The 275,421-nt window shown below is 54.5% G+C and overlaps 14 protein-coding genes and 1 long non-coding RNA gene across 30 annotated transcripts in view; 8 read left to right on the forward strand and 7 right to left on the reverse strand.

Annotated features, from left to right (window-relative positions):
- Window positions 1-10,923: 10,923 nt before the first annotated feature.
- LOC129514272 (CMRF35-like molecule 1) lies at window positions 10,924-24,235 on the reverse strand. The gene is made up of 7 exons (XM_055332920.1): window positions 24,171-24,235; window positions 17,078-17,407; window positions 15,080-15,194; window positions 13,063-13,175; window positions 12,081-12,103; window positions 11,626-11,775; window positions 10,924-11,129 (listed from the first exon to the last, which is right to left on the reverse strand). Exons 1-7 carry the CDS (start codon window positions 24,211-24,213, stop codon window positions 10,974-10,976), a joined length of 930 nt encoding a protein of 309 aa, XP_055188895.1. The 5' UTR covers window positions 24,214-24,235; the 3' UTR covers window positions 10,924-10,973.
- A 12,870-nt stretch (window positions 24,236-37,105) lies between these two features.
- On the forward strand, window positions 37,106-44,587 carry RAB37 (RAB37, member RAS oncogene family). Of its 2 annotated transcripts, XM_055328901.1 has the most exons (9): window positions 37,106-37,198; window positions 39,474-39,584; window positions 40,651-40,692; window positions 41,161-41,227; window positions 41,319-41,371; window positions 41,962-42,027; window positions 42,605-42,661; window positions 42,738-42,814; window positions 43,007-44,587. In XM_055328901.1, the coding sequence occupies exons 1-9, from the start codon at window positions 37,106-37,108 to the stop codon at window positions 43,110-43,112; spliced, it is 672 nt and encodes a 223-aa protein (XP_055184876.1). In that variant the 3' UTR covers window positions 43,113-44,587. The 2 variants fall into 2 exon arrangements, with proteins under 2 accessions (XP_055184876.1, XP_055184883.1); XM_055328908.1 differs by lacking the exon at window positions 39,474-39,584.
- Window positions 44,588-45,753: 1,166 nt separating this feature from the next.
- On the forward strand, window positions 45,754-63,855 carry NHERF1 (NHERF family PDZ scaffold protein 1). Its single transcript, XM_055320902.1, has 6 exons — window positions 45,754-46,441; window positions 58,077-58,238; window positions 59,067-59,220; window positions 61,360-61,400; window positions 62,620-62,709; window positions 62,956-63,855. The coding sequence occupies exons 1-6, from the start codon at window positions 45,980-45,982 to the stop codon at window positions 63,145-63,147; spliced, it is 1,101 nt and encodes a 366-aa protein (XP_055176877.1). The 5' UTR covers window positions 45,754-45,979; the 3' UTR covers window positions 63,148-63,855.
- Window positions 63,856-65,585: 1,730 nt separating this feature from the next.
- NAT9 (N-acetyltransferase 9 (putative)) lies at window positions 65,586-70,619 on the reverse strand. 5 transcript variants are annotated; one of them, XM_055320913.1, is made up of 7 exons: window positions 70,536-70,619; window positions 69,959-70,044; window positions 68,119-68,228; window positions 67,427-67,570; window positions 66,550-66,609; window positions 66,251-66,345; window positions 65,586-66,140 (listed from the first exon to the last, which is right to left on the reverse strand). In XM_055320913.1, exons 2-7 carry the CDS (start codon window positions 70,033-70,035, stop codon window positions 66,006-66,008), a joined length of 621 nt encoding a protein of 206 aa, XP_055176888.1. In that variant the 5' UTR covers window positions 70,036-70,044; window positions 70,536-70,619; the 3' UTR covers window positions 65,586-66,005. The 5 variants fall into 5 exon arrangements, with proteins under 5 accessions (XP_055176888.1, XP_055176906.1, XP_055176895.1 ...); XM_055320931.1 differs by having other exon boundaries at window positions 70,595-70,613; XM_055320920.1 differs by lacking the exon at window positions 70,536-70,619 and adding an exon at window positions 70,392-70,463.
- A 174-nt stretch (window positions 70,620-70,793) lies between these two features.
- TMEM104 (transmembrane protein 104) lies at window positions 70,794-129,178 on the forward strand. Of its 4 annotated transcripts, none has more exons than XM_055325688.1 (10): window positions 70,794-70,895; window positions 71,483-71,605; window positions 79,067-79,188; window positions 81,655-81,736; window positions 82,439-82,535; window positions 83,061-83,141; window positions 86,844-86,952; window positions 90,634-90,748; window positions 109,379-109,472; window positions 123,576-129,177. In XM_055325688.1, exons 2-10 carry the CDS (start codon window positions 71,561-71,563, stop codon window positions 124,334-124,336), a joined length of 1,506 nt encoding a protein of 501 aa, XP_055181663.1. In that variant the 5' UTR covers window positions 70,794-70,895; window positions 71,483-71,560; the 3' UTR covers window positions 124,337-129,177. The 4 variants fall into 4 exon arrangements, with proteins under 4 accessions (XP_055181663.1, XP_055181679.1, XP_055181671.1 ...); XM_055325704.1 differs by lacking the exon at window positions 90,634-90,748 and adding an exon at window positions 86,298-86,397 and having other exon boundaries at window positions 70,796-70,895; window positions 86,847-86,952; window positions 123,576-129,176; XM_055325696.1 differs by lacking the exon at window positions 90,634-90,748 and adding an exon at window positions 86,298-86,397 and having other exon boundaries at window positions 70,798-70,895; window positions 123,576-129,175.
- Window positions 129,179-130,203: 1,025 nt separating this feature from the next.
- On the reverse strand, window positions 130,204-147,807 carry GRIN2C (glutamate ionotropic receptor NMDA type subunit 2C). Its single transcript, XM_055327917.1, has 13 exons — window positions 147,750-147,807; window positions 142,357-142,770; window positions 139,289-139,887; window positions 138,846-138,960; window positions 137,695-137,906; window positions 137,392-137,557; window positions 136,906-137,059; window positions 135,450-135,575; window positions 134,949-135,178; window positions 134,478-134,638; window positions 133,759-133,946; window positions 132,617-132,849; window positions 130,204-131,686 (listed from the first exon to the last, which is right to left on the reverse strand). The coding sequence occupies exons 2-13, from the start codon at window positions 142,753-142,755 to the stop codon at window positions 130,583-130,585; spliced, it is 3,687 nt and encodes a 1,228-aa protein (XP_055183892.1). The 5' UTR covers window positions 142,756-142,770; window positions 147,750-147,807; the 3' UTR covers window positions 130,204-130,582.
- Window positions 147,808-148,881: 1,074 nt separating this feature from the next.
- On the reverse strand, window positions 148,882-158,857 carry FDXR (ferredoxin reductase). 2 transcript variants are annotated; one of them, XM_055304276.1, is made up of 12 exons: window positions 158,697-158,857; window positions 157,853-157,950; window positions 153,172-153,267; window positions 152,837-152,959; window positions 152,519-152,632; window positions 152,064-152,165; window positions 151,189-151,296; window positions 150,859-150,943; window positions 150,545-150,744; window positions 150,291-150,462; window positions 149,452-149,622; window positions 148,882-149,310 (listed from the first exon to the last, which is right to left on the reverse strand). In XM_055304276.1, the coding sequence occupies exons 1-12, from the start codon at window positions 158,773-158,775 to the stop codon at window positions 149,180-149,182; spliced, it is 1,479 nt and encodes a 492-aa protein (XP_055160251.1). In that variant the 5' UTR covers window positions 158,776-158,857; the 3' UTR covers window positions 148,882-149,179. The 2 variants fall into 2 exon arrangements, with proteins under 2 accessions (XP_055160251.1, XP_055160173.1); XM_055304198.1 differs by having other exon boundaries at window positions 150,291-150,474.
- A 469-nt stretch (window positions 158,858-159,326) lies between these two features.
- On the forward strand, window positions 159,327-159,784 carry LOC129503769 (uncharacterized). Its single transcript, XR_008663244.1, has 2 exons — window positions 159,327-159,487; window positions 159,618-159,784. It is a non-coding gene; the product is annotated as an uncharacterized LOC129503769 (long non-coding RNA).
- Window positions 159,785-161,571: 1,787 nt separating this feature from the next.
- On the reverse strand, window positions 161,572-175,639 carry FADS6 (fatty acid desaturase 6). Its single transcript, XM_055345812.1, is given in 7 exon segments — window positions 161,572-163,138; window positions 163,730-163,909; window positions 164,882-165,069; window positions 165,644-165,824; window positions 174,835-175,001; window positions 175,478-175,610; window positions 175,613-175,639. Coding segments are annotated over 7 exon segments (1,026 nt in total). The 3' UTR covers window positions 161,572-162,988.
- Window positions 175,640-183,051: 7,412 nt separating this feature from the next.
- On the forward strand, window positions 183,052-207,967 carry OTOP2 (otopetrin 2). 4 transcript variants are annotated; one of them, XM_055336747.1, is made up of 9 exons: window positions 183,052-183,524; window positions 189,748-189,955; window positions 198,290-198,466; window positions 198,705-199,050; window positions 199,783-199,919; window positions 201,082-201,140; window positions 201,806-201,939; window positions 203,990-204,960; window positions 206,762-207,967. In XM_055336747.1, the coding sequence occupies exons 4-9, from the start codon at window positions 198,738-198,740 to the stop codon at window positions 206,930-206,932; spliced, it is 1,785 nt and encodes a 594-aa protein (XP_055192722.1). In that variant the 5' UTR covers window positions 183,052-183,524; window positions 189,748-189,955; window positions 198,290-198,466; window positions 198,705-198,737; the 3' UTR covers window positions 206,933-207,967. The 4 variants fall into 4 exon arrangements, with proteins under 4 accessions (XP_055192722.1, XP_055192706.1, XP_055192710.1 ...); XM_055336731.1 differs by having other exon boundaries at window positions 183,052-183,483; XM_055336735.1 differs by lacking the exon at window positions 189,748-189,955.
- Window positions 193,537-197,411, reverse strand: USH1G (USH1 protein network component sans). The gene is given in 3 exon segments (XM_055336762.1): window positions 193,537-194,415; window positions 194,417-194,747; window positions 197,119-197,411. Coding segments are annotated over 3 exon segments (1,374 nt in total). The 5' UTR covers window positions 197,283-197,411.
- A 4,714-nt stretch (window positions 207,968-212,681) lies between the features above and the next one.
- On the forward strand, window positions 212,682-221,497 carry OTOP3 (otopetrin 3). The gene is given in 7 exon segments (XM_055329995.1): window positions 212,682-213,419; window positions 213,422-213,841; window positions 213,931-214,067; window positions 214,679-214,737; window positions 215,014-215,132; window positions 218,416-219,230; window positions 220,943-221,497. Coding segments are annotated over 7 exon segments (1,827 nt in total). The 5' UTR covers window positions 212,682-213,313; the 3' UTR covers window positions 221,114-221,497.
- An 870-nt stretch (window positions 221,498-222,367) lies between these two features.
- On the reverse strand, window positions 222,368-241,412 carry HID1 (HID1 domain containing). 2 transcript variants are annotated; one of them, XM_055336354.1, is made up of 19 exons: window positions 241,275-241,412; window positions 235,388-235,537; window positions 234,678-234,848; window positions 234,045-234,158; window positions 233,355-233,461; window positions 232,972-233,088; window positions 230,901-231,123; window positions 230,642-230,698; window positions 229,713-229,853; window positions 229,441-229,531; window positions 229,107-229,258; window positions 228,924-229,002; window positions 226,995-227,159; window positions 225,613-225,840; window positions 225,163-225,269; window positions 224,569-224,649; window positions 223,883-223,974; window positions 223,559-223,717; window positions 222,368-223,289 (listed from the first exon to the last, which is right to left on the reverse strand). In XM_055336354.1, exons 1-19 carry the CDS (start codon window positions 241,338-241,340, stop codon window positions 223,226-223,228), a joined length of 2,364 nt encoding a protein of 787 aa, XP_055192329.1. In that variant the 5' UTR covers window positions 241,341-241,412; the 3' UTR covers window positions 222,368-223,225. The 2 variants fall into 2 exon arrangements, with proteins under 2 accessions (XP_055192329.1, XP_055192339.1); XM_055336364.1 differs by lacking the exon at window positions 224,569-224,649.
- Window positions 241,413-255,009: 13,597 nt separating this feature from the next.
- On the forward strand, window positions 255,010-268,012 carry CDR2L (cerebellar degeneration related protein 2 like). 3 transcript variants are annotated; one of them, XM_055335879.1, is made up of 5 exons: window positions 255,010-255,509; window positions 262,846-262,958; window positions 263,263-263,411; window positions 263,993-264,157; window positions 265,382-268,012. In XM_055335879.1, the coding sequence occupies exons 1-5, from the start codon at window positions 255,431-255,433 to the stop codon at window positions 266,271-266,273; spliced, it is 1,398 nt and encodes a 465-aa protein (XP_055191854.1). In that variant the 5' UTR covers window positions 255,010-255,430; the 3' UTR covers window positions 266,274-268,012. The 3 variants fall into 3 exon arrangements, with proteins under 3 accessions (XP_055191854.1, XP_055191864.1, XP_055191858.1); XM_055335889.1 differs by lacking the exon at window positions 255,010-255,509 and adding an exon at window positions 255,942-256,601; XM_055335883.1 differs by lacking the exon at window positions 255,010-255,509 and adding an exon at window positions 258,160-258,332.
- A 3,217-nt stretch (window positions 268,013-271,229) lies between these two features.
- Window positions 271,230-275,421, forward strand: part of MRPL58 (mitochondrial ribosomal protein L58) — a 7,294-nt gene continuing 3,102 nt past the window's right edge. The window contains exons 1-2 of the mRNA XM_055319413.1: window positions 271,230-271,434; window positions 274,165-274,201. Coding sequence (XP_055175388.1) covers window positions 271,249-271,434; window positions 274,165-274,201 — 223 coding nt within the window. The 5' untranslated portion in view covers window positions 271,230-271,248. The remainder of the gene's footprint in view (window positions 271,435-274,164; window positions 274,202-275,421) is intronic.

Here is a 275,421-nt window from a genome sequence, read left to right on the forward strand (position 1 = left end):
CTCCAGACATCATAGTGCAGCACCACAAACACATGAGAAGGCCACATAGAGTAGTCTCTGACCACCACTTGTCTGGCCCATCCCCTGACCTATCCACCCCCTGCCTTGTCTATCCCCTGCCCTGTTCACCACCTGCCTATTCAGTGATTTGCTTAGAGGCAAATCATTAGTCAAAGAAGAGAAGGGACCTGGGATGTCAAAAAAAAAAAGGCTTATATTATAGCTACGCCTTTTGCCAACTGTATTTCCTTGGTCATTCCATTCAAACAGCCCTTTACAGTTTGCAGAGCACTTGCATATAAGCTGTCTCGTCTGATTTCCACAGCGCAGCATAAGTGGCCCAGGTATCATTGTTGCCTGTCAAGGGGGAACTTTCTTGGTCAGGGCCCTTTTGGTTGCCAGTGACAAAACCTAAGTCAAACCATCTTAAACAAAGAAAATCCACTGGCTCATGTAACTGAGAAACCTGGAGATGCTGCTCAGTTGGATCCAGGGATTCAAACAATGGCATCTGTCTCTGTCTCTCAACATTCTTCCCTCTAACTCCACTTTATTCACAGGTAGGGTTCTCCTCATGGGGTCACCTGATGGCCAGCAGCTCCAAGTCACAGCATCAGGGCTGATATTTTCCACTAAAGTCCTAGATCCAATACTTATTGGACTGAAATGAGTCATGCGCCCACCCCTGGAGGAGGAGTTAGTCCCACCCAAGCCTTATCAGCCATGAGTGGAAGAAAGTGGTTTCCAAAGAAAATGAGGGTGTGTTAGCTGTAGGCTAGTCATGCAAAAACAAGAGGACCCCATGGTAATTCTGGGGAAATCTGGGTCCCAATTTTTTTAAGGAGGCTCCCCACCCAGTGTGGATCGAGACCTGGGCTGAGATCAAGAGTCGATCACTCAACCAACTGAGCCACCCAGGCACCCCCTTTGTTTCTTTTTCCAGTATTTTTAAATCTTTAATGAGAAGAAACTGAAAGAGCTGAACTGAACTTGTCACTCTCCCGCTGAAACTGGGCTACTTGTGTCCCATACATGGTGTCATTTAAGACTGGACACACAGACTTAGATTATTAATTGCCATACTTAGGTAATGAACTGATGTCACCCTATAAAGCTTATTAGGGCTGTGGAGCCAAACCTCACCCTATGGGTGGGAATAGACTTTCTTGTAGGGGAAACAGATGACCCAACTTTCAACCACCCCTGGAGGTCAGAGTGGGGGCAGCAGATGAGGACACAGGATGCAAGGCTAAGGTTGGAATGAAGGGAAGCTTTTCCCCCTGGTTTTGGGACCAGGGTCAGTTGGTGTGAAGACACCTGAATTTTTCCAGTGGGAGTAAGGCATGAGCAGTCTATGGCCACACAAGAGCAGATGAGAATTGAGACAAGAGCCTCCCAAGTCCAGCTTCATGAGTGTGCCACCTGGGCAGTCACATGGGTCTCCGCATTGGGAAGGGCCCTATGATTGGTTTAATGCCTTATTGTCACTATCTTGAGATCTCAATATTTTGTACAAGGAGACCCATATTTTCATTTTGTGCTGGACCCCAAATTATGTAACTGTTGCTGCTGTCAAATAAGAACCCCTGGAGCATCCTGGTGCCTGAGTGGCTCAGTCAGTTGAGTGTCCAACTCTTGATTTCAGCTCAGGTCTCCATCTCAGGCTCGTGAGTTTGAGCCCCAAGTTGGGCTCCATGCTGTCCATGGAACCTACTTAAAAAGGAAGAAGAAGAAAGAAGGAAGAAGAAGAAGAAGAAGAAGAAGAAGAAAGAAGAAGAAGAAGAAGAAGAAGAAGAGGAGAAGAGAGGAGGAGGAGGAGAGGAGAGGAAGAGAGGAAGAAGAAGAAGAAGAAGAAGAAGAAGAAGAAGAAGAAGAAGAAGAAGAAGAAGAAGAAAGGAAGAAAGAAAAAGAAGAAGAAGAAGAAGAAGAAGAAGAAGAAGAAGAAGAAGAAGAAGAAGAAGAAGAAGAAGAACCACCACCACCCCTGGAGAGTCTGAACCCAGGTCTGGGCAACAGTTCTGAGCTATTCTTTTGGGCACATCCCCTTCTTTTGATCTCACCTCATGCCTGATTTCAGATGAGCCATGAGGAGATGGAGAAAAGTTATCTCATGCTCTAGGCAGAATGGCAAAGAGGTGATCAGTATCCCCACCCCTGCCACAGAGCTGTCACTGTGTCACCAATGGCATACACTGGCAAGAACAATCTGCAAGGGTCATAGGCAGCAGGAAGCATGTCATGGAAGGCAAATCAGAACACCCAAAGGTGGACAGGGGAGGCCCCAGCCTCAGGGGCAGGTGCCTGCTACATAGGACTGGGGAAGAAGTAAATGAGACTTGCATTTGTGACTTAAGCACTGTGTTGAACAGTCAGCTTTTGTTGGTTATCAGTTAATCATAGGAGTCATTATTATTAATATCTAATTATAAAATATGGGAAATGCAGAACAAAAATTACTTGTGATGCTACTGTTTCATAACCCATATCTTAAATAAAAATGGAATTACTCTCTGAAAAAATATATATATACAGTTGACCTTTGAACAATATGGCTTTCAACTGCACATATCCATTTATATGTAGATTTTTTTTTTCAGTAAATACCATATAGTACGGTATGGCATTTCCCTATGATTTTTCCTAATAACATTTTCTTTTCTCTAGCTTACTTTATTGGAAGAATACAGTGTGTAATACATACAGGATGCAAAATATGTGTTAATCAACAGTGCTATCAATAAGGCTTCCAGTCAACAATACACTAGGATGTTAAGTTTTGAGGGAAGTCGAAAGTTATATGTGGATTTTCAATTGTGCCGGGGTCAGCACTCCTAACCACCACCACCCCCCGCCATTGTTCAAGGTAGGCTGTAAATATTCATAGCTACCTCACAGGCATTTTGTCATTCACATTTCACCCTCATTTTAAAAAAATATTTTATTTATTTATTCATGAGAGGGATCCCTGGGTGGCACAGCGGTTTGGCGCCTGCCTTTGGCCCAGGGCGCAATCCTGGAGACCCGGGATCGAATCCCACGTCGGGCTCCCGGTGCATGGAGCCTGCTTCTCCCTCTGCCTCTGTCTCTGCCTCTCTCTCTCTCTCTCTCTCTGTGTGACTATCATAAATAAATTTTAAAAAATTTATTTATTCATGAAAGACACACAGAGAGGGAGGCAGAGACATACACAGAGGGAGATGCAGGCTCCTCACAGGGAGCCCAATACAGGACTCCATCCTGGGACCCTGGGATCATGCCCTGAGCCAAAGGCAGACACTCAATCACTGAACCACCCAGGTGTCCCTCACCCTCATTATTTTTAATGACTATATAGTATCCCATTGTATGAACATGAAAATTCATTATAATTCTGAAATGTTGAAGCTTATTAAAAGGCACAGAGAATACCATAACAAAAAATACGTGTGTATGTATCCATCATCCATATTTACTAAATGCTAGCATTTTGCTTTTAAAAAAAAGTCTTGAAGGAGCCTTCTCTGGGGCATGTGAGTGGTAATTCCAAGGGACCTCTCAGAGATAGATGGTATCTGCTGGAGAGATATGGGTGCAGACCCATGCTATTACACATTGGGAATCTGAAGGTTATCGTGGTTGTTTTGAAATCACAGGCCAGACAGTGTGGCACTTTGGTGAAACTCCATTATGTAGAAGAGTCAGTGGACCCTGAGAGACATTTTGTAACAGTCCAAGGCCACTCATCAAGCAAATAAAAGACAGAACTCCACCCCAGGGCATCTGACCCAAGGCCCTGAATGCTTCTGCATTATGGGGGCATGGCCCTCCCTTGACCCTGGGGTTCTCAGAAAAAGCAAGGCTTTAACTGGAGGCTGTCCCTTCTGATGGTGACTTCCCACAATTCTAGTGCAGCCTTGGTGACAATTTCAGCCTGGCCCGGGACAAACAGTAAAGCAGAATCCATGCCAGTGGGGGACATTCATTCGCAATGCAGATTCAAGACTCTGCCTTCTGAGCTGTCCAGATGCCATTGGAAAGTTAGCTTACTGCAGTGAGTCACCGCTAATTGGGTCTCAAGGGCAGAGGAGCCAAGCAACATTACCTCCTAGGGATTTGCTTCCATGAAACCCAACTGCAGGATAGCAACCCCAGGAAAGAAAGCCTAAACTTAACTGCCACCAACACCACTCTGGGGAAGACTCCCCCTTACTTTACCTCTACTTTCTCTCTCTTTTGTCCTCATGTCTCACTGCGTTTTAAGAGAAAATACTTTACTTCTCCATGGCTCCTACTTTCACTTGCCAGGGGTTTCAGCGGAAGATCACGAGGTCTCTCAGGTTTAGTCCTTCTGCTTTTCTGGCTTTATTATTAATCTTGCAAAGGCAGTGTGAAATTTTGAAATGAGGTCATCGTCTGAACTTTGCAATATTTCCAATAACCAGAGGGCTGGCACCGGGCTGTATGTCTGAGACCAGGAGCTATGACCTTTTGCTTCCTTGTCACAGAAACCCTCACTATCCTTGGCAGAGGACAGCACTCTGCATGGGAATACCAGAAGGAAGCTCTTTGTGGCTACTTTTTCAATGGCAACCAATGGCCATATCCTTAAATAACACAAAGGCACCATTGTGCATTGGTTTTATTGGGGAAGAAAAATAATATTAAAATAAAAAGAGATGCATAGATTTGTCAGTTTAGTATAGAATGCTACATAATGCATACCAGTTCGCCTGATGACCTGGCTTATTAACATGAAGGCAAGGAAAGTATGTCAAGGGGTGTTAGGAACCCCTAAGCCATGTTATGCAAGTATATTCCTCCTTAGGAGAAAAAAGGCAAATAATGAGCTGTGTAGCCTTGGTGGCATTAGTAATACTCCATTGCTTCAGTAAGGTGGCAGGTACATGGGTGTTTGTTTCATTATCTTTTATAACATATGTATATATGTTATATAGACGTATCAAATACTTTGTAACTTAAAATGAAACAGTAAGCTAAAAAAAGACAGGATGGAGGACATCTGGGCTTGCAACACAGAAGATAGGAAGCTGATGGGAAGGGATGTGGGAGGCTTCAGAAACTCCCCAGGATGGAATTTTTATTCTGGAACCCATAGTAAATACCTCCTCTCTACTGAAGTAGATTCTCTACAACACAAAGGTTTAGAATGTCTCTTCTCCATTTGTCTCTTTGTTCTTAGGAACAAAGTCTTACCCCTTCTTTGTTACATGTGCTGCCAAAACCAGCACTCTTACTGTTTTAGTTCTGAACTTGTCCTCAGAGATTCCGTCAGCAGAACTGAGTCTATCACCCTTTCTGGATGCAAGAACTACACACCCTCAAAACAGGGTCATGTGAGTTTGTGATCACAGTGGGCTAGTTTAAGGAAAGGCTGCTGGGCAGGGGGAATTTTATTGAAGGGTCACTTTTCCCAGTTGATGTAGGGCTGTGAGTCCCCCATGAACACAACCTTAGCGTCTCAACGAATACGATTACTGGAGGCCTTTGGGGACCACATCAACTGGGATGTAGCAGAGAGTATCCATGTCCAGAGAACAGTGTGAACAAGATCAGTACAGTAGCAGCCAGTCCTTAGTCCACATGTGACTACCAGACCTGAACAAAGCATCAATCAATTTGTAGGAGATTATACACACACACACACGCGCACACACACACACACACACACACACACAGCCCAAACCATATCAGCAGAAAGCTATCAATTGTCCTCTTAGGAAACCTGTCTACTATTATGGCTTAAGGGTGCTCAAATGTCCTTTCTTTTTCTTTTTTTTTTTATACCCTCCCCCCGCGCCCGCCCGCTCAAATGTCCTTTCTTTTATGAAATTAGGGTCATAACAGATAGCTTAGTAGAAACTTTCTTAACCAAACCCTCTCTTAATCCACGTACTAGATTAGCCAACACTCTTTAATCCCTGGACAACTACACGCACTGATTATAATTATGTCAGTTAATCCATTTATAAACTAATCAATTAAAAATGCAAACAAAAAATGCAAACAAAAAGGATATTGACCAATGACATAATGTGTAAACAAAAAAGAGAACAGACATTTCTGCAAAAACTAGATTGAATACTTTGGAAAGACACAATAAAAGCATATGATTTAAAAAATTCTGTCAAAAAAGAAAAGGCTAACTAAATTAGGAATTAGTGAGAGAACTCACTCATGAAATATTGGGAGGAAAAACATATCAACAAAGAAAGGTTTTGCAATCTGATTGCTTCGTAAGTGTCTAGAATGTCTTGCTCCATGTCAGGGAAACTGGAACAAGCATTCTGGGACAATACAATGTGGGCGGTTTGTGCAGAAACAGCAATGAGCTCTTTCTTCAGTAGACCCATAAGCAAAGATAGGACTTAGGTCTACATCAAAACACTAGCAAATTACCACACATTTAGATATTTTGAGTAGAAAGAAGTCACTTAGGGACACCTGAGTGGCTCAGTGCTTGAGCGTCTGTCTTTGACTCAGGGTGATCCCAGAGTCCCCGGATCGGGTCCTACATCAGGCTCCCTGCATGGAGCCTGCTCCTCCCTCTGCCTGTCTCTGCCTCTCTGTGTGTCTCTCATGAACGGATGAATAAAAATCTTTTTTTAAAAAAAGTCACTTAAAGAAAGAATATGCTTCTTTTACAATTCCCTGAGTTAACCAACTTTTTCAATGATCTGACCGATTTTCAATTCCATTTACATTGGAAAAGAATGCACCTACCTGGTAGAAGAGAAGGCTGGCCACAACACCAATCCCTCCCAATCTAAAAATAAATTTTTTACATGATATCAACTGATTCCGGCAGTCTGGCCTTTCCAAGGCTTAGTGACTATAAACTCTATCTCCAAGATGTCAGGCAAAGGTATAGGCTTTCAGCCTCACTTCAATCCAACATTTATCTTAATCATGTATTTTGAAGATTACCAGCCCAGTATATTTTTCTCCCTCAACTGACCCTAAGAAGGCTCCATCTTCTGGAAGCCAGTAACATGCATACAGTTGTCAAAAGGATACTGTCCCAACACTACATTTCCAAAAGTAGGATCTTTAAATATTAATAACTTAAAAACCAAAGGAGGGAAACCCCAGCAACTTTAGACAGGCTATAAATAATTAGGCATTCAGTCGGAGCTGAGTGGTTAAATATCTGGGATTTGTCTTAACCGAATGTGCTTTCCTAGAACCATACAGCAAAATGGCACATGTCACTTTCAATTCAGACTACAGAAACCACATTTGAACTTCCTCACTCTTACAGTAAAGGTGCTAGTCCAGCACCCAAAATCTGCCTTAGCAAAATCTTCTTTTTTTAAGATTCTATTTATTTGACAGAATGAGAGAGAGAGAGAGAGCTCAAGCAATAGAGCAGCAGGCAGAGGGAGAGGGAGAAGCAGGCTCCCTGCTTGACATGGGGCTTGACCCCACGACCCCCAGATCATGACCTGAGCCAAAGGCAGATACTTCACAGACTGAGCCACCCAGGCACCCCTGCCTTAGCAAAATCTTTATGGAGCAGCCGGATATGGCTGAGACAACCGCATGATACCAATCTATAAACATTATGAAAGAGTTTCCTTTCAAGCTAAGCTGCTTGCATATGTTTCCCTCCCTTCCCCTGGCCCTGACTACTTCCCCCCAGCACTCTCTAGACTTCAGTTGAAGCTTGAATAAATTGGACTGGATGCAGGGCAGATCCCTGCGGTCATGACCCAAACCTGAAGAACCCGAATGCTTCCCGGGAGGACCACCAATCAGAAATCTGCTCCGTCCAGCTGCAGAATGTAGAATGGACTGGACAGCTTTCACAAGTGTCATGAGCTAGTCAACCCCACCGCTCAGGACATGAAAAAGTCCCTTTTCAGATAGCCACCAATCCAGACAGCTGGAAGTTTGGATAAAAACATTATTGCCACTGATATAACCGGCAGACATCTTTTTAGAAGCTTGAATAAGGCAATTAAAAGTGATCAGAATGGATCTGTCTTTCTAAGTGGATTTACCTTTCCTCAGCTCAGCTAGGCTGCCAGAACCTTCCATCTCCAGCCCATATCGACTGTGTAGACAAATGGATAAAAGCAGAAGCGACCGGACTCCTCCAGTCAAACCAAACTGAGCTAAGTTCTAGTCTTCCCTGTGTTTCTAGATTTACATCAGAACTGTCAAGGCACTAAACTTCAGTAGTTTCTGTGATAGATGAATTCCTTACTATCCAGAATAACCATGTACTTACAGGTTCGATTTGGTGGCTGGCTGCTTAAAAACTCAGCAATAAAGCCACTTTATGCACAATAGCTAAAATGTCACAGCAATGCACTGGCCCAATGTTTTCTGTTACTCTAAACACTTTGACTCACCCTAGGTTTGCTCTGCTTTGAGCTTTTTCACTTAAAGATCCTTCTGTAGCTACTTCTTGCTCTGGGTTGAAAGCAGTCTCACAGACCCAACCAGCTTAAATGAGCAGCCCAATAATATTTAAGTTCACCTAGGTTCTGTAATTTCTGCAGGGTGGTACAGCTCATGCGATTCTAGGTAATCGGGACACTTGGGTGGCTCAGCGGTTGAGTGTCTGCCTTTGGCTCGGCATGATCTCGGGTCCGGGTATGAGTCCCACATCGGGCTCCCTGAGTGGAGCCTGCTTCTTTCTGCCTATGTCTCTGCCTCTCTCATGAATAAATAGATAAATCTTAAAAAAAAAAAAAAGACAGAGAGAGAGAGAGAGAGATTCTAGGGAATCATCTTTCAGGGAGTGGAGAGCAGAAGCAAAGAGCAGTGGACATCCACCAAGGCTGCCACACCCAGGCCACCTGGGATGTCTGTAGCTGTGACAAGTCAGGCAACCCTGGGGAGGACACACTAACAGCAGCCCATAACCATACCTATGGCTCCTGTACCACTGAGGCACCTGCCTGTAGCCCAAGGCTAGCTCGTCATGTCTTCCCAAACCATGACTCCTTTCCCTGCTGCTTCGCCCCAACCCCCAGCGAAAGAGACCTAAGTGAAGTATAATAGACCTTTGTCCTCTAGGCAGGAGGAAGCATGACTCCTTCTCTTTCCCCTGGCTTCAGGAAGGCAGAAAGAAATTTCTCCACTTCACGTTTTTGGGAGTTTGAGGCTGAAATTCCTTAGATGCTCCAGGTGGCCTAGGATCCCCTTCCTAGAACAACAGACATAGGTGTCCTTGCTCCTGAAAGCCTGCCCTGTGTCCTCACATCTGGACCATTGTGTTATTTATTCATTCAAAGCAACATATTAACATTCAAAAGCCCACAGTGTACGAGACCTTAAAACAAGACCGGGAGATCCAGAAGTGAATGAGACTGAGCACTCACCTTCAGGCAGCCTACAGCCTAGCAGAGAGGGGAAAACAATAAACCCACATGCCAATAAATAAGTTCATAAAGCAGTGCCTGCTATGAAGGAAGTGGAACAGGGTAACAGGGCAGAGAGAAACAGGGCAGAGAGAAATCGGAAGTGGTGGCAGGGGCTACAGCCATCAGGGTGTTCAGGGAAGTCTGCTCAAGGAGGGGACATTTGAGCTAAGATGTGATGATAAAAAGGAGCGAACTAGTCACACGTCTGTGCGGAGAACATTCTAGAAAGAAGACACAGCAAATGTCAATGCCCTGAGAAAAGAGTAAGCTTCATCCTGTCAGAAAGAGAGTGGTTAGAGCCGGAGTCATAGAGGCAGGCAGGGCCCCATGCATCCCCAGGACTTCCTGGGCTGCTGAGGAAGCCCCAGACAGTGATAAGCAGCAAGTGACCAGGTCTCTGCTTTAGGAAGTTCACTGGCTGCTGGAAGGAGAATGGACTCTGGGACCGAAAAGGTAAGAGGGTTGGCTGTGTAGACTCAGCTGGTAACCACAAAGACAATGAGCCATGCCAAGATTCAGGACATACTCTGGAGGGAGGGCTACTAGGGCTCTAGAACAGAGGTGGGAAGTCTGGCACCTGTGAATACTCACTAACTGTCCCTAAGCGTACACGCACACCCTCGTCCTGACACATGCTGTGCAGGACAGCGGCCCGGACTCCAGGCTCTGGAGCCCAAACACCCACGTTCAAATCTCAACTCATCCACTTGGTAAGTTATTGAACCTCCCTGGACCTCATTCCTCATCTGTAAAATGGGGGCAATGATAAAGATGCCCTCATAGGGTTGTTGTGAGGATTCAGCTAGCTACTAAGGGTAGAGCACTTAGGGAAGGCTCCTGCCACCTAGTGAGTCTGCTTCCTGTTGCTGCCGGAGCAAATTACCACATGTTTATTGGCTTCATTAATACATCAATTTATTCTCCTGCAGTTCTGGAGGTCAGAAGGACAAAATCCATTTCACTAGACTAAAGTCGGGGTATCGGCCAGGGTGGTTCCTTCTAGAGGCTCCAGGAGACAGCCCATTGCTTGCCTTTCCTGGCCACATCACCCCAGCCTCTGTCCCTGTCATCGGCCGCCTTCACCTCTTGTGAACTTCTTGCCTGTCTCTTGCACATGGACCCTTATGATTAAATTTAGGGCCCACCTGGAAAATTCAGAATACTCTCCCCATATCAAAATCCTCAGCTTCATACATCCACAGAGCTCCTTTTGCAGTGTTCACAGATTCTGGGGATTGAGACACAGATAACTTTGGGGGCCATTATTCAGCCCACCACACATGATAAGCAATAAATAAAGGTCAATTATTGTTATTATCATTCTTACTCTCTTGGCGGCTCCAGAGCACATCCCCAACCCCCTTCCCAGCTGTATGGGAGAAAAAGGGATGGAGAGAGACCCCCATCTACCTCCTGAAGGCTGAAAGCCCCCTGAGACCAGGCCCCAAGCCCAGGTGGGGCTGGGGGTGATGCTAGCTGAACCAGGCCAAGGCTCCAGTCACCAGTTGACTCCCATGAAGTGACTGGGGGCAGAAAACAGACAAAAGCAGGAATATGCTCACAGGCCTCGTGTGGGTTAGAGAAGGGGGCCTGGAGCTCAGACTAAGGTCTCTTAATGGCGCTGTACTCCATAGGCTCTTGCTGGCTCCTGCTGGGAACGTGGGTATCGGGGCGACCCATGTTGCAGTAGGTTGCCTCCTGATTCAAAAGCTCCCAAGACAGAGCTGCGTAGGAAATGTCCTCCTTCGAAAGAGGGGCCTGTAATAAAGATGCACAAGGGGTCAGAGAGGCAGGCAAGAGGCTTTGGCCATGGACGGAGGAGGCCCTGGGTGAGGTGGGGGCACAGAGCTCTCAGGGCTTCTGAATGCTGCTCCTATACCCTCCAGTCCTTCTCCCTTCACCCTGCCAGCTCCCTGAGCTCCAGGCACAGCTGAAGACCCTCCCTCAACTCCATACCAGGGGATCACAGTTCACATGGAATTCCAGATCATTCAGCCTGTCCAGATCTCTGCTGCCAAGCATGAGGGCCATGTTTAATGGGACTCTGAGTCCCCAGGGCTCAGGCCTGCTATGGAGACACTTCCAAAAGCTGAAAGTCTGGGGGAGCTGGACAGGCAAGTCTTTCCATGGCTGTGGCTTGGCCCAGCACCTGCCCCTCCTCCTCCACATCCCCAGGAGCAGGAGAAAGCCCATCCTCAAAGCGGGGGCAATGGCAGATCTGGCTCCAAGCCCCATAGCTCCACCAAGTACACACCATGGTGACATATTCCACTTCCAGCTGATCTTCCAGGACAGAGAGGGAGGGCTTTGCACAGGCCTTCTTCTTGGAAGAGTTGCGGGAGGTTTGGGTTGGCTGCAGGGTCAGGTTTGCATAGCAGAGGTCCCCCTCCTGGGGCTGGAGCACCTTAGAAAGAAAGCCCAGGTCCTCTTCCCTGGAGGGACACAGACTCTGTGCTTCCCTGGGTTTCCCTCTCTCAGCTTGCTCTGCAACCTCCACACCCGCTCCCTTCCAGCCCTCCCCACTTCAGGCTGTTTCCAGCATCCACTCCTCATCCTCCCAGGCCCTACAGGTGGGCTATGAGCACACAGACACTTGGGCACATAGTTTGTTTGATACATCTGGACCTCAGTGCTCTTCGGAGAAGGAAATGAGGATGAAGAGAAAGGAGCTGTCTGGGGTCACTGGTCCGACCTTGGGGACTCTCTTACCTGCTCTGGGGACATCTCAGCAGCTAAAAGACAAAAACAATCAGAATGAGAAAGCCTGTCCCTAGACTTGCAGGGCCCCCAGGTCTGGGGAAGAAAAATCTGGACGAAAAGAGGTGACTTAAGCTCCAGGTGACTTAGACCTGGTTCTAAATCTGACTCCTCAAATGACATGCTCTGTCACACTGGTCACTTCACCTCCCTGAGCTTCCACTTCTCCACCTGAGAAATAAGAAGACCTCGCCCATCTCCCCCACATCATAGAACAGCAATCAGGGCCCTGTCACCAATCAGTGCCCCCCAAGGATAATGTCCCTGCTGTGCAATTGCTGGCTCAGACTAACTTCTGCCAGAAGTCCTGCCTGGAATGCCCCCATTTCTCTACTGGATTGGTCATTCGGGAGTCAACTCAAAGTCACACTTGCCTTCCCAGCTTCCCAGGGTGCTGAATCCCTCCCTCCCCAGCTCCATGGCACTTGATTTATGTCTGTCTGGTCGTCTTTTTCCCATTGAATTTCGCTTCAGGTGGACTATGGTCTGCTGGGCGGCTGAGCCAGTCCCCTCCTTGCATAGCTGGTGCTTGGTCATGTCCAGCACACGAGTGCCCCATCCAGATTGCTCTCTGAGTGGGGTACGCCAGCTGGGTCAGCGCCTCATGGACCAGCTTTCAAGGGCTTCTGGTTCCTGTTTCTCCCTGCACACCCAACCTTCCACTTTAGAGACAACAAAGAAACAAGAAGTTCTTTTCTCCTGATTTTTAGTTTCAAAAGCCTAGCTACTGAGAACTGCAGAGCTAAGTTCTAAGAACTTAGCTTGCAGATAGACACTAGGGAGGAGATGTGATGAGCAAGAGTGGGCTGCCCCTCCTCTTTTACCATGCTGTGGCATGGGTGCACTTACCATGAGAATGTGGAAACAGAACCAGCCAACAGCCCCATACTCCCACCCAACCCAGCCTCAGGGCAAGTCAGCCATATTTGATCACCTTTCTTCTGCTGCTTCATGATTCTCAAAGTCAAGAGTGAGGCTGCCACCAGGAGAAGCAGCAACACAGCCAAGATGGTGGGAATCAGGATGCTGAGCGTCATGGCATTATCCCTGGAAACAATAAAAGAACACCATGCACCCTGGCCCACCTCTTGCTTCTGGGCCACACCCCAGGCACCTGGTAGCAGAGAGGGCCACATACCTTTTGACCTGCAAGCCTGTGGTTTCTAGCCTGGGAACCCCACTCCTGGGTACCCTCAGAGATGGTAAAAAAAAAAAATTAAAGGAGAGGAAGGTTCCACAGGTTTCTGCGGGTATAGACACCTGACAGAAATTGTATGGTGACAGGCTCTGGGAAGGTCTCTCTGCTTGTACATTTGCCCCTGCTGTACTGGATTAAAAAGTGTCCCCCATCCCCATAATTCATGCTCATTCAGAACCTGTGAAGGTGACCTATTTGGAAATAAGATATTTGCAAATGTAATCAAGTTAAGATGAGGCCCTACTGGATTGAGAGGGGTCCTAACCCAATGGCTGGTGTCCTTACAAAAGGGAAATTTAGCTACACACAGATACGTGCAGGATGAAGGCCATGTGACAACAGAGGCAGAAATAGGGGTCATAGTGCTACAAGGCAAGGAGTGCCAAGGAAGCCCGGCAGCCACCACATTCTCCCTTTGAGCCCCAAGAAGGAACCAACCGTGCTGACATCTTGATCTCAGACTTCTGGCCTCTAGACTATATGTAAATAAACAACTGTTGTTGAAGTGGCCTGAGATGTGGTGCTTTGTCAAGGCAACCTGAGCAGACTAATGCAAAGACTATCTCTTATTCATCACTAGTCACAGAATTTATAGAATAAACTCATCAATCAGTGAATTAATTAACTCCATCTGACCCATTAATTATCTCTCCACTATAAGTTCCTGGAGGACAAACAGCTTGATTTATTCTGTTCATCCTGGTATTCTCTTGAAACCCCCAAAACAGTGATAGGCTTGAGTGGGGGCTCAATAATTATTTGCTGAATGAATGAATGAATCCATCTCATGCTGATCAAAGACCTTAATTGGTACTTATATATGGCTTTGATTCATAAAATGAGGAAATTCCTTAACTATTACTTATTAAAAGCAGATTGGTAGAAAGAAACTTTTGAAACAGAGGACAAAGGGAAGAGGGTTAGAGAGGGGGTCCTGGATGAGGGCCCCAGTCTCAATGGGGGAGCTCCCATTAGGATTCTGCAGGAAGGCCCAGCAGAAGGAGATGACAGCAGTCAAGAGTACCAAGAAGGAGATGGAAAGGGGACTCCCAGGTTCAAAATGCCACTTCGGCTGCATTGGCTGGGCAGGAGCCTAAGAGAGGCTCAGTTTCTTCCTCTATAAAATAGGCATTTGTACCTGCTTACTCGTCCTCATGAAGCAAGGTCCAAGGATTAACAGCCAATGGACAGAGAAGCCCTGTGTGAGCTGTCAGGTGTTCTCAAGATGGGACAAACCATCAGTACTGTTCCTGTCATAACAATAATTAAGGGAAATAGGATGTCCCCAAGCTCTCCCTGTTCTTCTGGTATTTGAACCAAGAGCCATCCCTGAGGCCCTACAACACCCGTGCCCCTACACAACCTGTCCATGCCATCCACACTGATTGTCTGCTCACCAGTCTCCTACCCTGCACTCTGAGTTCCAGGGGGAAACTCCATGTCTATACCTCCTGAGCTCAACAAGGAGCTGGCAATGCAGATGCTAACTCAGTAGAAATGAGATAGAAGAGTGAATGTGCCAATACATGTACACACTGTACTGGGTTCCAGGAGGAATGATCTGGGTAGGCTCCAAAGGACACTGTGGGGCTTGATAGCAAGTGGGAAGAGCCCCTGGCATTCTTGCCTTCTCTGTGGAGGCTAAGGGTCTGGGGACAAGCTCTGGCTGGCACTTGGGAGTGCAAAGCATTCTACCACTGGAGGAGTTTGGGCTAAGTAGGCCACAGGAAACAGCATACCGGAGCTGGCTTACCTGTCACTGGAGTGGGAGCTGGTCACAGTCGGGGGGTCTTTGGTCTCCGCTGGCGCTGTGGACATGTTGGCTTTTGAGGTGGTGGTGGTGGTGGTGGTTGATACTGTAGTTGGTGCTAGGCATACAGACCAGATTATACACTATTCAGCCTGCTAACCTGCCCACAGCCCTGCATGTGGCTGAGCTTGCAGGGAGCCTGGAGGTAACCTGGAGCTGGGCCGTGGGAAGGGCCTATCACCTGGACTGCTTATATCTCCCTGGCCACTAGGAGACTCAGCCTCAGAGGCAAGAAGGACTGGGTACAGGTCCAGGGAGGATGTTGAGCAGGCCCTGAAAGGATTAGAGGGTGCCTAGTGTTACCTCAGGGCAAAGGCAGCTGGAGTTCAGCTGGACTTGAAACACTCACTGCTTATGACAAGGCCTCTGCCAATGCCTCTGCCAATCTTACGCATCCAGAAAGGACAGGCAGGCCCCATGGCTAGCACTCCCAAAATCTGTGACTTCTAAGGTCAGGGCTACCCCTGAACAAACTCATAATGTTCTGTAAGAGCCTTTGCTTTGGGCAAGTTATTAATCTTCACAATAGCCAAACTGTGGAAGGAGCCTCAGTGCCCATCGAAAGATGAATGGATAAAGAAGATGTGGTCTATGTATACAATGGAATATTACTCAGCCATTAGAAATGACAAATACCCACCATTTGCTTTAACGTGGATGGAACTGGAGGGTATTATGCTTAGTGAAGTAAGTCAATCGGAGAAGGACAAACATTATATGTTCTCATTCATTTGGGGAATATAAATAATAGTGAAAGGGAATATAAGGGAAGGGAGAAGAAATGTGTGGGAAATATCAGAAAGGGAGACAGAGCATAAAGACTCCTAACTCTGGGAAACGAACTAGGGGTGGTGGAAGGGGAGGAGGGCGGGGGGTGGGGGTGAATGGGTGACGGGCACTGAGGGGGACACTTGACAGGATGAGCACTGGGTGTTATTCTGTATGTTGGTAAATTGAACACCAATAAAAAATAAATTTATTTTAAAAAAGTTATTAATCTTCTACAGCAAGGAGAATCACTTCTCAGCACCATTTTCTGGATTCGATGAGACAGTGAATGTGCTGTGCTTTGCAATGGTAACATGCCTCACAGGTTCAGGTAGGATCAGGGCTCTGTGGACTCCATGCTGTCCCCTTACCACAAGTGCCCTGTGAGCTGGTGCTGCTTGTCCAAAGTTCAGAGAAGCAGAGCCCAACAGACCCAACTCATTCAAACCAAGGCACCAAGATTTTTGAGCTGCCCCTCCCAGGAGCATGTGCATTCTAGAAGTATTTAGGAAGAGCACATCATCAAGCCCAAATGCGTATATGGCTTGTGATGAGATTTCAGGCACCAGAAATGCAGCCCTTTGACTGAGAAGGCCTTCCTGGACTTCAGGAATCAACCACAGCTCCCCCACTGTGCTGGGCCTCTTCCCTCTCAGACTGTGTATGGAACAGGGGCTAGGAAAAGCCACTATGAAGTCCCGGCCCAAACTCCAGAAAGAGCAGGGACACGTTGGCACCAGAGATCCAGGAAGTCATTGGCAGGAGTTGGAGTCTCTGAGACCCACACAAGAAAGTCCCTTTGGCCCATGGGCTGAAACTGGGACCTCCACCTTGATCTCTGTGGGCAACAGACTCAGGCACTACACTGTGCAGAGACCACCTGCCCAGAAAGGCTTGATCCTGTCCTGAAGGACATGACAGCAGCCATGAGAGCATCTAAGAGAAGCCCTGGCCTTCCCAACAAGGGGTCAGTTAGGTTTCTAAGAGAACTCAGGACTCAACCACCCTGTGTGACAGTCCCCTCCGAATGACACTTAAGTCACTGGAGAGGAACCTCAGGGACCAGGACAGAGGAGGCTCTGAAGACACTCTCTCTCTCTCTCTCTCTCTCTCTCTCTCTCTCTCTCTCTCTGTGTGTGTGTGTGTGTGTGTGTGTGTGTGTGTGTGTCTTACCTGGGTCAATGGTCACTTTAAGTTCAACCCCGAGGTCAGTTCCAGATCTCTCAATCCCACACCAGTAGGTGTCTGTATCAGTTTGCGTGAGCTCCTCCATGGTCACAGAAAAGGTGAAGTTTTTCTGATTGTCTCTAATTGACACCTTGTTTTTCTTTACCTTCTGCTCTGATCCTGTCGTTTGAACAAGGATATTGCACTTTCGCCAAATAGGTCCTCGACACCACCACTTACTGTAGGTCTTCCAAGTTGATACATAGCGACACTCCACAGTCAATGAGCCCCCAGCCAAGCCTCTGACAGCCTTTGGACCTGTGATTTCATATGAACCTGGAAGACACAAACCCAGGTGCCTGTTACCACCCCACCCCCTAAGGGCAGAGCCACAGCCTCATGCATCAGAAATAGCTCCAATAAACCCAAGTGCTTGATACGTTGAGTAACAGTCTAAGTGGGAATATACCTTCCACAAGACAGAACTTTGTCCTTCAAAACTCCACTGGGTGAAAGCCATCACAAAAATCCCCTAAGAGCACAACTATACATCTCAAAGAAACAAAAATGTCCACATTGAGGAATGACAGTTTCCTATAATATACTCCTCCAGCCACCCATGGCCAATGTCACCTGGAGAACAAATGACCCAGGCAAAGGCATGGCCCCAGTCCACTTCAGCCCATTGTCCTCATGCAAGGTGTGGGCTCTGTGGTATAAGATCTTTTCATTTTTCTAGAATAGCCATGAATCTGGATTTTGTCTATAGATTTCTCTATTCTGAAATCTATGTTTCATGCAGACATAGTCATACAATGTATGGCCTTTTGTATCTGGCTTCATTCACTTAGTGTAATGTTTTTAAGATTCATCCACATTGTAGCATGTGTGGGCACTGCAGTCCATGGTAGGGACAGGCCACATTTTGTTTATCCATTCATCAGTGGATGATATATGGGTTGTTTTCACTTTTTGGCTATTGTGAATAATGCTGCTGTGAACATTTATGTACTACTGGTATTTGCATGGAGATGTTTGTCAATTCTCTGGAGTACAGCATACCATAAGACACTAAAAAGATAAGTGGGGAGGGGAAGGGCTTCCAAAAGCATTGCTGGATCCTGTCACCTCTCCACCAGCTCCACTCAGGTAAATGCAGGGAGATGAAGAAAACAACATAAAATAACAGATCACTTCTTAAGCTACAAGAAAGTAGAAGAGTCTTTATAAAATCTCTGAATGATGGGATCCCTGGGTGGCGCAGCGGTTTGGCGCCTGCCTTTGGCCCAGGGCGCGATCCTGGAGACCCGGGATCGAATCCCACGTCGGGCTTCCGGTGCATGGAGCCTGCTTCTCCCTCTGCCTGTGTCTCTGCCTCTCTCTCTCTCTCTCTGTGACTGTCATAAATAAATAAAAATTAAAAAAAATATTAAAAAAAAAATCTCTGAATGAAAGGGAGCACTTTCGAGGTTTAAAAATTCATGGAAGACATCACACAAGAGTCAGTAAATTCGACCATATGTAATAAAAAATGTAACACTCAGACATACTGCAAAAAAAAAAGACTGAATGGAGGCAAAGAACAGACTGCAAGAAATATTTAGAACAAATAATGTAGAAAAGGATTAATAGTCATTTTTATGAAAGAGTGTAAAGATAAACACTAAGACTCCATTTAGAAAATTGGGAAGAGGCAAGAAAAGGCAAGTCACAATGAGGAAATTCAGGTAGATAATAAAATTGGAAGTGTTCCATTTAAATAATCTAGTAAACGAAAATATTTTAAAGTGGTGTCATTTTCACATATGAAGCCAACCAAGTTTTGTGACTACTATATTGCTGACATGGGTGACATGGCACAGACACTCATAGGAGCTACTAGTAGAGACATAACAGTTCCAACCACTACCAAAAGCAATGTAGCAATTATATTTCAAAATAATAATTCCCCTTGCTCCAGTGATTATATGTCTTGGATTTGGTCCTCAGGAAATGATCAGAGAAGCTAACAAAAACATATGCACCAAGGCTCATTACATAATTATTTAAAGAGGAAAATAAAGGAAACAAAGTCAACAGCCATCAATTAGGGAAATAAACAGACAATGAGATATAATGCAGACACTGATAATTATGCTTAGAAATACTCTTAATTATGCAGAAAATCCTCATATGAAGTGAAAAAAATTTAAATATCATATACCACATAATCTCAACTAACTTTTAAAATAGGCATAGAGGGGTTCCTGGATGGCTCAGTGGTTGAGTGTCTGCCTTCGGCTCAGGGCATGATCCTGGGGTTCCAGGATCGAGTCCCACATCGGGCTCCCCTCAAGGCGCCTGCTTCTCCCTCTCCCTGCATCTCTGCCTCTCTCTCTGTTTCTTTCATTAATAAATAAATAAAATATTTTTAAAAAATTAAATAAAATAGGCATAGAAAAAAAGATTAAAAGGAAATAAGTAAAAATATTAAATTAACATTAGGTTCTCTTGGGCATTAAAATCAGGGACATAAAAAAATAAAAAATAAAAAAATAAAAAAAATCAGGGACATAAGCATATTTTATTATTCCTAATTCTTCATTTATTTTCTGTACCCCCCTAAGTATCAACAATGAGCATTTATTACTTTCAAAATGATAGGGAAAAAAATACAAACTGGACAGACTGTTCCATAGCATAGAGGGTCACAGTCAGAGAAGGAGAAGGGACATTGAGGATGAGGTGAGGCCACACACAAAGAATGCAGCAGCCTCTGGACCATGGAAAAGTCAAAGAATCTGTTTGTCCCCCAAAGCCACCAGAAGAAATGCAGCCCTGGTGATCCTTTTGGACTCCGACTTCCAGACTGCAACATTATAAATTTGTGTTGTTTTAAAGCACTAAGTGTGCAATAACTTGTCCCAGCAGCCTTAGGAAACTCATAAGGTAGCATTAACCCATCTCACCTGAGCACTGGCCCTGGGTCCGACTCTGGAACTATCTGCTCCACTGGTTTCTTAGAACCATCTGTCCAGAGGCCCCCTCCCACCAACCTTGGCAGAGTACCGGTCCTGTTGTCTGCACCCTCCTGACACAGAAGGCAGCCCTGAGCCCCAAAGAGCAGCATCCTCTGCAGGCAGGCATGGTTACTCACAGACTAGTTGATGGAGAGTAATCCTAGATGAAAAAGAAGCTGAGCCCCAGGGGGAGGTGACAGACTCTCCATCAGGAGTGACAGGACTGCACCCCAACTCCAGCACAGCACAGGACATTTGCCAGCCTCTGCTCTGGGCCAGCACACTTGGGTCTTGTCCATGTCCGCCACCATTTATGGTGAGGTTGAAGTTGGACAAAGCAGCTAGATTTTCTCTGAAAATATAGGATGATTAAAAATCTCTGCCTTGGGCAGCACAGGTGGCTCAGCGGTTTAGCGCCACCTTCAGCCCAGGACATGATCCTGGGGACCCGGGATCAAGTCCCACATTGGGCTCCCTACATGGAGCCTGCTTCTCCCTCTGCTTGTGTCTCTGCCTCTCTCTCTCTCTCTGTGTGTCTCTCATGAATAAATAAATAAAATCTTTTTTTAAAAAATATCTTCCTTTCTTACAGAAAGTGAAGGCTATAAAGCCCAGTGGGAGCTCTGGTTGGTATTTGCTTCTTATATACCTTTAAAACAACAAACTCTTTAGGAGCAGGAAGCAGTGCAGGGTAAATGGGGTGCTTGTTATGGGAAGTTCAGTGGGAGAGGCTAGGGAGGGGGTATGAAGGTTCACAGCCCAGACCAGGTTCCTGATAGACACACAGCTGTGCCTCTGGCTTCCCACTGGTGTTCCCACTCTGCCTTGGTCATGCACACGCACACACCAGAGCTGCTCTCACATCTGCTCACCAAGTTCCCCTGTTTCCAGATGTCAAGGGAAAAAAAGAAGTAGTCCTTGATGTGCACTCACCACCCTACTGATTTGCCTCCTAATGGCTCACCCAGAGTCTGCCCTCTCCATTCCCATGACCCATTCCCAGCTTTGCCTTTCCCAGCCTTGTGGTCCTGGACATGTCACTTTCTTCCCCTGAGATTTATCCACCCAATCTGCCCCCACCAGGCTGTTCTGAAGCATGCCACAAAGCGCCATAGCCCGTCCATTCTTTGGGCCTGTCCAGGCCAGACTCGTGGCCCTATCACAGCCTTCCTGCTCACTGTTTCCTTCCTGTGCCCAAAAAGTTGCCCCCAATCCTAAGGCCTGCTCCTTCTCGTCCTACAGGCCTCTGCTCAGATGCCTCCTCTCAGAGGCTCCTTGCGGCCCACCCCATCTACAAGCACCAGCCCCTGCCCCCTGAGGCTCACTGTGTCCGGTCACCTAGCTCGGCTCTCCTCGCAGCATGCACCACTTATTGGAGGTATCATTTTCATTTCTCCGACCAAGGGGGTGGATGACCAAATTGAACCAAGCAAAAGACTCACAAATCATAAAGGGCTGCCGCCTTGCCGTGAACACCTTCTTCCAGAGCCTCAGAGTCTCACAATGCCAAATGCTACTGGGAGATTTTTCTCAGGAGAATTCTACTGCTCCTGAGGCTTCCCTCTGATCCTTGGTTATGTTCTTATTGACATATGATTCCCATACCATACAATTCCCTCTTTCAAAGTGTACAGCTCAATGATTCTTAGGGCTTTCACGAAGCTGCTCAACGTTCACTACACCTAATTCCAGAACATTTTTATCACCCCCAAAAGAAATGCCTCACTCAATTAGCAGTCACTCTCCCTTACTCCTTCCCCCAAGCCACTGGCAACCACTAATCTACCTTTTGTTTCTATGAATTTAGGTATTTCAGATATTTCATAGGCATAGGATCATAGGATATATGGCCTTTTGTGTCTAGATCCTTTCACTTAGCATAATGTTTCCAAGGTTGGTCTGCGTGGTAGCATGTGTCAATATTCATTTGTTTTTATGGCTGACTAATATTCCATTGTATGAGTATGCCACATTTTATTTATTTATCCACCAGTTGATGTATATTTAGGTTGTTTCCAGTTTTTAACGATTATGAATAATGTTGCCATGATCATTTGCATACAGGTTTTTACATAGACATATGTTTTCAATTCTCTTGTGTATACATCTGGGAGTGGAATTGCTGGATCATGTGGTGACCACATGTTTAACATTTTGAGGAATGTCAAATTGTTTTCTGAAGTAGCTGCACCATTTTACATTCTCTCTCTCTCTCTCTCTCTCTTCTTTTAATATTTATTTATTCATGAGAGACACAGAGAGAGAGAGGCAGAGACACAGGAAGAGGGAGAAGCAGGCTCCATGCAGGGAGCCCAATGCAGGACTTGATCCCAGATTCCAGGGTTGCGCCCTGAGCCAAAGGCAGGCGCCCAACCACTGAGCCACCCAGGCATCCCCACCATTTTACATTCTCATGAGCAATGGATGTCCTCTCCAAATACTGTCAAGAGTCTCAGTGTTCAGTTCTATGACAAAGAAAGATGGGGAGTATACCAATCATATTTTTTCCTCTCCATGAGATACATTCACTCATTCAGCTAATACTATTTGTTTAATCTATAGACAAATAGTATATTTTGCAGGTGCAAAAATCCCTGCCTACCTAAAGCTTACATTCTCTCAAGGGGGGGGGGGAGGGAGGAATCAGACAGTAGAGAAAAATAATACAAGAGAAATGCAATTTTAATGAGGTTTCTTACCTATAAAGGCCTCATTGAGAATCAAAGACGTGCAGAATGTGAAGGACTGCAACCTGTGGCTATATGAAAAATGGCATTCTGGGCAGAGAGAACAGCAAGTACAAAGGCCCTGAGGCAGGAATGTACTTAACATGGTCAAAGAACATCTAAGAGACCGTTTTCACTGCAGTGGGTTGAGCCGAGAGAGTAGAGTAGAAGAGGCAATCGGGAGGTGATGAGGTGAGAGAATCAGGTGATGCACCTTTTAGCTTCTGTAAGGACTCTGTGTTTTTACTCTAAGCATAATCAGAGGTCATTGGAGGGTTTTGACCAGAGGAAAGACAAGATCTGGCTTGCACTTCATTATGGAATATGAGAGAAGAGATGAATGACCCTAGGTTTTGCCTGAGCACCTAGAAAAGATGGAGCAGCCCAACACAAAGATGTGAAAGAAAGGAATTTGAAGTAGAAGATATGCTCAGGTCACATTTGAATTGTTAGCATCTTAGCGAAGAGTTGAATGGGCAGTTGACTCAAAGATTCTGGGGTCCAGGGTGATATCCAGGCTAGTGATACATCAGGCATCGTCTGGATAGAGGTGATATTTAAGCCAAGAGAGGAGAAAAGATCAAGAAGAGAATGGCTCTAGAAAGAGAAGCCCAAATCAAGTCCCGTGGCCCTCCAGCATTTCCAGGTCAAGAAAAAACCCTTAATTTTTAATCAAAATGGTATCCATCAACTTACAATTTCCTTTCACCACCCTGCACCCTCATCTCAGCCCCTCAGCAACTTCTATTATTCCTTCTACCCCAAAGACGTAGAACCACATCTCCCTCACTGTCTGGCAAACTCCTTGGTTTCCTTCCTCCAAAGCCACCTCTATCTTCCCTCCTTCCATTCCTCATACGGCATTCTCAAAGGGTGACAGTGCAGGAGCAAGGGTTCACCAGCTCTCCTGAGCAACCAGGGCTCCTCTAGACAAGGGGGTCCCATCAGTCTGTACATTTGGAATTATCAGCCCCTGATAATACTACCCAGTCTTATGCAGGATAAGGAATGGGGTGGATGACACACACAGACCCACTACTTAGAGAAACTGCTTAGAAACGGACCCTGCCAGAAAGGGAGACAAAACATGAGAGACTCCTAACTCTGGGAAACGAACAAGGGGTGATGGAGAGGGAAGTGGGCAGGGGGTGGGGGTGACTGGGTGACAGGCACTGAGGGGGTCACTTGATGGGATGAGCACTGGGTGTTATGCTGTATGTTGGCAAATTGAACTCCAATTTAAAAAAAAAAAGAAAGAAACGGAGAACCCTGCTTCTCAGCAGGACCCTTTGCTGGGCCCTTACTCCTCCCTCCACCAGCCACTTCATCCTGCCCCCAAAGCTCTTCTCTAGCACAGACCCAGGACTCACTCACCTGCAACTCGGAAGAAAGGGAGGAAGAGCAGTAGCAGGTACATTCTCTCTTCTCACAAGTCCCGCTTGGTGAAGCTAGTCAACTCCGACTCAGCTCCTGTATCATCCAACCCTTCTGCTTTCCCCACTTTTGCACTTCCTCCTTCAGCCACTTCTCACTGATGAGTAAGCAAAAAGAGGAAGGAGATAGAAAGGGTGAAATCTCAAGGCAACAAGCAATGCAACAAGTCTCAGTGATCGTAAATAAGCTTTTGAGAAATACCTTCCTGTCTTCAGCCACAAAGGATTCTCTAAAAAAGAGGACTTTGCCACTCCTTCCAGGCCTTGAGGAAATTTGCATAGACCCAATGGATGGGGCTGGCTCTTACCCAATCCTTCCTCTGTTGGGAAGACTAGGCAGAGAGAACCCAGTTATATCACAGAGGTCCTGGAGAGCCGAGGCTGAGGGACAATGACAAAAACATGGAATTTCAGGCATAGCTTTGGGAGCCTAGAACATCAGGAGTTCACCTGTTGGGGAACTTGGGCCAAAGCCCAGAAGCCAGAGGAGAGATTCTAGACCAGAAAGTGGAATGAGGAGGTAGACAGTATCAAATCCCAGATGGCAAAGAAAGGAGTTCAAAGAGTAGGGGTATGTGAGTAGGGACCTACTGGTCCAATGGGCAAGAGGGGCCTCTGTCCTCAGAACATACTAGAAACTCTCGTTGTGGTGCCCCAGACCACCAAGTAAGAACCTGTGGCTATTGATACCAGCCTCCAGAAACTTTTCAGTTATATAAGGGGCTCCTTCCTAAAGAAAACTGCTCATTGCTCATAGCTATTACCCCCTCTCTCCCCACTCCCCACCTTATAATAACTACCTATGGAAGTAGGAAGAAGGTCAGTGCCAGCTTTGTCTGTCTTACTCCTTCTTTCTGACAACTTTGTGTCCATCCCCTACCTGCCCCATCAGGATCCCAGTAAGCCCCAAGGTGGAGCACAGAAACTAGGGAAAGATAGGACCCTTTCTCAGATTTTGCCCCTGGAGCCACTTTTGCTAAGTGTCACACACACTTAAGTGTCACATGCCATCTTGAGAAGTGAGTGAGTCCCAAAGAGGGGCATAAGCTCCTCACATCCTAATCAGAAATGAGTAGGTGTGTAGGAGGCTTATTTGCACACACACACAAAAACACAACAGTTGATAAGCCAAGTGTTTCCAGGATGTGGCCAAAGACGGCCTTCCACTTTACATATCTCCAGACCATAAAGTAAGATCAACAATTTTGGGTAAGGCCTCGATCAGCCCTTGGTCCTCAGTGCTCCATAAGCTTATCCTCTGCACTGTATAGTTAGGCTGAGAGACATCAGCCTTTTTTTTTAATGGCATTTTTTAATAATAAATTTATTTTTTATTGGTGTTCAATTTGCCAACATACAGAATAACACCCAGTGCTCATCCCATCAAGTGCCCCCCTCAGTGCCCATCACCCATTCACCCACACCCCCCGCCCTCCTCTCCTTCTACCACCCCTAGTTCATTTCCCAGAGTTAGGAGTCTTCATGTTCTGTCTCCCTTTCTGATATTTCCTACCCATTTCTTCTCCCTTCCCTTCATTCATTTGGGGAATATAAATAATAGTGAAAGAGAAGAGAAGGGAGACATCAGCCTTTGCAACAGGAACACTATTTGGCTTCCAGCAGAAATGACTGAGGAACAAGTTGGGACATCCCTGCAAAACGAAGGGACAAATGTTTTGAGTTGTGGGTAAACATTGCTTTCTTGGTCATACAGGATAAAGAATTACCAGCATCTGAGCTGCTCAAAGCCCTGCCTGTGGCCTGGCCCTCTGTTCCTGGGCCAGCTTACCCAAGTGTTAGGAGTTAGGCGGTCAGTTAGGTAGTCAGGGCCAGGGTCCCCAACAAGAAAATAGGGAGCCAGGATACCTAAGACAAGATCACACCAGCATCCTGTTTTACAGCTTAGACAGGACCACAACAGCATCCTGTTTAGCAGCCTCTACAGGAGTGACCTTTATAAAACATTCTGAGGCAAAAAGATTCACCATAAAATATGGGTCACTATCACAAGTTGAGGCAGTTTAGTCTCCAGATGTCAGCCCAAAAGACCATCAACACATGAACAATAACCCAATAGGTAGGTGGGTGCATGATCAGAGCCCTGATGGGCACACCTCAGTGGCCAATCCACAGGAGGCCCACACTCAGGATGCTCAAGATAGTTCCTCGAAAGTGCATATAAAAAAACCCTAGATTTGAACACACCAAAACGGCAACCCTCTCGGGTCCCTTCCCTCTCTTAGGAGGGAGCCCAATGCAGGACTCAATCCCAAGACCCCAGGATCATGACCCGAGTTAAAGGCAGACATTCAACCACTGAGCCATCCAGGCGTCCCAAGGATTCCCTTTGAGTCAAGAACATCATTATCTGAGTGTCTCTGAATGGTGGTAAGGTTGCTCCTCTAAACAAGCACCTCTGGGGACTACAGGGAAGTCAGGCTGTTCTGGAGCTTTGCATCCTCAAAAACCTACTGGAGGCCCTAGTCCTGGCTTGGTCATTAACTCCTGCATAAGTCAGCTCCCTCCCTAGGCTCCCATGTCCCCATCTGTGGAAGAAAGGATTGGGCGGCTCTTCTGAGGTTCCCTCCCCTAAAGCACCTGTGGATGTGTACGTGCACACACACACGCACAAGCATGAATATGAGTGCTTGTGGATGTGTGTGCATGTGTGGATGAACACGTGTGTGGTGTTTTCTTGTTTGTGCATAGGCATGTGTGGGAGCTGTGTACACATATGTACATTGCATGGCTAGCACTGTGTGTCCTCACATGTATGTTGTGTGTGTGTACACATGCTACGTATGCCATGGCAATTTGTGTGCACACATGTAGCGTATGTGCACGTATATTACATGTGTGTGTCGATGCATTGATTGGGTCTGGCTTGTAAAGCCTACCATCCTGTCTCCTACTTGAGAGGCTGAGACAGAAGCCAGCTGCCCTCTGGTCCTGTTCAGTGCTCACAATGAAGGTTGAACCTGATAGCCAAGAGTTAGTAAGACAGCACATCCTTGAGCTGGCTGGCAGCAGAGTATCTACTCCACGGCTATTTCTAAAACAGGCTCCTCCAAAACGCAAGAAGGTATTATCATAAACTGGAAGTCGATTTAACAAAGCAAGTCACTGATAGCACTAACCTTAACATTTTCCAGATCTAATGCCATTTTTCTGCAGTCTATGGAACGGGAAACTGAGTCTCAACCAAGTTCTTATCCAGGCACTCAGGCAGAGGCAAAGCTTATTTTTTAGAAAAACAAAGGTCTCCAAAGAGTGGGTTAACCCTCCGGAAAGATGAGGTGAAAGAGCTCTGCAATATTCAGGCCAGAGTGTGGGCTGCTTTGTCATTGCCCCCTCAGAAATCTAAGGTAACACTCACTGAAATCCACAAAGTGAAACTGCTGCCATTCAGGCTCCCTCTGCCCAGAGAATCTGACTTTTTTAAAGCACTGTTTAGTGGGCCATCTTTATTTGGAAGAAGTAAAATCAAGCATTTGTTCAGCAACAGTGAGGCTAGATTCTGTGTGTGCCTCTTTGCTTTTACCTGAGTCACCCAGCACAGGGTGCCTCCCTAACACATATACAGACGTACTTCTGTGCGTCCAATTACAAAGGAATGTGTGGGGATCCCTGGGTGGCGCAGCGGTTTGGCGCCTGCCTTTGGCCCAGGGCGCCATCCTAGAGACCCAGGATCGAATCCCACATCGGGCTCCCGGTGCATGGAGCCTGCTTCTCCCTCTGCCTATGTCTCTGCGCCTCTCTCTCTCTCTCTCTCTGTGACTATCATAAATAAATAAAAAATTAAAAAAAAAAAGAACCACAGCTTCTGTGGCTTCCTTCTAAAACAAAAAACAACAACAAAGGAATGTGTGTTCATAACAGAAAGAGAATGGAATATAAATGAACATAAAGAATGCATTTTAAATCACTCTTGACCCCCCCCCCACCCATGCAGAGACAACTGTTCTTTAATATATGAAGCTGTCTCCAAAACCAATGTTTTGTTCTTTTCTGTAGAAAAGCACTTTATTTCAGGTTAAGTAAAGGATCAACTCAAGTATGAATTTACTTCATCAATCAGTTTATTACACTTATTTTTAATACGGAAAAGTACAAAAAGAAAGCCTGGCCGACGATGTCCACTCTGCAATACTTCCAGTTAACACTTTTTTAAAAAAGTAATGCAAGCAATGTTTTTATAAAGAAGGAGAGCAGGAGGAGAAGGAGGAGGAGGAAGAAGAGAAGGAAGGAAGGATAAAAAGAGATAAAGAGAAAAGTAAAAGTATTCTCTTCATTCCCGAACCCCAAAGGTAGCCACAGTCAGCCTCTGCTGCCTCTCTAAAAAAAAAAAAAAGAAAAGAAAAAAAAAGTGTATGCATCATCAGCATATACACCCAAGTGAAGTCAACATAAGTCAGCACACAAACATACCTCTCTGCCCCTTCTTTTACTCCATAATATCATTTTTCCCAAACAGCACATAGAGATCTGTCTCATTCTTTAAAAAAAAAAAAAAATTTGGGATCTCTGGGTGGCGCAGCAGTTTGGTGCCTGCCTTTGGCCCAGGGCGTGATCCTGGAGACCCGGGCTCCCGGTGCATGGAGCCTGCTTCTCCCTCTGCCTGTGTCTCTGCCTCTCTCTCTCTCTCTCTCTCTCTCTCTCTCTCTCTCTCTCTCTCCGACTATCATAAATAAATAAAAATTTAAAAAATTTTTTTTAAAAATAAATAAAAATAAAAAAAGAAATTTATCTCTACACTCAATATGGGGCTTAAACTCACAACCCTGAGATCAAGAGTTGCATGCTCCACGGACTGAGCCAGCCAGGCAAGCCTACCTCATTCTTTTATGGGTTCCATAGTCTTGCATTGCATGGATATTCTACAGCTTATTTAAGCAGTCCCAATGGCTGAATTATTTGTTCTTATACATATCACCTTGAACATCCTTGTACACATATCTTGGTAAAATTTTGTAAGTAAAACCATAGAACTGCTAAGTCAGAGGAATTTGCATTTGTAACTTTGATAGATGTTGTCAGTTGTTCTTCAAAATTCCCCCAAAGGATGCTCCCACCAATGGTGTATATGTGAGTGCCTGTTTCCCCAAATCTCAACCAATATTGACCATTATCATACTTTTATCAAAGTATTATATGTAATATCGTATCAGAGAAACAGAGCCAGTACAAAATATATTGAGAAAGATTTAGTTCAAGGAATTGGCTTACATGACTATGGGGGGCTGACAAATCTAAATTCTGTAGAACAGAGTGGCAGGCTGGAAATTCTCAGGCAGAAGTTGATGCTGCAATTTTGAACAGAATTTCTTCTTCCTCAGGTAAGCCTCAGTTTTGCTCTAAGGTCTTTCAATTAATTGGATGAGGCTCACAGAGATTTCTGAAGACTTACAAGTCAACTGATTGCAAATCTATTAATGATATCTGTAATATAAAATCTATGCATCCCCAAAAAAATAAAAATAAAAATTTTTAAAAATCTATACATCCATATTATACCCTCACAGCAACATAATAGACTAATGTTTAATTAAGTAACTGGATGCTGGGCAGCCCCGGTGGTGCAGCAGTTTAGCACCGCCTGCAGCCCAGGGTGTGATCCTAGAGACCTGGGATCGAGTCCCACTTCAGGCTCCCTGCATGGAGCCTGCTTCTCTCTCTGCCTGTGTCTCTGCCTCTCTCTCTCTCTCTCTCTCTCTCTCTCTCTCTCTCTCTGTCTCTCATAAATAAATAAAATCCTAAATAAAAATTAAAAATCTTGGAAAAAAATGTAACTGGATACTATCACCCGGCCAAGTTGACACACAGAACTAACCACATTTACACACTCACAAAATATACCTGTTCTTATTCTTTGTTCACTTTCCTATTGAGATTTTCTTTTGACAGCTCTTTATATTACTACATATACTAACCTTTTGTCTGTCTTGAAAATATTTCCTCTCTACCATTTCTCATTTGATTTCAGTATTTCCTGCCAACCAGAACATTTTTATTTCTGTGCATTCAGATCTATCCATCTTTTTCTTTATGGTATCTGAATTTCTGTCTTATTAAGAAGGTTGCTCAGGGCCACTTTAGGAGCCATGGTAACTACCCCATTCACCTAAGCTTTCTAAATGTTCCCCCTGAATCACAAAGTCACAGGAAAGTAGGGTGCTGAGGCAACCTTAGCCCAGCTCCCATTGACAGGTGTTTGCTGAAGAACAATTTAATATCAGGCCCTGGCTTTTAGCAAGGACCAATAGAAAAGCCAGCGAATATAAAGAACTTATTAAACTCAACACCCAAAAACCAAATAATCCAGTTAGGAGATGGGCAGAAGACATGAATATACATTTTTTCCAAAGAAGACATCCAGGTGGCTGATACATGAAAACATGCTCAACATCACTCATTATCAGGGAAATACAAATCAAAAACTACAATGAAATACCACCTCACATCAATCAGAATGGCTAAAATTAACTCCGGAAACAACAGATGTTGGTGAGGATGTGGAGAAAGGGGAACCCTCTTACACTATTGGTGGGAAGGCAAACTGGTACAGCCACACTGGAGAATAGTATGGAGCTTTCTCAAAACAAACAGGGTTGTTGGAGGGAAGAGGGGTGGAGAGATGGGGTAATTGGGTGATGGGCATTAAGAAGGACACTTGATTTAATGACGCTGGGTATTATAAGCAACTGATGAATCACTAAATTCTACCCCAGTAACTAATAATATGTTAACTAAATTGAAATTTATAAAATAATTTAAAATGTTTTTTAAAAAGACAAAACAAAAATACTTGTCTGAATGGTGGCAAAGTTGGCACAAAATTTCCTATTAGAATCATGATTAATTAACATTTTCACGAATGCTCCAGAGGAGGGAAGGTACAGTGGATAATCTGGATTTGAGGTTGACATTCGGCTTCTCCAAGCAGTGAAATTTGGAGCCAACCTGGAAAAACTTCAGGAAAATCCTGGCAGCTATTGCGGAGAGAATAACTCTATTGTATATCTAAGCTAATGGACTGAGGCAAGCTCATCCTTAACATTTGGGGGACCAGGGCTAGAATACAAATGGAGACCCATATACCATATGTCTCAATATTCTAATGTTCTAAATCAAGCTTTAAAAGCCTCAAATCGGGGTGCCTGAATGGCTCAGGCAGTTAAGCGTCTGCCTTCGGCTCAGGTCATGATCTCAGGGTCCTGAGATCAAGCCCCACATTGGGTTTTCTGCTCAGCAGAGAGTCTGCTTCTCCCTCTCCCTCTGTGTGCTTGCTTTCATTGTCTCTCTCTCGTGCACAAGCTCTCTCTAGTAAAAAAACAAACAAATCTTTAAAAAAAAAAAACTATCAAGTCAAGTGTGTCCTATCTTCCTACCTTGACAAATATATCTTCTTACCAACCGGGAAGACACATCTGAATACAGGGTTTTCAGAAGCTCTGCACCAAAACGTGGCAGCCACATCCTGCTCCTGCCCCCAGGCAGGATTCAGCAGGATCTGAAATGCTGAACTCTGTCACCTGGACTGTGTCCCCACTAAACCAGAAACGGTCCCAAGAAGATGGAACTGTTTTAATACAATGAAAGAAGAATGTGAATCCTTCACTCTGAAAAGGAAAAGAATAAAAGGGAAAAGAATGTCAATGTGTTATATCCTTTAGTAAATGAAGAAGGTGTACATGGAGACTCTGACCCTTCACCTTCTGGAATAGTTTCTCTGGGAAGCCTAAGGAAGTTGGATTTGTGATGTAAATTATTAAAGCCACTGGCACGCGACAAACAAATGGAGCCCTTTAACCCAGGAGGAAATAAAACCTGAATAGAATTTGGTTTGGGAAGTGGGAGTGGGGGGTCACAGTCAGGAGACATCCAAAGTCAACATCACAATCTCGTGTTTACCCTGCTGCCAATTCAGTGCCACTGTCAGAGCCACCATTGGGGCCATGGGTCCAATCCCAAGAGACCCTATCAATCATTATGTTTTTATATTTTTGGTTTTTTACATCTTTATGGTTTTGCAAGTCCAGCTAAAGTTGGCACCTCTTGAGCCTTTCTAATGACCTTGAATGCTTGTCTTTGGAAAGTAGCTATTGTCTCTTTTGAAACTAAGGCATTTACAATTCATTTATTTATCCATCCACTCATTCATTCATTCATTCATTCTTTGAGAGGCTGCTGAGTACCAGCCTCCAGGTGCTTATGATTTTCTTAGAAATATAGCACCTGACCTTCTAGGCTAACCCTCCCCCCTACTTCGTCCAGGTACAGAAGTAACCATTCCCTTCTTTCCCAAGCTCTGCTTCTCTTGAAATGCTATCCTCTCCAATGCTCCAGGACCAAGTGCAAATGCTTCCCAAGGCAAATATCCAGACATTTTGATTTTTTTTATTCTATAGACAATGATTTTTTTAGTCTTTCCTATAAGGGAGACCCATTGTGTTATTCTCCCTAGAAGCTGGTGCCAAAGGGAATTAAAAGTGCAGGGAATTTATTAAGGGAAATATCCATGAAAAAAGTAGTGTAGGGACACCTGGGTGGCTCAGTCAGTTAAGCATCTGCCTTCGGCTCAGGTCATGATCCCAGGGTCCTAGGATAAAGTTTGGCATTGGGCTCCCTGCTCAGCAGGAGCCTGCTTCTCCCTCTCCTCCCCATTCGTGCTCTCTGTTGCTATCTCTGTCTCTCTCTCTCTCTTTCTCTCTCTCTCTCAAATAAATAAATAAAATATTAAAAAAAGAAAAAAAATCAAGTAGAAGTGGGGAGAGTCAGGGAAAGCCCACAGACCATGATGCAGGTCTGTCCCCAAGTGAAGGAGACAGCTGTACAATCTCTGGAAGGATCTGTAAAATTATGAGGGAGTCCTTGAGCCCGAAACAGGCCTTCCTCAGTGTCCCTGCCACACTCTGCCTTTGGTTGGAAACTGCCCATGAGAAGGATGGCCTGGGTGCAAACATACCTATTGGAGGACTCAGAGCACACAGAGGGGCCTCAGTCAGTTATGACCCTGTGATTGGAAGTCTAAGAGGCAAGTTCTCATGGTCACCTCAGATGTCCATTAACATGGGGTGAAACGGGATGCCTGGGTGGCTCAGTGGTTTAGCGTCTGCCTTCAGCTTGGGTCGTGATTCCAGGATCCGGGGATCGAGTCCCACATCAGGCCCCTGCAGGGAACCTGCATCTCGCTCTGCTTGTGTCTCTGCCTCTCTGTGTGTCTCTTGTGAATTAATAAATAAAATCTTAAAAACAAAACAAAAAACATAAGGCAAAACAAGTTTCCTTCTATGCTTTCATGCCTCTTTAGTGACTTTAGTGTGCACGTATGTGTGCACTTCTGTGTGTGTGCGCACGTGTGTGTTTAGAAGGAGCCCACTCCCACAGCCACAACCACATCTCAGAAGCCCAGTTCACACCACAGACCCTTTCTTGCTCCATTGCAGACCATTCTGGTGGGTGACAGTGGCGTGGGGAAGACATCTCTGCTGGTTCAGTTCGACCAGGGCAAGTTCATCCCAGGCTCCTTCTCGGCCACCGTGGGCATAGGATTCACAGTAAGTACCTCCAGATTCTGGAGCCCTGGTGTGTCTCTGTCAGGGTCCCAGCAGGAAACAGGTGAAACAGATGGATGTCCACATTGGATCATTCATGAAAGTTTAATAAGAAGACTACTTACCACGGTGGAGGCAGGGTGTTGGAGAACCAGGGGATATGAGGCAGTGCCCATGCATAGCACAGACCCTCCATTCCAGCCTTAGCCCTAAAAAAAAAAAAAAAAAAAAAAAAATGAGAGGAAGGAACCACTGCCAGAGCCCAGGGACAAAAGGCTGCATGGAGAGGGCTGGCTGGCAGGAGCTGTGACCCTCAGAGGAGAAACACAGCAACTCATAGTAATCCTCCTGGGAGCTAGCTGACCCAGCAAGTCAGCTCCCTCCTTCCTTACTCTCCTCCTGCTCCCATATCTCCTCCCAGGACTCCCCATTGGCTGAACACAACTGAAACTAGAAAGAATATTTTGATACGTATTGCTCAGGTCCACCTTCCAACGCAAGAAGAATGTGGAAAGGCAAAAAAATAGCTTCAAATGCTAAGCACAGTTCAAATTTAACACCGTTGTGTGGTTCTTAGGGAGCTGCAGGTCAAGGGTTAAAGCACTCTGGATCTCCTGAGAGCGCAGGGTCTGTGGGACCAGACCCAGGGCTGGGACGCAGCAGCACCATACTGGTGGGAAGAGACAGGGGAACCCCAGAAACTGGGCTTCCCTGTTGGGTCACAGCAAGGAAGGCAATGACTCGTGATGGACAGAGATTCAGATAAAGCAGAAATGAAAGCGTGTATCCCAGGGCCTAGAATCCAAGCTGAGACACTGGTACCCAGGGTTCTCCCATGACCGGCCAACAGAATGCTGGGAAAGGCAGGACTGAGTCCCAGGAGAACACAGTTGCCCAAACAATTCCTGAGGCCTTGAACGAGGCTGCCATGCCAGGCATCCCCCACCATGAGCCCATACCCAGTCTGCCCCTCAGCATATGAGGTCGTAAGGGGCCCTTACGGCTACCAGCCTTCTCCCTCCAGCCATTCCATGCCCATCCTTCCACCAGTCAAACTCAGAGGGAAGACAGTGGGGTGGATGTGAATGGGAAAGCTCTGATCCATACTCCCCAGATGCATAGAGGTGGGACCTCCAAATTTTGCCACTAGCCTGGTAAGAAAAGTGAGGCATCTTGCCTCTAAGAAGGAAGAAAGTTATGTAGTCAAACTGAGCCTGAAGCAGGCTGACACAGGACAGGCCTGGTTCTCCCAAATCTACCACAGGACAAAGGAGGGTCTTGGTTGAGCTGACAACACAAATTCCAGCTGAAAATTAGAAGCCCACACTTCCCTCTGCAGGCTCTAGGAGGGGCTCCTTCCTTGCCTCTCCCAGCTTTTGGTGGCTCCCAGTAATCCTTGGTTTGTAGATGCACCACCCCAATCTCTCTGTCTTCACAGGGCCATCTTCTCCCTGTGTGTCCGCTCCTCCTCCTCCTCTGAGGACACCAGTCATATTGGATTAAGGGCTTACCCTATTCCTGTATGACTTCACCTTAACTAGTCCCATGAGCAACAACGCCACTTCCAAATAAAGTCACATTCTGAGGAACTAGGAGCTAGGATTTCAACAGATGTTTTGAGGAACATAATGTAACCCATAACAGTGTGCTTTGCAGTGGAAAGGGGTCAAGGGCCATGTCACCTCCTCTCTCTCATAGCTCCTCGGCCTCTCGTTCTAAAAACTGTTGCCCCTGCAGGGTTCCAATGTAAGCACTCAGGAGCTCAGTGCCTGGGACACTGAATGGGCTGGGGCGTTATTTGCAGCAAGAGACCCTGGCCTCTAAATAGCAGGCAACAGTGCACATCTGCAGAGTACTGTACAGCTTCTCCGCTCCCATAGATGGCTCTCTGAGGCCCACCCTACGTACAGACAAGGCTACGGCAGGCCCAGTGCCAGAAAATAGCTCCAGCTGATGCCAAAATCACAGGGCTAGAGGCAGGTGTACACACAGTCCCCACCAGGCCTATACCTCCTATAAGCCACACCTGTCCCTTGCCCATTACCCCCCAACACCTAAGTAAAGAGGTGCAGATCCCCTCTTGGCCTACATGCCCTTTATCCATTCCTTTGTAATGCCACTGTCTGTTGTGTGTGCTTGTATAGAACGCTGGGACGACAGTAAGTGAATGGTTGTCCCTCGCAACAGAGCCCCTGTCGCCTAATAGGGGCAACCCAGGACACACGCCCACTCAGTCACCTGCGATGTCACCTGGGATGTCCTGGAGAGTCTGCTCAAAATGATGCGCCACTTCATGAATTCATTTAATAGCAAATATTTAAGGCCCGCTCAGTGCCAGGAGCCCAGGGCCACGTGTGAATAGGGTCAGCCTTGCCTTCAGGAGCGCCTAGATTGGGAAGTGGGGAGATGGGGGGACTAGGCTTTCCCAGGATGGGTCATTCTGGGCGCGGCCCAACAGGTCGGGGAGAAATGAGAGCTGATCTCCACTAGAAAGGGTCAAAGTCCTAGCACCCGCCAGGGGCCGTGAAAACCCGCAGTGTCTATGTATGGCGAGGCGAATTCCGGTGGGTAAATAAAATGATATTCAGATGAGGTCGTGCTGGGGTGATTAGCATAAGCAAAAGTGCCTGAGCGCCTTCCTCACGCTGCAAACCTGGTCTCAAAAACAGCGCCTGGGGATCCCTGGGTGGCGCAGCGGTTTGGCGCCTGCCTTCGGCCCAGGGCGCGATCCTGGAGACCCGGGATCGAATCCCACGTCGGGCTCCCTGCATGGAGCCTGCTTCTCCCTCTGCCTGTGTCTCTGCCTCTCTCTCTCTCTCTCTCTCTCTCTCTCTCTCTCTGTCTCTCTGTGTGTGTGTGACTATCATAAATAAATAAAAATCTAAAAAAAAAAAAAAAACAGCGCCGGGCTGCCCAGGGGCGTCCCCAGCCCACAGCCGCGCGTGGGGCGGAGGGGGGCGGCGGGGACACCTGTCGGGCGCCGCCGGCCGGGGCTGGGGCGCCGCCTGCGGACCGCGCTGCGCAGCGGCAGCGAGAACCGGGCGCCCGAGCGCGGGTCCCCGGGACGCGGCCCTTGCAGGCGGACTGCATTTCCAGGACCTGCTCCTCCGGGGGACCCAGCCCGTCTCTGCAGCCGCGCGCGCCCCCGCGAGGCAGCCTGTCCCGGCAGGTGCCGTCGGGGCGGCGGGACGGAGGGAGGAGCCTGTCGGGGTCCCGGACCGGGCAGTGGAGGGTGGGAGGATTGGGTGGAGCCTAGAGCGGGGCGGTCCCTGCGCTGTCCCTCGCCCGCCACCAGCCCTAGTTCACCTCTGGTCCAGGGGACATGACGGGCATGTCGGGCGCCGCTGCCACCCGGGATGGAGAGGCCCCCGAGCACTCCCCGCCCTGCAGTCCGAGCTACGATGTCACGGGCAAGGTGGGTGGGCACTGCGCCCAGCGCTGGGGACTCCCCAGCCGGCTCTGAGGGCCACCCCTTCCGCGCACCCTTTGCCCCGAGACCCCGCCCGGAGCCCCTTTCTGGCTGCGTCTGCAGGGAGCCGGGTCTCCCAGAGCAGGGAGGAAGGGTGGAGACTGCGCCTGGCTCCATGCCCACGTCCGAGAGCTGGGCTGGCTCAGCAAGGGTGGGGAGAGGAAGGTCGGAAGGACGAGTGACTCCCCACAAGGCGGACCCAACCCACCCTGCTGCTACGATCTCCCGGGAAGCCCGCGTTTCTCCATATGGGTTGAGCATCCAACCCCATTGGGCACAGGCACCTCCAAATGCTAGGCTATAAGGACGCCCGGCGACCTCCTCTCCTTAAGGAGAGGACACCCCCTGGTGGCAGCGCAGTTGCGGGGCTCATGCCTCCCCCCCCCCCCGCTAAGTTCTCGGTGGCTCCTGGAGCTCTGTAGGTCCCCAGCTGCCCCCAAGCCCTACCCCCTCTCCTTTCCGCCCCCTCAGCCATCGCCTCCCACCTTCTTCCAGGAGGATGTTGCTAACCAAAGTGCAGGCCCACCTGAGAATTTTTTGAACCTAAGATTCTTGTGACTTAGTCACAAGTCCCCCGTGGGTGAGCTCAAGTCAGTTCTCTGGGGCCTATTTCCTCTGCAGGGCCGCCCTGTACAGAAGCAGGTGAGGGAAAGTGATGGACACTGGTCTGTCTGCCCCCCCTCTGGGCCCACGGAGGAGGCTGGGACCAGGAACTCTGAAAGAGGCCTTGAGGGAGCTTCCACTCTTCCTCTGTAACGCTGGGGATGAGTGAGGGGCTGCCCTGTCTTGTGCTGCGTGGCCTTGGAGGAGACCTGCCTCTTCCTGTGCCTTGGTGTCCTCCCCCACCCCCACCCCAGGTTCACTCTCACTAGGATCTGGGGCCTCCACCCTCATTGTTTCAGGGGAAGCTACTCTGCAAGTCACCCACCCAGAGCCGTTGAGATAGGCGTCCTGTGTGGGCTGGTGGCAGGAAATGGGCCCCTATGCTTTCAGGGGAGGGGGAGCTGCTAAGGGCCAGCCCCCAGGCTGGTGGAGACCGCCTGACCTCCTGGCCTGACAAGCCAGCTGGGCTGTTTGCCTAGGAGGTGGCAAGGATGGGCGGGTGTTTGTGTTTGGTGGAATTGCCTGGCTGGATGGGTGGTGAGCATCTTGTTCCAGGCAGCTGTGATCTGTAAAGTATGCAGGAGCTCACCCTCCCTCCTTTCCCCCCCTCCTTCTCTCCCCCCTTCCCCTCCAGGGCTAGGACCCAGGAGCCAGGGAGCAGTGCAGGCTCCAGAGGGCTCCCCAGCGTCCAGCCCTCCATCTCCCCTGGGTCAAGCAGCATCTGTGGAGGGGGCCCCCTGGCTTAGCTGCAGGAGACTGAGTCCAGGCCAGTCTGGGAGGAGCCTGGCAAGAGCTCCTTGGGCCAGATTCCTCTACAGTGGCCCAAGGATGCTAATTTGCAGCCATCCATCCCACTTGGGAGTTTTCTACAGAAGGAACATCAGACTTGTGGTCTCCTAATTTCAGTATAAATTTCAACCCTCCCTAGTTCATTCAACCCTTTTTTTAAAAAATGTTATTTATTTATTCATGAGAGACACAGTGAGAGAGGCAGAGACATAGGCAGAAGGAGAAGCAGGCTCCCCGTGGGGAGCCTGATGTGGGACTTGATCCCAGGACCCCAGATGATGACCTGAGCTGAAAGCAGATACTCAACCACTGAGCCACCCAGGTGCCCCTCATGCAACCCTTTTATAAACATAAAATGTCATTAGAAACTTCCAGATAAATGTTGTGACCAAAAAAAGAAAGGAAAACAAGAGCAGAGGTAATTTTAGAATATGCCTTTGCACACAACAGTGCCCGCCCCTATCAGATCCTGTAGCCTCCCTTGGGTGGTGATCCCTGTCCATGATATTAACACTTCCCTTCTGGAAGGGGTGGTTCTTTGAGGCCACTGAGTCCATTTGCTGACCTGTGAGTGCTGAGGTCTGAACACAGGCTTCCAGGAAATTGGGTAAGGACAGAAGAGTCAGAGGGAGGGCCTGAGAAATGAGCTGAGCCAAGGAGTGGAGAGGAGAGGCAGGTGAAGGGAACGGTGAACTTTCCAGAAGCAGGTAGCCCTCGGTGCTGACAGCATCCTTCCCTGGCCCTCTGCTCCTCTTTTCAGGGTCTCTCTCCTGGAAACCCAGAAATTTGCCCCAACTCCCCATTAACTGCCTCTGCCCCCATCTCCTAGGTGATGCTTCTGGGAGACTCAGGCGTTGGCAAAACCTGTTTCCTGATCCAATTCAAAGACGGGGCCTTCCTGTCCGGAAACTTCATAGCCACCGTCGGCATAGACTTCAGGGTGAGGTGGCCGCAGGCTCCTGCTCCCAGCTGCAAGCCAGGGGGGCCAGAGCTTGGGCACAGTGTGCTGTCCTCTCCTTGCCCGCCCTGGCTCCTCAGAGTTGCTGTGGCTCACTGCCCAGAGGGCACCAGGGGTGCTCCCCTTGGGACCACAGAGGTGGCCAGGTTCAAGGAGTCTGGGCATGGTGGGGGGCTCTCTGCCCACCTAAATGATGAGCAATGAGACATTGAGTCTTAAAAGTCTGCCCCACAGCAGGGCAGACACATCCCACAGTGTGAGCTGAGTTTCCTGGCCTAGGGCACCCTTGCTCTTTGCCTTCTGAGCTGGACCCGTCTGGCAAGGCCTCAGAGGCCCGCAGGTCTTTCTGGAGTTCCTGGAAGCACAGCACTGCGCTAGGTTGAAGAGCCAGGTTCACCAGGCTCCCTGTCATCTTGAGGAACCCATCTTTACCAATCTGCGTCAGGGATGTAGCACTCTGCCACTCTCTACTCAACAGGTCCAGGAGAATAAGGTCTCACCCAGGTTGGGGGGGTGGGGGGACAGAGGCTATGCAGAGGCTGGGTGCCTCTCTCCCAACAGAAAGGGAACTGAAGCTTCACTTAGGAGAACTAGTGAGCATCCAGAGGAAAGACCACCCTGCAGATCCAGCCTCTGCCGTGCCCAGGATGCTGGGGGGCATCTTACCTCTAAGGGCTGGGTTCTGCAGGGTGGGGCTGAGCTCCAGGGAAGATGGATGGAAGTGGGGAAAGAGGCAAGGGGCCCCCAGGAACCAGCCCTGTGCTGAGGTCTGGGGAGAGCCAGGTGGGTTCTCAGGCTCCTCTGGCCCCGGCATGTTGTAAGAAAAGCACAGAAGTCCCTCTAAGAACTCTGCAATCAGGGGTCTCTGGAGACAGGGTCCTGCTGCCCTGCAGGGATGATCCAGCTGGAGATGTCTCTGGGGCTCATTGCACCCCCTTTAACCCAGGGCAGCCACCAGGACAGAATGTCTGCTTCTCGGTAGGATGTCAAGAATCCAAGCCTCCCCTGCCTTCCAAATCCACCCTCCCTCTGCCCTTGTCTCTTTCAGAACAAGGTGGTGACCGTGGATGGTGTGAGGGTGAAGCTGCAGGTGAGACCAGAACCACAGGGGAGGGGGGAAGATGGAGGTGGCTGCCCTAGTTCTACACCCAAACCGCAGGAGGCCTGCAGCCCTGCCCTCAGCCTGGGGCAATTTCCTGTGGGGCCCAGAGGAAATGGCTTTTGAAGTCTGTAGAAAAAGCAATTCCCCAGCCACCCTCTCTTCTAGCAAAGGCAGCTCAACGGGCCTTCAGACAAGCTTAGGCTTGCTCCAGCTCCTCTGCAGTTTCCCAGGCCTCATCTGCTCTGGGAGACTGGATGCCCCCAACCCCTGGGCTAGGGAGGACGCTGCAGCCTGGATGAGCTGGTGAACTCAATAGCACCACTGTCTAGGACATCAGATGTTCAGAAGCCCCTGGGTACCTTCCCACACATCTCTCCTATTCCAACGTGGGTTCCCTCCGCCCAGCATGGCTCGGGCCCACAGCCGCCTTCTGACCATCTGTCTGTCCCTTCCCAGATCTGGGACACAGCCGGGCAGGAGCGATTCCGCAGTGTCACACATGCTTATTACCGAGATGCCCAGGGTAAGTCCCCCCGCCCCCAGCCCACCTGTGATACCCACCCTTCCCAGCCCCAGCTCCATGTTCCCTGTGTGATCTCTCTCTCTCCCTACAGCCTTGCTCCTGCTCTATGACATCACCAACAAGTCTTCCTTTGACAACATCCGGGTAGGTCCCCTTCACATGCCACCCATAAGCAGCCAAGGCGGGGCGGGGCCTCCGCAGGCTAGGACTGCTTCCTGCTTTGTGGGAGGGGGTGGAGCGTGGACCACTGCCGCCTATTTGAAAACACCTGAGCTATGACTCAGATGTAATAAGCTGTTGCTGGGCATTTAGTCGGCACGTGGACATGAAGGCCAGGCAGGCTGCTGGGCGCCTGTGCCACCTGCTTAGCCCTGTGATCCCTGAGTGCAATTTGTGACAATTACCCACCCACAGAGGCCAAGGGGAGAACCCAAGCAGGGGAGTCTAGCCATACATCCCGCCCCAGGTGGCAAAGAAAGTGATTCTAGCAGACAGTGAACTTTCTGTTCTTGCCATCTCCATCTTCCAGAGAATGAGGAGTTACAGTGCTTGGGGTTTGGTAAGGAAGACTGATCAAGACCCGATAGGCCAGAGCGCAGAGGCAGATAAAAGAATGCAGGGGGACAGGCAGTAGCCCAGGAAAACCAGACAGGGCAAAAGAAGGACAAGGGAGAAGGAGGGAGGGTAGGACTGGTTCTCAGGTGCCACCTGGCCCGGCTCACCCTCTCCCACAGGCCTGGCTCACTGAGATTCATGAGTACGCCCAGAGGGATGTAGTGATCATGCTGCTCGGCAACAAGGTGAGTGAGCCCATCCCTGCGCCTCCTCTCTCACTAGCTCTAAGCAAGCCCCCACAGCTGCCCCAGAGGGTTAGCTGCATGTCCTTCCAGCAAAGGATTCTTTCCAGACTCCAGTTCAAGGGTCAGGCCTATTTGGCTGCTTCGACCCATCTCATCTGCCCTCTTAAAGTTTTGGAAAAGGCTCCCTCCAGGGAGAGCCCAAGCTGCCATCTGGGAGATCCAGGGATGCCCAGCTGCACAGCCCCTATCAGATCATAGTAAGTAGGGTCACAAAGGAGGAGCTAAAACTAGCAAGGGTTAGTCCCAGCTCCTGTCACCTCTCTGAGGCTGGTCACCACGTTTCCCATCTCCCCAAGTGGCCAGTGAGATCCCCTCTGGCTGGGAGCTGGGGAACTCAGCCACAACAAGGCACAAACCAGGCTCCAAGCCAATGATACCACCCGCAGTCCCACAGGCCACCAGCAGAGGGCAGGCAGGGGCTGCTCTTGAGGCCAGATTGGGGCGCCCGTCCAGGCAGGAGAGGGACCAGCTGGGGTGGAGGTCTCCTTCCCCAGAGTGACCCACCTGGGCTTGACAGGCCGACGTGAGCAATGAAAGGGTGATCCGTTCCGAGGATGGAGAGACACTAGCCAGGGTAAGTGACCGCCCCGGAGCAGGACGAGGGGTGGGGACAGCCAGAGGCTGGCCCTGAGGACATTGTCTCCTGGCAGGAGTACGGCGTTCCCTTCATGGAGACCAGCGCCAAGACGGGCATGAATGTGGAGTTAGCCTTTCTGGCCATTGCCAAGTAAGAGCTGAGCAAGGAAGGGAACCGTGCAGGGCAGGGTGGCACCAACTGGGAATCCAGTAGGGCCTGGCCCCTAGCCCAGCCCCTGCCCCCATGCATGGTGCATTCTAGGTCCAGTAGCCCCAGGCTGTGGGAGTGGGCAGGGGGTGGTTCCTCACTCCTTGCCCAGCCCACTGCTTCTTCCTCTTCAAGGGAGCTGAAGTACAGAGCCTTGTGGCACCCTGATGGGCCCCGCTTCCAGATCCGAGACTTTGTGGAATCCCAGAAGAAACAGCCCAGCTGCTGCTCCTTCTCATGAATCCCAAGGGGCTGAAAGGATGCTCCAGAGGCCCCCACGGATGCACCCTCCTCCTCCAGATCTGGTGTATTTTGAAGCAGCCGGGAGTTGGGGGATCCAGGGCACAGCCCCTTCCCAAGAGGGAGCTGTATTCCCACTCTTACCCTAGTTCCTGTAGCTTCCCTGCATCCTGGGGGAGGGTAAATATTTCATTTTAATGATACATAATGTAATGCAAAAAGGGAAGACAGGGACCTGGTGGCCCTTTTGCCTTCGGCACTAGGACTTGGGGGCGGAGGCTCCCTCCTAGCCATGACAAGGGTGGCATTCTCCAGCTCAGCGCCAGAGGGCAGTGATGCACTTCTACAGTGGGAGGGCAGGAAGTGACCCCTTGCCACCCTCACCTCAGCTGGACAGGAGAGGCAGACTCCAGCTTTATTTCCTCCTGCACCCAGGGAACAGTCTTCCCCGGTAAGATGGGCCCTTGTGCTGGGAGCCAGACCAACGCCCAGGGAAGATAAGCGATGTGGAGATTGGACAGTGACCCCGCTCTGTGGGTAGAGGAGAGAGGAGTAGCACAGGCTAGGTCTTTCGGTTTGGCTGCCTCTAGCCTGGCTAGCCCCACTCTGAAAGGTGTACCCACAAACTGAAAGCATTTGGTTCCTGTTCTTTGGACCTCAGGTCCCAGGGGAACCCCTCCATCCCCCCCCCCCCAAATCCCTAGTCTTCTCTACCTTTTGGCTTGTGCCCCTGGGCACCTAAGGTCACAGCTAGGGAAAGATTTTTTTCTTCTGCCCCAACACTTTGGCAGATATGCAGCCCCACAGGCTACTTCAAATAGCTGTAGTGCTTCTACTGAGTTAAGAATCAGATAAGGAGAAACCCCTGACTCCTGGAACAGGTGGGAGGCAGAACCCAGCAAACCTCATCCCGCACATACCCCCTCCCCCCCAAACCCAAGCGCTGCCTACTTCCTGACCACTCCTGCCGTTTCCCTTCGGACAGACACAGAGACCAAAACTGTTTTATGTCCCCTCCCACTGAGCCAGGTTAGGGAATGAGAGGTCACCCATTTCTGGATAAACCAATACAACGTGTCCAAAACAAGGTCATGTAGGTAAGACCAGGTGAAGAGAGAGACACCAAGAAGTTTCTGTGGGGCCAAGGTCACCTGTCTCACAGAACTCTGACCCCGGCAAATGAAGGTGAACAGGAGACATGTGGGTCATGACCTGAAGGAGAGAAAGAAGTACACACTGCACATTTCTAAGGCCACTGCATATGCTTTCAAGGCAGAAATCTTGCCCTCTGAGCACAGTCAGCAGCTCCAACTTGAGCCTGATAAGGAAGCTCTCTGAGGCTTCTCCCAGGAGGAGCAGGGAGGAGCCTGACCTTGCTGGGCTCTTTGGGGGCCCAAGGCAAGTCGCAGGCAATCCAATCACGTGGGCAGCTCTGGGCCTCTATCCGGTGGTGTTTTCAGAATGAAATTGCGGAATTTGCAAAGTAAATTGCGGAATATGGAAAAGTAAAATCGACTGCTTCTCTGAGGTGCGCCCCCCCCCCCCCGGGGAGGGGACAGGGGAGATCACATTGAAAGGATTGTTATTGCATGTTGGGAGAACCATCAATGACTGCCCACATCATTGATCTTTATCTTTCAATGCCCCCAACTGCTCCCCAACTTCTGGTGACCAGCCTTTCTCATCTCCAAGGAGCTGAAAGGTTTGTCTTAAGGTCTCATTTCGGGTTTGTTGGTTTCTACTGAAAATATCCAGGGCTAAAAAAGAAAAGAAAAGAAAAAAAGAAAAGAAAAGAAAGAAAAGAAAAGAAAAGAAAGAAAAGAAAAGAAAAGAAAAAAGATCCAGGGCTCTGCCCTGTACCCAGAGGTTGGTGACCTGATTCAGCTCCGCCTCCCCCCGCCCTCCAATGCCCCAGCTGAACGCTGACGCCCCTGCTCACACCCTTGTCCTAGGTGGCCTGTCTGCAGTGGGCAGCCCCGGGAAGCTGGGGCTCCCTGGGGAGCCCTCACACTGTCCCAGGGAGGATGAGAGTCCGCACCCCCGGTAGCGTGTCCTTGAACAATGCAAAGTCCACGAACGGGAAAGTATCGTTATTCAAACAACTGTGTTAGGTTCCGGAGGAGGGGGACCTAGTTCTTATGGGTAAGGGTTCTGGGACCCTGCAGCCCCGGAGCTGGAGTGGTTTCCCTGGCAACGGACGCTCCCACTCCCCCCCACCCCCACCCCACCCCCGCACAGAAGTGCACACAAGAATTTAGCTAAAGGTTGTTAAAGCGTCAGAGTCCCTCATCCGTGGGTTGGCTCTCCCCGATCCCCGCCAAGGGTAGGGAGAACCAGGAGCCTACGGGCCTCTCCGCCCAGTACCGGGAACTCGCCCCGCCCCCCGCCCCAACTCCGGCCGCTCGCTAACAAACACTTCCACTTCCTGAGCCCTCTTTCTTCTCGCGCCGCGGGGCGCCGCGCCGAGCACGGGCCACGCCCCCCAACGCGGGGCCACGCCCCCGCGCGCTCCCATTGGTCGGCGTCGTTCACCCGGCCCGAGCGCCCCGGCCCGAGGCCTCTGATTGGGCCGCGGTGTCCACACCCTCGGGCCGGCCCCGCCCCCGGAATAAGGGGCTGGAGCAGCTTCGCGGGCGCTCAGACGCCGCGCGGGGTGCGGACTGGCCCACGCGCTCCTGCTTCGGCCCCTCGCAGTCCGCAGCCGCCGCTCGTCTCCCACCTGTTGGCTCAGCGCGTCCCGCGGCGCGGCGCGGCGGTTCTCTGCAGCGCGCCCCCCCCTTCCGCCTGCGGGTCCGCCGGGCGGGGAGAAGGGCGGCACCGGCCCCCAACGGGACCCCACGTCGCACCGCTGAGCCGTCGCGGGGCGAGATGAGCGCGGACGCGGCGGCCGGGGCGCCCCTGCCCCGGCTCTGCTGTCTGGAGAAGGGCCCGAACGGCTACGGCTTCCACCTGCACGGGGAGAAGGGCAAGGTGGGCCAGTTCATCCGGCTGGTGGAGCCCGGTTCTCCGGCCGAGAAGGCGGGGCTGCTGGCCGGAGACCGGCTGGTGGAGGTGAACGGCGAGAACGTAGAGAAGGAGACCCATCAGCAGGTGGTGAGCCGCATCCGCGCCGCGCTCAACGCCGTGCGCCTGCTGGTGGTCGACCCCGACGCGGACGAGCGGCTGCAGAAGCTGGGCGTCCCGGTGCGGGAGGAGCTGCTGCGCGCCCAGGACGGGCCCGGGCAGGCCGAGCCGCCGGCCGCCACCGAGGCGCGGGGGGCTGGCGCCGAAAGCGAGCCGCAGGCCGCCGCGCCCGAGCCGCGCGAAACCGAGAGGAGCGGTCCCGAGCGGGTGAGTGTGGGGCCCCGACCCCGCGGCGACCGGGACGGGGTGCGACGGGGAATCGGGAAGAGACCCGGGCGCCCTCGGACGGCCGACCCCGCGCCCGCCGCCTCTTTCTGAAACCAGATCCCCGAGGGGGAGGTTGCTTCCGCCGGCCGACAGGTCGCGCTGGAAGCTGCTGGCTTGGGGCTGCGTCCCGTTACCCCCACCCGCCTCCCCAGACTGGGCCGCCGGGCCGCCGAGCGCCTGGCCACCTGCACTCCGCGTCCCTTGGCCTTTGGGAGTAGCAGGGAGGGAGGGCGGGCAGCTCGAGGGAGCCCAGGCGTCTTTCCCCGGCCCTGTTGGCGGCGTCTGCTCCCGTCCTTCGGAACCCCCCAATCCAGGCCCTCCTCGGCCACCCCACTCCCAGCCGCCGCGGTAGATGAAGCTGGGGTGAGCGACCCCCACCCCGACTTCCGACAGCTAGAGGAATGACAGCCCCCCTTTCGGTGCGGAGCCCCAGCACGAGGGGAGGGAGGGGTCGCCGACGGGGTCCTCCCCGCACCCCCGCACCCCCGCACCCGGCACCCCCGCCGGCCGGTGCGTGTATCATTAACCTCATCCCGGCTGGACTTCATCCTCCCGAGGTACAGTGTGGCTTTTAACAAGAGAGGAAGCCCCACCACCTCTGGGCGAAGTGTGGGGGTGGGGGGTGGGGAGGAGGTGCAGAGGCGTGTGGGGACGGGGTGGCGGCCCTGCCACCCAGGAGGATTTATGAGTCTCAGGAATGTGAGGAGTAAGCGCTCGCTGGTATCTGGGAACGGGAGGGGAGGACCTTGGAGGAAGAGCAGCGGCTGGGAGGAAGGAGGGGACAGAGTGGTGCCTGTTGCTGGGCGATGCACAAACCAGCGGGGCTCAGCCCCCGGCAGGTGGTCTTGCCCTATCATTGTCTGTCTCACTCCAGTCCCCGGACAGCAACAGGCTGGTTGCCTTTTACCCATGTTTGGGGTTTCTCCCCAAAGGATCTCAGTTTGGATCAGCTACAGGTGGGGCAGTAGCAAAACAGGAGTTGGGATGAGAGCTTCTTGTCCCCAGAGAGTGAAGGGGGAAGCCTTAGGGTACAGACTGGGGGCGGAGGGGGGAGTGGAGCAGAGCCTGGGCCTCTCAGGGCCCATTTGGCTTGCACCAGCTCTCCACCTGGTGGCAGCGTGTGGCAGGAGTGTCCATGGTGCCAACAGAAGCCTCCTGGACATAGAAAGGGCACCCTTCAGCCTTAAGGTAGAAGGTGGAGCCCGAGAGGACCAGCTGGTTTGGTGGAAGTGAGGTCACCAGGAGCCCCATCCAGCCGGAGCTGGGTGCTGGGAATACTAGGGCCGCCAGGCTCCCACTTCCTGCCGCTGCCAAGCTGGCATTGGCAACGGTGGGGGAGGGGTCGGAGCATCCCTGGCAAGGGTTTTACACTAGGGAGTTGGAACCCATGACCTCTGATCCCAGGCAGAAATCCAGTTTGAACTTCGTGCTGAGCTGAGTGTATCAATTTGCCATTCCCTTTTTCCTTGCTTGCTTTTTTTTTTGGACTTTGGCACTGGCACCAATAACCACCACCCCACTCCCCATCCCCCGCCAAGATGCTGTTATGTTCAGCTCCTCCCCTTGCCCTTTCGGGTTTTTTTTTTCTTTTTTTTTTTTTTTCTGCTGCGTGCGGGAGGATCTGGGGAGAGGTGGAGGATGCCAGGGGCGTGGAGGCTTGACCTAGCATATGCACTCCCACCATGCCTTCTGGAAAAGCAGCGGAGCTTGCCTTCCTGCTTTCTGGGTGACAACAGAATCGGATTCCTCCAGATAGTGACATGACATCTGCATTTGTGCATACTTTGTTACGTTAGGCCAGGAGAGGAAAGTCTAGTACCCTCCAGCCAGTCCTGCGGACACCATCACCAGACCTCTTGGGCAAGTCGCGGAACTTCCCTGAGCCTTGGTTCTCCCATCTGTAAAATGGAGAGTGTTGTAATACAGTGACATCTGCCTCCTCCAGGATTTTACAAATAGTGGGAAGTACGTGAGTCCCAAGTGGATGCTGAATTGAGCACTTCTCTGTCCAGGCATTTGAGCAAGGATTCCTTCATTCTCATGCAAAGCCAGTCCCTTTGGTAGGAAATTCCCATGAAATCTGGTATGGTGGCCAGGCAAGGGACCACCACTCTGTCATTGGGAAAAGAGGAAAAAAGCTAATAAACACAGTAAGACTTACTTTTTCCCTAAAAAGTATCTCCTATAAAGAATTTGAGTTTTACTAATTTGCTGTAGCCTGAATTTGTTTGCAAGGTGGGGACTCTTATCGTATCTTTATTGGTTCTCACAAGTGAGAAAGGTGTTAAGTGGAAAATTTCCACGCAGAGAGTGGGCGGCAGATGATATCTCATTGGGAGGACCAGCCTGGGTCGAGAATCATACAGGGCAGAGGGTGTGGGGTCCCTGTAGAACCTCTGAGTGGGGGGAAGGGGACTTCCAATTGTGTCCACCTGCTCTGTTGGTGGTTTCCCCACCCCCACTGAGAGAGGAGTAACAAAACAACACCCCAGCTTACCTCCCCCCAGTCCCCACCCCCACCCCTGCAGTCACAGTGGTGGATGGGCAGCAGGCCTGAGCCACCTCAGCTGTACTAGCTGGGCCGCCTCAAGCCAAGTGTTGTAACCTCCCTGTGCCTTCTGGTGTATGTTGGGATCACAGCAGCTGCCAGATGGGTGGGATAATAGGGGGTGGTCAGTAGCTCTGTGCCTGGCACTAAGTAAGTGCTCAGCAAACGTGACTCTTGGTATTGGAACTGATAAGTATTTCACGGTGATCATTACATGCCCACCCCTGGGGCAGCCAGCCCTGGATCTACCCCTCATTGGGCACGTGCAGCCATGTCCAAGCCTGGCGTTCAATGAGTGCTCAATTAGAGGCTGCTGTTCTTGAATAATCGAAAGGTGTTCTGCAGCCCTTCCCAATCCAGCAGCCGGAGGATAACTACCCTTCAGCCTGGGAACCTGTCAGCCCCTTTCTCCACAAGGCACACTCTGCAAAACTACTCACGGCCCTCGGAGCCTTTCCTAGAGCCCACTAGCAGAATGAGATTTTCCTTTGCTCTCCTCCTCCTCCCTGTCCTATACATCTTTTCTTGCTCTGAACACACAGTATTTGAGTCAGTTGTTCATGATCTTGACCCACTGCGAAGGTGAGGAGGTCAAAGGCTGAGGCTTCTTTGTACTTACATCCCCATAGCTGTGCCTGGCCCTGAGTAGGGAGGGGCCCACATAATTTTTGAATGAATGAATGTCTAACAGCCATCGGGCACCCTTATCCTAATTCATCTCAGTCCAGCACACCTGGACCTATTTGTGCCCAGAGATCAGAATTCCAGGCACACCCAGAGATCAGAATTCCAGACAGAACCTACCCACTCCTTTTTCTTGCCTGCTAGCAGCTTCCATCTGTGGACTAGAAAGCTAAAATTCTGGACGTCATGGTCAGCTGGCTCTGGCACCCTAATTGTCCATTGTTGGCTGCAAACCTCAGCTTCTTCCTCTGGGAAGTGGGAACACCAGAACCCACCATGCAGGATTTTGGGGAGATTTTTTTTGGGGGGGTGGGGGAGATTTGATGAGATGATAGGGGTGTGTGTATGTGTTGGTGCCCAGCTTGGGATGTGTTCTTGCCAGACCTGACTCTGATCCCAGAGGCAGAAACAGCACAGGGGTACCTGGCTCTCTCAGTCGGTGGAGAGTGTGACTCTTGGTCTCAGGGTCTTGAGTTTGATTTCCCATATTGGATGTGGAACCTACTTAAAAATTTCAAATGAAAAAGAAAGAAAGAAACAGTGCAGGGCACCCCAGGCAGCAAGGTGGGTGGGTGGACACAATTAACTGGCGGACTACCAACTTCCTTCCCGGGACAGGCCATTCCACACTGTCCCAGTTGGTGTTTGGAAGGGCACAACAGAATCTGAGCTGCAGGATGTTTGGATTTTAAATCAATGGGGTATGTGATAGTTTGAGTGTTGTTGGTTCCTTCTCATAAGCTGCATATTTGGGATCTCTTTCTCTTCTGGTTCTTACCTTCAGGCTCCTATAAAGTTAAGTCAGTAAATCTGGGGGTGATTCTCTTGGAGACAGAATGGGGCATCCTTCTCCATGTGTCTAGATGCAGGCCTTTCTCTCCCTGTCCAGCCTCCCATCCCACGGGGCGCCGGGGAGGTGGGGGAGCATTTAGGAATTAGTGCTGCAGGCCTTTTACAGAGAGAAGCCAGAGTTCTCGACCCTAATACTACTACTAGATGCTCCTCTGCGTGTTGCTGCTCTGAGATGGAGCAGCCATAGAGGGGAAGGAAACTCAAAAGTTCTAGTGCAGCCTTGTGCCACAGAGATACTGATGTTCATTTCATGGATTCCCCTAGGACAGGACAGCCCTGCAAATTAGGTAGCAGTTTTTCCATTTTGTGAGCCGAGAGTAATCATTTCAGTAAATGATAGCTATTATTTGTGTCCGGCAAATGTGCTGTGTACTAAACATGCCCTCTATCGGGGCGCCTGAGTGGCCCAGTCCATTAAAGCATCCAAGTCTTTTTTTTTATAAGATTTTATTTATTTATTCATGAGAGACACACAGAGAGGCAGAGACATAGGCAGATGGAGAAGGAGGCTCCCCACGGAGAGCCTGATGCGGGACTAGATCCCAGGACCCCAGGGACACACCCTAAGCCAAAGGCAGGCCCTCAACCACTGAGCCCCCCAGGTGCCCCAGCATCCAACTCTTGATTTCAGCTCAGGTCCTGATCTCAGGGTCATGAGATGTGCTCAGGGAGGGAGGCTGCTCTTTCGTTCTATGTGCGTGCTCACTCTCTCAAATAAATCTTCTTTAAAAAATAATAATATGCCTGATGTCATTCAATCTATAAAACAGCCCCATGAGGCAGATATTAGCCCCCATGGTCTACATGGAAACTGAGCCTTGGTCGGTCCAGGTGGGCTGCCCCAGGCTGTCAGCTAGTGAGCCCTTACCACGTGGAGGGGGGTGTATCCTGGAACCCAGCTCTCGCTGACTCCAGTACCTACACATCTATTTATTCAACCACACATTTGAGTTGTACCTGAGGGCCCGACTGTCCAGCTGGGGTCTCTGCCCATCACATCCTGGGCCACATAAGAGCCATCACGTTGGAATAAATTCAGGCTCCTTGCAAGGAGGGGTCCAGGTAGCTTCCTTCCCTAGGGGGCGTCCTTTGGCACCATCAGGAGAATATATCAGCCCTGATGGAAGGCCTCAGCCCAGAAGTGGCCTGGCTCCTGGCCCCGCCTTCTGCCTTGATGGGCTGGGACCAGGAGTCTGGCCACCAAGTCTCTCTTTAACCTGACCCCCTGGATCCTTGCACATAGGGCACCTCCTGAAGGCCAACCTCTACTGTTGGCCTTGGCTTTACTTCACCCCTGGAGTAGGACAACTCACCACGTCCCCAGCCTTCTGGGTAGTGTTTAGTTTCCTGTGTCCTGGAAAATGATGAGTGGCACAGATTCCCTAAAACTGGGGTTGAAGTGCTGCTCACTCATTGCTGTGTTGTCTGAGTAGAGCTCTGACTTTTAGAGTTCAAGGCTCTCACCTCTTCCTGGGTGTGTTATAAGGTCATGGTGCCCAATTCAAGTGTGTGTGTTGAGGGGGGATGATTTATAAAACTGTTTGGGGGGCATCTGGGTGGCTCAGTCGGTTGTGTCCCATGTGTGACTTCAGATCAGATCATGATCTCAGAATCGTGGGATCGAGCACCTGTGGTAGGACTCTGCTCTGGGCGGGGGCCTTGAGATTCCATCTCTCTGCCCCCCCCCCCCCACCGCCCTTTGGGCAGGCAGTGACGCACACTCTCCCTCTCTCAAATAAATAAGTCTTTTTTTTTTTTTTTTTTAAGAAAAGAAAACTATTTGGAGCTGACAGCCTAATGGTTGAGAGTGAGGTCTCTAGGATATCAGCAGGCCATTGTGGCAGCCACTGGCCACATGTGGCTCTTAGCACTTCAAGTGCGCTCATCCCAATTGAGACGTGCTGGAAGTATGAAATGCACGCCAGATTTTGAAGACTTCATACAAACAAAAAGATGTAAAACATGCCATTAATCATTTTTAAGTGGATTCCATATTGAAATGGTAACAGTTTGGGTTTATTATATGAAACGAGATAATTATGATTAATTTCTCATTTCTTTTTTACTTTGACGTGACTCCTGGGAAATTTTATTTTTTTTTTAATTTTTTTATTTACTTAATGATAGTCACAGAGAGAGAGAGAGAGGCAGAGACACAGGCGGAGGGAGAAGCAGGCTCCATGCACCGGGAGCCCGATGTGGGATTCGATCCCGGGTCTCCAGGATCGCGCCCTGGGCCAAAGGCAGGCACCAAACCGCTGCACCACCCAGGGATCTCCCTGGGAAATTTTAAATTGCCTACCTGACTGGCATTCTGTTCCCATCGGACAGTGCAGCTCCACATCTGAGTTCAGAGCCTACCTCCTCCTCCCGTCACTGCGCACTTGAGCAGTTTATGTGATCTTTTTGAACCTGAGTGATACCTTCCTCACAGGATTATAATTGGGTTTGAATGAGAAAATACCCATAAAATCCTAGTGCAGTCCTTAGCAGGCCTTGGCACACAGTAAGTGCTCAGTAAACGGTAGCTTCTGTTTGTTAATATAGCCCCAATTCCACAAGCTCCCTGAAGGTCTGTAGCCTGCAGGAGTTAAATCCAGTGACTTCTGGAAGGAGGGTGAGGATAAGGCTGGATGAGGATGCAGTAGCTGTGGAGCAGGCGGGCATGGGGCGGCCAGCCTGGATGGTGTCCAGCCAGGCAGCAGCCCACGTACCAGCCTGCTCCGTCCCAGGCTTGCCCAGCCCTAGGCAGACCTGAGCCAAACTCTTTCGGGTGGGTCTCTGTCCGAAACCAGCAGAAAAGAACCAGAGGGAAAAGCTGGCTCAGGGCCCCTTCCTGGGACCTTGGAGAAGTAGCTCCCTCTTTAGCATATGGATCCCACCTGGATCTAACCAGCTGAGTTCCGGAGCAGGGCCTTCCAACTGAGAAACAGGAAGGACAAGATCAAAAGCTAGAGTAACTCCTTTTTTTGCACATTAAGGTGCCCACCTTCCCTGCACAGACCTGGGCAGGGGAGGTCTGTAGGGTGAAGTGAAGCCACACCAGGGTGATGGAGTGAGTATGGGTTAGTGGCCGCCAAGCCTTTTGTACCCAAGTGAAGAGAGGATACCTTTAGCCTACAGCTCTGGACACTCACTGGCCAGTGGTCAGAGCTCCTGGTCGCCTCCCAACCTGCCCTGAGGACAGTGCCCCCTTGCTGCCCCGTCACATGTCACCCTTAGGCCAGGCCAGCTCTCACCGTCCTTTGTGGCTTCCTTGAAGAGCTGGCACCAGACCCAAGCTGTGTCTCTAGTGTTCCGTGAGACAATGAGCTGCGTCGCAGAGCAGCCACCATTCCTCCTGCCCAGGGTACCTCCTATCCTACCTCCACCAGAACAGCCAGGGCTCCTACGCACTGCCCTGTCCCCTTGTCTCCCACCCCATTGTTGGGGCTGATCTCCCTGGGGCAGCAGGCGCTGGTCTTATCTACATAAACAAGAGGCCTTGGCTGGGTTGAGGAAAGGGCAGACTTGGGAGGTGAGGGTCACCTCTATTGTTCCCCCAGCCACCCTGGTGGTCTTTTAGCTCTTCCAGCCCATTCCTTGTGGGGCCCAGAGCTGCCTGGCCTTCTGGAAGCAGCCTGGCTATGTTCTGTAGGGCCCATCACCATGACACCTGCCAGGGAGGGGCTGGGCCCAATGGGGCGTTGGCCCCCAGCAGCCCTCCCCGAAGAGGAACAGGGAGCGGCCCTGGGCCTGCTCCCCAGAGACGGGCACTAGGATTAGGGTATCGACTTTCCTTGGCTTTCCAGGTGGCTGCTGGTGGCGCCTATTGAATTCCGCACCCGCAGTCCGCTTGGACTGCGTGGGTGGAGGTGACTGGGCGGCCACTCAGGCTGGGCTGAGCTCCCTGGGAGAGAAGAGGGAAGGGATGGTCCTGTGGGCCTGTGACAGGGTTTGGGACAGCCTGACAACCTGAGGGTGGGAGAAGGCTCTGGGAGAAGAGTCTGGAGGCGGCTCTGCTGGCAAGATCTTTTGGAAAGCTTGTCTGATGTTGCCTAGAAGTGAGACTCAGGCCCACCCAGCACCCCAGTCACCCCAGCTCGTTTGCTCCATCCTTTGGCCACCATTGCCTCTTGCCCCTTCCTCTTGCTTCCGGGTCTCCACCAGGCTCCTCACTGAGCAGATCCTGACTTCTCCTTCTGAGCCATCATCGTCACTGGGAGCCCCACCTGGCACTCTGGACACTCTGAGGCCGGGTTCCCCTTGAAATCCCCCCCCCTCCACCCCCTCCTGAGCTCCTGGGGGCCGCACACCAGAACCAAGATGGCCTGGACTTTCCATCTACCCGTTTCCTCGGAGCCAGAACCCAGTCCTGCTTCAGCGTTGGGGGTTGGGGGTTGGGGCCCAGGAGCAACAGTGGCCAGGCTCTGCCCAGGTACCTGACCCCTCCCCATCAGATCCCCAGGGAGGCTGCCCCCAGGGACTCCTCCTGCAAGCACCAACCTCCACCCTGGCTGGGATGGGCTCCTTTGATGGGCTGACTCAGCAGCTGGCAGTGACACCTCCTGGAGACAGCTGGGGGAGGGGTGGAGTAAAACTGGCTGATCTCCCTGGAAGAATGAGAAGCCCCCACCCCTCCCATGAGAGGGGAAGGGAAGGAGGGAGCCTCCGGGCCTTGGGAAGGAGGGCGCTAAGATGGAGCCTGTGTCGGTGTCTGAACACTTCAGAAAACCACTGCTTGTCCCCAAGCTCAGCCACCCCCAGAGGGCAGTGGAGCAGGTCCCAGTAAAGGGGGAAGGGAGCAGTGGGGGAGCTGAGCCCCATTGCCTCCAATCCTCATGGCTTGGGACTGGCAGAGGGGAGCAAGGTTCAAAGCAGGCCCTCTGGCTTTGATGATAGGGCACCAGAAGGTGCAGGGAAGCATGGAGGATCGGGAAGCATGCCCCCAGCACTGAGACCCAGGCCCGATGGCCCTGCTGGCCAGGAGCAGCACTCCCCGAACCACTGGGCTGCCCCAGCCCGGGCCTGCCCACCGCAGCCCTGCTTATCCCAAGTCAGGCTAGAGCTCTGGCCGCAAGAGGCCTTGAACACCCGGAAGGAAGGCTGTGGTTTCATCAGCCACCAGCTGCCTCCCAGCAGAGACTGCAGCCACTGCGGGGGAGCAACCCATGTTTACGACTCCTGCTGGGTTCTCCTCCCAGTCTGGACTCGGGTCCTTTGGGGCCAGCCCGTGGATGGTGGAAAGAACACGGGGTCCAACTCAGAGACCTTGCTGGAGCTCTGGCTCCTCCACTGTGAAGCCGTGGGACATTAGGCCGTGGGCTTAATATCTGGACTCTGTTTCCCCGTTTTGAAAATGGGGTGACCAGCCCCAGCAAGGTGGCTATGGGAAGGCTCTTTGGAACGAAGGGAGGTGGAGGGGAGCGGGGGACGTCAGAGCTGCTCGCACCACTGCCCCCCCCACCCCCCACCCAGCCCCTGGTGCGATCCTCCCCACTTTCTCAGGGTGATTGCGGGCTCTGCTGGCTGGGGCAGAAAGCTGAGCCTGCAAGGTGGTGACAACTGGTCAGACCTGTTCCTGCTCACCTCGGCCTGGGGGAGGGCTGGGCTGGCAGCTTTGTGGAGGGATTAGCTGGAGGGGAGAAGAGCCTCACTTACTCCTGAACAATATCCCGTGGGGGCTGCCAGGGGATAAGCAGCGCAGGTGGGGGGTGGGGAGCCAGGGGAGGGGCTCCTGGGATTGCACCCTGGCCCCACTGTGCCCCGCCAACAGGGAGTTTGAGAGAAGGGGATGTTTCACAGCCACTGGGGTCCCCCTCTGCCCCTCCCCCACTTTTTTATTGCTTGCCTCTCTGTCTTTGCTATTGTATGGGGTGAGGGAAGCCTACTGAAGGAGAAACTAGGGAAGGGCCCAGGGCCTGTGGCCCAGATCAGGGTGACTGCAGGTCCAACCATCACACCTCCTTCCTATCGTCCTCTCCACACCCCCCCACCAACATCCTGAAACACAGAGACTTGCCCGGGCAGTTAAAGGAAGGCAAAGTCATCCTTTGGCCACCACCCCCCCAACCCCCCCTGAGACTGGAGGGGTGGGGAGCCCCAGATGGGACTGGCAAGTTGGGGCAGGAGGCCTTTAATAAGCCCTCCTCTCCTTCCCTGCCTCCTGGCTGGCTCTACTCCCAGCTGGGGACTGGTGTTTCAGAGCAAGCTGGCCCCCACCCTACTCCCCAGAATCTCCCTTCTCAGCTTTATGGACTATTCGGTAGTGTTCTCAGCACTGGGAAAAGTCTATATGTGCAGGGGGATTTTGAAGTTGTGAAGTGTCCCCACTTGTATGAATTATCTCACTTGGCCTCACAGCACCCTTGGGACCCGAGGAGGCAAGTGGCACGAAGAATGGTCTATAAATGAGGAACCTGAGGCACTAGAAGGAAATGACTTGCCTCAGGTCACATAGCTAATAAGTAGGGAAGCTGGTGTGGGGGCCAGGGCCTTGATTCTGGCCTTTGCTCATTGCCTGGTGGCCTGGGAGATCACCCGGAGCTAGCAGGCTGGCTGCTACAGCCCTGCCCAGGCCTGGGAGGAAGGGGAGAGGAACCCCTGAGTTAGGCCTTGGGCTCAGGCTTCTGGCCAAGGTTTCAGGTTGCTTGGCCCATGCATACCCAGATTCCCTCCATCGTGTACATGTGTCCTAGGGCTGCAGCATCTAAGCTAAGCTGCTTAAGTTGAACAAAGGATGGTGAAAACCATTTTCAGCTGAGTGTCCGAGTGCTGGAGAGAAACCTGCTTGAAGCCCTTTCACTAGGTCCCCACCCTGAGCCATGGCCACAGCCACGTTGGGCTCCCTGCAGCCCTGCCCTGCTTCTCATGGTCCTTTCCCCAGTCAGGCTTTCCCAACGGAGTCTTTGAGGTTCTACTGTGGGGGTCCCTATCCTGTCCAGGACTCTGCTATGCTTCCCCCCAGCTCTGTGGTCATCTGGCCTCCTGCTTCCTTTTGGCTGGGCCATTTGGCTTGGATGGGGAAAGGCTTTACTATAAACACTCTGACCAGCTTTCAGTAAACACCTCCCCTGTCTCCCCTGCTGCAAGGAACGGGGTACCAAGGGGCCCAGGATCCCTGGTCATCCAGTCAGGCTGGCAGTGGCGTGACACTCACCCCCAGGAGGGCCAGACTGAAGTTTTTAGAGGGGAGGGATAAGGTAGCAACCAAAATAACACAATTATATCTTAGGATGGCACAAGAGGAGGGGGCTTGAGCTAATCTGACCCCACCTCCCATTTGCCAGAAGAGGTAACTGGCCTGGATGGGGCACCTGGGCAGTTGGCTACAATGCCAGGTCTTCTGGGTCCCAGCCCAGCATTCTCTCAACCTGCTGTGTGGGATCTCAGCAAACTTGCCTTATTCCCAAGTGCTGAGGAGGGTGGAGCAAGGAGGGGTCAGGTGCAGGGCAGGGAGGGCAGGACCTAGGATGATGGAGAATGGCCACAGCCCCTCCTTTACCCCCACAGCGTGAGCTCCGGCCTCGGTTCTGCGCCATGAAGAAAGGCGCCAACGGCTACGGTTTCAACTTGCACAGCGACAAGTCCAAGCCAGGCCAGTTCATCCGGGCAGTGGACCCAGACTCACCTGCTGAGGCCTCGGGGCTCCGGGCTCAGGACCGCATTGTGGAGGTAATGCTTCTCACGCTCTCTCCAGGCCCTGCCTTCCTGACTAACCTCCCCACCTATGAGCAGCCCCTGGGGCAGCAGCCATCACACCATCTGCTCCTAGCTGAGCCCAGGGGTTCTGGGCAGCCCATAGGTGCCAGGTCAATACAGGGAGGAGGGAGCCAGAGAGAGGGGAAGAACGGTGGGCAGGAGGGAGGGTGGTGGATGGTGGACTCCCTTCCTGCCCTCACCTTCTCTGGGTTCTTATTCACCCAGAGACACACTCAGTGGCCCAGGAGTTGCCCATCCATCCCAGGAGATGTGTGGGGCCACCCAAGGAGTTTCCTACTGCCTGAGGGCTCCGTGCTGGCAGGTGCACTCAGACACTCTTGGGAGGTGCTCAGGAGGAAAGGAAACATGAACCCCGTGCCTTGGGCAGGCCCCAGAATCTCAGTCTTAGAGCCTCAGAGCTAGATCAGCTCTCCCAAGACTTCTCACTTTACATGTGAGCAAACCACAGCCCTGAGCGGGAAGTCGGACACAGACACATAGAAACGCGAGGGCCCATCCCAGGCCTCCCTGATCTTTCCTGCCCTGTCTGTCCCAGCTGTGTTTGTTTAGTCTTTTCTCTGTATTTTCTTTGGCTTTTCTCATGTGTCCTAACTCCTCATTTGATTGTCAAGTGGGAGGACCACTTGGCTTAATTTAAGACTCCACAGGCAAGGAGGACTTAGTGTCCCCAGACTACCAACTGGCCAAGGACGAAGAGGACCATTTGTATCCCCTCTGCCTCCCCTCTCCAAAAAAAAAAAAAAAAAAAACTGTGCCAGTAACCCCTGCCCCCACCCACAGGTGAATGGGGTCTGCGTGGAGGGCAAGCAGCATGGGGATGTGGTATCTGCCATCAAGGCTGGTGGGGACGAGACCAAGCTGCTGGTGGTAGACAAGGAGACTGATGAGTTCTTCAAGAAATGCAAAGTGATCCCGTCTCAGGAGCACCTGACTGGTGAGCAGGGTGGGGCAGCTGGAAGCCCCCAAGTCAGGAATGGGGGTCAGTGCTCTAGATTTGACTGTGTCCCAGGCAAGGGGTGGGCAGCTTCCCACTTAAGAACTTCTTCCATCCGCTTTAGCGGAGGTCAGAAGCGTAGGTTGGCAAAGAGGTGCCTAATGTCAGGAGAGGAAGCGGGGATGGCAGTGGATTTCTGCCATCAGTGGATTTCTGAGGATTTCTGAGGCTTTATGTGATAGGGTTAGGCTGGCACGAGGGATGGGGAGGCGGGACGGATGGGGAGGCAGGACGGAGCTACTTATATTCCAGACCAAAGCTGTAGCACCAAAGGGAGGTCTCAGCCCCCAACCCCTGCACCCCCAGCAGGTTCTCCAGACAGCACTCATCCAAGGAAAGGGTTAACTCCAGCTTTGCTTGGTCAGATCAGAGTCCAGCGACAGGGGCCCAGTGCCTCCCCTCCCTTCTCTCAGGTTGTCTTGGAAACCCAGGCTCACTGGCTCTAGAGAGCAGTGGGTCCCTCCTTGGTCCCTGGGCCCCTGTCCTCCCCATCCCCCATATGACGCTGCCAAGCCTGGCACCTCCTCCTGCCCAAGCGCAAGCCAAACAGGGCAAGGCTGCTGCCCCAGGGCAGGGAGGTGTTAAAGCAAAGCTCAGCTCTCTGGTCTGGACTTTCTCCCTGGAAAGATGGCTCCTGGAGGAGTAGGGGTGGGGGGACCTCTTTGGACTTTGCAGTGGGTGGGGCCTCCCTAAGGATGTCAGAGTTTTATTTATAGTGGGATGATCCACCCAAAGGTCCTGCCATAGATTTAAATCCCTAGGTGGTGGGGCCAGGTGGGTCCTGGGGGTTCCTGGAAGCAGGGATGGGTCCGTGGAAGTCCCCAGCAGACTCCGAGCATGGGCAGTGGGGCACTACCCTACCCTTGTTTCCCAAGTTCACAGAAACCAGATAACTTAGTGGCCTTCTTCAGTGAGGGAGAAACTGAGGCCCCGAGAAGCCCCTTGGCAATATGGTGTGGGAAAGACAGCAAAGATCTAGATTCCACACAGCTTCTCAAATATCTTCTCCTGAGGCCTCCAGCACCCCCCCCCACCCCCACCCCCAGAAATCAGCCCTCAGACATTCCTTCCTCTTATCTCTCTGGCTAGGTGGGAAGGGCCCTGAGAACTCCAGTAATTGTAGCCTCTGGCCAGAGGAGCTGAATAGGGAGGGGCCTGAGGGCAAGTCTCTTCCCCAGGTATCCCTGGGCGAAAGGGGGGGCGGCTGAGTGTTACTGCCCCCACAGAGAGGAATGCCCTCCCCCCATCAGCTGCCTCCAGACCACATGAGACCGCCTGGGGGGGAGGGCATGGGTGAGAGTCCCTGCATCCCAGTGATCCCCTGCCCAGCTGGGACGAAATGGTGAGGGTTAGGTATGCCCGATGTCCAGGCCAAAGGAAACACGCACTTAAACTAAGAGTTCAGAAAAAACCCACCCAGGCTGACCAGTCCCCCTTACAGTCAGGTGGAGCCCCCACCTGAGCGAGCACAGCGAGGGGGACCCCAGGCTGGTGTTCTCATCTTCTGAGCACCCCAACCCCATCCCCTCACCCTCACATTGGCAAGCAGGAGCGGGATTTTTTTCTCTTTGAGCTGAGGCAGGTACTAACCAGAATCTGGGGTGTGGTTCCAACTCTGGTGACAGCGTCTTCTCCTAGGAAACAGCAGGCTCTGGTGCCCGGGCCTGGGGATCTGCATTTCTAACAAGCGTCCCAGGAGATTCTCAGGCAGCCAGCCTGGAATTTCCTCCCTCTCTAGGACAACAGTTTCTCCAAATTGCTCATGATCCATCCCTGGTTCCCAAGATCAACTTAGTAGCCAGAGACAAGCGTACTTTAAGTTGCTTTGAAAATATTGGAGAGCGTTACGATGTAGCAAGGGTAAATGTTATTTTACGCATCAGTGTGTGTGCTGGATCATCAGGATGTCAGACGGACGTCCAGAGGGTTGCAGGCCAGAGACTAGACACGGATGGAGGGCGCAAGGTCTAACTATGGCCCAAACCCCGCAGCTCTCCCTCCTCTTCGGGCGCCACTCCATCCACATTCCGCAGAGCTCCTGGACTCACCTCTGTTTTGTTTCGTTTTTCCCTTTTCTAGGTCCCTTGCCTGAGCCCTTTACCAATGGGGAGATCCGGAAGGTAAAGGCAGACCCTCTAATGCTTCTCTGGCTCTCACGCCAAGGGCTGCAGGAGGAGGGTGGAAGGTGGCGCGGTTGGGCCAAGGACGGCTGTCTGGCTCCGCTTGAAACTCCTGTTGCCAAACTGCTCCCTCCTGAGCTCCAAGCTATATAACTGCCCGTGCACCCCTCAACCCCTGTGTAGAGCCAAGGCAGTCAGGAGGCAGAGGCCCGGTCGGGGCCCCTCTGCAGCCCGCCATCCTGGTGACAGGCCCCGCCTTCAACTCCCCACCATACAGAAGAGGCCATTCTTCCCCCCAAGAACAGAGCTTCAGTGTCTGGACGCACGCTGCCTGGGCCCTGCTACTTCCAGTCTGGGTTGGAAGAACAAAGCCCCTCCTCCCCTCCTCCCTGGGCAGAAGGGAAGAGAAGGCAGTGGAGGCTGGGGAAGAGATGGCGGGGCCTGGTGCCAGCTGAGGCCACAGAGGAACCCAGGCAGAGGCTGAGCACCAAGCTGAAGCCTTGGCCAAGACCTTCACTCTAAGACAGGCTGACTCAGAGTCAGACCACAGAGCCGGAGCTCTCTGCAGGGTCTGCTGAAAGGTTCCCCCCCCCCCCCCGCCCCCACCCCGCCCGGGGATCCTGCCAGAGGTTCTTGCAAAGGGAGGTGGCCCTGGACCACCTGAATCTTCTGTCACTCCATCTGTGGGCCCAGAACACTCATCCCCATTATTCCTTCAAAGCCTTTGACTGCTTTGGGGTTAGACGTCAAGATTCCTAGGGTCAGGGCCAAGTAAACCAGTGGGCCGCAAGAAATTCAGGGAATATCATACACGTTCCCTGGGCCAAGGAGAGGCCCCCCCTGTATCTCCCCACGCTCCACATAGCCCCTCCATGGTCACTGGCCCAAAATGCTGGTCAAGACTGAAGGCTACTTTTGGAGGGCTGGGGAGGTGGGGTGTGTGTGTAAGCAATTCCACTAATCCCACGATGGTCCCTCCCACCTACGTGGTGGAACCAGGCTGCCCTCTGATCCTTAGAGGAATGTAAAATGTCAATCCCCAAGGCCCCAACCCCCCACCTTCCACTCTCATCCGGCTCAGGCAGCAGGGCTTGGGGTGGATGGGAAAAACTTGAGTGGAGCTTCTCAGAGGCACCTGTCTTCCCTGGGAACACCCTTCCCTATTCAGGATTTCCCCACCCCATCCCTTGCCAACCCACATCCCTCCTCTCTGTGCCAGGAGAACAGTCGTGAACCTCTGGCCGAGGCAGCCTCTGAGAGCCCCAGATCAGCCCTGGCAAGATCCACCTCCAGTGATACCAGTGAGGAGGTAGGCTGCTGGCTGGGCAGGCAGAGGGTGGCCCTGGGTTACAGGAAGCCCATACCCAAGCCACACTCTCATTCCTGGCACACCAACCAGCCTGCCTTGCAGGTCACATGCTATGCCACGTTCTGTTCTTGTGACCTTGCTCCCCTGGGCACTGCCCCAAGGGAGCCACCTTGCCGAGGCTGAGGACCAGGACACCTCACCAGGCACTGACTCCCGCTCTCTGCCACCGCCTCCCCCTCTTTGCAGCTGAATTCCCAAGACAGCCCCAGGAAACAGGACTCCACGGCACCCTCGTCTACCTCCTCCTCCTCTGACCCCATCTTGGACTTCAACATCTCCCTGGCCGTGGCCAAAGAGCGGGCCCACCAGAAGCGCAGCAGCAAGCGGGCCCCGCAGATGGACTGGAGCAAGAAAAACGAACTCTTCAGCAACCTCTGAGCATCCTCCCACAGGCTCCCAGGAGAGCTGGGAGGGCCGGCCAGCCCCCAGGCCCCACCACCCTCGGACCCATCTCCCTCAGTTCCCTCGTCTTCCTCCCCACTCACTTGTCCCACCCCCTACCCCCCCCCCAATCGACATACAAATCAGCACCAGCATCCCCCTCTATCCGTGAATGATTTTTCTAGAGAACTGTGCTCTTCCCTTACCTCGGGGAAGGTGAATGGGTTTCCATTCTGCCCCAGTCAGGAAGCAGACTCCCCCTGTTCCTACTGAGTGCTTCAGCCCCTCGCCACTCCCCTGGGAGATCACTGGAACCCACACCAAGCAAGGATGGAGGGACCAAGCAAGAGTCCTACACCCTCATGACCCCAAGTGATGACTGAGTCCAGGGTTGACTGAGGACTCCTGATGACAGCAACAACATTGTGGAAGGAACAGGGGTCTGTCATCCTTAGAGCTGTGGCTTGGGCATCTTATTTTTGTTCATTTGATTTTGAGTGCAGTATCAGAGTTTAGAGGGATTTTTTTGTCTCCTTGATTAATATGATTTTCCAGGTTGTTGCATCCAGGATATAGTGGCAACAGCCTTAAACTTTGTGTCTGCTCCTACCCCAGAGCCCCTGGGGCATGGGGAGGGTCTGGCCACCCCTGCCCAGCCCCACTGTCAAGGAAACTCCATCAGAAATTCAACTGGCTTCCAAACTGCCTCAGCCTCTGTGTCTTCCTTTAGAGCCCTAGGTGTTCCCAGGGGAGCCTCTGGCTGACAGATTGGGGTACAGCCTGGAGGGGAGGTCAGTCCAAGGTTCTCGGACTCCAGGCGGGGGAATAGAACATGGGCGGCTGTGATCAGAGGGCCTTGGGTCCCGTAGCTGCCCGGGCTTTGCACAAGTCTTGTGGGAGTGAGACCCGCCCAGCTCCTGAATGCATGCAACCAGCTGCCCCAGAGAAACCTTTATTGTAGGAAGTAGAAGGGAAGATCCACATGCTCAGAGGTCTTTATGTAGTTTCTAATTCTGGAGCACTGAAATGGTGAATCCTGGATCGAGCCTCATTCAATGCAAAGACTGGGCTTTCATCTAACCCCTCACAGCCAGTGGGGTGCAGGCTTCTCAGGAGTGGCCTGCGCTATCACCAGGTTATCTTATCTGGCCCTGGACATGCTCTGGGGCAGGTGGGGCGGAGCGGACTTTCCAAGGGCAAAATACCCTACGCCACCTCAAGAGATCCAGGTCTCTTCCACCTCTGGCACCTGAGGCCACACCCTGGGAGTGGCCAGGGTGGCCCGCAAGGGCTGAGGCTGCCAGGCTCAGAGGTGCTTGGAGAGAAGGATGGGAAGTGGATTCTAACGGAAAGCACTCATCACAGAGGACCCGGGGGCCTCTAGGGTTAAGAGAGGGGTGGGTCACTGTCTGGCCATCTTGGCCTCTAGTTGGAGCTTGGATTCCGACCAACCTTATACTATTCAAAACCCTGCCACAGCACCTTGGGCTCGGCCCGCCTGCTCGCAACCTTGCCTCTACCTTGTGACCTCTCACCTGTAAGCAAGGCCTGGAGAGGACTCCACAAGGCAGTGGGGTGGGGGGAGATCCCTCCCTACCTCACCTTTGGGTGGGGCTTCTGATGAAGCTCAAGGTTGAAACTCCTTGATCGCTGCTGAGGGGCCAGACACACTACAAACCCTTTGGTACACTGCAAGCAAAGGTAGATTCCAGTTTTTTACCTTCATAGTAGTGTTGGAATATGCCAGGACTGGGGAGAGGTGGGGGACTGGGGGGGGGGGCAGCAAGAGTTCTGGCTCTGCTACCTTGAGCCAGGCACAGCAACTCACATCAAGGTTTCCTCCCCTTGAGAATACCGACTGCCTTTGAGGGTCTCTTCCATGACCTGCCCTGAAACCTGTCCAGCCTCTCAACGGCCACCCTAGATTAGGACAGGACTCCTGGGAACAGAGGGGCGTCTCCCCCCTTCCCGCTCCAGCTCTGCCTCTGAAGCACCAGCTGCCAGACCCTGGAGACATCCTGAGGCTGTGCCTCCGACGCCTCCTTGTGGCCGTCAGGTGCCACGGCTCCCAGAGACCCAAGAAATGAGCAGAGCAGGAGGGGACAGGTCCCTTCAGGAAGATACCGCTGAGTGGCTTCTGCTTCCTCCTGCAGCCCTTGCAACTGAGCAGAGGCTCCAGTCACAAGGAGCTGCATCCAAAACTCCTGTGTCCAGAGAGGAGAAAGAAGGAGCAAGCACGAGGATACTTGTCCACTTTCCAAGCCACCTGTCATTCAGGGCCTTGCTCGTTCATTTCCAAACTTCTTGGAGGTCACACTCCGCCTGCTTCTGCAGGCCAAAAGCAGACTGAGCTCCTCCTGCCCTGGACTGGATGCTGTAGGCTGGGCCTTCTGGTGGCTCACCTGCAAATAGGCCTAAGGAATAGCCAAGAAAGGTGCTGTGCAGTATACTTTACTCTTAGGCAGGCCTCTACCCCAGGGTGGCGCCTCTGGCCTTCCATTCACCAGGCCCACTCGCCTCTGCTCCCACCCCCACCCACCCTGTCCCCTGTGGATTCGTGCTATCCGCTCCAGGTTCCAAGAATCCAGATCTGGTCAGGAGGACAGCCTGGACCTGGAGTCACTTATCCACACTGCCAGCCTGAGGAAGGCCAAGGCAAGTCTGGCCCAGAGTCTGAAGGGCCCCTAAAGGAGATTCCCAGGCCAGAGAGGGGCTAGGGGCATTATGCCCCAAATGCCCCAATAGTTCAGTTTCTGTTACAGGGCTCTGGTGTTTTGGATTGCGTGGTTCCAACACCCCACTTCACAGAGGGTGGCCGCCCTGCTGGCTGCCCTGCCCGCAAGGCCAGCTGGCTGTCAATGGGACTCCGACGACCCATCTCTATAGCACTTCTCCTCTACATGGCTGGTCTGCTCCAGAAGCCACTGCCGCTCATGTTCATTCATTATCAGCCTAAATGTCACCTCTTGAAAGACGCTGCTCACCGCCACCTGTATAAGCCAGAGAGAGCAGGGGCAGCTAAGTTACAGTCACAAGCTCTAGCACCACTGGGCCCCATCACCCAGCCCAGGCCTCGCCCTCCCATGAGAGATATCCTTACCTGCTCAAAGTGAAGTTTCTGAAACATCCGGATACTTGGCTCATTTCCTTGCCCAATTTTAGCCTCAAACTTGGTCAGACCTAGTTTGGTCACCCCTCCCAGAGAAGATGAGAGAGAGAGGGATGGGACACAGGATGAAGCACCCCCCTCTTATCCCCTACCCTTCCTCTCCCGTTTGGCAGTGGAAGCACCTGTCACCTGCCCCCCCACCCTCAGGCCTGAAGAAGATACTTCCCAACATGCCCATGTCCTCATCTGGGGCCTGGCCACTTCTCTACCATCTGCTCAGACTTCCTTACCATAAGACATCATCATGAGAACAGACTCGGTACCAAAGCCTTTGCCTCTGCAGCTGGGCTCTAGGAGGAATAATGGCAATCACTGGCACCGTGTGCCAGGCTCCACAGCAGGCACAGCAGTAATGCAGCTGCAACTTCATTTCAGCCTCAACTCAACACAGTTGGTACTATCATTGCCATTATGCAGACAGGAAAACAGACACATAGCAGTTGAAATAATTTGCACAAGGGTTCCCAGCTTAGACACACCCAGCAACCTGACCCCAAAGCTGACCCCTTACCTTCAGCATGCTGCCTCATCGGGAAGTCTTAGGGGAAGGCTGTGGACCATGAAGGACACAAACTAGAGGGGCTCCTTCCACAGCACGGGAAGGATGCTCCAGGAAAGGTCTTTTATTTTGGGAGGGTCCCCAGCGCCCAGCCCCCCAGCAGGAATGGAGCAGAATGAAGCCTGAAGACCCTCAAACTCAAGGTTAAATTCACACCTAAGGGCAGCCCCGGTGGCTCAGCGGTTTAGCGCCGCCTGCAGCCCAGGGTGTGTTCCTGGAGACCCGGGATCGAGTCCCAAGTCAGGCTCCCTGCATGGAGCCTGCTTCTCCCTCTCCTGTGTCTCTGCCTCTCTCTCTTCCTGTGTTTCTCATGAATAAATAAATAAAATCTTTAATTAATTAATTAATTAACACCTAAGCAGAAGACAGGAATAAAGTAAACCACCACGGGTGGAGCAGCAGGCTAATGGAGTGCCAGGGGGCAGTGTGCCCCAGGTAGGTGCTGGGCTCACCACTAGGAACCTCCCATTGAGCCCAGTGCCCTATGCAGCCTCAGCTGGCTTGAAGTTCAGCAGAAGGGAGGGAAGGGAGGGCCGAGTGGAACAAACCTGCAATCATGACCTCAATCTCCCCCAAGGAGGGGTCCCCTACATTTGTGAGAAAGAGGTTTACATCTCCCGCCATGCAGCTCTCTTCCGTGGTGCTTGGCTGGGCCTGCCACTTCTCTGCATCCAGCACAATGAATGTACACTCTAAGGAGGGAGGCAACAGGGTTCTCACTTACACTTCCCAAAGAAGCGAAGTGACAACAGTCTTCTGACCCAAACCAGAGAACTGTAGTATGACACCATTGCCTCTGTCTGCCATGAGGAAATTGGGCTCAGAGCTTCCTTTAGCTGATTACAAAGCCCTAAATTTGCCTCATGCAAGAAAAGATGGGACTCAAAACAGCAGCTCTATTCTCAGAAAGCAGTAACCACAACTGGGTTTGAGCAAGAGATGTGACAGGCAGGGCCTCCATTTACAGCCAGAGCCCTAAATGCTTTACTTTCTCTAAATCCTTCTAAGCCCGATGCAGTGGGTGTGGACAAACACAAAAGCACCAGTCACAGAGACTGGTCTCAGTGGGCATCAGAGTATGACGGTTTCAGGAAACTTCCAGACCTTTCATGAAGGATTTTCACAAAGTTTCTGGGGCCCAGAAGGGCTACAGCGGGAATGAGAAAGGGAGGGATCCTGGAGACTGCCGCTGGAGCCACCCCTCTCACTGCCAGCCCAGCCCAGGGCCTCTGCTTCTCACTGTCTGCATCTTCCCGCCAGCTCTGCTGCATTGAATACTCTTGCTCCAGGGTCAGCGGTTCAGAGGCTGTCAGACGCTGCAGCTCCTCTGATTTCATCCACTCGTGGTACCTGCAGGGACAGGAGGATGGCCTTTGGCATGCAGGACTGATTCGGGAGTACAGGTCTGACATTTTACGAGAGAAGAAGTGGATGGTAGATAGGAGAACCCCACAAGGCTAATACAGAGCTCTAAAAGATCTAAGGAGGGGCGTCTGGGTGGCTCAGTCAGTTTAGCATCTATCTCTTGATTTTGGCTCAGGTCACCATCTCCAGGTTAGGAGCTAGAGCCCTGCAACATGCCTCCTCCCCCCAGCTGGACACACCCCTCCCAGCTGGGTGTAGAGCCTGCTGGGGATTCTCTCCCTCGGCCCCTCCCCCTGCTCTTGTGTGAGCACGCTTTCTCCCCTCTTTGGGAAGAAAAAAAAAATCTAAGGAAAGGGTTATAATAGCTCCTAAGGCAGAGGAGCACAAGCACAAGACCTAGAAGCAGGCTGGTCTTACAAGGGAACTATCCAGCTTCCCATCCTGTCTCCGGGGTCAGTGCTGGGGCATCAGTGCTGGGGCGTAGTCTGAAGTCAAACATTCCTCAAATTCCTGAGCGGAAGTATATGGCAATCTGACCTCCTTAAGGAAGGCTGGACATATCTCCACAAAGGCCAGACACAGGAACACCCAAAAACTACAGGGGTGCCTGGGTGGCTCAGTCAGTTAGGCATCTGCCTTGAGCTCAGGTCATGATTCCAGGATCCTGGGATCAAGTCCAATCAAGCCCCGAGTAAGGCTCCCTGCTCAGTGGAGAACCTGCTTCTCCCTCTCCCCACTCCCCATGTGCGTTCTCGCTCCCTCTCACTCAAAAAAATAAATAAATTTTTTTTTAAAAAAAACCTACACGTAGAGAATACACTCCTACATCACCACCATCCCAGCCTACCAGACCTTAGCCAATTGCCCCAGGAAGAGTTCCACCCTGGCACTCAGTTCTGGCTTTTCAGAACAGTAGACATCAGAACAACCCATCAACTCAGTTTTCTGACAAACTAACGTTAAGTCTTCAAGACTGAGCATATTTGGGGTGCCTGCATAGCTCGCACCCATGCCTGGCAGGCTACAAGTTTCAGCTCAGGTCCTGATCTTAGGGTCCTGGGATGGAGCCCTGTGTCAGGCCTCCACACTCAGAGGGGAGCCTACTTCAGGATGCTCTCTCTCCCTCTACCCTTCCCACCCCCCCTTAAAATAAATAAATCTTTTTTCCCCCAGACTTAACTTACTCATTTGAGAGAGAAACAGCATGCTCAGGGGGAAGAGCAGAGGCAGAGGAAGAAGCAGGCTCCCTGCCAGGCTTGATCCCAGGACCCTGAGATCATGACCTGAGCCAAAGGCAGGCAGACACTCAACTGACTGAGCCACCCAGGCGCCCGTAAATAAATAAATATTTAAAAAAAAAAAAAAAAAACAACTAAGCATATTCGCTGACAACAGAGGAATGTCACTAATTTACAATCAGGCAATCTTTCTTACACCCATCTAGTTTACATAAAATAATTCCCTGCTGAGCGCCCAAAAAGGAAGCAGAGAAGACTGAAACGGAAAGGCGGGGGATGGGGGGGTGGGGGGGTAACTTCTTCCAGGGGAGTCCTCATTGTCTGCTTCAGCGCTCACTTCTTTCTGTAATGACTTCTCACCGCAATGTTTCTCCTTCTTAGGGGAAACAGCCTCTGAGATTCGGACTAAGGCAGGCTGACCCTCCTCGCCGCATCTTGGGAGAGCTGGCCTGCACCTCGCGTTAGGCGGACTGTTACCTAGGCACGTGCTCTGAGGTGTAGGGTACCAGCACCACCTTCTTCCCCAGCAGCAAGACGTTCTCATTTAACCTCATGGCGCCGGCCTGTAAGAGCGGAGGGCAAATACTCCAGGACCCTGCGTCTCCTCCCACTCGGGGTGGGAGCCCGGGGCCTCGAGTTTGCTAAATGCCTCCCGGAGCTCAGTGGTCAGGAGAGCCTTGGTTCCTTGGTTCCTTCTTTCTCTCGAAACCTTTCAGAGGACACGGACTCTGGACCCCTCGCCACAAGGGGAAGTGGGCCGGGTAAAGGGGACTACAAGATGCTCGCATCGCAGCTCCACGGGGCTAAGCGCGAGCTGCCGCTTCTGCGCGCCCCTTCCCTCCCACCTCGCTGACCCGCGAGGCCTCCGACCCAAGCGCCCAGGCTTAACCCCGAAGCTCCCATCACGTGCCCCGGGCCGGAGACTCCGCCCCACGATCAACTTGCAGCCTCGCCGGCAGACGCCTACGTCCAGCCCCTCTTCCCGGCGACCCCCCTCTCCCCGCCCCCAGCCCCCAGCCAGGTCCGAGCAGGCCGCCCTCCCCTGTGTGCGGACCCGTGGACCACCCTCCTCGGTCACCCGGACCGCCGGGGGCCCGGGTCGACTCCGCTCACACCCACTCCCGGCGGACGGACGCGTCCCCAGCCCCGCGGCCCCTCCTCCCCGCACGCGGGCGGAAGTGCCCCTCCCCCGCTTCCGCCCCGCAGACGGCGGCCGCCGGGGCCCAATCCCGGTCCCGCCTCCGCGAGGCGTCCAATCAGCGCGCTGCGCCCCGCCCGGGGCGCGCACGGCCAAAGTGGCCGCCGGGCGCGGGCGCATGCGCGCTGCGGGCGCTGGTGCGGGACAGCTGGCGCCGGCGGCGGCGGAGGGGCCGGAGGCGGCGGCCGCGGCGGCCCGGAGCGAGCCGGGGTGCAGGTGTCCGGCCGGGCGGGGGGGGACGGGCCGGGGCGGCGCCAGGCTCGGGGCTGCTCCAGGACGGAGGAAGAAGTCGGGGGGAGGCCCTCGAGAAGAGGGGGAGGCTTGGGGCTGGGGAGCCCGAAGCAGGGCAGAAAACAGGTTGGGGGGGGCAGGGAATGGAGGCCCCGTTACAGAGGAGAGGTTTGGGGACCAGCGGTTGGGTGGGGGTGGGCAGCGACCTGGGCAAGCCCCCAGTTTGTTGCCTTGATCTCGAGTGCCCTGTGTGGTAGTGAGCTCGCCGTCCCTGGCCGGCATTAAGTGTGGACGGCCACCGCACAGTGTGCAAAGGGGGGCGCTTGTGGTGAGGGAGACTTAGTGGCTTGTGGGGCTCCCTCTGTCACTTGGAGTCTGAACGGCCTTGAATACCTTCGTAGGAAAAAGTTAGAGGAAAGCACGCAGGTGTCACTCTTTCAGTATCTTCCTGACGGATACGGAGGCTGTGTCTGTAATCAAAGTACAGGGCCCCCGAGGGGTGTTCTCCAGAACTGTCCCCCAGATGCCAGCGACCTCTATCAGAAAGGTGAAGTCTGCTCTTTCCCCCTTAGGGAGCCGCAGCAGCCGCCGCCCAAGCAAGGAAGAAACCTAAGGAATCTCGGCCCACTGACCCTTCCTCACTTTTGGAAATGGCGGGTGAAATCACAGAGACCGGAGAGCTCTATTCCCCTTATGTGAGTTTTGCTTTTTTAGAACCTGTTTTACCCACGTCGTTGCTGCGGGCTCCTAGAGAAGCACAATGCTTCCTGGACTGTACGAGCCTAGTGAGCCTACACCTGCTTGTAGACCCTGGAGCAAGCCAGGCTGGGGAACTCCATTCAGCAGCAGGCATGTTGCTGCCGTCCAGGCCCAGAGCATGTGATGAGAGTTTGTGCACGTGTTCGATGCTGGTCAGAGAGTGGGCAAGGAAACAAAGCTGACTTGTTAATTCCTTGCGATCTCAGTGTCCCGGCCACTAGCACTTGCAAACTGAGCTGCTGTCCGGGGATGATGATTGACAGCTGTTGACTCTGGGTTTGCTCATCTCAGCAGTTTGAAAGCGCTTTGGTTGCCCGCTGAATTGTAAGTTGCACAACTTTTATAGTCTTGGATGGTGTAAGAGGCAGAGAAAGCATGCAGAGACTTCCAAGTGCAGTTTGCAGGAGTCTGTAATTAGAACAATTAGAAGGATTGATTTCTTACTGTATTGGGTCTGCATCACACACACCCCCACCTCCCACAGGTGCACTCAGTTTATCTTTGAGTCATGAAAGATTGGTCCTGGTTACATCACAGAGTCCTCTTGCCTGGATACCTAGCTGGAGGATTGGAATAATCAAATGATTGACTCATGGTGCTACTAAGTATCCCAAGGAAAAGCAGCACTGCCTTAAGTAACAAAAGTCCTCTTTCTAGAACTTACCTAACCTTAAGCAGCTGCCCCGCTTTCCACTTATTTCCTAGCCTGAGGATCCCGGCTTTGTCTCTGCTAGCTTCACAGACTCTGGTGTGATAGATATGAAAGTGTCTCAGAAAATAGCTGGCAAAAAAGCCTTTCTCACACCAGGGTCTTCCTACTGGGTCTGTGCCTTTTGTGTGTAGCACTAAAGGAGCCTCCTTTCTCTCCATAATTTATCAGGGGGTAGTCTTTCTTGAACTTTTGGACCGAGTCTAATAGTGTTGTTCTCATCTGAGGAATTGTGTAACAGCTCACAGTCTCTTCTTGGTATCAGCAGTGAAATGTTCCCACTGTCCATAAAAGTTGCCAAGCTTCCTGCTGCTTCTCAGAGCATCTATACATTTAGAGATGAGAAAATGAGTTATTTCTGTAGCTGAGTTTTAGGAAAGAAAAAAAACTTTGATAAGCTCACTTTTCTTGTGTTTCCAGTTATTCACATCATCATTTCACGTGTCAGCGTGTACCCACAGGAATTCGGACAGTGAGGCCGAAAAGCCTCAGTGGGTTCTGCTCCCCACCCCCCAACTTCCCTGTGTGTTTGGTTTTGTTTGAGGCCTGTGTTTAAGGGCATACTCTGGGTATTTGCCATTAACAACTTGTATTCTCTTATCCTACCAGTGGAGAGAGATGTAGAGAAGAGATGGGTGATGTTGAAGGTGAGCTGGCATTAGTCGGAAGTTACCAGTTAGGGTTTGAGAAGACACCGTGCTTTCTTCCTGAGTTTTCCCTAACTCTGCCATCCGGAGAGAGTGGTTCTTGATCCCTGTGAGACCAGGCAAAGGGCATCGGTTCACCATCCGCTGAGCCCAGAAAAGCAGTGGAACTGCTTCACCGTAGACGCTGCTTTGAATCCCCTGCCCGGCCCAATACAGGCAAGACCTGCTCTCTAGGTCTTGGGAAACCTGTTTGGTTCATGAAGGTGCATCAGCCCATAACCTGGGGTATTCCCAACACAGAGCCTCTCCCTGCCTCTGTGTTTGCTCTGTTGCCAGTTCTTTTCCCCTTTCTGGGTGTCAGGGGTGTTTGCCTTAGCTTGCATTATTCTGCATAAAATATGTGTAGTGGACAGACTAGCCTCACAGGGGACTCATGTGACAGGCCCTCTCAAGGATAATGCTGGATTCAGAACCTGGTTCCAGCCAGCACTTTCCCCAGAAGTGATCTCGGAACGGGCGTGTCCGGTTCCCTGTGTACAGGGACCAGAAGTGGCTCAGGGCTACAGGGACTATGTGATCCAAATAGAGGATGAAGCAGACCACCACCCACACAAGGCCCAGCCGCTGAGGGCCCTGCCAGCCAGTTTTGCCAAAGACCACTGCCGTTGCTTTCGAAGGAAAGGTTAATCGTTTCACAGCCTTAAATTCTAGTCATTGCTTCCGCATCTCTACTGGCTTCTGTTTCCTTTAACAGCTGTCCCTGGGGAAGTGGACAAAAACCGCCATGACTACTGCCTCATGCACATCTGTGCGTGAGGCTGCTGGGTGGGAGATAAGGCAGTAGGAACACTGTGCTCAACTCCCCAGGTTGTAGGGGAGCCAGTACTCCATCCCAAGGAATGATGGAGAACAGGAAGAGACTGTTTAGCCTGTAGCAGGGCTTGCTTCTGCTTTCCGCGACACCTTCCAGGAGGCTATCCCACCACAACTGTCAGGCCAGGAGCAGAAGAGAATGTCTCCTTCCTCCTCCTCCCACAACTGCCTTTGATCTGGCCCCTGGCTCAGCTCAGATTTGCTTCCTGCTCCATAGTCCTTGTAATTGGGCCTCACTGGCACCTTTACTGAAGGTTGAGAGGCTTTAACTCTCGCCAGGGAGGTGAAGAAGTTTCATATTATTCTACAGGATGCCCAGAGTTCTTGCTTTGAAGCTAAAAAATAGAGACAGCATAAGACAAATGTGATTACTCATTTCTGCTTCCAACTGCTAACAGTCTGTCCCTAGTTAGCTTCTTGTAAAGTTCTTCAAGGATCTTTTTCACCGAGATTTATTTGAAGTTTCCATTGGGAGTGTGTTTATTTTATTGTGTTTATAGGCAGTGGTTCTCAGCGGTGGCAGTCTTGCCCATCTTACCCACACACATGCCATCCCAGGACACCTGCCAGTGCCTGGGGACATTTGTGATCATCACAACACAGGTGCAAGGTTGGGGGCTACTGGAGCCTAGTCGGTAGAGGCCAGGATGCTGCTAAACATCCTGCAGTCCACAGGACAACCCACAATAAAGAAGAATTGGCCCCAAATGTCAACAGTGCTCAGGCTGAAAGTCCCTGCGCTACAGCAGACGCTTGACCTTTATATCTCATGACCTTTAGGTATCACCAAATTCACAAATGCCTCTTGTACTGTTTCATTTCCTTATAAAACTTTTGGCTAAGAACTAGCACTTTCTCTACTTCCATCGAACCTTCACCGGGGCCATTTTCCATAAAGAAAAAGGGTCCACCCTTCTTAAATGTTACTGCTCAGAAAAGCAGCATATAGAGAACAGAGCTGCAGGGAGCTGTAGGAACACGGTTCAAACTTGTTTTAATCCTTCTGAGATCTGTCTGTAGGATCAAACAGAGACTGTGATGTTTAAAACAGGACAAAGACTGTGAGACCTACGTCAGAGGACCTAGCCAGGTCCAGTCAGCTCAGCTGAGGATTCCTAGCTGGAGACTGTGGGGCAGGCACCCTGAGAAGTGACACACAGGCCACAGTGAGCCTCACATTTAACAATGGGGAAAAGATAACATTGAAAACCCAAACTAGGACCTAAGAAGTATTCTTGCCCTGGGGGTTTCTTGGAGGGCTTTGTGGTGGAAGTAACATTTGAATGCGTTTGAGTGCTGGGTGGCATTTGAGGGGCTGGCCAGGAGGCATGGGGGGGTGGTGCCCTATGCCAAATGTAAATGGACTGTGGGTAGAGCTCTTTTCTGTCCACAGGGTGCCTTCCTGTCCTTCACTCAGACGTACAGTCAACACCTGCCTGGAAGCTTGTCCCTCCCTAACCACTGCCCAGCTCCCTCTCCCCACATTTCAGTTAAAAAAAAAAAAAAAAAAAAAAACTTCTGAGTGACATTAGGAAAATGGGCCCCAATTTGTAGGTTTCTGATAAAAAGAAAATTCAGTACATGAATTAGGAAGACAAGCCATGAGAGACTCCTAACTCTGGGAAACAAACATAGGGTTGCAGAAGGGGAGGAGAGTGGGGGAATGGGGTAACTGGGTGATGGACATAAAGGATGGCACATGATAAGATGAGCATTGGGTGTTATACTGTATGTTGGCAAATTGAATTTATATAAAACAAAAATTTTAATTCAGTACATCGTTATTTTAGGAAAAATTTTAAAATATAGAAGAGAGCATATTTGTAAGAATAGGGAAGTATAAATGAGAGATGGGTAGGTATTCCCAGAGATGAATCATTTGTGTTGTCTGTTATTTATTTATTTATTTATTTATTTATTTATTTATTTATTTATTTATTTATTTATTTATTTTTAAAGATTTCATTTTTTTTATTCATGAAAGACACAGAGAGAGAGGCAGAGACACAGGCAGGGAGAAGCAGGCTCCATGCAGGGAGCCCAGTGTGGAACTCCATCCCGGGACTCCGGGATCATGCCCTGAGCCAAAGGCAGGCGCTCAACCACCGAGCCACCCAGGCTCCCTACGTTGTTGTTTTTAACAGAAACAGGTGGTAAAGCAAACTAAGCCCGTGTCACAGGAAGCCCAGTTAGGAAGTGGCTGTCACAGTCCAGGCTGGAAGCAATTAGGTGGTAAAGGGGAATAGGACCAGAGGTAGCCACAAAAGACTTCAGAAGTAGAATGGCTGAAGCTGGAGTACACAGAAGGGAGGAGGGAGTGGGGGTGACCGGCAGACAGTGGAGTTGAGGTCTGCAGGAAGGCTAATGCAGAGAAAGGTCCATCATCCCCTGTCTGGCTGTGGTAGTTAAAGCTGCAGGACTGAGTGAAGTTGCTGAGGGAAAAGCAAGTAGGAAAAGAGACCACTTACATCAGAGCGTAAGAAGGAATAGAGACTAAGAAAGCCGTTGGGTTAGGCAAATAGGAAGGAGGTAATTGGTGATTTTGAAGAATGTAGTTTCAAAAAAGCTCTAGGGATGGAAACCACAAAGTACAGAAACTTGGAAGCGAAGGCAGAGGAAATAGGTAGCTGCTTCACTGAGTTTGGTTAAGAGAAGTAAGAGAATTGTGTTTCAAAGTTGCTGAGGACCTGTGTAGGCAGAGGGGAAGAGCTGGTGGAAGGAAGATTCCTGAAAGGATTGAGCCCAGAAGGTTGGGTGCAGGGTTTAGCGTCCCCCAGGGGGAAGGACACACATTCCCCACAGGCAGGGAGGGGGTTGGGAGGATGCAGACACTGATTTTTGAGCATGGAGGGAGTGTGGCTTGGGGAGGGCATGTCACATGGCCTTGGGCACCTCCAGAACAGAGGACGCAGCCTTCATCTGAGAAGGGTGGGGGCTGGGGCGCCAAGAGTGAGGTTCGATGGTTTCCTGTGGGAAATGCCAAGAAGTCCATGGTGGAATAAAACCGGTGTGATGCTCTCAGAGCACAGGTGAAGGAACTTCTTTTTGCTGTGGGACCAATAATTATAACTGGAAGGAAGGAAGGGACAAAAAGAAAATACCGTGGAACTTTTAGCAGGCTTGCTGTATAGGGAGCAGAGGAAGCAGGCGCTTAGTCCATCCAAGGCTAGGGTCGGGGGGCAGCACAAGGGAGGCCACGTGAGGCCTGGGTGGACTGTGCTCAGCAAGCTAGCCTGTGGTAAATGATGTTGGGGAGACAGTGGCCTGGATCGGGTGGGTGGAGCGACTGCAGCTGTCAGCAGGAATGGGAAGGGCTGCAGAAGAAAGGACTTTCCTGGTTGAGACCTCAAAAAAGGAAAATGATAGTTAACAGCCAAAGTCAGGTTGGCGAGAATGTGAGTTTGCAACCTTATTCTCAGTGACCCAGCAATTCTACTCAGAGGCTGGTTGTCAGGGGCCAAGCGGTGCTGCTCCTGGGGATACCTGCTGCTTGCTCTCTGGGGTGATGAAGTGGAATCAGATGGTGGTGGTGGTTGCACAGCCCTATGACTGTGCCTGAAGCCACCAAACTGTGTCCTTCAAAGGGGTAAATTTTTTTATTAAGTTTTTAATTCCGGCATAGTTAACGTACAGCGCTGTATTAGTTTCAGTGTACAGTGTAGTGACTTGGCGATTCTGTACGTCACTTGGCGCTCATCATGACCAGCATGCTCTTCATCCCCTTCACCTGTCTCATCCAGCCCCCTACCCACTGCTCCTCTAGTGACCAGCAGGGGGTTCTCTATAGTTAAGAGTCTCTTTCTTGCTTTTTGTCTTTCTCTCTCTTCTTTTTGCCTTTGCTCATTTGTTTCTTAAATTCCACACGAGTGAAATCATAGGGTATTTGTCTTTCCCTGACTTCTGTTGCTTAGCATTATGCTCTCTAGTTCCATCCACATTGTCGCAAATAGCAAGATTTCATTTTTTTGATGGCTGGTTACTATTTCGTTGTACATACATACCACCTCTTCTTTATCCATTCATCACGCAATGGATAATTGGGCTGCTTCCATAATTGATGTTGTAGATAATGCTGCTATAAACATATGGGTGCATGTATGCCTTTGAATTAGTGTTTTTGTATTTGGGGGGGTTAAATACCCAGCAGTGTGATTACTGAATCATAGGGTAGTTCTTTTTTTAACTTTTTGAGGCACCTCTGTACTGTTTTCTGCAGTGGCTGCACCACTTTGCATCTCCACCAACTGTGCACAAGGGCTCCCCTTTCTCCGCATCCTTGCCAACACCTGTCATTTCCTGTGTTTTTGAGTTTAGCCATTATGACAGGTGTGAGCTGACAGCTCATTGTGGTTTTGATTTGCATTTCCCTAATGATGAGTGATGTTGAGCATCTCATGTCTGGTGGTCATCTATATGTCTTTGGAGAAATGTCTATTCATGACTTCTGTCCATTTCTTAGTGGATTGATTTTTTTTTTTTTTTTGGCTCTTGAGTTGTGTAAGTTCTTTATATATCTTGGATACTTTTATCGGATATGTCATTTGTAAATATCTTAAGAGTGAATTTTATGGTACGTAAATTGCATCTCAAGTTTCATAAACATCCTTGAAGTTAGTGTGGGGAGGACAGAGGGGAGAAGGAAGCAGCCTGAATGGCAGCATCCCAAAGACAATGGCAAGAATGGGTGGGGAGCAGGGTTGGGTCACGTGCTCAGAAGTCTTGGAAGAGTCCAGGTCTTTTTTAGGTCAGCCCTAGGTTCATCCTTGTGCCTAGTCCCCAGACATGGTGCTCTGTCCTCGGGAAGCCTACAGCCTGGTTGAGCAGGGAGCTAGCATCTGAAGTGCAGCTCTAAATACAAGGAAATGACAAGGTGGTAGGATGGTGACCACAGAAGCGGAGGAGGAACCCAATCAGTAGAGACATCTTGGAAAGACCCATAGAACGTGGGCCTTGAGCCTTCCAAGTGTTGGCATCTGCTTCCCTGGCAGCTGGTTGCAGAGCGCGCCTCCTTCAAACCTCCACCACATTCTCCCTTCTGACCTGCTTCCCTAGCTCAAGGCTGGCCTCTCTGCCTCCAGTGTGGCTGTTGCCCAGGGTCCTCTTTGGGAGCCACTGGAAGGAGAGGTTAATTAATTTCGGGGCTTGAATGTCACTTCTGTCGCTTCCAGGTGGGCCTGGTGTACATGTTTAACCTCATCGTGGGCACAGGTGCGCTCACCATGCCCAAGGCTTTTGCCACCGCGGGGTGGCTCGTCAGCTTGGTCCTGCTGGTGTTCCTGGGCTTCATGAGGTAAGAGGCTGGCACATGGGGGTGGCCAGGGAGGAGCCTGCCTGGGGAGCCCTGACCTCTTTTCATTAACATGAGGAATGGTGCCAGGGCAGGGGAGTGGTGGAGGATGGAGGTGACAGGAAGATGTCCACGGTGAATCCTAGCCAGGGTGGCCCATCGACAGGAAAGGAGGCACAAAGGTCTCCAGGTCTCATGCTAACAGACCAGTCATACAACCTGATCAGTTAAGAATCAAGACATCTGATCAGGCTTTGGAATGTTTCATGTGGTACTCATATTGCTTCCCCGGCTGCTTGATTTACTCTCTTATATACTTATACATGGTACCGTTTTTGTTCTCTGAGAAAACACCACCTAGCCACAGAAAAAGAATTGGACAAACATCTGCAGTGATAAGTCAGTTTGGAATTTAGAATTTGCTTAAGGTAGTTCACAAAGTGACGAACACACAGGTAAGCACCTAATAAAGTGTTCACCTCACCTCACCTGGTGCCTGGCAGCAAACGGGTGGCCACTGTCTGCCCACACTTTCAGGGGCTCCTGCTCCTTAAGCCGCGGGGGTGGGATTCACTAGCTGGTGCTTCAGAGGGGAGATCATACCTGAGGCTCTTCTCAGGGATTCTGCGGGCAGGTGGGGAGTCATTCAGCCAGTACCCCAGGCTCATAAGGGATTTAGGACTATGCATTTTCAGGTAGGAATCCACAGCTGCCCAAAAAAGGTAAGGGAGCACTTGGAAACACCTCCCAGGGGTCCCTTCCATGGGAGAGGTGACACCAGGCACTGTTTTTGGGTGAACAGAACAAAGATCACTGCCCTCAAGACTTCTCTTTCGGTGGGGAGACATAAAGAGTGAAGGTGATAAGAGAATTGTAGGGTAGGTTGGAAGGTGATGAGTAATGTGGAAAAAACACGACCAAGCCTCGCAGGGTGAGGCACAAGGAAGGTGGGGGCGATGGCAACTTTCGGCAGGTAGTCGGTGGTCACGGAGGGTGGCGGTTTGGCAGATGGGAAGGAGGGAGGAGTGGGTGCCTTTGGAAGGATGACATGGGCTACAGTTGAAGCCAGTGAGGACCTCAGAGAGGCTGAATGGAATAGGAAAACATTTCTCCGTTCCTTCACCCACTTTCTTTTGGGGTTTTGTGGCCATCCTTGGGGTACCGTTTGCTCATTGCATACTGTGAGTCCTGGTAGCCAAGAGCCCTAGAAGTCCTTGTCCTCCCCTGACTCTGCTGTCCCCTTTAAAGGACCTTCAGCATGGGCAGCCGTCTGAATGGGAAGTGATTATTGGGGGCCCCCAGGTAGGGACTGCCATGTCCCCTCCCTGCTCAGCCCATTTATATTTGAACATGATCGATGCGTTGGCCATTGTGCAGCCATGAGAAGCCTCTTCATGCCTTAACTAAGATTGATTCTAGTTTTACTTGCAAAAAGAAGGGAAAATCTAAAGTCCTTAAAATGGTCACTTAAGCAAGATAATGAGAAACCTTTCCAGGAGGTGCTGAGGCACCGGAATGGGAGCCTCAGAGCCAGCTGCCCTCCACCCACCAAGAGGAAGTGGGTGGGGGTTGAACACCTTCCCCCAAGGGCTGAGACAGCAGCCTGTGGTGGGTGAGGGCCCTTGAGGAGGGCTGGGGTGAAGCCTTGGGGAGGAGGGAGGTGACTGTGCTGTCCAGCGCTCAGCAGGGGGGATGTGGCCTTCCCCACAGCTCTGCTGACAGATGCTCCCCCTGCGCTCCTGCTGAAGTCTGGGCCTCTCCAGCTTTGCTAAGAGGAAGAGCCAAGATGGCTTTTCACTCTAGTCTGACTCCTCAGCAGACGTCTGCTGCCACCTCCCAGTGTCCCTTTTGATTTGAGCCCTAAAAACGCAAGCTTATTTTTACATCACCTAGATTATTGGGAAAGTGAAGGTCCTTCCGAAAAAGGAAGGAAGGAAGGAAACATGCAAACACATTCTGGAGCCAAACACCCTTTACAATTATCCACGCTGGCACTCTGTCCATTAGCGTGTGTAATTGGGAGCTGACCACTTACTGTGTCCCGTCAAGGAGAGGTGAGAGCTGCCGCTGCCCTTCCCTGAAGCTTTCAGAAGGTCCCTTGTGAATCCACCTCCTCCGCACCCTGCCCCCAGTGGACCCTTCTCAGTGTTCGCTGTCACATCGCCCCACATCCCCTCTTCCCTGGGGCTTATGCTCTACCCCATGCTACCAGCAGCTTATTGCACACCCCTCTCCTGTGCATCAAATCACATCCTAAACATAGACAGGGCAATCAAGGCAAGCACGCACCTACACACATACATTTTATCAAGTCAGATGCAACTCGAAAGTTCCTAGGGAACAGTTCTCAGAAGAGAGAATGCTTTGGGCTTGCTGGTTTGGTCAGGTCTTAAAGTGAATTTTCCTTTTTCATTGTACCACCTCTAACCTCCTACTGCCTTTGGCAATTACCTTGTGGCCTTCCTGCAGCTTTGTGACAACTACCTTCGTGGTAGAGGCCATGGCAGCAGCCAATGCTCAGCTCCGCTGGAAGAGGATGGAAAACCACCAGGTGTGTGTGTCGCCCTTGTCTCCGGGCAGTGCCTGTGTCCAGTCCTATGCCGTGAGGCAGCCCTCAGGGGCTGGTTCTTTCCTTCCCCATGTATGGTAGGCTTGTGTCCATAGCACTACTCTGTGCCTTTGTCCTAGAGCTCGGGTTTGACGGCCACATAAGCTTAGCGAACAGGTGCAGCCTCTGCTCTTTTTTTTTTTTTTTTTTTTTGCCTCTGCTCTCTTTAAAAAAAAAAAAAAGATTTTTAAAATTTATTTATTTAAGAGAGAGAGCATGCCCTCACGAGTGAGGGGAAGGACAGAGGGAGAGGGAGAAGCAGACTCCCCACTGAGCAAGGAGCCTGATGTGGAACTCGATCCCACATGACCTGAGCTGAAGGCAGACGTTTAACCACCTGAGCCACTCAGGTGCCCCAGGCCTCTGCTGTCTTAACATCATGTCATGATGGGTCCCTTGAGCCCCCTACTTTGAGCTCGCCTGTCATTCTGAGCCTCCATACCCGGGACCTGTGGTACATCTTCAGATCTGACATCTCAGTGTCTGCACCTAATGTGGGAGCACAGTGGTGCTGAGAGATGCCCCTGATCAGACACATTCTGGAAAGAAATAACAGAAGAAATGGGGTTCTTCAATTCTCTGTGGGTTTTCTGTAGCGTTTGTTCTTTCTTGTTTGCTCCCCTTCCCCCACCCCACCCCTCCTAGGAGGAAGAAGATGATGACTCCTCCACAGCCTCCGACAGTGATGTCCTTGTCCAGGACAACTATGAGCGGGCAGAGAAACGGCCCATCCTGTCAGTGCGTAAGTCTTGGGGTTCTGAGCTGGCCGGCATCTCCTTCTGGTCCATAGGGTTCCCTTTCCTTGTAAAGAGGACCAGGAATCTCTGCACAGACCCTCTGGCCAGAGCACAAGCCCCAGGCCCAGGCTTCACCCTGCTGGCTCCCCTGCTTGCTAATGTTTGTAACTTGGGCAGGTTACCCACCTCAGTGCCAAGGGCACACTGGATGCTTGAATAAATGTGGGATGTCCTCCTGTCCCACTATGCACGATGCCTGACAGGTCCCATCCCCAGTCCAGCAGAGCGAGCCAGGGCCAGGTGTCCCAGCTACCCACCCCCCACCCCCTGCCCATCCATAGTGAGCACCCTAGGATCCTTTCCTGTAGTGTTTTAAAATGTATTACAGGTAGGAAACAGTAGAAGTTTTCAGAAGAATTTGAAGTGCTCTAGGATTTCCTTATTCTGGAGAATTCTGTGAGCTCAGCACCCCCTCTGAGAGCTTTTCCAAATGAAAACTGCTTCCTCTTCCTTGTCCATTACCTCCACAGAGAGACGTGGATCTCTGAACCTTTTTGAAATCACAGACCGGGTGGAAATGGGACAGATGGCCTGTATGTTCTTCAATAAAGGTATAAGCTCTTTCCCAAGGTGGGGTGAGGGCAAAGAGAGGTGGTGCTTTCCAACAGACCTTGACCGCTAGGGATGGGGCAGGCTCTGCAGACACAGATGAGCAGACTGTCAGCAGGCCTGCCGGTGCACTTGGGCAGCCACCTTGCCGAGAGGACTGAACCGCTCGTGTTGCCTTCCTTGAATCCCTCCCCGTTCATCATCAGCACTAAGAGGAAAGAAGCAGCTACTTGGTTCCTACTGTTTGTAGAGGTCAGGAATCCTAAGCAGCTTTCCAAGGAAGGAAGCCGCTAGAGCCAGCTGGTAGTTTTGTGCCTCTTGCCTGATTGCTCCTGACGTGTCTCCTTTTCTTCTGGACTGCTCAGTCTAGGACAACGCAGGGCAGAGACCTGTGACGGATACACCGTGCACATACGTGTGTGTGTGTGTGTGTGTGTGTGTGTGTGTGTGTGTGTGTGTGTGTACACGCATCTACCTCATTTTCTGTGTGCCCCCCCCCACCCTGGTGGCCAGCAGAGGGCGCAAGGAGTCCATGCACGGGGTTGCTGTCTGGGAATCTCAGTGTCTATTCATGACCTGCTCCTTGGTGGGATTGCCTGCAGCTCAGAGGATCCCCTGACCCCAGCTCAGAGGCTAGCTTGCCGGGTGTTCAGTGACAACACCATGTATCTCCACAGCAAATGTTGTTCTTTTGAAAGATGATCTGCTTAAGAGCTTAGTTTTTTAGTGCCCAGACCTGCTGGTTTCCCCTCCATGGACAGTCAGACGCATCTCAATAAACCCTTGTCTTTGTGAAAATTTTCTTTTTGGGAGATTTCCTGCCCCTTTGTCACAGCCGCCCGTTTCCAGGGGCGTCCTCTCCACTGGTTCTTTCTAGTCTTAAATGTGACTGCAGTAACTCAGAGCCTGAGGGATCAGAGAAGCCAGAGTCTTCTTGACTGCTTTTCAGGACATTAAGCATTCGGCTTATCACGGGTGCTGCAATTTGACAGTCCAGAGCATGATGATCATCAGCCAAAGGTCGCCGGAGGGTTTGGGTCCCGCCCTCCCTACCAGCCTCACAGAGGGTTCCAGAATTCATGAAAACCAGACTGGTCATGTCCAACCCACTCTGTTCCTCTGTTCCGTTTCTATCTCTCCCCATCTCGTTAGATGAAGATAAGAGTGTGAACATTTCCTCCTGGCAGCCGCATGTTGGAGGGAGGACATATACCTTTGAAACCTCCTTTCTGATCAGCATGTTTTACAGTCCGCCCCAGTTTCTTTAACAATTCTGGGAACCAATGGTTTTATTTTTTTTCTTCCCTTACAGACCAGACTTCTGGTTCCCCCCCACTCTAATAGAAAAGGAGTTCACTCATACAAGAGCAGCCTCCCACTCAGGGGACGCCTTCTCCTCTGCTACGAGTTTGCCACACTCAGCAGTGATGACATTTGAGCTGGGTCATTCTTTGTCGTGGGGCCTGACCTGTGCATTGTGGGATATTAAGCAGCATCCTTGGCCCCCACCCACTAGATGCCAGTAGCACCTCCCAATCGTGACAACCAAACGTCTTCAGATGTTGTCAGAGGTCCCTGGTGGAGGTTGCGAGGCAAAATCACCCCCAGGCGAAACCCACTGCTCTGCCCTGTCCTTCATCCAGGGGTAGTTTTCTTCCCCTGGGAAGGACCTGCCACCCTCCACGACAAGATCCTTCGGGCTCCAGGCTCACTCCTGTGACTGGCAGTGCCAGGCCTCGTCATTGCCGTCTTCTCAGGAAGCTCGTCGGTCCTCCCATTTTGTGTCTAGTAATGAGATTTATTGATCAGGGAGGGCCAATGGCAGTTTATAAACAGAGCTGACACCGCAGTTCACAGGCAAGAGGAGAGGTTGAGTGGGGAGGAGACAGTACCTCTCTGCAGAGAGCATTCGTGTCAGAGCAGAAAGACAATCTGGGGCCTGGGGTGCGAGTAGCTGCCAGACCCCAGGGGCCACTGACTGAGCTTGAACACGGACACTACCTGAGGCCTCCTCGCAAGAACTGTGTTTTCCTGGTCTTTCTCCCCCAGACTCCTAGGAGCAGAGCTAACCTCTAATAGGCCAGGAGGAACATGTCCCTGGTTTTCCCCTTGGGGACCCTAGAGGCTCTTCTGAGCCACCAGGATTAGAAGGGAACTGTCACTTCATTTTTCTTTCTGTTCTTGGAGAAGCTGGCAGCCTGAGACCCATGACATCAAAAACGAGCAGTCGGTCTGAAAGGCAGTTTGAGACTGGCTGTCTGGGGCTGTGACCTCGAGGTTGTAGGGCCCGGATGCTTTTTTCAGAGCTTTTACACCTGGTCTGTAAAGCTGGAATCACGTAGGGAATTTAGCACAGGTGGAATAATTCTCGCTGTGCGGGATGGGAGGTGGTCGGGGACTTGCCTCCGTCATGGGTCAGGAAGTGAGATCCATGGCGCTGGGTCTAGAGCCCACGTTCCCTCCTGGTTCATGCCGCACTGGAGGGGGAAGGGGGCAAGGTTTGCCTCTGTGGAGGGAGCTTCCACGGGCACCTTCAGAAGGCAGCATTCTCCCTGGCAAATGTTCTGACCTCAAGCGCGTCTTGAGCGGCCCCTCCCATGGCCCCCTGTGTCGGCAGCAGCCCAGCCGCCCCCTCCTTCCCATCTGAGCCTTGGTGATCCGTCACCAGAATGAGGCTTTGGACATCAGGGCTTTTCACCTTCTTGCAGCTTCAGAACCTGGGCCATTTTTGGTTCTCTTCGCTTTCCAGTCCTCAGTACCAGCCTTTGTCATAGAGTCCTGTGTTAGGGTGTGAGGGGCCCCAATCCAGGCACGCTCAGGCTCCTGACCCAGCGCCTCTCTACTCCTCCTGCCCAGACAGCCCGTCCCAAGCAAGGAGACCCCTCTGATCCTCCCTGGGCAGCCCCCACCTCACACTGCCCTGCACCTGCCTGGATGTGGAGTGTCTTGGGCCCCCAGCCTCGCCTAGCCTCGCTGAGGTGGAGGTCACGGGCGGCCGTGGCTCCTGCTGCCACACAGTGCAGCCAGCCAAAACAAGCCACGGGACTTAGTTGCTTTCTTTCTGGAGAAAGGAAAGCTGTAGGAGAGTGGAGACCTCATGGTCAGGAAAGAACACAGGCGCCTGCGTGGCTCCCTGACAGTGACTCTGTTCCTTTCAGTGGGGGTCAACTTGTTCTATTTCTGCATCATCATTTACCTGTACGGGGATTTGGCCATCTACGCTGCCGCTGTCCCCTTCTCCCTCATGCAGGTGACCTGGTGAGTGTCTCTCCCCTCTCCGCCCCCCTCGCCACCTGGGCTATAGCCGAACAGGCTTCCTCATCCAGTCAGGGCAGAGTATTTGGTAGAAGCACAACACCCAGCAAATTTGTCAGCATCTAAAGATTGGAGAGGCCGAGGCCCCATTCTGTGGACACCACAGCTGGCTATTCACTCTGTCCCTGGGAAACACACTCTACTGCCCCCTCCCTGGAAGATGACTAGGATTCCCACCAGGGGCTCCTGGGTCACTGGGGAATGGCGCCAAAGGGACAAGTAGCACCTGCCCAAAGAGATTGAGGATTGTGATTCATGTTGAGTGAGGTTGGTCTAGAAGCAGCTGCAGCGGGAGTAGAGGCGCAGTGGTGGCTAATAATTAGTAACGTTACATCCTGTCTGCTCCCAGCCAAGTGGGGGCCACACTGAGCCACTCTTCTCTTTATCAGCAGCGCCACTGGCAACGAGTCCTGCGGTGTGGAGGCTGACACCAAGCACAACGACACCGACCCCTGCTGGGGGCCCCTGCGCCGTGTGGACGCCTACCGCATCTACCTGGTGAGTGGCCTCACCTCTGCCCAGCCTGGGTGGCTGGGGGCATTTGAACTTTACTCTTTGATCAAGCTCTTTCCCCAGAGAGGAGGGTCTACACAGCTCCACAGGCATTAATTACCACCTTCATCTTTCAGATATTGTGCTTATAACTCCCAGGCTAGTTACTGGGGCAATGGTCCTGGGCAGAAAACACCAGGTTACTAAGAACATAGCCTGCGTGTCCAGTCACACGTTCCTCGGAGTTGGCATTCGGGTCATTGCCAGCTCCTGGCTGTGAACTCATAAACTGAGCTCACGGTTTGAGGGGCACCCTCAGCATAGCTCTTTAAGTGTGTCAGGGCTAATTTCCTGGAGACTTGCCACATTTTGACTTAACTCCTGGCCAGCCCAAGAGCATATGGTAGGTGCCGGGCTTCCCAACTGGGCAGGCAGGACTGAACCATCTTAGCGGTTGGCCCTGACCACAAACAAGCTCTCCAAATAGGGAAGGATCAGCCCAGCTCTCTCCCTTTCTCCCCTCCTCCCTGCAGGTGAGGGAGGAAGATGAATCTCCAGGCTGCTCTCGACTCTTCTGTGCCATGGGCAGGGGGGACGTGGGCTGGAACTGGATGCCATGCCAGACATGAAACCAGAGGCCATTATTTATCTCTGCCTACTTTGTGGGCAGGACTCCGAAATGATTCCCTCCCCCTTTTGCAGGATCTATTAATATTCTCTGCCTCCTCTTGGTCCTCCTCAACCCTGACACAGATTTAGGTGTGTGAGGTGACACAGAGTTTGACACGTGGCCACTTCACTGATTCAGGGAAGGAGGTAGGGTTCAGGAAAGAGGCAAGCCTTTCGGGGAGTTGGCCTCTTGACTTACCTGTCCGTGTCCTGGTAGAGGTTCCTGCAGGTGCTTCCAGCGGTTACCTGGTTCTGAGTTACTGGGCCACTGAGTGCCGGTTTTGCCTTCCCAGTCCCATCTGAAGACCTGTGGACCTACTGAAGGCAACCTGTGGGCCACACATAGGGAGAGGTTGGTTTTCCTCTTCTGCATTGCTGGAGCGATTGGATGGTCTGGTTTTTGGCTTGCACGGTCACCTAGGACTAGAAATTTGTCTTTTAATAGAATCATATTTCAAATCCCCCTACATGTGGTGGGAACTTGGAAGCAAGTTAATTCCCTGGCACCGTTCCCTACTTGCCCAGTCTTGTTGAGGGACAGGGGTCACTGTCAGGAGGGCAGCACAGCTCAGACCCGTTAGCCTCTTAGCATTTCAACAAGCCATCATTGATGATATTAGCAAAGGTATCAGTGAGTAAAACGACCTGCCTAGATCTCTAACTAGAGGAAGGAGGAAGCAGGAGAAGGTGGAGGAAGAGGTCCAAGAGGCTCAACACAGACACTGGAGCACATCAGGGCAGAGGGACCTGCAGAGGGACCCGACCTCAGGTGGGTCTTTCTAGGAGAAGCTGATAGAATCTGCTAAATTGGGCTCCTGGGTGGCTCAGTCAGTTAAGCGTCTGCCTTCGGCTCATGTCGTGATCCTACGGTCCTGAGATCGAGTTCCGCATCAGGCTCCCTGCTTAACAGGGAATCTGCTTCTCCCTCTTCTCCTCCCCTCTGCTCGTGCATGTGCTCGCTTGCTCTCTCAAATAAAATATTAAAAAAAAAAAAATCTATGCTGAATCTGCCTGGCACATCCCCTCCCCAGCAAAATAGATACAAGTACTGGGAATATTGGCTGCTGCCATTTGCCTGGTAAATTATTTAGAAGCATTATTATTGCTTTATTAAAATGTTCCCTCACTTATTCCCGTAAACCTTCCACGTGATGGGAGCCTCCCTCCCTGAATCTCAATAACCCCCTGATGAGGAAGAAGGAGCTGTTCAGGAAAGCAGACAGGCATTAATTACCACCTTCATCTTTCAGATATTGTGCTTATAACTCCCAGGGCTGATTGCCACCCAACCCGCAAAAGCAGCAGGGGTGGGAAGGGCCCAAGGGAATAGAGCCTATCCCGCCGGGTTGTTTTTCCATTCCTCCTCCTCCCGGTCCGCTGCTGGGGGCCTTGCTTTGCTCAGGTGTTGTGTCCAAGTGTGCTTCCTCCCTGGTTTGGAGAAATTCAAGGCAGCCAGATCTCCACATCATCTCAGGAGTTAGAACTTTGTGTCCAGCTCCTGGGGTCTGTGGCTTCTGAAGAACAGTGGTTCCTGCCTCGCCACACTGGGTGTGCACCCACAAACCACACCCCTGTCAGTGACCTGGAAGGGATCAGCAAACACAGAGGTTTCCTTCCTTGGTCCTGAGCTCTCTGTTGAGGGTGGCAGGGGCACCTCCCCTTCCCAAACCGGACCCATGGGGCTCCTCCGGGTGTCTTCATTCCATCAGGTGGCCTCTGCAGATGTAAAGGAGGAGGCTCGTACTTCTCCCCATACTGCTTTAGTTATTCACATTCAGGAAATTGTCCCTTCTGGAGACTCCCAGTACCTCTCTCTACCCGTGATTTCTGATTTTTGCCGGCAGCCAGACTTCACCACGATGTGGGGTGAGACGGCAGGCAGCTTTAAAGCACCCCCACCCCGTGCACAATCCTCTCCTTGTCTCAGGTATTAGGTAGGTGATGCACCTGCCCAGCCTGCGTGTTTTGTAAGGGCCTTGTAATAACCATCTCTTCATTGCTATTTTGGGACAGTACATCCTGGGGAATAAAGATACAGGCTTTTATTTTGTAGTTTAATTTTCAGAAGGTCCTTTGGAAACCAGTCTTTTCCGTGTCTTCCCAGGAATGCTACTGAAATGCACACATAGAATGAGAATATTTGGGGTATTAACTCTACCCAGAGGCCAGCCTGTGCGTAGCATCATGATAAGAAAGGAGCTTTCTCCATCAGCAGCTACCAGTCGCCTCCCAAAGCCCTTGACCATAACGAATGGAAAATTTCTCCTCCCCTCCACCCTGCGACCTCCGTCCACATTCTGTGATTGCCAGTGCAGCTGATATGAGTCAGTCTCTCCCTCTCCTTCCTTGGAGTAGCCACAGAACAGGGCACTGGGAGGCGGGGGTCCCGTGAGTCACACGTGCTTGCCAGGGCCGTCCCCACAGGCTGCTGCAGCTGGAGCCAGCAGTGACCTGGGCCCTGGCAAGAGCCCATGAGAATTAACCATCAGGACCTGCTGTCAGCTGCCCTTGGATTCTCAGAACCCCACACATGCCCCTTCTGCTCCTTTGAAGGATCAGTGAGAAAGTGTCAGGTGCCCCACCTCTTTCAAACCAGTAACCTCGCCTCCAGGCTGGGGAATATCTTGGGATTCTTTGTGCAGAGCTTCTCTGGCCTTGCTAGGAAACAGAAGTGAGCGCTTCCCTCTCCCCTGTGCGGTGAGGAGGAGCCAAGGACCAGTGGTGAAGTGGTGTGGTTGTGCATAAATCAGTTCTCTCCAGGAACTCAACCTTCCCGAGTGTCTGGGAAGCAGGATGCGTGCCGCTGTTCCATGGAGTCGAGGGCACTACGAGTTGCTCATTTCACTTTCTTGTCCCTGCAGCGCTTCCCAGCCCATCCCCCAAACCCCAAGCCCAGGGCCTAGCCCTGATGTTGCCCCTGCCTCTAGAGTGTCAGAGGGAAGCCCTGAGGCCACAGTGGGACGTCCTGGGCGCCGAGCACTCCTGCCGGTTCGCAGGAGTGGCCTCTGCCTCTTACAGGTGGACAGATGCTGCTGGGTCACCGGCAGCCCAGCAGGCACCGGCCAAGCAGAGCCGGGAGCGCAGATGGCACAACGGAGCTCATCCTGGCTGGAGGCTCGGCTACAAACCGATGGTATGGAGTGGGGGCCCTCGTGGCTGCCTTGGGACAGGACAAGGTCACCCTGGCTTGCCATCCTGCCTTGATACAGGAGGTGGCCCGGGAGAGAGATGACAGCCTGCAGGTGCCTGGTCACCCCCTTGAAGAAGCGGGGTGTGTATTGGGGGCTGTGGGGGAGTTTAGGGAGTTCTATCTGCTGGGCTCTTCCGAGGGGTGTAGGGCAATCCGATTCGGGCTCAGGTTAACATGGGAAGGGGCTTCCTAGGCTTTCACGAGAGTCCCGGTTTCTCCATCTGCCAGGAAGTCGTGTTTTCTGATTCCATCTTGCCTCAGCGTGATGCAGCAATACTTGTCTGTCATCTGCAACATTTAGAATACCATGTAGTCCCCTTTTTAAAACTCAGGAGTCTTTTCCTAAGACAGTACCACTCAAGGTGTGAACATCCTTTTTGTAAGGAGATGGAGAGGGGCGTGACGTGCCTGCATGGCCATGCCAAGCCTTGACCGGCCCTTCCTACTGCAGCTTTGCGTGGGTGTAGCCTCTTGCCACTCACTTTCTCATTTCGCCCTTCCAGCTGCACACAGTAAGGCTCATGGCATCATTCCACTTTACAGCAGAGAAAACTGAGACTTTGGGACTGTGTCTTCCCCAGGGCCAAGGCAAAGACAGAAGCCCAGCTCCTGGGGTTCCCACCCCCATCCTCTGGCCCTGGTCACAGCCTTGCTGGACTTGCAGGCTGCCCTGCTGGCGAGGCCCGAGAGAAGGGGCAGGTCTCACCCGGTCATCAGCCCTTGGAGCTTAATGTTTGCAGAGGGGTGGGGTGGTGCTGCCCAGGATGGGATCTGTTCAGTGATCCGTGTCTGCTCACCCTGCCTGTCTGCTTGATGGATTTGCTGCCTCTCACTCCTAGATAGTGGAGCAGACTTCTCACATTCGCTCAAGGAGCACCAGCATTGGACACAACTTCCCAAGGACATTTCTTGTCCCTGCCACGGTCCCTTTCTGTGTTCTTTCAGCATCAGCCACGATGCCCTGGGGCTGTGGCATCTGCTAATAAGTGGGTCACCGCTGCCATCACTTGAATATTTATTCTTACCAATTCTGGGGCAAGAGGTGGCCTAGAGGCCTTCAGGACCAGTGAGGGGGGAAAGCACGGCGCAACAAGGTTTAGCAGCCACAGTGACATGACAGGATGTGGGGGCTCTCGGGAACACTGCTGCATACCTCTAGAGGCACCTCCGTGTGCCCCAGTAGGACATGGCATGGACGCTGCCCCTGGATTTGCCACTACTGGGAACTTGGAGTAGAAGGTGACAGTAAGCTGGGAAGGGAGGCCCCAGAGGGCTGGTGGGAACTGACAGGGCAAATGAACTGTCTTTGTGAGGGCTCATGGGGTGGCTCTGTTTGGGTGCAGAGAGCAGTGCCCTAAGCCCACAAGTGGCCTGATGGCAGCTTCCTTTCTCCAGGACACACTGCCCTCCTGTCTGGTGCACATGGGTTGCTTATGGGGTCTAGAATATCAAAGTGCGTCCTTTGTAGGATGGCCACCTACCAGGACTACCAGGGAAGCCCATCTTTCTTTCTTTTTTCCTTTCTCCCCACAATGTGCTACTTGTCAGCTCCCCTTCACTCCATCTGGATGTTCAATAATGTCCATTTTGCTTGGTCTCTCTTTCTCCCCACTCACTCATGGGAAGATAGCAGTCATACCGGCTGGTCACCACAGGTGGGAGGAGCGGGGCAGCCCTAATGCCCTGTGCCTGGCAGACACCGGGGGCTTCGGCTTGATGGTGGCCTGCGGCGTCTTCAGCCAGTTGTGCAGCAATGTGTCCTCGTGAGCCTCTCCCCCATGTGCCAAACCTCCACTTTCAACCCACAATGCCGGGTCTCCATGAATGAAATTTCTGCCCTATGCCCCAAAAATGTGTGGGCCCGCAACCCAAACAAGAGCTGGATCTCTAATGTGGGGGGAATGCTCGTGCTTACATTGAAGTGACTGACTTTAAAGGATTAGCTTGTCTCTCTTTCTCAAGGAAATCAATAATACAGGGACAGGTCTTTGTTTTTTTTTTTTTCTCTCTCTCTCTCTTCTTTTTTCAAGGGAGCTGTCTATATATTTCATCCTGGGAATGGCCTCTTGTTTTTGGTGTGCTTTCCACCCCCACCCCCACCCCCACCCAGCCCTTTCTAAATGAAATTCAGATTGCTCTGTCACTCATTCCAACACTGTGGTTTGGCTCTCGAACTCCTGTGAAGGACCTCATGAGCCTCCAGCACCCCGCCCATCACCCATGGCTACCGCTGCCTGGGCACAGCCTCCCACACATCCCGAGAGTCTGTCCGGCTGCTGCCCTGCATGCTCCAGACCAGCCCTCACGTTTCCATGCAAACCTGGGTAGCACCTCCCTGGGCCATGGGGACCGCTGCCCCCTGCCCCACTCCCCAGCACCTTTGGGTGTTGGGGCTGAGCTTCCTTCTTCAGCTCCGTGAGAGGATTGCTGTTTTTATTTTTAATGTGCCTCTCAGGGACATGGGTTCTGTCGGCTGGCGTTAAGCCCGCCATCCATCACCCTCACATCCTGTCTCTGCCATGGCAGACACCTGACACACTGGCTTAGAAGGTGACACTTAATCCCCAGTGCCGCCGCCTCTCTGCTCCCAGTCAAGATACCAGGTGATGGGAATTTGGATCTCAAGCTGGTGGTCCTCGCTTCTCCTGGACAGTCCCCACTGTCCCTTCCCCAAATCTCAGAAGCTGTTTGTTGCCATTGGTTGGGGTCCTGCATGCTCTACTCTGTCCTGGTGGATGGAGGGAACTTATATCCTAGCTCCTGAGCCAGGTGAACTGCCCAGACTCCCTTGTCACACGCTGGCAGTTTGAGCATTTCTCTGCCCTCTTAGAACGTCCCAGGTCTCTACCCCTATATCCATTGTCTGGCAAGTCATGAGTACTTGCTTACAAACGCCATTTGCCCAGGGCAGACTGTTTGGACTCCTGGGCCCATGGGTAGATGTCAGGTAAACTGACCTGGATTCTCATCCTTCCGCCCTGCCCCCATCCTCAATTCAGCCAGGCAGGTGCCTTGAGATGGGGGGAATTATCTTGTGTGCCATCACCTGGCCACCCTTACCCCAGCATGCTTAGCTCTTAAGAAACCTCACTGTATGGAAGTCCAAATGTATAAAACAAACAGGGGAGGTAATTGATAGTTACAAAGTACTTCATTAGTTCGTAAAAGGACTGGCTGCAGGTTTCTCTTGAGTACTTGGTTTTCCTAATGGGTGTAAAATGTTATTCCGTGAAAACTGAGGATTTATAAATAGAACTTTTAGACGCCTGTTTCTTGTAAAGGAAGTACCACCTATTCACATGCATTGGGGCAGAAAGGAAGTATCCACCTATATACGTGCATTGGGGCAGCAATCCAAAGCCTGGTTCGTATGGAAACAGGGATGAGCAGCGATGAGCAGCCCACCTACAAGAGAGCCAGGGATGCACACACCCTTGTACGCACACACAGGCTGGGAAGCTTCATGGAGCTTGTTAAGTGCATGCCCACGGCCCACACTCCTGCACGGGCCAATCTGGTTGGGAAACTTCCAAATAGGTCTCCATGGGGAGTGCTCATCCCTGCTGGGGACCTTCTGCACTGTGCTTTTTCAGGACCGTTTTATCCACACTCATCCCAGGCAGCCTGAGCTTGAGGCTTAAGCACGCCTTCTCTGTGAGTGGCACGAGTAGGGATAAATGCCTGACGCTCCTCGCTTCACAAGCGTCCTAGGCCGACCCTGCCACTGACCTGTGTGTGTTTTCAGCATTCCCCTCAAGCTGCTCTGGGCTGACCCCAAACGGTTCAACCCAGGCCATCTCCATGCTCCACATCCCCTCTGCTTCCAGCCTTCCTTTTCTGGGTAAGGAGCTAAAAGTGACTTTGTTTCCTTTAAGGAAGTGTCCTGATTGATTTCACATCTCGCTCCCCTCCTCCCCACTTGGTTTCATTTCCCCCAAAAGTGCAGGGGGGGAAAAAAAACATCATCTAGAACCCAGCAGCCTGCTAGTGGTTTTAGAGGAAGGTGGAATGTTCTTAAATATTTTGTGTTAACTAGGATGGAAACCGTGCACGCCAGCCCATTTTTTCCCTCCTGCCCTGTGTCCGTCTGATGCTTTCATTGCACAGAGGACCCATGGTACTTGTGAGGGCCCTGCTGAGTTTGTGGGGCTGTGCTTGCCCCCTGAGCGATGCTCACTCTCTGTTACAGGGTGTCTATTGTGAGCCGAATCCAGTGTCTTTCTAAATAGCGCCCCAGGGCCTCGGCAATAATTGTTTAATTAAATAAAGCGCTCATTCTAAAGTAATAACTGCGCTCCTCTGTGTTGCTGGCATCCTAGCCAGCGGCGCTGGCTGTGCAAACTGTGCTGAGAATAAAAGTGTCTTTGGGCACGTCCTCCGGACTGCAGGCCAGCCCAGAGAAAAAAGCTGGAGCCGAGGAAGTCCAAAGGGTTTGCAGCCAGCAGAGATGCTGACCCGAGCGTGATGGGCATCAGGGGAGCTGAACAATTAGGGTGCATATTAATGATGACATCTGATTAATTAGCATGAGCTGGGGCTGTCTCGTGGATTAGCTGAGAGCAGACCAAGGTACATTTTAATAAGCCTTCAAGTGCAAAGGGAGGTGCCGCAGAGCGCATTGCTGAGCAGATGCTTCGTGGTGAGCGTGAATCTGGAAGGAAGGGTCACAGAGCACAGCAGGGCCCAGTGAGTTTGGCTCCGGGAAGAACTTCTCTAGCCTCAGATTGAGACGTTCCCTGAACACCTTGACAGGAGGGAAGAGACGGCCGGGCCAGGTGCTGGGTGCCAACCGGTCTGTGATGCGTACCCCTCACCGCTGTAGGGAGGCTGTGCTCTACCCACAAGACAGGCATATGGCCCTGGGAACACTGTCCAGCTCTCTTCCTTCCCTCAGGTCCAGAGTATGAGCCTCAACTGTACCTCAGGGTTTGGTTCCAGGAACCAACTTGAGGTACTTGTTAAAAATACACATTCCTGGGTCCCAGCCTCAGCCCCGTGTAGCAGCTCCAAGGCTGTGAGGCCTAGAATCTGCACTTTCAACCAGTTCTGAGGAGAAATCTGTGTACTTTCCCCTTTGAGAAATCCTGCTGACTGAGGACCTGTCACAGTGGTAGACGGCTTTGCTGGCACCCCATCTCTTGGGCAGAGGCCTGCTCTGATCTCCGGGCTGCAGCTGTGGAGGGTACAGTCAGGGACTTCTGTGCCTTGCCTCTTCCAAGGGAGGACGATGGCCACACATCCACAGGTGTCCAGTCTGGTGTCACAAGTAACCTACTGGAGTTAATGCCTCATGCCCTTCAGTGCAGATTGAAGAAGAGCATCGCTCCTCTGATCAGACTATTTTCAGACTCTGTGTGTCCCCGGGAGGAAAGGGGCTCCAGTGACATCCTTCTGCTAGTGCCTTCTTTGTTAAGCCAGGGCCAACAGGTCCCTCCTGGGTCTCCATGGGTGGTGCTCTTGGCTTCCTCTTAGAGCCCACAGTATGCCAGCCCCATGGAGAGGCCTTTTACTCTGACCATCAACTAGGGAGGAAGCATGGGGATGGTAGTGCAATTTCTTATACCCAATTGGACAGAGCTTGTTAATCAGCCAGCTTGATGCCCTGTCTTCCCTCCTTCCCCACCTCCAAGGTTACTCAGTGTCGGCAAAGAATCCTGCTCCCCAATCTGTCTATTTCGAGGTCTGACGTCAGCAGGGAAGGGGTGGAGCCAGCCTGGCCTGTGCTCCTCTCTGCAGGGCTCCCGTGTTCTGGGCACCTGACTTCCTTCCCTCCCTCCCCTCCAGCTCCAGCGCGGAGCACTCCCACCGCCATCCACTCTTCCTGCGCAGAGGCGAGAGTGGGAAGAGTAGAATGAGGAAGGGAAGGCTCCAGAACACCTGCAGCCATCACCTGGCACCTCTCGTCAAGTGCTGCACGAACAAGCAGTTGAGGTGATGGAGAGCGATGGCTCACCCTCCTCACATCCCCGGGACAGGGACACTAAACGCAATCAGATTCCAGCTGGTTTCTGGAGATGCTAACATCTTTGCAGGTTCTAAGGTCCAGGAGGCCCATGCACCAGCCACTGAAAGTATCCCAGCTTACCTCCTAACAGAATTAGGTGGTGGGGGTGAGGGGAGTTGCTTTTCTCCAAGGGAGCAGCTGAGGGGTTGGATGGATGGTCCAGAGGCTCCCCACCCCCATCACTCACAGCAGAGTCCACCCGTTCCCCTCAAGGCCCCTTGTTCTTAGGACCTCTGAGGACAAGTTGACCCATAGCCTGACCCCACAACTCTCCCCAGGCCCTGGGTCACGTGGCCAAGCCAGAAGAGTACCTCCAGCTTTTCCGTGTGTGGGGCAAAGCACAGCCCTGGGGGAAGTAGTGCTATCTACCCTCCGTCCCCCCTTCCTTGACATCCAGCATAAATAGACCAAGATACAGAGCTGGTTTTGGTTCTCCGTGAAGAGATTTCAGGAACCAGTGAAAAAAGTGGGAACCAGTAAACCAAGCGTGCAGTGCAGGAGAAGTTAACATCTCGGCGTGTGCTTACTCACTCTGGCTCCCGTGGGGCTCACTGCAAGCACCAAGGTGGCACTTTTCACCCATTTATTGCTGTGGCCCGCTAGCCAGGACACCCCTGGTGTGCCTTTTCTCTTTTGCCCCCCAGAACTTACAGTTCAAACTAGTACAGTCCCTTTTAAGCCTTGTCCCATTAGCACAGAGGACTCAGGAGAGCCTGAGGCCAGGGCGACTGGTGTGCTCATCCACGCAGGAGACACTGCCCAGCCCCCATCCCTGTAGTCCAGGCATGAGGATTGCCCCAAGGCCACAGAGCTTTTCTCTTACTTTATCCTTTCAACATTGGTTTTAGGCAAATGTGACTGTCATTTCCCTGCCTTAAAACCCCTTTAGAAGTTCTCCATAAAGGAACATTTACATTCCTTCACGTGGTATGGTCTGCTCCTATATCCTTCTGGAACCTTCTCTCTCACCACTGTCCCCCACTCACTGGCCACTGTCCTCCAAAGACTCTGGGTGCTTTCAGGACTCTGTGCCCGTTCAATACCTTTCCATTGCTTCAGAGTCTGACGAGCACTCATCCAGAACTGAATTCAGGTGCCTCCTTTAAAGACACCTGCAGCCATTACCCTCCCCCCACCCCCTACCACGGCAATAATTGCACTTTGGTGTCTAATTACGTGGACTCCCCACGAGCATCTCGAAGTCAAGGCTGTGCCTGACCCACACATCTGGAATTAGCGTGGGCCTCACAGAGGGCAGTTGCTCCATGAACATTTAAATAACCGAGAGCACTCGGGTGTGCTGTCACCGCTGGGTCCGTGGCCAGCACTGGTCCAGTCCGTCTGTAAGGTCTCAGGGCTGTCGATGCCCGTGGCTCATTATGGCTGGCAACTGCTGCTCCCGCCAGGAAAAATCCACATCCAGCTGGCTTTACTTTTCCCAAAGGCACGAGCCATCTTCTGTACTGCCCTGGCCGGAAAAGCAACCCCTCAGCATGGCCTTAGGAGCACCCTGTCTTTGTAGGCTGAGGGCAGAGAGGAGCAGTCAGGCGCTGACCACATGCCAGGAAGTCTAGGGTGGCTCACCCATCTCTCTGCCACCTCCTCTTTGGCGCCTAAAATGCAAGCAGTGAAGTGCTAAGACAGGTGCCAGGTCTAAAGGCAGATCTGTTTTTCCAGGCGGGGCCCCCAGCCTTCCTCACGCACACACCCTCTCTGTCCCGCCAGCCCCCTGTCATCACTGCCCCTTACAGCCCTCCTTGCTCAAGATCAAGCCTGTGTTCTCACCTGGGCAGGTAGATGCAGACCCATCTCCATATCTCTCTCTCTCTCTCTCTCTCTCTCTCTCTCTCTCTCGATTGTGAGGAGCCAGGCTGCCCTTAATAATTAGCCTAGATGGCATATAATCATTAAGTGAGTGACTATGTGGGTTTTCCACAATATTTATCCCCCCCCGCCCCAACCACAAGGGTTGCGGCTCTGGCACCAAATCCTTGGAACTCTGCCCACCACCGGGCACCATCTGGCTTTTCAGCTGAGAAAGAGACAACACAGGCACGCAGGCCTGTCCTCCAGTAGGGGGTGAGGGGGACAGCAGCCATGCCAGGCTAATGCCACCCAGCCGGCCCAGCCCTCCACCCCTGCCCCCAGGGGAGGCAGCTTTGCTGAGGTTAGAGGTGGTGGAGAGACGTTCTCTAGGGCATAATCAAGGGAAGCAGTAAATGCCCTAGGAAGGGGGCCAGCCTTGAATACACACAGCCTAATTTCTGATCTCAGCTGTCTCCGTCATTACAGTCTTGACAAGTTATTTTATCCACTTTACCTCAGCTTTCTAAAGTGGAGCTAGTAACCAATTCCCAGGGTGTCGGGGTCTTCAATGGAAGGTACTGTGTGTGGGTTCCCTTGTCTCCAAGGCCAAGCCTTCTCTGGGTGATGGATCAGAGGCAAGGGGAGGTTCTGGGGCGAGACAGTAGGCATAGTTCTTCCCTCTGCCGACAGCATCCCTCCAAATGTAACCCCAACCATCTCCCGGTTGGGAGCTTGGAGATGATTGGGTAGGGGGATACCTGGACCAGGTGTGTGGGACCTGTTCCTATCCCACAGGCTGGGGCCAGGGATTGTGACTTGATAGTGGAGACAGTTGCCTGGGAGCCACGGCATGCGTTCTGGAAAGACACAAGCTGCATCCGGTGGCGGTCACGACACCTGAGCTGTTTCCTGGCAGTACACAGCCAGGCCTACGGGTACTGAGGGTGCCCTGCCGTGGGTCATAACCTGTCACTCCCTCACAGGTAGCTGCTTGTTCCACACATCTTTAACACCGAGTTTAGCAGCCAGGCCCCCCAGTAAGACATCATGCTCCTTGATGATAGAAATTTGGGATGAATTTCCTGATCTTTCTTTTTTGCCATCTATAGGTTTAGGAAATGTGCTTTTTTTTTTCCCCCTTAGAGGAAAAACCATAAAGATAGGTTATAAACCTCAGGTCCCTACTGAAGATTTCTATTTCATCTAAGTAGAGCAGGGGATGTTTAGAGCAGTAGATTCAGAGGAGGAGGTTATTTGGGTCTTTTCATAGGTCTGCTTTGTTTCCAATTGCCTTGAGAAAAGAGAGGCAGAAAATTTGGAGGAAGGGACCTGGGGATGCTTTCAGCTGTCAGTCACAGGCGGTGTTCCAGTTGGTGTATTTGGGGAATAACTGAGCCCAGGAAGTGCCTTGTGAGAGCCCTGGCTGTCTCCAGACTGACAGGGCTGGGATCAGTGTCACCCAGGCTCCTCCAGTATTGGCCAGTGGTGCTCCAGGAGCCGGGACGGCCCTGTGTCCGGCCCTCCTCCCCCTCAGCTGGCACGGACCGTCTGGGAGTGCTCACCCCACACGGCCTATGTCATGGTTGCCACTCATCTTCCAGCCTCCCGGGAGGCTGGAAGCTCTGTCCAGGAGATTCTTAACTGTACTCTTACATCTAACCCCTTCCCAGCCTCCAGGAGGGGGCATTCTGGGCTTGTGACAGCTGGAGCTATCTGCATGTACAAGGTTGGGAGCAGCCACCCTTGGCCTCTCCCTGAAATCAAGACAAACAATGTTTGCACTCATAGTTCAGCAGAACTTATTTGGGCATGACCTCACTGGCCAGCGTTCAGCTCCTCAGGGAAGACACCCCAGAGCTTCATCCTCTTCCCAGTTAATCAGGTGCTGGGACTAGTCTCTCCTCCTGGCCAGCCTCTTGATCCTGGTCTGACTGGCTGCTGTGTGGGTTTGGTTTCCTGCCTCTCTGTTCTGTAGCTCAGGGGCCACTAAGAGTGTCCTTCGGAGTCTACCTTTGGGGCTCACTGTTGCCTTTGTTGGAGCCTAGCACCCTCTCATCTCTGGCTCAGCCTCTTCCAGCAAGTACACACTTGCTTTTTGCAAATAGGACATGTGTCCACACTCCTGCATTCCAAGTGGGGCTGAATCGTTTGCTGTGAACAGACTTGGTTTTTGGCTATAGGTCATCGTGAGCCCATAGCTCGAGAAGGGCATGTGCTCCAGGAACACATGCTTCTTCAGAATATCTGGGCATAAACTCTCTGTTTTTAGTTTCAGGCATTCCCTGAATCTTCCATCTCTCCATCCATTCAGTAAGCATTTCCCAATCCCTTCTAGGTGAGGGTGGTGGTGGCACAGGGACAATAAGATTCAGTAACTTGCTCTCAGCAGCACATTCTTGGGTAGGGGGACAGGGCTGAGGGGTGATGCTCATCTGTGCTGCAGATGGGTAGGTGTGCTGAAAGAGGCATCCCGGCCTTCTCTGTCTCCATTACTCTACCTCCACCAGGGAAAGGAAACTCAAAGGATGGATGGGTGAAGGGCCAGCCGCAGCTCCATCATGGTTGGGCTGGTGTCTGAGGCCCAGCAGCCTGTCCTCGCAGAGCTCCCTCCCACGGCAGGCTCTGCACCTTCTCCGGGCCAGCCTCACACTGGGCTGGGCCTTCAGAAGGAGGCTGCTCGGCTCTGCCCTGTGGGAAAACCCCATTCTCATGAAGTTTCATATGAAAGCACCAGTCTCTGTGGATCTAGATTCTACAGAATCTCCACCTCCTCTAAATAGCGTGATGCACCCTCTTGTAGGATTTTGGCAAATGAGCTGTGATAATGGTTCACTGGGCTTGGTGTACAGAGGCTGCTGCCCCAGGTTCAGACCTATTCATGCTGTTGGGATCTCACCATCCTCTGCATGACAGCTGATCCTGTCTGTCTAGTTGGGAAGAACTTAAACTCCACCCCCTACCCCTGCCCAAGAACATTTGGGCCATTATTGAGCTTGGATGCAGGTGGTGGAAGTCCATTGAGAATAGGAGCAACCTGATGTTGTTTGGCTGGAAGTCATCACTGGGCCTCCGGTATTTGCATTCCCTGACCTGGTGTGTCTGGAGGACTGATGAGGTGTGAGAATGTGGGTGCGTGCTGATACTGTTGGGGGCTGATGTTTGTTGGCCACCTGTGCACACATGATGTGCTCTGAGAGATTCATTCCAGCCTGAGGGTCTCATGGTTAGCGGCGCCAAGAGACAAACCCCGGCCCTGCACACGTGGCCCTACAGCCTGTGGTCCCTCCACGGTCCCTCACAAACTCCAAGCTCCTCTCCTTTTTTGTGGATGAATCCCAGACATTGTCATTCAAGTTGGGAAAATAAAAACTCCCAAACCGAAATGTGCACAGACACTTGAGAAATAAAAATAGAATCCTTGAACACTTCTTCGCTGCACTTCAAGGACGCCTTGAAAGTTCAGTTCCCGTTTAGGGATGGGTTCATGCTGGGTTGTCATTAACCCCAATTAACTCTTAACCCCTGGCACCCTGGAATGAGGACAGCCCTGTAATCTAGGCGCTCATTGTCTTTGTCACTTGAGATAGCCTCCAGATCTGTCCAGAGCTCAGCTACACCATCCGCACATCCCCACCTTTGCCTGAACCAGCAGCCCTGAGCCCTGCAATGGCCAGGACCTCATATTCCACAGTCGGCCCCTGGGGACCCCTGCGTGTTTAGGATAGATCAGATAGTATGTCACCATTCCACTTCCTGAGACTTGTTACTTTGTCATTCCTGCTAAGTTAATAGGGAAATCAAGCCCCCTACCCTACCCCAAACCCTAGACCAGGAAGGCTCTGAGTGGATCCGCTTGCCTTTTGTGTTGACACTGGCAGCTGATGGGTGGCATGCAGAGGCAGCTGCTAATGGCTGGATCCTGGTCTCTTGGAAGCTCCATCTTGCTGCGCTGTGGGAGCCACAAACAGATGAGCCCAAAGCCCTCATTTTTAGAGGAACTAAATAAATCAGGCATTCTAGGAACTAGCCATCTAGCAGGTCCCCCGGCCCCCCACCTCGTCCATATTCATAGTAGCGCCAGCCAAGCAGAGTGTCACTTCCTTCTTTCTCCAGCCTCAGGAGCCAGAGAACACCACAGAAGCATCACCTTTGTGCTTTCGCTGGCCACTGCTGGCTTCCTGGACTGTTTGGCCTTCGTCCCCCCGGGATGCTGCCCCTTGGCTTCTGTCTAGGTTGGGGGACAGAGCCTCGAGAGAGCCTCCCTGGCTGGGTGGACAGTCACCTGGCTGTCTGCTTCTCTGCTAGTTTTCCTCACTGTCCCTGGTTGCAGGAGGTAATTGGTGTATCAGTCTTTGTCCCGTGGACTGGCTCAGAGGTTCTTAGGACATTTGTTCTGTATGGTGGCTGTCCCTTTCCTCCATGAACAGCAGGCATGTGTTCTCTCTCTCTCTCTCTCTCTCTCTCTATCTCTATCTCTCTCCCCCCCCCTCCCTCCCCCTCCACCCTTCCCCGCTCTTGCTCCTTTTTGAGGAGGGTGAGATGGACTAGGGGTCTTGTTGCATTTTCCCCAAGTTTAAGTTCTAATTAGAAGCTGCAGTCCACTGCACCTCTTCCCAGCAGAAAGGATGACAGCAAACAGGATCTGGGGCTTTAATTTTGTCTTGTGAGAGAAGAACTGGTGGAGTGGCTAGTTTATGACTGGCAACTGTGGATCCACGGTCTCCCAGAGGGAGGCATGGGAAGAGTCACTTCTTTGAAGACCTTTAGGTTTGTTTTTTTTTTCTTTGACCTTTATGTTCTTGACATTAGGTTTCTTCTAAGACATCACCCCTCCTGGGGGCCAGGCAGGTACACGGAGTGGTCACAGCCCCTTCACAGTGGTCCAAGCCCCTTCTTTGCTCGGTTCCCAGGAGACGAGGCTGATAGAAGGCAGCCAAGAGCCCCGGGCTCTTCGCGGAGGGGCCTTTTCCCCTTATTAGAGCTGAATATCATTGTCTCCTGAAACCAGGGGGTCCGCTCAGAGCAAATGCTATTTCAATTTGCTCTTTCTAAACCAAAGCATGTTGATTTCACAACAGTTTGAGGAAGAAAGGCTTTTTCCTGACACAGTGAACCGCTCTCGGGCAGAGCGGGTGACTTGCCTACCTGTGCGCTTTGCCAGCTCAGACGCTGCCCGCAGCAGGAGGGACAGGTAGAGGGTACAAGGCAAGTCAGCAAGACTGGGGTTGCCCCACCCTTCCTCCACCAAATTCACTGTATTCTGCAGGTGCTCATTGAGCATCTCACATGCGCCAAGCCTTCCTGGGTGTTGTGGCGAACAAGAATGCAATCCCTGCCATCATGCAGCTCATACTCCATGGGGTGAGGGGGCATGTACAAAATCAACCCATGAGAAAGGAGCAACTCAGAACCTACCAGGATTAGGTAATATGGTACCAACTGTATTTGGTGATCCAATCAAGAGCCCCAGGAAGGAGCACTGTGCAGAGACTTTACCCAAGCAGAGCTTCGAAGGAGACTGGAGTAAGGGAGGTAGAAAGCGAAACTCTGTGCCAGCAGGTGGAATCACAAGGGTAAAGGCATGAGGCTGAGCAGCAGTGTGATGTGGAGAGAGGAGGTGTTGGGGAGACAGCTAACAGGATGCAGCGTGCAGAGATCGCTGTGGTCAGAAGGATGGGGTCAGGAGACTCCTACTCCCCCTCCGCCACTTTCTTACACACCTCCCTGGTCCCTGAGGCCCCTCATCACTAAAATGAGGCATCGTCACCTGCCTGGTGGCCTCACAGATGGCCAAGAACATGACACAAAACTGCACTTGTGAGCATGGGGTCCTGCAGCATTGGACGGTTATGTTCCCCCAGGACAGCGAGGACGTGAGGCCATGGTTGACAGGACCAGCAGCAGGAAGACAGGGTTGGGGTGGATGTGACGAAACAGAAGACAGCCACGTGCAGGAGGGATCGACAACAAGAAGGGGAGTGACAAGCTCACTGAGCCAAGGAGGGCAGGGGGTGGGACCCAGAGACTCTGTCGACCTGTTGTCCCGCTGGAGTTTAGTTTAGGCTCAGCAGCAGCTTTAGGTTTCCATGTTGTTTCTCTGACCAGCTAACCCTGCAGAGAAATTTGGGAAATGGGAAATGGGCGTTGAGCGTTTTTGTGCTCCCGTGTCGACCCACGGGCTCCTGCTTCCCCATTCTGTATCCTCGACGCAGGGCGTAGCCTGCAGCCAAGGGCTCGTTTTCTGGCTGAAGCAAGGTGGAGTGGCATTGGAGGGAACCTTTGCTCTGTGAGCGTGGTGGGCTGTGGGCTTAAAGCTCGAGAAGATGGAGGCAGGTAGTGAGTGTGCCTCCCCCTCAGCAGCTCAGACTCAAGACTTTCTGGGGGAAAGTTCCATTCTCTTAAGTAGCAGGTGTTTCTCCCATTCTGCAGTTGGTGACTGGCTGCTCACACAGCACCCAAGAGTCAAGTGGCAGCTTGAGTTAGGGGGTAAGCCTTCGGCTTCCCAATGCCAGCCACCGTGTGGACATGCACCTCTGCCCTTGGGGAACTCAGCAAAGCCACCATTCTATCCCGGGAATGCCCACATACAGCCCTCACCCCCCTTTCCCACATCTCTCAGACTGATTTTGAGGAGGGGATTCCCTTCCTGCCTCAGGCAGGCAGAGGGCTGGGACCCTATTCCCTTGTCCTTGGGTCTCATTTCTGGCAGAAATGTGCCTCCTCCTATCCTCCGGGGCTTGTGGGGTTGGGACAGCCCTACAGTGGGGGGGCACTGTGGGAACACGGATGGGCGGGAGCTGCAGCCGCTGCCCATGCGGAGCCAGTGAGGGCTCCTGGAAGAAGCACGAATGATTCCAGGGAGGAGAAGTGGAAGAGAACAATTGGGTACAGGAGATTGGGAGTGGGATTGGTAGCAGAACTTCGGCCAACAGAAATAGAGCTTGCCAAGCAAAGGCCCAGTGGTAAGAAGGCTTTGGGCAATGTCAGGAACTCACAGGCCAGGGCTGCTGGAGAGTAGGTTCTGGGGGGTGCTGTCTTCAAGGGCAGGGTTGAAAAAGGTGGCTGGAACCAGGTCATGGGCCAGTGGACTTTGTCATTTCTGAAGTGACAAGCCTTTGAGAATTAAACAAGAAAGACACAGGTTGGAGGCTGGGGCGGTGTGTGGGAAACAACACTGTGACCAGCTGGCTCTGGGCCCAGGAAAGAGAGGACAGGGGCAAAGGGAGCAGGACAGAGCCCCCATGGCACAGTCCTGAACCTTCCCCAGCTCTTGGCCTACCTGATTGCTCTCACCTGAGGTATCTCTTTCTCTGTCGATGTTCCCCTGAGTGACCCCAGCACAGCCCCAGCCAGGCAAGGTCAGGAGCCCATGCTGTGTGCTCCATTTCCCCTCCAGCATCGTAAGAAATGTATTTCTGTGGTTTTAAGCCACCAGGTTACTGCAGTCACAGATACTAGTACAGAGAGTGAGAAAGGAGTCCGAGGTGGTTGGGAGTTCAGAGCCAGAGCAGCTGGAGGTGAGCAGTGTGCCTAACCTGCCTGGGATACAGGAGAGAAGCAGCTGGATGGCACTGTAGACGCCGCGTTAAGTTCGGAGTGCCACCAGGACACTGTAAAAGCTGTGCCCAGGCCTTGCTGGCGGTGCCTTAGCAATGTGAGCTGCCTTGTGTCCACCAAGACTGGCAAGGTTGCCATGGGGCCTTTGGTGCACATTTAAACTCACTGACCCGAGAAGAGACCTGAGCGGCCCCATTTGCACCCTCCCGGGTCTGTCTCAGACATCATTCATTCCCAGTGACCAATTTGAAGATTGCATTAGAAACCAAAGAATCGTTCCTTACTTCTCTTTTTTTTTCCGGAACCCGTTTGGCTGCACAGTTGCTGTCCCTGCCTCCTGTAATGAGTTGGGCTCCAAGAGTCCTTGAACAGAGGCTGAGTCTGAACTGATCAATGGCATTTGGGGGTTGGACCATTGCTCAGGAGCCAGCTAATTTATAATGTCATATAGGCTAGACGAGAAGACCCAAGAGGATAGGCTGTCTCTTGGCTTTTTATCTCTTCTTTTTGAAAAAGGAAAGGGAAAACAGAAGGTGCCACGCTTGGCTGTTCAGCATTCAAAGATGAACTCCATCCCCGCTAGACCATGGGAACATGGGGGCTGTTTCTCCTCCCATGCCCCCTTTCTTCCCAGAGACCTGGCAGCCGCACCGCGGCGTCCTTTCCGGCTCTGGATGCTGGCCCCTGCGGGCGCCGAGTCTGGCTCTAACTAATTTGCAGAGGACACCTGTTCCTTAATTAGCCCCAGCCTGTGCTGTGTGTCTTGGTCTGGGCTCCCTCCAGTGTGTGAGCTAGCAGCCGTGCAAGGGCTGCTGTTTGGCAGTGTGTGCGCGTTTGCTCTGACCAGGCAGGCCCTGCACTTCCCGCTTCTGGAGTGATGTGGTCAGTCTGCACTCCTGAGCATTAAAACTATATTCCGGCCACCGTCCCACTGTGGGTGTCATAGCTGTTGCCTGAATATTCCAAAAGAGCCCTCCGCTGCCAGTCCCCACTGCCATCCCTAGAACAGGACATGGGAGGGCCAAGCAGGTGTGGAGACTCCTGAGCCCCTCTCCACTCCTGTTCCCCACCACTCAGATGGCATCTCACATACACTTCTTACTCGACCTTTCTCAGATGTGCTTGTGTGGTTAGTGTCTTTAAAAAGAGGGAAGTTCTTGGGGGGTTGGATGCCACCCCTACAGGGTTTTATAAAATGTGTCCTCTTGTGTGAAAGATCTTGGTAAACAGCTGCTGGGGAGGAGGATGAAGATGGATCTGGAATCTGGAAAAGGACCTGGCAGGCTACTAGAGTAGCAGGATTCCCTGCCTCCCTTCAGGGCTGATTCTGCTGTATCACCACCCACCCCCCAACCCCCAGCCTTGGTTTTACATAGTAGAACCTTCTGAAAACTGTCTTTAGGCTTCAAAGATGAGCTCCAACCTCCCACATACGCTGCCCCTAAGAAACCATCCAGCGTGCACAGTGGGCATGCAGATTGGAGGAGAAGCACCCACACTTGCCCACACATCAGGAGTCCAGTTTCGAGCAAGCCACGGTAATTTGGAAACATCTGTGGCAAGTGGCTGTGTATGTATTCTTCCCTAAGACCTCTTCCTCTCTAACCCTTCAAGAAAGAAATCTGTCGAAGTTTCCCTAAAGTGGTTCTTTTCCTAAAGGCAGGCTGATGGTGCTACGTGCTGGCCTGCTGTATGGAGCTGCTGACTCTGCCTCACTGAGTCTGGCCTGCAGGGCATCCGGTCTCCCCTGCCCCTCTTCTCTACACACACACACACACACACACCCCGCCCCCAGCACCCCTAGCTTAATGGCGCTTCCCCTCCTCATTAAAGGATTGCTAGTTCCAGGCCCCCAGCAGAAAGCCAGTTCCAGAAGCCTCCCAGCCCTGGAGCCTGCCTGGAGGCCTTGGCCCCCAGCTAATTAGAGCCTTCTCCTTAAGCGGTGCTTTAGTCTTTGGTGTCATCCTCACAGTGATAATGGACTTGGATAAGAGATCACAGCTTCTCCCACTTCCCACTCTCCTTGTGGATGGGGGCAGGGGAGGAATGGGCACAGCCTGCCTGTCACCCTATCACGGGAGAGCCAGGGAGTGGGGGACTGGCCGCCAAGCTGAGCAGCTGCGATGCCTCCTCCCCAGATCACAGGGCCAGAGCCCGACTCCCCATAGTGGGCCCTGCTCCCCACATTCAGGCCTCCGCCGCCTGCTGCACCTCTGGCGAGTGTCATCAGCATTAACGTGATAAAATGGCGCAGTGTAAATGTTAATAAGGTCTGTTGCCTCTGCTGCTTCCGAGTGGCAGATTGGAAATGGTACCATCATCGTAACGCCAACCAGCAGCTTTTAATTTCTCTGCTCCCTGAGCAGCCAGTTTGGCATGAAAATCCTAACCTTCTCTTAGCCCCCAGCCCAGCTCTGCTGTGCCAGGTTCACCCCCATATTCCTTTGCAGAGAGGGTTCAGATTCCCCACAGACTGGTTTTCTAAGATAGGGTTTGAATCTTTATTTTCCCTAAGTAAACAGTTTTTCCTGTTCTCCAAAGGGAAGAGCCCTGAGCCCCAAACTCAGCTCCCACTTTTCCTGGCTGCAGCCCTTTCTCTTCTTGGTTCAGGATAGTCCTCTGAGAGGTTTGCCCTGGAAGCCTAGAGCTGCTGGCTCTCCAGGCCTACCCTCCTCAAGTCCTAAACATTGCTGATTAACGACATCCCGACCGATCCTCTCTGAACGCTGGAGCACAGCAGTGATCTCTCCACTGGAGCACAGCAGTGATCTCTCCACTGCCCTGTGTTGTCGGGGCGCTGGGCGCGCCTGGGTTCCTCTTAGATCCTCATCTTCTTGCTGATTACCTCCTAATTGGGGCTCGTGACCAGCTCTGTGCCGGGCCTGGGAACCCTCAGCACTTGGTGAAGAGAAGTAGCAGGCGATGTCCCTGGGGTGTTGACTGGGCCTGGCCCAGAAAGTTGTCTCAGGACCAGGGGCATGAGGAGCAGCTACGAAGCACGGCTTTGGATTTCTCCTGCACCCCAGGGAGCTCCCCACATGATGTTGTTTGCCCCTGGGGAGCCTCTGCCAGTCAAGGTTCACAGCACAGTTAGGACCGGCCCCCGCGGGCAGAGGCTGCGTGGATGGCGTGTTCTCCCCACACACGTGGTGTGTGCTGTGTACGCCCAGCCCCGGCACCCCCTCACCCTTGTTTCTGTCACCCAGGCTGTCTTCACTCTTCTCCTTGGACCCTTCACCTTCTTTGACGTCCAGAAGACCAAGTACCTGCAGATCCTGACCTCCCTGATGAGATGGGTTGGTGAGTGAGAGATGTCTCGAGTCTGCCCTTTGTCCCCTGGTCCCTTCCTCACCTTTTCCAAGACGGCTGTGTGCGCTCACGGCGTAGCTAGAATGTGGCGGGGGTTCCGTGGATTCCCGAAAGCCAAGAGGGGCAGGGGCTCTGTCTGCTTTTTTTACTGCAGTGAAGATCACATAGTGTGCATGGAGCCAGAGCTAGGCCCAACTGTCTTCACACGCCCCTACCCCCCTCCCCACCCCCGCTGGGCCAGCTGACCCCTGAAGGCCCGGGTCGGGCTCTGCTTTGCCTTCTTGTGGGTGCCCCGTGTGGCACAGCCATAAAACCCAGCGGGCTGTAGCAACCGCCTCCGCGTTCCTGGCCGGTGGGGCATGAAGAGACACCCTCTCCACAATGCCTTCTGACTGCCTGATGCCCTACTGAGCCAGAGCACCGTCATCCTCAGGGGTGTTTGGGGGGGTCTCTCCGCCTAAAGCAGGTTTGTGGTAGGGAGCCCATTCATTCTGCCGCACTGTCCCAGAAGGTTCCGGCTGCTGAGACCCCTAGGCCCAGGACAGGAGGGTACGGGGTCCCTATTGGCCAGCACATGCTCTGGGATCATTTGTATTCCGTGTTTGGGTCTAAAAGCAAAGAATACCATTGCTGTTCTGGTTGAGAGGCTGGCAGAGGGAGTCTGCCCAGTTTCCAGCCCCTCGCCGGCCCCAGCACAGAGGTTCCTGAGGAGCCCGGGGTTGGGACGCCTCCCTCCTGGCCCTCTTCTCTACCTCCCTTTGCCTTTGCATCTGCCCCATCATTGCCCCTCATCAGGATTCAGCGCGCACCTTGCTCCTCCACACCAGCACTCAGCACTAGATCATGACGAGCACAGCTTCTGATAAAAATGATTTCCGGCTTTTCTGGCACATCCTGCTCAGGATTACAGAAGCCCAGTATAAGGAGCCGCTGCATCACGGGGTTCCTGGCATCTTCAGTCGGGAGGGACCATGGCGGCCATCCAGTGTAGTCCTCACCCCACAAGGGCAGGCTCCACGGGCACGCGCACGGGGTGGCCCCTGCTCCGCTCTGAAGGGATGTTGTTGGCACTGGAAGTCCTGTCTTGTCTTGAGCCCGACTTGGCAGCCTGTGACTTCTTTCCACCTTGGTCCTTCCTTGCAAGGAATTAAGAGCAAGACTGAGTCATCTGCTTAGTTAGCTTTTGGGGCCTCTGTAACATGATAAACCTGTCCTTCCTCACCCAGCCAAGTGGAGGGAGCAGGAGGTCATTTGTCCAATGCCCGGATGGAGCAGGATTCCTGGTCTACCCCACTCAGCTGGTCCAATCCTATATGCACCTACGCGGTGCTGTTTGCAAATTTTATTCACATGTATCAAAGCCCCAGGTTAAAGTAATACGACCACCTGGGAAAAAACGAGAACTCATTACTTAGAACACGAAGATCACACTGACATCAACAGAAAAGGTGCTGCAGTGGAGCCCCTTTGGGTGCCAGGATGACTTACATTCCCAGGTTGGGATCAGCAGGGCTCACAATCCCTGCTGTCCATCCTTCTCCTTATAAGTCTGCTTATAAAAAGTAGGTGAAAGCCCTTGTGACCTTCAGAAGGAAAAGTTTTCTCAGTAAAGCAGCACTCAGAGAAAAATACGCTCCCTCGTCTCCTCCTGGCCCCCCTCTTGTCACTATTCCTCTGCTCCCAACAGCCAGTCCCCACAGTCCTGAGAGCCTTGCCCCTCCCCCACTCGGGACAGCTGTCCTTGACCTGCCACATCAGAAGTCCTCACGGGGAGGGCAGGAGCAGGGTGGGGAGAGGTGGAGGGCTCCTGTGCGTTAGCAGGCATGATGGATCCCCTCGTCAGCCCACGAGAGGGGTGCCCAGATCATGACGGTTAATAGTTTCTGTGAATCCCTGAGCTTGTTGAGGTGGAGCGTGACCGAGTCCTCGCGTTGGGTGAGCAGTACATTCATTAAAAGGGGGAGATTGTTAAGGGGGGGGAGGAGGCTGGTGGTGAATAAAGAGTGATTGTCTCAGGACAGGGTAGGAGATGCCCCCAGACTCAGCTTCCACCTGCAGAGAAGGCACTGAGCTTCCAGTGGGCAGGCCCCCGGGGGCCTCAAGAGCATCTCAGAGCACCCCTTGCCCCCTCTCCTCTCAGAGTAGTACCATCCTGCTCCCTTGTGACCCCATATTGCCTCCCCTTTTCCCAACCAGAGTCCCCTTGTGCAGGCCAGCAAGGCTAGTTAGCCCCGGGGACTGCAGTGTGGACTGTGTCTACCTCCCTGAGGCTCTTAGGAATTGCGAGGTGGCCCCTTGCAGTGCAGCAGAGCGAGGTGGCAGTGGCCTTGGGAGGGGTGACAGCAGCAAGGGCCTGAGGAGAGAACAGCACGTGAAGGTCACCCACGCTCATGTTTTCACATGGTGACACTGTTGTCACTGCAAGTCGTCTGCCTCATTTCTCCCTTCGGTCTGAGAGAGAATCAAATGACACTGGCCTCTCCACACACCAGTTCTCCAGAGTGTTCTGGGTGACCATGCAGCTGTAGTCATTCTTCTCCCAGACAGGTTCAGACCCTGCCCTTGGAAAGCTAACCTCTCTGTGACACAAAGCCCTCTGAAGCAAAAGAAAAAATGCCCAGTTGAATAAACTCTGGACTGTAGGTAAGCCCAGGGTTTAGTCCCAGCCAGGGGCATCAGAGCCACCTGGGCCGTTTCCTCCGTGGGTCTGGTGGGAGGGATTTCCCTCATCCTGGCCCCACGTAGCCTGAGCAGCTACACAGCACTGGGAGCCAAGGACGGTGCCAGGGGACAGGGATGGAGGAGTCCCAGGGAGCTGCCAAGCACCAGCCAACAAGCAGCCCTGCTGCAGGAAGGACCAGGGTCTGCCCACAGTACGTTTGCGAGGGAGGTCTCTCCCCAGAGAGGTTCTTCTAGAACCTTCCAAAGCAGCGAGCACCAAAGCCCGTTTGTCCTCTCAAGTCTGCGCCAAGTTGTCAATTTGCAACAAACTCCTTTTCATCTTGCTTCTGAGAAGCAGCTGTGTGGCCGTGTCCCCCCCTGACCCTCCCTCCTTTCCCACACTCCCGCACACCCTACCCCTTCCTTCTCCCCAGATTAGGGCCCAGACTGTCCAAGAGAGCCGAGCGGGAGCGCAGGGTGGCAATAAGCCGACTTGGGTTCTAGGAAGACAAAAGGGAAGAATGAGCACCAAAGGGACCGGAAAATCATAAATAAATGTGCTGAGCCGGAAACTTTCTTGTGCTTAATTAGGAATTTGTTCTGCCATCTGTTGAAATGAGGCTGGGGAAGGCTGCAGGAGCCCCTCCCCGAGCAGGGCCCCGGAGCTCGGGACTCGCCAAGCAGCCTTTAGGTTGGTGCTCGTGGCCACCTCGGTGCGCTCCTTCGGTTATTAGCGCCTCATGCTGCCAGAATGGGCCTTTGCAAATAGCCACCTGTCCAGGAAACTGTCGAAACGTGTATGACAAGTGCCAGTGTTAATGTATCTCTCTTGGTCCCCAAATAAATTCTGGGCAGACCAGGCTGGTCAGCTTGGGAGACCCAGACACCAGGTGCCTCTGAGTTGACAAGTACACGGTGGGTTCCAGGTGCCGTCGGCAGGTGAGACCATTGTTGAGGCTTTAGCAGACTTCCTGAGCAGCCGTCCTTTCTGTCCTGTCACTCATCCCTGGGCTAGTGGCAGGCTCCTGAGCCCAGGGCTTTTGGTTCTGGCGCCTCCTCCCAGTGTTCTCTTCCACGTGGTCTCAGTGTTCACCAGCGGCTGAGCCTGCCTCAGCCAGGTTCCTTATCCGGCAGCAGCCAAGGCAAGACTCCTCACCACAGAGCAGCCCTGAAGTTAAAATGGGATCCGAGGCCGTATGGCAAGGGCTGTTAGCACTGTACCCGGCCCTGGGTCAGCATTCAGGTAGTAGCCACAATATGCAGCCCCGCCGTCATCATCTCTGTTGGCCGGTACATCCTGGGGGTGGCCTCAGCAGGAGCCCCCCTTGGGGCTGGCCGTGAGATCAGGGACGTTTGCGAGGGAGGTGGCCCAGGCCACCTCCAGAAGGAGCTATGGCTCTGGCAGTGAGATCTTGAAGCATCGCCAGTTGGCTCTGTCAGCCTTCTCTCTGCCCCACCTCCCAGGGCTGGTCCCCAGGGCACCCGGCACCCCCAGCAGCCTCTACCCTCACCACCTTCCAGGAAGCTTGAGCCAAAGGGAAATGAGAAGCAGGTGCATCTCGCAGAACAGCCTGGGGCTTCCTCTTTAGTTCCCGGTTCTCATTCTGTAAGTGGTCAATAGGCCGGGGACACTCAGGAGAGACACAGGCCCCGTAGCTGTGGCCACAGAGCCTGAGCCTCAGACCACTAAGCAAACAACTGTAGACTGCCCCCACCTGGGCTGCCTCACAGGGAGCCCTTCGACAGGAGGGGCTGAAACCGCGTCATTACTTCACCCCTGTTACCAGCTTCTGCAGCACACACCTCCCAGCTGGGGACACACACAGCTGGCTCAGCTCGGGGTGCCCCATTTGGTGTTATTAAAAACCCGATTCTTTCTAATAAAGACTGCTCTGGAGCACGGCAGCCTTCCTCGGTCTGGGCTGGCGAGGACCCACAGGGCTCCTTCCTCTGATTGTGTATTCAGAGCAGCGCGGCACACATCACGCCCGTTCTCTGTGCTCCCCTCAAAGTGGGTCAGGCGCCAGCCTCTCCAAGCGTCCGTGGGCAAACTTGAACCTCATGAAGCTCCTCGGCCCAGCCTTCCCTTCCTCCCCCCAGCAAGTGCCCCAGATTTGTCTTCCAGACCTACCCAGCAGGGAGAGGTGGGACTCGGCAGTGGTGGCCCGAGAAGCAGAAGGTCCCCAGGAGGAGACCATCACCTGGGAACATAAGGGCTCTGCTTATACCTGTCCCCAGGATTATCTGCGGCCGCTTGGCTGACTCCCCTGCAGATCCATGACTGTTTCAGCTGAGTGTCTCTTGGTGGGACTGCTCTATCTGTCACCACCAGCAGCCAGGGGTCGTCTCTGTCTGGGCCATCTGTTCCCCACATCCTGTCGGCTCCACATGCCAGCTTTGGTGCATGAATTCCTGCACAACCACTCACTGCTGTCCTCTCCACTGATGCTTCTTGGAGGGCTGGGAAGTGGGTCCTGTGGCCCCCTCTGAGCAGCCAGCCAGCCAGCATCGACCTTCAACATTACCCCACCCCGCTGTCAGCACTCGCTCCCCGCCCACCCTCTCTCTGGGCCCCTGTCCAGGGCTCTCCTGGGCCATCGAGTGTGTGGCTTCCCCTCATTCCTCAGCCAGTGGAGGGAATCCAAGAAAACCTTTCTGTGTATATTTCATTTTGGACTTTATCCTTGGTTTCCTAAAAGTTCTTTCTGCTAACACAGTTTAATGGAAGGGAGGATGTAGTTTCTCTCTTACTGCTCTCAGGGCAGAGTGGGCACCCAGGTAAAGTTTGCTGGAAAGCCAGCCCCGTGCCGCCAGATTACCCATCTCATTCACGGGACTGACCCAGGAGCCGTGCTGGGCCCCAAGTAAAGGCCACCCTGCTTCTGTGAACAGCCTTTGTGGTCAGCAGCTCTGCTCTGCATGTGGCTGAGACGCGTGCTGGCCGGTCCATCAGACAACCCCAGGGGGTCGTGGGCCGGCCGCCTGGACACTGGCAAGGGGAGGGAGGTAAGGCTCAGCTTGTGATCAGCAAGATGAGGTCTTGGACCAGTGGCAGTGGCTGCAGGTGTGTTCCTGCGCAGACTGGGCCTCGTATGGGCTGGGGTGACCTCAACCATGCGTCAGAAGCAGCCCCTAGATGTCTCAGAGCTGGTGGGGCCTCAGCTGACCAGGGGAAGCCAAGCGCTGGTGCCGTAGTACTACTTCTCCTCATTTTCTCCATCCTGGTTTTTCTGTGCATCTAGCTACGCAGAAGAGGTGCCTCGATGGGCTCAGACCGCATTACGGAATACTGCAGGCTGGGTGGTTAAACAGAGATTTATCTTCTCGGTTCTGGAGATTAGAAACCCAAGATCAGGGTTGGTTTCTGGTGAGGCCTCTCTTCCTGTCTTGTAGACGGCCACCTTCTTGCTCTTCCTCACAGAGGCTCTTCTCTGTGTGTGTGGGGGGGGGCAAGAGCTCTGGCACCTCTTACTCCTCTTAGGAGAACGCGGATCCTGTCAGATTAGGACTCTTATGACCTCATTGAACCTTTGTCACTTCCTTAGAGGCTCCATCTCCAAGCAGTCTCAAGGGGCGTCAGGGCTTCCGCGTAGGAATTAGAGACAGAGATAATTCAGTCTGCAACAAGAGGAGAGGACTGAGCAGCATTCAGGAAGGGTGACAGAGCCGAAGTTTTATGTTTGCAATTTTGGAAGGAGATTAGTCGGCTACTAGCCAGAGGCCCCACGGCTTCACTGTTCCGGCCATTACAAACTGAGCTTGCTCTGACAGCGTAAGAATGAAAAATTGAGACACTTGCCTCCCAGGCGCCACTTGCCGTGCTTGGAGGGAGTAGAAAGGGGAGCGATGGAAAAGCCAGAACTCTTGACTTCCTACTTGAGATTTGATAGCTTTAGAGACTCAAATACCTACTCTTTGCCCACGGCCCCCTCTTTCCGGCTCACTTGGAAAAAGGAGCTTTGCTCTGAGTTCTCAGAAATATTTCTTAAGTAATCTCTATGCCTAACATGGGATCAAACTCACAACCCTGAGATCAAGAGTCACATGCTCTACTGACTGAGCCAGCCACCTGCCCTGGCACCACTGCAGTTGAGGAGCCTGTACCCCTTTGGAGGTAAATATTTAGCCACAGAGTGTGACCCCATAAGTTAATTATCCAGGCGTCTTTCTCTTCTGGTCCCGTGATGACGATGACAGTGACCATGAGGACAACAGGGCTGGAGTCCTCCAGAAACCACAGGGGCTGAGTCAGCGTGGCAACGTAGTTAGATTGGCTTTGAATCCCCTCCCTTCAGTAGAAACACAGGTGACTTCTCATGAATTTGTCCAGGCAGGGCCGGCAATCACAGAATGTCTTATGGCCTGAGATGAAACCTAACCCAGGCCCGAGATGCATTTGCAGACAACCACATCTGTGAGGGAACTTCTCATTTTTCCCCAAGGGGACTCCTTCCAGCATGATAGGCCAGTATGTCCTGTCTTCTCGGGGTGTGAAAGGAGCCCCCACCCAATCCATAGCCTGTGCTCAGGTGGGAGGGTGATGATCAAAGAAGGACGGGCCAATGTGAGCCCCCAAAATCCAAGCATAACTCCTTTTCACTCAGCCCCATTTGGAGAGAGCCCACATCCAGGGTCCCCCCCAAATGACAGAGTGGTGGGAACACATTGTCCTTGTGTGGCCCTAGGTGGAGCAAGAGGGAGCTGCCTCGTTCACAGCAGGTGTGAGCAGCCCAGGTCTGATGCCAGGACCAGGACAAGGGGCATTCCTGGAAGGATGATGACTGCACCTGACCTAGCCAGGGCAGCTGGGGCCCCTAGTATGATCCCAGTTCCCCTCCTTGGAGCAAAAGGAGTCAGGTGAAAACTAAGGGTTGGCAGGTTCCTACCTGCGCAGGACCAGGGTTTTCAGGATGGGAGATAAGGTTTCCACAGTGACTCATTCCTAAGGGATGGCTTGGGCCAGGCTCCACCCAGGGGCTTCGCTGCACCGTCTTGTCCCATCCTCCACGAGGTGCCGTGATCACCTCCATTTTTATTTTATTTTTTATTTTTTTAGTTTTTTTAAAAGGTCCTTTTTTTTTTAATTTTTATTTATTTATGATAGTCACACACACACACACACACAGAGAGGCAGAGACACAGGCAGAGGAGAAGCAGGCTCCATGCACCGGGAGCCCGACGTGGGACTCGATCCTGGGTCTCCAGGATCACGCCCCGGGCCAAAGGCAGGCGCCAAACCGCTGCGACACCCAGGGATCCCATCACCTCCATTTTTAAAGGTGGTAAAATGGAGGCAGCGACGAGTGACAGGACCACCCAAGATGACACAGTTCGGTGGCAGGACCTGATTGAATCCAGAGTAACTTGAGAAGCTGAACTTGCTGAGAGGAAGAGCAGTGGGCTCCCACCCTCCCCCTGGTGGTTTCCGAGGCCTTAGAGCTTCCAGAAGTGAGCCCCCACGCACACCCCGTGCCCTGTGGGCTCTCTGTTCACAGTGGGTCCTGTTACCTAAGGAACAAATGCCCAGTCACCTGCTCCTGCTTAAGGGCTTTGAAACCTGGTTTTCAGCTTCTCTCAGCTCAGCCGGGTGTTACCCCATCTGCTCCCCCCAGCCCTCCTGAATCTCAGGAAGCCCAGGCCAACCTCTGACCAGCCTAAGGGAGGCACATCTGTGCCCCAGCCTCCTCCAAGGGCAGCACTGTGGAGGAGGAAGCTGGTGCCACATCCTCCCCGGATCCAGCTCTGATGATGGGCACAGCACGGCCATTCATTATCATTAGCCCTGGCATGTTGATTCTCTGCTTGGAGAAGAGGGTGCCATCCTCGTGACAGCCGCCTTGATGGATGGCCTCTGCCTCCTATGTGTCAGAGCTAAAGCTGCTTACGGGGCTCAGAGAACAGCGAGGTATCTGGGGCAGCCCAGGCTGGGCCCTACCACAGCCCCGGGGCTTCTGGGACCAGGTTCAGAGGTCGGAGACTTGAGAGCAGCTTTCCAGGAAGCAGCCCTGCAGAGACCAGGCAGGGTACCGCAGCCAGTTGCCAGAATGGCCTGGGTGCCTGCAGCACCCCTAGGGGAAGTCCTGGGGGTAGTGGGGGCAAGGAGAGCTCTGCCCCAGGCTCCTCGACTCCAGTGGTGCCAGGGCAGGTGGTCCAGCTCATGCCAGCACCACGCAGACCCTGGAATTCTGTAAAGAAAGTGGAGCCCTGCCCAGGCCTCACCCACGCTGCAGGAGCAGTGGGCAGAGCCTCCCCACGGCCCAGAGGCCAGATCAGTGCCAGCCACGGCTGCTGGAGGCCCCGGAAGGAGCTCCTCCCTCCCCACCCCTGCCGCACAGGCTGGCCCTTACTCACCCAGGGATGGGTTTTGGCGCGCGGAGGATAGAAGTAAATTACAGTTGCTGGTTGTGCTCTCCAGACGCATACACCTGGGCCCTCAGACCCCTGCTCGTCTCTCATTCTGTCCCAAGAGCAAGTCTGCCCCTCTGGGGAAGCCTTGACCCATCTGTGGGCAGAGGGCCTGGGAGAGAGGGACTCAGGAGAGAGGAGCCGGGGAGGCCGAGTGCTGCTGCCTTTGTCTCTCACTCCTCCCCCTGCAAACTGGGACCATCTTTGCCCCTTGGCAGGAGTTCAGAAGGGTGTTGGCCCACCTGTCCTACTCTCTGAAAGGAGTGTGGCTGTGAGGACAGAAAGACAGCGGGAGGCCCCGCAGCTCCTGGCCAGGCTGCTTCTCTGGCTCTTGCTGGCAAGAGAGGGAGAGCAGGAGACTGCCTCTGGAAAGCCGTATTTCTCTTCTGACAACTTTGAGAGCCCAGTTAGTGCCTGGGTAGATGAGAGGGCACCTGATACGCAGTACCACCCTGACCGCCCGCCATGGTCGAAGTCGCCGCCATCCCTGTGATGGGACCCTGGTGTTGTCGTGCAGGATGTTCCTGGTGTAAAATTTACTTTGAACCACGCTTCCTCAGATAGAGAAGGGAAGTGTCTTTACTAGGCCATCTGCCCAGGCCTCCAGAGGACTGAATGTGTGGGAGCCGGGGGCAGGCTGTGACCCAAGGCCAGTGGATGTGGTGAGGCTGGAGGACGCTGGCCTCAGAGCAGCTGCCAGAGTAAGCGTGTGAGGGTAGCACACCTCTCCAGGCCAAGTCACTAGGGTGGGAGCCTGGAAACTGCGATGCTCGTGGAGGGCCCTACCTCCAGCCCCTCCTCCTCTGGCTGCCAGAACCAGGACCCCTGCTCCTCTGCGACCCCCCACTTGTCTTTTGCCTGTGGGCTTGGATAGGACTTGGATACCTCCCACAGCGGGGATCTCATCACCTACCCTGCAGCTAATGTGGCTGTTACCAGTTCTTTCTTGTAATTTGTCTCTGCAACGTCTGTCAGCTCCCCTGGACAGTGGGCTCCCGAAGGACAGGGATTATATTTGCTCAGTGCACTGTCCTCAGGTGCCCAGAACACGTAAGCAGTCATCGCACCTTCACCAGGTGGGTGGTCAGTCCCAGCAGAGCCATGAGTTACACAAAACAAGTGCAAGTTTTTCACATGGGCTGTTATTTCAGCTATTTAAAGAGAAGTCTCTTGTCCTGCCTCATCACCTGGCAGCTGTGCCTCCCAAGGCCGACAGCCACTCCTCATGTGACATGTGCCAGGCCCTCACCTCCTTCCCCACTACAGAATCCTCCCCGGCAACTCACTGCATCTCGTCACCCCTTGGAGTGTGAGTTCCAGCGCCGATGCGGGTGGATGTGGGCCAGGACCCTCGTCCCATCGCCCGGGCTCTCTGAGCGTGGCCTATGAGGGTCAGAGAGAAGTCAGGGCCTGGGCAGCAAGGTGTCGGGGAGCACTCACCACCCTGCCCTTAGTGTCCGCCCCACAGCCCTGGCCAGGTGGGCCAAGCATCTGGCGGTAGCCGGCCGAGTCTTCGGCGTCAGTGTGGACACCTAGAGCCCTGCTGTCTGTCATGCTTCCTGACAGTCTGTCACTCACAGCCTGTCACCCTCTTTCATCTTGATTTATTAGCAGGTCTAATGAGTTTGGGGAGCAGCTGTCTCCCAGGGATGGGACCATCCATCTAGGAGATGGCTGTTGAACTCTGCTCCTTCCGCAGCCACGGGTAGGAGCCATGGACTAGGGGGTGTGGCCATAAGGACAGGGGCCGGAGAGCCACTCAGGGGTGAGTCCTGGTGCATCTAGTCCAGGACCTGGCCCTCCTGCCTCCTTCCCGTCCTCTCCTTCTCTGTCCCTCCATTACAACATGAAGTTGGGGGTATCCCTGCTTTCTTTTGAACTTGCCCACTTGGAGACCAGGCTGGAACATTTGGCCTTGCCTCTCCACTCCTGAGAACATAGGCCAGCGCCCACCCTGTGACCTCGCAGTGACGGGGGCGGGGCGGGTTGGGGGGACCCGAAGGGCTCCGGTGCCTCCGACTTCCACTGCCCCTTCCCAAGGCTTGCTGGGGCTCATGGGCGCAGAGCCAGTCCTCAGCGCTTTCCAAGCCCAGGCAGTGCTCCTCAGGCGTCTGTTCCGGGGGCATCGTGTGCCCTTCCTCTGAAGAGCTTCTCAGCTTGGAGCCGTGTGCTCATGTGATGAGCATCACACGCTGCTCCAGCGAATGTCCCTCTTCCCCCTGACTGGAGCATTAAGTGTCCCAGGAGCAGGGTGGGGCCTGACACCCAGTGGGTACTGGGTCAGGATCCAGGGGGCAAATGAAGCACCTCTGCTTCCCTGTGCTGCAAGGTCATGCGACAAAGCAGTACAGCATGTGGGTGACAAGAGCGGGGCTCGCCGGGGATGGCCCCCAGATGAGACTGTCTCCCTCCAGGCCCTTCTCCAGGAGCTGCTACTTTTTTTGATGTTAGAATCACCTCCCAAGAGTCTCTGGCATCTTCATTCCTGGATAGGATCCAACATCTAGCCCTTGGGGGTAGATCTGGTTTTTGGAAATAGACTTGGGTAAGAGAACAAGATGGGCGACGAATCGAGGTCATAGCATTGTGAGGTAAGCCTAATTATAGCTAGAAGATTGTGAGATAAGCTTTCTTATCTCCCATAGCCATGCTTTTTATCAGCCACCCTGAAAGTTCTAGAAAATGTCGCATGTCATCATTGACATAAAGACACGGTTCCCGAGACGGTGACTCCAGGAGACACCGGTCAGTAGCCATAGGTTCAGGATAGAGGTTGCCCATATCTCTGTATGCTTTAATGCATATAAAAGTATAAAAACTCAGTCTCCTGTCTTTGGAAGCCTCTGTAAATCGGCGTTTTTGCAGTAAGGAAAGCCCAGGGCCGCCCAGACAGCTCACCTGGAAGTCAGCAAGCCTGCGTGTCCCACAGCTTCCTGGAGATGTAGCGTTGAGGAGGAAGGTGGGCGGAGAGGCACTGGCCAGCATCCAGGGCTAGAGGCAGCCGTGACTCAGTGACTCGGAGTTGCTGACTTTCTGTCTTCTCCCACGGCACCCTGAGACCGAGCCACAGGGACAGCTTTCTCCACGCACCTCTTTCCAGGCTGCGAGTGGCACCAGGTCACGAGGTGACACCTGAGATGGTGGTGGCAGAGTCGGGTTGGAATCTTGCCTTAGAGCGGCTGCCTTCCACAGGTCAGCAGCGGCCTGTTGAGTAGCTAAGCTCCAGGCACCCCCCCCATGCACCCCGTCTGCCAGCTGTAGCCACCTGACTGCTCAGTTCTGTGCTGTGACCCTTTCTGGCCCCGAGACAGACTGCCTGGCACACAGGGGACTCCACCTCCACCCTGGCCCAGTGCACTTCCACCCAGGGATCTCTTCTCTTGAGATCCAATGAGCCAGGCTGCCGGGGTCCCGGGCTGTCCCGTCGGCCCCTGACCATCCTCCAGAGGCTAATCCAGAGACAGCTCCCTGGGCTAAGACCCCACGGGAGGAGCTGGCTCCCCACTTTCCTCTTGACCTGCGGGAGCGCAGAAGGAAGACAAGCAGCGTCTCTGGAACAGCGAGGGTCGTGGCGCCCTCAGAGTTGTCCAGAGTCGGGAGCGGCAGGGACTGGGGCAGGCTGAGGAAGAAACAAATCATCTATATTGGCAGTTTGCACAGGCCTGTTCCCGTATCCCTCCCTGCTCCTGTCCCCCGTGTCAGACAGCTCTGATTAAAAGGAATAGATGACATTTCTGTCGATCCCACTCCAGGGTGTCATTGTGGGAACACACTGGTCTGGCTTTCTGTGAGTCCCAGGAAAAAGGCCACTGCTTTCCAGGGTACCAGGGGCTGTGACATGGCCTGAGGGGACAGCGGGGACACCCCCAGCCTCCCACACAAGGAGGGGCCCTGTGCCTCAGACAGGCTGGCCTCCTTCAGCCCCGCTGCCCCTTCCTGCTCACCTGTGTGGCCCAGCAACAGATGTCGGGTGTCCCGGAGCACAGGCTAGGGGGGCCGTCAGGTCTGGCCTGAACAGACGGGTTTATGAACTCCAAAACAGGACAGGGACACCAGGGGTCCTGTGTGTATCAAGTGGCTGACGGCGAAGGCGGTCCTGGGCAGTCTGGGTAGCAGATGTGAGAAGCCAGAGACACGGGGGCGTCAGCTGGACCTCGCAGTGTGTCTGCCTCCGGGAGCCCCAGCTGATGAGTGCGGCTCCGGGTGTGAGACCCTTACGAGGGTCTCTTGTAAAACCTGTTGGAATCTTCGCTCCGAACAGCCCTAGGTTCCCTTCTGCCCTATAGCAAACCCAGGTCACGGTCACTCCCTCGTCCCCTGCCTCTGCCACCAGGTCCAGGAGGTCCAGGAGAACAGGGCCATGTGCCATTTGCCTCCAGCCTTGAAGCCAGCAGCTCAGAGGGCTCGGCTCTTCCGAGTGTTGGTCTTGATGCCATTTCTTCTCTTGAGCGGCCACGGGCACCCTCCTGCCTGCTGTAGGCCCCTGGGCGCCCACCTCTGTTCAGAGCCACCGACTCTCTTTCCCACCCCCCTCAGATGCCTCTAAGCAGGTGCCCGTGGCCCCAGAGGACAAATCCTCCCAAATGCTCGGCACCCCTAACCCCTCCACTGCCCCCAGCTCCCCACACATAGGTTCTTTAAGCCGAGGGAGGGAGGGTGAACGTGAGTTCCGACCCAGACCTGCCAGGGAGAGGCAGAGGCCCCAAGAAGCCCCATGAGGGAGCCGGGCAGCGCCTGGCCGGGAGCACGCACTCCTCGGAGAAGACAGCGTGGGGCCGCCCTGCCCACCGCCCCAGCGCAGCCCCTTCCCATGCCCAGGCGCCCCCGAGACACGTACCGTACCCTCACCCCCCGGGGAGAGGGAGCACCGGCAGCAGCCACTGCCGACCTGCCCCGCCACGCGGCCCTCAGGGGCCCCTGAGCTTCCTAATCCCGTGGAGCTCCGGCCCCTGGGCGGGCGGCACCCAACAACCGGCCAGCCAAGGGCCGGTTCCCGCTCAGCTGGCCGACGGCCCTCTTGTCTTCCAGCTTTCGCCATCATGATCGTGCTGGCCCTGGTCCGCATCGGGCACGGGCACAGGGAGGGCCACCCGCCCCTGGCCGACCTCTCCGGGGTCCGGAACCTGTTCGGCGTGTGCGTCTACTCCTTCATGTGCCAGCACTCCCTGCCGTCCCTCATCACACCTGTCTCCTCCAAGCGCCACCTCACGCGCCTGGTCTTCCTGGACTACGTGCTGATCCTCTCCTTCTACGGCCTCCTGTGCTTCACCGCCATCTTCTGCTTCCGCGGCGACAGCCTCATGGACATGTACACCCTCAACTTCGCGCGCTGTGACGTCGTGAGCGTGGCCGCCGTGCGCTTCTTCCTGGGCCTCTTCCCCGTCTTCACCATCAGCACCAACTTCCCCATCATCGCCGTGACCCTGCGCAACAACTGGAAGACGCTCTTCCACCGTGAGGGGGGCACGTACCCCTGGGTGGTGGACCGCGTGGTGTTCCCCACCATCACCCTGCTGCCCCCCGTGCTGGTGGCCTTCTGCACCCATGACCTGGAGTCCCTGGTGGGCATCACGGGGGCCTACGCAGGCACGGGCATCCAGTACGTCATCCCCGCCTTCCTGGTGTACCACTGCCGCAAGGACACCCAGTTGACCTTGGGCTACGGGACCGTCAACAAGCACAGGTCCCCTTTCCGCCACACCTTCTGGGTGGGCTTCGTGCTGCTCTGGGCTTTCTCCTGCTTCTTCTTCGTCACCGCCAACATTGTCCTCAGCGAGACCAAGGTCTGATGGCGGAACATGTCTGGTGTTAAGAGAGGTGGGGGCTGCACTCTGGCCCCCCGATTCACCTTCCCGCCTGCAGAGCCAAGATCTAGTTCCTTCCCAGGGTTCCTGGGGGCAGGCGAGACCGGACTCTGGGAGGAGGCCCTCCACACCTCCAGCTGGAGGTCTTCTCCCCGGCCAGGATTCCGCACCGCGCCTCCCTCGCCGGGCGGCCCTCCTCCCAAGCCCTCCTGCGTGGGGCTGCCCCTGGCCAGCCAGGCTGCACGACCCGGGCACGCAGCTGCCCGGATTCCAGGCTCGGCTTCTGCTTGACGCACAGGCCCCACCACGACAACCATGGGGGCAGGCTCCTCCCCCGCACGGTGGGGACGCAGTGCTGGCACTGCCACTATTTATACCAGACACCATGTCCCCTTCTCCTTTGTCTCAGTCCCTCCTGCATCTGTGTCTGGGGAATCTGCTCCACTAGTAGCTGCTGCCTCAGGGCGAGTCCCAGGCCCTAACCCTCCTCCCCTGGGGCTTGCCAGTGACAGGCAGGTCCCACCTTCCCCTCAGGCCTGGAGTGGCCAGGTGCCACGCCCAGGGGGACGGGTGTGTTTCCAGCCCCCACAACAAGAACAGGAAGTGCTAATCGGCACCAGGGTCCCCGGACTACAGCTGAATGGGGCCCTTGGCTGTGGCTGCCAGCGCCCATCCTGAGCTCCTGAGCCCGTGAGGACTCGGAGCCACAGGCAGGAGCACTCCTTCCTTGGCATACAGCAGCCCGGGAGACCATTTAAAGCCCAGAGCCTGTGACCCCTCAGAGGGATCCTCTTCTCTCCTGACTGCCGCACTGAGGCGCACAGGGGCTCCTGCGTGATGGGGGGTGGTGTATAAGGACCACTAAAGGGAGCCACCCCGAGCCACCATCGCGGTGGCCTGATAGCACCACAGACATGTAGTGGTGCACAGGCTCTGCTTCCAACCCTATAAGAGGTCAGGCCTGTGGGGCGGCAGCAGGCTTGGCTGACCCTGCTCCCGCTCCAGTACTAAGGGTGGCTCCCTTTTGAGCCAGGCTGTGGGTGCTCTGTTCATACTTTCCATGACCCTTGGGTGCCGTGGAGCGAGATAGGGCACCAGCCACCATTCTCATGGAAGGAGGCGAGGGTTTCTGGTCACCTCACCAGCTCTTCCGTCGTCCCATCCCTGTCACAATCATGCATGCGTCTGCTGGGCCAGCCTTCTTGGGAAACACAGGTGACTGGGGAACTCTGCATTTTCAATGTGCCTTCTGCTTCAGGACCTGGGAGTCCTTCCTGACCCTTCCTGGCGTGCCCCCAGCCCTGGGCCTGGCCCACCTGTCCTGGAGCCCAGAGCAGCTTGACCCAGAGCTGCCTGTCTGGGGTGGGGTCTCAGTTCCCAACCCCCCCCACACACACTTTGATTTCAGTGCCTTGCTCAGCCCACGTTCGGGAACCTTCCAGCCTCCCCTGCATGGCCTGGTATTCGTACCTTGGACAGAGCAACCACGCTGGCTCTCCTGGGGCCCCTGATGGTCTCGGAGGGAGTGGGAGGAAGGCCTGGGATTTGTAGGAACTGGGCAGTCCACAGGCGGTGCCACCCCTAGCCCTGGCTGCCCCGGCCTGTGAGAACCCCAGGTCGTACGTGATTGGCCGTGGTCTGCTTTCTCACTGCTGTCACACATCTCTTTATCCATCCCCAAGTATTGTGATTTTTCCATCCATGTGAAAAATAGACCACCCCTCCCCATCTTCCACCGCGGCTTCTTCCCAGGAGACCCCACCCCGGTGGGCAGAGCAGGGAGGGCTCCTGGATAGCAGACACTCCATGGCTCCAGCCCTACCTGGAGCTGCCCAGCTGTTTGCTGAAAACTCAAAACATCTGTACTTATTACCCTCCTCTAGTTACATCCCCTCTTGCTTAAGGACAAAGCAAATTAAATCATCTTGCTGCCCCAGGCTCCAAACCAAATATTGGCTGCGAATTTATTAGCATCATAAAGCCCAGGTTGATTTATGTGACAATCTGGAGCCACATGGCAGTGCAGTCGGGTGGCTCCATTCCCCTCCTCCAAGCCAGGCAGCCCCGGGGCCTGGAGGGAGGGAATTGGCCCCAGGTGGCCGCATCGCTGATGGCTACAGTGAGCCAGGCCACTCCCCACTGCCACTGTCTGGGCTCCTTTGCTCTTCAGTGTTCACCTGCTGTCTGACCTGCTGGAGGTCGGATGGGGTCACGTTCCGCTCTCCTGCTGATAGCCAGGGGGACTCAGGGCGAGGGGGGGGGCTGCCAACAGCTAGACAGACCCCCGATGATGCTTGTTCACCAAGTGCATGGTGAACCAGGCTTGGCTGCAAGTGCTTACACCAGTGTGGTGAGGTGGGCGAGTTGGATCGTGATTCCTGTTTTACATCTGGGCCTCCCAGGGTCAATGGCAGGGAGGGCAGAGGAGACTGCCAGCCCGACCTGGCCCTCGTACAGGTGTCACTGTGGAGGAGCACATAAACTCAACAGCCTCTACCCCATGCCTTTCACCCAGCCTGGCCCCAAGGGCAGGCTAGGCCACGGTGGGAATTGCATTCCCTCTGGTCGTGGTGCCACCAGCTCCTGCCCCTACGGCCAGAGAGGCGGCTGCAGGCTTATGGTTGGGGCAGATGGCAGGTGACAGAGCTGCGAGGCACTGCTGAGTGGTGGAAGGTGGGCAGCGGGCACCTCGCCAGGCCCTTAGCTACACAGCTGTTCTCACCACCTGGGGGCCGGAGCAGCCTGGGCCTCAAGCAGGCTGAAGTCACGGTGGGGACGAGCCCAGCAGGGCCAGGCCCTCGGGCCGTGTGCCCACAGATTCCCTGGGGAAGGGCTGACCCCAGCCTGGCCATGCTCACAGCCACTGCAAAGCTGTTCTTCTGAAAGCGAGATCCAGGACTGCAGGAGAGGGCTTTGCACACCTTCTCCCACAGGGCTGGGGTTCTCAGTGTTGGTGGGAGAAAGAATAGCAGCCCCCCGAGTGCCTGGTCTGTGCTGGACACGGTACTGGCTGCTGTCCGCATGAACCTTGGCATCATTTGGGGATTGGGAACGTGGACCGAGACGTCAGACCTGCCCCTTGCAGGCGGCGAGCCTCCACGCTCCTCCCCGTCATTCGTAACGTGGAGGTGATAGTGCCAGCACCGCTGACCGGTTGTGGGACCTTCAGTGCTGAGCTTAGTGCCTGGCACAGAAGTGCTCCATAAAGCTATTACGTACGGACACTCGGCTGTCTTGTCACTTGCCGGCCATATAGCTGCGCTCATAGCCACAGACCCCAGATTCACCGAAGACCCCGGGATGGGTCCCCAGGCACCTGCTGGCTTCCTAGCCTCCCGATGCATTGTCTTGGGTCAACTGCCTGCTACAATTCAGAGACGGGAAACTGGGCTGAATTCTTCGGGGTCTAGAGGGCGAAAGTGGTCTGTCCCTGCTCCAGGGAACTTAAGGACCCTTTCAAAGAGCCAAACTGAGGCGTGGCTGGAGAGTTCTGGAGCCGGGACGGAAGCCCAGGTATGCTGACCGAGGCCATCATGCCCGCCCGTGGCTCAGCTCCGTGCCCCTTGCCTGCTAGCAGCCCCTGGAAAGAGGTGGTGTGGACGATGAGCCGCTCCGTGAAGCCAGTCGAGGAAACAGCCACGCAGCAGCAGGGTAAGAAAAGTTCCTGCTGCTGAGACAGGTGACCGAGAGCCTCCCTTTTCTTGAAGGCATCTCAGCAAAAGCAGCAGCCACGTCTGGGTGTCTGGTGTCTGGGTGGATCCAGCTGGCTCTCTGCTCCGCAGTTGGGCCCTGTTCATGATGACTGATCTGCGGCCCTGCGACAAGGCTCCCTCCTCCACCCCCCCCCCCAGGCTTTCTGCCCTCCTCCTGGATGGCGCAGGGGGCGCCAGGGCTCTGAGCAGGAGGCTGGGGAGCCAGGCCAAGCAAGCTCTGAACCTGCAGGAGGCGCCCTCCCTGCCTCCACTTCCCACGGGGCTCACCTCTCCCCAGAACACATTCCTAGAGCAGGGACGAGGCAGCCAAGAGCCTGGCTCCAGGAGCAGGATTGGCCCTTCCTCGGAGCCAGTCAGCAGCAGGCTCAGCTCCACATTTGGCTTTTAATTATCTTTCCAGTTCTTGGTTATTAATGATCTTGGGCAGAGAGCGGAGAGCAGCCTGGACCTCAAGACTCCTCCCAGCTTACCTGCTGCAGAGCTAAGCTCAGATTCCGGGAGCTGGAGGGGTCAGGTCCAGGGGCTGGCAGCCAACAGTTAACTCTCTCACCACCTGTGGTTGTTGTCAAGGTCAACTCCCTCCCAGGGCACTGGCCTCGTGCACTCACCTAGACCCACATTACCACCTGTGGCTGAGACCTGGCTCCGTGAAAATCCATAGTGGAGAGGACATGACATTGACTGTAATGGGCTGGGGCCACGCATTCCTGGCATAGTCCAGCTCTCCAGTCAGGCACAGAGCAGTGTTAGAAGTTCCCCCCACTCCAGGGGCGCCTGGGTGGCACAGTTGGTTAAGCCTCTCAGTCTTGGTTTTGGCTCAGGTCATCTCAGGGTCAGGGGATCGAGCCCCGCATCAGGCTCTGCACTCAGGGAAGAGTCTGCTAAAGTTTCTCTCTCTCTGCCTCTCTCTGATCTCTCTCTCTAATCTAATAAATCTTAAAAAAAAAAATTTCTGGGGCACCTGCCTTGCTCAGATGGTTAAGTGTCTGCCTTCAACTCCGGTCATGATCTCCATGTCCCGGAATCAAAACCTGTGTTGGGCTCCTGGCTCAGCAGGGAGTCTGTTTCTCCCTCTCTTTCCTGCTCGGGTTCGTTCTCTCTCTCTCTCTCTCTCTCTCTCTCTCTCTCAAATGAATAAATAAAATCTTTAAAAAAAAAAAAAAAGGATTTCCTCCCTCTCCACCATTGCAGCTGCTCTCACCCCTAAAACCAAACAAAAAAACTTCCAGTTTTCATGGCTCCACCCCAGTAGCAGAGTGCCCCAAGGCAGGCCCAGCCGGAGCTGTGTGGGCAAGGGCTGGGGTGCTGACCTTCAGCACTGGCCTCCCCGGCTCCTCCCTGTTACGTGGAGGTCGCTTCTGCCCTGCCTCACCCTACTTGTCAAGGACACTAGGAGGTCTGACGGCACCAATCGTACCGCTTGTGGAGTGGGTGGGAGCACGAGTGCTTGCTGCACACAACCACGGATGTCACAGCACTGAAAATCCTAAGCAAGGGCCATCCTTCTAGATGGTCCTGGACATGTGACAGAGAAAGGAGCTGGGGGGGGGTAGTAGCCCCAAGGGAGGGTGAAGACCTGAGCTCACTGGCAGATTCTCTGACCTGGGGCTCTGACCCTCACGAGTCTGGGCGCCAGCAAGGCTGAGCGGCGTCTGGTCTCAGAAGCTGCCTGTGCCAGGCGTCCGGAGCCCCACGCAGTCCCCACAGAATACGCCAGGGCCCAGGAGAGCCCCGGGGGCTCCCCCCCCAGCAGACCTCCCTCTGCATTTCCACCAGTGAGCTGTCAGGCTCCCTGGCAAGGCGGGACACCCACAGCCCCTGGCATGAGCCTCTCTTTTCAAGGAGATTGAAGGATGAACTCCATCCGTCACCACCCGAGCCCCCATGCTGAGCACATTTGTCACATCCAGTGCCAGGGTGGGTAGGAGCTGGCACTGAATACCAAGTGGCTTCTGCTGCCCAGAGCCCTTTCTCAGCCTCCTCTCCCAGACTCTGCCCCAGAAGGAGCTGCCCACCTTCTCTGGACAGACACCCTGCCCGGGTCCCCCCAAGGTGCTCCTGTCGCCTACAGGCTGTGGTGTGCCCCCTCCAGGGGTGCAGAATGAGGCAGCCAGGACCAGTGGGTTGTAAAAGATTTGTTTAATGCCCCAGTGCTCTGAGGAGAGACTCCAGACAGGGGGAGCAAGGAGTGGGACAGGCCTCCGTGCTCCCATGCCAGGCCCCCTGGCAGTCAGGACGGGGAACTAGCTAACGGCAGGGCAGGGAGACCCCATTGCTCCCGGTGACTCCAGGACACGTGGGAAGGACTTTGCGTGAGAGGACAGCAAGAGCCCACCCAGCCCCCTCCAGGACCTGAGACTGCCGAGGTCACTGAACTGACCACGGAGGACCTCTGTCACTGGGGGCCCACAGTCCGCATCTCCAGGCAGAAGCCAGAATCGCCCGAGTCAGCTGCCGCCACTGACCCTGACGGCGCCAGGCGGGCACCCAGCCGACCGGAGCCAGAGTAGCTGACCCCTCACACTTCTGACTCCAGGCTGGAGATCCGCCTCCACGTACAGGGTCCGGGGAAGCTGTGTGTCCCGCAGGCCGCCCTGCTGACCTCTTCCAGCCCCGCACTGTCCCTGTAGCCTGTGCTCAGCCCCAGGGTCCTGCCCCTGCGCCTCGGAGGCCCCCAGGCCCCAGGGAGCCAGGGGCCGTGGCTGGCACAGGGGGGCAGGGGGGGGCACACAGCCCCCCAGCAAAGCGGCAGGTGGGCGTGGGCGTGCAGGCAGGCGTGCTGTCTGTGCCAGGCGGGGACCCTGGCCCACACGCCCGCCCGGCAGGCCTCCCGGTAGGACGGCGCCGGCGCCCAGTGCCCGCAGGCCGGGCGGCCACACCCCGCGGGCAGCGACCGGGGCCGGGCGAAGGCCTCGGCCACCGAGCTGGGCAGGGAGGCGTGGCGCGGGCGCGGGCCCCGGGCCCAGGCGGCGCGCAGCAGGGCCTCCCGCCGCGCCAGCTGCTCCGGCCCGAGCAGCGGCAGGTCCTCCGGCTCCGGGGGCTCCGGGAAGAGCGGGAGGAAGGGGCGCCCCGACCGGTCGGCCCGAGGGAAGGAGCTGTAGTGGCAGCGCTCGGGCGACAGGGGGCGCTCTGGGAGCGCGCGCCGCTCGGAGGCCGCCAGGTGCCGCTCGGAGGCCGCCAGGGGCCGCCCGCCGGGCCCCGCGCGCACCTGCCGCCGCGCCTCCCGGGCCGCCGGGCCCGACACCCGGGAGACGTCGGGCAGCGACGGCCGCGGCGTCGGGGGTCGGCCGGCGGGCGGCGGGGCCCGGGCCCCCGGCGCGGCGCGGCCCCCGCCGGGCGGCCCCCAGCCCGTGGGGCTGGGCTCGGGGGACGGGCGGGGGCTGGGCGGCCGCGGGCCGGGGCAGGCGGGCGGTGGGGGCGCGCGGCGGCCGCTGCCCCAGCTCTCAATGGTGCGCGCCGCGCGGTCCAGGGAGCTGCTCACGCCCGCCGTGGTCACCATGTCGCGCGCCGCCTGCAGCATCTTGAGCACGCTGGCCTGGGCCGAGCCGGCGGTCAGGTCCGGGCTGGGCGGCCGCGCGGGGCTGGCCAGGCTCTGCACCCCGCTGAAGCAGCTGTAGATGCCCTGGGCGGCCGGGAGGAGACAGCCGTGAGCGGCCAGCCCCCCTCCGGGCGCCCACCTCCGGCCCAAGCCCCGGCCCAGGTGTCCCCAGGGCCCAGGGAGCAACTGACATTGGGTAAGCGCCTCCCGTGCTGCCCGCACGGTGCCACTGTGAGCACGCCTGCCCGGTGCCCTGTGAGCACACCTGCCCGGTGCCTGTGAGCACACCTGCCCGGTGCCGCTTCGAGCACACCTGCCCGGTACCCTGCGAGCACGCCTGCCCGGTGCCCTGCGAGCACGCCTGCCCGGTACCCTGCGAGCACACCTGCCCGGTGCCCTGCGAGCACGCCTGCCCGGTGCCCTGCGAGCACACCTGCCCGGTGCCCTGCGAGCACGCCTGCCCGGTGCCTGTGAGCACACCTGCCCGGTGCCGCTTCGAGCACGCCTGCCCGGTGCCCTGCGAGCACACCTGCCCGGTACCCTGCGAGCACACCTGCCCGGTGCCCTGCGAGCACACCTGCCCGGTACCCTGCGAGCACGCCTGCCCGGTACCCTGCGAGCACGCCTGCCCGGTGCCCTGCGAGCACGCCTGCCCGGTACCCTGCGAGCACACCTGCCCGGTGCCGCTGCGAGCACGCCTGCCCGGTGCCCTGCGAGCACGCCTGCCCGGTGCCCTGCGAGCACGCCTGCCCAGGGCAGTCGCAGGCCCTGAGAGGTTCTCCTCCTGGAGGAACACAGCTTGTAAATAGCCGCGAGGGTTCGGCCCGGGTCAGCCTGGCTCCTGGCTCCCGACACCGCCCGGCCTGCTGCAGGGGACTCTGCTTCCCATCTGCTGTGTGATGCCCGCAGGCCTCACTTTCTACCTCGGTAATGGGGCCTTGGCCAGCTCTGACTTCTCTGGGCTGGTGCCCCTAAAGCTGGGGCCTGCCTGGGGGGTGGGGGAGTGGCACCCACCCTGCTGAAGGCCAGCAGGAAGTCCAGCCGGGACGTGTTGGGCACCGAGTGGCGCAGTTTCCAGTAGACCAGGTGCTCCCAGGCGAAGACCAGCAGGGCCAGTCCCATGGCCACGAGCAGCATGTAGAAGACGCCAGCCATGTTGTCGATGTCCAGCTTGCTGCTCATCACCTCGTTCTTCTCATTCTGGCAGATCCCCGAGAGCCACACCGTCTCTAGCTTCTGCGTCTCCCCTGGCAAGGGTGGGGACAAGGGACACACCCCTGGCTCAGGAAAGACCCTCCCAGGGCTCCCCCAAGCCTGGAGCAAAGAGAGGTCTGGAGCCAGGGTGCCACCCCTTTGCAGGACCACACAGGGATCTAGCCCAATGGGGGGCAGGATGGGAGGGTCGGGGGTGTCAATGAGCAGGAAGAAAGGAGAGCCGAGTCGGAGCTGGGGTCGGCGATGCCAGCTGTAGACGTGCCTGCCCCGCACAGGCCCAGTAAAAGCTTGCTGACTGGGCAGGTGACTGGGGCAAAGTTATTGGTCACCGACATGCAGGCACGGAGCTGGGCACACAGGGACAAAAGACCTAGCCCCTGAGGACATGACAGCACTTTCACTGCTATCATTCTCATTCCGTGGTACTGATGGAAAAATCAGTCTTATTTTCTCGCACTGAAACCTCTGGTTTGGGGGCAGGATCAGCAGGACTGCTTAAACATCTGAGCCCCTGGTTCAAGGCAAGCCTGGGCCCCGGGCTCTGGGACTGGGCAGGCCCGTGGCTGGCTCTACACTAGGTGATGCCAAGATGTAAATGGTGGGGACAGGGGTCTAGAGGAAAAAGAAAGGATCTGAGGCTCCCCCCCAAGCCCCATTGTGGCCTGAGCTTCCTCCCTTCTTCCGGCCCTTCAGAGACTCTCCTGTCGTCCTACCTCCCACTCCTCCTGGCAAGCCCACCTCTTCCCCGGGACTTCATGCAGTCCCTCCAAATACCCTCACCCACTGGCCCAGCTCTCACTCCCAGAGACCTCTTCCTGTCCATAGGCCCTGGGACTCAGAGAACAGTAACGGAGATCCTGACCAGCCATCAGGCGGCTGTCCCCCCACCCCAGGATTCCATGGCCCACCCTGGATCCCAGCCCCCCAGCGGCAGCACCCACCATCCCCCAGGAACTGCAGGAGCGCCAGGTCTATGGCCCGCTTCCAATGGGAGTCCTTCTGCATGGCGATGCCGTAGCCAGTGGTGGCAAAGACCTTGCCAGAGCCAATGGTGACCAGCTTGCAGCCCTCATCCTTGCCCGCCATGTAGTTGAGGACGGCAGCATCATAGATGAAGGCGTCCAGCTTCCTGGGGACAGGCCAGGGTCATGTGAGGTGGGGACACCGAACCTGGGGCCTGACAGGGATCTGGGCCCTAGGAGCCCACAGAGCACTAACCAGGAGGGATGAGTGAGCAGGGCCTTCTCCAGTTCCCCTGGGTCCCGGATTCAGAGAAGAACCCTTCCCGCAGCTCAGGGATCCCACCTGCCCTCCTCTCAGAGAGGCCAGGGAACCCTCTACCCCAGAGGACATGCCCTCTCTGCCCAGCCCCTCCACGCCCCGAGGACCCTAAGAAGTCATAACCACCACGTCAGGCCACGGCTGAACCCTGGGCCACACCTCAGCTGAGTCTCTGGGCCACATGGTGGGCATCTAGTTCTGTTTGAAACTTGACCCTGTCCCAAGACCACCTTACCCCCTTCCCCAGGAGCCCTACGGGACACCCCAGCCTCAACGTCCCCACCTTGCGTCTCTCAGGAAGGACCAGAGCTGCGGCTGGTCATCAGGGAGACATGTGTGTAGGGACAGTCAGAGGGTGGGTGCAGAGCTGAGGACCCACCCCATCTTGAGGCTGGTGAGCGCGTCTTCCACCGAACGCTGGTTGAACTTGACCATGTGGGTGTGCATGTCTCGGTAGTTGCTGCGGATGTTGCGCTCCGTGCTGCCGTTGGGCACCGTGCCAAAGCGGAAGGGTGGGTACTGATCCTGAGGCCGCTGAAACTGTGGGCAGAGGGCAGGCGCCCTCCATCACCCTCTGTCCAGCCCCCCAGACACCAACACTCCCCGCCCCTGTCCCCTGGGGCCCGGCCCTGGGGTCTGCGCTTGTACAGTGAGCACTCCGGAGTCCGGGGACGGTCCAGGCCACTCCTGTGTTTTACGGATGGTGACATTGAGGCCGGGTCAGTCACCACTCCATCGGGGGACCTGAGCCTTCCTGCTCCCTGCTCCATTTCAAATCCCCCTCCCCGGTCCCTCAGGCCTGCCCCTGCTCTCGGCACCCCTTGCCCTCCACGAGCCGTGTCCCCAGAACCTTCTTATCACTAAGGCCAGACACGGTGTCGATGTACTGCTCCTGGATCATGAAGGCGGCCAGGTTGGCGGTGTAGCTGGCAAGGAAGATGACGGCAAAGAAGGCCCACACCAGGACCATGATCTTGCTGGTGGTGCCTCGGGGGTTCTCGATGGGCACCGAGTTGTTGAAGACCAGCGCCCACAGCAGCCACACAGACTTGCCGATGGTGAAGGATGGGCCCCCAGACTCTGGGAGTGAGAGCGTGGGCACAGAGGGACTCAGGTCTGCACTGTGCCTGGGGCGGGGCCCCCTCCCCAGCCACCCCCGCCCCAGGGCAAGCCAGCCCACCTTGTTTCTCTCTTTTGTGTATCTGACTGGCCCCTGCAGGTTGTGCGGAAGCCAGAGGCCTCCCCCAGGATCCAGCCTTCCCCCCCCTGCCCCGAAGGGCCCCTGCACCACCCCCCACCCCCACCCCACCCCCACTGATGCTCCCTCTCCCAGGTCCAGCTGAGAGCTTACTCTTGCCACTGGTGAGGTTCTGGTTGTAGCTGACAGGGCTGAAGTACTCAAACATGAAGACCGTGATGGCCACCACAGTGAGACACATGACAAACATCATCACCCACACCGAAGGGCTATAGGGCTCTGGGAACAGAGGGAGGCAGCTCAGAGGCCTCACTACCATCCCTCCCAGAGCCCTGGGTGCAGACAGGTGCATCCATTTGGTCAGAATGGGGCCCATCAGCCCCAAGGACTGAGCCAAGGGGCTCCCTGACTCAGAGCAGCAGAGCCCCAGGAGAGACCTCCTTCATACACCCCAGGGAGGTCAAGCTCTCCAGCATTCTCAGTTTCCCCCTCCCCTTGGCCTGGGACAAGATCCCATCACCCCACCCCAGGAAACCTCCCTTTGACTGCACATCTCCCCTGGATCCCATTCCCACCCCCAACTGCCTTTCAAAAAGAGAGTTTACACCCCGTGCGCTCTCCCCTCCGGGTCCCATTCGCTAGCCTGCAACCTGCTCCGTCCCTCCCCACCCTCCCCCGCCCCCCCCCTCCTCCCCAACTGGCCGGATTCCACAAGGCCAGGGCAAGTTTCTCATTCCCTCTCCTCCCTCACCTGCCAGCATCACTAACCATACTCCTGTTCTGGAAGTGCCCTGCCTGGGCCAGCATTGAGGAGCTGCTTGCTCTGCCTGGAATCAGGCAGGGTCTTTAAAGCTAAGTTTCACTCTTGATCCTACTGACAGGACCCCGAAGTGCCAGGCGCTGGGGAGACCAACTGAGCTTCTCTGACCAGTCTGCTCACTGGCTTCAATCTCCATGAACAAGGAGGCATTCCTGCCATAAGCACTGTGTCCCTTGATGCAGTGGCCATCCTGCGGGGTGGGGTTTGTTGTCTCCTACAGGGCTGGGGAACCCTGCTCAGAGAGGCTCAGTGACTTGTCCAAGACCACCCAGCAGGAAGGAGATTCTCTCCTCTGCTCCTGGCTGAGGCTTGCCTGTCCTCATGGCTCTCTGTAAACCTCACACCACAAGTCCCATTGATCTCTTGGCAGGGCACTTGGTGACCCCAAGGACTATGGCTGTATCCCCAGCAGCTAGAGTGAGGCTTGGCCCAAAGGGGCTGCTCCACAAATGCTGAATTCCCAATCAGGTCACAAACTAGCACCACTTCCCACTCTCTGGGGTGGCTCCCCAACTGCCTGTGAAGCTTCTCCCCCAGGGCGTCCTAGCCGGTGGGACACTTCCTGAAGTCAGCCTGCCTTTCAGGCTTTCCTGCCCTCACTCGGGCTCAGAATGGAACATGGGCTTCACCTCTTCCCTCTCCGACCTACTCTCCTGCAGCCCAGGCCTCTGGCCAAACTCCAAGGCACCCATGGCTGCTGTGCTGGCCCTCTGAGGTCCAGCCCAAACTCCCCATTTCCAGGCACAGCCCTCAGACTCTGGAGCCGCCCCTGCCCACCCTGAGCCGCACCCAGGAAGGCCGATGGGGACACGGTGCCGTTGCTGCGCGCCACCATCACGCTGATGCCCGTCTCCACGAAGGGCACAGAGAAGTCCACGATCTCGGAGCGCTCCTCGTTGATGGTGAGGGAGCCGATGGCCATGTCTGCCCGCTGGTAGTACACCTGGGGCCATGGGGGCCAGGGCCGGGTTGGAGGAAGGGTCCCACAGGCTGGAGCACCCTCCCCAGCCTCCCCCAGCGCCCCCGGGGGCTTAGTTGGCTGTTGCCATCTGGGGTCCTCAGAGCTCCACTTGCAATAGGGACGACCCCAAGGAGCATTACTGGTGACAGCCCACTTTCCCTGCCAGCTGGGAGAGCCTTGGGAGCTGGGCCCAGGCCCCACCCTGACTGACCCCCAGCACAGGAACATCAAGGGGTGACTGAGTGATGCGTGGGGCCTGGGGTGGCGGGCGGGCACGGGGGGTGGGCTCAGGTGGACCTCAGGGGTGGGCCTACCTCCCCAATCATGCCATTCCACACGCCTCGAACCCTCTTGCCATGCTTGCCATTGGTCACCAGGTACAGGTCATAGGAGAACTTGACCACCTTGGCCAGCTTCTTGAGGATGTCAATGCAGAAGCCCTTACAGCACAGCTTGGTGTAGGGGGCCGTGTCACCACTGCTGCCACCAAGAGACCAGAGCAGACGTCAGGGCCAGCAGCTCCTCCGGTTTGGCACGTGGCCCCCACCCCTCTACACGCCTGCCAGCGTGTGGCAGCACGCAGCTCCCACGGGGCCTTCCCGTGTGTTCTCGCAGACCTGAAGGTGTGGTTGCTCTGCCTGCGGCACGGCACAGTGTTGGGCACACAGCCGCCCGTGCCAGGGTCCGGGCTCTCCACAATGACAAAGGGCCGCTCTTCCAGCGTGGCCACCGTCAGGTGCCGGCTGTCGACTACAGGCTGCAGAGACGCACTATAGCGAGGCCACACCGGGTACTTCATGTGCAGGACGCCGTGATCCCAGCGCCCCACCTGCAAAGGGCGACCAGCGTCAGCCTGGGACCTCCACCCCCACTACCCCCACCCTCTAGGTGGGGGCCTCTGGTGGGGGCCTGCCGGGGCCAAGAATCCCCCTCCCTAACCTGGGGATAGCGGGGCAGGAGCATCTGGGGACCAGGAGAGTCGGGGCAAGGAGCTGGGCATGGACAGGAAGGGAGGGCTCCCTGCAGCCTCCTCCCAGCCTCTGGTCCCCATGCTTTTCCCATCCAGCCCCCACACTTGCTGCTGGCCCACAGCATCTTCCCGGGGCCCAGACCTGAGCCTGTGTCACCACACTCCTCACCCCCCACCCAGACCTCAGTATAAAGTCCTTCTTCACTCAGGTCCAGTACCCCAGACCTCCTGCACTCAGGTCCACCGCACCCTGCTCTTCCTCAGTCTCCACACCCCCCAAACACATCACTTCAGAATGCCTCAAACCCTTCTGCCCCTCTGTCTAAACCAGGCTGGTATCCCTCCCTGATGGGCTCCTACTCAACCCTCCACAGCGCAGCCCAAATGTCCCAACTTCTGTGGATCCTTCCCCAGTTTGCTCCTCTGAAGGCAGAACTGATTTTTGGGCCTTCTCAGTACCCCCGTAATGCTGTGCACGCCTTTCTCCTGCTGATCTCCCCAAATTCTACTTGTTTACATGTCTGGCCAGCCAGCATAGCTGTGGGTTCGATCCCCCAGGGGCAGGACTGTGTGATGAGAGAGCCCGACAAGTTCTACGGTGGAGGGAGGCCAGGGTGCCCTGGGAGCCCTGAGCAGACGTGCCTCACCCACCCTGGTGCAGTGCAGTTGCTTCAGCTGAGACCTGGGATGAGGGGCTGGATGAAGGACAGAAGGGACCCTCTGCTCAGCTGTGGGACAAGAGGGGCTGGGGACAACATGAGACGGCACCGAGGGACCCTGGGCTCACCCCCTTCTCACCATCTCCCAGAGGCGGTGGCGGTTGAGGGCGATCACAACCATGGTGGGCTGGACCAGGTACCCACCAGGGCTGAAGGAGAAGTCTCGGCCCTCCCAGGTGACATTCAGTAGGTGCCTGCAATGGGGGAGAGAAACCAGGGGTGTCCCCGCAGCCCTGCCCAGGACCAGAGGCCGCCTCCCTCGCCTTCTGCCTCACCTCCGTCACCACCACCAGGAAGCACTGACCGCGCCCTTATTGCTCTGGTTCCCTGTATTGACACACACCCTCTGCAACCCTCGACACACCTTCACACCCGGCTTTTTTCTTTATTTTGTTCCCAGTTGAGGAAACTAAGCCCAGAGAGGTGAGGCACCTTGGCAACCCAGGCTCACAGCGAGCGGGAGGGGAGGCCAGCGGGGCGACGGTCCCCGCCCCCACTCCCAGGCCCTGGGCAGGTGCCCACCTGTAGAAGGCCTCCCGGGCAGGGCTGACGGGCCCGGGGTGGCCACGGCAGTCCCCGGCCGGGGAGGGCAGGGCGCCGTGCTGCCGCTGGTAGCCGTGGGCGCCCAGGGCCAGGATGGCCACGCCGTCGCGGACCTTCTGGCGGAGGCTGAGGCGCCAGCTCTCGGTGACGACGCTGATGAGGCCCACGGGGAAGGCGGCGGGGGGCGCGTCGGTGCTGCCCAGCGCCAGGCTGGGCACCAGCCACACGTGTCCGGGCCCCACCAGGCCGGCCTGCGCCGCCTCGGCGAAGAGCACCTCGGCCTCCTCGCGCGAGCAGTAGGCCACCAGCACCGGGGCGTCGAGCTGGCGCAGCAGGCGCTGCGTGTGTGCGCGCTGCCCGCCGGGGCCCAGCTCCAGGGTGAGCACGTCCAGCAGCCGCCAGCTCAGGTAGCTGGCGTCGGCCGCGGCGCGCACCCCCTCCAGGAAGAGCGCGTGCCCGGGGTGCAGGCTGGTGATGACGGCGAACGCGCTCCAGTCGTACTCCTCCAGCACCTTGAACAGCACCTGCAGCTGCTGCTCCAGGGACACGCCCAGCTGCAGGAAGGCGGAGCCCGGCTCCTGGGGGCGGGGCGGGGCGGGCGGGGCGGGGCCTGAGTCGGGGGCCCTCGCCCCGCCGCGCCCCGCCGCGCGCCCCCGCTGCGCTCGCTCCCGCAGCCCCCAGACGCCCCGGGGGGCCCCTGCGCTGCAACACCTGCCTCGCGCCGCCGGCGTGGTTCCTAACCTGCTGCGGGTGGAGAATCACCCCAAGCGCCCCCCGCCCCCCGCCCCCCCCCCAGGCAAGGCCGGGATCAAAAACCAGCTGCAGCAGCTGCAGCCCGCGGAGCTTGTGGGACATAAATGCAGATGCCCGGGCGCATCGCGCACCCACTGGATCAGAACCCCTGGGGATGGCGCCCGTGAGTCTGTACTTTTAACGAGCTCTTCGGCTTCATCCTTGAATCCTCTAGTTTGGGAAGCCTCCGACCCTCAGACCCACTGAACTGGAATCTCAGAGGTGGGCCCCTGGGCGTGTGTATGTTTCTAAAGCACCGTGAAGGCAGAGAAGCGCTGTGCTGAGAGCTCCGCGCGGGCCCCAGGATAACTCGGAAAACACCACCCTCCCCGGAGCCCCGGAGATGAGAAAGTTCCTCCTCTCCACCGCCTCCATCATCACAAATGCCCAGGGCCCTGCCCGCTGGAGCCAGGCTAGCGCCCTCCCCTCCTAAACTGTGGGCCGCCTCTCGCCCCTACATGCCCTCCAAGATTTCATCACACTGCGACTGTCCCAGTCTTTTTAAAGAGCAAATCCGGGACAACCCTACAGGACAAGTAACCCAGTTCCTTCAACAAACAAATTGCAACAAAAAGACAGAGACGGAGGAGGATCCTAGAAATTGAGGCTCAGAAGCCACATCCGCAGATCACCACGTGGAAACCTCATTTGTTCCTTGATTCAAGCAAACAAACGTAAAAATAAGCATGTATGATGTTTATGAAACTATGGGAAAATTTGAACACTGCCCCGGATGTTTGATGATGCTAAGAAATTTTTATTTTTTTAGATGTGATCGTGTATGGTGGTTTGGTTTTTATGCCTTTATCTATTAGAGGTATATACTGAAATATTTCTGGTTGGGACAACAGGATGCCTGGGCTTTGCCTCAAAATGACACAGGAGAGGGGCACCTGGGTGGCTCAGTGGTTGGGCATCTGCCTTCCGCTCAGGTCATGATCCTGGAGTCCTGGGATCGAGTCCCTCATCGGGCTCCCGGCAGGGAGTCTGCTCCTCCCTCTGCCTGTGTCTCTGCCTCTCTCTGTGTCTCTCATAGTAAATAAGTAAAATATTTTTTTTAAAGTGACACAGGAGAGGGGGGAAGTGAGTGGAGGTAAGGATGGGGCAGGGTTGGCCAGGGGTGGATGGTACATGGGGTCCTTATATTCTTCTGCTTTTTATGTCTGCTCAAATTTCTCCATAATAAAAAATAATCATAAAAGAAAAGCATATCAGATCGGTCTGTCCCCTCAGCACCTTCTTGGGCTCCCCCAGTTACTTAGAACAAAACCCAAATATCTTTCTATGTGTTCAGTATCTCACCTTCCTCTCCAGCCTTCTCTCAAAATCTCCCAGCTCCTTCTGCCTGCTGCCTTCACACCCCCTGATGCCTCTAGCATCACTGTCTCCCACTCCACACACCCCCCCAAAACACACACAACTTGCCAACTCTCCTTCATCCTCCCGACCTTAGCTTCAATATGACTTCTTAAGAGAATGTCTCTGCCCAACCCCCTACACACACGGGGCCCTCTAAGACCCTCCTGCGTTTTTCCTTCAGAATACGTGTCCCAGGGGATCCCTGGGTGGCGCAGCGGTTTGGCGCCTGCCTTTGGCCCAGGGCGCGATCCTGGAGACCCGGGATCGAATCCCACATCGGGCTCCCGGTGCATGGAGCCTGCTTCTCCCTCTGCCTATGTCTCTGCCTCTCTCTCTCTCTCTGTGACTATCATAAATAAAAAAAAAAAAAAAAAAAAGAATACGTGTCCCAGCTATGACTGCAGATGAATGTGTGTTTAGAACACTCTCCCCACGTGATGCAAACTCTGTGAGGGCATCCCAGGACAGTGACCTGCCACCAAATGGTCTCCCTGCAGGTTAACTGCACCAGGTCCTCTCCCCAGCTTGGCCCCTCTGCCCCTGGTTCTGGAGCTTGACCAAGGAAGGCCAGAGAAGCAGAGGGAAGGGGGGCCAAGACTGCCCACCAAAGCCAGAGGTGAGCTCACCACCTGCACCCATTCATCTAGACACAAAGTGAAAGCAGCCCAGGAAATTTATCTTCTAGAACATAGGAACATCGTTTCCATGGCCTTCTTTCTCCCCACTCCCACTCCCCCGCCAATGTCGCACCCTCAACCCCCACCTCCCTGCTGGTCCCACCCGATCCCAGCTGCCCAGAACCTAAGTCTCTCCCTGGCCATGCCTCAGTCCCGCTCCTGCAGCCCCAGCCTGGCTCCTGGCCCAAGGGATGAAGGGACAGGGGTTTGGACAGGCACCTTGGGGGTGAGGACCACAGCAGAGCCCCCACTGATGCTGAGGATGGGCACGTGGGTCTGGGAGGAAATGAAGTCCAGGATCTGGGCCACCGCCTCGGTACCCACGTTGTCCTCAAAGACAATGCCGTGGACACGGGCCGCACCCAGGAGTCCGCAGATCTGGGTGAGGAGGCTGCTGGGGTTGGTGTTGTTGACTCCCACGGTGAGCGGCTGGATCTCCAGAGGCAGGTCCATGAAGCTCTGGGAGGTGAGGCGGGTGCGCGCCTGGGCCTGCGGCGGCCCCGAGCTGCCAAACACCACGGCCACGGTCACAGCCTGCTCACCCTGCCCCGGGCCCAGCCCCGCCCAGGCACCGAGGAGTGAGGTGAGCAGCAGGGCCGGCCCCAGGGCGCCACCCATGTCCACCGGAGGGTCCTGCAGAGAGATCCGGATAGGGAGACAGAAGCACAAAGAGAAAAGATGAGCACGTGGACAGGAGGTGAAGGCCGGCGTCAGAGACACACACCCCGAGGGAAAGAAAAGAGGGAACATCTCCTTCCACAAAGAAAGGCAGAGAGGAAGGGACAGCCAGACACAGATAAAGAGAAAGAGACGGTCTAGCTGAGCGTCCCCAGAGCCGCCTGGAGGGGCCGGGGCTGGAAGGACGCGAGTCCCCAGAGGTGCTCACTACTTCCATTCTGCTGTTGTGCCGGAAAGGCCAGACCTTTGGAAACTCCTCTGTCTGAGCTCTGCCCCAGAAAGGCACACTGAAAATGCTAGTCTGGTGTCCAAGTGCGTGGATTTGAGTCAGACAGACCTGAGTTCAAGTCCCAGCTCTGCCACTAGCTGTGTGATGCTGGGGAAGCCACTGAGGTACGTTTTCTCAAGATAATCACGGGACCTACCTCCTACGCAGTGGCAAGGAGGTTACCCACTGCTATCAGCATCCTTGTCCTATAGGTGACAGCTGCACGTCCAGGTGAAGGAAGGCAGCGTCTGTGACACTCCCTGCCCTGCCTTCCATATTCTCCATCCTAAATGGAATCTAACATCGCCGAAGGCCCTGCTCTGTGTGGCCCTGCCTGCCACAGGACCCCCCCATCCTGGACACCAGACATCCCCACCCTTCCCCCGTGGCCTCAACTGGTAGCAGCCATTCCACAGCCCGAGTGTGACACCACTGACCTGGTCGGGGCTCAGGATCTCCTGAAACCCTGAGGCGTCTTACACATGAGCTGCTTCCCCAGGCCATCGCTGGTGTGCAAGATTTTTTTGACCTAACCCAAGGACGTGACGTGTATCCCTGCTAAATAAACATCATTGCTTTGGACTGGAACCAACAGCCAAGCCAGTGAGTGGTGCCCACTGACGCAGCTCTCCCTCCCCGCTGGCCATCGGCCACAGCTATGCCACCTTCTCCATCGTCATCACATCCCCAGCAAAACTTCTGAACAAGAGAGCCAAAGGGTGACCAGGGTGAACCTGGTTTAATTTAGGCTGAGAAGACAAGATTTTTGGCAGGGGAGGGAATACTCATTTTGGTACCCTTGAAATCTCCTTCTCCCCTTATCCCCCCACGCCCACCCCCACCCCCACCGCAGGTATGGTTTCATAGTACAGCGACTCAGACTGGCAGCCCAGAGACATGCGTGAGTCTGGGACTGGAACCTAAACCAGCCTCAGCTACCACCAGTCAGGGACCCCGAGAAGGGCACCACCATGCTTGCTCCTCCCTTTGCAAGGCCTTTCTGTGCCCATCTCTGCCCACAGCCCAGTCCCCGTAGTTCCCTATCCCCAGGGCAGCCCCAAGCCCCCCATCTCTGCCTCCCAGCTCTGAGCTTCACATCTGTGCTGTCCAGAACAGCGGCCACCAGTCACAAGTGACTATAGGCACCAGAAATGTGGCTCCTCTGAACTAAGGCTCCACTTTACTAGGTGTAAAATACATGCTGTATATCAAAGACTTAGTATGAAAAAAAGAATGTAAAGTGTCTCATTAATATTCTTTATATTGATTACAGGTTGAAATAGTAGTTTATATACACTGAGTTGAACAAAATATACCGCTAGGACTAATTCCACTTGTTTCTTTTTACTTTTTCTAATGTGGCCACTAGAAAATTTACAATTACACATGCAGCTCTCGTTTTGCTTCTTTTGGACATGACTCTAGTTGTAGGAGCCAGGCATTCCCCCAAAGGGGCACTACCCCCAGAGACTCCCTGGATGGGAAGGTGTCCTCTAGGATTGGGGTTGAGAAGGAGAGGAAGTCCAGGCAGGTGACACCTCTCACCAGGAGTGATCACAGAATACCTCTGGACGGAGAGGCCCCATCAGGCAAGTCTCTCTGAGCTTCAAACAGCAGTGGGCAGATACAAAAAGACTCAGACCCCAGAGCCTCATCCCCACATGACATCTGGCTTCCCCCACAAGGCAGGAGGGTCATACTCCCAGCCCTGGGCCCCCAGTGTCTCCACTCCCCCATCCACCTCACTCCCCTCCGGCCCCACTGGTCCAAAACGTTCTTCTGGCCACCGCACCCCTGCCCACACAGCACAGCTGTTCCCTGGTGCCCACAGACGAAGCCTAGACACCTTCATCCCATGACCTGAGCCCCGCACACCAGGACACCCATCCATTGTCTCCTCTCCTCTCCTCCCACACTCTTGGGGGTCTGTTGGCTAGACAGCCCCTCACTATCCTCGTCTCCGGGTCTCTGCTCTGTCGTTCCCTGAGGCTGGAATGCCCCCTTCCCATGGCCTCTCTCTTGTCTACACAACAAAATTCCAGAGCCCAACCTAAATACCTTTCCCACCAGGCACCTGCCCTAGTCCCTCCAGCTTCTGGACACTTGGGGGTGAGTAAGAAGATATAGGGCCTGTGTGGGGCTGTAGGCCACCTCTTTCCTACCCCACCTCCCCACCTCCCCTGGAGCAAGAAGCTCCCAGTTATGGCACTTCAGTGACTGGCAGGTATTTGGCCACCCTCCATGCCGCCCCTGCCACACACCTGACTTTGGTTTAGGAACCTCTGCCCACCCTCTCAAGGTATCCCACCTTTCACTAACGGGCTAAGTTAATGAACACTGGCACTCCAAAAAGGCCCAGGGGAGGATGGCAGTGGTCAGGCCTCTGAGACACCCGGCAGCGTCACCTTGAGCTCCCCAGCACCTCCCCAGGCTTGCAGCTCCCGTCGCCGCGCCCCAGCCCCCTCCCCCATCCCGGGGCAGGCTCCCCCCCCCCCCCCCCCCCCGCAGGCTGCGCGGATGTGCGCACGTGCACACTCGGCCCGACGCTGGACGCTCCCCCCTCTCCCAGGCCGGAGCCTGGGCCCCAGGGACGCGCCCACCCACCAGCTGCGCTGCTTCGGGGGAGCCGAGGGGCCCAGGCTGCTCTGCCCGCTGTGTCCAGGGCCCTTTGGTGAGCGGCCTCAACTTTGCCGTCGGGTTTCCCTCCCTCCATCACTTCTGCTGAGCTAACATCCGCACCGGGCGTCGGGGAGAAGCCCGCCCTGCATCTCGCTCCCTCCCACCGGCGCGGGCCCCCAAGTCTCCCTCCAGGATGAACCCCCCGCCACGCCCCCCCCGCTGTTTCCACCCCGGCCCCCCGGGGGGCGCCCTGCCCCCTCCCCTTGGCAGGAATCTCTTACACTCGGGCTGTGAAGTTCGGGGTATTTTTAGGCCGGCGATAAATAATTCATAGGGAACGTGGCATCAGGCTCCCCCCGCGGGAGGACGGGGCGCGAGCGGCTAGAGCCACCGTCACCCGCGGCTCAAGGACACTCGCGATGCGGCGGCGGCGGCGCGGCGGCGGCGGCGGCGGCGACTCCGGGCTCCGGGACCCGTGCCACGCCTCCTGGCGGCCAAACTGGGCACCACGTCCGCGCCCCCCGCCGCGCGGCCGCACCCCCCCCCTCCCCGCAGGCGTCCGCGGCTCCCGCGCCCCCGCCCCACCCCCCGCGAGCTCCGCTGGCTGGGGAGGGGGCGCGTGCTCGCCTGGCAGGCCGGGCTGCGGGCGGGGCGGGGCGCCGGGGCTTGGGGCGGACCCAGAAGTCTGGTTTCCAGGTACCGGGGCCCCTTCACGCTCCTATCCAGATTCTTAGTACGGAGTTTAGGGGCCGACCTGAAACCGACTGGCGCAGCCGGAAACTAGACGGGCTCCAGGACAGAGCGCCTGAGCCTTCCTCGACTTCCCTGTGGCCCCGGGTCAGAGGCGGAGCCGGGGCGGTACCACCGCGGGAGGCCTGGGGGACCCCGAGCCAGAAGTCCCGCCGGGCGAGCAGGGGGGCGGGGGGGGGGAGCTCGGGTGCATCAGTGGTGCGAGTGTCAAGAACCGGGCTGGGATCCCCGCTTCGCTTCGCTCACCCAGCAGGACCTGCCGATGGGTCTTGGGGCGCACCGCGAGGTTTTCCGGCCGCTTGATGCCCTCCTTCCCAAGTCCCTGGCCCTGCCCTCCTAGGCCTGGGCTCCAGCGCCTTCCGCCGCAGGAGGCTCGGGGTTTCCCTTCCCCGCCGTCGGGGATCCTTGTCGACGCCCCGGGAGACCGCAGCTGCCCGCCGGTGCGACAGCCAGGGCCCAGCGCTCCGGGCTCACGGCCCCCCCGGTGCTCTTCGCCCAGCCCTCCTTTTGCGCCCTCGGAGCCCGGGTCCTCCGGGCGTTGGGTCCGCGTTTGGGAAGACCCCCCCCCCTGCAAACCCCGTGAAGCAGGGGCTGATTCCCTGAGGTCAGGGGAGGGAGCCTTATGCCCGGCCGGCCGGGGAGCAGGAGGAGAGCCCGGGGCGGGGGTGGGGGGGATGTAAGGACCTGGGGGACTCGCAGCGTGTGACGGGGCGGGGGTGTCGAGGCAGAGGCGCGCAGAAGGTGCTCGGCGAACCCCGGGAGGCGGGGGCCGAGCGCGAGGCGTCCCCGACAGCCCCCTGGGTCCCCTCCGCCTAGGCCCTCTCCAGCCCCCCGCGCGCAGCGGCAGCCCCGGCTCCCGGCCCAGCTCCCCGCCCAGCGGCTTCCAGCAGCAACAGTTGCGGGGCCCGCGGCCCAGACTCCCGCGTCCCCGCGCCGCCCCCTGCCCCGCGGCCCCGCGCCCCCCCCCCCGGAGGAGCCGGAGGGCTCGGCGACCCGGGAGGCGAACGTCTTGGGCGCTCGCCCGCGTCCTTCCCTCGCGTCCGCCGCGCGCCCGTCACCTCGGCCTCCCGGCCTCGCCTCCTCTCCGCCCGCCCGGGTCCGAGTCCCAGGCCAGGTCCCCGGTGTCGCGGGGCCCCGGCCGCCCCCTCCTCGGGCTCCCCGCGCCGGCCAGACCGCCCCCGGGGCTCCCGCGTCTGCCTCCGCCGTCCTTGCCCGCGCGGCGCCCGAGCCCAGCCCCAAGTTGGCGGCGAAGTTGGCGTCCCCGGCTCGCCCCCGCCGCCCGCCACCCGCCACTCACCGGGGGGAAGGGGCGCTGCGCCCGCGCCGAGAGCCCGCGCCGGCCGCCTCCCGCGCGCTGCATGTCCCCGCGCCTCGGCCCCGCGCTGGCGCGCTCCGTCCTAGCTCGGCGGGCACCGGAGCCCGGGCAACGCGGGGCCCGTGTCCGTGGCGCGGCCTGGCGGGCAGGGACCCCGGCCCCCGGCCCCCGCCCCCTGCGCCCGCGCCCTCCCGGGGCCCGCTGGGCGCCCGGCTCCGTCCCGGGCTGGGCAGCGCGCGGCGCCTCCGGCTCCCAGGGCTCGCCAGCGGCTGTGCGGAGCGCTCGGCGCCGCCCGCGCGGGCCCGCCCCACCGGGGCCCGCCGCCTCCGCCCCGCCCCGGCCCGCCCCGCCGCCCGCCGCCCGCCGCCCGCCGCCCGCCGCTCCAGGCCCCTCCTAGGCCGGCCGGGCGCGGACGCCTGGGTCCCCTCTCCCCACCCAGGGCCGTGTCCCCGGACCCACGCTGGGGCCAGGTGCGGCCTCGGAGAGACCAACTGCCTGCTTGGAGCCCCGGGTTCGAGCCCACAGCTCGCCAGCTGGGTGACCTTGGCCCGTGAATTCCGCGGATCCCTGTCTCTAAAGTGAGACCAGCCTCTTGGGACTGGCATGAAAGGCGGCGAACAACGCCTTGTACAGGGCAAAGCCCTACAGAGACCCAGGGACTTTTTAAAACGCTTATCCATGTGGCTGGAAAGCAAGAGGTGAAGGCCTTGGGAGTGGCCAGAGAGGGAGGACCCATACCAGATGCTCTGGGCCACCAGGTGGGCCCCGGGCCAGCCGCTGCCACCCAGACTCCTCACTCCCGCCTTTTCTCTTCTTGTTTTGGTTCTGCCGAGGGCTAACAGGAAGGGAACTGGGCCGAGGGGCCAGCAGAGCGGGCAGGCTGGGGTCCCAGGATGCCCGCAGTGTGAGCAGAAGGCGGGCAGGTCGCAGCAGCAGGGCCAAGCCGAGAGGGACAGTGGGTTCCAGGCCTGGCTGCCAACCCCCCCCCCAAGCCCCCTAGAGGCCCCTGAGCCGGGAGCTGGCTCAGCAGCGCCACCTGGTGACAGGAGGGGTGCCGTGGCTGGAAGGTGACCCCGGGCCCCAAAAGAAGTCGCACATCAACCACTGGCCCTCCATTACAGCTGTTTTATTTCCAGTGTATTCCCGACCTGGTGACCCTCCACAGTCTGACAGGAAAGAGGCGGGAGGGAGGAAAGTCAGCCAGCGCCTCCACCCATCCCTAAGGTTATCTCTGGCAAAGCAACCTTCTGCCTCGAGGAAGTGCTCAGAGGTCCCTGGAAAAGAGGCAGCTGGGACCTGGTGCAGGGTGGGCAGGTGACACAGCTGTGGTGCAGAGTCCCGCTGACTGGCCCCAGGCCCTCTCCCGGGCCCAGCAGACCTTCTCTCCGTGCCAGCCGGGCCAGGATCTAGGCTCAGCGCCCCAGCAGCCGCAGCATCTCCTGGGGATCCAGCAGCTTCTCTCTGGGCTTCCCAGCACCCTTGCCTCGGGACACCTCCTCGGCATCCAGCTTCTCCCAGTCCGAGAAAGACACAGGCCGGACCCCTGAAGCACAGGGAAGATAAGTCACCACCTTCACCTCCTCCTCCTCTTCTTCCACCCCCAGCCCAATACACCTCCTCCCCAACAGTGGAAAGGCCCAGGGCTGCCCACCACGCCTCCCAAGAGCTCATATGGGGCCCAGACCTCGGCTGCTGAGCAGGGCCTCGATGGCCGCATAGCCAGGCCTGGGACCCAGTGGCAGCAGCCCGGCCTTCAGGTCCTGCAGTAGCATCTGGCCGGTGAGGAAGCTGTCGGTCATGGTAGTGGCAATGACCCCTGTGGGTCCCCGCTTCACCCAGCCGCTACAGTAGAGGCCTGGCAGGGGACAACAGGCTCAGCGAGGGGAAGTGGCTGGATGCTTCTGGCAAGCCTGGGCCCCCAGCACACATACATATGTGCAGACATACATGTGCACACCCATCTGCACACCCCAAGTCCTCCCGGCAGCCCGGTCACCTGGGCCCACTGTGGCCACTGGCCCACCACCCTGGATTCTTCTCCACCTATTTTTACCACACCACCCCTCCCACCTCAGTCTCCCTGTCGTCCAGGAGCTCCCTGAGGACAGCGGATGGATGGGTCTTGCCCTGCCACCATTCTCAGCAGGACCTTTGAAATATGAACTGGATGAATGAACGAGTAGGCAGGCATGTGGGTGTCTAATCAGACTGGAAGGTCCCTGAGGACAGGCACTGTGGTGTTCTCTAAGCCCAGCCCCAACACGGGGGCTTAGCCCAGGGCAGGCCTTGGTCAACTGCACGACTAAGTAAGCAGGCATATGAGGGCATGTGGGCTAGACGGGGCCTTCCCTCCCAGCTGGAGCCAGGAGGAGGGGGGCTGGGCCCCAGGATGCTGTCCAGGGACAGGGCCTGCTCTGAGCAGTTTCTCAGTGCGTGTCATTGGCCGAATGAACGGCCCCAGGAGACACCAGCCTCTCCATCCACCACCACAGTTTGGTGTTTTGCCTTCTTGCATCCTCTCACCTGGCACATCTATAACCCGGCCTTCCATATTGGGGATGACCCCACGTTTGGAGTCAAAGGGCACGCTGGGGTCGATAGGACGGCTCTTATACCCAACGCTGCTCAGTACCAGCCCACAAGGGAGGTCTTCCGAGTCTCCGGTGGGTACTGCGCGGGCGGCCTCACCAACACCCTGTGGAGGAGACTGTGGGCAGCACGAGGCTGCAGTGGGGAGACTTGAGAAGAGGGGTGTCTCTGGGTAGCATGAGACTCACCTCCAGTCTGGTGACTGCCAGGCGAATGCCAGCCGCCCGTCGCCCATCTGATGAGGGCAGCACCTGCCGGGGGCTTCGGAAAAAGCGGAGGCCCCAGGTGCGGGAGGCTGACGCCTGGCGGGCAGCCTCCTCGGCCCCTGGCCTCTCCGTGGCCGTTCGAAGCAGCAGCTCTGTTAGCCGCTTCCTCGGCCGGGGGACCTCTGTCAGCAATGAGAACATCTCAGGTCTGTCCTGCGTCACCGCCCTCCCCCCAGCCCTCTCTGGCCTAGACCATCCCCTCCCTAGGGAGCCAGGGTCAGGTCAGGGCCCCTCACCCTTGATTCTGTCCTGAAGGCCCAAGAAATCCGTCGGATCCAAAATGGGCCGGGTTCCTGGTAACTGAATCATCTCCCGGAGCTCCTTGGGGGTGGGAGGGGAGGGGAGGAGTTCAGGCCCAGAGCACTGTCCACTCCTGAGCCCACCCCAGAGCCCAGCCCAGAGGGGAGCCCCCCACTACCTACCACAGGGAGCATGAGGCCCCGGGGCCCTGCCTGGCTCCCCTTCTCCCACCTCAGGCGGCAGCCACTCTGGGGGGCTCAGTCCTGCCACACCCCCCCAGGGCAGGCCATCTCTTTGGGACCCTGATCCCCCTCTGGCCCCAGCACCTTAATGGTGAAGGCCACTTGCAGGGGTCCACGTCGGCCCACTATCCACACCGTCTTCACGCGACTCTGCCTCAGTACCCCCAGGGCAGCCGCTGTGATGTCTGTTTTCTGGCACAAAAGGAGGGCTTGCAGTCATCCGGACAGTGACCGCGCAAGGGGACTTTCCATTCGGTGGTTTTCCTATCCTCCGTGGGGGAGGGGGGAGGTCTGCAGCCGGAATTGCACCGCCGCGCCTCCTGGTGGCCGGATGGAGCACTGCCTCCAGCTCCGCACAGGGCTCCAACCACTAGCAGCAAACCAGGCTCCTGGTCTTTCATTCAACAAGTGTTTCCTCAGTGTTTAGCAAGAGCCCGGCACTAGGCAAGGGGCCCCGGGGGTGGGGTGTCAAAGGTAAGCAAAAGAGACATGGTGCCGGCCCTCATAGAGCTTCTGATCTGGTGGAAAGAGTGATAACTGGTCAAATATTCACGAGTAAGTACAAAATTGTGGTGGTGACAAGCTTTGAAAGAAGTAGCCAACTGAGAAGAAGGTATTACAGGGAAATGGACCCATTAAGGTGATACTGGAGGGCTTCCTGGAGGAAGGGACATCTGAGCCAAGAATTAAAAGATGAACACAGGTCAACTGGCAGGGTGGAATGATCTGTACACACTGAAGAGTTTTGTTTTGTTTTTTTTAAATAAAGGCCCATGTAGCTGGAGTGTAGAAGCAAAGCTCACGGGCTGCCTTTCAGAAGGCCACTGCCTGGAGTGTTAGGGAAACAGAGGCACTGAGCTCAGCATGGAGGGGAGGCCTGAATCTTGTAGGTAGCAGCACCCTCTCCTCCGTATGACCCCCTCTCTGCCACTCCCCCAGCCCCTGACCTGCCCACTCACCTCCAGGTACTCAGGTGGGGTCAGCAGGATCCGGGCCACATCCAGAGCCACATTCCCTTGCCCCAGGATCACAGCAGTGTCGCAGCTCAGGTCTGGCGCCAGCTGGCAGGGAGAGGTCTGGGTAGGGCTCCCCTAGTCTTGGCCCCAGTCAGGCTAATCTCAGCTCAGCCCCAGACACCAGCCGAGCCCCCAGGCTTCCCCACACCCAGAAAGCCCTCCCCACCTGAGCCTCAGCTGATGCCCCTTCTCTCCTACCCAGCCCTACCTTCTCCCAGAGGCCCTCCCTGGCTGACCTCCCCTCTCAGGCAGCCAGAGAGCTCACATCTCATCTCACTGAGAGCCTTGCAGTTTGGGACAGTGGCTCCCTCATTGCCCAGCTGTGGCATCCAAGAGCTGCCCCTGGCCCTGGCGGAGGGGTGGGGAGGAAGAAGTAGCAGAGTGCTCCTCAAACTCACCTCACGGTTCTCAGGAAGCCCGTTGTACCAGCCCACAAAGGCCCGGGCCGAGAACACACCGGGCAGCTCCTCACCGGGAATTTCCAGGGCCCGATGGTCCTCTGCCCCATAGCTCTGAGGAAAGACCCAGAGTGTCTGGCAGCAGCTAAGGGGCCAGGCCCACCCTGGCAGGCCTCCTCCCGGTTCCTCCTCCCCAGCTGCCATCCCCGGCCCTGCCCAGGGCCCTGCCCAGCAGTTTGGGCCTCTCCCCTACTGCCTTGCATCCCTCAGCAGGCTGCTGCCCTGCCCCAAGCCCCTTCCTCCCCTGCAGACACTCACCAGCACCACAGCATGGTAGGCTGCCTGCAGCTCCGGCACGGCCACGTCCCTGCCTACCACCACATTGCCACGGAAGGCACATCGGCCCGAGCGAGCCGTCTGGGTGAAGGTGTTGATGACATTCTGCAAGGCCCCAGAGGGGAAGGGGTTAGGGCCCAGGCACTCCAGGGATCCTGCCTGTGTCACCCCTGCCTCACAATGTCCCCAGGAAGGGAACCTGCGTGGCATCCACACAGAGGGCCTGGGATCACTCCATGCAGCCGGGGAGCCTCCCTCCCCTCCTAACCTTGACCCAAGTCTCCAAACCCCTCCTCCTCTGGCCCAGAGAGACCCACCTTCACCTCGGGGTGGTCAGGTGCCACGCCAAAGCGCACCAGGCCGAAAGGCACAAGCTGCTTCTCGTAGATGTCCACATGGGCCCGGGGGTGGTGCTGGGGAGAGGGTGGAAGCTGGTGGGGCCGAGGGAGAGGTGGGGCCCTATGGGTCCTCCCCTCCCCAATGGGGCAGCAGAGCCCAGCTCAGTGCGCTGAGGACACAGGGAGAGAAGAGAGGCTCCCGACTCCCCATCTGCCAGGAGAGCCGGACAGGAGGAGCGGGGCAGCACAGTAGCCCAGGCCGATGAGGCCAGACCTCAGGACTGCCAGCCCATCGAGACAGCCAGGACTCTGGCCAGCCAAGGGAGAGGCAGCTCTCCCGCCACTGGAGCTGTACCAGGGGAGCTTCTTCATCTACTTGGGCCAGGCACGACACACAGCCCTGGCCTCGAACCCTTCAATATTTCTAGAAACGCTCCACCAGTCTGATGAGCTGGGAACTTCCCTTTGAAATTCACACCCGCCTTAGCTCCAGTCTCCAAAACCATCCTGTTGGCAAAAGGAGCACAGGCCATGGGGCTGGGAGCACAGCTGAGGCTTTCAGGGGTCAGAGGGAGATGGAAGTGGCTCACTCTCAGTCTTAGAAAAAACAAGCTCACTGATCCAGTGGTTCCGTATTGCCTGCCCTCGGGAGCACTGACGGGGGCCATGGGGAAGGCAAAGGGTGGCGGTGGGGCAGACAAGTCTGGTCTGGCTCTGCCACCAATCAGCCTGGCCTGGGCCTCAGACTCTTCCTCCGTAAATGGGACAGAAAACAGCCCCCTCTCGCGTTGTTGGGAAGCATCCAGAAGGTCAGGGCAGTGAGAGATGTGGGGCCACAGGTCCAGCAGCTGGGGCTCGTATGGATGACACTGCCCTGCCTGCACCCCATCCTAGGCTCTTGCTGTGACCCAGTGGGACTCAGGCCCAATGGGACTCAGGCCCAGTGGGACTCAGGCCAAATGAGCTCCTGCCCTCCAGCTGCCCTCACCCTTACAAAGGCTCATGCTCACCTCCTTACCTTTGTCCAAATCCCTTCCTGCTCTCCACTCCACTGCCTGCACCCAGGTCTAGCCCCTCTCCATCTGCCCATCCGTGCCACCCATAGGTAGCACCCAAATCAACTCCCTCACGCCCCACTGATGCTGCATGCACGCTGCAGGGACCAAGCCCAGCCCCTCCGCTGCCAGGCTCTGTGCCACAGGGAATGTTTCTGAACTTCTCCTTAAAGAGCGAGGCCTGGAGCACTGAGCCCAGCACCTGACCTACCACTGAGTGCTCAGTCAAAAAGCTGCCCTTTCCTATTACTGTTGCACGTCACCGGCCTTGCCTGCAAACCTTCCCTGGCTGCTCACCACCCAGGGACAGAGTTCAAACTGCTTAGCCTAGTGGTCTGTGCCATACACAGCCCGGCTTTTCACCTTTATTGTCCTTTCCTGCCATGGATCCTTCCCCTCCGGTCGTGCTGTCCCATCCAAGGCCACCGCTGGGATCCTAGGCCTGTGGGCGTGTTTACTGGATATCTCTCATGGCCAACGTTGTATTCAAGCAACCTTCCCTTCTTCCCTAATTCAGCTCCCCTCTCCCTCTGGCAGTTCTTTCTCAGGGTTCTGCTCCCCTCTAAGGAAAACATTCTCTGTGGTGCTTCCAATGTGGGACCCCTCCCATCCCCCTGACACACATTCCCTGGGGAAGTCGCATCCACTCCCTCCTACGGCCTCAGGTTCCTGCAGAACTACTCTCTCCCCTGCCAGGACTGCCCCCTCCAAACCTGACAGCCCTGGACGACACTGCAGACCCTCAGAACCATCTAGATGGAAGTCAACTCCTCCTTCCCCCTAAACTATTTCCTCCTGCTCCTGTGTTCCCTCCTAACCCATTCACCGGGGCCCATCCCCAACTCCGCTCAATGCTGCCCAGTCACCCACCCTCCCCTCCTCCTCCCCACTCCCCACTGCTCTCCTGGCCTGCAGCCCTGCTTCCCCGCTCCACTGTCTGCTCTACAGGTCAAAATGGGGTGCTTGCCTAGAACCTTTCAGTGAAGCCAACTACCCAGAGCAGTGGGCTTCAGAATCCCCTGCGGTGTTTGTTTAAAATGGTTGATTCCTAGGATCTAGCCATGGAACCAGCAGTTTGATTAGGTCTGAGCTAGGCACAGAAACGTGCCTGTTGATAGGTATCCCCAAGGACTGTGATGGAAGGAAGGGAGGGGAGTAGAAAGAACCATGAGAAACTGCCTGCCTCCAAGCCTGGCTTCGGAGGCTCCCTGGATCTGGGCTCACCTGCCTCCTCCCTAGCTCTCCACCCTTACCCACAAGCCTTTCTTTCCCAACTCACTTGTCCCCAAAGGGGCATTTTCTCCCCTGCGGACCTGCATCCATGCAACTGTCTGTGCTGGGGACTCTCTGGCCTGCCACCCACCCCTTGTCCAGCTGGCAGCTCCTCCACGTGGACACCTCTTCCTCCAGGCTGGGTTGGGCACAGCTCTCCGTGCACAAGGCCCTCCACACCCTCCACCCCCAGTTTCTGCGCTTACACTATTAGAGCCTCAGAAACTATAAAACCCTCTTCCCTTCCACTGCATAAACCACGCCCTCCACATTAGGCTGTCATGTCTTGAGCATAGGGGCCATGTCTGTCCTCCTCACACCCACGTTCCTAGTGTCGAGACTACGCCTAGAACATGTCAGGGTCCAATAAATCACTGCTGAATGGATGGCTCAGCATGGAACTCAAGAGCAGCTCTGACCCATAAATACAGAGAACGGACTAGTGGGTGCCAGAGAGGAGAGGGTGGGAGGTTGTGCAAAATGGGTGAAGGGGAGTGGGAGGCAAAGGTTCCAGTTACAGAATGAATAAGTCACAGGGATGAACAGTACAGCATATGGAATACAGTCGATGGCACTGCAAAAGCAGTATATGGTGACGGAGGGTAGCTACACCTGTGATGAGTGTATCCCCATAACACACAGGCCTGTGGAGAATCACTGCTGAATACTTGAAACTAATGTAACATTGTGTATCAACTATACTTCAATTAAAATAAAAAATCTTAAATATTATTTAAGTAATCTCTACATCCAAGGTGGGGCTGGAACTCAAGACCCTAAGAACAAGAGTCATACAGTCTTCTGACTGAGCCAGCCAGGCACCCCAAAATAAATTTTTTTAATTAAAAAAAAAAAAAAAAGAGCAGCTCTGCCATCAGATTGCCTGCACTCAGATCCTAGCATCTTCCCTGTCCAGGTGGGACCCTAGGCAATGTCGCTCAGCCTTAGTGTCCTTACCTATGGAGTAAGAGTCATACACCTGCCTCAAAGGTTGTTGAGGGGAAAAGACACACTGTCCAGCACCTGGCTCAGCTCAGTGCCAGCGCCCCACATGTACTGCACATGTTCCTGGCTCAGAAGCACAGCCAGTAGCTTGGAACTCCCCGTGGGCAAGGACTGGCTTGAAACTGGCTCCTGTGTCCATCCCCCAGCACCTCTCACTAGGAAAGAGTGTGCTGGCTGAGTGTAGGACAGAGTCGTTGCTCACACTGGGGGCACTGAGAAGCCTGCCTGGAAGGCCCACTCCCCAAATTTTAGGCTCAGCCAGCAAGTGCACCTTATACAAAGCCCTCCAGGATCCCCCCCATGCCCCGTGAGAGCCCTGGCCTCTGTCCCAGGGCCCAGGGCTCTTCGACCACAAGGCAGTTGGTCCCTGCATGATCCTCACATGTGCCAGATCCTCTCCAGAGCCCATGACCTCCTTCAGTGAAGCTCAAATGCACCTTCTCCAGGAAAGACTTTTTGACTGACTGCACCTAACTCAGCTCCTGCTGGTCACATCTCAGTAATTAGCTCTTACACCTGTGTTGCTTGGAAGGCAAGTTATAGGTCACTTTTCAGCAGGGTGTCCAACCCATGCTGGTCTCCACGAGACCTCCTGGTCTTAACATAGCACCATGCCGTAGGCAAACTAGGACGATGGATCACCCTACCTTTTCAGTTTCTGCATATGTGTGTGTATAATTAACATATTCACCCTTTCTCCTATCTCTGCACAGACAGAAGACAGTCAGCCTAAGTCTCCCTCTCCACCTCCCCCACCACCCGAGGTTCTCCCTCCCTCTTCCCTCCTCCCTCCCACCCAGATCTGCCCAAGTCTCAAGGATAACCAGCAGCCTTGGGGCCCTGCCCACCAAAGGCCAACACTGTAAGCCTTGAGGCTCTGGCCTTGGGGTGGGAGGGAAGGGGGTTGGAGGGCAGGCTGAAAGAACAACATAGCATGGGGAGGGCTGACTTCAGGGACAGAAAACCCTGAGAAGAGGGAGTAGCCTTCAGACATAGGACATTGAGCACAAAGAGAGAGAAGAAGGGAAGATGAGAGGCAGGATAAAGTCACCCACCCTGCATGTTTGCATAAACTCCCTGAAGGCCCTGGCCAAGGTGGCAGAGCAGACCATCTGCCATTGACCACTTCTCCCATAGCTAAGGCCCTAGAGTGGGGAGCCCTGGATGTAGATGACAAAGTATACAGGGAGTGTCCGATCTACATGTACTGGGAGCCCTGTCCCCATCAGGGATCCAGGGGTGCTTTTAAAACCCAGAGAGGGTCGGGCTTGCCCTCGGGATTGGAGCAGGTGAATCATGGGAGAGAGAACCAGAAAAATGTGGCTTACCTTTAGCAGGTGTTGGGCGGTATAGAAGCCAGCGGGTCCACTGCCCACCACACAGATCTGGGGGGGCTGCTCCTGCGTGGAGAACTGCTGCCGGAAGCCTGATGGGGGGGCAGGGGGGGAAGGGATGGAAGGTCAGATCAGCACTTCCCAAGCCAATATCAGCACCAGACAGAAGCTAGAACTTCCCAAGCTTCACCTCCATTTGCACCCTCCTCCTCTTTTTCCTCAAAGCTTTGGCGTTTGCAGGGTCCCTTACTTCGTCTGAACCCCCAAAGGCTGTGTCTCAGTCCAGAGCCCCGCATCTCACCCACGAATTTACTATGCCCACTCAATAACCCCCATCATCCCTGAAGCTGCCCTGCACAGTACAGCATCTTGCTTTACAGGGGTCCTTACCCACCCAGTTAGAATACCACATCCTTCCAGCGACTCCAAGTCATCCCCACCCGGCGCTGTGGGTGTCCTCTGATCACCCACAGCGCCGGCTGCACCTCTTCGCCTCACTCTCCCTCCGCGGAACACCGTATTGTCCCTATGGAGCCCGGTGCTTCCTATAGACCCCTGTTTCACCTCGGACCTTCAATAACCCCCATGCACCCCGCCTCACACCTGTGCGCCTCACGGTCTCCCCTTCTCACCTCTGTGGCTCACATTTGACCGCACAGGCCCCCACGTGCCCCCGTGCCCCACGCCAATCTCGTCGGCGTGAGTGCACCGCTCGGGTCTCGCCCTGGTCCCCTCTCGCCCCTCTCCAGCCCTGCCCCAGCTCCGCTCGGATCCCCGCACTTGGCGCTCGCAGGCCTCCCGCGCCCTACAGGTAGGTAAGTGCCCTCCTTGCTCCTACTCGGGGTGCTCCCGGCGGGAGGCGGCCGGGCCCGACGCCACGCCGTCCAGGGCCACCAGCGCCAGCAACGCGGAGCCATGGCTGGGAAGAGCGACCAGCCGGAGGACAGGATCGCGGAGACGCCCCGCGCTGAGCGCGGGGAGAGACCAGCTCCGCGCGGACTCAGGCCCCGCCCCCTACCCGGCCCCGCCCCTGCGCGGCCACGCCCCCTACGCGGCCACGCCCCCAACTCCCGCCTTCCGCGCTCCGGGGACGCGCCGCGTGGAGGCCACGCCCCCATCCCCGAGAGAATCCCGCCCCCCAAGAGAAGCCCGCCCGCGGATCCACCCCCTTATCGCTGACGGCCCGCCCCCAGGACTTCGGAGCCGTCAAGACTTAATAAATGTCTCCCCAACCCAATCATCGGGAGAACGAATCTCCATCGCCGTTGCAATCCCGCCCGAAGGAGCGAGCCAATTAAGAAGGAGCTTACTTTTCTTAGCCCCTCCCCCTCGGAGACTCCCGTCGCTCTCTGATGACGCAGAGCCGGCCCCCTTTGAAGGCGTACCCTCCGCGCCCGGGCCCGGTTTCTTCCCAGCCAATCACGAGTCAGGTTCCCTGCCCCTAGCGTGACCACCGCGGAGTCCGGAAGTCCGGGAAGAAAGGGCTCCTGCGGGGACTTTGGTCGCACCTGCGTCGTCTGCAGGTGTGACCCCGGCCGGATGCTGTTCGGTTCAGGTAGGGGGAGGCTGCTGAAGCCCTGGCCTCGGTGCAGGAGTTCAGGGGGCGCAACTAAACCTCAGTAATTAAAGGTAAATAATATGTTAATACATTTTAAGAGGTCGAAACTGATGCAAAAAAAAATCCACGGTGACCAAATATATATAAATATATGTTTTTATTTTTTAAAAATGTTTTAAAGATTTTATTTATTCACGACAGACACAGAGAGAGAGAGAAGCAGAGACACAGGCAGAGGGAGAAGCAGGCTCCATGCAGGGAGCCCGACGTGGGACGCGATCCCGAGTCTCCAGGATCACGCCCTGGGCTGAAGGCGGGGCTAAACCGCTGAGCCACTGGGGCTGCCCAAATATATATATTTTAAAGATTTTATCTATTTATTTATTCGTGAGAAACCCAGAAAGAGAGGCAGAGACATAGGCTGAAGGAGAAGCAGGTTCCCTATGGGGAGCCCTATGCGGGGCTCGATCCCGGGACCCCCGGATCACCACCTGAGCCAAAAGCAGATCCACTTGAGCCACCCAGGGGCCCCCAAAATTATATATTTAAAAGACGGGATCCGTGATCAACTCTGACCCAATAACCTAAGGCCAGCTTCAGCTTCCTTTTCCCCATGGTCCCTCCCGCCAGGCACTTCCTTGGGGAGGCCTTCCCTGACCTGTCCTCTCCCACACTGGGTTAAGGCCCCTGCTTGTCCCCTGGCCGCTCTACTTTATCGCATCATCGCTTATTACACTGCCTTACCTTTTTTTTTTTAAGATTTTATTTATTTATTTATGAGAGACACACACAGAGAGAGGCAGAGACACAGGCAGAGGGAGAAGCAGGCTTCACCCAGGGAGCGGGTTGTGGGACTCATCCCGGGTCTCTAGGATCAGGCCCTGAACGGAAGGTGGTGCTAAACCGCTGAGCCACCCGGGCTGCCCCTGCCTTAACATTTTTTAATTGCCTTTTTATTGAACCCTAACAGAAAAGTGCACAAATCATACATATACTATTTGATGAATTACCACAAGATGTCGGACACGTGCCTCTCTTTGTCACACACACACACACACACACACACACACACACACGGCTGAGAAGTAAACACTGTTCCTGGTTTTTACCAAGTCCTTGTATTTTGTGCCTGTCCCTCTAGACAAGGGAGGGGCTTGTACGCCAAATCCTAACCCACCACCCGTTTTCATGCTAGTGCAAGCTAATGGTTTTTCCATCCTTAAATGGTTAAACAATTGAGAAGAATAATATTTTGTGGCCTATGAAAATGACATAAAGTTAAAAAAAGTAAGTTTTATTACAACACGGCGATGCTCATTTCTTTACATATTTTCGGAGGCTGTTTTCACACTTGCCTTGAGTAGTGGTGACTGACACCATATGGTCCACCAAGCCCAAAATACATATTATCTCGGGACACCTGGGTGACTCCATAGGTTAAGCGTCTGACTCTTGATTTCAGCTCAAGTCATGATCTCAGGGTCGGGGGATTGGGCCCCGTGTAGGGCTCTGTGCTGGGTGTGGAGCCTGCTTGAGATTCTCTCCCTTTTCTTCTGCCCCTCCCTTCCCTTCCCTCTCAAAAAAATGTTTGCCATAAGTTCTGAAAATGTTAGCTATCGTCATCACCATCATCAATATTATCACTTCCCATATACCTCTGTAAATTAGATCTTAGGTCTCTGTAGAGTCTCTCCTATCACCCCCTCCTTCCCTCTCAAACCCCATTGCATTCCCAGCCCACATCCTTAGAGTGACAAAATGGAGCCGCAAAGAAATCAAGTGTCTTGTTCCCAGGCTCCTGTGGTACAGCCAGGTCTGGTACGAGGGCTGCCCATTCCCCACTCAGGCCCAGATCAATAATAATGAGTCCTTGGTATGGATTAGGATGGTTTGGGTCATTAGCCAGGACTATGCAATGGGACTTTTTCTAACATTGCATTTTGTCATTTGGAGAATAAGCAGTTTGATTAATCACATTCCCAGACCCGAGGGCCACTTCTGAGCTGCTAATGCATTTCAAAAGAGCAGCAGTAACGTAGAGCAAAGCGGCCAGCTGGGGAGGCTGCCAACCCTTTCCTGTTCCAAGAGGGCTGCTTGGATCCAGAACTCTGCTCTATCAGCCTCCCAGCAAGAAACAGTTGGCACACTCAAAAGGGCTGATTGAAAAGAGTTTAATGAAGGAACTTCTTACAGAGGTGTGAGCAGGATCCAGTGGATGGTGAAGCCCCCCTGGCTAGCAACGGCTGGAAGCCATTTCCACCCAGGGCCCGAAGGAACAAAAGGAGGAAGCAGTTTCAAAAGTAGTGAGAGCTGTGGGAAAGGGCACCGCACAGAAGCAGCTGTGGTCTTTGGTGGAGGAAGGCAGGGTGGAGAAAGAGTAGGGTAGGGAATGGATCTAGGGGGCCAGAGATGGGTTCTCCACCAGGACCAGGCTGACAGGACGGCGTGGCCTGCTGTCTAACCCGTCTGCCCATCCCAGTGGCTGCATTTAGCCTCCCCAGCATCAGAGCCAGCATGCCCTCCACCCTGTCCAGGGCTTCACTGAAAAACAAGGCAGTTGTGTGCTAAAACACGACTTGCACGTTTGCAACCAGAGATGATTTTGCCCCCTAGGGGACAGTTAGTTGGCAATGTCTGGAGACATTTTTGATTGTCACAACTTGGATTCCTGGCATCCCTGTGGTTAAAAGCCAGGGATGCTGCTAAACATCCTAGGATGCCCAGGATAGGGCCCAGTGACAAGGAACCATCTGGCCATAATGTCAATACTGCCAACATAAGAAACTGTGCTTTGGACTAACTGCTCTGGCTCCTGTCATAGGCCTGGCCTCTTCTGTCCCTCCCTCTGCCTCCAGCTGGGCCCTTCCTTGCGCCCTCTCATCCAGCCACAGGTTAGGGTGGCCCCCAGCCCTCTCTCCAGGCTGCCCACTTTGGGCTGACTCTCAGTGGTGTCTTAGCGCGCTGCCTTCTTCCTCTGGCTGGCATCGGTGATTCTCTATATCCCTGCCTCCCTCTCAGGCGGCAGGCGCCTGTTCACAGGCGAGCCCTGCTCCTGATTCCAAATCCTTGTATCTGCACCCTGTCCTCCGCCATCTCCCCTCAAAGGCCGCCTGTCCTCTAGACCCTATGCCCATCACCCCCTCCAGCCTTGACTACCTTCTCAGTAATTTTTCTCTTTGCAATTGATAGTTCTTTTGGGTCCAGCCCTTCTAAACATCATGGAACAAAGCAGATTTTTTCTCAAGCTAGCCAAGGTCAAGCTCAAAACTATTTACACTCTTATTTATGCCCTTAGTTCCCCTGGAATGCTCTCCCCACAAAACACATACACTTGGATTTCACTAATGGTGCAGGTCTCGGGAGCTGCTGAGCCTGTGCCTTGCAGAGGCTTCTCTGGCTGAGAAACCAGGAAAGTCTGCCAAAAGTAGCCTCTCCCTATGCTCCCCAGGGAGAGGGCTCCTTAGCAGCCACTGCAGTGGGGAAGGGCCCAAGCCCTCCTGGACGGAGGGAAGGCCAGCAGAAGCAAGGTGTGGGCCAGGGAGGGGGTGCAGGGTGACTGTGCTGCCCACCCCTCACTGCAGTCCCACCAGCTCGGTGATGGGAGGGGTCTGTACCATGAACTCCTCATAACGACTGAGAAACAGCCTGAAGCGAGCCAGGTAAGAGTCCTCGTTGTACGGCAGCTGCTTCTCATGGAGGTACTGGGACACCACGGGCTTCACCTGCCAGGAGATGGGCAAGAGAGGCCACTGAGCCAAGACCCCCTCCCCATGGGGAGCCCTTCCTCCTCTCGGCCCCAGCTCCTGTCTCCTGGTACCATGATGCTCTGGAGGAGCTGAGGGGCAGCAGGGGTAGGTAGGATTCCTGCCTCTCCCCTCCCAGCAGGCAAGGAAAAGGGGTCGGGGGCTTCCCATCAACATCCCCGCACCCAGGGTGCCCAACTCCATGACAGTCCTCCTTGGCATAGGGAATAAAAACTGGGGCTCCCTTTGACCAAGCACATACTGTGTACCCAGCATTTCAGGTCCATCTCCTTTCATCCTTAAAGCCTGCCAGCAAGCACTGCTTACTCTCATCTTCCAGATGAGGAAGCTGCAGCCCCTCGACATTCAGTTAACTTGTCCAGAGTCACCGTGGGAGTAAGAAACCCACACGTCTCTGATCAGAAACGCACACTGCTGCTTGTGCACAGGGCTGACCTTCCAGGGTACTTCAGACCAGGCCAGCCAGGGGGCCCAGGGTTCAGGTGGACCCTGAGGGTCACCCCCCTCTGCCCTCGGATAGTCGGTTCATCCAGCCCAACCCCCACCTACCTTCAGGCACATATTGTCAGAGAGCCGGGGGAAGAAGTGATGTTCCACGTGGCAGCTGATGATGGAGTGGCCAAAGGCCCAGTCCAGCACAGGCAGCCGCGGCAAGTTCAGCACGCCCAGGCTCATCATGTGAATCCGGGGGGGTTTCTTGTCCCGGGAGAACATGGGCAGCCCAATGTGCTGTGACAGACACGGGGGTCACACCCTAGGGCTGGGCCGGGCAGCCCTGTACCTCCCCACCCTGCCCTGGACATCCTCACCTACCACTTGGGGACCCAGTGTGTCCTTCTGCCTCCCTCACTCCCACTCTGGCAGGACCCAGAGAGGTGAGAGGAGGCTGGGACTCTTCCGCCTGTGCTCTGAACTCAGTCTCACCCATCTCTGGGCCTCTGTCTCCATCCGTACAAATGAGGGGCTTGGCCTGGATGCCCCTTGGACCTCATGGTACTGACATGCCCACTACTGCCCACTGCTTGCTATCATGCCACTATGCCTTTGTCTCGTCCTGGAGAGACCCTTCCCTGGTTTCTTTGCACTAATCACAATCCTGCTCAGCGTTCAAGATCAAGTTTGTGCACCCTCGTGCAGTTTTTCATTCAACAAGTATGGATAAATGCTTCCCCTAAGGGGTTTGGAAGTGAATGGAAGCATCTGCACTAGCAGGACAGGCAGGTGGCAGGATGACTCCAGCAGCAGTACACTTTGAGATGAAGTCATCATTGGCTTCATGTCCAGGGAGCAGGGTCACATCCCTATGGAAATGACCCTGGATCTGAGTACTGAGCCCCTGGTCCCCCATGGAGACCTGTCTCGGGCTCCTCCAGCCTCGTGGCCTGCGCTGGGGCCTCTGTAATGGCCCACGGCTCATGTCATTGGGCTTATCACAGTAAGTGCCCCGAGGGCAGGAAATGGGGTCCTTCTTAATCACTTATCCCTCCATAGCACCTAATCAAGTGCCAAAGGCGTAGAAGTTTTAAATCTTCCATCCACCATCCACATGTGAATGGTAGCCAGTGTTGAAGCGAAGCAAATTCTTTACCTGATAACCCACAGAGAGTTTGGGGTGGAAAGTGGAGGAATGAATGCTCCTCTCTCTCCCTAGAACACTGAGTCTAGCGGGGGGGGGGGTGTCTAGTGTGTGGGGGGGCTCACCTGGAAGATGTTCACATGGAGGTAAGGGTGGGCCAGCAGGGATCTGGTGGTGAGCATGCAGAGCAGGGCCGAGCCAGGGCTCCTGAAGCCAGACACGTTCAGGAGCGCCCAGTAGTGAGCATAGAGGCCCAGGGAAATCAGGCCCAGCGACCGCGCAGCCGACCTGAGCTCCACCTTCCTCAGCCGCTCTGCCAGAGGGAGCAAGACGTAGAGTGCCGGGGTCAGGGGAGGGCAAGGTGCTGCTCCGACACAAGCCGGCTCCATGCGGCCCCAGTGCTGCTAACTAGTGAGCTAACTAGGGCCAAGAGTGCATCCACACAGTCCCAAAAAGTACATCCACCCATTTTCTGGATATGGAAGCAGAGTATTAAGCAACCTGACCAAGGCCACTCTGCTAGTAAGTGGCAGGGACCCAGGGCTGGGACCCAGGTGTGCTGCCCTCCTGCCCCTCCTTCCGCCGTATGATATTGCTCCCATGATTTTAACATGCAGTGTAACCTGAGGCATGTGCAAAGTATTTTTATATGCATGACCTCACAGTGCTTTCACACCACCCTTGAGGACCAGGTGAGAACCTGAGTCAGAGTGGTTAAATTACCTGCTGATGGTCATCAGCCAGTAAGTAAGTGGCAGAGCCAGACTTGGCCCTGGGTCCAGGGCCCTTCCACCCTGCATGGCTGTCTCAGGCCTCTGGGAAGCCAGGAGGGGAAGTAAGGAAAGCGGGAAGCAGGTCGTGCCAGGGCACAGCCCTGGCATACTCACCCACAGCCACCAGTGGGGTTATGATGGGGATCAAGAGAGGAGCCAGGAACATGTACACATAGCGGTTGAGGCAAGGCAACCTCCACGTGCTTGAGTCCCCCAGGCCCAACACGTTGGTGTAACCGTGGTGCATCTTGACGTGTCCATACTTGGCGTACTCTGCACTGAAGGCAGAGCATACCTGGAGGAGGGGCCAGAGAGGGCACCGGAGTCCATGTTGGGCACAGTCAAGCAAAGCAGGACCTTTGCGAGCCCTGAGAACACCCACCATCCCCGGAAGCTGCATTTCCAGGGCCTCCCTGCCTCACACCCCCCAGCTACCCACACCATCAGCTCGCAGGTATCCATGACCACAGGGTGGCAGCCAGTCAAAAGAGCTGCACCCACTCAGTGTGGCGATGCTAAGTGTTTGGAGGTGGGAAGCAACTGGGAAGCCCCAGTTGCCACTGTGCCACTGACCACCCAGGCAAGCCTGCAGGCCTGAGGGGGCCGTCAGGGGGGTAAAGCTCTTGGCACCCTATTGCAATTACTTTGTGCCTGTTTCTCTTGGAAACCTCCGTATCTTCAGAGCACTGCTTTGCATTCTGAGCCCCTGGCAGTGTGGGGAGGGGTGCAGGAGTGATATGTCCCTGAGGGTGGCGACGAGGACCAGGTGCCCCGGTGGGGGCTGAGTGTGAACTGCTCCCCAGGGCCGACTCCTCTGGTCTGCGCCCTTGTCCTCATCCTCATGGGATTCTTCCAAACTGCCCAGGAGCCGCAGCGGGACAGCAGTTCTGGACTCGAGGAGGCAGTCGTTCCAAATGCAAAAGCAGCACTAAGGTGTTTCTTATGCAGATACATGCAAATTAAAATGCAGATGTCAGCCTCCTCCAATATTTTAATCAGGCCAGAAGATTTTGCTAATTTTGTCGAAGAGGCCGCCTGCCTGTTTCCAGAACACCAAGAGTTTCCCAGTTGAGATCACTGTGAGCCTCGTGAAGAGAGAACAGCCTTCACCGAGTGCTCAGTGTCCTGCACCTCACACGTGTCATCTGTTCATCTTCCAAGCCCAGCGGGTCAGCGGCCTTATGATCCACCCTTGATAGAAGCAGAAACCAAGACAGAGAGAGGCCACGTGACCACCCCAGGTCACCCAGGGAGGAAGGCGGCAGAGGTAGGATTTGAACCCAGAATCCACCCAAGACAAGCCATCAGACAGACCCCTGAGACGAGCCACCAACTGCAAGGCAGCGGGTTCCCGGGCTCTGGATCCAGGCAGCAGAGGCAAAGCCAGGAGAAGACAAATCAGGAAAGACATTGCAGAAACTTGGACTAAAACGGCACGAAGATGTAACCGGAAGCTCCAGCCAAGGACACCGAGGGGCACAGCAGGGACGCTCCACGGAAGCTGTACCGCAGACAGACCTGCCCAACGGGCACAGCCCGGCCCCGGAGGCAGGACGAGGGCTCTGCTCTCCAGGGAGGTAACCCGCCCAGGGATGGGTTGTGCTCGCTGCTTTTGTCACCTGTTTTGACATCTCTTCCAGGCCTTCGGGTCTCCAGAGCACGTGCCCACTGGGGCCGCATGGTTGGTTCCAGTTCCAGGCAGAGGCTTCCAGCCCCTGGCGCGAGGAGCTGCAGCTGGGGGCCGCTGGGCCGTCCCCGGAGGCCAGCCTGCCTCTGGCTGAGGCCTGCGAGCGTGTGTTTGGAATCTCAAGTTCTACCCCATGGAACTTGGAAGAAGCAGCTTTTTTTTTTTTTTTTTTTAAGAAACCATATATATTTTTAGATTTTATTTACTTATTTGAGAGAGAGAAAGCACGAGCAGGGAGGAAGAGGAGAGGGAGAAGCAGACTCCCCACTGAGTAGGGAGCCCAATGCAGATGCAGCGCTAGATCCCAGGACCCTGAGATCATGACCTGAGCCGAAGGCAGCCGCTCCATCAACAGAGCCAGCCGGGCGCCCTAAGGTAGGTGTCGCTTCTTCCTGTGGCTATGCTCTGTGCCCCTCAGGAAGAATTAATTAAGGGCCCCGGTCTCTTAGCAGCACCCAGGCACTGCAAGTGGCCAGAGTGTGCACGGGGCAGGCACCAGGGCACGTCCTCTTGACACTTCCCTCCACTCAGCGTCAGGGACCCCAAGTATCTCCTCATTCACCTATTCCTCCACTTGGCTGTCTGCACTCGGAAGCACCCTCAGACCTCTGCCGAGGGCCAAAGATAGTTAACAGCTAAGGTGGTGGTTTGAAAAAACTGACCCTTCAAATAGGTAATACATTTATATAATTCAGAATTCAAAAACTATGCAGTTACAGCTCTTCCTACCTCAGTGAGGCCCCAGGTCCCCACTTTCCTCCTGGGAGGTCCTTGATCTCTTACGTGTCCTCGAATATTTTTTTAAAGATTTTATTCATTTACTCATGAGAGACACAGAGAGAGAGAAAGGCAGAGACACAGGCAGAGGGAGAAGCAGGCTCCATGCAAGCAGCCCGATGTGGGACTCGATCCCAGGACTCCAGGATCACGCCCTGGGCCAAAGGCAGGCGCCAAACCACTGAGCCACCCAGGGATCCCCATGTCCTTGAATATTATTTTTTAACTTTTTAAAATATTTTTTTTATTTTTTATTTATTCATGAGAAACACAGAGAGAGAGAAAAAGTGAGTGAGAGAGAGAGAAGCAGGGTCCATGCAAGGAGCCCAAAGTGGGACTTGATCCTGGGTCTCCAGGATCATGCCCTGGGCTGAAGGCGGTGGCTCTAAACCACTGAGCCACCTGGGCTGCCCTTTTATTTTTTTAAACAAACAATGACCTGGCAGTATTAAAACCCATGGTAATAAAATTATGATGCAAAGTTGGGATGTAAACAGGTCATTCTACTGGATTGGGAGGGGAGGGGCAGGACAAGACAGGTGATGGCTGCAGGCTGTTGGAAAAGGAATGGGGATGGGACAGGCAAGAGGGACAGATCCGGGAGGAGCAAGAGGGATTAAGGGCTATGACCAGGTTTCCAGCTTAGGGTTTAGGGCATGGTGGGATCACTGCCAATGTGGGCACAGGGACAGGGGGCAAACAAGCATGGACCAGATGGGACGGAAAGGTGCCTTGCTGTCCCGGACCAGCTGTCCTGAGGCAGGACAGGCCCCGGGCTCCCTCCAGGCCCTCTCTCACTGATTCCGAGGAGCTGAGCAGCCCCTTCATGTTGGCTTCAGGGTGGTGGGGGCCTCTTGGGCTCCCCGGGCCTCAGCAATAGGTTTGTCAGATAAAGTATAGGACCCGCAGGTAAATTCAAATTTCAGATAAGCAACCAATTCTTGTAGAGTATATCCCAGATGCACCCCTGGGCTCTACCCACTAGGTGCCAGTAACATGCACACACGCATGCACACACACACATACACACACACACCAGTCACAACAGCCAAAGATATCTGGAGATATTGGTCCTATCCCTGCCATGTGCTCCCTGTGCTTTCTGTGCTCTCTCTGTGTTCACACCCTACACACCACCTGGTTGATGCCCCTGTCACATTCCACCTGCCCTGATCCCTGGCTGCACATTTTAAGGGTGAGCAGCCTTGGCCAAGTGACTTAACCTCTCAGACCAGTGTTTCCTTATCTATGAAGTGAGGGTAATCACAGCTTCCACTCACAGGGAGGCATCACTACTAAATGCAACAATTCGCATAAAGTACACAATAAGCACCCAGTAAGTGTCCGATGATATAATCGGGAATTTTATTATTTCCATGTCATTCATGTGTATCTGTTTCCCCACCTGACTATGAGCCCTTGGGGAACTAGAAGCGGGTCTGGGTCATTGTTGTGACCCCAGCACCCAGTGGAGGACTTGTCAGGGAGGAGCAGCTCAGTGATGTGGACAACACTGCTGGCCCATTGCCACTCAGCCTGGACCGACGCTGTCCCAGCCCCGGAGCACCCCCTCAAGCAGGGTATCCTCGCCCTGCTGGGGAGCCACTATCGTGCTCATGGGGAGTTTGCCCTCTCCTCCCCAAGCTCCTCCCTCAAGGCTGCAGTCCTCACACTCGGGCTGCCATCCACACATGACTCCCTGGCCCTGCTCCAGGGTCCTCTGCCTCCGAGGGCCATATGCAAGGCCACCACGGTCCCTGCCACCAGGAGCCGGGCCTTACAGACCAACGGGAGTAGGGATTGCCACGAGACCCTCTTCCCAGAGTCCTTGGGCTTATCTTTGAGGAAGCTACACCAAAGCTGAGGACAGTGGGGTGGGGGCTACTTGAAAGTCCATTTTCCAAATCTGAACATGGTAAAATGGCAGAGATACACAATCACACACACACACACACACACACACACACACACACACAGAGTCCACATGTCAATTTCCTGGTCTGGCTACTGAAGGAGACTCATACACATGTAACTTGTAATAAATATAAATGTTATATAAAAAGGGGCACCTGGGTGGTTGGGATCAAGCCCCACATCGGGTCCCATGCTCAGTGCAGAGTCTGCTCATCTCTCTCCCTCTGCTCCTCCCCCTACTCACACACACACACTCTCTCTCCCTCTAAAATAAATAAATAACATCCTTTTATAAAAAAGATTTTATTTATTTATTCATGAGAGACACAGAGAGAGAGAGAGAGAGAGACAGAGACACAGGCAGAGGGAGAAGCAGGCTCCATGCAGGGAGCCCAATGCAGGAGCTGATCCCGGGACCCCAGGATCATGCCCTGGGCGGAAGGCAGGCACCAAACCACTGAGCCACCCAGGGATCCCCCAAGTAACGTATTTTTTAAAAAAGGATATAAATGTAACTAATGGGGAAAGCTGGGTGAAGGGTACCCTGGATCTCTCTGACATATTTTTGCCACGTCCTGTGAATCTATAATTATTTCAAAACTAAAGTCTGTTTGTTCACAAAAGTATATTTTGTACTACAGATCTAGTCTTGCCCTCTGAATAAATTTTTAAAATTAAAAAAATTAAAAATCACAGTCGGGCATACTCAGACCGATGCCCCACAGGATTCGGGTGGGGACAGAGAGCCACAGTCGGGTGGCTGTTAGAGAGACAGCGCAGAAGGTAATGGCCACACTGAACTTGAGAATCGGGCCCAGGCTGGGGCTTCTGAGCTCTACATCGGACTCCAGCAAAGGTGATGACATTCCCCTATGTGACACCCCTTCCCTCAGGGCAGAGCCAGCCCCCCCCAGTTTCCTTGGATCAGCTGTGACCCCACCCCTGCAGCACAAAGCCAACTTTTAGAAGGAAGGTTTGAGGTTGAGACATACTAAAGAGCTTAGTACTGGATCGACCTGTTCTCTCCCACTCAGGAAGCAACTTTTTTTTTCTTTAAGATTTATTTATGGGCAGCCCCGGTGGTGCAGTGGTTTAGTGCCGCCTGCAGCCCAGGGCGTGATCCTGGAGACCCTGGATCGAGTCCCACATCAGGCTCTCTGTATGATGCCTGCTTCTCCCTCTGCCTGTGTCTCTGCCTCTGCCTCTCTCTCTGTCTCTATGAATAAATAAATAAAATATTAAAAAAGATTTATTTATTTATTCATGAAAGACACAGAGAGGCAGAGACATAGGCAGAAGGAGAAGTAGGCTCCCTGCAGGAAGCCTGACCCCGAACTCGATCCCAGGACCACGGGATCCCAAGATCACGGGATCAAGACCTGAGCCGAAGGCAGATGCTCAACCACGAGCCCCCCAGGTGTCCCTACTAAGGAAGCATCTTGACTGTGAGTGAAATACAGAGAAGTCCGTAAAGCCCTCGGATTCATTGGGGGGGAGGGGGGCGTTGATCCTTCTCAAGCTGTGGGATTAAAACCAAGGACTGCCCTGCCCACCCCATCCTGCCCCCACCCTCCTGTGGTCTCATCACATAACCTAGGACAGAGGGGGCAGGTGCTCTTGGAGGGAAAGCCAGGACCATCACTGGACTGGGGAGAGGCTCAGAGGCTCACCAGCAGGAGGAACAGAACGTTCTCACGTAGACCAGAAATGGGAAGCTCACTCTAGTGCGGGTTGGGTGTATGACTGGGGATACCTCAAAGAAACAGCCACAACTGGAGTGTCACTGTGCTGTCCCTCCTGCCTGCCCCTCCCCCCAGATCCCAGCGGTCAGAGAGGACCAGGCCCCTATCCCACCCTGCAGCTCAAGCCAGCGGACCTGGAGACAAACCTGGCCAAACCTGGGTGCATGGGGACACCAAGGACACTCACTGACGCCCTGGGCTACAGACCAGAAAACTAGATCATTCTATAGTAAGGACACTTACACACATGGAACTTGTAATAAAGTTCTTGAGGGTGAAGGCTGGGGTGGAGCACAGGTGGCCAATGAGAGGAGGATCAAAGAGAGAAGACTACAGGACACAGCAGAAGTGGGGAGTCGGGGGTCCAGGAGTGTCCTGGGCAGCGAAAACACATCCTCACAGAGAACAGGTGGTGGGCAGCAGATGTGCACACACACACTCACACACTCACACACTCAGACCTGTCCAGTTCGGCAAAATGCATGAACTTTTCTGTCAAACACAAACAACAGGGGGATCCCTGGGTGGCTCAGCGGTTTAGCGCCTGCCTTTAGCCCAAGGCATGAATGATCCTGGAGTCCCAGGATCGAGTCCCATGTCAGGCTCCCTGCATGGAGCCTGCTTCTCCCTCTGCCTGTGTCTCTGCCTCTCTCTCTCTGTTTGTCTCTCATGAATAAATGAATAAATAAATAAATAAATAAATAAATAAATAAATAAATAAATAATCTTTTAAAAACACACACACAAAAATAAAAAAAAATAAAAAACACAAACAACACTAACAGACAAGAACAGCGAAACTGCTAACCCTCTCCTCGAGGCTGACCACATGCTCCCTCCAGAAAAAAGGAGCAGCGCCAACACTTGGGGAGCATCCAAGAGTCAGTCGTATACCCTAAATCCAGATCTCCGAGGTCGCATTTAATCTTCGCACTGGCTTCGTCAGGCCAGTGATGTTATTATTTCTGTCTATTAGATGAGGAAGCCAACGCTGAATTAAGTAACTTGCCCAAGGTCAGGCGACCAGTGGGGCTGGGCATGTGACTTCAAAGGTTGTGCCCCGATGCTGGGCCCTGCCAGAGGATTCCGCTTGGCCCACTAAGGCCAGGGGTATGGGGAGACCCCCGGCAGGGGCATGGCCAGAACCAAACCACTTGTGACGTGTCCAGCAGCAGTCAGGACACGGAGGGGAGAACCACGCCTCCTCCACCACAGGGGGCTCACGGGCCTCTAGATAGGACCCTCCACTCACTGGCTTTTTCCTGGACCTTTCCCCCACATCACCTGCAGAGTCATCATAATAACTACTGACAAAACACCTACCAGGAGCTCGACCTGTGCTACGAACTGAACATACAAAAAAACAAAGGTGAGGCCAGGCCCTGGGGGCCTGTCTACTAGACACTGTGATTCCCTGCCACTCTTCAGCGAGGAACCTGGGGAAGCTGGGGAAGCTGGGGAAGCTTCTCAGTAGAGGTGTCCTCAGCTCCCTGCCTTCTCTCGGCATCCACCATAGCTGCCTTGTTCCCCAGAACCGAAGCCAGGGCGTTCTCAGACTTTGGTGGGTATCAGATTCACCTGGGGAACCTGGTACATAGGGTGGCCAGGGCGCTCTCTTCCAACAAGCCTGGGCCTCCAAGTCATTCAGCTGCACAGTGAAATTTGATCTCTGTACAGTCAAATTCTCTTTTGTAATAGTCCAAAATCCACAGCACTCACTCATCCTTAGGTGCCCCCAGGGCACCTGGCACTCAGGACAGCTTTGAAAAGTTCACACAGAGCTAATCCTAACTGCTATGTTCCCCACTTCTCCCCTGCCCATGATTACAAACAAGGGGGCATCTGACCCCAGCTCCAGGCCTCAGAGTCTGGCTAGCACCAATGCCCAGGGATCCCTGGGAAGGGAAATAGCTTGAAATGGACCCTGAGGATCAGGAACCTGTAGGTTCCTCTTGTTCTTAGCACTTTAGAAACGTGAGCAGGGGGACATCTGGGTGGCTTAGTGGTTCAGCATCTGCCTTTGGCTCAGCTCATTATCCCGGGGTTCTGGGATCGAGTTCCTAATCGGACTCCCCACGGGGAGTCTGCTTCTCCCTCTGCCTGTGTCTGTCTCTCTCTATGGGTCTCTCATGAATAAATAAAATCTTAAAAAAGAAATGTGCACAGGTGGGAGAGGAGGGGAAGGGTAGAGAGGGAAGATGGAGAGCACTAGGTAAGAGATGTATAACTATAATATGTCATCTATGTGTCTGTGCATGCGTGTTTAGGTATAGAAACCTTCATAAAACTACATCAAGTTAATAACTGAGTTAATTGGTCATGGTAACCAGTGGCAGAAAAGCACTGCTTGGGGCCAGCTTTCATATTTGTTCCTAAGGGATCTGGGTGGCCAGGCAAAGGTCTACCTGGAAGGGGGGGCGGAAGGGGGTAGGTTCCACAGAGGAACTGGAAAGGCCTGACATCAACGCAGAGAGAAGGACCATCTGGCCAGAAACCTCTGGCTTTGCCCGCAGGTGAGAAGAGTGAGGCAGAATCGGGAGGGAGTGGAAGGAAGTCAGGGGAGGCTTAAGTCAGGAGAGGAGGGTGTTCCTCAGGATGGCTTGGCCATCGTCAAGCGTCAGAGGGGCATGTTCTGGAGTTGGGACACTCTAGGCCCCTGTCCCCTCTCTCTTTCGTGGCTGGGGTTCACGTTTTCCTGTGAAACCAGGAGGCCCCAAAGGTGGTAGCCAGGGCATGTGTCCTGCTAAGAGGAGGAAGTTCTGTCACCACTTGGTCCAGTGCTACAGAGAGGCTAGTAGGTGCCCCCAGGAGAAACAGGGGTGCCCAGGCCAGGTGCACTGCCATAAGTGGACTCGAATACATTCCTCACGCAGCTCTCTACCCACCAGTGAAGCCCCCTCTCAAGGGCTTAGGGCTATGCACACATACACACACACATGACTGTAGAGCATGCTGCACACTTAGATACACATACCAACAGCTGCAGTGGCCTGTCCACATAGGCACACACAGCTGTGCACACCTGCATGTTTCCATGGAACAATGAGATTGCAAAAGGAAAGAAAGAAAGAAAGAAAGAAAGAAAGAAAGAAAGAAAGAAAGAAAGAAAGAAAAAGAAAGGAAAGAAAGAGCAATGAGATTGCCAACACAGTACCCGTAGTCACCCTCACCCCAGCCAGGCTCACCTCCACGAAGAAAAGCTCCCAAATCTTGTTCCAGCGTTTAGACTCTGTGAGCGCACCGTGAGTGGCCAGGTGGCTGCCCTTGACAGTGAGTGTGTAGTGGCACACACCCAGGATGGTGATGCCCAGCCCAAGGACCACGACATTCTCGGAGCGAAGGCATAAGAACCCTGTATGGAGGAAGGAGAATGGGGATGGGGGGCGGGGGGCAGGCTTTTCCTCCAGCTCTTGGAGATTTGGGCCCAAACACCCTGGCCCCAAAGCGGGCTGAAGCCCTGGGGGCTGCCAGAGGCAGCAGCGAGGCAGGTGCCCTTCAGGGGAGGTCCAGGGGAAGCTCCATCCCTGGTGTGCCCCCGTGGAACATCCTCCCCTCCTCCAGTCCCTCTCATCCCTCTCAGAATCCTCCCTCCCCCTCAAGCCATCAGGCCTTCCCCCTCCAGCGCCCCATTCTGGGGACGTAAGGCAGGACACTGCAACTAGACTTTCGGACTTGGGGCGAACCGTCCTTCCTGGGGTCCCCGCAGTACGCACATCTCCCCCAGGCCGCGGTCCCCAGGGGTCCCCATCTCCCTCGCCACCGTCCTAGCCCGCGGCCCCCTCCGCGGCCGCAGCCCGGCCCCCTGTCGCCCCGTCCCGTGCCCCTCACCGGCCGGCAGGGAGAGGAGGCTGAGCGCGAGGATGGCGCAGTCCACGCCGTGGCGCTCCCACCACGAGCTCGCCCTCTCCACGTCGCGGACCAGCGCCTCCAGCTCGGCCAGCAGCGCCTCGCCCCCGCCGTCCCCCCGGGGGCGCCCCGAGCCGGCTCCATGGGCTCCGCCGACGCGACCCAGGAGGAGTCGGGGACGACGTGCGGCGCCCCGCGAGGCGCACGGCGCGAGCAGGGGAGGGCGGGGGCGGAGTCACGCGCCGGCTGGGGACACCCGCCCTCGGTGTCACGGTGCGCGCCGGGCACCCGAGCGCCTCCTGCTGCGCCCCTCGGCGACCCGGCCTGGCCTCCCGGGGCACCGGGCACGTCCCGAGGAGGAGGAGCCGGGCGGATGCGCGCGGCGGGGAGGCCCCCCGGGGCGAGAACCAGCGCCGAGACCCCATGGAGAGCCACCCCAGGGCCATCTGACCGCCTGACCTCAGACACCGTTCCCGCAGCGCCCGGCGTCGGCCGTAGCCTCTTAATCCTCCAGCCTGTGCCTGTGTCTTGGGAGCACTTGGCAGATGCTCCCCGCGACCCGGGCGCGCCTCCAAGACTGCCGTCCGTCCGTCTGTCCGTCCGCCCGCCCGTCCGCCCGCAGGGCCTTCCTCCCCTCGTCACCCTTGTTTAGGCCGCTTCCTCCGCAGCCAGAACAGTTCCTGGCACAAAACCGTTTCTGAAGTCTTAGGACCAAAGGTTCAAGGACTCACTCCATCCAGACAGACCGGGGCGCGGGGGTCCCTCTGGTCCTCGACTTTAACAGTACTGACCCATGGAGAATTGGCCCTCCAGCCCAGTGATTTTTGGAGTGAGAAACTCTAAAAGGAATCACCATAGAGAAAGGCATAACTATAGAGAAAACACACCCAGGGGTCATCATTCCGGGTGGATCCCTCTGCAGTTCCACTTGCTCAGGAGCACCCAGGGGCATGGCAAACAGCAGCCATCCCCCTGCCTTGGGAGCAGCGCCTGCCCCAGTCCCTTCCCACCAGGGCAGCCCCACCTGGAGCTGCTGGAGGTCCTCCCCACACAAGCCCCTGGGCTCTGCTGACTCCCTTCTCAGCATCTGGGGATCTGTTCTCCTTTTTCTTTCTTTTTTTTTTTTTTTGTTTTACATTCTCCCTGGTTTCATACTGAACCCCCCCTTTCAAAATGAGGTCCAGCATGATGAGGGCAGCAGCATTTCAGAGATCTTTGGGAAGGAGGAAGAAAAGCAGGAGGAAGAGGGGATAGAAGAGAGCCCTGTGAGGAGGCTAGGGACACTAATGAATGACTCCTGGTGTCTACCATGGCATCTTCCTTCACGAATTCTTATGAGTTTATCCCTCTGATTCCGTAGAAAAGGGTAAGATTTCTTTACCAGGTCAGTGTTCTAAGGGGCTTACAATCGAACAGACCGGTTCTCACCACACACACACACACACACACACACACACGGACAAGTCTGGATCCTCATAGCTTCATCATTGGCTTCCGTCTCCTTTTTTTTTTTTTTAAGATTTTTAAAATTTATTTATTCATGAGAGATACAGAGACAGGCAGAGACACAGGCAGAGGGAGAAGCAGGCTCCCTGTAGGGAGCCCGATGCAGGACTCGATCCCAGGACCCTGGGATCACAATCTGAGCCATAGGCAGATGCTCAACCACTGAGCCACCCAGATGCTCCGGCTTCTGTATCCTTATTAGGTTTTGTGTTTCCCCACAACTCCGCAAGGATGGTATCTTTCCCGTCTGATTCACAGAGGCCCAGAGAGATTAACTGATCTGCCCAACACCCAGCCCAAATTTACTAAATGGCAGAACTAGAACTCAAATCCAGGGTGTCTCCTCCAAATTCAGTTATCTTTTGTTTATATCAGATTCTTAAGACTGAGAATGGGGAGGTGCCCTCCCCCCAGATATACTAGAATTTTCAGGGAGGAGACATGTACAATTTTTATTTTTTATTTATTTATTTTTTTAAAAGATTTTATGTATTTATTCATGAGAGACACAGGGAGAGAGAGAAGCAGAGGGAGAAGCAGGCTCCATGCAAGGAGCCCGATGTGGGATTCGATCCTGGGTCTCCAGGATCACGCCCTGGGCCGAAGGTGGGCACTTAACTGCTGAGCCACCCAGGGATCCCAGACATGTACAATTTTTAAAAGCATATTTGATATTAATATGCAATATGATAATACAATTATATAAAGGTGGAATTCCATGGCTTTTATCATATAAACTAGGAAACTTCCTACCAAGGTAGGAAGAAAGTACCAAGAATCCCCTCACTTCCCCCTGGATATCTAAGTGACGTTATGAAACAAATGCTGAAAGGATGCCTGGGTGGCTCAGTGGTTGAGCACCTGCCTTCTGCTGGAGTTGTGATCCCAGGGTCCAGGATCAAGTCCCGCCTCAGGCTCCTTGCAGGAAGCTGGCTTCTCTCTCTGTCTCTGCCTCTCTCTCTCTCTCTCTCTCTCTCTCTCTCTCTATCTCTATCTCTATCTCTATCTCTCTCATGAATAAATAATTTCTTATAAAAAAAAAAAGGGAAGCAAATGCTGAGTGTCAAACAGGAGCAGAGGCAAAATGTGCATTAAAGGAGCTCCAGGAGCCAGGAACTCCCATGGTGGGTCGGGCTGGCTGGCAGTCTCCCTGGAGAGAGGCAGATTTAAACCTGACTGAGAAGGAAGAGAACAAGGCATTCTGGGTCTTCAAGACATGGAGAGGGTTAGGAGATTGTTAGGGGCGGAGCCAGGTGCTGGGGTACAGAGAATGGCAGACAGAGAGGTGGGGGCTTGCTCCTGAAGGCCCAGGGAGCCATAGCAGCCTCTAGAGCAAGGGAATGACTCACATAATGTGTTCAGGAAGGGTCAGAGGCATAGCGGAGTAGCCCACTGGAGTGCACGAGACTAATTTGGAGACTGTTTCAGCACCCTAAAACAGGAGGCTACTGACGATGTAGATGGCAAGGGAGGGGTGTTGTAGGATGGAAGAGGGCTAAGTCAAAATCTGGAAGACTGAGATAAACAGTTCACCGAAGGAAATGTACAGATGGCCTGTGGGCCCATGAAAAGATGCTCCACATCATCAGTCTTTAGGGAAATGCAGATTAAAATCCCCAATGAGCTAGCCCTTCAGACCTGCTATTTCCTAAATGCCAATCGCCAGGCACCACTAAACGTTGGCAAGAGGGTGTGGAGCAACTGACCTCTCATTCGGGCTGACAAGGGTACAAGGCGATACAACCCCTCTGGAAAACAGTTTGGCAGTTTCCTGTTAAGGTTAAATATACACTTATCCTATGACCCAGCAAGGCAGCTCCCAGATCTTCAACCAACAGAAATAAAAACATGTGTCCCCATAAAAATGTGTATCTCAGGAACGCCTGGGTGGCTCAGTGGTTGAGCATCTGCCTTTGGCCCAGGGTGTGATCCTGAAATCCCAGGATCAAGTCCCACATTGGGCTCCCTGCATGGGGCCTGCTTCTCTCTCTGCCTGTGTCTCTGCCTCTTCCTGTGTGTGTCTCATGAATAAATAAATAAAACTTTTTTTAAAAATGTGTATCTCGATGATCAAAGCAGCGTTGTTCATCATAGCCACATTGGAAATAACGCGAATGTCCATCAACGGGAGAATGGACGGACACACAGGTACCTCCAAACAACACCCATAATATAAAAGAGCAGCTGGTGCAGGCAACAGTGCGGACGGACGAACAGTGTGGATAAGCTGACGCAGCCCTGCAGACAGAATGCTGAGGGAAAGAAGCCATACACAGACCAGAACCTACTGTATGATTCCATTTATAGGAAGGTTAAGGATAGCAGAACTAATATACGGCGATAGAAATCAAATCAGTAGTTGCCCAGGGAGGAGTGAGTGGGGGACAGTAATTGCAAAGGGACCCAAGGAAACTGTCTGGAAGAATAGAGATGTTCTGTATCTTCCTGTGGTCATGTTCACACAGGTGTGTATGTTGGTCTAAAGTCATCGACCTGCACACTCAGAGTGGGTGCGTTTTATTATGGTTAATTATACCTCAGTAGAGTTGACTAAAGTGAAAACAAGATAGGAAGCAGATGCTCTCTTTTTTTTATTTTTTTAAAAAAGATTTTATTTATTTATTCATGAGAGACACAGAGAGAAGCAGAGACACAGGCAGAGGGAGAAGCAGACTCCCTGTAGGAAGCCTGATGCAGGACTTGATTCCAGGACCCGGGATCACGACCTGAGCCAAAGGCAGACGCTCAGCCATTGAGCCACCCAGGTGCCCCAGATTCTCTTTTTAAATGGAAAGAGGGGGATCCCTGGGTGGCGCAGCGGTTTGGGGCCTGCCTTTGGCTCAGGGCGCGATCCTGGAGACCCGGGATCGAATCCCACATCGGCTCCTGGTGCATGGAGCCTGCTTCTCCCTCTGCCTGTGTCTCTGCCTCTCTCTCTCTCTCTCTCTCTCTCTCTCTCTCTCCTCTATCATAAACAAAATTTAAATGGAAAGAGGCTGATTAGAGCTGAACATGGGCATGTCCGAGGCATACACTCAACAGAAATGCAAAGAAAGATCCATAGCCAGTGTACTCAAAATAGGCAAACCTTGGGGACAACTCAAATAAATATCCCCCAATGCTACAATGATAAATGAAATGTGGAATGTGCATGCCGGGGTGTATTATACAGCCCGAACCTAATGTTGAACAACCTAAACCAGATGCAACAGAGCACAGACTCCACTTGGTTCCATTCATATTAAGGGCACCTGGGGGGCTCCGTGGTTGAGCGTCTGCCTTGGGCTCAGGGTGTGATCCTGGAGTTCCGGGATCAAGTCCCTCATCAGGCTCCCCGCAGGGAGCCTGCTTCTCCCTCTGCCTGTGTCTCTGCTTCTCCCTCTGCTGTGTCTCTGCCTCTCTCTCTCTGTGTCTCTCGAAGAAAGAAAGAAAGAAAGAAAGAAAGAAAGAAAGAAAGAAAGAAAGAAAGAAAGAAGGAAGGAAGGAAGGAAGGAAGGAAGGAAGGAAGGAAGGAAGGAAGGAAGGAAGAAAAGAGAGTTCCATTCATATAAAATTCAAAAACAGGCTTAGGATACCTGTTACTGATGGGGGTAGTAACCAGAAGGGGACACATAAGGGTTTGGGGGTGCTGGTAAATGTTTTGTTTCTTGATCTGGGTGTTGGTAACCCTTTATAAAAGTCCATCATGCTGTATTGCTATTATGTGTGAATTTTTCTGTATGTATATTCCATCTTAATTAAAACACTTGCTTTATTTTTCTGATTGGTAAAGTGTTTTTTTGTTTTGGTTTTGGTTTTTTTTAGAGGTGAGAATTGGAAGGCAGACGTCACCCATAAGTGGAGCAACACGGAAGTGTGGGGACAGCAAGTTGGGGTGGCACCTCCATTCCCTTGGCCATGGGCGATGGCAGCTGAGCTTGTAGGGTGGGAGAAGCACCTGATATCCCAGACTCTTTCCCATTTCCTTCCTCCCTATCAGCCCATCCTGACCTCTCAGCCCCACATCCCGCCTCTCCCTGCTTCCAGGATCCTAATCACGGGAGTGAGAAAGAACTGTGACTGGCCAGCCAGGTCTGCACCTTTGAGGCTCCCTGCTGGCTTCTCATGACAGGGCCCCGGGGCCCAGCGAGCAGGCCTGGGCAGGTTCCTTGACCTCTGCCCACAGTGGGCCGCTGTCCTGCTGCCAAGGCTGCAGCCGGGGCTGGGGCCTGTCTTCTCCTCCCAGCCGGTCTCTCCTAGACCTACCTCAGCCCCCACCCAAACCCTCACCCTTCTGCATAAGACTCCAGCATATGTGAAGAGCGACACCTTTGGAGTTGGACTTGCTTATTAACTGTGTGGCTTTGGGTGAGTTACTCAACCTCTCTGAGCTTCGTATCTTCATGGATGCAAAACACAGGCATTTGAAAAAGTGAGGTAAAGATCAATGGGCATTTTAACATTTTCTTTGTGTACCCCAACAGTTGTGTGCACCCCACTTTGGAGATCAATGGCCCACAGCCTGAGGTCTCAATTGCTCAGCATGGCCTTTGAGCACCTCCAAGCTCTAGTTCCACCTCTGACTATTCGTCTGCTTGGGGCCAGAGAAGCTGCTCCCTGACCTCTGGGAAGCTGTTGTTCTGCCTTCATTCCCAGGGTGATTGTTTCTACTCCCGCACCCTATCTAAACCCCACCCATCCTCTGGGGTGCTGGTGACTTCAGCCACACCTACAAAGCTCCCATGTTCCCGTGTATTTCACACATGGCACCAATTTTATTGAGCACCTACTGTTTGCCAGGCGCTCCCACTCTGGTGTCTGTCCCTTGCCCTGACCTCATCATCTGCCAGCTAGCGTTAGACACCGCTTGTCACACACTGCCTGCCAGTGATCCCTCTCGCGCACTGTGAGCTAATCGTAGCTAATCGTAGGATTCAGCATGTTCCAGGGTCTGTGTCATCCGCCTGCATGAGTCAAGATAAGTGGCACCAGCTGCTGTAACAAACAGCCCCAAGCATCTCAGCGGTAAATACAACACAGATTTATTTCTTGCTCACATCACAGTCCAATATGGGTCCGCTGGCCTTGCTCTGAGTGGTGACTCGGGGGTTCAGGCTTCTTCTATCCGGTGATGCCTCGGCCTCCAATATGGGCCATAATGATGTCTGGGGTGGGTGGGGGTGGAAGAGAAAACATGAAAAGACAGCTTGAGTTCCAGATCTGGAAGTGGTACGCGTCACTTCCATCCGCATCCCACTGGCCAGAATCGGGGCATGCAGCCCCAACCTCACCACAGGCAGACTTGGGCTCACAGCCTTCCCGTGCCCAGGGAGAGGGGGTCATATAAACAGTAGGCGTCCTGAGGGCACAGACCCCATGCACACCTTCCTATGTTTCCCTGAGCTTCCTCCGTAACTTCCCCCCTGCCACCCAACACACTCACGCACCCATCCTGCCCAGCACAGCGCCTTGTTTACCAGCTGGTGGACAGGCCAGTGTGAGTCAAAACAGGCTGCCTGAAGAGAAGGGGATGGGGCCTGGCGGGGACACGGGTCCTTCCTGTTCTTCGGACAACACCCATTCCCTGGGGCCTTACACTTTGTGTGGGACATAGTAGGTGCTCAGTAAACATTGGTTGAATAAATGAATAGATTGGATGAATGGAAAGATTAAGAAAACAGGCTCAGGAGAATGGAAGGAAGAGATAAAATTTTTGTTTTTTTTTTTAATTAGATGATGAAGAAGACACTGGTCCAAACTTGAGACAGGTGAGCCCTCCTCCCAGGCCCCAACGGATGGGACGCCTGTGAACCTACTCAGGCAAAAATGGGGTGTGTGTGTGAAGGGATGGTGTTAGATGATGCTGGGCTTGGCCTCCCTGGGACCTATGGAGTTCCCCACCCTGGGGCAGCTATGATTCTTCCCTTCTGCAATCCACATCTTTATTTGCTGGGGTTCATTGGGGTTAATTATCATTGTGGTTGGGGTGGGGTGGGGAGGAGCCTTGCCCCAGCTCCAGGCCCTGGAAGGGAATCATGAGAGTCAGGGATAGGTTAGGAGAACTGGAAGGCTGGTACTGGGAGCTGGGGGACGTGGGATGGATTAGAAAGACACCTCCTGCCAGCAGTGTAACCATTTCTAGGCTCCACGCCTGGGTGGCCAAGTCTGTAAGCCTTCCTTGCCTCCCACCCATTCATGCTACCCCCCTCCCCCAAATCATCAAAGCCCAGTGAGGTCTGGCTCCAGAAGGCAAGCGGCATTATTCACTGGGGTGGGGCCGAGCGCTCTGGGGGAGAAGTGGCCTGGCCATGGCTCAGATCTTGATCGACTGAGAGTGGGACTGGCATCCCAAGCTCCCCTGGCTCCAGCAGGGCAGGACCACATCGACGGGCCACCTCAGCGTCGGCCTCGCCTCCAAGGACCCTAGCCCTGGCCCACCACAGCTGCCTGCCGTGTGCATCCCGCCTTCTAGGCTGCCAGCTACTCTGCAGGGACGAAGCCAGGTTGGTGATGGCCCAGAGGGGCAGGTCAGGGACTGAAACAGGTAAGGGAAAGGGGGCCGGCCTTGAGCTGGTAGGGATGCTGCTGAGGCTCCGAGGCTGTCAGCCTGTCCCCACCTGGCAGGAAAGGACACCGAGGATAGGTGGCCCAGGCCATCTGTCCAAATTACAGGGCAATCTAGGTCCTTGAAAATCCAAGGCTGGAGCTGTTAGCAACCCAGACTCCTGACCAGTGAGGCTTTCCAAGGGTCACTCGGTCCCTCCCGCTGCGTCCGTTCAGCACCACAGTCCAGTGTGTGTGAGCGACTCTGGGGTGTAGATTAGCCTGAAGGTGTGTATTGGACCTGGTGGGGCCAGTGCCAGGGCTGGAAAGGGAGTGAGGGCCACGATCCTTGCACAGTGTGGAGACAACCGAGAACAGCGTCTAGAGTGGGGCTCTGGACTCAGACACACCACGGTCTCATTCTTGCTGTGTGACCTTAGGGGAGTTGCTCGACCTCTCTGAGCCTCAGGTTTCTGACAAAGCGACTTGGAGTGGATGAGGGTGACACTACCTAGCTTACTGGGTTGCTGGAGAGAGTAATAAGATCATTTCTGTACCATGAATATCAGCGGACCACCACAGGGCAGGGCTCATCACTAAGCAATTCCTTGGGCTACCGTACTTATAGCATTATCGTTATGGTGCATATTAGTATGATTTAAATCAAACATATATTGGTATCAATAATGATGCTAATAAATAGTTTCTACTTCCAGCAAGACAAAGGGCCCAACCATGCTCACTCCCTCTGTTTCATTCTCCTCGCCTTGTTTTCCGTGTATGCGCGCGTGTGTGTGCACATGCGCGTGTTTGCAGAGGAGGGCTGGTGTTCAGGGGCCCGATGCCTCACCCCACTTCTGCTCTGCAATACTGACCACACTGTGTGGGAAGTGTGGGGACCCTGGCAAGGGGAGTTTAGGACAGCCCAACAGGTGGGTTCCCACCTCTAGTTCAGGGATGCCCAGGCCTGACTGCTGCCCCCTGAGCCCTCCCCACCCCCAGACTCCTGTCTACCAGGCCCCTGGGCTTGGTCATCCACCTACGGGGTGTCAAGACCTGAGCTAAGGGCTTAACATAGTTTATCATCCCAACTGGCCTACTATGTGGGGTTTAATTATCTCCACTCACAGAAGGAAACTAGAACTTGGAAAGACAAACTAGCCTTCCCAGCAGGTGGTGGAGCTGTGTGGCCCAACTGGACACTCTGGCCCAGGGGAAGCCGTCCACCCAGGTCCCTCTGTAACCTGGCTGACCCAAAAGGTAGATCTGTACTCGCTCGATCCCCTTCCTTCTGGATCACTGGTCCTTCTTCCCCTACTGCCTCTGTTCCCTGAGGTTCTGACACCCAACAAACCAGTCACCCAAAGAGAGTTTGAAGAAAGCTTTGTGGGAACCCTCAATTCAGGGCAAGGGGTGGTGCGAGGAGAGGTGGTGTGGGTGGCTGGAGCTTCGACCTTCCAGTCTAAAGGAGCTGGGTCCTAAAAATAATAGATGGGAGGAGTCTAAAAATAGACTGTAGACAAAATCATGGAACCCTCTGTGAGTGTGTATGCACACGCACGTGCACATACCCTTCTAGGAACCCTGGAGGCCCTGAAGCAAAGATCAGTGAGCAAGACCACAGAGACACACAAGCGTGCTCGGCTCACAAACAAACACAACCTTCCAGGAGAGCTCTGGGTCCAGTACACTCACCCCGTGCTTGCACAGATCCATTTCAGTGTCCTCACCCACATTACATACACACGCAGGTGCATATGCACACACAGCTGAGAGCAGTCAGCAGCAAATCTAGAGGCTGAGCAGGAGGGCGGTGGACAGGAATAGAGGGTGGTGGACGCAGCAAGTCCCACCTGTCCCGCATCCCACTCCCCAAGTCCTGCCAGCTGAGCCCCTGTTCTGACGTGGGGAGTCCCTGAGCCACCCTTGTGTCAAGTGAGAACCTGGGGAGGTGGCTCAGTGAATAGGGTACAAGGAGCCAGAGTTTGGGGATTTGAATCCCATGGCCCTGACACTTGTGCACTCTGCGGCTTGGAGAAATGACCTAACCTACCTGAGTCCTGGTTTCCTTACCTGTGAGGCAGGGCAGTGAGATGGTTCACAAGGGTTTGCTGTGCCCCGTATATGCAAGTCCAAGACTTATGCTCTGAGAAGGCAGCTGGCAGTGAGCGGCCGTGCAAACTCACCAGAATCGATACCTCAGTTTAGGCCCTTCCTAGCAGGTCATCCGCCCTGAGCTTCAGTCTCCCCATCTGTAAAATGGAGCTAGTAAAGAATGCCTTCCTGCCCTTGCCACTTGAAAAGACAGTGCTATGAGGGTGCTGTGAGCTATGACTGTGGGGAAGGGGGAGCCTCCAGGGTCAGAGATGGTAAGGGTCAGGCCCCCTCTCCTCCCAGAGAAAGCCCCTCCCCCACTACTGTTCAGGATCAACTCCCCAGAAAGGTATATATCCAGAGCGGGGAGAGGGTCCCACAAAATGTTTGCCCATGCAGACCCCCCTGAGCCCATGGAATAAAGAAGCCAGAGTGAGAGAGGGTAAAACTGGGATTTACAACTTTAAAGGATTTCCACGTCTCATCACACTGGCGTGCCCCAAGGGTCTTTCTCTAAAGACCAAATTGGTGGTTCTGAATGGACTTGCCAGAAGTTTCCCTGCCTCAGACTCCATCAGACTTAGTCATTCAGCTATAGAAACCCGGGAGCAGCGGGGCCGGTGCAGCTGTGCAGAGTCAGACTAACAAGGAGTCAGGCCCTGTGTGTGCTCTCACAGGCTGTATGACCCAAGCAACAACCTAGTGTTCTCGAGTCTTGGTGTTCTTCTCCATCAAATGGATTAACTGACCCCCCGTAATTATTAAATGAGTCGTGTGAATCCTCAGAAACCACAGATGTAAAGTGCTGACATACAGCAGGTGCTCAATAAATGCTCACCATCATGACGAGACATGGCACCGCTGGGATTTGAGCCCTAGCCCTACCACCTCCAGCAGCGTGAGCTTGGGTACGTTTTACAAACATCTCTGTGCCTTGGTTTCCTCATTTGAAAACCAGGAATAACAACGGCGCCCGAGACCATGCGAGTAACACCCTGGAAACGCTTTGGGCACCCCAAGTATTGCTATGACTCTCGGACTATGGTTGGGAGGTGAGACCTGGGTCAGAAAGCGGTGCTGCATGCCTGCTGGGGGCCCGCGGACCTGCACCACAATCCCCTCGGTGCGGGGTGACCAGAGGAGGGGCTACAGGGATCCGGTTCACCCAAGACAGGACCGGCGGACCGAGGTAGGGAGAGGGACAGGGAGCCTGTCTCATGGGAAGACACATTGAGAGAAAGATGCTGACGGCAAGCTCTTCCTCTCCTCACACCACTGCCGACGCCAGGTGGGGGTTCCCCCACACCCACAGCCAATTCTCCAACTCCGGACACCAGCCGTCCTGGAACTTCATTCAGTTCTGAAGCTGACGACGGGGCTCATGTCAGACCCCACAGGTGTCTGGGCTCGGTCCCACAAACACAAGCTCACTTCTGACCTCCCCGATCCCCAGGCTACCTGCATGTCTGTCCAACCTGGCTAAAAATTGGGGGGTTCCCAGAACCCACTGCCTCAGCCTCGATAGTTTGCTGGAACAGCTCTCAGAGTTGAGAAAAGGACTTTACTTATATTTACTGCTTTATTGTAAAGCGTATTATGATGAGCAGCCAGATGAGGAGATACACCAGGTTCAGAAGGGTCCTGGGTGCAGGAGCTTCTGTCCCCGTGGAGTCGGGGGACACCGCCTTCTCAGAACATGGATGCATCATCACCTCAGAAGCTCTCAGCACCCTATAGAGTAGGGGTGCTCATGGAGGCCTCATTGTGAAGGCATGATCGATCATTGGCCCAATCTGCAGCCTCCCTCCCCTCCCCAAAGGATGGGGGGCACTGAAAGCTCCAAGATGCTAACCGTGGTGACCAGTCCCCACACTAAAGCTGTCCGGGAGCCCACCCAGAGTCGCCTCGTTTGAACAGAAGACGCTCCTATAACCCAGGAACCCCCAAGGGACTCAGGAGCCTTGGGGAGTCTGGAACTGGGGGCAGTTACCAAATACATATTTCTTATGATGTGACCAATGGCAAAGGAGTCTGAGGTCTAGAGAGATGAGGCATCAGAAAGAGGAGCGGGGAGACTGAGCAGGAGCCCCAGCATTACAGACAGACGGGGCAGAGACCGAGACGGGGCTAGGCACACTCTCCAGTCACAATGAAATGCTTCTGTGGGCTTGCTCCCCCATCTCGGCTGGCTTTTGCCCTCCCAAACAGCCCCCCAGTATCTTGCCCTGCGGCTCCACAAACCAACCTGCCCTCTCTCAGCCCAGCTCCTCCAGGCAGGTGGGTCAGCCCAGGTGCTTGGGCCACCGAAGTTGCCAGCATGCCCCCTGCCCCCCACAAGCCGGGCTGAGTCAGACATCTGCCCAGGACCAGGCAACCCCAGGCCAAGGGGACCCAAGACCAAAGACAACCCCCACCGAAGGGTACAAGTGCTTGGGCAGCCGATACACCATGGTTAGGCATGCAGGCTTCAATACCACGGGAATTCGTCTCTGAGGCTTGGTTTGTCCACCTGACAGCAATGTGACCTTGGGCAACTCATAACACTGCTCTGACCCTCTGCTTCCCCCCCCCCGTGAAATGGGGATGATCATCATGATACAGTCCTTACTTTACAGGGTTGTGGCTTTAGTGGGAGGATTAAATGTATATAAAGTGCAGACACCTTATAAGCTCTCAACATTAATAGTAAAAATATGAAAGCTTACCTCTGGGGACAAGGTGGTTGAAGGGACCCAGGTCAGGGAGCCTGAGCTTTCCTTAATTAACTGGGACCTGAGGAATGTCACAAAACCTCTCTGATGGTTAATCTCTTCGCCTATGGAATAGGACTAAAACTCCTCACCTACATATCTTGTAGTATTAGGAGGAAGTTTTGGATGAACTCTAATGTTCAGATAGTAATATAATGGGGCCAGGTCAGTGGGCCTGCGATTCCCCCTCCAGAAAAGATGCCCTGGATCCTGCAGGAAAGGATTCCCCAGGGGGTCCTCCCACCAGATGGAGGCCCATCCTTGGCCAGCTGACCATTCCTTCCCTGCCTCATAACCCTCCCGACCCCAGCTGGTGGGATGAGGAGGCCGTGCTGTCTGTCTCCAATATCTAATGGGATTGGTGAGGTGGCATACGAGGGTCAAAAAAGCAGCTGGGTCAGAAAAGCAGAACTGCTCCCCAAAGGGCCTAGGATTCACCTACTGGGTGGGCGGGGTCACAGATGCGGTGAGTGCTTCATGGGCTTAAGGCCACCAATGACCGTGATCATCACTAATGTGTGCTCAGTATCAGGCAGTGTGCTAAGTGCCTAATCATGCATCATCCTCCCATGATCATTTCACCTCCTGACGATCCACACTGTTGTTATAAGGAGTAATAACCACCTGTTTTACTTGAGGAAACAGACTCAGAGAGGCTGGGTAACTGACTCAAGGCCGCACAGCTGGAAAGGGCCAGCACCAGCTTTGCTGCCCCGATCTGGCTGTGTCCTGAGTCCTGCCACCTCCTGTACAACCCAGGCTCATCTCAGAGAAGGTGACGCAGGCAGGCGCTGGGAGCATAGGGCTGTCACGCTGTCCAGGACTCGTCTAACACAGGGACAGGAGGCAGCTGGCACCACAGAAGGCACCAGGAGACCGAGTGCCACTTTGCCCGTTTGGCTGCTCTGTTATCTTCGGCCAGCCCCTTGCCCCCGGGGCCTCAATTAGCTCATCTGTAAAATGAGGTTGCCCCACATACCTGGAGGCCCTTCCTGGCTTCATTTGGCTTCATTCCTGGAGTCATTTGACACCCCCCCCCGCCCCACGTCCACCAAATTAGTAATCTCATTTATGATGTAACTTCCGAGCAGTCTCACTGAGGCTTCTTAACACAGGGTCCCTGGACCCCTCGGAGCTCCAGGAGCTGCCTGGAATTATGAGCAGAACTGCATTTGAGTGTGTGTCGTGTGGGGAGTGCATTTTCCCAGGAGAATCATCTATATCGTTACCAGATTCTAATCCCTGAAGGCTAAGAGCCACTGATTGCTCCAAACTTTTAGAACTGCCCACACCTGGATCTAAATTTTAAGGGGAATAGGTCGAGAAGGCAATCCCTACCATGTAAAATTCTTCCCTTCACTGTGTTTAAAATCCCCTCAGACTTCCTGCAGCTGCACCTGCCACCCGGCTCCAGGCTTCCACCCTCCGGCCACACTGACCCATGGAGACCCCAGCCCCCAGGGCTTCCCATTAGGCTCTGCCTCTACGCCACCCACTGAAGCTCCTATCCGCTGTCCTGTGATTGGGTCCTCACCCCCATGTCCTTCCCCCGGAACCGCAGCGCCAGGACTGGCGGGTGTCTCTTGAGGTAGGTAGGTGCAGTGACCAGGATGGCCGGTAGGCATCACAGGGCGGATGGCCTGCGGAACATCGGAGGAGAGAATCCCAGCTGGCCCCCTTAGCAGCCTGGCGGGGAGGAGAGTGCACCTGCAGTCAGGAGGTCGGTGTTCTGGGTCTGGAGCCTCCCCTCGGTAGGCCTCAGTTTTCCCATCTGTAAAGTGGAGGGAGACGACCTAGAACCCCAGATGGTGGTTAAGCAACCTTCCCCCTGGGACATCCTCTGGACCTTTCTGTTGGATGCTGGAGGGAGGGAGCTGCCTTGCACTCCCTTTGGCAGAAGCACTTGACCCAGAATCCTTAGGGAATGAAATAAAATGACTCAGGGGGCCTTTCGGGACTTGACTGAGCAAACAGAGGCTACTGTCTTCCAGCTCAAGGGGAAGCCTTACCCCCTGGGGAGGAAGGCGGTTCTAAACAGGGCTGCCCCAAGAGCTGCCCGGACTGGTGAGGGAAATGGGGACCACATTGGTGGCCTCCCAGGGTGGGCAGGAGGCCTTGAGATGAGGGCTTTGGGGCCTGGAAGGTGGGTGGCAGCCTCCTTAGGTACAGTGTCTGCCCATCTGGAGAAGGCCAGGCAGGCCCTGCTGGGAAGGGAGAAAGTGTCCTCGTGCCCTCAGCAGCTGCAGGATCTGGGGACAGGGCTGGGGCCTGGACCATCCTCCTCACTCAGCTTCTGGCTCTCCTTCCCCGGTTCTTCTGGACATTCCCTCTCCATCAGCTCCAAATTCTGGGCCCAGAGAGAGCAGGGTGAAGGCCCAGGGATGAGGGAAGGCCATGCAGGGATGCACAAGGACGGAATGCTCACCCATCCGTCCCGTGACCCCCTCCAGGGGGGCCATGAGGACCAAGTCCTGTTAGGTACAGAAAGACCTTCTCCCTCTTCCACCCTCAAGTGATTAAAGGATGAGACGCAGGCGCGACTGTGATACAGAACGTTCTCTACAAAAGTTATAATGAGCCTGTGGGAGGTGTACTTTGTACAGCAGTGGGAATCCCAGAGCCTGCCCCACTCTGGCACTGGGAGAACGGGGAGGAGGCTGAGGCAGGACACAGAGAACAGAAGAGAAAGGGCAGCACCTGGGCTCTGAGAGAGTCGAGTCGGCACTTGGGGGTGGCCCCAGGCCCAGGCCCAGAGAACAGGGAAAAGGACTGGGGTGGGCTCAGGGTGGCAGTGGCAGGCAGCCAAGTCTGCAGTGTGGAAACAGAAACCACCTCCACTGTGGCCCCCGCTCTGGACGCACACACAGACATGCCAGATGGAGGCCTGTGGCATTCTCTGGGGGTTCTCTTGTCTCCTGACCCGGCCAAGGGGGCCCAGGAAAGAGGTGGGGGCTGTGGCAGTGCTCCCAGTGGGAGCTGCTTCCCAAGCTGAGGGTCAGGGATGGAGGCTCATTGCTGACAGAGGAGGAGGGTGCATGCGCCCACACATGTAAGGGGGCCCCTGAGTCTCTCCCCCACATCTGTGACCTCAGTCCAACTGGAAAACTGAGGACACATGTCTGAGGACCACCTGGGGCTGGCCTTTCTCCTGGTCTCACTGGTGTCATCACAGAGCAGGGACACATGCTGAGCTCTCACTGACTGACTATCCACTCAGAACTATGCAGCTGCCCCGCTGCCTCCAGACCTGGAGGCAAATCCATCCAGCAGCCCTCAACACACACAAACTTGCACAGAGCCCCGGGGAGCTTAGATAATCTACATCCTCAGGCTCTTCCACTGTCCATATCACAGGACTGGCCCACAAGAGGCTAGACACCCAGCCATGCCCAGTCTCCGCCTGTCTCTGCGCTGGGAGCCACTGAGGCAGTTGGCAGCTGCCTTTTCTCCACCCCAGAGCACGCCCACCAGGCCAAGGGCCCTAATACTGCAACTCATTGCTCTAGCACCTTACATCTATTGCCCTGACCCTCTGGGGTCCATGGAGGGACCAGGGTGGAGGCAGGGTGGACGAGGGCAGAGTGAGGAGGGCAGAGTCAGGCTGGGCCCTGCCACAAGGTGAACTGGTAAGGGTGCCATTCACCCCCGCCCCCCCACCCCGGCCTGGCACCCCAACTCGCCAGCATGGCCAGTAGGGGAAGGACACTGGGACGGGGGCTGGCTGTGCTTGGGATGGGGGTGGGGACTACCTACAGTCAGAGCATTTGGCTGAAGAGTCTAGCTAGGAACCTCCTCTCTAAGGTGTATGGGGGGAGGGGAGGCAGCCCAAACTCTTCCCTTCACAAAAATGTAGGATATGAGCAAGTCTCCAGCCTGAGCACAACAACAGGATGCTCAGAGGAGAGTGTGGGGAGAGACAATGGCCCTTGGAACAGGCCATGCCCACCCCCCACACTCCCATTCAGCTCTAATGGGCATGTCATCTATTCCCTGGGGCCCCAGGGGTCCCCTGCCCTTCCTCTGGGGCTGGTGTCCCAAGAATCCACATGTCCTTTAGGGGCATTCAGATGGGTGTGGCTCAAGGGCTCCAGGACCCCTTGCTGGTACCTCCAGGCTACACCTGCATGTGGAGTGTGGACAGGCTTTCAAAGGAGATGATCCACATGGTCTTTGCTCCTGGGGAGGGGCCGGGGGGCTTCAGGGCTGGCAACTGTGAGGACCTCATGGTCCCACGGTGGGTTGTGGCAACATGCAATTCATTTTGGTTTGGAGAGAGGAGCCCCCTGTTATCTGTAGAGAAAGACACAGAAACAGACTTCAGGTAAGGGCCTTCAAGACATAATTTTAAGACAAGATGAACCATTTGGACAACTAACCCTCTCCTGACAGGCTAATGGTCAGGGATGGGGACACTGGCCATCCCCATCCAGTGAACTCTAAACCAGACTGCTTCCCCACACCCACTCCTGCCCAGCCATGCAGGGTAAAAGCCACTGACACCAAAAGGAGGCAACGTCATGTGCTGGGCTTGTGGGATGCCATGAGAAAGGGGTCCGCCCAGGGCCAGGCCACCAGTGTTAGCAGACTTGAGCTCCCCTGACAGCTTTTGAACCTGACAACTCTCCTCCCATGGGAGTCACCAGGCTCTAGAGCCACACAGACCGGGGATCAAGCCCAAGCTCTGCACGAAGCAGCAGCAGGACCTTAGGATGAGCTACTGCAAACTTCTGAGGCTCCAATTGCTCTCCTGGAAAATGGGGATGATACAGTCCCTGCACATGGGAGCTGGGAGAGACTCAGTAAAAGGACATGTGCAGGGGCATCTCTGGCACCCAGTAGGTAGGAGGGCCCAAAACGTCCTGGCTGTGATTACTCTGACTACTGTATCGCATTCACACTCATTTGGGGGCATTTTGAGATCTAAACGAAGGTGTATTTTACATTAGCTGTGATAAGAAGGCCTCCTGTCCTCCTTAAATTGGCAGCCTCTTTTTCAGAGTTGGGGATGAACAAATTAAGTGAGGCCTCTTGTAATTGGTGGGGACTAAGTTTTACTAAATACGGTATTACCCCCACACACACACACACTCCTGAAAAGGCAGATCCTCCCCTGCGGTCCCCTAAGGCCCTAAGGCCCCCATCTTCCCATCCCCCCAAGGCTCGGGGCACTCACAACTCCGTGTCCTCCAGGGCTGGCGGGCGCTCCAGCGCCTGCCTCCTCCTCCTCACGGCCCCCAGAATCTTCTTGCGGGGCCCCAGGGGGACGCTGATGCTGCGGAGGTCAAGGTCGGAGCACAGCATCAGGGCCTCCAGGTCGATCTTCTCCTGCCGCAGGAGGGAGGTGAAGTCCTCCATGTGCAGGGAGGCCAGGAAGGTCTCCAGGGGGCTGGTCTCGGGCTCCAGGTCCTCATCCAGGCCCAAGTCCAGCTCGTCCCAGGGCAGCTCCTCCCCGCAGCTGCGGTCCTGCAGGCTGTTGGCACTGCCCAGGCTGTCGTCGTCCAGGCTGGGGGAGCTCTGCAGCCGGCCTCGCGGGGCGCCCTCGGCGTCCTCGCGGCCCAGCCCGTGCAGCCCGCCGCTCAGGTAGTTCCTGCGGAACACCATGGTGCCCAGGCCGGGGCGGGTAAACAGGGAGTCGTGGCCTGAGTCGGTGCTGACCTCCGAGTGGGCAGGCTCGGCCGCCAGCGTGGCACGGGAGACGCTGTCCTCATCCGAGAGGAACATGTCCCGGAGCGGGGAGCGGCCCCACTCCTTGGGGTTGGCGTAGGTGCCCTGGCGCACGAACATCACGTCGCTGCCCAGCTGCAGGCCCGAGAGCGAGCGCACGCTCTTGCGACCGTCCTCGGAGATCTTGAAGGTGCCCTCGCCGCCCTGCTTGCGCCGCTCCAGCTTCCGCTGGATCTTGCCCTTGCCCCTGGCCGTGCCGTGCAGCGTGGCCTGCGAGTAGGGCAGCTGGCTGCCCAGCGCCAGGTGCTGCAGCCGGCGGCTCAGGGTGCTGGACGTGAGGCTGGAGAAGCTGAGCGCGTCGGAGCGCTCGGCCCGCTCGCGGCGGGTAGCGCCGCTCCATGCGCTCGTGGTGCTTGCGCTGCATCTTGGCGCACTCGCGGATGCGCCGCTCGGCCTCGCGGAAGGCCTTGTCCTTCAGCTTGCCCACCAGCTTGGGGTTGAGGCTGCTCTGCTTGGCGGCGATGGAGTCCAGGTAGCGCACGCACTCCATGTGGCCCTTCATCGCGGCCATGTCCAGCGGCGTGTGGTAGTCGTTGTCCAGGCACCAGATGTTGGCCCCGAAGGACACCAGGAAGGACAGGCAGTGCAGGTGGCCGTTGGAAGCTGCCAGGTGCAGGGGCGTGTTGCCCCAGATGTCACACTTGTCTGGGTCACCCCTGCAGGGAGGACACGCAAGGAGGGGTGATGAACCCACGGCTGGCCGGCGGCCTTGGCTGCAGATGCGGGGAGCTCCCGGCCGGTTGGGCGACCCCCGGGGGCGCACCGGCAGGACCCCAAGGCCCCGAGATGTCTCCTCTGACTCCTGGAGATGCCAGACCTACCTAGGGAGAGCCGGGGGAGAAGGGGTGGAGGTGGAGGTGGGGGTGGAGGTGGAGGTGGAAGTGGAGATGGAGGTGGGGGTGGAGGTGGGGGTGGGGGTGGAGGTGGGGGTGGGGATGGAGGTGGAGGTGGGGGTGGAGATGGGGGTGGAGATGGGGGTAGGGTGGGGTGGAGATGGGGGTGGAGGTGGGGGTGGAGATGGGGGTAAAGGTGGGGGTGGGGGTGGAGCAGAAATAGCCCCAGGCCCGCAGGGGGTGGGGCGACAGGAAAGGCGGGGCCGAGGCGGGGCCTTCCCCAAGAGAACTGATGGCTGGGAATCTCAGGGGATAAATATTTGATGCCCAGAGAGAAAGGAGTGAATTATTCATGGAGCCCAGCGGGGAGCTGGCCCAGAGAGGTGGTGGGCCAGGGCCGTGTCTGGGTCTCTAGGCAGGCGCGGTGGTGAGTGTGGCTGAAGGTGCAGGGGTGACCTTAAAAAAGGACACAGGAGACTGGTGGGTGCTGAGCCTGAGCCCCGGGGGGAAGGTGTGTGAGGGTGCGTGCCAGTGTGTCAGCGGGCACGGCCTTGTCTGCAGGGAGCGGGGCCAGGCCTGGCAAGGCTGCGTGTGAGAGCAGGTGTCGGGTCTTGGCCTGGGCTGGGAGGGGAGTGTGGGGGCAGCCAGCACCAAAGAGGAGGAGGAGGCAATTGTGCAACCTGGGCCCAAGAGCCCTCCCTTCCTGGGGCTGCCCTGTCATTGGGAGCCTTACAGGCAGGCTGGCTTGTGCCTGCCGGGGACCCCCAGCATCTTCCCACACCCTCCACACCAGATTGCGCCCCTTGGGAGCCCAGCCGGCTCCTCCAAGCTCTCCCCTCCCACAGGGGCCTGGCTCAGCACCTCTGCCTCACACTAATGAGGCCCTGAGGCCACCCCACAGGGCTGGAGGAAGAATCATTCCCTTGTCTCAACAGCTTTCCCCCCAACCCCCTCCTCATTTCCCCTACTGGTCGCCAAGTCCTGCAGGACAATGTGACGAGGAGCTGCTTGGCATCTGGCCCACACCCCTTTCAACACCAAGCCTTGCTCTCTGTAGGAGTTGGGGGGTTTGGTGCACTGGGAAACCACCCTTTTCCGTGGACCTCTCTGATGGGAGGCAGGATGGCAGGACCGCTGTGTGCTCTCTTGGTGCAGGAAGGGCCAGTCTTGGCTTCTTGGAACATGGCTCAGCAGCCTGGTCTTAGGGCCTGCTCCCACCTGCCGCAGGCCTGAGGAGAGCCTCAGAGGGAGGACAAGGGGGTTCCCACACACACACATGTTCAGGGCTCAAGCCAGCATTTGGCACCAGGGCCAGCTGGGCCCCTTGCCGTCCACTGTGATTTCCCAGGGCCTAAGATGTTCATATGAACCCTCCTGGGTCATGTCCTCCTGGGGGCATGCTTTCCACTCCTTTTCCCTGTCCAGGCTGCCCAGGTGTCCAGTTCAACCAGCTGACCTCTCTGTAGGAAACTGTGGAGGCTGGGGAAGCTGTCCACAGTGTCATTCAGCCCCAAGAACCTACATCAGTGGCCCTGGATCCTGAATTCCTCCATTGCTACCTTCACATCCCTTCCCTGGCCCTGACACGTGGACTCTATGCCCACTCTTCCTCCCAGACAACTCCTAAGGGCAGGAGAGGGAGCCCATTATGGAGGAGGGGCAGAGAGGGAGTTAATGAGGTGGCTGCACCCACTGACATTTGGTGCTGGAGACAGTGCCCATAAATCCCAAAAATGAGCCGGGAGAGAGCTGAACAGGGAGGTGCAGCACTGGCTGGGAGAGCCCTCTGGCCCTGGGCTGGGAGAGGGCCCTGAGGAGCCTCGCTTTGCACCACTTCTCCCCCTTCTCTTCCATCCCCACTCTTGCTTCCTGGTGACACCCACCCAGGAGACCGATCCCACCTCCCCCTCACTCTGCAGCCCCTCCCACAATCATGGACCCCAAATCCCAGTCACTCCTCTCCTAGCCCCTCATCCAGGTCACAAGTGTCACATGCCTCGGGTTGTGCCGCCCTCCCACAGCTGCCAGGCTCCGGGGTCCCACCTTAGTTGGGGTAGAGAAGACAGCCGCTCAGAGGAGGAAGGCGGAAGATAACTTGGAGTCTTGGGGAGTGTGTCTCAGGGGACTGGAGGGGCCTGAAGACTCTCTTCCCCTTCGACTGGGGGGCTCGGGCAGGGACAGGGTGGGTACTCACCCCCGGCTCACGATGAGCCTCAGCGACTCCAGGTTGCCGTGGTAGGCAGCCCAGAGGGTGGGAGTCATGCCGTCCTCGTCGGGGGCGTTCAGCTCCTTCCTGGTGGCCTCTTTGAGGAGCTCCAGGTAGCCGTCCCGGGCCGCCCGGTGGTACTGGTCGTTCATGGCGCCTGACTCGGACGGGGTGGGCAGGGGGCACGGGGAAAGGCCCCCCGCGGGGGAGGGCGGCGGGGTTAGGGCTGAGGCATGGGGCTGGAGGAGGGGGCCGAGCAGGGCCCGGGGCCGCCAGCCCCCGCTGCCGCACACGGAGGTTGCGGAGCGCCAGAGCCGCCGCGGACATCTGAGCCGCGCACCCCGGGAGGGAGGGGGGGAAGGATCTCCCGCCGCCAAGGGAGCCGCCCCCGGGCTGCCCCTGGGTCCTAAACACCCTGCTCCCGAGCGCACCGGGGACGACCCACGCGACACCCTGCCCTCGCCCCAAAAGCGGTCACCCCAGCGCCCCGTCCCATGAGGCCCAGCCTGGGGACGGGCCGAGGTCTGTCCTCACTGGAGCCCCGGCTCTCCGGCTCCCGATGTCTCCACCCGTCGAAGGAAGGGGCCAAGGACTGGGCAGCGGTGTCTGCGGGCATTCTGGATCCCTAGGACAGCGGGCCAGGGACGGGGAGGAGGACTGCGCCCCGACAGCCAGGAGCACCCGAAGGCCTGGCTCCAGGCGCCTCGGCCGCGCGGGGTCGGGGGGGGGGGGGGGCGCGCTCCAGCAGGGGGCGCTGGAGGACTGAGCTTGCTCCCGGAGCCCGACTTCGCCGCGGAGCCCCCTGCGGGGAGCGATAGGGGAACCAGGAACGTCGACCCCTGGGAGGGTGTCGGGGAAAGGGGCACTGGGGCCCCAGAGGAGCACAAAGGTGGAGGGTGCGCTGGGCCTGGGAGGGCGTCGGAGTCCCTGCGGGCCCTTGGGGGTCTGCTGAGCATCAGCGCTCGAGGCTCAGGACGGCGGGGACCGCGGGCACCGCGGGGCGCGAGGGCGCGGTGGGCGCCAGGGGCGGGGTGCCCTCTGGGTGCCGCAGTGCGGGGCCGCGCCCGAGGTGACGGGACGGCGGGGGAGGGGGCGCCTCTTCACGGGTAAATATAAATCTTACCTTATCTGGCTCCCGCGCTCTCTTCCCTAAATTCAGCTCGGAGAAAAGATGGATCATGTGAGTGGGACTGAGAGATTTATGGAGCTGAGCTCCCGCGGCTGTAAATCACCCTGCCCTCCCCAGTATAAAGCGCCCGTACAGCCCGGTGTGGGGCAGAGGAGACGCTCGCCGCCCCCTGACCCCCGGCTCAGCGCGGGCTCCCGGACCAGCCAGGTGGGTGCCCGGACCACACGGCCGACGGCCTGGGGAGCGGGGACGTGGGACGGGGCCCGACGGGGCTGCCGCCGCCTCTCCTGCGCTCCGTCGTCGAGGGAGAGACCCCAAGGGTCCGCTTCTCCCTTGCGTCTCCCCAGCGCATCCTCCACCACCGCAGCCCCCACCCTCGGGGGGGATAAGACGGGCGAAGGAGAGCGCTCGGGTTGACCTGGTCCTGTCCGCTCCTCCCCCGCAGTGACCCCTCCCACCTCCCCCAGTCGCCGCTGCCATGTCGGAGGACTCGGCCCCGGGCCCGGAGGAGAGCCCGCCAGCGCCCCGGGCAGGCTCCCGCGAGGTGTGGAAGAAGGGCGGCCGCCTGCTGTCCGTGCTGCTGGCCGTGAACGTGCTGCTGCTCGCCTGCACGCTCATCAGTGGCGGCGCCTTCAACAAGGTAGCGGTGTATGACACCGACGTGTTCGCGCTGCTCACCACCATGATGCTGCTCGCCTCCCTCTGGATCCTCTTCTACCTCTTCCGGACCGTGCGCTGCCCCGACGCCGTCCCCTACCGGGACGCGCACGCCGGCCCCATCTGGCTCCGAGGTGCCCGGGGAGGTGGTGGGGGGGAGTGGGGGGCAGGCGAGGAGCCAGAGGCTGCGACCCTCAGAGGAATTGTGGAGTGCGCCTCACGGTAGGGAGCTGAGAAATTGGGGGTGGGGGTGGGAGGGAGGCAGATGTGGCTGAAGATGAGATGAGCTGCAGTTGAAAGAGAAGAGGAAGAGAAACAGTCTTGGGAGAAGAATGAAGTGAGGGATGGAGAACTTCTTTGCCCTTCCTAAAGACTGAAAAGGGATGGTCACAGGAGAGCCTTTGATGGAGAGCAGAACAGATGACCGCTGCAGCTGAAAGAACCCACCTAGGGCCCTTCTCCTGCCAATCTATGCAGCCCCAAAGACATAGGGGCTCAATAGGATGTCTGTCCATCCATCCACCCTCTCAGTCCTATACTCATTCTCCACCCACCCATTCATCTTTCAATCCATCCATTCACCCATCCACTATCCATCCATCCATCATCCAACTATACACCCATCTGTCCATCCATCCATCCATCCATCCATCCATCCATTCATATAGCCAGCCAGCCAGCCATTTATCCATCCTCTCAACCACCCCATTCGTCTATCCATTGATCCTCCCATCAATCTTATTCATCTCTCCATCCAACCAACCATCCAACCAACCACCCATCTAGCCATCCATTCTCAGATCTGTAAACCATTCTCAGATCTATAAACCATCCTCTCTGACCCATCCTCCACCCCTTGTTCCCAGGTGGGCTGGTGCTGTTTGGGATCTGCACTCTTGTCATGGATGTCTTCAAGACTGGCTACTACTCCAGTTTCTTTGAGTGCCAGTCGGCCATCAAGATTCTGCATCCTCTTACCCAGGCTGTGTTTGTCATCGTCCAGGTGGGTGGAAGGAGTGTTCTTGAGTGTGGTGGAAAGGAGCCAACACCTGACATGAGGTCAGGAGATCTCCACTCTCCTACCCTGAGCAATCAAGTAACATGGGGATAAGACTGTAGCATGGATCACCTGAATCCATAAATCTGAAAGCACTTGGTAATGAATTAATATCCAAATGTGAGCTCCTACTTAGGGGTCCCGTGATTTCATTTTGACCAAAGCAGTGCCAGTATCAACATCTAGGATGTCTGAGTTGTGGCAGCTGCCATGCCTCCTAGAACCTGGCTTGCCCTCCCTGAGTGCCTGTAGAAGGCATCACTTTCAGTCCAGGGTCCTGCTGTGAGCCTGGCTGGTTTGACTTCAGCTATTATCCATATGTTCTATATTTGTTCAGGAAATAGGGTGTCCTGTACCTGGGATTTTTTTCAAACAAGTTCAAGTATATATATTTTTATTTGTTCCAAACTCTGAAAGATCTTCTGATTGAGCTGAGGCAGGACTGGTCTTACATGGAACCAGAACAGATCTCAGCCCTCCACCATGACCAGAATGACCACACATAGGGTTCCCTCTCCTGAAACATCACCCCCGATGTGTGGATTTCCATAATTCAACACATTCGTGACTTTGGTATTTATGAGAGCTTTACTTTTTTTACATTTTACGGGTTTGAAGAATACTCAGGTGAAATGAAAATACAGACCCCCTTACATCACCAAATACCATGACAAGGATTTGTTGGCAACCGGGCGAGGGTTGCAAGGCAACAAAGGATGGGGATGGGGCAGGGGATATTGCCAAAGGGAGGTGAGAAGCCACCAGAGATTCTCTCTTCCTTGGACAAGACTCAGGCTGGCCTCATAAGTAACTAGACAGTCAAATTTCTACCTGGGGAGGGGGGCGGGGAAGAACAGCAACCACAACAAAAAAGCATCAAGAGTTTACACATAACATTTTCAAACTCTGAAAGAAGAGAACTATTTTATACACATTTTTTCATGGAGAGAGAGAAAGCTCCTGACTCATTTTGTAAAGCTAAGAGAAATGTGGTAGGTTGGTGAGGCTCTTGAGGTAGAAGAAATGTACTGTGGGGTTTGGACATGGGCACTCCAGAGTCTGGCCCATCTGCAGAGCGAATGACCTCCCCCACTCTCTCTCAACACAGACTTACTTTCTCTGGGTCTCCGCTAAAGACTGTATTCACGTCCATCTGGATCTGACCCGGTGAGTGCTCAACATCCATGCCCACGGAGCATGAGCAATGAGGGCTTTCCAACCTGGCCTGGGGCTTCTTTCTGTACCCTGGGTGGGGTTTCAGCCAAGGCTCCTTGGCTCTGTCAGCCTGATTCCACCACTCTGTGCTGTGTTGTGTGTGTGTGTGTGTGCCGACACACTCATACCTATGTGTTTTGGTGGGATGGGTTATATAGTGCACTATACGTGCTTTCTTTCTTTTTTTTAAGATTTATTTATTTATTTATTCATGAGAGACACAGAGAGAGAGAGAGGCAGAGACACAGAGAGAGAAGCAGGCTCCATGCAGGGAGCCCAACGTGGGACTCAATCCCGGGTCTCCAGGATCACACCCTGGGCTGAAGGCAGGCACTAAACCACTGAGCCACCCAGGCTGCCCTATATGTGCTTTCCTGTAGGAGAGGGAGCAGTAGTGGCCTGAGCCCCTGGACACCCCCTTGGCCCTCTCTTGGGTGGCATTCTGGCCAGATTAAGTGTTCCTTCCAAACTCAGCCTCTTTGCTTACACAGGGGGTCTGACTGCTTTCTTGCCTCCCCACATCATCTCCCAGTATAGCTCCCCAGCTATCTAATCTCCCCAGGGACCCACAATAGGCCAGAGACTCACTGGCCTCTTTGCTTCCTCTCCCCAAACAGGTGTGGTCTCATGTTCACCCTCACCACCAACCTGGCCATCTGGATGGCAGCCGTGGTGGACGAGTCCGTGCACCAGACCCACTCCTATGATAGTTCCCACAGCAACACCAGCCACCTTCGCCTCGCTCCTGACCGTGAGTGTCCAGTTCAGATTAAACCTGGTCCCAGGATTTCCAGGCCTTAGGGCTTGGGCCTTAGGGCTTCCAGGCTTGTCTCTCTTGCCCTCACAAGAGAGGAGAGCCTCCTGCTCCAGACTCTGTCTCTGAAGACAGAGTAGGCCACACCAGAAGGAGGGTGCCAGGGGGCATATTCTCTCTCTAGAGGATGTAGCCTTGGCCCCACTGTTCAGGACTCCATCCCACCAAAGAAGGGATTTGGGCTCCAGGATGAAAGGGCGAGGGTGATCAAAGTGGAGGGAAGGAAAGGGAAGCAGGTAGAGTGGCTCAATGGTGGAAGCATGGGACAGAGTCTGGCAAGGAGAAGGTAGAAATAATAATCACAATGATAATAGTGACACTTTTCTGAGCTCTGTATGTCAGGTGCTATGCTGAGTGTCCTAAACACTCTACTTACTTAACCCTCACAACTTCCCAATGAGATGGATACTTTTTTTCTTTTTCAGTGAGAGAGAGAGAGAGAAAATGTGTGTGTAAGAGTGGGGACAGGGGAGGGGCAGAGGAAGAGGGAGAGAGAGAATCTTAAGCAGACTCGGCACTGAGCATAGAGCCTGGCACAGGACTCGATCTCATGACCCTGAGATCATGACCTGAGCCGAAATCAAGAGTCTGAGGCTTAACCAACTGAGTCCCAAAATGAGTACTATTAATATCTCCATTTTACAGATACAGAAACTGAGGCCTAAAAGGTGAAATAATTTGCAATATTCACAGAACTACACTGAAGAATAGAGTCCACAGGCTCCCTGGGCCAGTTCTCTGGACTTCGGTAGCTCCCCCGCCCCACCCCACTAACCAGGACCAGACTAGATGATTGATGGTTAAAAACCAACCTGGAGGGGGCACCTGGGTGGCTCAGTCGGTTAAACATCCAACTCTTAATTTTGTTTTTGTTTTTTTAAGATTTTATTTATTTATTCATGAGAGACAGAGAGAGAGAGAGGAACAGACACAGGCAGAGGGAGAAGCAGGCTCCATGCAGGGAGCCCGACGTGGGACTCGATCCTGGGTCTCCAGGATCACACCCTGGGCTGAAGGTGGTGCTAAAGTGCTGCGCCACCCAGGCTGCCCCCAACTCTTAATTTTGGCTCAGGTCATGATTTCAGGGTCATGAGATCAAGCCCCAAGTTGGGCTCTGTGCTGGCTGGGCATGGAGCCTGCTTGAGATTCTCTCTATCTCCCTCTGCTGCTCCCTCTGCACATACATATGCTGTCTCTGCTCTCACTCTCTCTCTCTCAAACAAAACAAAACCAAAAAAACAACCCAGAGAGGTGGCCAATTTAATATGCTGGAGTCCCAGGGCGTAGAGAGGGATACTGGGAAGGTACTTGCCCTGGGGTTGGGAGCCAGGTCAAAAGCTCTGCCATTACAAGCCACTTTACGTCAGTGAGCCTCAGTTTCCACATCTACAAAACCAGTGGGAATAGTTCTGGGGATGAAAAGAGATGTTTGCCAAGATCCAAGACATTCTATAAAGTGCACTCGGGACACAGGACAAGATTGCTACAGGTGTGCCACAAACCAAAATGACGGGAGGTCACACGTGGGCCAAGCAGCTCACCTTCTGGGCTGAGTCAGATGCTGGGGAGAGCTGCGAGGAAGCTGGAATTTCCGGGGTTCCCAGGAGGGCCACCATCTATCGGGACCAGAACCTCACCTATTTTGGGGATCCAGGGATGGTTACTGGTTGGGAAGGATTGGAAATGTCTGCCTGAAGGAATGGAATGGGATGAAGCGGCCAGAATCTGCGGTTCAGGTTTTTGTTTATTGAGCACTGGCTACTGTTTACTGATGTGCCCTGGTCTCTGGCGCACAGTGGTGCTCAGTAAATCCCTGGGGATTGAGTGAGCCAGCCGGGCCCTGTGCGAGCACTTTGGGATACGGTGGTGAGCATAGCAGACAGTGATTCCACCCTAACAAAAGTCACAGTTGAGAGGTGAGGTCCTTCAGATGGGGCGCCTCCAGGAAGTGGGAGGGCAGTCCCACTCTGTGCCCCTCTCTCCACAGCGGAGCGAGCGGGCAGCTCGGTTGGAGGAGACTGTTCCTGCAACACAGCCATCTGCCAGATTTTCCAGCAGGGCTACTTCTACCTGTATCCCTTCAACATCGAGTACAGCCTTTTTGCCTCCACCATGCTCTATGTCATGTGGAAGAATGTGGGCAGACTGCTGGCCTCCTCCACCCACGGCCACGGCCACAGCCACGGCCACACCCCATCCCAGATCAGCCTCTTCCGGGAGACCTTTTTTGCTGGCCCGATCCTGGGCCTGATGCTCTTCGTGGTGGGGCTGGCTGTCTTCATCATCTACGAGGTCCAAGTGAGTGGGGAAGGGGGCCGCCCCGAGCAGGCCCTGGTCCTCTACTACAGCTTCAACATCATCTGTCTGGGGCTCATGACCTTGGTCAGCCTGAGCGGCTCAGTCATCTACCGTTTTGATCGCCGGGCCATGGATCACCATAAGAACCCCACTCGAACCCTGGATGTGGCGCTGCTGATGGGTGCCGCCCTGGGCCAGTACGCTATCTCCTACTACTCTATTGTAGCTGTGGTGGTGGGCACACCCAGGGACCTACTGGGGGGGCTCAACCTAGCCCATGCTCTGCTCATGATTGCCCAGCACACCTTCCAGAATGTGTTCATCATCGAGAGCCTCCATCGGGGACCACCCGGGGCTGAATCTCATGATACCACCCCCAAGGAGTCCTGCCATGGCCTTACCTTTGCCAATGCAGATGCCCTTCACACCTTGCCTGCCTGCCCACCCACTCCCAGGCTGGTTGGCACCAGCCATGGCCTTACCTTTGCCAACACTGATGCCCTCCACACCTTGCCTGCCTGCCCACCCACTCCCAGACTGGTTGGCACCAACCCAGGGGGACCTCAGGAAGCAGTGGCCATCATCTTGGCCCCCAGGAGCCACTGGAGACGCCGGTGCCTGAAGGACATGTCTCTGTTTCTTCTGCTCTGCAATGTCATCGTGAGTAACTGGGGGGTGGGAGAGGGGAGATGGGGATAGGCTGAGGGGAAGAGAAGGTCAAAGAAGGATGCTCTTGGCCTTCTCTGTCTTGTCCCCAGCCCACTTGAGAATCCTACAGCTCTCTAGGAGAGAAGCAGGTTCAGAAAGAGTCAGATGTAGCCCCTGGGCAAACAGCATCTCAGGGCACAGAGAGAGAATGAACTCCCAGCCTTCTGGCATCTAAGCTGTAGATGGAACTGGAGGGCTCCTGGGGAATGCTGACCTGGGGGCTGGGCGGAGGTGGCAGGGAGCTGTGAAGTGATGTGGAGGGTGGGTGCCCTCACCCCTCCATGAAAGGTGTGACTGCTCCTGGGAACTTGTGACCCGCTTGCTTCTCAGAATAATTGGAGCAGCATCAGGAAGTAGCAGAGACCAGCATAAGTGTGAGCACTCTCTTAGCAGAGTGCGGTGGAGGGCTGGCCTGGAAGGGGGGCATTCACAACAGCGCCCCCTCCCTGCTAATCCGGCAGAACCGTTTACTAAGAGAAACCCCTGTGCTAACAAGCCTTCACCCCAGGGCAGAAACACTCCATGAAGACACACACCCCAGTAAAAGAATACCCCTCATGTGGCTACATCCCAATAGAGAAATGCTCCGGTGTAGATAAAATCCCCAGGGGAGAAATTTCTAATATGCAAACATTGTGCCCATGTGAGTGCATCCCAAATAAAGAACACAGCTCTACTGAAGTTTAACTCAAGATAAAAATATAAAAATAGCCCTTTTAGCTATAGTCTCCAACAGGAAAATATCCCTAATATACGAACAAACACGCTTAATGCGGGTCTATCCCGATGGAGAGCACATCTCCAGAGTGATTCCACCCCAGTGCACACAACATAAAATATACCAACAACCCTGACTTGAGTGCACTTGTAGTGTGTCCCCACTGTAAATACTGCCCAACCGACCGGTAATCTGTTAATAAAACAAGGGGGGGGGCAGGGACGATCACCAATTTCTGACCCCCCAGCAGAAGCAATAAGGCTCAAAACCTCTTTATATCTTGGGCTAGCCTGGAAGCCCACCTCAGCCTGGCCCTGCCCTCACCTTCCCCTGGGGGTGGAGGGGGGCACGCCTGCAGGCTGGGAGCTACCTTCTGGGAGGCTGGTTTCGCTCCAGGTACCTGTTCCTGGGTCAACTCTAGGATCATCCTCTCCAATTCTATTTTATAGGACAGAAACAGGCTCAAAAAGGAGCTGTGTGTGCCCAAGGACACATAGTTCACTGGGGTTGGGGAAGTGGGGCTGGCCCAGAAGCCATTGTTCTTTGCCTTATACCCTATGCCTGAACTGTCTGAGCTCCAGCCAGAGATGAAGCAGGATTCCAGCATTAACATCCTCCCAGATCTCGGAAAGGAACAGACCTGGCAAACAGAGCTTTTGAGGGTGGTAGTGGGGTACACTTCTGGCTGGATCCTGACGCCGCTGGTTTAGCCATTTGTACCCAATTCTCTCATCATCTTTCCCTTCCTCCCTATCTGACAAATGAGCCATAATGACAGGGTAGGAGATGGGATCACAGGGGGAGCCCCAGCCTGGGGGTGGGCAAGTTCAGTTGGGCACCTATTCTGAACTCCTTAGTGAGTGCCAGGCCCTGCCCAAGATGCTGAGGTTCCCCACTCACTACCCCTCAGCCCTTGCTGTCCATCAAACTGGAGGGCTGGGACCCCCTTCCTATCACCTCCCAGCAAAGTCCACAGAAATAACCTACAAGTGGCCAGCAGGGGCCAGGTCCTGATGCTCCCCTCTCTCCCCACAGCTGTGGATCATGCCTGCCTTCGGAGCCCGCCCTCACTTCAGCAACACTGTGGAGGTGGACTTCTATGGCTACTCACTCTGGGCAGCCATCGTCAACATCTGCCTGCCCTTCGGCATCTTCTACCGTATGCACGCTGTCTCCAGCCTGCTGGAGGTCTATGTCTTGTCCTGAAGGCCCTCACAGAGACATGTAGGGGTGGGGCTCTGCTCATGTGCCCACTCAGAGACCCCCCCAGGAAAGAACCCCAGGCTGGCAGTCACTGTGCCACATTAGCACCCATTCCCCAGGGTAGAATTTTCACAAAAGTTATTTTTCCAGGATGAGTTTTTAAATCACAATCAGGACATACCCACCCACCCCAGTATAATCCTGGAACTTGGAGTGACCAGGGAGGGGAGACCTCTCCCTATAATATCCAGGACCAGGCAAGATCCGGAAGTGTCTGCAGCTCTGGCGCCACCCCTGACCCCAGCCCTGTGGCCTGGAGCTGGAACTGCCTGAAGTTTGCCCCCCCCATCCCCCACTTCTTGTCTCAGCCACCCCATCTGAGATGATCTAGGAGAAAATCTTGGAAGTCAGAGCTGGAAGGAACCCTGGAGATTTTCAGGTCTCCAGCTTTTCAGTGAGTGAGCCAAATCCGAGTTACAGACTGGTTACAGACCTGTCAGCACCTGGGTGGCTGGGAGGGGCTGGACAGAGTACACGGGCTGCCATCTTCCTCTTCCCCTTATCCTCAAATGACAAATACGTTTGTTTATGTGTTCCACGAAGCGTGAAAGGTTAAGAAAGACGGACCTAGTCCAGCTACCATTTTACAAAGGAAACTGAGGCCCAGAGAGGTAAAGTGACTTGCCCGAGGTCACAGAGCTAAAGAGAGCCAGAGCCTTTCTACTAAGGATCATAATTTTCCAACAGCAGAACTTCTTCTTCCTTAAATAAAATATTTCAAGAACCCAAGTTTATAACATAAACAGGGCTGTTCTAGTGTAAGAGGTGTTGGGGGACACAGAACCTTACTGCGTGGGTCCTTCCCTTACCCACCACCCCCACTCCCTGGGGGTGGCTGAGGCGAAGCTCTAGGGCTTCTAATCCCCGAAAGGCATGAATGAGATGAACTTAGCAGACACAGAACCTGAGAAAGCCAGGCAGAGACTGAAGAGGAGGCCCTGCCAGCTAGAAGCGGAGGAAGAATCAGTGGCCAGCCACAGTCAGGTGAAGGGGGGGGACCGGCTAGAGTGGGGACTGCGGTGCGGGCTAGGGTGGGAGAGGTGGAATGAGGTGGGCAGGTCTCAGAGGCTGCTGCGGGATGTCAGGAGGGCCAGGGGGGGCGACTTCCCTCCTCCTCCGCCCCCTGTCCGGTCAGAATGAGGTCTCCTCCGCACCAAGGTCACGTTGGATTTAGGGAGAGACAGTGCAGTGGCGAGGTTGCTGCGTGACCGCACCCCTCCCGGGTGCTGGGTGGGGTACAGGAAAAGGCGACACCACACCTGGGAGGGGGTCCGGTCTGTTCCCTGCTCGGCCGCCAAAGGAAAGTGTGGCCTGAACCCCGCAAGGCGTTGCTGGGGCCTAAAGACGCTGCACCCCACCCTCCCCCACCTTCCCCACCCCCACCCCCACCCCCGGGGCGGGCCTCCGCGGGTCCTCTGACCCTGAGGCCGCCGGCCTGCACCGCCTCCGGCCCCGCCCGCCCGCCTCGCTATTGGCTGCACCTTCCGGGCTGGAGCCCCTGGCCAGGTAATTAACGGAGGATTAATGAGATCCCCAAAGTCAACAGAAAAATCGATGGGCCGAGGAGCCGGGAGCAGAGGCTGCGCGGTCCCGCGAGCGGAGGGCGTCAGGGGCGTCGGTGCGGGCGCAGGGGCCTGACCTGGCCCGACGATCTGCGCAGCTCGCAGTTGCTGGTCCGCCGGCCGCGATGCCCGCCCAGGCCTCAGGTAAGGCTCCCCGCGGCCCCGCAGGGCCCAGGAGCGCCCTTCGACTGCTGGTGGGACATTCCTGGCAGACCCACCCTCGACATTCACACCTACTCCGCCCCAGATCCGGGGTTCAAGGACTAGGGGCTACAGGGATAAGGAAGGGAGTGGAGGATGATTCGTTGGAGGCCAACTCCTGGCCACCCCAGAACCAGCCCCACTCTGCCCTCCACCCCAACTCTAGCTCCGCGTACCACCTCCTTTCCGCGGATGGAGGGCACACAAAAGGTCAGCAGGGCGCACCTCACCCCAGCCGGTCTGGGTGCGCACAGCCAAAAGGTGGGTGCCGAGGCCAGAAAGAAGCAAACACCCGGACGCCTGAGTTAAGGGGTGTGGGGTTGGGACTGCCGGGATGCCCGGTCTGAGGCATATGTGTAGCGGCTGCCGCAGGCTCCGAAGCCCCTCAAGTGACTCGTAGAGAAATCGCCGAGCTTCCAGCCTGTGCTCAGCAACCTCCTCCGGAGCTGGCCCTGCGCTCCTCACCAGGCGCCGCACCCCAACGACTGTGCTGCTTTCATCATCTCTCTGATCGCGACACACAAACCAGTTTGGTGTCTGGGCCCTCTGTTGGACTGGCCAAGGGAAGTGCCAGAGGGCGGCGGATTCCTCCTGGGTGTGCCCCCGCCCTCTTCCCCCGCTTCCCACCCCAGCACCCTCCCCCCCCCCATCGAACAAAATTCGCCACTTTCAGGGCTCCCTCTAGCGAAAGTTGGAGGGTTGGATTGGGGGTGGAGAGGAGAGGGAAGGACCCTGGAGAGAGAGGACCTGGAACCTAGTCCTCCAGTGTCCCCTCGAAGTCCAATCAAAAACCGCCCCTGACATTCACCAGTAATCCTGATCCTTCCAGCCTCTCGAGGACCTCAACAGAACTGGAAGGAAGTGCACAAATAGCTAACAGAGTTTTTTTGTATGCCAACCACGGCTCTACATGCATTTACGTGCATTAAATCGTTTAATTTTGACAAAACCCCTTTGAGGTAGGTATTATGCGTTAAGTCCTTTGTTTATTCATTGAGAAATCTTTACTGAGCATCTTCTGTGTACCAGGCACTATTCCGTAGTTGTACATCCGTTTTGCACATGAGGAAACTGAGGCACAGAGAGTCTAAGTAGATTATCCAAGATCACAGATGTATTAAGTGCCAGAATCTGGGCTCTTTTCATTTTAAGATTTTTTATTTATTTATTTGAGAGAAAGCAGAAAGAGAACACATGAGTGGCGGGAGTGGGAGAGCAGAGAGAGAGGGAGAACCAGGAAGCCCCACACGGGACTCTCTTGATCCCAGGACCCTGGGATCATGACCTGAGCCAGAGGGAGATGCTTAACTGACTGAGCCACCCAGGGTGCCCCTGAATCTGAGCTCTTTAGGCTCTACTGCCCTGGGAGGACCAGCGAGATTCTGGGGAAGACTGAAAAGGAGCAGTCAGGGTTGGGAGAAAAGGAGCAGGGGGGTGTCCCTATGAGCCTTATGCTTGCTCAATTTGGGCAAGGGAACCTGGGAGGACGATAAAGATCATCTCTAAAGTCTCCTGGGCTGGGCCAGGATGGAAAGCACTTAATGGGAAGGGTCTCTGTCCATGGCTTTGGTGCTGAAATTTCCCCCCAGAAAATGGCAGAGTCCGTCAGCAAAAGCATCTTGCCTATGCAAGCTTTGGAGGGTCCCAGTTAAGCAGGACCTGGTCTCTGCCCTAGAGGAGGAGTTCCTGGTCTTGAGGGGAGCCAGCCATGCCCAATGTACCTCACCAGGCAGGACACACCTGCTCTCAATAGATACTTGGGCAGGGAGAGAACAGGCAAGGCAGAGGGACAGCAGGCTCCAGGAGTGAAGGGTGGAGACGGGAAGCCACACACATGAAATGTGGAGCCCTGGACTCTCTGGCTGGGCCTGGATCAACACGGGGGCAGGTGCCCGAGTGTGAGAAGGGAGCTGGACAGAGAGGGGGCAAAGCTAGAACAAAGATGGCAGAGATTACTGGGAAAGGGGGACAAAATCATTTGTAGAATCTTTAAGAGAGGACTGAGTTTTATGATTCTATTTACTATAAGAGAACCACAGAAGGTATAAATATTGAGCAAGTTCACATGGGAGTGTGGGGGCTGGAGAGGCTGTATTTTAAAGCCAGATGTGGTGAGGGTCTTTTGGTGGTTACAGAGAGAAAAAGGCTGAAGCTCCTGAAGCTCAGAGTCCAGAGACAGAGACAGAGCAAAGCACAGTGAGTTAAAATGGAGCAAGCATGATAGGTGATGTTCCAGCAACAAGCACAGGGTGCAGTGGGGGTACCTAGTGCAGCCTTGGCATGGGGCTCAGGGAAGGCCTCTTAGAGAGTGGGGTTCTGCTCTAAGCTGCACTCAGCTGAAGGGCAGGGGCAAATGGTTGGGTGTGGGTAGACAGGGAGGTGAGCAAATGCTGGCACATTCTGGAAGCTGCATCAGGAGGACACATCCCACAGCAGGGAATGGGGTCTGAGGACAGTGCTAGAGAGGTAAGTCAAGGCCAGACCAAGAAGCAAAGGAAGCTAGCCTCCAAACCCGTACTAAACATGCACTGCTCGGTTTTGTTTTGAAAGTCTGTACAGGCCATGCGAGGTAGTTTGGACTTTATACTGAGGGCAAATGTTTGCTTTTTTAATTTATTTTTTAATCCAGGTATAATTAACATATAATGTTATATAGTTTCAGATGCACAATATAGTTCTATACATTTGCCAGTGCTCCTCAAGTGTACTCATAATCCCCATCACCTACTTCACCACCCCCCACCCACCTCCCTTCTGTAACCACCAGTTTGTTTTCTACCTTGAAGAGTCTGATGTTTCATGTCTCCTTTTTTCTTGTTTGTTCATTTTTTTTTTCTTAAACTCCACATATGAGTGAAATCTTGTGGTATTTGTCTTTCTCTGAGTGACTTATTTCACCTCAGCAATTTTGTTGCCTTTGTTGGACTCGCAGTAGGGGAGAGGCACGGTGGGTAGGGAGACCGGTTCAGGAGAGAGAGGAAGGGGCCCTGGACTAAGGTAGAGGTTGTGGTCCAGAAAAATCTAAGGGAGACTTATGGGCTAGACTGGACAGGCTTGGACCTGAGATGTTAAGGGGTGAAGGGGAGAGACAAGGAGGGTACCTGGCTACCTCCTGGAAGAGGTAGGGATGAAGACACCACTCACTGATAGTACAGGCCTCCTGCAGCCTGGAGGATGAGGACGGATTGCATTTGGAACCCTGGGCCCAGAGCACCAAGGATGTGAGGGCACTGGCAGCACCAAGGGAGAGCACCAGAGGTGGCAGTGATGGTGAGGGAGCCTCCCGGGTCAACTGAGAAGCCTCCCACAAGGACAGTGCCCTGAAGCACCAGGACATCCCCACTCTCTAGTTAGATTCAGCCCCATAAAGAATGGACACCCAAAGGGCCCACAGAGAGCATGCAGAACTCCATGGTGGGGCCCTGAGCTACAGGTATGGGGTGACTCAATATCTTGGTCCCAGAGAAGGGTGACAGAGAGGCAGCCTGAGTGAAAGCTTGAGGAAGGTGAGAAAGTAGCAGGAGACATCCAGAGAAAGAGAAGTCAAGGATGGTATTCCCCATATTGTGCTGGGCATTCATAGGTCATCCAGGCCGGGGGTGGGGGGGATGGTGCACATGGAAGTCATTTCTGTCCAAGTCTGGGCCATAGCATGCATGCTGATCCCAACCTGTCCCATGGTCACGGCAGACGTTGCAAATCAATCACAGAACTTTTCCCCCTACACCTTAACACACTTTAAAATCAATTTTAATCACACAAGTGATGTGCTTTTAGAAACTAGACCATTGGGGTGCCTGGGTGGCTCAGTGGTTGAGCCTTCAACTCAGGTCATGACCCTGGGATCCTGGGATCCTGGGATCAAGTTCCACATCAGGCTCCCCACAGGGAACCTGCTTCTCCCTCTGCCTGTGTCTCTGCCTCTCTCTGTGTCTCTCATGAATAAATGAAATCTTTAAAAAAGCAAAACTGGAGCATTAAACCATTCTCAATCCTAGTGCCCTCCTTCCTTCCCCAGAAGAAACTCCTATTCTGAATCTGGTGGGTGTCTCCTAGACCTTTAAAAAGGAGTAGTTTTATATGTACCCATAATAGAGTATTATTTTAAATCACAGAGCATTCTTTCCCACCAAGCCCACACTCAGCCTCAGGATCCTTCTCAACAGAGCATGCTAGGCAACCATCACCCAACTAACTAGAGTCAGAACAAGAGAGGACACCTACTTGCTCTCCCTGCCTTCAGGAATGAAATTCCTCCTTCAAGTCCGCAGAACACAAGCTGCCTTCTAATGGTGAAAAGTCACAGCCCTGGAAATTGTCCAGGGGCCAGACATGCTGCAAATGCCCCTGGCTCCCTTGACAGGCGTTATTTTCCATCTTGGGATCAGGCACGGGGGCAAAAAGTGGGAGATAGCCCTCCTAGGGGTTGGGAGAGGTATTCCTCAAGCCAATCAAAATAATCCCTATGGTTTTTTGGAGCACGAAGAATTTCCATAACCCCTGGTCTGAATGAACCTCCTCAGGTCCTGTAAAGTAGATAGGGCAGCTGCTGTTAATTCCAATGTCCGACCAGGGAGGTTGCAAAGCTTGCCCTAGGTTAGGAGCAGTTAGGAGCAGGGGTGGAATTGATGCCAAGACAGCCTGGCAGCCCACCAGGACCCTTTCTCCCCAGCCCCTTCTCAGGCTCCATCCACAGCCTCCCCAGAAGCACAGGAGACTGGAGCAGCCCCGGCCGGGGAGAACCAAGTGGATGTGGGGGCCGAGAAAACTGGAGCTCCTGCCTCGCCCCACCAGAAGTCCTGGCTGGTGCGGCATTTCTCACTGCTGCTGCGGAGGGACAGGCAGGCCCAGAAGGCAGGGCAGCTCTTCTCAGGGCTCCTGGCCCTCAATGTGGTGTTCCTGGGTGGAGCCTTCATCTGCAGCATGATCTTCAACAACGTGGCCATCACCCTGGGCGATGTGTGGATCCTGCTGGCTGCACTCAAGGTCCTGTCCCTCCTCTGGCTCCTCTACTATGCCGCCTGCACCACCCGCCACCCACATGCTGTGCTCTACCATGACCCTCATGCGGGACCCATTTGGGTGCGGGGTGAGTGTTGGGGCTCTGGTTGGATGGAGAGGGGTGGGGAGGGAGAGCCAGGTCCAGGGGAGGTGCCAACAGCCACCTGGCCCGGCCAGGCTCCCTGGTGCTCTTCGGCAGCTGCACCATCTGCCTCAATATCTTCCGAGTGGGCTATGACGTGAGCCACATCCATTGCAAGTCGCAGCTGGAACTCATCTTCCCTGTCATCGAGATGATCTTCATCGGTGTCCAGGTGACAGACCACTCCCATCCCCATGGCAAGGGCACACACACCCTACCTATGCCGAGAAACAGCCACACAGGCAACTACATACGGGGCCCAGGGTACGTACACACATATCACAGCCCCCCACCACCACCACTAATGCCTGCTTCCATGTACCCATATCTACACACACCTACATGTACTTGCATCAGCACACCTGACATGTCATGAAATGCAGACACCTATAAATACATCTGCCCGGGCATACGTGCCTCTAACTAAATCTGCACCACCCACCTCCTGCCCCACGTATACAGAGCTACTCTTAGTAATGATCATCCCTCACACTGGAGTCCCTGTCCCATGCTGGGCATTGTGCTAGGCATCATCCTTTCTAATAAATAAGTAGGCATTTCCCAAGAGGTAAGCATTTTAGCCTCATTTTAGAGCCGATGAGACTGAGGCACTGAAATATTTTGCCACTGGCCCAAGATGATGCAGCAAGGAAACTGCAGAGCCAGGATTCCAATCCAGACTTCCTCACTGTCACTGTAAATACACAAACAATAAGGGCACACACCCCGTGGTCCCACCACCACTACCCCCAGCCCCTGGCCTCAAGGCCCCATCTCTTTCAGACCTGGGTGCTCTGGAAACATTGTAAGGACTGTGTTCAGGTCCAGACCAATTTCACTAGGTAAGATGGGGCACCTTTTCTCCCTCTGATGCCTGGGGGTCCCTGTCCCCTGCTGGTGGCCATTCCCATAGCTTCCTTTGATAGAGTGTCCCTGGGGCTGTGGGTTAATCTGGGAAGGGGTCCCAGGTGGCTCCTAGGGCTGCCTCCCCTGAAGTCCTCATACCAGATGGGATCTGGCTTTGGGAAAGAATGGTCACCCCAAAGGCAGTGATGATGAGGGTGGGGCACCTGGGGAGCCAGCCAGGCTGTGTGGGCAAAGTATGGCACCTCCTCTAGGTGTGGCCTAATGCTGACCCTGGCCACAGACCTGCTGCTGTGGGTTCTGGATGTCACCAACGACTCCATGCACCACAAGATCAAGGCTGAGCTCAACGCCCTCATGGAAAACTTCTCAGGTACAAGGAGACATGATCCCCCAGCCCCAAAATTATATACACACACACACACACACACACACACATGCACACTATACTCCCTCCCAGAGTAGGAGCAAACTCTGGAGGCCAGATCATGACTAAACAATGGTACACATCCTGCCCTCATTCTCTGCCTGCCCCATCCGGTGTTAGCACCCTACAGCCCTGCTCCAGGCACCTGCCTCACTGTCAGCAAGGTAGCCACTAATCCTGGCTCGGCTATCCACTGATAAGTCCAGGTATGCACCGCACCCCTAGTATTTGCATTTTTACTTGCAAGAATCTAAAAAGGCTTCAGGACTGAAAGGAGTGTCTTCCTAACACAATTGCAGGTACCTGGACATAGCAGGAGGGATAGAAGATGTCTGGGCATAAAGAACTCCTCAGATAGTTCCAAGTGCCCAATCCCCTACCTGCACAGTCTGCCCTTAGAGGCTATATCCCACAACCCTACATGAGGGACTCAGCCACACCTGTATGTATAAAGCACCCCCCGCAGGTGGCATCACCATCCTGACCTGTGTGCAACCACACCTTCCCAGCACATTCACGCATTCACACACCCACCGCAAAAGTCACAACCCGCCTGTGTACTGTGGACATTCTTTACACTCATACGTTTTTCAGAAGAGCTGTGCGAAGAGAATTTTTGGCAAATGACATCACAGATTTTTTATTATTAAAAAAATTCGAACATACAGATGAGTGAAAGAACGGCATATACTCATCACCTAGATATAATGATTATTAACATTTCGCAGTATTTATTTCCATTTTTTTGCTGAGTTATATTATGGAGATCATAGCATTTCATCTCAAAACATTTTAGCGTGCATCTCTTTATTTTTTTTGAAAAAGATTAATTAATTTATTTGAGAGAGGGGCACCTGGGTGGCTCAGTGGATGAGCGTCTGCCTTCAGCTCAGGTTGTGATCCCAGGGTCCTGGGATCGAGTCCCGCATCAGGCTCCCCACAGGGAGCCTGCTTCTCCCTCTGCCTATGTCTCTGCTTCTCTCTGTGTCTCTCATGAATAAATAAATAAAATCGTTTTTAAAAATTTATTTGAGGGCAGCCCGGGGTGGCTTAGCGGTTTAGCGCTCCCTTCAGCCCAGGGCCTGATGCTGGAGACCTGGAATTGAGTCCCACGTCAGGCTTCCTGTGTGGAGCCTGCTTCTCCCTCTGCCTGTGTCTCTGCTCTCTCTCTCTCTCTCTCTCTCTCTGTGTGTGTGTGTGTGTGTGTCTCATGAATAAAGAGATAAAATCTTTTAAAAAATAAAAATAAAAATTTATTTGAGAGAGAGAGAAAGCAGAGGGGGAGGGACAGAAGGAGAGGAAAGAGAGTCCCAAGCAGACTCCATGTTAAGTGCAGAGCCCAATGGGGAGCTCGAGCCCTTGACTGTGAGATCATGACCAGAGCCAAAACCGAGAGTTGGATGCTTAAACCAATTGAGCCACCCAGGCACCCCATGCATCCCTTTATTTTGTTTTTCTCTAAGATTTTATTTATTTATTCATGAGAGACACAGAGAGAGGCAGAGACATAAGCAGAGGGAGACACAGGCTCTCCACGGGGAGCCTGATGCGGGACTCGATTCCAGGACCCTGAGATCATGACCTGAGTCAAAGGCAGACACTCCGCCACTGAGCCACCCAGGCATCCCTCCCATGCATCCTTTTATTTTTTAATTTAGATTTATTTATTTATTCATGAGAGACACAGAGAGAGAGAGAGTTAGAGACATAGGCATAGGGAAAAGCAGGCTCCATGCAGGGAGCCTGATGTGGGACTCGATCCCGGGACCCCAAGATCACACCCTGGGCCAAAGGCAGGCACTAAACTGCTGAGCCACCCAGGGATCCCCCATGCATCCCTTTAAAACAAGTCTATTTCCCTACACTACCTCAATGCTGTTATAATTTCTAACAGAATTCCTCAATATCATCTCTATCCTCTATCTTCATCCATCTGTATTCGACTATAGATATATGATCTAGATTCAATTTTCTCCAACCAGCCCAGGAAATGTCCTCTACAATAGTGTGTTCAAACACACAATGCATTTGTTTGTTTCATCTCTTAAGTCTCTGTTTTCCTAATGGCATTGAGGTTTGTCAGGCTGCTTCCTAGTGGTGGCATTTGACTTGTTCTCCTCTTTCCTGCTTCACCTGCAAACTGGAAGTACGAACCAGTCTTGATTCGATTTGGGTTAAACACTCCGGGCACCAGTGTTTCACAGGGGGTGCTGTGTGCTTTGCAGGGCACCTCATGGCAAGGCAAGATGTCTGATTTCCCCAGAGTGAGTGCTGGGCAGCATTCAGGTACAGCAGCCAGATCATCCTGTTATAAAGTTGTAGATTTCCCCTTGTGCCCAACCAGTAATCCGTAGAGTGACATATGGCCCCAAAGACACCATGTGCTGAATGCTTTAAGAAAGCTTGGCATTGGGGCGCCTGGGTGGCTCAGTGGTTGAGCATCTGCCTTCAGCTCAAGGCGTGATCCCTGGGTTCAGGGATGGAGTCCCTCGTCAGGAGGGAGGGAACCTGTTTCTCCCTCTCCCTGTGTCTCTGTCCCTCACTCTGTGTCTCTCATGAATAAATAAATAAAATCTTTTTAAAAAGCAAGCAAGCAAGGTTGGCACTGGGGCATCTGGGTCAGTTAAGTTAAGCATCAATCAGTTAAGCATCTTCCTTAAACTTGGGTCTTGGTCCTGGGGTCCTGGGATCAAGCCCCAAGTGGGGCTCTCTCCTTGGCAGCGGACCTGCTTCTCTCTCTCCCTCTGCCTGCCACTCTGCCTATTTGTGCTCTCTCTCTCTGTCAACTAAATAAATAAAATCTTATTAAAAAGAAAGAAAGAAGGGCACCTGAGTGCCTTAGTGGTTGAGCATCTGCCTTCGGCTCAGGTCATGATCCTGGGGTCCTGGGATCGAGTCCCACATCAGGCTCCCTCGCAGGTAGCCCGCTTCTCCCTCTGTCTGTGTCTCTGCCTCTCACTCTGTGTCTCTCATGAATAAATAAATGAAATCTTTAAGAGAGAAAGAAAGAAAAGAAAGCTTGGCAGCTGAATCTGGAATCCCTTTGTGAATAAATGACCATCCTATGATTTCTGATTTCTACCTCTGGGCCTCAGTTTCCATGTCTGTAAAATGGGTGGCTGGGTTCCTTCCACCTCTGGCAGACTCCAGGGGTATGGAATTGATTTGTGCAGCTGGTCTACTCCAGGCAAGGCCCCCCTGTGCAACTGTCTCTCCCCCTGCCCCCCAGGCAATGACACCAACACCTGCCTGTGTCTCAATGCCACGGTGTGCGAGGTCTTCCAGAAGGGCTACCTGATGCTCTACCCCTTCAGCACCGAGTACTACCTCATCTGCTGTGCTGTGCTCTTTGTCATGTGGAAGAACGTGGGCCGCCGCCTGGCACCCCACCCAGGTGCCCACCGCGGCACCCCTCCCTTCCACCTGCACGGGGTCATCTTTGGGCCACTGCTGGGCCTGATGGCACTGGTGGCAGGCGTATGCGTCTTCGTGCTCTTCCAGATCCAAGCAAGTGGCCCTGCCATTGCGCGCCAGTACTTCATCCTCTACTATGCCTTCTACATAGCTGTGCTGCCCACCATGAGCCTGGCATGCCTGGCAGGCACGGTCATCCACGGGCTGGAGGAGCGAGAGCTGGACACGCTCAAGAACCCCACCCGCAGCCTGGACGTGGTGCTGCTCATGGGCGCAGCGCTGGGCCAGATGGGCATCGCCTACTTCTCCATCGTGGCCATCGTGGCCACCCATGCCCATGAGCTGCTAAACCGCCTCATCCTGGCCTACTCGCTGCTGCTTATCCTGCAGCACATCGTCCAGAACCTCTTCATCATCGAGGGCCTGCACCGGCGCCCGCTCTGGGAGTCGGCTCCCGAGGCCCTGGCCGAGAAGCGGGAGGCTGAGCCACCCCGCCGGGACTCCCTGCTGGAGCTGGGCCAGGACCTGCGCCGGGCCTCGCTGGCCTACATCCACTCCTACAGCCACCTCAACTGGAAGCGGCGGGCACTCAAGGAGATCTCGCTCTTCCTCATCCTCTGCAACATCACAGTGAGTGGACAGCCCGGGAGCGTGGGGGGCGGAACTGGCCAGGTGCATTCACTGAGCACTGACTATCCCAAGGGCGGTGGGCCTGTCCCTTTTATTGTCAAGGACACATGCCTCCTGCCAACTAGCTCCATGCTGCTTGTCGGCAGTGCCCCAGCACCCTGCAAGGTGCCTGGCATGAGTGAATGTGCCAGCCATGTAGCTAAGTGCTCTTCACAAACATGTGAGATGTTCACCGTCAGGAAGTTCACTCTCTAGTTAGAGAGATGCCAGGGAACCAGTTAGGGAATTACCAAATTTTTTTAAATTTTTTTTATTTATTTATGATAGTCACAGAGAGAGAGAGAGAGAGAGAAAGAAAGAGAGAGAGAGAGGCAGAGACACAGGCAGAGGGAGAAGCAGGCTCCATGCACTGGGAGCCTGATGTGGGATTCGATCCCGGGTCTCCAGGATCGCGCCCTGGGCCAAAGGCAGGCGCCAAACCGCTGCGCCACCCAGGGATCCCGGAATTACCATTTTTTTTAAAGATTTTATTTATTTACTCATGAGAGAGAGAAAGAGAGAGAGGGAGAGAGAGAGAGAGAGAGAGAGAGAAGTAGGCTCCATGCAGGGAGCCTGACATGGGACTCAATTCTGGGTCTCCAGGATCACGCCCTAGGCCGAAGGTGGCGTTAAACCGCTGAGCCACCTGGGATGCCCTATTTTTTTTTTAAGATTTTATTTATTCATGAGGGATACACAGAGAGAGAGAGGGGCAGAGACACAGGCAGAGGGAGAAGCAGGCTCCATGCAGGGAGCCCGACGTGGGACTCGATCCCGGGTCTCCAGGATCACTCCCTGGGCGGAAGGCAAGGCTAAACTGCTGAGCCACTGGGGCTGCCCCAGAATTACCAAATTGTTGATCATCCACTGTATTTGGCCAAAGGAAGAGATCACAAAGTGTCTGGTTTTCTAAAAACTCTATAGAGTGGAAGCAGTTAACATGTCTGGCAGCTCAAGTCCCACGTCTGCCTGTCGGTGCTGTGGCTCTGCATCTCGCTGAATCAGCACGCTAACCCCGTGCAGCAGGCGCCATCAGGCACCATCATTGCCCCTATGTGACAGATGGGGAAACTGAGGCTCAGGGCGGCAGTGGCAGGGCCGGGACAACCAGGGTGATTCGAGGGCATATTGAACACCGTGTTCCAGGTGTTCTGCACTCGAAACACCTCAGACAGGCTGACCACACGTTGTCACCCGGCCTGAAAGGACCGTAGGAGCTCAGAGAAGGAAGTGTGGGCCGGAGGGGCTAAGGAAGGCTCAGGAAAGTTTAATCTGGGCCTGGAGAAAGGGGCAGAATTTGGATAAAAGACAGGGCCCAGTGGAGGGAGCAGAGAGAGTCAAGACTGGCAGAAGAATAGAGCCAGAGGGGAAGAAGGTGGCTGAGGTCAGGGCACAGGGAGCCCAGTTTGACGGAGCAGGTCGGGGCATGGCTGGTGGCTGCGTGGCCTCGTGATCCACCGGGACTTCAGGCTGGCAAGCCCGGAAGGTGGTTGTGGTATGGGTTGGGGCGCGTAAGGGAGCATCGGCTGGCTTTGAAAGCCCAGGGCGGACGGGATGTTAGGGTGCGGGGTGTGCTTTGGGCCCTGCCCCCCCCCCAGCAGAGTGCCCTGGGGCAGGGAGAGCCCCCCCACTCAACCCCCTCCTCTCCACCTTCCACCCCCCTCCCCTGCCAGCTGTGGATGATGCCTGCATTTGGCATACACCCGGAGTTTGAGAACGGGCTGGAAAAGGACTTCTATGGCTACCGGACGTGGTTCACCATTGTCAACTTTGGCCTGCCTCTGGGGGTCTTCTACCGCATGCATTCCGTGGGGGGGCTGGTGGAGCTCTATTTGGAGGCCTGAGGCTGCCCATGGACCAAGCCCCAGAAGAACTTCAAAGGGCCACGGCTGGGGTGAAGGTAGTCCAGAGCCTCTGAGCAGGGGGGCCTAGACTGGACTGGGTTCTGCACAGCCTCCCCCTCCCCAGATCCTTATGCCCCCACGTTGGGGGCAAGGTCTGCAGCCCAAGACGGAGGGCTGGGCCTGGACACTGAGCTTCTGAACCCCATGCCCGAGATGGGCACATGCCTGCCCCTGCTCACCATCACAATCAGGACACCCCAGGGTACACCCCAGGAAGCCTGAGTCGAGGAGGGGTGCCTCAGGGGTCTGCCTCCATCTGTGGGAAGGAAACTTGGTCTGAGCTCAGGCCAGGACATCCCAGAAGCTTCCAGCCTGGAAGGCAGCCCTGGCCCTCCCTCTCCCCATGTCCCCTGTCTCCTAATGAGCTCATTAATTAGCTACCAGGCAGGGTTCAACAGCTCTCTCCTGCTGCCATAAACCCTGTTTGTTTGATCGATTACATTCAGGCTTCGTGACATTTGTTCTCGGGGACAGAGCTGCCACTCCACGTATGGTGGGAAAGGACCATTCTCCCGCTTGGGGCTGGGACAGTCTGTTTCTGAGCCAGGAGGGATCTAATCTCTTGTCTGATTCATGGGAGGAGGTGAGGAGGGGGCTGCGGCTCTCACATGCCCCTGCCCCTCGCTAGCAGGCTTCTCTCTGGAACAGAGCCCCGGGTGACTTTCTGCAGCCAGCTTACCCCAGGGACTGCAGCCTCTGGCTGTTTGATCCCCATGCCTGCTGTATCCTCTGAGCCATCGGGTGGAAAGGGCAGGCACTGACAGCCCATCCATCTCTCTGAGCCCAGTGCAAACAGTGGGCTGTGCCCTGGGTGAGGCCCCACGGGAAACACAGGGAGGGTAGCCCAGGCTTTGCTGCCCCTCCCTGTGGAGCTGCACCGGCAAGCACAGGGCCACAGCCCCAGGGACCCCCTAGTGCTGTTTTGGTGGCTTCCAGGGGTCAGCAGAGCCCTCCCCAGGAGCTGTGTAGAAGGCTGGGAAGCAATCCTCTCTCCTGTCCTACACGGGCTTTTTCTCTGGGGCCATACCCTGGGTGAGAAAGTACAATCCTCCACTTCCCCACTGAAGAAAATGACAAATGCTGGTTCCTGGGCCTATGCTGAAGGCCCTCTGGGGACTGATTCTAGCCCCCACTCCCCTGAAGACACGAGCCATGGCCCCAGCCCCTCCCCTCCAAGCACAAAGAGCCAGGACGTGGAGAGGGTGGTTTATTGTGTAAAGAGGCCGATTGTACAGAGCAAAGATTGTACTAACACAGGTAGGGGGGAGGGAGACCCAGAGGCCAGAGCTGGAGGATGGAGGGGTGGCATCCTGCCCCTCCGGCGCCCAGTCATCCAGGCAGTGGGCAGGGGCAGGGAAGATTGAACAGCTCCCTCCCCACCCTTCCCTCCCACCCCCACACTGGATAACAGGGAGTCAGGCTATATCCTAACCCACCAGGGAGTGTATAGCAGGAGACTCTCTACAGGAGGCTCCCAAACCCCTAAAATGCATGAGGCTCCCCAGTCTGGCTCCTGTAGTCCACCAACCCCCCAGTCTCCTCCTCAAACAGCCTGGCCACTCTCCTTCCTCCTTCGGGCCCTGGCAGCAAGCCGGGCCTGGACCAGGTGGTTTCAGGTTAGGAGGCACAGAAGGACTCTCCTCCCCTGCACCTGCCCCTGCCCCTGCCCCTGCCCCTACCCAGGTACCTCAGGAGACAGCCCATAGCTCCCTGTTGGGCAGCCCATGAGGACACAGTGACCTGCTGGGCTCTGGGGATGGGTGGCACAGAAAGGGTCTTGAGGGGGAGGCAGAGTGAGGTGGGGGCTCTGGCCGGGGCCTGCAGCCCTAGAGATAGGAGGTTCCTGTGAGTCCAGCCTCAGGGGGGATTGGTCAGAGCCTGTCCCCACCATCTGAGCCACAAGGGGCCTTTACGGTGGGTGTGCCACCCGGGACTCAGCCAGCCCCAGCGCTGACTGTGGTAATTCAAAGCCTAGAACAGTGGGTCAGGGAACATCGGGGGACCAGAGCCCCTACCCTCCCCTGGTCCCCAGCCCCTGGGAGGCTTCCATCCTCACACCCGCTGGATCTCAAACAGCTTCACATCTGTGTCATACCAGACAGGTGGGTCCACGTTCCTGTGGAGGGAGTGGGGCTGTCACCGCAGTGCTGGGAGTCCTGACAGAAAGGCTGGGGAGGAGCTAGGAGGTGCTATGTACCAAACTCCTTCCACCCCGACGGCCTCCCCTCGCCCCGCCCCCCGCAGACAGTGGGTGCCCACCCTGCACTAGACAAGACCACCTTGGTTGACTGTCTTGACATTAACCCCACTACCATGGTGGGACCCAGAGCTGAGGCCCCCGCTGAGCCCCTCCCCAGCAGACCCTCAAGGGAACACCAGACCCACCTCAGATAGATGACCCCCCACATGTAGGTGCGGAACCACATGGCCGTGCCCGAGTTGGCCTGGTACTTGCGGATGAGGATGGGATGGGGCACAGGCAGAAGCCCCACCAGAGTGCCATGCTGCAGGAACCTCAGGATCTCTGACTCATCTGTCAGGCCCCTGCCAGGAAGAGGGGGTGGTTTCAAGGTGCTCACATGGGAAAACCCACCCTGAAAGGCAAGGGGAGTGTGGGGCCCCAACTCCCGGTCACACCAGGGCCGAGCCTGGGCTCACCCCACCTCAGAGCCCACCTGCCGCCTCTGCCCCCACCCCTGGGGTGCTCACTTGTCAATGCAGATCTTTTCCACTTGGGGAACGAGTACTTGCAACAGCCTCATGATGGTCTGCAGCGGCAACTTGGACTTCCAAGAGAGAACCTGAGGGAGGGGCCGGGGTTCCTAGGGCTGGGGAAGCAGCCCCCATGGGCAATGGCATAGGCCTGACCCCTGACCCAGAACCACAGGCTCTCCAAGGCAGGAAGCACCCCCGCTCGCTACAGCAAGGGCCTGGCACAGGGCAGCGCCCATGAACAGTGACTGTTATTCACAGTAAGCGCCATGACCTCTCACTGAGCGTATGCTTCGTGCCAAAAACTGTCCTTTTTGAGCCTCACAATGGCATGATCAAGTGGGACGTTTATCCCCATGGAAGTGCAATTAGTAGTGATCACAGGACACACAGAAGGGAGTGGACAAGCAGATTTGGGGGAAGAAGCTGGAAAGGAAAGCTTAGTAAGAGAGCTAGCACCATGGGCAGCTGAAGCTCAACCCTGCAGAATGCTAGACAGCGTAGATGGGGAAGCAACCAGGCCAGAGAGGCCAAGGTCATCTAGCCAGAAGGAGTGACCCAGAGCCGGGCTCGCAGGCCGGATTTTGGATTTGAACATGTTCCCGTGCCAGCCTTAACTGAGCTTTCCTAGGGCCAGGAGCCCCTGCCCGCCCCACCTCAGAGCCATCTGCCCAAACCCTCACCCATTCCGATGTTGGGCTCCACTGCCCACTGGCTGACGCGCTGGACAGTCGCCGCTGTTCCCGCCATGCCTGCTCTGGCTCCTGGTCCCAGGGAAGGGACAGGAGTGAGGGGTAGAGGGGGTGGGCACAGAGCAGGGATGGAGGGCAGGGGAGCAGCCCTTCTTCCCAGTCCCTCCCATAGCCTAGAATGCAGGAGGCAATAAGGCCTCTCTACTGGCTCCTGTTGGTGGGGGACTTACTCCCAACAGAGGGGACAGCCCAGCCCAGCACCCTTTGCCCGGGCCCCAGGCCCTGCCCAACCCAACCCAGCCTGATGACAGGTTTAGGGCCAGGGGCTGACTGGGCTGGTCGGGTAAAGGCCAGCTCAACTGAGATAAGGTTGATGGATGAGGAGTCTGAAGGCCAAGGGCTTAAGCCTGGGACCAGTAAACAAGGGAGAGGTCTATGAAAGCACCCCCCCGGATGCCCTGGGCACAGGGTTCCTGCCCTCTGCTGCAGGTGGCCCCAGAGTGCCCTGGCCCAGCCCACACCACAGAGGCCAGGGAGAAAGGGACGTCCCAACCTCACCTGATCACAGGAGTCCCCATCACCCACCTCCATGGCCGGACTGCCATCTGCCGAGCTCTGCTGGGACGTGGACTCCAGGGATCGCAGGGTGCCATCCTCTGACACCTGGGACTTCTCCGTCAGTTTGTCAATGCCTGAGAGTGGGAGTAGGTGGGTGTGAGAACACCTGCCACAGACCCTCTGAGAAAACATCTGCGCTGAGCCCCATGAGGCCCCCTCTTTCCACCACCCACTTTAGCGATGCTAGGCCCAATCCCTGTACACTCAGTTCTGAGGCCCAGTCCCCCCACCCAGCACCCAGCTAGCCTTCCTGGGCCTCCCAATGCCCCCTCCCTCACCCCTACTGCCATCCCCATGCCCTCAGCTCCCCTTCTCAGGCCATGCCCTTTGCCAGAGACGGGATGACATCCCAGAGGCCCTGCTCATCCCCCAACCGTGCTGGCATCCACATCCTCCTGCCACCTGCCAGGGCCAGACCTGGGGTGGCCACCAGGCTGGTCTTGAGAGTGCCAGGCTCGGCAGGGGCAGCGGGGCGGGAGCCCTCCATGGAGGCACCCTCCTGAGAGCCGGTTCGGGACAAGGGCTCAGGTGCCCGTCGGCGCCGTTGCAAGGCCTTGTGGATGGCAGGCGGGTCGGTGGGCAGGTTGGCCAGCTGGTGGAAGACGCTGCGCTTTCGGATGATGGCGTAGACCAGGTTGGAGTTGCCTGTCGGGAGGGAGCATGCCACACCTCAGGGAGGCCCACTTGCCTCCTCTTCCACCACCTGGGCAGGTTTCTGGGAGGGGGCAGTTTGGAGGACAGGAGGGTGTCTAACTCCAGGAGTAGGAGATGGTACAGGGTGCCCAAGAGAGGGGGCTGAGAAGAGCTGGCACCTGGTGGCCTATGCAGCTGTGGCTACACCAGGATGTTACATTATAGGAGAAGAGCTTCTGGGCCAAGCTCCCCCGCCAGTACCTTCCAGACCCCCCCCCCCACAAGCCAGCATTCCAAGAGGTGACACTGGCAAAGTGGGGCAGGCCCAGCATGTCAGTGTCCACACCCAGCCAGCTGTTCTATATTTTGACTATGTCCTTGAGCCAGGTCACCAGGGAGGAAGGACGACACGGCACGTGTCTGTGCTCCAGTGCCCATGCTGAACTCCCTGCCCCACCCAGCGATCGGGTCCTGCCTCTCACTACGCTGTCCTGCTTCAACATCTCACCTCAGGGCCCCCACCGCCACCACACAATGCTTTTCCACCCCACCCCACCTCCATTCATCCCTCACAGATCAGTGCAAATATTACTTATTTTGGAAATAAGAGTAACTGCTGATACCTAAGTCATCAGACACTGTGCTGGACAGTTTTTGTGGGTAATTACATAATCCTCCCAACACCTTCAGATATAAGGGCTCTAGTACTGTTGCTATGACTGTCTTACAGCCAAAGACTCTCTAAAGCCCTGAAAGGTTAAGTTATGAGCCCACAGCCACGGAGCTAACAAGTGGCAAGGTCTCACAGCAGGCAGTGTGGCATTTACGACACCCATCAGGGTCCTACCACTCTGAGCTTCTTTTTCATCAGATTTAAGGAGACTTGTTTGTCCGAGTGGCCATCTGTTTAAAGCCCCCTCCATGTCTCCATCCCCGGCTGTGAGCTCCATGGGGCAGGGAGCATTCTGCTCTGCTCTCCACTGTATCCCCAGCACCCAGCACTGGGCTGGGTATGCAGCAGATGCTCAAAAAATGCATGTTGAATGAATGAGGGAGGAGTGAGGGGCAGAGCGGTCTGCCCTCCTTAGATGGGAAGGTGTCCTCGCACACTGCCCGTCCTGATTCCTACCCCAGAGGCCAGGCCAGGGCTTAGGCTGCCGCCTCACCATCAAACTGGTACTGGATGATGTTGTTGAAGGCTTCCAGGAGGAAGAAGACCAGATGGTGGTTCTGGGCAGCAGAGAAGAGGAACCAGGTGGTGGAGAAGGCCTCCAGCAGGTGCAGCAGCTTATTGGCAGCCACCATGGACAGGCTCTTGAGGTAGGGGGACACTGCAGGGGAGGAGCCAGGTCACTCCTGGGCCCCCTCCCGGGCCATCCCTGCACACCCTGGGCCTGAGCGGGACAAGATGCTCCCACTGTCAAACCCTTCCTGCCCCTTGCCTGTAAAGTCTCCTACAAAGCCAGGAAGACCAAGCCCTTGGAGTCTGAGGCCACACTGGCAGTGCCTTCTGCAGAGCTCCAGGAGGCAGTGTGGGGCGCCCCACCTCATCCCTCCATCATGTGGACAGCCTCACTATTTACAGAGCCCCTTACACACAGCACGTGGCCCACTCCTGCCCACACTTCTGAAAGGGGGCTGGACATGGAGGAAACCAGCCCCATTTCACAGACGGAGAAACTGAGCCTCAGACAGGTTTGTAAACTTGCCCAGAGTTCCCGGTTATAAAATGACGGGGCAAGGATACAAAGTTAGGGTCTTTAAGTCTTTCTGGAATATCCAACTGGAATAACAAGACTCCATACAGAATCAGAAGCTTATTTTTTGGCAGAGTCTGGGAGGGGGAATCTGAGATGAGACGCTGTGCCCAGCCTGAAGTCACATAGGGATCTGTGCGCTTTCCTGTCTCACGTCCCCCTCCCTCACCAGGCTGGGGCAGCGCGTTCTCAGAGCCAGCCACCCTTAACCAGGGCTCAGTTAAAATGTGTGAGACGGACCCAGGGAATGCACCGGGAAGGAAAGGCAGGGTTCTGGCCCCGGAACTGACAACACAGCGAGAAGCCTCCAGAACCCTACTCCAAACCACTCCCACCAAAGACAGTCCTCTCCAAAAGATGGCCACATTGAAGTCACCCTGCCTCAGCTCCCAGCGACCCACCATGCCGGGCCCAGCACCCCAGCCAGCCTGAGCCCCTCGCTTCGGAGGCAGCTGTCCCCAGCCCTCGCTGGAAGGTAGGGCACACCCCGCTGCCCTGAGACCACACTGTCCAAACCTGCACTGGCCAATACAGTAGCCACGGGTCACGTGTGGCCATTAAACCCTTGACACAGGGGCACCTGGGTGGCTCAATTGTTGAGCATCTGCCTTCGGCCTAGGGCATGATCCCAGGGTCCTGGGATCGAGTCCCGCATCAGGCTCTCCACAGGGAGCCTGCTTCTCCCTCTGCATGTGTCTCTGCCTCTCTCTGTGTGTCTCTCATGAATAAATAAATAAAACCTTTTTAAAAAATTTAAAAATCGGGGATGCCTGGGTGGCTCAGCGGTTGAGCATCTGCCTTTGGCTCAGGGCATGATCCTGGAGTCTCGGGATCTAGTCCCACATCAGGCTCCCTGCATGGAGCCTGCTTCTCCCTCTGCCTGTGTCTCTGCCTCTCTCTCTGTCTCTCTCATGAATAAATAAATAAATAAAATCTTTAAAAAAATAAAATAAAAATTTAAAAATCGAAGACATAAACCCTTGACACATAGCTAGTTCTAACAGAGATGTACTGCACATGTGAAACACACAGGATTTTGATGACTAGGTATGAAAAAGAATGTCAAAGATCCCAATACTTTTGGGGGGGTTACATGTTCATACGATGGTGTTTGGGATACAGTGGATTACATAAAATATATCATAAAATTGTTGTCACCTGTTTTTCTTTCTTTCTTTAATAGGGCTACTAGAAAATTGCCCAGTCCGTCTGTGGCTGCCATCATATCGCTTATTGGACTGGGCAGGTTTGACCTGGGGAGGGCCAGCCTGAGGTCAGCCTGTGGCCTGGCGCCACCTAGTGGTGTGCACAGGGAAGGCGGGCTCCCCGCACCCCTACCGTTGACCACGATGGTGAGCAGGCAATCGAAGAGGGGCTGCAGGCGCTGGTGACCGCTGGTGATGATCTTGTGGAATACCTGTGCCGGGAGGCAGAGGGGTGACCATGGGGTCCCCTCCTCCAGACTCAGCCAAAAGGACGTCCCCCCACGGCCCCAGGGCCTGGCTGAGGGAGCCCCCTCACCACAATGAGCAGGTCTGCATGGGTGCCCGTGAAGACCGGGATGTCCATGGGCACACGCACTGAGTAGGGCTTGTTCAGCCGCACCCCAAAGTTCCGCTCCCCGCTCAGAAGCAACAGGATGAAGACTCCAATGTGCATCAGGCCCACCCGAGCTGCAGCATGTGGTACAGGGGGAAGTCACCACACAGGGTGGGGACCCATCCGGGGAGCCCTGGAAGAAGCCCTTGCTGGGAGGTCAGAGCCCCAGTCTGCACTCCCCGGAGGCAGCACAGACCGGCCGGCCCCGCCCCTCTACAAGGAAGCCCCCAGGACCTCATGCCCACCCCAGCCTTACACTGATCCGCTCGGGCATCATTGAGGAAGTAGAGGATGGGGACCAGGATGTCCAGCACGTCACTGCTCTTCAGTACAAAAAAGAGGAATTTCTGGGGGCAGAGGGGAGGGAACAGGTGGGCAAGGTCAGAGAGGAGACCGCTCTCCCCCACCTGTTCACCGTTCCCGGGGGGCCTCCCCAGATGCTGCCCCCACCCCTGGGCTATCCATAGTAGCCGCTCTCCTGCTCAGAGCTGACCACTGCCCACCAAGAGGGGCCTGAGGCCAGCCCACCTTATTGAAGTCACAGAGCTTCCAGAAGAGGACCAGCAGCTCCTGGTGGAACTGGATCTTCTTGGTGGAGTTGGGCAGGTAGGTCTGGAGCAGGGGATTGGAGAGCAGCCGGGCTATGCCCTTGAGGATGAACTGGAAATCCTGAGTAGGGGACGGTAGGGACCTGTCCAGTCCAGCTCCTGCACAAAGGCCTCCTCACCCCCCCCACCACACACACACACAGCCTGGTCCCATCCCTAAAGCCTGAAAGGCCCAGATTCCATCATCAGGAGCTGTCCTGAGGCAGGCCCTCAGGAAGCTGAGTCCAAAGCAGGTCTGGAGGGAACCCCTGCCCCTTCCCCAGACCATGGGCTCCCCTCCTGAGCAAAGCTGCTCGTAGTGACCCCCCTCACCCACACGTTGACCCAGACCCGACCCACCTGGACCCCATGTTGACAGATGCCATACCCCCATCTCCCTGTCACATCAGAAATGCACTCTACTATTCTCAAAGAGCTGTCACTAAGCGAAAGCTACAAGTAACCCTCCCAAAAAGGCAAGGAAGCAGTTACCATCCCCATGTTACAGCAGCAGAAGTCAGAGCTTTGGGAGCACAATCTCCCCCAAGGTCACAAGACACATGAACTCAGGGCTGCCTGGCCTTTGAGTCCACTACCATTCCCCTCACCAAAGTCAGATATCAGAGCCACCTCCTCCTGGAAGCCTGCCCAGTTGTCCCTACTCACCTGAGGCCTTCAGCTCTTTTCTGCATCTCAAAACCTTTGAAGTCCTGCCATCACTATTTCATTGGGGTGGCCAAGCCCACAGGGACCATGGTCAGGACTCCTCTTACCCCATCTCATCACCATCCCCTCCCCCCTGCAAGGCCATAATCATTGTGGCAGGTGGGCACTGAGAATCCACTGGAGCAAGAGCAGGGTTCCGCTCACCTCTTCACGATGGATGCGGGACAGGTAGTTCACAAACAGGTTCTCAGGTCCTGGAGGCTGCCAAGGGTGGAGCCTGGGATAAGCAGGTGGTTTCACCCCTGGCCACTACCTCAGCCCAGGTGGGGGCAGCAATCCCCCCTCAGGCACCCCGAGGCTCACCAGGAGGTGCCCACTGGATAGCCCCTACCCAGCGCTACTAAAGGGAGTGCCCAGAGCTTGGCAGGGCCAGCTGCCCTCCACCCCCCACACCCATCCTTACGTCCGTATCATCCATAGCAGTGCCTGTGGTGGTGCCGTCCACCGTGGGGCTGGCGCTGGTGGCACTGTCATGGTCCAAGGTGACAATGAGCACCTGGGCAGCCTCCTCCACCAGGGGTTCCCGGTAGTCAGAGAAGAGCAGGTGGTTGTAGGGGATCCCGTAGCCCACAGGGTCATAGGCACACACAGTGTTGAGGAGGGAGGTAAAAAGGGGCAAGGCGTGTCTGCGGAAGGAGAGGAACAAGGCATGGAGACCACCCAGGCCAGCGTTGTCCACCCCTCAGGTGGCCACATGGGATGGTCAGTCAAGCTACCTCCTCACTGAACAAGCATTTCCGTGCTAGCTCTAGGCTGGGAGCCAGAAAGCAGAACCAAGCTCATCCCTTCCTGAGTCAAAGACACCCCTCCCTGCCTTTTCTGCATCCGGGACCCAGGCCAGGCTAGGCCAAGAGCAAAGGAATTTATTACCAAGACGGGGGTGGCTAGTTATGTGGGAAATCATGTCCACATGCCTTAGATTTTTCCTCCCAGAGCTAAAGCCTTTTTTTTTTTTAATTAAGACTATGTTTAGAGTAATTTTAGGTTCACAACAAAATCACGAGGGAGGAACAGAGATTCCCCTGAGCCTCTGCCCCCACCTGTGCACAGCCTCTCCCACTGCTGACATCCCACAGCAGAGTGGCATGTGTGTTACAATCCATGGACCTACAGGGACACGCCGTCAGCCTAGAGTTTACATTAGGGTTCATTCGCGGTGCTGCACAGTCTACGGGCTCAGGTCTCTGAGGGGCAGGTGTCCTGCCTTGGAGCTTCAAAGCAGGGACTGGAGTCCCACCGGGAGGTGGGCTTCCCCTCGGGGAGCAGAACATGCGCTCAGTCACCCAGGTCCCAGGCCACAGAGTGACATCATTCAGAGATTTGTAAGATGTCAGGGTTCAAGCTCCTTATCTTACAGGCAAGGAAACTGAGACCCAGAGAGGTTAAGTGAGTGGCAAAGCCTGATACTCCTGATGAGAAAAAACAAACAAACTCTGGCCAGCTTTTGACCGTGGCTGCTGGAGAGAGTTGCCTGGCTTCCCTTCTCTTCTGGGGGCAGGGCGAGGGGGGAAGTTGAGCAGAAGGCCAGGAAAATCCAAAGGATGAGTAACGCCTGCCATGTGGGAATGAGGGTCTGGAAATCAGAAGGTGAGCCACGCCTCCCAGGACCACTAACTCCGGTGCTGCCCTCGCAGCCTTTACATACTCAGCCCCACCAAGTGACACCTCCACGTACCCTCTGTGCCCGCAGAGCCCAGGAGCAGCCCTGTGTGGGTCAGGCTTCCCCACCCTTCAGAGTATTCACGATGCCCTCTCCCCGACCACTGTCTCAACCGCACTGCCAGCCAGCTACAAGCCACCTGCTGCTACTGAGAGCTTAAAATGTGGCTCCTCTGCATTGAGAGGTGTTGGGACTGTAAACTGCACAAAACGGATTTTGAAAACTTAGCTTGGGGGATCCCTGGGTGGCGCAGCGGTTTGGCGCCTGCCTTTGGCCCAGGGCGCGATCCTGGAGACCCGGGATCAAATCCCACGTCAGGCTCCCGGTGCATGGAGCCTGCTTCTCCCTCTGCCTATGTCTCTTTCTCTCTCTGTGACTATCATAAGTTAAAAAAAGAAAAGAAAAAAAGAAAACTTAGCTTGAAAAGGGAATGTGAAACATCTCAATCATTCTGCATACTGATCACCTGTCCAATGCTATTTGGTGTATATTGGGTTAAACAAAATATTAAAATTAATTTCACCTCTTTTTTACTTTTTTCATGTCGCCACTAGAAGTGGTCAACTTGCATCTGTGGTTTGCATCATATTTCTGCTGTACAGCACAGCTCGGGATGGAGGACCCAGGCACTAGTCACTAGGGTCGCCCAGTGGGACTTTGGACCATGGGGGACTAACGAGCGGCGACTAACTCTTATAAGCCATCACCACCAGGCGGCAGCACCTCCCCTCAACTAAGACTAAGGGAGCACGGCCTCTCCCCGGGGCTGCCTGGAGCAAGGAGAGAATGGAAAGAAAGCTGGAGGGCCCCTCACCTGTTCTCCGTGGAACAAAAGAACTGCACCCACGGGTTGGTGCCGCCGCTGTCCGGGGCTGGGGGCAGGTACATGGCCTCAGAGAAGCATGTGAGCAGCAGTTTCAACAGCTCCATCCTTAGGGAGGGGGGATCAGGGCAGGGGGTTCAGTACCTGAAGATCTCCAATCTCCTCCAGGAGGGCATGCCCACCCTGCTGGCCCCAGCTCCAAGTCCATGAAAAGACATGACCCCATTTTATCCCCGGCAGGCTGATGTTGGGTCATGAGTGGACAGGGTCTCTTTGAAAGACCCCATGCACGGTTCCCTCTCTGAGCTGGAGAGCAGGGGGGCCTGGCCCCAAGTCCAGCTACACTGTGAGTTCTGGGTCCGAGCAAAACTCACCGGTTCACATCGTGGATGTAGTTGGGCTGAGGGGAGTGAGCAAAGCCCACACCAGCCTCCCAGATGTATTCACAGCTGTCCAGGGAGTGGACATCCTCCGCTGAGTCCTGGGCACATGGTTTGGGAACGCTCAGGCGGGGAGTGGCCAACCCAAGTCCCCCCGCTGTCGTCCCTGGGGGCAGAGACAGACCCTCCAAATGCCCCAGGTGATAATGCACAAGGGAAGAAATTAATGTTCTCAATCTCTTGAAAGCTAATTTTTCTTCTCCGGTTCTTTTACTTGCTCAGGCCAGCTCAAGGCAGGGAGAGAGTGATAGGGAGGGAGGGGAATGGGATTGGGTGCATTTGGTGGTGGGGGGCGGTGGGAGCAGAAAATACCAGAAGTGGAGTCCCTGGGCCCACAGGAAGTGAGCAGGCCAGACCTCCTGTGTCCAAGCCCCACACCCCCACCCACCACCCAGGCGAGGACAATGGGTGCTTGTGCCCTGACTCCCGGATACAGGGGGCAGGGCCAGGCACCAGCTGGCTCCTCTCCAGCTGTGCCAGTCCCTGGCCCCTCCCTGGACCTGCCCAGCTCTTCCAGAGTGGCCCTGCCCCCACAGCGTCCTGCCCAAGGGAACTTCAACCACCCCCAACCTAGGACCAAAGCCCTCCCAGGCCTGAGACTGGGAGATTGGGGGGGCCTCTCACCACAGTGCTCCTTCGGTGGCTCTGGACAGTGAAATCTGGACAGAAGAGGAGATCAGCAATGGCCAGGAGCAGGGACTCAGCCAGGGGCCGGGCATTCTCATCATCATCCTCTCCCTGGTCAGGACATAGCACACAGGCTGCCTCAGTGCTTGCTGGCCAAGGAGACGTGGCCCCAGGAATTGGAGGTGGGAAAGGGGTTAGATTTGGGCCCAGGCAGGTACCCATGGGCAGAGGGATGGAGGAAGAAGCAGAAGGAAAAGTAGATTCCCAACCACCCCAAACTTCCTAAGGCAGAAGGGGGCCAGAGCAGGAACGAGGCTGGGACCTGGGAAGAAACCTCTCCACTGACTGGAAGGAGCCAGGCCAGGTCCCTAAAACTCTAGAGGCTCAGCCCTGCTGGGAATCACCAGGGTCCTGCCCTTAGCCGGTTGCCTGGAGATAAACCCAGGGAGGGGGAAGCTAAGGAGGGGGAAGTGCCCAGCTGCCCTGTCGCCACGCTTGCCCAGCTGAAAGGGCAGACATTCCTGTGGGAGATGACCCCCCCTCGGCAGCAAACCCCATTCCCCTTCCCCTGTCCTTCCCAAACCCCACACCCATCACCTCCCACCCAGCCCCACAACCAGGTCCACAGACCCCTGCTCGCCCTGCCCCGGGCACTGTGGACCAGAAGAAGCCCCTCCAGTCGGGGTCCTCAAAGATGTAGGGCAGCACACGGGTGAGGAGCCTGCTGCAGTTCAGGACAATCTGCTTCTCCTTCTCCGAATGGCAGCCACTCTCGGCTCCCTGCACCAGCTTCTCCACAGCCTGTGGGGACAGGCGGAGGGGCACACTGGAAGGGTGGGGAGCGGGGACCTGGTGCTTGGGGTCAGGATGGGCACCCCAGGCTTCAGAGGGGCAGAGACAGACAGGGTCAGCCAGCCCAGGGGGACGGGAAGTGGGCCAGAGAGCAGCCTAGAGCATCCCCGGAGACCCCGCCCACCACTCACTGGCTGACACCTTGCTAAGTGACCACCTCTCTGTTCTCTCATCTGTAAGACGGTGACATTAACAGCACCACACTGCACAGGGTTAGCTGAACGAGCTGATGTGTGGAAAGTACGCAGCAAGAGCCCCAAGGAAGCCCTCACAGAGGGTGGCTGCAGCATCACTTCCCACCCCCCACCCAGAGCCCAGCCAGTGGGGAGAAGCAGGTACTTCTCGAGACTGCCCAGACCCAGACAGGTGGGATGTCAGGGGTGCCCGCTCTCTGGATCCACAGGGCTGGGCCAGCTTCAGCCTCCCCTGGAAGGTGGGAAATGGCTCAGCAGGGAGTGGCAGCGAAGGGCAGAGCACCTTATGCTCACCTTGTAGCACAGAGTGGCCAGATTGGAGGGTGACTCCTCCCGCACAGCCCGGATCTCTGCCGCTGGCACCAGTGCAAAGACATCCTGTACTGAGGTGGCCGTGTCTGCCCAGAACTGGTCCCAAAAGGCATCATCGGTGGCTTCCACAGGCTGGAGGGGGGATCCGGTGTGTCCAGGGTTGTTACACTACCCCTTGCCACCAGGCCCACAGTTCGCCCAGTCTGTAGCCAAAGGAACCCCAAAGGGGAAACCATGGCCCCCCTATTCCATCCCTGCTATGCCCAGAAGCCCTCCCATGTGGGGGCCATTGTGCACCCCGGCTGGCAGAGGCAGGCTAGAGACACTCGCCATGGATGTCAGAGGTCAGCCAGGCACTGAGTTTGGCAGCCAAAGCCTAACTCAGACCCTGAGGGATGGGGTAACTCACCATCCTCCTCTGGCAGAGCCTCCCCACAGGGGACCTCCCCAGGCCCTGCTGCTAGGTCAAGTGCCTGGGGACCAGACCCAGGTTGTGACCCTCCCCAATGGAAGAAGGCAAGGGGATGTATGCTTATTGCACCTAAGCCCAGCCTCACTGTCCACCCCCGCCTCAGCCGCAGCTTCCATCCTCTCCCTGCACACCCAACAGATGCCAAATCTAAAGGAGGCAACCCCCACGGCTCTCTCTGACTGCACCTGCTCCTCTCAGGGCCCCACCTCCAAATTTACGTCCTCAACCCTGTCTCCATACCGCCTCCAACCCATGTTCAAAGTACAGCACCCAAACCACTGTTGCCTCAACAAAAACCTCTGGGGCTCCTCGCTGCCTGCAGGATTGAGTCCAAACCTGGACCAGACCATAAGCCACGATCTTATTTAACATACCTACATGCATGCACACATGTTGCACGTGGGCACCTGCACACCTGTATTTGCAACCCCTACAACACAAAGCCGTCACAACATCTCTTTGCCTTTGCTCGGACGGTCCGGTCTTCCCCACAGGCCCACCCTTCTAACACATTCCAAAGTCCCACTGGTCCTATGGAGGACATAGGCACACTTGTGCCTTTTGAATCATATGGGCAGTCACGTAGGGAACCAACTGGAACCATAAGCTCCACTTCTAGAAATCCTTCCTAAGGAAATGATCAGGGATGTGCACAGATAAGGAGATTCACTGAGGTGTTGTTATTGGCAATAGCGAGAAGTTGGAATGAACCTAAATAACCAACAAGCAGGGAACACTCGAAAGAGTTAATTAGGCCCTTTCATGGAATGGAATATTATGCAACCACCAGAGCCATGTTGCCAAGGACTCTTAATGAATGAAAAATGCTTCACGGTTACAATACTGTGAAAAAGATAAGGTGTAACACTAACTACAGGATGGTCAGGATCTTTGCTAAATTACATAGTAATAAAAGCCTAAACGAAAATGACGGAATGCCCCAGCGATGATCTCTCTGGATAGTTTTTATTTTTTTTTACTTATATTTTTCTGCAACCACACGGATTACTGTTTTTTTTTTTTTTTCCTTTTGAATGTTCACCTGCTGAGAGGCCAGGGTGCCCAAGGCATGTTCTGAAGAGGAGCTGCTGCGAGAGACCCCGGGTGCTCCATCAGCCTGGCCTTCTCCCTTGTCTGAAAGGGTTGATACAGCCCTGCGATCACCCAAACCCACCCAGGCGTGCCTTAATCTGACCACCAGAAAAAAATATATATCTTGTTTAAAAATAACTGTTCTCTTGGACACTTGGGTGGCTCAGTGGTTGTGTGTCTGCCTTTGGCTCAGGTCATGATCCTGAGGTCCTGGGATCGAGTCCCACATCGGGCTACCTGCAGGGAGCTTGCTTCTCCATCTGCCTGTGTCTCTGCCTCTCTCTGTGTCTTGAATGAATGAATGAATGAATGAATGAATGAATGAATAAAAATAGCCTTGTTCTCTTATGCCCCTTCTTCCCAGAATCCTCCCTGAGCTCTGGACCAAAGGGCTTGTTCCCACCTTGGAACCTGGGTCCCCACTCTTACTCCTTCATCCTAGGCCCTGATTCCAGGCATCTCAATGCACTTGCCTCAGGGTTCCATTAGGCCCTTCTTTCCTTACCCTGCAGTAGGGGCAGATGGCAGATGCTCAGCCAATGTTTATTCAGGGAAAGGCTGTCATTAGTCCCAAAGATCCCTTCAACCCAGTCACTGGGCAAGCCTGAGCACCAGTGGGGCTGTCCAAACTCAGGGTTGGGTTTGAAAGCCTCATTGAGGTCCCGGTATACCCTGGCCCCCTCCCAAAGTAATGCCCCCACCTCCAAGTCACAGGGCAGCATGTGGCCATGGCCCGCAAGACAGGCCTGGTACCAGGGCCTGCTCAGTCCCAGAACTGGTAGAGCAAGTTAGCTGGGGGGGGGGGGGACAAAGGCCAAAGGAGGTGCCCTGAGGCTAGGGTTTGCTGGCCCTCCTGTCCTCAGCTAGGGTAGCCCTCTGACAGTCACTGGGGTCAAGGGGTGCCACCCCCCAGTGTGGGTGGCCAGGGCTGGGGTGGGGAAGGACATCCTTGAAAACCCGGGAGCTCCTCTGAGAAGCTCCCTTCTCTAACACTTTTACCACCTCCTCTAACTTAAGGTGCCACAATCCCCTTAAAGGAGGAGAACTTCATCTGAGCACCAGTAGACTTGACCTCTGGTCTAGTTCATCAGGCAAGTGTCACCTAGAGACTGAATTCCAAATGAGGGGACTTAAAAGGAGACTTAGGGAGCTCCAGGCTAGCCCAGCTGAGAAGCAGAGGAGAGTCCCAGCCCTCCAGCTCCCACTCTGGCTTGGACACTTCAGCTTGATGACCCTCACCCGGCTATAGCAGGCTAGTCTGATGCTCCAGGTGTTGGCCAGGGTCACTGGATCCCCTTAGGCTTCTGAGGGGAGAAACAAGGCTCAGCTCCTGTCCCAGTTATCCCAGCTGGGCTCCACAGAGCCCAAGGAAGCTTCTAAAATCCAAGCCAGGGGCGCCTGGGTGGCTCATTCGGTTGAGTGTCTGCCTTCTGCTTGGGTCATGATCCCAGGGTCCTGGGATGGAACCCAGCATCCTGCACTGAGCTCCCTGCCTCAGCAGGGGAACCTGCTTCCCCCCTCCCCCATACCCTGACTCTTCCCTTTGCTTGTGTACTCTTTCTCTCTCTCTTAAATAAATAAAATCTTAAAATAAATAAATAAAATCCAAGCCAGTTTGTTTGAAAAGAATTTTTTTGCCACAAGATAGAAGGCCCATGCTACCAGGGCACAGGGACTGAGCTATCCTGGTGGGAAAACAGATACTCTTTCTTTCTTTCTTCTTTTAGGATTTATTTATTTAGTTAGTTAGTTATTCATTCATTCATTCATTCATTCATTCATTCATTCATGAAAGACACAGAGAGAGGCAGAGACACAGGCAGAGGGAGAAGCAGGCTCCCTGCAGGGAGCCTGATGCAAGACTCTATCCCAGGACCCCGGGACCACAACCTGAGCCAAAAGGCAGTCGCTCAACCACTGAGCCACCCAGGCACCCAAAAATAGATATTCTTACCCTAGCTTCACCAGCCTCTGTTCAGGCCAGACCCCCCACTGGCTTGGGAGTCCTGGTGCATCTTTTGAACTTTCTTGGGGTGAAGGGGAGCAAAGGACTGTACAAGTGCTCTAGCCTGTTAAGGGTGACCTGTCCTGGAGGACTGCGTCACCACAGCATTCACATACACATACACACATGTATACATGGACCCATCAGGTCTCACCTGGTCTATGGCAGAGAGTCTCCAAAAAGATAGGATCTAAGAAAGGGTCCCAGGTCCAGGAATGTCCTCCCTCTAGGGCCCCACCCACCCCAGGAAAGGCTTGGGAAACACAGCCAAAACTGCTAAGCCTCAGGACTAGCCCAGGACAGGAAGAAAACAGGATATAGCGCAGGAAAGCAGGGAAGCCCAGCAGTCGCCGCTCATACCCAGGCCACAGGAAAAGGTGTTGGGTGGTCTTGTCTGCTGCCCAGAACAAACATCTGTGTTCATGGCCTAGCCTCTAAGGGTCTGGGACTGGAGGACACCCTGTGGACAGCTGGCATGAATCTCCTTGGGGACACTGAATGGCAAGGTTCTGGAATGACCATCTGGGATCTGGTCTTCACTCCTCAGCTGCCTGAGCCAGGTCACTACACAGGACAGGAAGCTTCAGAGTCTCTCCCACCTTCCCACCTGCAGGGCCCCACAGGTCTCTGGAGGGAGACCCAGCCTGGTATCTGGTTCCAGTCTTGACCCAAGCCAACTCACTGTCCTCAGCTAGGAAACAGGACAGCACCATCTCAGTCATCCCCATAGCAGTGCTATAGCCAGGGAAAGCCAGAGGTACACTGTATTTGGGGGAGAGGGCCAGCACAGGTAGGAATCTAGTCCACCCAGATCTCTGGGGCCCAGCTGAGCTAGTCCTGCTGGCCCGGCAAAGGACCTTGCCTACTAAGCTAACAGCCCATGGTTCATTCCTCCAACAATGTGTTTCCTTCCCCAGGTAGGTAGGTAAACATGGGAGCCTCCCTCCTGCCACTCCGTGTGGCCCCACATTGTGGGGCTGGCCCACCTGCTACCCACAGACTTAGAAGCCCCGATAAAGCCAAGTGCTAGAACTACCCAGGAGTCATTAGGGAAGTGGCGAGAAGCAAAGTCTGGTTTCTATCAAATGCCTCTTAGCCAGGACTGGATTCTCCAGAGCCCCTGGGCATTTGCCAGGCACCTGACCTTTCTCTCGTGGGAATGAGAGAGTGTAGGACCAGAGGTCTGGCCTCTGGAGCTGCGAACAACTGGCTGTGGGAAGATGGCTTCCTCAATCCCACTCTAACTGCCAAGAGCCCTCAGGGTAAGGGAAAGAGGAAAGTCCCAGATGGCAGCAGGTGCTGAGTCCCTTAAAAGTGGGGGTTCTGGGGAGTCAGGGCTGGGCATCTCTGTGGCCAGAGCAGCCTGATTCGAGGGGTAAGGACAGAAGGGGTAGGGCAGGGAAGGAGCCTTGCTGGGGCCAGGTCCTGTGTGGTGGGGGCAAGGAGGTGGCCTCGGTGCCACTTGTGAACTCAGGGGACTGTGCAAGCATGGACTGGCTGAAAGTCACCCCCAGACCCTACACCAGCCAGTCAAAGACAATCTGGAGGGTTCTCAGCCCTGACCCAGGGAACAGAGGGTACCTGAAAACACAGCTATCCCCACTGCTGGGCCTCAGAGGAGGAGCCCCCTGGAGCAGTGTTCCCCAGCTGGGAAACTGGACTCCACGGGCCTGGGAACAGGACCCTCTGCTAGGCTGCAGCTCTGCTCGCACTCTTTGCACGTTCTCAGGAAGACCTGGGCCTTCCCTGGCTCTGGGCATCGACCTGGGCCCAGCGAGGCCGCTGCCTCCGCGCACCAGCTGTTTCCCCGACCCGGTAGGCGCCTGCTCGGCTTTGTTTGCATTGAATCAGCCGGGTCTGTGCGTCCAGGAACCGCGGGCACCGAGGGGCAGGGAGGGGAGCAGGGAGGCGGATGGGTGGGTGGGGGCGGGAGTGAGGGTGAAGCTGAAGATGCGGGGCTGGAGGGGCGGGAGCGGGGGTGGGGGTGGGGGGGAGGCGGCAGGACAGGTGGCGGATAGCGGCGATGCCGGCTCGGAGAGTAGGCACACGTCAGCCCAAGGTGGCAGCGGCGGCTGCGGGAAGAGGGATATTCCCGGGAGAGAAGGCTGGGGTGAGGGGCTGCGGCTAAGGGATGAAGCCCCGGAGGACAGGCCAACGGGTGGCGCTCCGGACCTGGCTTCAGCGTGAGGCCGCAGGCCAGCGGGTCCCCCATCTCCTCACGAGCCAAGTTCGCGCAGCCCCCCGGCCCTGCCCAGCCCCCAGCCCGGCAGGTGGGTGGGAGGCCGGGGCCCCGGTCGCACCTGCGTCTTGGTGGTGAGCTGGATTACCGCCTTTCGGAAATTCAGCTTAGAGTCGGCCGACCCCATAGCGCTGGAGCCCTCTCCGGCCCGGCCCCGGCCCCGACTCCCGCCCCGGCCCCGGCTCCGGATCCAGCTCCGGCTCCGCGGCCCCCGCTGCGCTCGCAGGAGAGGAGCGCCGCACCCCGCCTGCCCGCCCCGCGCCGGCCCCGCCCCCTCCGGGCCCCGCCCCGCCCCGCGTGGCTCCGCCCCCCGCGTGGCTCCGCCCCCGCACCTGCCGCGCCCCGCGCCGCCCGCTGCCCGCGCCGGGAGCCGGCTCCTGGATGATGCTCCACGGCTCGACCCCGAGCCTCCGCGCCCGCCCCGCCTCGCGATCCCCGCCGCATCCTCACCACTGGTCCCCACGCCTGCCGGCCCGTACATTCTCAGCCAGCCCTCTCCCTTGAGTTTCGTCCTTGTCAAACCCTATCCTCCCCATTCCGGCCCCCCCCCTTTTTTTTTCCTCTGAGCATCTGCTTTCTTGGTTCCCTTTATTTGACCTGTCAAACCCACATCACCAGGCAAGGGCAAAACCCTTGTTTTTCCAGCCACTGGCCCCAAGCTTCAGGAAAGCACCTCCCTGGCCTGATGAGGGCTGGAGGTCCCTCGAGTCCCACAGCTCTGTTCTGGCCACCGGCCTTCCCTGAGAATCCGTGTGAGCCCATCTATTTCAACAAATGTGTCGCAGGACTGGAATTTACTAACACTGCGTCCAGGATGGGGTGCATGCGGGTCTTCAGGCACAAGGCCTGCCCTTTATGAGCAACTGGCTTGGGAAAGAAACAAGGAAAGAATTTACTGTGTTGCAGCCGAGTGAGCCTTTATAGAGGCAAATTAATAATATTATTAACGATGATGGGGCAGCCCGGGTGGCTCAGCGGCTTAGTGCCGCCTTCGGCCCAGGGTCTGATCCTGGAGACCCGGGGTTGAGTCCCATATCGGGCTCCCTGCATGGAGTCTGCCTCTCTCTGTGTGTCTGTGTCTCTCATTAATAAATAAATAAAATTATTATTAATAATAATGATGATGATAGGAGGACAGTATCTCTAACTCAGCAAAAACTTACCTCTGAGTTATTACCCCATTCTATAGCAGGAGACACTGAAGTTCAAGGCAGTTATGTTGCTTGCCCAAAGTCACACAACTACTAAAGAACAAAACTATAATAGCAAATCGAACTCTGCTCCAAAAGAGGCTGAACTTTCTCCATCTTCCATGCTATGACTGGACAGGATAGCTCTGTCCTTGCTCCCGAGGTAGACTTTCCCTGCCCTGGATGAAATCCGAGGCAGGCTTCATGGCCTTTCTAATCACTCCAAGATAACAAATGAAAAGTGTCTCTTTATTTGGCTTTAAAAAAAATAATAAAATCCAGTCCATTCTACAAATCCCCCAACCTCAGTCCAGACCAGAGTGACATTAAAAAATTTGGACTCTGGGGTGCCTGGGTGGCTTGGTCAGTTAAGAGTCTGCCTTTGGCTCAGGTCATGATCCTGGGGTCCTGGGATTGAGCCCTGAGTTGAGCTCCTTTCTCAGCGAGGAACCTGCTTCTCTCTCTGCAACTGCCCTCCTGCTCTGCTCTCTCTCTCTTCAAATGAATAAATAAAATATTTTTTAAAAATTCGGAATCTTAGTTATCAGGGAAATGCAAATTGAAACATAACATGATGATTATTACATATCTATTAGAATGGGTTTTTAAAAAACCACAACACCAAATACTGGTGAGGATGGGGAGCATTTATATTTTCTCATAAAGTTAAATATACAATTATCACATATCTCAGTAATCCTTCTCATGGTACTTATCCAGGAAAAATGAAGGCATCTACCCATACAAAAAGCCTGCGTAATGCTTACAGCAATTTCATTTATAATCACCAAAGAGTGGAAACTACCCAAATGTCCATCATCTGGTGAATAAACAGATTGGGGTTCACCCAGACAATGGGACTAGTATTTAGCAACAAAAAGGAACAAACTACTGATACAAGCAGCAACAATGTGGATGAATCTCAAAAGCACTGTGCCAGACACAGAAGGCAGTGTACTGTATTATATCATTGATGTGACATTCTGGAAAAGACAAAACACTGAGACAGAAAACAAATGAGTGATTTCCTTGGGTTGGGAGTAGGATGAGAGACTGACTATGAAAAGGTATAAGGAAACTTTTTTGGGTGATAAAAACAATCTATGTTATGATTGTGGTGGTAGTTTTATGATTGTATATGTTTGTTAAAGTTCAATACTAAAAAAAGTTCAAATAACTATACACCTAAGAGGGGTGAATTTTACAGTGTGTAAACTATACTTTAATAACTTTATTTTTTATTATTTTTAATAACTATTTTTTAAGATATGTATTTATTCATGAAAGACACAGAGAGAGAGAGGCAGAGGGAGAAACAGGCTCCCCACAGGGAACCTGATGTGGGACTCGATCCCAGGACCCCTAGATCACACCCTGAGCAGACGCTCAACCACTGAGCCACCCAGGTGTCCCTAAATTTGACTTTAAAAAAGACAAAAACTAAGAGTAGATGCTAACTGGCCATTCAAGGGCATAATTATGAGCCCTTTGGCCTGCCCTGCACTCAGAGCCATTTTAGGGATTTGCCACCAGGAACTCCAAGTCACATCAAAATATTATTGGTCATCCAAGGACCTTGCTCCTCCCATCAGCTTTCATTGGAAAGATTTAAATGAGTCCATTTAACCTCTTCCAACCTCAGAAGGTCGTCTCCCATTCACTGGGCATTCTGCTCCTTAGGAAATTTTAGTGTCCATCTCCAGGAAATATTACAAGGTCCCTGAGCACTCTTACCTCCATAGGAAGGAAAAAATATTAATATTGTCTTGGGGAATGTGACTGCTAACACATCTAAGTGGAAAAAATACCTGTTTATCCCCACCACATGTTTGCTGTCTCCAAGTTAAACTTGACATCCTCTCTAATTCCACCATTGTTTTTTAAACACTGTTGGTTATTATTTAGTGCATACTGAAGTGTATAAAGGCAAAATGGCCCAAAGACTGGAGTTTGCTCTAAAATACTGTAGCAGGGCAGCCCCAGTGGCGCAGCGGTTTGGCGCTGCCTGCAGCCTGGGGTGTGATCCTGAGGTCCCAGGATCGAGTCCCACATCAGGCTCCCTGCATGGAGCCTGCTTCTCCCTCTGCCTGTGTCTCTGCCTCTTTCTCTCTGTGTCTATGAATAAATAAATGAAATCTTTAAATAAATAAATAAATAAATAAATAAATAAATAAATAAATAAACAAATAAATAAAATACTGTAGCAAAGAAAGCAAGACAAAGAACACACAGGCAAGATAAGGCAAATGTGACTGAATCTTGGTCATTGTTGAATCTGTGTTGAGTATGTGGCAGACTCCTTGTCCTGCTCTCTCTACTTTTGTATGTGTGCTTGAAAACGTATATAGTCAAAACTTTTAAGGAAAAAGACTGGATTTATACAAGTAAAAGTAATAGCAAAACAGAGTTTTTGAAAGTTTAAAGAAATTACTTATCCTTACTAATTTGGTGATTCCCTAGTAGGTTCTTAGCTGTGATTTCCTATATGGAAAATGTGCCGTGTCCTCCTTTTATGCCCAGTGTAAAGGAAGAGTGCCTGTCTTTGGCTCCTATGACCCTCCCTAGAGCCCTTTTTTTTTGAGTGCAGCCATCAATCATACAACAAACATTAACTCAACACTTGCTAAGGGCCGCATACCTTGCAAGGTGCTAGGCCCTAAGCTACAAAGGCAAGTTCCTACTGCCAAGAGAGGAGAACCACACAGGTAATAGAGAGTCTTGGGACCAGAATCCAGAGGAAGAGAGCCCAGTTGTAAGAGAAGACCAACAGGAGCAGTGATCTCCCAGAGTCTGGAAGGGAGGGAGCCATAGGATGGATACCCAAACTTCACTGTTCTCTGGTGCCCCAACTTCCCTCTGGTGCTTCCCATCAGTGGACTCAAAGACAGCAAAAGGGCAAGGGAGGGCAGCCTGGGTGGCTCAGTGATTTAACGCCACCTTTGGTCCAGGGTGTGATCCTGGGGATCCGGGATTGAGTCTCACTTTGTACTCCCTGCATGGAGCCTGCTTCTCCCTCTGCCTGTGTCTCTGCCTCTCCCTCTCTGTGTGTCTCTCATGAATAAATAAATAAAATCTTTAAAAAAAAATCGCTAAAAAGGGGGGGGGCAAGGGAGCACATTGTTGCAGCCCACAAAAGCTTCAGCCTCCTGACATGCAGCAAGAGAGCTGAAGAGGTGCATGGAATGCGTCACACAACTAGGTAGGAGGAGCAAATGGAAGGACGAGCCGGAAGTGCACAAAGCCTGGTTTGCCCAGAGAACAGAAAGAGTTGGTTGGGATAAAACGTAGAGAGACAAGAGATAAAGCTGGAGTGGCAGGCCATAAAGGCTTCAAACATGCTGTTAAAGAGCTTTTATCTCCTTCTATGAGCAATGTGGAGCCTCTGAGGCAGGGGAATAATGTCATCGGATGTCATTATGTCTTGGCAAAGTCACTTTAGCTGCTGCAGGAAAGATAAAGTGAACTGAACACTGGGAATCAGCTGGGGAATGAGAGATGCCCAGGGCTGAACCCAGGCAGCCATAGGTGGGATGGAAAGGAAGGATGCAGGTGATGTCTCCAGGTGGAATCATGGAACTCGCTTGCCAATTTGATGTGTGTTCTGGGTGCTACCGCTGTGTAACAACCTCCCACCAAACATGGTGTACAAAAATAACCTTTTTTTAAAAAAAAGATTTTATTTATATATTCATGAGAGACACAGAGAGAGGCAGAGACATAGGCAGAGGGAGAAGCAGGCTCCCTGCGGGGGAGCCCGATGTGGGACTCGATCCCAGGATCCCAGGATCAGACCTGAGCCAAACCACTGAGCTACCCAGGTGTCCCCCAAAATAACCATTTTATGATATATTCTGTAGTCAGTAATTCAGATGAGACCCAGCTGAGGTGGCTTGTGTCTATTCCACAATGTTTGCACTATCAGCAGAGAAGACTAGAAGGGGTAGGGGAGGATTCACTCAGAACAGCTGGGACCTGGAATCATCTGGAGGTTTCTTCACTCATACATCTGGCACCTGGGCTGAGAGGACTCAAAGGTTGGACTTACCCAGGGAGAGAAGGGGTTGGTCAGGACGGTAGTACAAACATGAGACTTCTGCAGGTGTCTTTGGGGCCTCTTGCAGCTCCAAGAGGCAGTGTCCCAAAGGGTGCACACAAAAAGAGGGTGTCTGGGGAGAAAGAGAAGAAAGCTGCATGGCCGTTTAGTACTGAGCCTGGGAATAACATTTAAAGTCACTTCCACCATACTCTATTAGTCAAAACAACCACAAACGCACCAGGTTCAAGGAGAGGAGACCTACACCCGCCTCCCCAGTGGAAGAAGTGTCAAAGAAGTCGGAGCTATGCTTAAAACTGCCATACTGAGGCACATGGGTGGCTCAGTCCACAGAGGTGCGATTATTGATTTTGGGATTTTAAGTTTGGGTCACATGTTGGGTGAGGAGATTACTTAAAAATAAAAATCTTTGAGACACCTGGGTGGCTCAGCAGTTTAGCACCTGCCTTCCGCCCAGGGTGTGATCCTGGAGTCTCCCGATCGAGTCCCACATCGGGCTTCCTGCATGGAGCCTGCTTCTCTCCCTCTGCCTCTCTGTCTCTCATGAATAAGTAATATTTAAAAATATATATTTAAAAAATAAATATATACAATACCCCACCATGGGTGATTCTGTCCCCCACAGTTCATCCTTCCAAATGCAATCCTTCCCTCTCCTGACCTTTGCCTGTCTTCTCATCTCAGTGAATGGTACCTCCCCAGTGCTCAAGCTGGGAACCCAGTGTCACCTTCGGTGACTCTCTTCTTCTCACCCCCCATCTAATCCATCACCAAGACCTGATGATGTCATCCCCCAGACACAAATATTTTCTGCCTCCCTCATCTCCTCTGCTCCCACCTCTGCCAGGGCCCCCATCGCCTCCCCCGTGCAGCAGCCTCCATCCTGCCCCCTCTAATCTGCAGAAAACCCAAATCATTATAAAATGCAGCTCACCATGCTTCTCCACTGAAAACACTTCAGAATAACTTTTGCTGGGCCCTGGCCCTGACCTCCAAGATCCTGAAGGGTCCAGCCCTGCTCCCCCTCCCACTCCCCTAGGGCCCCCAGGGTTCCATTCACACACACATAGGCCTTCCTTCATTTCTTCAAACCCTCTGAGCTATTTCTGTGCATGTTATTCATTCTGCCTCGGACATCCCTCCCCCCACTCTCCATGTGACTGACTCTTTCTCATCCTTGGGGTCTTAGCTCAAATGTCTCCTTCCCTGAGAGATTTCCCATCCCCGGCTGTTGTTATTTTAGCTACTGGCATATGAACTAAAACTCTGACCATCATTTAAAATATTTTTGCCTCTTTTTCAGTTTATGTCTGTTTCTCCAACTGAAATGTAAGCTTCAAGCAAGCAGAGACTGGGTCCATCTTGCTCTCTGCATCCCCAGAAGCCAGCACTGGCCTGGCACACAGCAATCTTTTTTTTTTTTAACAATTCTTTATTGGGTGAATGAATACAAACAATTCCCCAGTCACAGAAGGCGGAGCCACTTTGGTAGTTCACTTCAGCCAATAGGAACCACCCATTTTCAGACTCTCTCAAGATTCATTTCATAGTTCTTTTAGGAGCTTTTGAGGTGGGGCAGGTGGACAGAGAAAGAAGGAGCGCCAAGGAGTGTGTTTCCGCCACTGGTTTCAGAGCATCCATTTGTCCCTTCATCAGGCACCTGCTACAGCCACCCAGAGTTCCTGCCCTCCAAGAGCTCTCAAACTGCCCAGAGGCAGATAGATCCCATACAGTGGGTTGCAATCTGTAACAGGGAATCAAGATGCACTAGGAGCTCAGGCAGCCAGCAGCAAGCAAATGTGCCTGGAACTTCCCAATAGTCTCTGAGGCCTTGCCTGCCAGCCTCACCTGCCCCCTGGGTAGCCCCAGCAGGAAGGTGCAGTCCCCGGACAGGTCTCCCCAACCCACCTCAGAAACCCTGCCAGAAGAGCGGTTGTGATGGGCAAGGAATGGATCATCCAGGTAAAAAATAAAGTTGTAATAATAATAACCAGAAAGGCAAACACTGACTAGGGCTCGCATGGCCCAGGCACTGTTCTAAGCACTTGGCCTGTGTCTGCTCAGCGAATCCTCCCAACAGCCCCATGGGCAGATCTTAAAGGAGTAAGGGGGAGGGCACGGGGGTACAATTGGCGCCAGCACCCTAAAGGTCACACCACCGCTGACAGGCCCCGAGGGTTTAAACTGCAGGGATTTGAGGGAGCCACATGGAAGCACTTCCTGACCACAAAGACGGTGAGAACCTAAAATAATTCCCTTCTCAGGGCAGTTGTCTGGGACGCACTCAGAGGGTAGTTGGGGGGCGGGGGTTGGGCACCAGATGACCTCACTCACGCCTTATCCCGCCTGGCACTGACTTCACACTGGTGGCCGGGGGACAGATGGGGCAGGACCATTCAGTGCAATGTGCGCCCCGCACTGGAACGGCGGGTCTGGGGACCCGGAGGGCAGCGCGGCCTGCAAGGGTGGGGGCACCCGAGGAAGGGGTCTGAGCTCGACCCCAGATGCGCAGCGAGCAGGGGCCGTGCGTACCCCGAGGGCCCGGAGGCGCGGGCTGGGCACCCTGACCCCTCCCCCTGGGGCGACTCGGGTGACTGGGAGCGGCCGGGACCCTCCAACGTCAGCGCAGCCTGAGCAAGCGCCGTCATTTCCTGTGGGCCGGGCTGGGGTGGGGGTGCGGGGGGAGGGAGGCGGGGGAGGCCGGGAGCCAGGCTGGGCGAGTGGGTGGCAGTGGCGACGCCGCCGCTGTGTCCCGGTGTCCAGCCCCGCCCTGCGCCCAAGCAGCGCCAGCCGCAGGGTGTTGCGTCCCGGCTGCCGGCTCCCCTGGGGTTCCCACATCCAGGAGCTGGACTTGCATTTCCAAGGAGCTCGGGAGGCCCTCCTGGGTGCTGGCGTGTGCAGCCAACCCCAGGGGAATTGTAATGCCCAAGGCTTGGGGGACATCGGTGCTCCCAGGGCTCGGGCCATCAGCGCCGAGTCTCGATGCCTCCAACAAGGAACACGGCGCAGTAGGCCTGCCTGACACACCCATGAGGTGCCAGGCTGGGGGGCTAGGCAAGATCACGTAATTTATTTATACTTCTGACCCCTGCGGAGGCCCTCTACCCACTTAGAGGGAAAGGCCTGAAATGGGTCTCAGGGCTTGTTGGCTGCTAGCTCAGAGAGCCTGACCAGTTTTCTTCCTCAAAGGCAGATCTGGGGCACCTGGCTGGCTCAATCCGAGGAGGAAGGAACTCTTGATCTCCGGGTGGTGAGTTCAAGTCCCACCTTGGACGTAGAGATTACTTAAATAAACTTTATAAACAAACAAACAAACAAACAAACAAAAAGGATCTGATTTTCCTCCTTTTGGAATACTTTTTAAAATGTTAAGTCTGGTCTGAAGGCGCAAGCAGTGGTTCCACTAGGCAAGGAGCCTGGGGTTCCTATGCACCAAATCAGGCCAAGGGCCTAGCACAGACCTAGTACATAGCATGCACGTCCCATCCCTCAGCCAGCCACAGCTCTGCAGGTCACCCGGAGGGACCTCTACTCTCTATCCCCTGCAGAGGGAGACAAGGAAACCTCACCAATCTGGCAGAGTTGATTTCCCAGCTTTCACCCATAACAGCCTCATGAGATTCAGGAGAATCCAGCCTTGATCACCTTGCCTATTGCCGGGATGAGAATGAGAATCCAGCCTTTGTGACATGCTTGTCCCTGCCAGATGATGCTTCTCGGCTGGGGCAGGAGGAGAGTGGCTACAGGAGAGGGGGGCCATGCTGAGGATATGGCCTATATGGTAAAGTCCAAAGGCTGGGAGGTGACCCAGGAGCTGGATATTTTCAAGCGTAGGGATCATCCAAGTCATCACTGAAAGCATCCTTATCTCCAGGGGTTGGAGCTGAATCTTCAGGTTGGGGCTGCCTTTAATTGCTCTAACTAGCATCCTCACTGCCCAGGCTGGGGAATTTGAGGCAACCCTCCGCAGGCCCTAACCCTCAGCCTTTTGCCCCTGCTCTCCTCTGGGGACTTTCTAAACTCCCTAAGGGCCCTCTCCCACAGAGCTGCAGAATAAAGAAATGAACAAATGGGAAGGGGACATGGTGGGATTGAAGTGCTGACCAGATCCCTCTGGAACTTACTACTCCCCCACACATCCTGCTGGTCCCTTAGACTCATTTCTGTCTCCAGCTCAATAAATGGCATCACCATCACCCAGTTACTGGAGGCAGAAGTCTAAGGCAAAAAAAAAAAAAAAAAAGAAGTCTAAGGCATCACTGATTCTCCAGTCAGTTCATCTACACCTCTTCTTTCTACATCCAGAATGATGCTCCTTCTTGCTCCAACTCTACTGCCACCAGCCTTGGCCGTCCCACCATTACTTCTCTTCCAGACAATCCCCAAAGCTTCCAAACTGGTTTTGCTTCTACTCTTCCTCCCTCCCATGCAATCCATGCTCCCAAATTGCCACTGATATTTTACAACTGAAAATGAAAAGGCTTTTACTCATTTTTCCAGTTGAGGGGGAAAACATCCAAATTCCTTCCCATGACCCTAACTCTGATTCCATCTCTCCTTTATCCACTCCACTCAGTTACACTGGCCTTCTGCCAGTTCCTGATATATGTCAAGTTCTTTTTGCCTTGAGGCTTTGATACTGCTGTTGCCTGAAACACTCTCCCTCCAGAGCTTGGCGTGGTTGGCACCATCTCATCCTTTAGGTATTAGCTTAGATATCACCTTCTTTTTTTTTTAAGATTTTATCTATTTATTCATGAGAGACACAAAGAGAGAGAGAGGCAGAGACACAGGCGAGGGAGAAGCAGGCTCCACGCAGGGAGCACGATGTGGGACTCGATCCTGGATCCTGGGATCACACCCTGAGCCAAAGGCAGACGCTCAACCACTGAGCCACCCAGGCGTCCCAGATATTACCTTCTGAGAGAAGTCCTCCTGAGCACTGAATCTAAACTTTGCCCCAGGGGCACCTGGGTGGCTCAGTGATTGAGCATCTGCCTTTGGCTCAGGTCATGATCTTGGGGTCCTGGGATCGAGTCCCACATTGGACTCCCTGCAGGGAGCCTGCTTCTCTCTCTGCCTGTGTCTCTGCCTCTCTCTCTCTCTCTCACGAATAAATAAATAAAATCTTTTAAAATAAATACATGAATAAACCTTGCCCCAAACTTGCTCCTAGAACCTTATTAATTTCCTTCATAGCAAGTGTGGCAAGTTGTAATCATTTATTTACTTGTCCCCACTAGAATGAAAGCTGCACAAGGGCAGAGACTGCTTATGTCTCAGCCATAGGTTTATTTTTCTTTTTAAATAAATTATGTTATTGTAGTATAATATATATTCAAAGAAATGTATACATCCTAAGTGTACAAGCTGGGGTGTCTGGTTGGCTCAGTCAGTACAGCATGTGACTCTTGATCTCTGGGTCATGAGTTCAAGCCCCAAATTGGGCGTGGAGCCTACGTAATAAATAAATAAATAAATAAATAAATAAATAAATAAATAAATAAATAAGTGTGTAGGTCAATGATTGTCACAAATGAACACACCTGTGTAACCAGCACCGAGATCAGGAAATAAAACACTCCCAGTCCCTCAGAGTTCCCCACACGACTTTTGAAAGCTAAACACTGTATTGGTCAGATTCATTTTTGCCAGTTTTGAACTTTATATAAATGGAATGATCCCTAATGATGCTTGCATCCTAATCCCCAGAACTTTTATAATATTTCTTTTTTTTAAATTTTTTTTTTATTTATTTATGATAGCTACAGAGAGAGAGAGAGAGGCAGAGACACAGGCAGAGGGAGAAGCAGGCTCCATGCACCGGGAGCCCGACGTGGAATTCGATCCCGGGTCTCCAGGATCACGCCCTGGGCCAAAGGCAGGCGCCAAACCGCTGCTGCGCCACCCAGGGATCCCCTCCCCAGAACTTTTAAATATTACTTTGCATAGCAAAGGGGACTCTGCAGATGTAATTGAGTTAAGGACCTTGAGATAGGGAGATTACACTGGGTTATTAGGTGGGCTCAGTGTCATCACAGAGTCTTTAAAAGCAGAAGAGGGAAGCAGAAAGGTCAGAGTGATGTAGTGTGAGAAAGATTCAACCTGCTTTGATGCTTTAAAGATTGATGGCTTTGAAGATGGAAGAAGGGGGCCACAAGCCGAGGAATGTGGGTGGCCATTAGAAGGTACAAATAACAAGGAAACTGATTCTTTCCTAGAGCTTCCAGAGAGGAATACAGCCTTGGAGACACTTATGTTTCAGCCAGCCACTGACAGCCACATTGGACTTCTAACTTACAAAACTATTGGACAGTAAATTTGTGTTGTTTCAAGTCATTAAATTTCGAGTCTATAAATTGTTATAGAAATAATAGGATATTAATAAGACTGCTTTTTATGCCTGGCATCTTTCTCTCAACATTTTATTTGTACTATATGATATTTCATTGCATGCATATACCACATTTTATTCATCAACTATTGATGGGCATTTGGGTTGTTTCCAGTTCGGGCTATTATCAGTTGTGCTGCTATGAACATTCTTGTACATGTCTTTCATTAACATACGTACATATTTCCGTTGTACATATATAGGAACAGAATGGCTGGATTACAGGGTATGCATACATGATGGATGCTGTGACGCATCCCTCACACTCCCTTTCAGAACTGAAGGATTTGTTCACCCACCTGCTGGGGGAAGCCTGCTAGCTGACAGTCCTCAGCTGCCAGCCCTCTCTAGAAGCTGAAAAGAACTCCTTGGCCCAAGATCATACAGCTTCCCATTCACCACCTACATCCATTCAATGACTTGTGGAAATGGGGAGGGGGATATAAAGCCCTCTCCCCATTGTCACTTGGAATTGTTCTGATTCAGAGTCCAGAGCTGTCCAGAGTCAGGGGAGGCTTTTGTCAAGGCCACATCTCATCCCAACTCCTCCCAATGCAAACCCTGTTTCCTTCTCCTCCCCTACAAGTGTTGATACATCTAAAGAAGTTAAACATTTTGTCACATGTTTGTTGGGTCATTTGGTCACTTGAGAAGTGCCTGGTCAAGTCTTTTATCCACTTTTCTACTGGGCTGTCTTTCTTCTGGATTTGTAGATAGTCTTTCTATATTCCAGATACAAGTCCTTTGTTGGGTATATTTTCCATATGTATTCAGAGTTGGATGTATTCAGGATGCCTCAACAGTGTCAGCACATGGTGAGTCCTAGTAATAATCAGTTCCATGAATGCTTGAGTTTGATACCTCCTTCAGAGAAAGAATGCTTAGAAGGTGAAACTGTGTACGGCTCTAACTGGTGTAACTGGATATAGGATATGGAAGGAGAGGGAAGGGGAGGGAAGCAGGAGCTTAAAGGGAAACGTCCAGAATGCAGGGAACACACCTCCTGGCCTGAGGTGTCCAGCCACAGAAATATAAACACTCAACTTCTTAAAGGTAATCGTAAATAAGTATCCATTCATTCAATGAGTGTTCATGGAAGGTGCCAACGGGACAGCCTATTCTAGGCACCGAGGAGTCAGCTGTGAACAAGAGAGACATGATCTGTACTTTTAGGAGATCTAGAGGGGGGCAGCCTGGGTGGCTCAGCGGTTTAGGGCTGCCTTCAGCCCGGGGCGTGATCCTGGAGACCCGGAATCGGGTCCCACATTGGGCTCCCTGCATGAAGCCTGCTTCTCCCTCTGCCTGTGTCTCTGCTTCTCTCTCTGTGTGTGTCTCTCATAAATAAATAAATAAATAAATAGATAAATAAATAAATAAATAAGTAAATGGAGATCTAGAGGGAGAGAGTGACCACAGCAGGTAAACAGAGTAAAGTGTCATAAATGAATGAATGAATGAATAAATAAATAAATAAATAAAAGGAGATCTAGAGGGAGAGAGTGGCCACAGCAGGTAAACAGAGTAAAGTGTTATAAATGAATGAATGAATGAATGAATAAATAAATACATACATACATATATACATACATAAATGGAGATCTAGAGGGAGAGAGTGACCACAGCAGGTAAACAAAGTGTCATAAATAAATAAATAAATAAATAAATAAATAAATAAATAAATGGAGATCTAGAGGGAGAGAGTGGCCACAGCAGGTAAACAGAGTAAAGTGTTATAAAAGAATGACTGAATGACTGACTGAATGAATGAATAAATACTTACATACCTACATACATACATAAATGGAGATCTAGAGGGAGAGAATGTCCACAGCAGGTAAACAGAGTAAAGTGTCACAAATAAATAAATAAATAAATAAATAAATAAATAAATAAATCAAAGGAGATCTAGAGGGAGAGAGTGGCCACAGCAGGTAAACAGAGTAAAATCATCTCAGACAGTGAGGGGTAGGTGAACCCAAGGGATGGAGCGTGGGAGGGAGGGTGAGGTTAAAGTAGCAAGAGCCCCGCCAGGGCTCCCGGGAGACCCCGCCCCCGGCCCCGCCTCCATATTTGCATACGTGTCCCGATTGGCCCGCGGCGGCCGGCCCCACCCCCCGGAGCGGGCGGCTAGGGAAGCGCGGGGCGGACCCCACCAAGATGCAGCGGCGGCTCCGGGTGTCGCCGGGCGGGCGAGGGGCAGCGCGGGCCGGAGCCGGGCATTGGGCGCCCGCCGCGGGCCCCGCGCGCTCCTAGCGCCCCGGACGTGCGGGCGGACTCCGGCCGTCCTTGGCGCCGTCCCGGCCGCCGTCCCCGCCCCCCCCACCCTTTGTGCCGCCGCCGCCCGGGCCCCCCGGCCCCTCAGGACCCCGGCCGGGCCGGACCTCGGCGGCGCGCCAGCTCCGCGTGGGCGCCCGGGGGGCAGCCGATGGCGAGGGGGCGCGGCGCGGGCGGGGGCGCTGCAGCCCGAGTGCGCGACGCGGGAGGCCCGGCCCGCCTCCGCCGCATTGTCCCGGGCCCCGCGCCCCGGCCCTGAGCCGCGCCGCCGCAGCGCCCGCCCGCCGCCCGCCGCCCGCGGGGCCATGCGGAGAGCCGCCGGCATGGAGGACTTCTCCACGGAGGAGGAGGAGCCCTGGTACGACCAGCAGGACCTGGAACAGGGTGAGCGCGGGGGGCGTGGGTGCGGCGGGAGAGCGGGGCGCGCCCGGCGACCCCTGTCCGCTTCTCCATTGTTGAGCAGTATCACCCCGGGGAGGGCTGGGCTGCACCCGGAGCGCGGACCCCGAAGGGTGATGCGTCTGAGAATGGGGACCTGGAGAGAGGGAACGCTGCCAGGGAAGACCGGGGCCAGACCCGCGGGGACGTGCAAAAGTGGGGGGAGCGGCCTTTCTCTTTCCCCGAACCGCAGGGCTGTACTTCACCCAGCTCACCCACCCCATCTGGTTGGCAGGGACTGTCCAGGCGCCCCTGGTATTGTTGGGGGCCTGAGTACTGGCTGGAAATCTTTGAAGGCCAGGCCGAGAGGTGGCTCCTGGGTTATGTTTTGCTGAGAGGAATGGTGTGTGTGTGTGTGTGTGTGTGTGTGTGTAGCGGAAAGTTATCCCATTCCAAATCCAGTAGCACCCTTCCCTGCCCGGATTCCTGAGCTCTAAGACTCCAGAAAGTTTCCCCAACTCCCTTACCCTCTACCCAGGGAGCGTATAGGGGTTTGGGGACCCTGCTGGCTAAGAAGCAGCAAAAACTTGGAGTCTCCAATCTGCCTTCCTAAGGGAAAGGGGGTCCCCTGGCCCTTTTGCTCCCAGTCCTCTCCCAGATGACTCATGGTTCAGAGGGAACCAGGTTTGGGATTTCTGAGCAATGCACCACACTAGAGCCTGAGTAAAGTGGGACCTGCCTCCCCCACTCCCATCTGAGGGTAGAGAGGGTGGCTGGAAGGGGTTTAGAATCTGGTGATGAGGTGGCCAAGGTGACATCACTCCAGGCAGGGGGCGGAGCTGTGGGACAGGAAGGAGGAGGAGACCTAAGAGGGTCAGGGCCAAGGTCTGCTGGAACAGAGTCAAATCCACCCTCTCTTCCCCCAAAGTGCCTCGTTCGTGGATGGTTAGAGCTGGAGTGGCAAGGAAACATGTCCAGGAGAAGTGACCACCGTCACCCAGCAACCCAAGCGAGTGTGGACACAAGTCTGGTTCAGTGTGTACTAACACCCCCTGCTCTGCGTCGGCATCCACGGGGCCCCAGATGCTTTGCCCTCTTGTGAGACATCTACCCAGATCCTGGAGTCTTTGTGTCCTGGCCCTGACCCACATCCCCACGTGGCCAGATTTGTTGGTAGATGGGACTGTCCTTATACTCAGAAGCGTGGGTTAATCAGAGCCTCTGGGGGCCAGTATGGGACTGGGGGTGCTGGGCTGAACTCTGTCATACTCTGGAGTCTACCCTCAGCCTCCCTGCTGGAGTGTGATGTCCAGGACTGGCTGTGACACTTTGCTCCCCCATCCTGGGCACCTCTCCCCCTCAATTTTGCATCCCACAAACACCTGTCAGGCTGACACTTAAGTGTCCAACACCATCCTAGGAGCTCGAAATAGTTTCAGCCCTGGCTTCCTGGGTGCACCCGGGCAGGTGGAGGTGGGCCTCTAACCGAGTGTGGGTGTTAGGATGCCTTGAGAGGGCTTCATGGAAGAGGCAGGCCTAGATGGAAAAATTCAAAGCTGAGCGCCTGGGAAGATGGCTTCCCCGGAGGCTGATGCTGATATTGCTGCTGTCTCATTTCATTCCTGCACCCCTAGCAAAGTCTCTGGCACGGTGCCCGGTCCAGATGTGGGAGGAAGGAGCCAAAGAGTAGGGGTGGGAGACGACGTGCTGCTTCCGGAGAGCAAGAAGTGTCGAGATTCCAGCTGTGCTGGGCGGCCATGCTCTGGGGCCAACTTAGGGGATGGCCTCATTGGTCTGCGGCAGCCAGCCTTGTCTTGTGGCCCCAATCGTAGCCAGGACCTGGGAACAAGGAGGGAAACCAGAAATGAGGCAGTATCGGGAGAAATTGGACTTTTTGACCAAAAACAAATGCCCACTCACCCTGGGCGAGGGCAGAAGGCCCTCTTTCTGCAGTGAGAGCAGAGACAGAGGGCCTTCTGCTAGGAAATTCAAAAAGGTTTATGCAAAGGTCCCTCTGAGCTGGAGGGCGAATTGGGGCTGCGTGAGCATTTTAGGTGGAAAGGATGCTAAACCAAGGTACAGAGCAACGTGAGAAGACCGCACACAGCTAGAAAGTAGGAGCTATCTAGAGTGGCAGGGGTGGGTTCAGGGGAAGTCTCAGGCATAGCTACTGTAGCACCACCTCCTGGAGCCCGGCACAGAGAGCCAAATGGCGGGGTGAAGCATGAGCCGGAGACCGGCTACACTGGGGATCAGGTGCCTGTTGCATCCCACTTCTTTGTACAATCCCCAAATTCTCCCTTGCCCGGCTGCTCCCGGGTTTCCTCCAAGTGGCTCAGGAGGTGTTTTGCTCAGCCAGCCTGGTCTCCCCTCATATTTGTTTCCCCTTGTCCCGTGGGCAGGTCCCAATTCTACTTTCCAGAAGCTTGTCCTTCCCGATGCTATTTGACTTGCACGATGTTCTGCCCCAATAGAGGGAAGCGGTTGGGACAAGTAAGGTCCTAGATCCTCACTGTGTTCCTTCTACCCCCTGACACTAGCACCTGTAAAAATAGAAAATGCCATTGATCGTTAGGCACAGGCTCTCTCTCTCTCTCTCTCTCTCTCTCTCTCTCTCTGCCCACCTCCCTTCTTGACCTTGGACCAGGCATGGCGGGCCCTGTGGTACATCTTTCCAGGCTGAGAGAAGGCTGCTGAGTCACAGATTTCAAGTCCTGGGTGCCTGACCTTGAGTCTCAGCCTTGGGCAAGAGCTCTGACATGGCAAGGGGAGGGAGGTGTCCGAACCCCAATGGTGGGAACCCAGAGTTCCTGAATTCGGGCCCTGAAGGTAAGAAGGAGCCCTGCAGCCCTGCCAGGTGGTAGATTGCCTCCTCCCAGCTGCTTTACCTTTGTCTCCATCCCCTCCCTGCTCCTGTCCCCTGTTCCTTTCCCACCTCTCTGCTCCAGAGTCTGTGGGGCCCCACCCTACCCCAACCAGTGGGGACAGTGGAGTTTCAAGGTGTTTTTTTTTTTTTTTCAAAGACATCCCCTTGCCTCCCAGCCATTCCCTCTCAGTCCTCCAGGGCTGCAATGCACATCAGCAGATGCTTAGAGGACAAAACTGCTATAGCCCACTACAGGAGACCCAGAAAACTCCAGGATCTATGCAGGGGAGGTGCCCATTCAGACTTGGTACCTCCCCCGAGCTTGGTCCAGTGTGACCATTAATCTTGCCATGACAGGCAGTTTATTACTCCAGCTTCTACTTCCTGCTTAGCCAGCTCCCCCAGGCCTCCCCCATCCTTGGTCCAGGGGGAGGTGCACCCTGCTGGGAACCCAGAACTATCACCAGCCCTCTCCTAGCCTGTGTACTTTCCCCAGCATTTGGCTCCAGGCAGTCCCCTGCTCTGCAGCTTCTAGACTTCTCCTGTGATCCCTCCTGGCAGCTTTGACCAGCTTAGCTTGCATTGTGATCCAGTTTCCCTGAGAAGGTCTCTAAGATTCTCCTCCACCCCAAACAGCTTCTATTGTGTTCCTTTCCTGTCCACCCCTGAGTCACTGGGTGGCCTGCTTACATTCACTGCCTTCACAGCACAAGCTTCTATGTCCCTGGTTTATAGTGACTTGCAGCTGCCCCAGCCTGACGGTAGGAATACACACGCAGCTCAGGTGCTCACCTGGAAGGAAGAGCATAACATGCAGTTGTTCTTGCCCTTTCCTCAGCTTGGAACCTGAGGTCTTGAGCTCTAGGTTAAGCTGCAGAAACTCCGAGCAGGTGACCCCTGGAGCTTGTCCCCCAGTGCCAACACTGGCGGTGGCATCAGTAGCAATGGCCTCTTCACAGACCACCTGACAGTTCCCAAAGGAGAAAATCCTGATGACTGTGGCCCTCTGTTCTTTTTCATTTATACCTGAGTTATTTGATACTGTTTGGGGATGAGTCCAACGTTCACCATCTTATTACAGAGAATAGGAAGATGGTATGGCTCCCTCGTCACAAAGTAGGGGATGTCTTGCTGGGCTCCCGAATTTCCACCAACCACTAAACATTACATAGGGCTGCAGGTCTATGATGCTCACATCAAACTTCACACTTTATAGACGGACACCTCTGGACGCCTTCACACTTTTTAGACATTTGCCAAGCTTATAGTTAATAAATTCATATATATCCCCCTTAGTGGTCTGTTCAGGTAACCAGTTTTTCTTGACATCATCATCAGAAGTTAATTGCTCAAAGCTGAAGGTTTTTGTCTGAGATTTATATGATTATTTCTTTTAAGATTTTATTTATTTCAGAGACTGAGGGGAGGAGAAGAGGGAGAAGAAGAGAGACAAGTAGACTCCACCCTGAGTGCTAACCCCGTTGTGGGGCTTGATCTCATGACCCTGCGATCAAGACCTGAGCCAAAACTAAGAGTCGGATGCTCGACTGACTGAACCATCTACGCACTCCTGATTTTTTTTTTTTTTTTTTTTTTTTTTAGTGGCTGTTTAGGAAAGTAGCTTTTGTTTTCTCTGGCTAAGTTATTGCAGCCTTGCTCCAGGATAGCAGCTTTGCACTCCACCAGGAAACATCCTCGGGTGACATCCGGGCACAGGGCGCCACTCATGGCATAGGCCCAACCTGGAGACTCCACTCTGGCTATTTGAAAACCTTACCTTTATGTGTGGGAGCAGACTCCAGGCTTGTTCTTGACAGGCAGCTTGGCCTTTTGTCCAGGCCCCATGGCTAGCCAGGCCCTCTAGTTTCCATCAGGTGATGTCAGTCCGATCCCCAGCCTGGCTAAAAAAGAGCGCGAGACTCTGCTCCTATGCCCACGGGGAGTCACTGCTCTCCTGGACTCTTCTAAGAAGAAAAGCCCCTTCCCCAGACCTGGCTGGTGCCAAGCTAGGGGCTCCCCTGAAACAACTGTATTCATGAAATTCACTGGGGGGGCTAGAGAGACCCTCCATGCCCTGGGGAGTCTAGAAGGATCACTGTCTGGACAGGGAAAGCATTAAAAACCTGAATCCCTGGACCACATCGGCCCCAGCAGAGTTGCCTTTACACATCTTGATCTGGATTTATACCATCAGCCTAGATCTAGGGCTGTTTTAATGAACAACCTCACGGGCAGCCCCGGTGGCGCAGCGGTTTAGCGCCGCCTGCAGCCCAGGGCGTGATCCTGGAGACCCTGGACTGAGTCCCATGTCGGGCTCTCTGTATGATGCCTGCTTCTCCCTCTGCCTGTGTCTCTGCCTCTCTCTCTCTCTCTCTGTCTCTATGAATAAATAAATAAAATCTTTAAAAAAAAAAAGAGAGAAAAAGAAAGAAAGAAAGAAAGAAAGAAAGAAAGAAAGAAAGAAAGAAAGAAAGAAAGAAAGAAAACAACCTCATGATGGGAAAAAGACCCAAGATTTCCCAGACAGCATTTTTGGCAGAATGATTCAAATAGGCCTACTCTGTGTTCTGGTGATTCTGTTTCTGGGAAAGGATCTTCAGGATGTAGGCAGTGATGTGCACCAAGATCTATATACTATGAATTTTTGTACAGTTTCTTTTTTTTTTTTTAAGATTTTATTTGTTTATTTGAGAGAGAGAAAGAGCACAAGCAGGAGGTGGGGGAGAGAAGGAGAGGGAGAAGCAGACTCTGCACTGAGCAAGGAGCCACCATGGGGCTCAATCCCAGGACCCAGAGATCATGACCTGAGCTGAAGGCAGAGGCTTAACTGACTGAGCCACCGAGGCTCTTTTCTTTTTTTCTTTTTTTCTTTTTTTTTAAAAACAGCTTTACTGAGATATAATTTATAGACCAGGTAACTCACTTGAAGTGCACAGCAACACAACAGTCTCCACATATTCACAGTGAGGTCATCCCTACTGTTAGCTTTAGAATATTTTCATCATTCTGCTTAACTCTTCTTAGAAATAAAAGAAATAATATATTTTCCCTTGATAGTAATAAATATGCGATTCCCTTTGTTTCTAAGAAGAGTGAGGCATATATATGGAGGTATATCTACCCCAAACGTCTAGGTACCTCATACAACTCCAGACCCACTAGAGAGAATTCTTAGGGATTCCGCACCTGCCACTTCCTCTTAACCCTTCCTCCTCCCCACCACACAGCCCCCCTAAGAACAGGCTAGATCCCCTCCCAGCCTCTCTGACAGTGTTCTTTTACCTTCTGCTCGGATGGGGAAGAGTAGGTTCCAATCCTGTAGGGTACAAGAATCATGGCTGCTTGGGGGAAGACGATGATGGTTTTGCTGCCCAGGGAAAGGAAGTTCTGAGAGGGGCATATGTCACCAGAACCAAACGGTACCCAGCCAGAGCCAGGAGACCTGAATTCTGCTTCCAACATGGCTATAACCTTGAGCAGGTCATTCTTCCCTCTCCCTCTCCAGCTTGTCAAATACCACGCACATGCACATGCATAAACACCGCAAAATCTAATACCCGGCAAGCCTTTCTGCTCCCTTTCCATCTCAGCAAGATCCTAGTCACCCTTCCAAACCCAGCTTGCAAGATGCCCATTTCCAGAGGCTCCCCCTGACCCCAGGAAGAGTGATCTCTCTTACCTGTCATCCCAGGGCACTTACCCCATGTCTGTTGATTCTCTTAGCACATTCCGCTCACTCATTCTTTCAAAGATTATTTGTTTATTTATTCATTTATTTGAGAGAGAGAAAGGGAGTGGGAGAACATGAGCTGGTGGGAGGGGCAGAGGGAGAAGGAGGCTCCCCACTGAGCGAGGAGCAGATGTGGGGCTCCATCCCAGGACCCTGAGATCATGACCTGAGCCAAAGGCAGATGCTTAACCGACTGAGCCACCTAGGCGCCCCTTGCTTATTCTTTCAGAAAATATTTATTATGCACCTGCTCTATGCCGAGTACTGTTCTAGGTCTTGGTATATCAGTGAGCAAAAAGGGCAAAACCTCTGCCCTGTGAACTTACAGTTAGTCGGGGGGAGATGAATGAGAAAAATGAGCAAATGGCTTGGTAAGTTAGATGGTGGTATGTGCTAAGGAGAAAAATGAAGCAGAGAGGGAGTGGGAGGTGGGGGAGGGTGTGATTTCAAATCAGTGGTTGGAAAGGGTCTCCTGGAGAAGGTGACAGTTAAGCACAGATTTGAAGATGGAGAGGGATGAACCCTGGGAGTGTCTGGGGAGAGGACATTTAAGACAGAAGCGACAGTGCAAAGTCGAAGCTCCTGGCTTGCATCCCCTCCCAGGCCTGGAGGCTCCCTCGGGGCAGCTTTATGTCCCGGTTATCTTGGGGTCCGCAAAGCATAGCCCACAGTGAATGCTCAGAACATTTATGGAAGTCCTCTGAGCTCGTTCAGCTGCTCACTGTTATTCTCACCCTCTCCACTAGACTTGCACTTGGCCGCGGAGCTGGGAAAGACACTGCTGGAGAGAAACAAAGAGCTGGAGGAGTCTCTGCAGCAGATGTACTCCACCAATGAGGAGCAAGTGCAGGAGATTGAGGTGAGGGGCCATATAGGCCCTGCCTGTGCTCCCCGACCCGTTAAGGACCCCTTGGCCCACGGTGCCTTTGTTCAACTTAGAGAAAGATGCTCTCTTAGCAGACACAGCTTTGGCCCAATAGCCTTGTGCAGTTCACAACTGATACAACTATCCCAGGCACCCCTATCACACCACCATCTTTACTCCCCACTCTGCTGCAGACAACTTCCCTAAAGCAAACGTGTTCCCAGAGGTGGGAAGAGGTCCAGGTGTACACATTTCCCCAACCCTGTTCTGAAAGGGTACTCAATCATCTCCCCTCTAGTACCTAACCAAGCAGCTGGACACGCTGCGGCACATGAATGAGCAGCATGCCAAAGTGTACGAGCAGCTGGACCTGACAGCCCGAGACCTGGAGCTGACCAACCAGAAGCTGGTGCTGGAGAGTAAGGCTGCCCAGCAGAAGATCCATGGGTGAGGGCCGGGTGGTGGGCTGGGGGGCGAACGAGGGAGAGGTCAGGTCGGGTTGCATGTGGGCATATGATCCAGTGGGTGTGACTCATGCTCTTTCTCCCAGAAGCGCAGGCCTGGGGACCTGGGATGGTAGTGAGATTGCCCTTGTCACTTTTGGGCAGTTTCACATTCAGGCCACAATCCCTCTTAAAGTGCCAGCTCCACACCAGGCTCTGTTTAGGCGATGGAGATACAAAGAGACTGCCCCACCCCCTGGAAGCTCACAGCCCAGGAGGGAAGGCAGGCATGTAAATATTTCATCGTGGTGCAGCATGATAAGTGCTTAAAGGGTGGAGGAGGGACCAAGGTGACACAGAGGAGAATGGTCAGCTCAGCCTGGGAGGCGTGGGAGAAGGGCGTGTCCTTGGGCACACAGGGAGTTCTTGTCTTGTCTGACCTCAACACCAGGCAGCAGGGTCCAGAGTTGCCCATTTGTCCCCAAATCCGAGTCCCTCTGGGGGCACTGCAGTGAGGAAGACTGGCCCCATCCCCTTAAAGCCCCTCCCATGTGTGTCCCCCACCAACTCACCCCACCCTCCCAGGCTGACAGAGACCATCGAGCGCCTGCAAGCCCAAGTGGAGGAGCTACAGGCCCAGGTGGAACAGCTGCGGGGTTTGGAGCAGCTGCGAGTGCGACGGGAGAAGCGGGAACGCAGACGCACCATCCATACATTCCCCTGCCTCAAGGAGCTGTGTACCAGCCCGCGGTAGGTGAGGGTGCCGTGGGGCAGGGGGGGCAGTCTGGACACTGCACCATGTCCCCAAGTCCCAGAGGAAGGAGAGGGTGGGCACCAGGCAGCAGGTGGGAATGAGATGATGCATCGTCAGGCTATTGGAGGGATGGTCCTATTGCCAAAAACCGTCAGCAGCTGGCATTTACTGAATCCTGGCTGCACGCCCACTGCTTTTAGTGATTTCACTCCGTGGCAACACAGTGGGATATGTTTTACCATCCTCACTGCTCAGATGAGGAAACGGAAGCTCAGAGGTTAGGTGAGCTTATCCAAGGTCACCCCGTTAATAAGCTAGAATTTTAACTCAGGAGAAGTTAACACCACACCTTTCAGTTCCCATTAAATCTTTTTTTTCTTTTCTTTAGAGAGGAAAATGGGGAGGAGGGACAGAGAGAGAGAGGGAAAGAGAATCTTATGCAGGCGCCATGGGGGCTAACCAACTGAGCCACTCAGGCACCCCCAGTGGCTCAGTCGGTTGGGTGTCTGACTCTTGGTTTCAGCTAGGTGATGATCTCATGAGTCTCATGGGTCCTAGATGGAGCCCACGAGGGGCCCCACGCTCAGCGGGGAGTCTGCTGGAAGATTCCCTCTGCCACTCCCCTCCCTGCCCCGCCCCGCCCCACTCATGCACACATATTCTCTTTCTCCCAAATAGGTAAATAAATCTTTAAAAAAATTTTTTTTCAAATACGTATTCTGTACTTAGTGAGTGTTTCAATAAAGGTCCTGGCAAGAGGCAGCTCCTTGCAGAGTAACCCCTGAGGAGCGATTAGTGAAGAGGTGTGGATAAAAGTGTAGGGAAACGACAGGGACACTGCAGTACCCCAGGGCTGCAACAGCAAGAGGCTGTTACCATCCCCAGGCCTGAAGGGGCCAAGGGGAGGGAGGTTACTGGAGGCCAGGAGGTGCTGCGTGGCCAGCACTAACCAGGGAAGGAGCCTGGGGAAGACCTTTCCCGGCCTCCCTCTGCTCCTACCCTCTGACTCCCGGTGCCTCTGGCTGGTTGAGCTCAGGAGAGAGCAGAAACCTGGCTGAAGCAGTTCACTGTGGTCAGCCGGCCAGAGCAGAGAGCAGGGAGAGAAAGGGCCGAGAGTGGATCTAGAGGGAATAGTTTCCCCAGAGGTGGGGAGAGATGTTAAGCATGGGGAGCTACCCAGGACCTTGGCCTTGACCCGATGTCTGATGGCCCCCTCCCAGGTGTGAGGATGCCTTCCGCCTGCACAGTTCCTCCTTGGAGCTGGGTCCACGGCCCCTGGAGCAGGAGAACGAGCGGCTGCAGACCTTGGTGGGTGTGCTGCGTTCCCAGGTGAGCCAGGAGCGGCAGCGCAAGGAGCGGGCGGAGCGCGAGTACGCGGCGGTGCTGCAGGAGTACTCGGAGCTGGAGCGGCAGCTGTGCGAGATGGAGGGCTGCCGCCTCCGCGTGCAGGAGCTGGAGGCCGAGCTGCTGGAGCTGCAGCAGATGAAGCAGGCCAAGACCTACCTGCTGGGCCGGGAGGACCACCTGGCCGAGGCCCTGCTCGCGCCCCTCACCCAGGCCCCCGAGGCCGATGACCCCCAGCCCGGCAGCGGGGACGACTCTGCTGCCCAGGACGGCGTCTCCTCTCCGGCCGCCTCCCCGGGCCACTCGGTTCGCAAGAGCTGCAGCGACACCGCGCTCAATGCCATCGTGGCCAAAGACCCAGCCAGCCGGCATGCGGGCAACCTCACGCTGCATGCCAACAGCGTGCGCAAGCGGGGCATGTCCATCCTGCGGGAGGTGGACGAGCAGTACCACGCCCTGCTCGAGAAGTATGAGGAGCTGCTGAGCAAGTGCCGGCAGCACGGCGCTGGGGTGCGGCATGCTGGCGTGCAGACCTCACGGCCCATCTCCCGAGACAGCTCGTGGAGAGACCTTCGTGGGGGTGAGGAGGGCCAGGGGGAGGCCAGGGCAGGTGAGAAGAGCCTGAGCCAGCACGTGGAGGCCGTGGACAAGCGGCTGGAGCAGAGCCAGCCAGAGTACAAGGCGCTTTTCAAAGAGATCTTTTCCAGGATCCAGAAGACCAAGGCCGACATCAATGCCACCAAAGTCAAGACGCACAGCAGCAAGTGACCCCTTTCCCAGCCTGCAGCCTCCCCCAGGGTCAGGCCATTGGGCTCCTCATGCCTGGGCCACGCAGCCTCTGGTGAGTGAGGGAGCCCACCAGCAGCAATATAGCCTAGTGGAGGCTGCGCTCTGGCCCAGGGAGCATGTGGGGGATGTAGCTTGTTCTCTGTTCACTTGGGAGGTGGTCAAGGACCTCCACCATCCTGCGTCAGCCTAAAGACGCAGCTAAGAGTTTCAAAGCCAAACATTCTCACTCCCATGGGAATTCCCAGCTCCCCAGCCCTTGGCTTCCCGACCCTGGGCCTTGCTCGCAGATTTGTGGCCAGGCTTCTCTGAAAGCCATTCTGGACCACTTGGCTTTTTTTTTTTTTTCTTTTTTTCAAGGTTCAGTTTTTTTGAGAGATTTGCAATGCAAGGTCTCCCTGACCCCTTGCCACAACTGGAAACACTTGAAGGGGGATCCCAGAGCCAGCTGTTGCAGGTTCCAGGGGTCTCCTGGACCACCCACTGCTTCTCCCCAGCTGCGACACGCTGTCATTCCTTAGCATCAGCTAAAGGGTTCTGACCAGGTCAGGGACAACCCCTGCCATACAGAGCAGAACACCTCACCCAGGCCTGAGTGCCCCCCACTCCAGCCACTCCAGCCCTGGTGGGGCGGGCTTCTTCCTGGGGACTCTCAGCCCACTGCAGATCTGTAGCCAATCAGAGGAGGGGAACAGCGAGCCCCTCGGCAGCCATACACGAACAGTACACCCTGCTTCCCTCAGAGCCAGCCTCCTCGGGTTCAAGCCCTGGAAATGCCTTCTGGCCATTAAGCCTTCCAGGAATCTGGACAGTAGGGAGCCCCCGTCTCTGCACGCCACCTCTGACTTGCCAAGCTTGGCCTCTGCCTGCCCCCATCTCAGGGACCATGATGTGTCTCATTCGCTCCCATGCTCCCCAAAGGCCGACCCCCGACCCCTCCTTAGATCATGCCTGCTGCCCCCAGAATGTCCCAGGCATATGCCACCAGCCAGTGCTCCCAGCATCTGCCCCTGCCCCTCCCCATTGGGGACTGCCCGATTCCCACCCTATACTGAACAGTATTGAAATGGGACCTGGTAGGGAATGTGTCTCCTCTCTCCCATAAAATGCTGTTCTTAAACCTCCCATCTTTTTTTGAGGTGTGGGGGTTTTAAGGACCCAGCTGGGTCACAGGTTAAACCTTTTGTTAAGGCTTCAGAAAGTCCAGCTTCAGCTAAGAGATGTCCAGGCCCCCAGCTTGCCCTGAGCATTTCTCCAGGGTTTCCAGTTCCTTCTGCCACCCATCCTGAGATCCTAGAAATCAGAGGAGCCACACAGCCCGGTGGAAGGCAGCAGCCCTGGCCTCTGTGCTGGGAACCCAGCAGGGACCTTCATGCCTTATCTGTTTCTAAGGGGTAAAGGGGTTTTTCTTAACAAGCATGCCCGACCTCCCTGGAGGCGCTTACCCTGCTCTCTGGGCGGCACTGTGATGAGCGCTGTCGGCTGGTCCTTCCATTCACACATCTTGGAACCCTTTGTCCTTTGGAGCTGGGCAGTTCCCAGCCCTCCGTGTGTCTCTGTCATCTAGGGTGGAGGGGGTAGGGTGGGGAAAGGGCTCCTGCCTGTTTGCTCCCCAGTTCTGTAGCGGCCGACCAGCGTCACCTTTGAAGTATACCCGAGAGAAATATATTTACAAATGCTTTATTCTCTTCTTTAATAAAAAATGCACCAGTATTCTAAAAGCAGAAGTGGCCCTGGAGCCATGGTCCTGTCTTTGTGCATCTCACATACCCACTGTACATCACACAGCTCTGGGGATTGAGGGCAGAGGGGAAGGCCCAAGCTTCACTCCCTTGGGATTTGCAGCCAAACAGCCCTATTACTGAGGGTGTTATCAGGGAACTGGGCAGATAAGGGGTGGTGGTGAAGGAAGCAGATTCCAGGAAGAAGGGGTAGATTTGCCCACTCACTCTGCCTGTCTGCTCAGCCCTTCAGGGAGGAAGGAAGATGGGTCTGGAATAGAATTAGTAAGACTGGATTTCCCACCCCAGTGCTGCAGAGAAAAAAATAAAAGCCACCCAATCCCCGAAAGTAAAAAGTTCCTTATCATCCCTTTGCAGCAGCTAACTTTTGTTGTCTGTTGACTTCGTTCCAGGCAGAGTCAACCGTGGGAGGCAGCTATAAAATCTCTGTTCTACTGATGGAGTTTCTGAGGCTTAGGGTTAAGTCAGGAATTCAAAGTCACATAGAATATTCAAACCCCGAACTGACCAATTCCACTCTGCAATACTGCACATTCCCTATCTCTTTGTAATATTTAGTTTTAGAGCCAGTTGGACCCCGGGCCCTCCAGAAAAGGAGAAAGGAAAATCCTGTGGGTCCTCTAATTCACAGGCCATAGGGAAGGACTGGTGCCTGCAAGCTCTTCAGGTGCCAGGAATGGCTTGGTGATGCTTTGTCTCTTCTTCCTTTCTTTCTTCTTGCTACTGAATGTCCCCTTCTTGAAGCACCATCTTAGCCTGTGGAGGACCAAGGGGAGGAAGGAAAAGGCTGGCCTCTGCCTTTAGTGGCCACCTTTTGAAGGGAACAGGTGGCACCTCTCAGGCCTGTTTCTTCCAGAAGGGCCTCTATTCTGGATGGTTCACCACAGCAGCAGGTGAGAGGAGCTTGCCAGCTGCTCTTCTCTCCACCCCAGGGTAGCTTGTCTCACTCCTCTACCCCCCCCCCTTCCAGAATCCAGGCCACCAGATGGCCTGAGCAGGCTGTGTTTATTTGAGGCCATGGAAACCTACAGCTCCTTTTTTCTATTACTCTGGGTCAGGAGCAGGGCTGGAGCCCAGCCTCAGAGCAATAATGCCATGGAATGATGCTGACTTTATTATTCATAATCCCTGAGCTGTTGACCTGAGTGAGTCCCTGGCTTTGCTCCCTGGAGCAGCTTATTCCTGTCACCATAGAGATGCCTCAGTTCCCTCTGAGGTTTTGGGACTAAGACGGGGAGGGACCCAGGAGATTCCCCTTCCAGCCTAGAGCCTGAAAGGCAAGTGAATGTCAATCCCCATTCCCTTCCTAGTTTGCATATACAATGCCAGGGCCTGGGAAGTAGTTTATTCCTCCCTAGGTGCATATTTTGCTCGGTAATTGTGCTTTTACTAAAAATAAAACACTTGGGACACATGGGTGGGTCAAAGGTTGAGTGGTTGAGCGTCTGCCTTTGGCTCAGGTTGTGATCCCGGGATCTGGAATCAAGTCCCACATTGGGCTCCTTGCATGGAGCCTGCTTCTCCCTCCGCCTGGGTCTCTGCCTCTTTTTGTGTCTCTCATGAATAATTAATTAATTAATTAAAAAATAAATAAAAATAAAACTTCATTACAAATAACTAGGATGATTAATCACAAATTGAGCTGTTTTCATTAACCACATTGCCTCTCAACAAAGTAACTTCGCCAACTCTTTACAAACACTGCTTGCTCTACTTTGAACCTTTCTCAGAGTTAGAACTCCTCAGTTTTGAAGTTCATGTCTTAAGAACCCTGCACAGGGATCCCTGGGTGGCGCAGCGGTTTGGCGCCTGCCTTTGGCCCAGGGCGGGATCCTGGAGACCCGGGATCGAATCCCACGTCGGGCTCCCGGTGCATGGAGCCTGCTTCTCCCTCTGCCTGTGTCTCTGCCTCTCTCTCTCTGTGTGTGTGTGACTATCATAAATAAAAAAAAAAGAACCCTGCACAAGGGCTCTGCATAGCCTGTCTTTGGCTGCCCGAGTCTCCACTCACCTCCCCAGCATTCCTTTATCTCCTGGCTAGGAGAAACTGTCATCGTGCCCACAAAGCTGTTTCTTCTATGACGGGGTGTGGGTCCGCTTTTAAAAAACATCTCTTTCTCCACCTGCCTGCTTCTCCTCCCATCTGGTATTTGCCTTGTGGAGACTTCACACACCTGCTCAACCAGGATTTGCTTAGACTGCCTTGTGAATGAATCTGAAGTTACTAAAACAGCTCTAGCAGACTTCACCTTTCGAAAACACACTCCCAAAGAACTCAACTTTTTTTAAAAAATATATTTTTTAGGGACATCTGGGTGGCTCAGTGGTTGAACGCCTGCCCCTGGCTCAGGTGCAGTCTGGGGATTGAGTCCCGCATCAGGCTCCCTGCATGGAGCCTGCTTCTCCCTCTGCCTGGAAATCTTAAAAAAAAAAAATATAAAAATAAAAAATAAATATATATATATATATATATATATATATATATATATATACATATATATAATGTATTTATTTGACAGAGTGAGAGAAGGAATACAAGTAGGGGAGAGGGGGAGAGGGAGAAGCAGACTCCCTGCTGAGCAGGGAGCCCCAGGTGGGACCCAAGCCCAGGGCCTGGGGATCACGACCTGAATGGGAGGCAGACGTTCAACTCAGCTACCCAGACACTCCCAAATAGCTCATCTTACAAATATTTATTGAGTACGTATGATGTGCCAGGTTCTGGGTGCTGCAGACCCAGCAGCGAGCCAGTGCCCTCCTGGAGCTTGTTATATTCTGATTGGAGTCAGGCAATAAACTAAAAATAATAATAAGATTGAGTGACGTGAAAGGAAAAAAAAGGAGATAAAGCAGCGCAGAGTCAGAGAAAAGGGGATGGAGCCGCACTAGGCCAGGCGGGGCGGGCCTCAATGATGGAGAGCGGTCCTGGAGAAGGGCGCAGCCCCAGAAAAGGAGAGAAGTGATGTTTCGGGGGGACACGGATTCCGGGGGTTCTTCTTGAGAGCTCTCTGGCTGGACAACGTGTTTCCCTCCGCCGCGGCGGGCCCCCGCGCTCCCACCCTGCCTCCCGGAGGACAGCGGCCCGGGGGCGCGGCTCGCCGCCTCTCTGCGACCCGGCGGGAACTAACAGTCGCGCGGAACTGAAGTCCCGAGGGAAACAGGCTCGGCGGGACGCGGAAGGAAGCGCCCACCGGAAGTGGCCCGCAGACCCGAACATGGCGGCCGCCGCGTCCCTGCGCTGGGGCCTGAGACGAGCCGGGGCCTGGCTGCTCCCGTGGCCCGCGCGCTGCCCCCGGCGGGCTCTGCACAAGCAGACGGACGGCCCCGAGTTCCAGAGCATCTACAGCCTGGACAAGCTCTACCCGGAATCCCGGGGCTCGGACACCGCCTGGAGGCTCCCGGTGAGCGAGGAGGGCGGGGAGGAAGGGGAGGAAGGGGCGTTTCCCCGCCGCTGCCGGAGGACGTCAGCTTGGGGCGGGAGCAAACTGGAGCCGCGGGCAGGACGGGGCGGGTGGCGGGAGCGAGCAGCGCCGGGGCCGCGGGACGGGTCCTGCCTCTAGCCCCGCCCCCAGCCCCGCCCCCTGGAGGCCCGGGAGCATTCAGAGTTTCCCAGAGCATCACCCGCTTTTCCGCGTTCGTTACCGGGGCTCCAGAGCGGACGGCGAAACCCAGAGGCTGCCAAATCGTTTGGAACCATTTGGGAAGTTACATGGTCCGTAGCTTCCAGGAACCCCAGCGCGCCTGAGGAAACTGGGCTTCTCTTCAAGACGCATTATTTCCAGCCCGCTGGGTACAGGCTCTTCGTCAGGCCCCGGGCAGGAGAGAGAGAGAGGACCTAGCCAGTTCTGGTCGCGTTTCCACCTGCAGGACTGAAAGACAGCATGCATTTATTCACTCACCCATTCAACAAACTTCAAATGAAAACATGTTTGTGTGCACTATGCTGGACATGGAGATAGGGAAGTGGGAAGAAAACAACAACAACCACAATCTGAGTGTTTGTGGAGCTTATCTTCTAATGGAGGGAGACAATAAATAAAATCAGAAATACAGAGTGTGTGAGATGGTCGTTAAGTACTTTGGAGAGAACAAAGCCTGGAAGGAACAAGTGCTAAAGAAGGGGGAAGGATTGTTGTTTTAAGTAGGATGGTCTAGGAAGGCATCTGGGAAGATGGCATTTGAGTAAGGACCTGGAAGAAGCAAGGCAGTGAGCCATGGGAATAGTAGGGAGATGAACATCCCTGTAGCCACCTCAAAGTGGTAGGTAGCATGCTCCACCTGTTCAAGGAACAGCAAGCAGGGAAGGTGTGGCCGAGCAAGGGAGTCAGAGCAGGTGAAGCTGAAGAGGAGAGGGATGGGATGGGGCAAGGCTTGTTCACAGGGTTAAAAGGCCTTTGGCTTTACTGTGAATGCCATGGAATCTCTGGAGGATTTGAGGCAAAGGAGTGGAAAGGTCCAGCTTAGTTTTACAAGGATCACTCTTGGGCTCAGTTGGTGGAGCGTGCAACTTGGGGTTGTGAGTTCAAGCCCCATGTTGGGTGTAGAGGGTACTAAAAATTAGAAAAGTAAAGAAACAAGGATCACTTTCATAGAGCCTTACAGAGTGGACTGTAGAATGGCAAGAACAAGAAGGCCACTTACAAGATCGCAGTAACACAGCCAAGAGATGATAAGCAGAGAGGAGGCACTAGGACTCATAAGAATTGGTCAGGTGTTAGGTATATTCTGAAACAAAACAATTTGCTGATGTATTTTCTATAAGAAGTGAGAATAAGGGGGATCCCTGGGTGGCTCGGCAGTTTAGCGCCTGCCTTTGACCCAGGGCGTGATCCTGGAGTCCCGGGATCGAGTCCCACGTCGGGCTCCCTGCATGAAGCCTGCTTCTCCCTCTGCCCGTGTCTCTGTCTCTCTCTGTCTCTCTCTCTCTCTCTCTCTCTCTCTCTCTCTCTCTGTCTCTCATGAATAAATAAATAAAATCTTAAAAAAAAAAGTGAGAATAAGAGAAGAATTGAAGTCTGAGGTGGAAGAATTGAGTTACCATTAGTGGAGATGAGAAAGTTGTTTGTTCTTTCTCATTAAACAAAAAGTATATTGTGTACCTACTTGTGTCAGGCACTGTTTGAACCATTGCAGATAAAACAGAGGCCTTGCTTCCTGGAGGTGATGTTCTAATGGAAGGAGCAGACAGTAAAGAAATGAGGAAGACACATCGGGTAGCAAGGAGAAATAATGACAGACCAGGGTGCTGCCAGAGAGTTTGAACCAGGAAATTGGAAGTGATGAACATAGACAATATTTGCATCAACACGGATGCAGTGCTCTAGGGAAAGGAGTAGGATAGAGAAGAGAAAGGCTTCCAGGGGCATGTCAGTGTTTAAAAGTTGCAAAAAGCAAGCAAAAGAGCATGGGAAAGTCATAGGGAGGTAAGAAGGAAGCTGGTGAGGATAGCTCAGGAAGAAGAGGGAGAACAGGCCCTGAGGAAGCTGGGGCCTGGAATCTTCTGTGCTACAGAGTGTGCAGGGAGATGAGGATTTCACTCCCAAGTCATTCTAGGATGAAAAGGAATGAAGCCAGGGGGGGACAGGTGAGGATACCATGAGTTTGGGTGGCCAGAAGAGCCTCAGAGGGCCTGTGGACATGGGGCTCCCAGAAACAGCACAGGAGAGACACGGAGGTGAGAAGTCCTGGAGTGAGTAGTTCCATTTGACACAAACCATCTAGGCAGATGGCCTCTCACGTGAGCCCCTGTGGCCCAGGAAGGAACAAGGTGGCCCACCAGGTTTGTTGCTCTGGGTTAGTAGAGCGTGTTCCTTTTGGAGTCTGTCTGAGGCACATGTACTGTGGAGCCTGCCTTGCTTCCAAGGAGCCAGGCTCCTGATGGTTGGTGCCCAATGCTAGCTAGCTAAGGCTGGAGATGTCAGTTCCAGTTTCCCAGTAGAGTGTTTCAGAGGTGGTACCTCTGGAGTCTGGGGAAACTTTTTCTGTCATCCTGATATGATTTTGCTGGGGACCTGAAAATAGTTGTATTACATTTGCATTGTGGCTTTACGTCCTTTCTTTGATTGCCCTGGACCAGTTAGGAGTCACAGAGCAGATAATGTTAATTTGACACTGTATATGTTACATTGCAGGATGATGCAAAGCAAGCCAATAATGACATTCCACTAGGTAAGTAATTTTATTTTATAAAAAATCAGCCACTTCCCCCACTCCTCAACATTCCCTCCAGATCTTTCCAGCTTAACAAAAATAAACTTTTGGTGTGCAAAAGCAGAATCCTCTCAGTGCTCTTTAGAAGGCCAAAAAATGGTGGTACAGCCACTCTAGAGTGCTGTGTAGTGTACGTGTGCAAGCTCTTGATGATCTTGTGGCATGGGCCAGTCTCTACAGTAGATGAGTGGATGGTTATTTGGAAGAAGTTAAGCTGCAGGGACGCCTGGGTGGCTCAGCGGTTGGGCGCCTCCCTTTGGCTCAGGTCATGATCCCCGGATCTGGGATCGAGTCCCGCATTGGGCTCCATGTGAGGAGCCTGCTTCTCCCTCTGCCTGTGTCTCTGCCTCTCTCTGTGTCTCTCATGAATAAATAAATAAAATCTTAAAAAAAATAAATTGGATATGAGGACTGGCTTGAGAAATGGCAAAGAAAGGGCAGACTTGGTGGCTGGGGAACAGGAGGGTGGGACTTCTCCCTGTAAACTGTTTGCATAACTTTAGAATTGTGTGCAATACAAGGCAAGGCCTGACAGGCAGAGCCTGGGAAACAACAAGCCTTTTTTAGAATCAGAGAATTTGTGACATCCACAGACAGTGAAAGGAGTAATAGCCATAGGTGCCGGCTCCTAGTGGCCCTTGTTCAGGGTGACACAGAAACAAAGAGGCTAGTTAACTGAGATACAAAGAAGAGGCCACTCTGTGGCCTAGGAGCTGGTGCCTTGCTGCAACTAGCAGTTTGGTCGCCATCAGCTATGCCTTGAGGAGTACATGTGGCTGGAGGTGGCAAGAAAGCCCGTCTCATCAAAACCAAAGGCAAAGAGATTGTCTCCCGACAGCCTCCAGGGAGATAGGTGGGAACCAGCCATGTTGCAGCTCCTCACCTGCCTCAGGTGCTCTTGTGTTGGGGGGCCTCACAGACCTTTTTGAAAGACAGACCCTGCCCTGGCAGCCTCTGTGGATACAGGCAAGGTTGCCAACACGGTGCTAGAACTGTCCCCCCACAGTACCACGCATTCCTCACCTATGCAGAGAAATGAATTGATTTGATTTTTCAAGAGGAAGGAGATCTCTAGGGGCACCTGGGTGGCTCAGTCAGGTAAGTGTCCAGCTCTTGATCTCAGTTCAGGTCTCGAGCTCAGGGTTGTGAATTCAAGCCCCACATTGGGCTCTGTGCTA

Source organism: Nyctereutes procyonoides, unplaced genomic scaffold (assembly GCF_905146905.1).
Source record: "Nyctereutes procyonoides isolate TBG_1078 unplaced genomic scaffold, NYPRO_anot_genome, whole genome shotgun sequence".
Taxonomy (NCBI): Eukaryota; Metazoa; Chordata; class Mammalia; order Carnivora; family Canidae; genus Nyctereutes; species Nyctereutes procyonoides.

Bases quoted from the DNA above. Each gene is read 5' to 3' on its own strand.
- GRIN2C (XM_055327917.1), bottom strand. From the start codon at position 142,755: ATGGGTGGCGCCCTGGGGCCGGCCCTGCTGCTCACCTCACTCCTCGGT. The intron at 134,639-134,948 runs GTTCTGGGGACA...CTCTGCCCACAG, and splicing joins CTGGCCTTAGTGATAAGAAG to TTTCAGCGGCCTCAGGATCA. The intron at 133,947-134,477 runs GTGGGTCCTCAG...GCCTGTCCCCAG, and splicing joins CTCACCAGCCTCAAGATGGG to GAAGCTGGACGCCTTCATCT.
- NAT9 (XM_055320913.1), bottom strand. From the start codon at position 70,035: ATGAGGTTAAATGAGAACGTCTTGCTGCTGGGGAAGAAGGTGGTGCTG. The intron at 68,229-69,958 runs GTAACAGTCCGC...CTGTCCCTGCAG, and splicing joins ACCTCAGAGCACGTGCCTAG to GTACCACGAGTGGATGAAAT. The intron at 66,610-67,426 runs GTTTGTTCCACT...TATTCCTCCTAG, and splicing joins GATTGAGGTCATGATTGCAG to AGCCCAGCTGCAGAGGCAAA.
- FDXR (XM_055304198.1), bottom strand. From the start codon at position 158,775: ATGGCTCCGCGTTGCTGGCGCTGGTGGCCCTGGACGGCGTGGCGTCGG. The intron at 150,944-151,188 runs GTGCTGGGGCCA...CCCACCCCCAAG, and splicing joins AAGTGGCCTTCACCATTAAG to GAGCTCCGGGAGATGATTCA. The intron at 150,475-150,544 runs GTGAGTCTCATG...TGCTGCCCACAG, and splicing joins TGGCAGTCACCAGACTGGAG to TCTCCTCCACAGGGTGTTGG.
- CDR2L (XM_055335879.1), top strand. From the start codon at position 255,431: ATGCGGAGAGCCGCCGGCATGGAGGACTTCTCCACGGAGGAGGAGGAG. The intron at 255,510-262,845 runs GTGAGCGCGGGG...CCTCTCCACTAG, and splicing joins CCAGCAGGACCTGGAACAGG to ACTTGCACTTGGCCGCGGAG. The intron at 264,158-265,381 runs GTAGGTGAGGGT...GCCCCCTCCCAG, and splicing joins GAGCTGTGTACCAGCCCGCG to GTGTGAGGATGCCTTCCGCC.
- LOC129514272 (XM_055332920.1), bottom strand. From the start codon at position 24,213: ATGTACCTGCTACTGCTCTTCCTCCCTTTCTTCCGAGTTGCAG. The intron at 15,195-17,077 runs GTAAGACACACA...CTGTATGCCTAG, and splicing joins TAAAGTGACCATTGACCCAG to CACCAACTACAGTATCAACC. The intron at 12,104-13,062 runs GTGATCAAATAT...TTTGTCTTTTAG, and splicing joins CATGAAGCAGCAGAAGAAAG to CTGCTGAGATGTCCCCAGAG.
- HID1 (XM_055336354.1), bottom strand. From the start codon at position 241,340: ATGGGGTCGGCCGACTCTAAGCTGAATTTCCGAAAGGCGGTAATCCAG. The intron at 231,124-232,971 runs GTGAGGGGCCCT...CTCCTTCCGCAG, and splicing joins TTTTGTTCCACGGAGAACAG to ACACGCCTTGCCCCTTTTTA. The intron at 229,259-229,440 runs GTAAGGCTGGGG...CACATGCTGCAG, and splicing joins TGATGCCCGAGCGGATCAGT to CTCGGGTGGGCCTGATGCAC.
- OTOP2 (XM_055336747.1), top strand. From the start codon at position 198,738: ATGTCGGAGGACTCGGCCCCGGGCCCGGAGGAGAGCCCGCCAGCGCCC. The intron at 199,920-201,081 runs GTGGGTGGAAGG...CTCTCAACACAG, and splicing joins CTGTGTTTGTCATCGTCCAG to ACTTACTTTCTCTGGGTCTC. The intron at 204,961-206,761 runs GTGAGTAACTGG...CTCTCCCCACAG, and splicing joins TTCTGCTCTGCAATGTCATC to CTGTGGATCATGCCTGCCTT.
- TMEM104 (XM_055325688.1), top strand. From the start codon at position 71,561: ATGGCGGGTGAAATCACAGAGACCGGAGAGCTCTATTCCCCTTAT. The intron at 79,189-81,654 runs GTAAGAGGCTGG...GCCTTCCTGCAG, and splicing joins GTGTTCCTGGGCTTCATGAG to CTTTGTGACAACTACCTTCG. The intron at 82,536-83,060 runs GTAAGTCTTGGG...TTACCTCCACAG, and splicing joins ACGGCCCATCCTGTCAGTGC to AGAGACGTGGATCTCTGAAC.
- RAB37 (XM_055328901.1), top strand. From the start codon at position 37,106: ATGACGGGCATGTCGGGCGCCGCTGCCACCCGGGATGGAGAGGCCCCC. The intron at 39,585-40,650 runs GTGAGGTGGCCG...TGTCTCTTTCAG, and splicing joins CCGTCGGCATAGACTTCAGG to AACAAGGTGGTGACCGTGGA. The intron at 40,693-41,160 runs GTGAGACCAGAA...GTCCCTTCCCAG, and splicing joins GTGTGAGGGTGAAGCTGCAG to ATCTGGGACACAGCCGGGCA.
- NHERF1 (XM_055320902.1), top strand. From the start codon at position 45,980: ATGAGCGCGGACGCGGCGGCCGGGGCGCCCCTGCCCCGGCTCTGCTGT. The intron at 46,442-58,076 runs GTGAGTGTGGGG...TTACCCCCACAG, and splicing joins AGAGGAGCGGTCCCGAGCGG to CGTGAGCTCCGGCCTCGGTT. The intron at 61,401-62,619 runs GTAAAGGCAGAC...TCTCTGTGCCAG, and splicing joins CCAATGGGGAGATCCGGAAG to GAGAACAGTCGTGAACCTCT.